This window comes from Balaenoptera ricei, chromosome X, assembly GCF_028023285.1.
Source record: "Balaenoptera ricei isolate mBalRic1 chromosome X, mBalRic1.hap2, whole genome shotgun sequence".
Classification (NCBI taxonomy): Eukaryota; Metazoa; Chordata; class Mammalia; order Artiodactyla; family Balaenopteridae; genus Balaenoptera; species Balaenoptera ricei.
In genome coordinates, this window is record NC_082660.1 from 84902877 (window position 1) to 85191234 (window position 288358).

Here is a 288358-nt window from a genome sequence, read left to right on the forward strand (position 1 = left end):
GTTTTTCACCCAGACAACGTGATGTGTGACTCCACTCCACAACTTGCACTTTTAACCATTATACTGTTTCCTGTCCTGGCTATATATCTGTGTATGTGTATGCATGTGTGTACGTGTGTGTGTGGAAGCATGCATGCATGCACACACACACATATGTGCACCAAGTTTCAAAGATAACATAATAATAAATATGTCATGCCTTTCTTTTCTCATGCTAAAGCAAAATAAAATTCCTAGTTAATATAGTGTAGTGGTTAAAAGCACAAACTGGAGAGTTGAGCTTTGAATCCCAGTTCCTCTGTCTTTTACGTCTACATAGTTGGGTAAGTTACTTAACCTCACTGAGCCTCCATTTCCTCAAATCTAATACAGTAACAATGAGAACAATACTTACCTCATGAAGTTGTGCTGAGGAAAAGTAACAGCAAGTACAGGAAAGGAACAGTATTTATTGAACATTGGTATACCAGGTACTGTACTAGGCACTTTGGTTCTGAGTCCTCTCAGCAACCTTATAAAATAGGTATCAATCTCATTCTTTTTACAAATGAGGAAACTAAAGAAACTAAAGTTCGGAGAGAAGTAAGTTACTCAAGGCTACAAGTGGCAACTGGAATCCAACCCAGACCTGTTGGTCACAAAGTCCATGCATCTTTCCATGACACCACTTTGTTTCTTAGGTGGAGAGAAATGGGTCTTGGTAGGGAAGATGAAGTGGCAAAGGCCAATTTGATGAAATTCACAATTTTGCTGAGGACTGGCCCTGTTTATATTTCTATTTCTGGATGTGTTTGAGGGCAATGTGTGTTGAATAAATATTCACTGTGCACCAAGTTTATTTTCTTGTCTGCCCCAGCTATCAATGAACCACTTATACAACATCAGCTCTTTGCAACAAAAATTTGATCTGAGGGAGGAGTAGGCATTTATTCATTCATTTACACCTTAATTTATCAGTCATTTACTAAGCCACTTCTCTGTGCCAGACACTGTGTTAAGTGCCAAGGATAAAGAACTTAAAAAAAAAATCCTGTTAAAAAAGAAAACAAAGTACTTGCCCTCAAACAGCTACTTGCATCAGGGCATGTGGGGTAGAAGTAGACAAAGGGAAGCCATTTACACACAAGATGCTTCTCTTTTCTTTCTTGCTCCCAGAGCAGAATGGTACCTCTGAGGATTGGCAGCACAAGATGAAAGGAACCAGCTAGAATGGTCACCCCAATTTATCTCAATTCAAGTTTCCAAGGAAGTAATCTCCAAAGACCCAGTGCCTGAAGGATTGGGAATATAAAACCATATGAGATCTTAACATTCTGTCATGTCTTTCCAAAACTGGATAAAATTTCCCCCTTTTAACAGTGCAGTCATATAAGGAAATAGGCTGAGTGTATTTTTAGAAGTTTAAGAGGGTTAAACACTTAATTATTTAAGTTGTTTTAATTTTTTTCTCTCATGCCAATTTTCCCAAATGCAACAGGAAAAAAGGAGCTATTTGAAAAGCCATACCAAGAAAAAAAAAAAAAAAAGGAGAGAGAGAGAGAGAGAGCTCTCTTATAAGCCAAAAGATCACAGGACCAAAATCACAAAGTGGTTTTTAAGCTAAGGCTACTTTTCCATCAGTATTCCTCATGAATGAGTTGTTTTTCAGTGCTGGGTTATATAAGCAGCTAGCTGCCTGCATCCACAGCGTGAAGTATGTTTTGTTCGGATTCTTTTCAGTTAAATGGCGTTATCGCTAAGAATATAGGCAAGAAACAAATTTCAAAGATATGTAGCACATTCCATCTTATTGATTACATATTTCTTCAAATAATGTGAACCAAATCAACAAAGCCAACTGGTTAAAGGATGATTACAAGTAAATAAATTCGTGGAGAAGGAAAGAGGATGTAGAATATAAATGGGGACAAATCTGACTCTCGAAAAACTCGTCTCAAATTACAAAGGAAAGAAAAGATGTCCTATGGAAATGGATGACTACCTAAAACATTTTCCTACCTGCATCTCTTAACTTGTAAGTCATTTTGAATGCCAGAGCTGCCAATGCCAAGGTCATCTTTGACACTGTGTGTGTGTGTGTGTGTGTGTGTGTGTATCTGTGTTCATTTGGTAGTCCCACATTTTCAAAAGCCCAGTATGTTCCAAATTGCTGAAATTCCATACAGAGCTCTAAATGATATAATACTGTGTAGAAATGTAAATCACCCTCGGTACAGGGAACTTCAGTACTGACAAGTACTACTGTTAATTTCTGAAAGAAAATGTATATTTCTTCATATCTTAGAATGTTTCTCCAGAAGAAAATATTTTTGCCTTATCTACCTAGGAGAAGAATAAGATTTAAATACAGAAATCACCTTTTTATTTCTGAATTTTCCTTACTTACGTTATCTTCCCTAACACTTTTTTGTTCTTTTGGGGCTAATTCATCGTCCTTATCTTATAGTGCCACCTATTGGTAAATCATAAATATTGCGGGTTTTAGAACTTGAAGATAGAAATAATGCCTAAAGCTCACTTCACGTCCTAGTGAAGTTTTTTTTTTTTTTTTAGAAAGTAATGCATATTGATTTACTTTGCATCTTGTAATTACCTCTGATATCAGTGATTCTTAATATCATGGAACCTCTCCCACAATAAGCATACACCACAAACATTTTGTACATAATTTCATAAGTTCACAGCCCTCCTGAGAGCCTATTCATGGACTTCATTTTCAAAAGTGGTAACGATTTCCAGAAATTGACTAATTTTCTCAGGTACATCCTAGAAATGCCACCTTCTCACTATCTTCCACTTATTTTGTGAGCAAATCAATGTTACCAGTTAAAAACTACCTAGAATACCAATGAGCACTAACATATCTGGCTTGAAAATATTTCATTAAACATTTTTGGATGTTGCTTCCTATCTTTTAAGTATAAAAAAGGCATTTCAATAGAAACAAATATATAATGAAGTCATCTCCCTTTGTGTGAAGAAATATGAATGAACTGTGCATTAAAATTTAAAAGCAACGTAGTTCACTGCCAAAACTTTAAATGTCTCAAGAGCACAACAAATTCTGAACACACTAAGATCATGTTGCTACTTCAATATTCTTGGGAATGGTGAGTGATTAGTTGGTCTATGGTTTAGGATCAGTTTCCATGCTTGTTTCTTGAGCTTCTTCTACCTCTGAGAGCTTTTCATCATTTTCCAGTGTTTGCTGAAGTTCATGGATGGTACTAAGAAGAACATGAAACTGTTTCCTTCTCAATTCTAGCTTATCTTCAACACTTTCTTTAATATGTGAAAGATGCTCTAGTTCTTTTCCCAGAGCCTCTAGTTCCTTTAATGTCTCATGCCTGTCTGGATGACGCTGGATCACTTTTGCCAATGCATCATATTCTTGGCGATTTTTTCGTATTCGTTTCGCTTGAAGAATTTGCTTTTTGCACTCAGCAATTTTTTCATGTGCTCCAGCAATGCTACATTCTATTTTTTTGTAATTTTTTTCATAATTTTCCATTTCTCTGAGATTCATATTATACACCAGCAAAGTTTTGCCCATTGAAAATTCACATTGGGACAGTGTGCTCAGCATATGTTGGTACTGGCTGTATCCCTCTTCCTGGGATCCAGAGTTGCACCATTTAATGAAACTTTTCACTAGCAGATTAATTCTCCGATCATCTCCAGCGCCATCTCCATCAATTAGGAGACGCTTCCGTATGACTTCGTCGTCAGTCACGGTTCCCATGGCGTGCGCGGCGGCAGCGGCGGCGGCGGAGGTCAAACTCCCACAATGCAGCCGGGTAAACAGCCACGGAGGAGGAGGCGGCGGCGCCCGCAGCCGCCCGGCTCCACCGCCTGAGCCCCGCCACCCCTAGTGAAGTTTGATAGACAGCAGAGAGAGATCCATACTTTTGCCCTTAGAATTCTTCATCCCTAGGAAAAAAGCAATATTTAATCATTTTCACTATTTTCTCATTCAGAGTATTTTATTCAGGTGTTCTTGGCAGCAGTTATTTGTAAGTCAATTTCCCTAGATCTGGGAACCACAATAAAAAACAAAAATGGATTATTCGGGCTTTTATATTAGAGTTTGCTTGTTTAAAGGAAGAATGAGGAAAGACTTCCTTCTTCTCTACACATAGAGAGAAAGCTTCTATAGGGCAACTGTGTCCTTCCTAAGGAAATAGCAAATCAGTCCTCATTTTCAAAGACCTATATTTGATAAGTTTAACATATAGCCTGGAGGGAAGCTGAAGGAGTGGATGGAGGGGCTACCAGATAGTGATTATAGAGATTCTCTTCTAGAACTATCTGTAGCCCTCATCTCTGTAGGGGTAACTCTTTTACTCCCAATCTGAGTGGGGGGCTGGGACCCACTCCTGGTACCTGGGTAATATGAATGTGGATCTCTGAGGTTTGCTCCCACTTAGTAGGGCTGTGAGACACAGATTGAATAGGAACAATTTAGAGAAACTACTTCTTCTCCCCAGATGGGGGAAAGGGGTTCACTAATAGGCTCTTGCTGATTTCAAATCAGTCAATAAAGCCTGAATTTCTCTTCTGAGAGAGAGAGAGTCAGTCTGCATCACTATTCTTCATATCTATGCCAAGCATCATATCTACATTGAGAATAAGTTTGGAAAGAGGATACATTGCATATAGAAGAAATTTGAGTCTCAGAACTCTAGGAATATCCCACTTATTTATAACCTTCCTCCTTTTATCACCTCATCCTTTCCCAATGCCATTAATCACACTTCTTTTATGAGAGATTAATGATGAAATACTATAATAAGAATCTTTAAAGTTCTTTAAAAAGCAAGCAATGCTACACATGTATACAAATATGACTTTTGTTCTCTAGTATTGAATCACATGATTATACTCAGAGAAGAACTTTTGGATGGTAAACAACCAAAAGAATTTATATGATGTCATCTTCAGAAGGCTGAGAGCATAGGACAATTTTAATAACTCACTTCCACTATTAAAGTTATTCATTACATGGAAACTAGAAAGAACTAGCACACTGGGGAGATGTGCTTAACTTTTAGCAAAGGGAGTATATCTTAAAAGGAATTCCCTTCCATTTTCAATCTCTAAAAGTAAGACAAACATCCTTGACTCATTTAGATACAGACTTTTCCTGAGTGTTGATCCACCAGATGGTTTCTAAAGACCCAGTAAACAGAGCCTCTGTAGATTTGCACAGGGGAATTATTCTTTAAAGAACAGACAACCCAGGAAATGCACCAAGGCAATCACTCAGCACAGCATCCTAACATCCCTGCATAAGAAACAGAACGCCTTCACTATTTAAATGGCATCCCTATGATTAGGAGATACAATGATCTAAGCCCTTCAAAATTTAAGAGTTGAAGATAATAGTTATATTTTTGGAAAATTTTATTCAAAGTTCTTCTCATTCTGATTCACTAAACATTTTCCCAAAGGCACTAAGGGAGAACTTCAGTAGTATTAGGAGAAACAGACTTTAACTCTCCATTTGTCACTAAAAACTAGGGTTGCTTTCATTCATTAAAAAAAGGTGGAAAGAGGAGAAACTTGTTTCTCAGACCTGAAAGTGCGATGGTTCACTTAAGACTCTGGGGGACAGTGTGTTAAGTGAGGCAACAACAAAGGAAGCTAGCATTTATAAAGCATTTACTATGTTCTAAGCAATGTGCTAAAAGCCTCTGATCCTAATCACACAAGGAAGATACTATTATTATCACGATGTACCATGTAATTTGCCCAAGGTCACTCCTCAAATAACTGGCAAAGCTGATACTCAAACCCGTATGTGTCTGACCACAAGTCAATGTGGTCCTATGGATGAACAGTTCTGGGGCAGTCTGCAAGACTTCCCAGAGGAGATGGTCATCTTAGCTGAGACCTGAAGGACAAACAGGAGTTAATTAAGCAAAGTGGGAACAGGAAGACTGTTCCAGCCTAAAGGAAAATTATAAGAAGACCTAGAGTAAAGAGAAAAATAGGGTTTAAGAACTGTGAATAATTTTATGTGGCTGAAGCATAGTGCTTGAGAGGAGTAATGAGGGGGAATCATGATAAAAAGATTAGGAGATCGTGGAGGACATTATTTGCCAAATTAGAGAATCTGGAATTTATCACGAAGGCAATTGGAGACCCATGATAAGCAGGCAAGTGACATGATCAGATGTGTGTTTTGTAAAATGTTCACTCTGGATGAAGAAAACAAAATAGATGGGAGGGGGCAAGACTAGAAATCAGAACAGTTAGGAGGCTGCTTCAATTTTTCATAAAATAAATTATGGTGAAAAGAACTAAAATATTTGCTAAGGAAATGGAGAGCGAGAAACTTGAGAAATATTTGGGAAGTAGAAATGACAGGACTTGGAGACTGGATGTGGGAGACGAAGAAGAGGCAGGAGTCAAGTATGACTTTTAGGTTTCTGGCTCAGATCCCTACTGGATACAGAAACTGAGACTGAGAGAAAGATTTTGGAGATTATGCATTTATACATACCTGCTACAATCCTCTCCGATAAGTTGTTATCATCCTTTTTAAAAGATCCCATGGGGAAACTACAAATTCTCCTTTAGAGCTAGAATACTGAAATAGCTTCTTCATTTGATTAATATTCACGGGGTGCCTTGTACTCATGGTATTAGGCACTGGGGAAGGATAACAGAAGATACCGTAAGCTATGATATCTCCCCTCTAACACTTTGTTGGGAAGATATAAGATACAAACCTAAAAATATATGAACTTACAGAAGTGACTGACAGAATAGGTGACTATATAGCAAAATCAACTAACAGTTTCATAGTACTGTAGTATAGTAGTATGCATATTCACCTGGATAGGCTAGTTGACACCGTGATGTAACCCATTAAAAGGCTACTGCAGGTCTAGGTGACTTTCCAGAACAGATATCCTCGACAAGATGACTAGAATTCTAGAATGTCTTAGGGCACTTCTTCTTGCCTGTCAGAGCAAGTCAGGAGGTCAACTTAAAGGTGGCAGTGGTGGTGTGAGCAACAGCAGAGAACTGTGATCCTCATCTATGCCCAGAGGTGGAAGGGAACCAAATATTGCTGAACAGTTGTAATGTCTACAACACTGTGTCAAGCACTGTGTAATGTCTACAACACTGTGTCAAGCACTAGGTAAGTCCTTTGTAAATATTAACTTTACACCTACCCCCCAAAAAATGAATTAGGCACCATTATTAGCCCTGTTTTACAGATGCGGTAACAGTCATTGCAAGGTTAAGGAACTTGTCCAAAGTCAAAAAGCTAATAAATGATATAGAATCGGGATTTGAACCTTGGGTACACTGGTTCTAGAGTTCTATCGCTTAAGTGTTCTGCTACGCTGATACACATGACAACTCTTCTGCTTATTTTATTCAAGAGGTAGAAGAGATCAGTATAGGAAATTGCATGTCTTAACTTGGACCTGTGAATGAGAAGGGTGTGTTTGGGGAACGATGAGAAGAATGACATCACTGAAACAGGGCGCTGGTATTGGGAAGTAATGGAAAATAGGGTTGTTGAACATCAAATTCACCTGAATATAATTCAGAATAGTGCTGGAGTCCATGCAGAGAACCTACGTGCAGAGCTGCCCACACCAAACACACATGTGCGTGCATGCACATATATGCTATACTGTGCTGAAGTGACAAAACCACCTTTAGAAGTTAGTTCCTTTGCTTTCAGGGCAATTCATCAGTTAAACATTATTGAGTCCTTCTATGTGCCAGGCACTGTGCTTAAGTTCTAGTAACTAAGTTAGAAACACCCTGCTGGTGAGTGACACCATGGCGAGCCACAGCAACAACAGCCAACATCGGAAAAGCACAGTCCCTTCCATTTGTAATCTAGCTATTATCCTCTATCAGTTACAATTATTTGATCACAAGTAACATAATATCGCTCTGTGTAATTTAGGCAAAAGAATTTTTTTTTAAAAAGAGAGCAAACCAGCAGAGAGAAGATGGCGGAAGAGTAAGACGCGGAGATCACCTTCCTTCCCACAGATACAGTAGAAATACATCTACACGTGGAACTGCTCCTACAGAACACCCACTGAACGCTGGCAGAAAACGTCAGACCTCCCAAAAGGCAAGAAACTCCCCCCGTACTTGGGTAGGGCAAAAGAAAAAAGAAATAACAGAGACAAAAGAATAGGGATGGCACCTGCACCAGTGGGAGGGAGCTGTGAAGGAGGAAAGATTTCCACGCACTAGGAAGCCCCTTCGTGGGCAGAGACTGCGGGTGGCAGAGGGGGGAAGCTTCGGAGCCACGGAGGAGAGCGCAGCCACAGAGGTGTGGAGGGCAAAGCGGAGAGATTCCCGCACTTCCCGCACGGAGGCTCGGCGCTGACCAGCACTCACCAGCCCGAGAGGCTTGTCTGCTCAGCCGCTGGGGCGGGCGGGGCTGGGAGCGGAGGCTCGGGCTTCGGTCGGGTCGCAGGGAGAGGACTGGGGTTGGCGGCGTGAACACAGCCTGAAGGGGTTAGTGCACCACAGCTAGCCGGGAGGGAGTCCGGGAAAAAGTCTGCAGCTGCCGAAGAGGCAAGAGACTTTTTCTTCCCTGTTTCCTGGTGCGCGAGGAGAGGGGATTCAGAGCGCCGCCTAAACGAACTTCAGAGACGGGCGTGAGCCGCGGCTAACAGCGCGGATCCCACAGCAACAGGGTCGCAGAGGGAAAAACGGAGAGACTCCTGCACAGAGGCTCGGCGCTGAGCAGCGCTCACCAGCCCGAGAGGCTTGTCTGCTCCCCCGCCGGGGCGGGCGGGGCTGGGAGCAGAGGCTTGGGCTTCGGTCGGATCGCAGGGAGAGGACTGGGGTTGGCGGCGTGAACACAGCCTGAAGGGGTTAGCGCACCACAGCTGGCTGGGAGGGAGACCGGGAAAAAGTCTGCAGCTGCCGAAGAGGCAAGAGACTTTTTCTTGCCTCTTTGTTTCGCGGCGCGCAAGGAGAGGGGATTCAGAGCGCCGCCTAAACGAACTCCAGAAACTGGCGCGAGCCGCGGCCATCAGCGCGGACCCCAGAGACGGGCGTGAGACGCTGGGGCTGCTGCTGCCGCCTCCAAGAAGCCTGTGTGCGAGCACAGGTCACTCTCCACACTGCCGCTCCCGGGAGCCCGTGCAGCCCTCCACTGCCAGGGTCCCGTGATCCAGGGACAACATCCCCCGGGAGAACGCACTGCGCGCCTCAGGCTGCTGCAACGTCACGCCGGCCTCTGACGCCGCAGGCTCGCCCCGCCTCATCTGTACCCCTCCCTCCCCGCGGCCTGGGTGAGCCAGAGTCCCCGAAGCAGCTGCTCCTTTAACCCCGTCCTGTCTGGGCGGGGAACAGACGCCCTCAGGCGACCTACACGCAGAGGCGGGTCCAAATCCAAAGCTGATCCCCAGGAGCTGTTCGAACAGAGAAGAGGAGGGGAAATCTGTCCCAGCAGCCTCAGAAGAAGCGGATTAAAACTCCACAAACAACTTGATGTGCCTGCATCTGTTGAATACCTGAATAGACAACGAATCATCCCAAATTCAGGAGGTGGACTTTGGGAGCAGGATATATTAATTTTTCCCCTTTTCCTTTTTTTTTTGTGAGTGTATATGTATATGCTTCTGGGGGAGATTTTGTCTGTATAGCTTTGCTTTACAATAGCTTTATTTTACTTCACTATATTATAGCTTCTTTCTTTCCTTTCTTTCTTTCTTTCTTTCCTTCCTTCCTTCCTTCTTCCTTCCTTCCTTCCTTCCTTCCTTCCTTCCTTCCTTCCTTCCTTCCTTTCTTTCTTTCTTTCTATTTTTTCTCCCTTTTACTCTGAGCCGTGTGGACGAAAGGCTCTTGGTGCTTCAGCCAGGCATCAGGGCCGTACCTCGGAGGTGGGAGAGCCAACTTCAGGACACTGGTCCACAAGAGACCTCCCAGCTCCACGTAATACCAAACGGCAAAAATCTCTCAGAGATCTCCAGCTCAACATCAAGACCCAGCATCACTCAATGACCAGCAAGCTACAGTGCTGAACACCCTATGCCAAACAACTAGCAAGACAGGAACACAGCCTCATCCATTAGCAGAGAGGCTGCCTAAAATCATAATAAGGACACAGACACCCCAAAATACACCACCAGACGTGGACGTGCCCACCAGAAAGACAAGATCCAGCCTCATCCACCAGAGCTCAGGCACTAGTTCCCTCCACCAGGAAGCCTACACAACCCACTGAACCAACCTTAGCCACCGGGGACAGATACCAAAAACAACGGGAACTACAAACCTGCAACCTGTGATAAGGAGACCCCAAACACAGTAAGATAAGCAAAATGAGACGACAGAAAAACACACAGCAGATGAAGGAGCAGGGTCAAAACACACTAGACTTAACAAATGAAGAGGAAATAGGTAGTCTACCTGAAAAAGAATTCAGAATAATGATAGTAAGGATGATCCAAAATCTTGGAAATAGAATAGACAAAATGCAAGAAGCATTTAACAAGGACGTAGAAGAACTAAAGAGGAATCAAGCAATGATGAAAAACACAATAAATGAAATTAAAAATACTCTAGATGGGATCAATAGCAGAATAACGGAGGCAGAAGAAAGGATAAGTGACCTGGAAGATAAAATGGTGGAAATAACTACTGCAGCGCAGGACAAAGAAAAAAGAATGAAAAGAACTGAGGACAGTCTCAGAGACCTCTGGGACAGCATTAAACGCACCAACATTCGAATTATAGGGGTCCCAGAAGAAGAAGAGAAAAAGAAAGGGACTGAGAAAATATTTGAAGAGATTATAGTTGAAAACTTCCCTAATATGGGAAAGGAAATAGTTAATCAAGTCCTGGAAGCACAGAGACTCCCATACAGGATAAACCCAAGGAGAAACACGCCAAGACACATATTAATCAAACTGTCAAAAATTAAATATAAGGAAAACATATTAAAGGCAGCAAGGGAAAAAAAACAAATAACACACAAGGGAATCCCCATAAGGTTAACATCTGATCTTTCAGCAGAAACTCTGCAAGCCAGAAGGGAGTGGCAGGATATACTTAAAGTCATGAAGGAGAAGAACCTACAACCAAGATTACTCTACCCAGCAAGGATCTCATTCAAATGTGATGGAGAAATTAAAACCTTTACAGACAAGCAAAAGCTGAGAGAGTTCAGCACTACCAAACCAGCTTTACAACAAATGCTAAAGGAACTTCTCTAGGCAAGAAACACAAGAGAAGGAAAACACCTACAATAACAAACCCAAAACATTTAAGAAAATGGGAATAGGAACATACATATCGATAATTACCTTGAATGTAAATGGATTAAATGCTCCCACCAAAAGACACAGGCTGGCTGAATGGATACAAAAACAAGACCCATATATATGCTGTCTACAAGAGACCCACTTCAGACCTAGAGACACATACAGACTGAAAGTGAGGGGATGGAAAAAGATATTCCATGCAAATGGAAATCAAAAGAAAGCTGGAGTAGCAATTCTCATATCAGACAAAATAGACTTTAAAATAAAGACTATTACAAGAGACAAAGAAGGACACTATATAATGATCAAGGGATCGATCCAAGAGGAAGGTATAACAATTGTAAATATTTATGCACCCAACATAGGAGCACCTCAATACATAAGGCAAGTACTAACAGCCATAAAAGGGGAAATCGACAGCAACACAATCATAGTAGGGGACTTTAACACCCCACTTTCACCAATGGACAGATCATCCAAAATGAAAATAAATAAGGAAACACAAGCTTTAAATGATACATTAAACAAGATGGACTTAATTGATATTTATAGGACATTCCACCCAAAAACAACAGAATACACATTTTTCTCAAGTGCTCATGGAACATTCTCCAGGATAGATCATATCTTGGGTCACAAATCAAACCTTGGTAAATTTAAGAAAATTGAAATCGTATCAAGTATCTTTTCCGACCACAACGCTATGAGACTAGATATCAATTACAGGAAAAGATCTGTAAAAAATACAAACACATGGAGGCTACACAATACACTACTTAATAACGAAGTGATCACTGAAGAAATCAAAGGGGAAATCAAAAAATACCTAGAAATAAATGACAATGGAGATACGACGACCCAAAACCTATGGGACGCAGCAAAAGCAGTGCTAAGAGGGAAGTTTATAGCAATACAAGCCTACCTCAAGAAACAGGAAACATCTCGAATAAACAACCTAACCTTGCACCTAAAGCAATTAGAGAAAGAAGAACAAAAAAACCCCAAAGCCAGCAGAAGGAAAGAAATTATAAAGATCAGGTCAGAAATAAATGAAAAAGAAATGAAGGAAACAATAGCAAAAATCAATGAAACTAAAAGCTGGTTCTTTGAGAAGATAAACAAAATTGATAAACCATTAGCCAGACTCATCAAGAGAAAAAGGGAGAAGACTCAGATCAATAGAATTAGAAATGAAAAAGGAGAAATAACCACTGACACTGCAGAAATACAAACGATCATGAGAGATTACTACAAGCAACTCTATGCCAATAAAATGGACAACCTGGAAGAAATGGACAGATTCTTAGAAATGCACAAACTGCCGAGACTGAACCAGGAAGAAATAGAAAATATGAACAGACCAATCACAAGCACTGAAATTGAAACTGTGATTAAAAACCTTCCAACAAACAAAAGCCCAGGACCAGATGGCTTCACAGGTGAATTCTATCAAACATTTAGAGAAGAGCTAACACCTATCCTTCTCAAACTCTTCCAAAATATTGCAGAGGGAGGAACACTCCCAAACTCATTCTACGAGGCCACCATCACCCCGATACCAAAACCAGACAAAGATGTCACAAAGAAAGAAAACTACAGGCCAATATCACTGATGAACATAGATGCAAAAATCCTCAACAAAATACTCGCAAACAGAATCCAACAGCACATTAAAAGGATCATACACCATGATCAAGTGGGGTTTATCCCAGGAATGCAAGGATTCTTCAATATACGCAAATCAATCAATGTGATATACCATATTAACAAATCGAAGGAGAAAAACCATATGATCATCTCAATAGATGCAGAGAAAGCTTTCGACAAAATTCAACACCCATTTATGATAAAAGCCCTGCAGAAAGTAGGCATAGAGGGAACTTTCCTCAACATAATAAAGGCCATATATGACAAACCCACAGCCAACATTGTCCTCAATGGTGAAAAACTGAAACCATTTCCACTAAGATCAGGAACAAGACAAGGTTGCCCACTCTCACCACTATTATTCAACATAGTTTTGGAAGTGTTAGCCACAGCAATCAGAGAAGACAAAGAAATAAAAGGATTCCAAATCGGAAAAGAAGAAGTAAAGCTGTCACTATTTGCAGATGACATGATACTATACATAGAGAATCCTAAAGAGGCTACCAGAAAACTCCTAGAGCTAATCAATGAATTTGGTAAAGTAGCAGGATACAAAATTAATGCACAGAAATCGCTTGCATTTCTATACACTAATGACGAAAAATCTGAAAGTGAAATTAAGAAAACACTCCCGTTTACCTTTGCAACAAAAAGAATAAGATATCTAGGAATAAACCTACCTAAGGAGACAAAAGACCTGTATGCAGAAAATTATAAGACACTGATGAAAGAAATTAAAGATGATACAAATAGATGGAGAGATATACCATGTTCCTGGATTGGAAGAACCAACATTGTGAAAATGACTCTACTACCCAAAGCAATCTACAGATTCAATGCAATCCCTATCAAACTACCACTGGCATTTTTCACAGAACTAGAACAAAAAATTTCACAATTTGTATGGAAACACAAAAGACCCCGAATAGCCAAAGCAATCTTGAGATCGAAAAATGGAGCTGGAGGAATCAGGCTCCCTGACTTCAGACTATACTACAAAGCTTCAGTAATCAAGACAGTTTGGTACTGGCACAAAAACAGAAATATAGATCAATGGAACAGGATAGAAAGCCCAGAGATAAACCCACACACATATGGTCACCTTATCTTTGATAAAGGAGGCAAGCATATACAGTGGAGAAAAGACAGCCTCTTCAATAAGTGGTGCTGGGAAAATTGGACAGGTACATGTAAAAGTATGAAATTAGAACACTCCCTGACACCATGCACAAAAATAAACTCCAAATGGATTAAAGACCTAAGTGTAAGGCCAGACACTATCAAACTCTTAGAGGAAAACATAGGCAGAACACTCTATGACATACATCACAGAAAGATTCTTTTTGAACCAGCTCCCAGAGAAACGGAAATAAGAACACAAATAAACAAATGGGACCTAATGAAACTTAAAAGCTTTTGCACAGCAAAGGAAACCATAAACAAGACCAAAAGACAACCCTTAGAATGGGAGAAAATATTTGCAAATGAAGCAACTGACAAAGGATTAATCTCCAAGATTTACAAGCAGCTCATGCAGCTCAATAACAAAAAAACGAACAACCCAATCCAAAAATGGGCAGAAGACCTAAATAGACATTTCTCCAAAGAAGATATACAGATGGCCTACAGACACATGAAAGAATGCTCAACATCATTAATCATTAGAGAAATGCAAATCAAAACTACAATGAGATATCATCTCACACCGGTCAGAATGGCCATCATCAAAAAATCTAGAAACAATAAATGCTGGAGAGGGTGTGGAGGAAAGGGAACACTCTTGCACTGTTGGTGGGAATGTAAATTGATACAGCCACTATGGAGAACAGTATGGAGGTTCCTTAAAAAACTACAAATAGAACTACCATACGACCCAGCAATCCCACTACTGGGCATATACCCTGAGAAAACCATAGGTCAAAAAGTGTCATGTACCACAATGTTCATTGCAGCTCTATTTACAATAGCCAGGACCTGGAAGCAACCTAAATGTCCATCGACAGACGAATGGATAAAGAAGATGTGGCACATATATACAATGGAATATTACTCAGCCATAAAAAGAAATGAAATGGAGGTATTTGTAATGAGGTGGATGGAGTTAGAGTCTGTCATACAGAGTGAAGTAAGTCAGAAAGAGAAAAACAAATACAGTATGCTAACACATATATACGGAATCTAAGGGAAAAAAAAAAAAAAAAGGCCATGAAGAACCTAGTGGCAAGACGGGAATAAAGACACAGACCTACTAGAGAATGGACTTGAGGATATGGGGAGGGGGTGGGGTGAGATGTGACAGGGTAAGAGAGTGTCATGGACATATATACACTACCAAATGTAAAATAGATAGCTAGTGGGAAGCAGCCGCATAGCACAGGGAGATCAGCTCGGTGCTTTGTGACCACCTAGAGGGGTGGGATGGGGAGGGTGGGAGGGAGGGAGATGCAAGAGGGAAGAGAAATGGGAACATATTGTATATGTATAACTGATTCACTTTGTTATAAAGCAGAAGCTAACACACTATTGTAAGGCAATTATACTTCAATAAAGATGTTTAAAAAAAAAAAAAAGAGAGCAGGATAACAGGAGACTGGAGATCTAATCTTGGAAAGAACTGGAAACAAAGGAGCTTGGAAGCAGACTGCAGAAACAATCTAGTCAGTGCCTCACCACTGTTAGGAGTGAATGAATGTCAGCTCATTTTCATTTCTGTTACCCTCCGTTAAAAATTTTAGTTCCAGGAATGGAGTTTCTGACTTGTCCAGCTTGGGTTATAGTTACCCTTTATTTAGGAAAAGAGAGGCCCAATTAAAGTACCACCAAACTGTAGGGAAGAGGTAATTCCTCAAAAGGAAATTGGGTTGCATTTAGGAAGAGTGAGTGGATGCTCTATATCCAAAAATCAACTAATATTTTATCCAAACTTGTTAAATTCAGACCTATGAATGACAAAATTTATTCCATCAACATATCCTTAACAACAAGGAAAGTAAACTCCTGTCCCTAGTAATCTAAGGGGTATAGCCTAAAATAGACATCCATAAGGACACGGACCAACACACACATACACACACACATACACAGAGACACCTCTTATCTTTAAAATTCATATGGATTTTCCATTCTACTTTATAAACTATATATCTTTATATTAATATAAATTTGAAGAAGACAAGTAAACAACTATGGTGCTTGTAATAATATCTAATATTTATTGAACTCTTAATCAGGAACCTAACATATACACACCTTTTCATAATATACATAATTGCTTACAATATTTTAAAATGGAAATTATTGGGGACTTCTCTGGTGGCGCAGTGGTTAAGAATCCGCCTGCCAATGCTGGGGACATGGGTTCGATCCCTGGTCTGGGAAGATCCCACATGCCACAGAGCAACTAAGCCCGTGTGCCACAACTACTGAGCCTGCACTCTAGAGCCCGTGAGCCACAACTACTAAGCTCACGTGCAGCAACTACTGAAGCCCGTGTGCCTAGAGCCCGTGCTCCACAAGAGAAGCCACCACAATGAGAAGCCCACGCAATGCAACAAGAGTAGCCCCCACTTGCCACAACTAGAGAAAGCCCGCGCGCAGCAACGAAGACCCAATGCAGCCAAAAATAAAATTAATTAAAAAAAAGTAAAATGGAAACTATTATCCTTATTTCACAGACAAGGAAACCGAGGATCAAAGAGAGAAAGCAACTTCTGCACAGTTAATAAGTGGTAGAACCAAGATTTTGGTCCAAGCCTGTGAAACCTAAAGCTTGTGCTCTTTACTGCTATCTGATGTATTTACAATTTATAAGAACTTTGGTTTTTGTTACAGGTAAATAGCATTACTTCTTTTGGACATATTAATAATGGTAATTTCATCAATATTTCATTATTCTGAAATTTCAAATAAAAGTCATTTTTTCAAGCTATTGCTGCACTAGAGGCAGCTACTTTTTACAGTAATTGGTTTGGAAATCTTTTATTCATGAATCAAATTAATTTCTTACTCTGATGAAGTGATTTAAAAAGCTATTCCAATAGTTTTATTTTTTCAATTAAAATTTAACAATTCTATTTAGTATACATAATTGTTTATTTTCAGAATTGATAAGGCATCAGTGTCTTTGCTTTTAACTACCTCAACGTAATACCATAGTATCTTTTCAGACTGGCTGTTCAAGAAAATATACACCAAATTCTTGAAGACAGTTACTAAATACCTCTTAGGTCTTACTGCAATATAATTCTGCAAAAATACACTTGAAAATATCCTTCTACATTCACAAAAAACCTGAAAAAAATAATTCTATAGAGTATCTAGTGCTAATCTTTACTTGGCAATAAGAATCACTACGATAGTGAAAGGTGTAGATGGAAGTGACATTGTGACAGTTGAATGTTCTAATATTTTGAATTCTGAAGGATTTATAAGAGGAAGATGTTTCTTTCACAGTCCAAATGAGTGCTTTTTACTGAAGGGGGAAAAAATGAAGCTATTAAAATGGTCTCATTTCTCCAGGAAAATATTTTATGACTGTGTCTACATGATGCCAAAGCATGATTGATTTGGCGATTTCAATAAGGTTAAAGAAATTGTACAAGTTAGTGAAAAAATGAGTCAGAATGGTAATTTGGTTTAGTGGAGCTGCTTGGTTGCCTTTTAACCTTCAACTGGTATAGTTTGTGTATATAGATAAAACTCAAGTCATTTATCTTCTGTGAATTTATCTTTCAATGTGTGCCCACTATCATCCATGTCATCAAAAATACCAATCACAATGTGAAGCTATGAAATTGATGTCAAATAATTACCACCAGGATGCTTTCTTTTCCTATAGGTGGTAGAAATTAAGACTAAAGTTGAACATAAAAGAAAAAACAGTACCCTGTAAATAAAATAAAGCCATGTTTGAAAAGGATATATTTCAAAGCAACTAATATTTTTCTTTTTAGCTTATTTTCCCAATAAAGGTATTTTAAGCTGAAACAAGTTGTTCACTCCAACCCAAACAATAGTGTGCATTAGGGGAGGAGAGAGATTACACTTCTATTTTTATGAAAAGTTGAAAATACTTATATTTCTCTCAGTAAAATATCTTCCAGAAATATAACCCCCAAAGTGACTTGTATATGTGTATTTTCTTAAATAAAAAAAGGCGAGGACTAAAAATTGTAATTAATATTATATAGATGACTCCACATATTTGAGTCTTTTGTTCATAGGAAGGAACATATTTTTAAAGAATATGAATTAAATATCATAAAGCAGTAGCTGAGTCTTGAAGCATCATGAAAGAAAAAAGAACATCCACATGACAGCAAAAAAAAAAAAAAGCATAATAGAAAAGTTTGAGTCAAAAGGTCAGAACCTGTCAGCAACACCTGCTACAATTCAATTCAATATAATCTACTTTTATCTAAATAATGTGAAGAGGGATCACACTATGTAGGAAAGGAGGGCAGTTATCTTATGCTGCAGAAAGCCTATGATATTTAGTATTAGAGAGGTCTTTATCCCATTTTAAAAAATAAATAAGTGCAACACTAAACAAATACACCAAACAGATAATCACAATTTTTTTTCAAAAAAAAAAAACATTTACTGTATTTATACTTCCCCGCACATTCCGAGATTGTGTGGATGTGAAAGCTTTGTTCCTTCATTTTATTAACCAGCCAAACTTATTGATTATAGACTGCCTAATACTCTGGCTTCTGTTGATCCTGCAGGTGAATATATTTTCCTAAACTGATCTTCAGACTATCAACAACAACAACTGAGCCCCTCCATTTCAGATTCCAGGATCTACAGCTAAATGGCCTAAAGAGAGTATGAATATGAGGTCAGTGTACATGAATTTGTCAGGCAAACCCCTTTGAAACTCTGCTACCTCTATTTTTCCCTCCTTTTTCTTTACACAATAATTTATTGGTAGTCCACTCAGTGCAAAACACTGTGCTGGGTACTGTTAGGAACTCTTTACTAAGGGGGAGGGGGGTGCCGGATAAATTAGGAGGTTGGGATTTATACATATACACTACTATATATAAAATAAACAACAAGGACCTACTGTATAGCACAGGGAACTATAGTTGGAATTTATACATACATACTACTATACATAAAATAAACAACAAGGACCTACCGTATAGCACAGGGAACTATACTCAATATCTTGTAATAACCTATTATGGAAAGGAATCTGAAAATGAATATATATATATAACAATCACTGTGCTGTACACCGGAAACTAACACAACATTGTAAATCAACTATACTTCAATAAGATAAAAATTTTTTAAAAAGATAATCTGACTTTTTTTGTAGCATACTGGCCTTCTTTTTCTCTTCATTTAACTAAATTTAGATAGATCAAAACTATAAAACATCTTCCATAAGAAATTATTACCAACATAGAACTCAAATAGGAATGAGTTGGCTCTCAAAGCATTATATCTGATAAAAGGCCTTTGTAATATCATATATCAGTGTTGTGATACAACTAATATCAGACTTTTTCTTGAGTTTCTTCTGACCTGCCCAGATTTCTGTCCTTTTTCTTGCACTGTGGAAAATTATTGAAGTTGACTGGATTCTATATCTGGTCTTCTACTTAGCCAACTAATTGAGTACCAAAAGCTTATTTTTCTTAGTATGATGACAAAGTAGTGGTTTCTTCGGGCTAAACGGAGGATGCAAAAAGCAGAACCTTTTTTTTCTTACCATCTCCTCAACCTGTACCAAGCTAAAATGAAAGATATGGAATGGTTTTTACTATATGATAAACGGTTTGTTTTTGTCCTAATAATCTGTATTTCAAGTCTCAAGCACTTGTAATTTTCCCAACTATAATTTGCTAACTTATGAAACAGTTCTATACCATTAGGGAGTTTGCTCCATTGAGTTCTGGAGCAATCCAGTAAACTGGCAATCAAAAGGTTAAGAGCAAGCCCTGTAGAAGATCAAGGATATTTGGTTCTAACAACCCAATTTCAGTGCATATGTCCTGAGTCGTAGTTTCTTTTATGATTTTCAAAGAACAGTCTCACAGACTTATTACCATTAAGCATATCATCCACTTTGAACAGAGAAAAAAATAAGAAAAAAGATCGTGTCTATGAAACATAATGACAAAAGAACCAGAATTCATTGAGTGTCTAAAGTGGGCCAGGTGCTTTACAATCCTTAATTAATGTGAATATTGAAACTCACAAGGATCCAATGTATATTACTTTGCTAGGGCTGCCCTAACAAAGTACCACAGATGGGGTGGCCTAAACAACCGAAATGTATTTTCTCACACCTCTGGAGGCTAGAACTTCAAGATGAAGGTGTCAGCATGTTTGACGTCTTCTGAGGCCTCTCACTTTGGCTTGCAGATGGCCATCCTCTCCCTGTCTTCACATGGTCTTCCCTCTGTACATACCTGTGTTTACATTTCCTCTTTCTGTGAGGATACCACTCAGACTGGATGAGAGCCCACCCTAATGACTTCATTTTAACTTAATTACCTCTTTAAAGACCCTATCTCCAAATATAGTCACATTCTCAGGTACAGGGGGTTAGCACTTCAACATATGAATTTGGGGAGGAAGATTCATAATTCAGCTCATAACAGTCAAGTAATCCACTGAAGATCACACAGCTAGTATATGGTAAATCTTGAATTTGCACCCAGGACCATCTGACTCTCCAGTCTCTGCTGTCTTTCTGTTTAGAAAGTCAGTGATTTAGGAATAAAAATAGTTTGTATTTCTAAGAACTTACAACTGTCCATTGTTCCCCGTTTTCAAAATAAACTACCATAGTTGCTCTCTAATATATATGAAATGACTTTTCTACTGCCCCATAGGAATCAGATCTCACAGACATCGATTTCTCCAAAATAATGTGAGGCAGCACGCTGAAGCACCCATTTGGTTGTGGGCTAGGACTCAGTGTGTTCTGCCTCAAATCAAGAACTGTGGTTTGCCCTTATGGCAAATCTAAGGTAAGTTTCAGAAAGCGGTGACTGAATCATGTTCACGTATTCTTTCTTTCCTTGTTCACTCCAAATATTCAGAACATAAAGACACACAATACACTATATTTTTGGCAGGACTGTGAATGTAGCAAACCCACACTTGTATATATATAATTGTAATAAAGCAAGGCATTCCTGTTCGTCTTCTTAAGACTACATTCAAAAACATTAAACAGCAACAAAATGTAAGTAAACACTGCCAAGCTACAATGCACAGCAACACATTTTTATATTCCAGGAAATATAAATATGCTGTGTAAAACGTTCCCCAATTAAGTTTTCTCTTTTGTTTTTTTTCTATAACATCTTTTGTCAATTTATTTAAAGCACTCCTGATATCCATGATTTAATGATAGCATCTGTGAAATAACCAAATGTTCAAGATCAGCAATATTGTTTTCTAATTTCATCCCACTGTCTTACTTCCAATCATTATTGTTGGAAGGATCATAATGCACTAGTCCTGCTTGATGCAACAGAAAAGAACTTTACAAGAACCTTAATTGCACACACATTCTTTGAGTTTTGAAGGGTAGAAAGGTTAAACAGCAAAGAGGAAGGTCAAGCCAGCAAAGTAAAAGTCCGTATTTCATGGAATTACTTGATTTACTTATCACTTTCCTTGAGGTCTGACAGACATACTGATGATTAGGTTAACTCCTTCAAACAGATTTACATGTTCTGGGAAATGTTTGTTTGACCTACCCTTGGAGATGTTTTGGTATAAGGCTTTATATATATATACATATATATATATACACACACACACATATATATATGTATATATGTATATATATATATATATTTAGCAATTTGGTAATTCTTAAAGGTCTTAAGGAATGAAGAAGAGCAGAAATAAGTATCAAGCATTACATATTCCAGCGGTGAATTAAGCTTATGGAAGGGGGTTGGGTTTCAGGGAGTGGTGATGATGCTTCTAAAGGTTTGACATGTTGCTTTATAACTGCTGCATCTCATAAGCTTCCAGGTTTACACCAGGTGTGTATCATCTACAGCTGACTCCCCCTCCCCCCACCCTGCCCCAGCCACATAGTTCTGCAGGTTTTCCTTTTTGGCATATTAGATTTGTCTTTTTACTTTTTCTAGTCTAGAGCCAAGCTCAACAGAAAGGCCAGGTGTTTCATAGTAGATAGCCAAATAAAATTTTAATGAAATTAGACTGCAGAATAATAGGCATAAAAGCTTTACGCATAGAGCATAGTGAATAGATATTAAACAGAGTACAATTTCCCCAATTTGCCCCATCAGTCAAAAGGGAAAGGTCTCCTGAAGAATAACTAATAAGGCGCTATACCTCTCCCTACATCTTATTATCTAAGTGCCTTATCCGTTCACTGTCACATTTTTCTCAAGTTTTGTTGGATAATATATTACTCCAGTCTTCTCAAATAGCTTTTAAACAGCTTTAACCTAAAAATAAAAATAGGTCAGCATTCTGGGCTGTGAAATTGGTGAGACCTTCATTTGCCCCTTACCCTCACACCAATTTTCATAATCAAGGCTTTAGTTGATGTTAAAAAGTCTTATTACACCGTCCCCGACACCTTCCCTCTCCTCATGCCCAATCCCTCCATCAAGTGATCAGTTTAGTTTAAAAATTATATTTCTATTTGTGTAGTCCATTTTTTGTGATCCATTGTCACAAATCCAAGATACCCTTTTAGAGGCCACATTCAGAAAGTGACCCCTGAACAGGTCTAGTTTGTTTCACGGGTCTCCTACTATGTCACAGTAAAAATAAAGTGTGTGTGTGTGTGTGTGTGTGTGTGTGTGTGTGTGTGTGTGTGTGTGTTGGTAGGAGTTGCTACCAGGATAAAATACCTACTTTTCTCAAGTATATTCTTTTGAAAAGTCTAAGGGGCACAGTCAAGCTAGTCGTTATAAGAGAGAAATGAGAGAAACTCTCCAATTTCTCAAATATTTGCTGCAACAACACGGTATGAGGGGGAAAGCAGTTGGAAGTGTTTTGCATGTGTGGGAATAGTTCATTTCAACATCATACCGTCCAGGTATAATTTAGGTACAGGGCACTGCATGACCTACACTAATATGAAGAGGCATAAGATAGAGAATGGGCCTACCCAACATCTAAATTTCAGGAAGAGCTTGACTAAAGAGCTGTTTCCTCAAATTTTAAAGTTAGAGAGAATATGTTGTTCATGTTCCTGAAGTTGTGTTGATAGGCCAGCTTTGTTCTTCTGGTACTGCCTAAAATGCTCATTTTCTTTGAGTTCTTCAAACCAGTTATTTTTTCCTGCACTCATATGTTCCCTCTCCCAGAATATGCCCACCACCACCATCCTACCCCACAGGGCACAGACACTCTCAATCTCTCTCTCGCTCTCTCTGCTTAGCTAACTCCTATTCATCCTTCAATTCTCGGTTTAAATAGCACTTCCTCAGAGAGGACTTTGCTCACCACTGCACTATAAAATCAGCGCCTGCTTGTTATTCTTTCTCATAGACTTTGATTTTCTTCCTTCATGTAATTTCATAAAATTTACACTTCTTATATTTAATGTGTTAATGTCTATTTCCCAAAATACACTGTAAAATACTAATTATTTCTCTTTGTTCATCACTATAAATCCAGCCTGGACCTTGGAAGGCACTTAAAACATATAATTTGTTGAATATATCAATACAAGGATGACTCACTCTAGTTACTATCTTATTAAAATTTAGGGTACTTGCCATGAGATGGTGGAGGTAACTTTTTCTGGAATAATAGCCAAGAGAATTTGGTCATTTCAGGGATATCTAATTAACTTTCAAACATAAAAACACAGGCTCCTACTTTGAAAAATGTTTTCCTCTAAATAGATATCTCTTAATAAAACTACCAATTACACAACTTACCAACACTGAAAAAAGAAGATCAAGAAAAATGCCTTGTAGATCGCCTCTTTGCTAATTTGACAATTTTCTGTCTGTTCACTGCTGAATCCCTAGGACTTAGAACAATGTATACCACTATTTGAGTAGGAACTCAATAAATATGTGTTGAATGAATGAGTTGTTCTGTAGCTATTCAGCTTAACTAGTGGCTTCTCTTCTCTGTTACAGTCCTACCCTTCGTCCCTTCCCCCAAGACAGAATCTCCTGATGTTATATTTCCTTTGAACCACTGGCATTCACGGAGTTTCATCCTTTTAAACCATAGCTCCTATTGCTTCTCAAATAATGATATTTACCAATTATTGATCATTTACAATGAACCAAGTACTTTACATGCATTAGTGTTAAACCTGAAGACAACACACCGTTGGCATTATTACCTCCATTTTACAGATGAGACACTACATTCAAGAGTGGTTAAATGACTTGCCCATGATTGTAGAAGTATTATTTATCCAAGCCAGATATCAAACACAGGTCTGCCTCTCACAAAAGCCCATATTTGCTTTGCTATGTCATGCTCTCTCCTTTAACTCTCTAATTGGCCCCTGAAGTCACAGAATACGATTTTATTTTCATAAAAACACTAAAGCAATTTCATTTATTTGTTAAATGTTTAGTACAAACCATTGTTCAGTCAGTTTTTTCTCTATGTAGGTATATGAAAAAAATACTATTTCAGTGACATATGTAGAGAGATTTATCCCAAATAGATAAAATATTTCCTTGAATATGAGTCCCTCAGTTACGTATCTTCTTTTACTAACTCATTGTAATATTTAATAACTCACTATCAGCAAATCTTTCACATCTTATCTTAATTTTCCATACTGATGTTGATTTTAATTTCCTTGAAAACACTTATATCCCCAATAAAATATGAAAACAACTGCTTACTCTTCTTCAAGTTAAAACACCTTTGGAGATTATAGGACAGATATTAAAGCATCCTTCAAGTTGCTCTTCTCTCCAGACATAATCCAAGGACCTTTAAAATTTTCATTTTAATACTGTACTGATACTATAAATCAAATATGTATTTTGACACTGCATTTCTTCACTGATATTACCCTTGTGCTTTAGGGCCTCCCCATTAATAGAGGGCTAGAAGAATGGTACTTAAAAAAATATATAAAAAAGCAAAGAAAGAAATAAAAGTATGCGTCAAGAAAGAAAAGTTTATCACATGACTGCCTGTTTGGGACCAGCAAGCTGTGTGACTTGGTGAATGGCATTTACCTTCTCTTACTTTCCAATTTCTCAACTATAAAACAGGGGGAGGGGACGGCATATTAGAGGACTTCTAAGTTCATTTAAGCTCTAAAATATGTGACTCTCTACTTTCTGAGTCTTAAATAATTTTATGTGGAATTTTACATTCAATTATAATTGAATTACATACTTTTTTCACTCTGGTTTTGAAAATTATGAAATACATAATTGAAAAATATGGTCTTCACAGAATATGTCATGGTGTTTTTATAAATGTCTCTAAAAAGTTGTCCCTCATATCACAGTGGATAGATTATGACAGGATTAGAAAGAAAGTGTTTAAGTGGTACTACAATTTACAGCTTTAATCACAAAATTTAAGAGAAAAACGACACAAATTCAGTCATCAAAATATTAGGTGTGCGGTGTTGCTTAAATTTAAGTCATCTGTTTCCACTTAAAATGTGTCGATGCCCTACCTGTAACAAGGCATAATTTAGGGCACCAAGCCTCTAATCAACCTAATACCCAGCTCTCTGCCCCTCGATTATTTACTCCACTGGAAGACAATTTCATTAACCCCCTCCTGTGCAATAATTTTCTCTGCCACATGTTCAGAAAAAAATTATTTTCTAGCAGTATAATTATTTGACCATGGTGAATGACAAGTGTTTTATGAAATTCACCAAGCAGATGAACTCTGACACCTGGACTATTTGAACTAGCTTTAAATTAATGAGGGCCTTTTTTAGTCTATTTGCATGAGCGATTTAAAGCTTTAGATTCTAACTTTAATTCCATTTAAAATTGGTGATACTAAAGGACTTGGCACATCAGGTCACTCATGACATTTGCATTTCAGAAATGGATCTGATAACACTGTATTAAGAATAACAAGAAATTCATCTGGAGTACAGTGCAAAATCCAAGCACCCAGTGCCTTAGTCTCTGCATTACTGATTTTATCTAAAAGATTTAGCAGTTCTCTCTATAATTGGGTTGTGTCCTTACCAACTGAAGAGTTTAACTGCCTCCACAGGGTTGAAAACAATTTCTGAGGGTTTTTCAATGTGGGCAGACACCGGAGGGAAAATTACCTAGTCATTCTGAGTTTAGTGAAGATAGGCTAAAGGCAGGTGCTCTGTGGGACAGCTGTCACCCACTGAAGAATGCCCTTGTAAGCCCTAACAACGAAGGGCTATCACGGGATTTTCTCAGCTGCCCAATCACTAAATGAGGCATATAGACATATATTTAGAGGTGAGATTCTGGCTGTTTCCATTTCAAAATAAACCAAATCATAAAATGGTCAAAGAGAGCATCATTTTCTAAGCGTGCTTAGATCATGTGAGCCTCTGGTCATTTAGACTGCCAAACAAAGTATACAGACAATTATTCCATTAATTCATTTAACTGAATACCTGTTAGAAGGACATACAATGGAAGGTGCTGGGGACACAACAATGAATAAATAAGACACACTTTTTTCCCCTCTCGGGTTGCTCAGATTCTAGTAGAAGGACAGACATAGATTTAAATACAGTGTGGGCCAAGAGAAGTGGGCACAAGATCTTATGGTAGTACTTAGGCAGGTATCCAACCCAGCTTGAAGATGATTCATAAAGATTTCCAGAGAGGATACTTGAGCTAAGGCTTGAAAGATTAGTAGTTTGCCAATGTACTGAATGAGGGAGTAGTGTATTCCAAGCAGAGAAAATTCTAAATACAGAGCTCAAGGATGGCACGAACAATGGGTTGACGGCAACACACACAAGACCATATAGCAGAAGCTAAGTTTTAAGAAGCAAATCATGGAAATCAGCTTACTTTCTTCTTATCTTCCATTTTCCCTAAAAATGAAGACCAATTCCAGTTAACTGAGGAGTCTGAGTAATTAAGGGTTTAAAGCAACAACAATCAATGTAGCAGGGGAGGTGGTGGGGTGAATCTAACTACAGTACATGAAATATGGTCCAAGATTTGGGTTTTATCTCAAGAACCTGCAGCTGACTTAGGTGGCAGGTTGGACAGCAGTGGGCCTGATTCGGTGTTTTTATTTTTTCAGTCTTATTGCTATCATGTGTGCTTGTCAGCAATTTGAATTCACCACCGAGATAGTTGTATAGATCAGCCAGGCCGCTTTCACACAATCAATTATTCTCTGTCTCTCATATTCTCTCTTTCCCTCTCCCTCCCTCTGTCTGTCCCCCTCTCCCCACAACTCCGCCCTCACCTCCCTACCATGCCTTGTTCCAAAAAACTTATAAGGCAGCATAGCAGTTCAAAGATGTATATAATACAGTAACATGTAATAAATTATAATTAAGTGGGGACATAAGGCAAAGGAAAATTAAAGCTGTAAAGTAGGAGGGAGTTCAGTGTGTCAAGTTAGCCAGGAAAAACATTCATGAAGTCCTATATAATGGAAAAAGTGAGCCACAATTTTGGCTCTGTCAGTCAAGGGACTTAAAGAAGGATACACAATTACATCATTCACAATATCTACCTTGTATGAATGAACCCTTGTTCGGTAGAAGCACCACCTGTCCTATCCTTGATTTCTCCTGTGAGAAGAAATTTCACACTAAGTTTATCAAACAAAGCACATCAGAATCACGTACAAATATACAAATGATCTGAAATTTCCAGTGGATTTGTGACCATTGCAAACTTTTTTCCAAGTGTTCTAAGTAGGTGATCCTTTCCCTTCATGTTGTGGGTCCAGTCACAATTTATTTACTTTCATGAGTTTGGTGAATTTCTGTGAGGCCTTTAAAAAAGGAAAATTGTAAATAGTGCTGCAATGAACATTGTGTAACATGACTCTTTTTGAATTATGGTTTTCTCAGGGTATATGCCCAGTAGTGGGATTGCTGGGTCGTATGGTAGTTCTATTTTTAGTTTTTTAAGGAACCTCCATACTGTTCCCCATAGTGGCTATATCAATTTACATTCCCACCAACAGTGCAAGAGGGTTCCCTTTTCTCCACACCCTCTCCAGCATTTATTGCTTGTAGATTTTTTGATGATGGCCATTCTGACCAGTGTGAGGTGATGTCTCATTGTAGTTTTGATTTGCATTTCTCTAATGATTAGTGATGTTGAGCATCCTTTCATGTGTTTGTTGGCAATCTGTATATCTTCTTTGGAGAAATGTCTATTTAGGTCTTCTGCCCGTTTTGGATTGGGTTGTTTGTTTTTTGGATATTGAGCTGCAATAGCCAGGACATGGAAGCAACCTAAGTGTCCATCGACAGATGAATGGATAAAGAAGATGTGGCACGTATATACAATGGAATATTACTTAGCCATGAAAAGAAATGAAATTGAGTTATTTGCAGTGAAGTGGATGGACCTAGAGACTGTCATACAGAGTGAAGTAAGTCAGAAAGAGAAAAACAAATACCGTATGCTAACACATATATATGGAATCTAAAATTTAAAAAAAATGGTTCTGAAGAACCTAGGGGCAGGACAGGAATAAAGACGTAGATATAGAGAATGGACTTGAGGACACGGGGAGGGGGAAGGGTAAGCTGGGATGACGTGAGAGAGTGGCATGGACATATATACACTACCAAATGTAAAGTAGATAGCTAGTGGGAAGCAGCTGCACAGCACAGGGAGATGAGCTCGGTGCTTTGTGACCACCTAGAGGGGTGGCATAGGGAGGGTGGGAGGGAGATGCAAGAGGGAGGGGATATGGGGATATATGTATATGTATAGCTGATTCACTTTGTTATACAGCAGAAACTAACACAACATTGTAAAGCAATTATACTCCAATAAAGATGTTAAAAAATAAATAAAAAAATAAAAAAAGGAAAATGGATTATCATGATTGTATAATGCTATTCCTCCAGCAATATATGCCAATGCTTTCAATGCCTTGGAACACCTCCTCCAAGATGACCTATATCTGTCCTATCACCTAGCAACTATTGGCCTGTCAGCAATTGTAATTTGAGATTTACTATGTGTGATTATGTTGTAGAACAGAAAAGGATGAAATATACTGATGTGATACTTGTGCATTATGCAGTCATTTTCCTGTAGGATGGAAAGAAATTTAAGTTGAGAAATAAGATAGATGGTGGGTAAAGCAATTCTGTTGTTGGTTTCAACCATAGTAAATGGCATCTAATCAGTATCAGGTACCAAAGTTGTTAATTCCCATAAAAAGTGAAGAGAAGTAGTTGGACTGCAGAGAATGATGCTACATCTATATAGCACAAAAGTACTTTTTCAGTTCAGCAATCACAATATGTTATAAGCACACTGTCTCCACTGAAGACTGCGTGATTCATTAAATCAAATTTATTGCCTTAAAGTTTTTCCCCTTTTTTAAAGGAGTCTATTTGATGAAGAGATTTTCATTCAGAGGTGAAAGAATATCTACCAACCTACTCCCAACACCCTACAGGGCAAGCTGCAGGCAAAAATCTAACTGTCACAAACAGAAATACTATATTAAAATAAGTACATTTCACTTGTCAGATTTGTTCTGTGGTTCCTGTGGAGGGAATGGCCATATGGCCACGGAGTCCTCAATCCTAGTAAGTCTTTACTTGTGAAAATGATAAAACCTAGCTAATTAAGATGGACAAAATTTGAATGGGAAAACAGAGACAGACATTTGTGCCCTGAGCTTTAAAACCTGTTAAGGCTCTATGTGTGGGGGAAAGGTGAGGAAAATTGAGAATAGGCACAATGCTGGCTGGAGTAACCCCCAAATCCCTTGCAGGAATGGTGAATATACTTCATTTGGAGAGGACCCCGAGGAATGTTTTTCAGTTATATAAATTTCCTGACTAGGTAGCACAGTTGCAATGTTCTGAAAATGCCTCTTTATTATGTTTTTAACATTGAACACAACTTCTTAATATCCTTTTGAACAACTTACATCTTTCTGTGTCTAAAAGAACATGAAAGATTAGATTTTTTTAACATCTTTATTGGAGTATAATTGCTTTACAATGTTGTGTTAGTTTCTGCTGTATAACAAAGTGAATCAGCTATATTTTAAAGGTCACTCTTTCCTATACAAAAAAGGAGAAGTTATAATGAGTAAAGACAAGCACTTATCAAGCCCAAACTCCTAATTCTTAAATTCTCCTGATAGTTGTTCAAGGTGACAGAGATATTTCCTGCTGAGAATATATTAGGGAAACAGAAAAGTTCTGGAAGGGACCATTCACTGTACATTGGGGTTATATCTCTCAATGACAGTTTTCCTTCCACGCACTATCCCGTGTTCTATAACCTTCCTTGGTAGCAAGCTACAGGCTTAAGGTAGCAACTCTTCTAGTTAAGATGCCTTTCATTCCTGTGGCATTTTCTGGATTCAGGCAACACAAGGGGTCTAAATGGCCTCTGACTTAAGCACCTGTACACCCTGTGAGAGCTAACAAAATGTACCTGGCTGATTACTACTGCCTGTGTTGATTTTGAATAATAAGAATTTCAAAGACTGCTTTTAAACTTGAATTTCTAGCCCTGATATAAACTGCAGATACATTCTCTACTTTTTTAACAGATGAATAAATTTCCCACTGTGATTCATAACCTTTTGACTTATGTTAACAATGCTGAGGCTGGCTGGCATTAGGTAAACCTGGATGCCTGTCTTGTTTCAGTATCAGTTTGAAAGCAACCAGGTTGTCTAGAGGGAAAAAAGGAAGGGAGCAGATGGGCTATTCGGAAACCTCACGATCTTTCCTCTCACAAGGGTTCCCCTTGAGACAAAGGATAGAAAGTTATCCAGAAGAAAATAAGAGACACAGTGAAATAAAACACCCTATCTCCAGCTAGGATGAGTGTTATCTTTGTGAAATTGATGCATTGCCAATGAGGTCTCTGCAGGTATCAGGCTTGGTGATGAATCATGTAATGTGAATATTGATTTAGAATCTAATAATTAAATCGAATTTGCTTTCCCAGGTTAACACATCTCTTCTTCTCCTGCAGGTAATCCCTGCTGTGACAGAGCAGGACTTAGGCCTCCAGGCAGTAAAGGGCTTCCTTAGCCTAAAAACTTATCTAGTAGTTCCTTACATTCCTTTTAGTTTGCAATTCACCACCTTCTTTCACGACTTCCAAGTGCAGTCTCAGGTCCAGCTACTATTGAATGACTGACCTCTTCCAGTTCATAAACCTCCCTTTCCCATGAGCAGTTGGGCAATTTCCTTCAGAGGCCACTAGGAGGCACCTCATGCATAACAAAGTCCCTGCTGAACAGTAAAATAGCTACCAAATTGCTCAGATATCCCAGGAATTACTCTTTTAGAGAATTGCTCAAGGCCCTCTAGAGCCACACTAGGGCAGCAAGTCTAAGTATTATGCATATGACACTACTCTGAAACCCCTTTTGTGTGACCTAAGTTAGGGCTCTGAGTTCTTTTTCCAGTTTTTCCTAAAGTGACTTTGGAGCAGGTCAGTATAGACACTGCATCACTTACCCTTAGCGATGTCTCAACTCATATAACCAGGAGTCTAACAACCACACAGTACCTTTGTACAACTTCTCCCACTTTAAGAGCTGAATAGCATATGTGGAAAAAAGTTTGCTGGCATCAGAGATTGGGTGTGCAAGTGTGTGCGCCAGACCATGTAAATGGGGGGGGGGGTGCCATGTGTGGAAGTAAATGTCAAAACACTACTTAAAGAAATTAAAGAAGACTCAAATAAATGAAAAGGCAACCCATGTCCATGGATTGAAAGACTTAATATTGTTAAAATGTAAATATTGCCCAAAGCAGTTTACAGATTCAATGTAATCCCTATCAAAATGCCAATGGCGTTTTTTGAAGAAATACAAAACTTCATCCTAAAATGCATATCTAAACTCAAATAGCCAGAATTATCTTGAAAAGGAACAAAGTTGGAGGTCTCACACTTCTGATTTCAAAACTTATTACAAAGTTACAGTCATCAAAACAGTGTGGTATTAGTGTAAAGTCAGGCATATAGACCATGGGATAGAACCGACAGCCCAGAAATAAAGTCTCACATATATGGTGAAATTATTTTCAACAGTGGTGCCAAGATTATATGGGAAAAGGACAATCTTATCAACAAATGGTGCTGGGAAAACTGGACATCCAAATGCAAAAGAATAAAGTTTGACCCTTATACATCATATACAAAAAATATTTCAAAATTGATCAAAGACTGAAAAATATAAAACTCCTCAAAGAAAACACAGGGGAAAAGCTTTATGACATTGGATTTAGATCTGGCAATGCATTCTTAAATATGACACCGAAAGCATAGGCAACAAAATCAAAAATAGATAAATGGAACTATATCAAACAAAAACCTTTGCGCATCAAAGGACATAATCAACATAGGTTAAAGATGCAACCTATGGAATGGGAGAAAATATTTTCCAACTACCTGTATGATTAGGGGTTAATATCTAGAATATATAAAGAGCTCCTAAAACTCAACCACAAAAAAAGCAAATAACCCAAGTAAAAATTGAGCTATGGACTTAAATAGACATTTCTTCAAAGATTACATGCAAATGGCCAATGAGCATATGAAAAGATAATCAACATCATTACTCATTAGGGAAATGCAAATCAAAACCACTGAATGAGATATCACTTCAATCACATTAGGATGGCTACTATCAAAAAAAAAAAAAACAGAAAGTAACAAGTACTGGTGAGGATGTAGAGAAATTGGAACCCTGTGCACTACTGGTGAGAATATAAAATGGTGCAGTCACTGTGGAAAACAATATGACAATTCCTCAAAAAATTAAAAATAGAATTATCAGCAATCCCACTTCTGGCTATATATCCAAAAGAATTAAAAACCAGTATCTCAAAGAGAGACTGGCACACCCATGTTCATAGCAGCAATATTTACAATAGCCAAGAAGTAGAAGCAACCCAAGTGTCCATAGATGGAGATATGGATAAACAAAATGTGGTATATACATACAATGGACTATAATTCAGCCTTAAAATGGAAGGAAACTCTGTCATATGCTACAACATTGATGAACCTTGAGGACATTATGTAAGTGAAATAAACCAGTCACAAAAATCAAATACGGTATGATTCCATTTATATGAGGTATCTAAAGTAGGCAAATTCATAGAAAAAAAGTATTGGGTTCACCAAAAATTCCTTCGGTTTTTAAGTAAAAATAAAAGACACATTTTTCATTTTCACCAAGAACTTTATTGAAGAACGAATTCACTGTTTTGTTCCACTACCTTCTGCCATTTTTCAGGCAGCTTCAGAATTCCATCTTCCCAAAACTTTTTAACTTTTTGAGCAGAGAACTGTTCCAGGTGCCTTTTACAGTCTTCCAGGGAATTGAAATTTTTTCCATTAAGAGAATTTTGTAAAGACCAAAATAAATGGAAATCCAAAGGTGCAATGTCTGGTGAATACGGCAGATGAACCAGAACTTTCCAGTTAAGCTGTAACAGTTTTTCCCTGGTGGTCAAAGAAACACGCGGTCTTGCATTATCTTGATGGAAGATTATGCGTTTTCTGTTGACCAATTCCAGATGCTTTTCATCGAGTGCTGCTTTCAGTTGGTCTAATTGGGAGCAGTACTTGTTGGAATTAATCGTTTGGTTTTCCAGGAGGAACTCATAATAGAGGACTCCCTTCTAATACCACCATATACACATCACCTTCTTTGGATGAAGACTGGCCTTTGGTGTGGTTGGTAGCAGTTCATTTCGCTTGCCCCATGATCTCTTCCATTCCACATTATTGTACAGTAACCACTTTTCATCATCCGTCACAATTTGTTTTAAAAATGGAACGTTTTCATTACGTTTAAGTAGAGAATCACATGTGGAAATATAGTCAAGAAGGGTTTTTTGCTTATCACATATCTAAAACTCTATCCACCCACCAGTCTTTCAAATTTTTAAATCATTTCAAAGTTCGATGCAGATAGTGTGCTTTACTCCTCAGAAAACATATTATTAACTAAAGTTCAATAGTTGGGGACTATAGGTGGCTGGTATATAGATTCTTACTGTACAATTCTTTTAAGCTTTTCTTCTATGGTTGACATTTCTCTTAGTGAAATGTTAGAAAAATTACGATTATTTCAGTCAAGTTCAACTGTACCCTCAAGTCCACCTATGGGCCCCTATTGTGCCTTTATACAGACTTCTGCCACAGTAACTTCTTAAACGTTATAGCTTTTAGTTGTTTTACCTTGCTATATCCTATACTCTACTGGGAGTTCATTGAGGATTGAGACTGTGCCTTACCTCTGTATTTTGACGTTTAGCACACTGGTACATAGTAGATATTATTTAATGTATATTGAATAAATCAATCCTAAAATAAATGATTAGTAAATGACTATGTATTCATTCAACTGACAAACATTTCTTTGGTTCCTATAACTATCGTTCACTGCATGCTTATAACATGCCAAGAACTTTGTTAGATACTCTGCCCACACCTCCTCACTTAAGTTTCAAAACAACCTATGGTTTATATATTAATTAAGTTTTACAAGTAAAGCAACTGAGATTCTAAGAAGTTAATAATTTACCCTAGATCACAGAGCCAGTAACTGGTGGAGTTGGGATTCAGCTCCTGACTCCAAGATCCATGTACTGAACCACCTTAGACTGCAAACTATTTCTGTGCAGTAATGCATGTTTTCTGCCTATTATGTGCTGTATACTTCACCAGACACTGGAGAAGCCAAGAGGGAAAAATAGATCCATGAACATGAAGGAAGACACAAAATGTGTGATAAATAAATGTCTGTGTCTAGACAAGTTCTCATACCCACATAATGCTTCATGAAGCTGTGTAGTAATGACTGAATTATGTCCTCTCCCACTACATACACACACACACGCATGCACACGCACATGCGTGTGTGCGCCCACGCTCATGTACTCCCTAAATAATTGCTTTCATCAGCCTTGAAAATCAAAGAAAAAGCAGCCTTCTTCCCTCTAGCTGTTCTGGAGCATTTGGAGGTGGCACTTCAGTGCATTCTTTTGCAAATGATTGCATTGCCTCAGGAGAGAGATTAATTGGTTTCCATGGTCAGCTACCTTCTTAGAGAAAAATCTGTCAAGAGGAGAATAGGCAAAGCAAAACCCTGTGTGTGCATCTTTTTTTAAGCAGTACTGAGCATTCTGAATGAACAATTCTGAGTGCATATGTGACTTCTTACTCAGCTTACCCTTCACAAAAAGGAATTCAAAATTGGAATCCTGGTTGTTTCTTTCTGAGGTATCTAAATGGATAATTTTCTCTAAATATAATAAAGTTTATGTTACAATCAATTATAATAGCTAGAATTTATTGAGCATTTACTATAGGCCAGGCCCTATACTATGGGTTTTACACAACTTAGTAATGTAATTGTCACAACAATCTTATGAGTAAGGCACTATTATTACTAATCCCACCGTACAAATGAGGATGTGTGGTGTCAGAAAGGTTAAAGACCTTGCCAGTATCACAGCGGAAGGAGGCAGAGCCTGTGCTCCACCCACTTCTCTCTTGATTTCAGAGTTCATGTGCTCAATGAACTACTATGATTTACTCTCATCCTATAGGAGGAAGGAAAGCAAATGGTCATCCTAAAAGAACATTCAGCAATAGCAAGCAAATTGCAGCCAGGAGAAACATCTTAGATTCTCCTAGTCTCTCCCCTCATTCTCCCTCAAGCCCCCACTTCACCTCCTACCCCCACCGTACCCCCGACCTGACTGTGTTAAGGACACAGCAAGAAAACTGCCTGTTGTCTGCAAGCCAGGAAGAGAGCTCTCAACAGAACCCAACCATGCTGGCACCCTGATCTCAGACTTCCCAGCCTCCAGAATGTATGAAACAAATGTCCATTGTTCAGGCACCCACTCTGTGGTATTTTGTTACAGCAGACCGGGCTAAGACAATTATATTCAATTAAAATGTATTGATTCAGCCATTGCCTATTACAGGCAATAGAAAATTGGTTCAATAGAAAATATTTTATTAACCAATGGTATGCACTATAAAAAGCTGGAAAACCAGAAACAAGGCACAATACCTATAAGCATCTTTGTATTTATTTAGAAATGTATAGGTCTCTTATGCTTAGCGTTTCTTTTCAGTTTAAAAGTGAATGTAGGACCTAAAATAGACATTTCTCCAAAGAAGATATACAGATTGCCAACAGACACATGAAAGAATGCTCAACATCATTAATCATTAGATAAATGCAAATCAAAACTACAATGAGATATCATCTCACACCGGTCAGAATGGCCATCATCAAAAAATCTAGAAACAATAAATGCTGGAAAGGGTGTGGAGAAAAGGGAACCCTCTTGCACTGTTGGTGGGAATGTAAATTGATACAGCCACTATGGAGAACAGTATGGAGGTTCCTTAAAAAACTACAAATAGAACTACCATACGACCCAGCAATCCCACTACTGGGCATATACCCTGAGAAAACCATAGTTCAAAAAGAGTCATGTACCAAAATGTTCACTGCAGCTCTATTTACAATAGTCAGGACATGGAAGCAACCGAAGTGTCCATCAACAGATGAATGGATAAAGAAGATGTGGCACATATATACGATGGAATATTATTCAGCCATAAAAGGGAACAAAACTGAGTTATTTGTAGTGAGGTGGATAGACCTAGAGACTGTCATACAGAGTGAAGTAAGTCAGAAAGAGAAAAACAAATACCGTATGCTAACACGTATATATGGAATCTAAAAAAAAAAATGGTCATGAAGAACCTAGGCACAAGATGGGAATAAAGATGCAGACCTACTAGAGAATGGACTTGAGGATACGGGGAAGGGGAAGCTGGGACGAAGTGAGAGAGTGGCATGGACATATATACACTACCAAACGTAAAATAGATAGCTAGTGGGAAGCAGCCACATAGCACAGGGAGATCAGTTCGGTGCTTTGTGACCACCTAGAGGGGTGGGATAGGGAGGGTGGGAGGGGGGGAGATGCAAGAGGGGAGAGATATGGGGACATATGTATATGTATAACTGATTCACTTCGTTATAAAGCAGAAACTAACACACCATTGTAAAGCAATTACATTCCAATAAAGATGTTAAAAAAAAAAAAGTGAATGTAGGGACTTCCCTGGTGGTGCAGTGGTTAAGAATCTGCCTGCCAATGCAGGGAACACAGGTTGGAGCCCTGGTCCAGGAGGATCCCACATGCCGCAGAGCAACTAAGCCCATGCACCACAACTACTGAGCCTCGTGGGCTCTAGAGCCCACAAGCCAGAACTACTGAGCCCGTGTGCCACAACTACTGAAGCCCGCATGCCTAGAGCCCATGCTCTGCAACAGGAGAAGCCACCGCAATGAGAAGCCTGCATACCACAACGAAGAGTGGCCTCCGCTTGCCACAACTAGAGAGAGCCTGCGCACAGCAATGGAGATCCAATGCAGCCAAAAACTAAAATAAATAAATAAATAAATATTTTTTAAAGTAAAAAAAGATTATTTTAAAAAAGTGAATGTACCTATAGCCAAAACAATCCTGACAAAGAACAAACTGGAGTACTCACACTTCACAGTTTCAAAACTTACTACAAAGCTACAGTAACCAAAACACTGTGGTGCTGGCATAGGATAGACAGATCAATGTAACAGAATTAAGTCCATAAATAAATCTATATATCTATGATCACTCGATATTCAGTGAGGGTGCCAAGACCATTCAATGGGAGAATGAACAGTCCTTTTAACAAATGGTGCTCGGACAATTGGATATCTTGTGCAAAGGAATAACATTAGACCCCTATCTCACACCATGCACAAATGTTAACTCAAAGTGGATCAGGGACCTACACGTATGAGGTATAACTATAAAATTCCTAGAAGGAAACAAGGGAATAAATCTTCATGACCTTGGGTTATGCAATGGTTTTATTACACCAAAAAGTTTAAGTGACAAAAGAAAAATTAGATAACGGACTTCATAAAATCTAAAACCTTTTGTGCTTCAAAAGACATCATCAGGAATATGAAAAGACAACCCACAAAATGGGAGAAAATATTTGCAAATCATATTACTAATAAGTATCCAGAACATGTATTTAATAATAAAAAGGCAATAAAGTAATAAAAAGACAAATAACCCAAGTAAAAAACGATCAAAGTATCTGAATAGGCATGTCTCCAAAAAAGGGCATAAAAATGGCCAATAAGCATGTGAAAAGATGCTCAACATCACTAGATAATAACAAGTGTTGGCAAAGATATAGAGAAATGGATCCCTCATATATTGCTGATGAGAGTGTAAAATGGTACATTTTGGGAAAATGTTTGGTACTTCATCAAAATGTTAAATGTACAGTTACCATATGACCCAGCAATCACACTCCTAGGTGTATACCCAAGAGATATGAAAACATATATACACTCACTTGTACAAGAATGTTCCTAGCAGCATTAATAATGGCCAAAAAGTGGAAATAATCCAAATGTCCATCAGTTGATAAATGAGTAAATAAAATGTGACATATCCATACAAAGGAATATTATTAATCTAAGAAGAAATGGAGTACTGATAACATGCTACAACATGGATTAGCCTTGAAAACATGCTAACTGAGAAAGAAGCTGGTGACAAAAGACCACATATATTGGGTTGGCCAAAAAGTTCATTCGGTTTTAAGTAAAAATAAAAGACTTTTTTCATTTTCACCAAGAACTTTGTTGAACAATGTATTCACTAACCGAACGAACTTTTTGACAAACCCAATACAATAACATTTTTACAAAATGTCAAGAATAGGTAATCCACAGAGGATGGGGGTTGGTGGATAACAGCTAAGGAGTATGGAGTTTATTTTGGTGTTAATGAAAACGTTATAAGGTTAAATTGTAGTAATAGTTCCACAATTCTGTTAATATACTAAAAAACACTGAACTTCACACTTTAAATGGGTGAATTTTATTGTATATGAAATACAGCTCAAAGCTGTGTAAAAAAAGAATAAAAATGAAAATACCTTAAAGTTTTCCTTACTTATTTTTGTTGGTCACATAATCTTTTTTTTTTTTTGTCTTTACAAACATAATTTTTTTTATTTGCTATGTGGAATAAAGACTGGGGAAGGGAGACACAAAAGTTAGAGACACCAGTTAAGAGGGTATTGTATTACAAGGGTACAAAATAATAGGAAAGGGCAATTACAGAGGTAATTAGGAGAGAAAGCCAATTCAGGAAATTGTATTCCTTTCTAATTGATAGACTTCCAAGAATTGGTTTTTTTTTCTTAACATCTTTATTGGAGTAGAATTGCTTTACAATGTGTGAGTTTCTTCTGTATAACAGAGTGAATCAGCTATACGTATACATATATCCCCATATCCCCTCCTTCTTGTGTCTCCCTACCCCACCCCTCTAAGTGGTCACAAAACACCAACCTGACCTCCCTGTGCTATGCAGCTGCTTCCCACTAGCTACCTATTTTACACTTGAGAGCGTATATATGTCAATGCTACTCTCTCACTTCATCCCAGCTTACCCTTCCCCCTCCCTGTGTCCTCAAGTCCATTCTCTACATCTGCATCTTTATTCCTATCCTGCCCCAAGGTTCATCAGAACCATTTTTTTTAATTCCATATACATGTGTTAGCATATGGTATTTGTTTTTCTCTTTCTGACTTACTTCACTCTGTATGACAGTCTCTAGGTCCATCCACCTCATTACAAATAGATCAATTTCATTTTTTTATGGCTGAGTAATATTCCATTGTATATATGTGCCACTTCTTCTTTATCCATTCATCTGTTGATGGACACTTAGGTTGCTTCCATGTCCTGGCTATTGCAGCTCAATATCAAAAAAACAAACAACCCAATCCAAAAATGGGCAGAAGACCTAAATAGACATTTCTCCAAAGAAGATATACAGATTGCCAACAAACACATGAAAGGATGTTCAACATCATTAATCATTAGAGAAATGCAAATCAAAACTACAATGAGATATCATCTCACACCAGTCAGAATGGCCATCATCAAAAAATCTACAAACAATAAATGCTGGAAAGGGTGTGGAGAAAAGGGAACCCTCCTGCACTGTTGGTGGGAATGTAAATTGATACAGCCACTATGGGGAACAGTATGGAGGTTCCTTAAAAAACTGAAAATAGAACTACCATATGACCCAGCAATCCCACTACTGGGCAAATACCCTGAGAAAACCATAATTCAAAAAGAGACATGGGTCACATAATCTTTAAATAAATTAGACTTGAGCTCAATTTTTTAAAAAATCTCATATTGTCTGTCACATTTAATTGGCTTATCTTTTATCACAATAAAGCATAGTGTAAGTGAATACTAAGTGGCATGCTAATTTTGAGAGAAAATAAAAACTGGTTACACAGATGATAATACTTCATGTGTTGTACAAATTATGGAATACATCTTCAACTGAAGAAGTATATTTCAATTTATATTTGAATATAGTTGACTGAAAATGAAGAATACTTTGACGTTGTCTTATATGACAAAGGATGCAGGTATACCCTTTGAAAATTACAGCCTTTAAAATTCTTAAAATTTTTCTTTTAGGAAGAGTTAGTTACCTATAGCCATGGTGTACCACAACCTAAATTAAGACAGCCTTAATAGCAGAAGTCCTCCTTCTCTTCTTCTTTCACTTCTTCCTCCTCCTTTCTTCATAATAACTGCCATTTATGGAGTATTTGCTATCTTCTTTAAAAACAACATCTCATTCTACAACTGCCCATGAGGTAGGTACTATTGTTATCACCATTTTACTAAGGAAGTGCCATTCACCTCATTGCCTAAATTCACACAGCTAATAAGTGATGAAATCTAGAATCAATCCCAGGCCAACTGACTTCAAAATCAATGTTTTTAGTCACTGCCTTTCCTGTATGGGGATGCAATGCATTTTGGCAAAGTTACCAGCTCTATTTTCATTACAAAGGTGTATAGTGAATATTTCATCTGTAGGAAGAGAATCTGATAAAAATCCATTCAAGTTCAATGACTTACATAGCTCCATAAAACCCTCTTGCTGTCTCCTATGTTTAGCTTTTTTGCTTGCCTTCTACTAATTTTGATTAATTTTTCACCTGCATGGAGACTCACTCCTTCCCTAGTCCAGCAAACCACATCCTTTCCTTTCCCATTTTGTACCTCAAAGAAACCGTCTCCAAAACGACTTAGTTAAACAGACCATCCCATTCTGCCAGATCTACTCTAAACCCAAGTATTTATCCACACTTTGCACTTATTAAATAGTATATTGGTTAGGAACATGGGCTCTGGCGCTCAATCACCTTGATTTGAATGTTGATTCTCACAGTCAATACCTCTGTAACCTTTGGGTGACTTTCTTAAAACTCTATCCCTTGGTTCTCTCATCTGTAAATTGAGTGTAACAGTAGTACCTACATCATTGGATTGGGTGTTGTGGTGATCAAATGAGTTATTTATGTAAAGCATGCAAAATGGTGCCTGGCATATTGTAAAAGCTCATTAGATTTTAGCTATTAACTTATTCAAAAGAGGTTCTTTTTTCGCCTATATTCTGGAACTTTCCATTCCCTTAGGCTTCTGTCCTTCAACCATTACAGGAACCATGCAGCCCAGTGTAAATGCAGCAGCAACTGAAGGAGAATGAAGGATCAGTCTTTCCCCCTGTGTTGAGAGAAGTACACTGGGAACATTCACTCACGCTTGATAAACAAGACACTGACAAAAAAAAAAAAAAAAGACACTGATGATAACCACAGAGATTTCCATTAAGCAAATGTGTTGTCCTGCAGCTGTTGCTCTGAAGATAAGAAATGCTGGATTCTTCAATAAGTACAGAGGATTAACTGGATAATTTTTAAAATGATAGAAATGACTCCCTAACATTAAGACCATGAGACAACTGCTTCCCAAGTTTTCTTCTGACCCTTAACAATTTTCTGTGGTTGAGGTAATTGAACTTCACTTGATTCTAGCGTAAAATATATTTCAAAGAACCACCTACTCTCCCACGCCCGGAATACATTATCTAGTGTAGACTGATCATTCTTCCCATACTTTTGATAAATCCCCTAGTCAGCAGAAATAATGTTAATGAAACATGAAGAGTCAACATTAGAGTTAATGAAAAATTAAAACCCTTTTCTAATTACTATGTGTGTCTGACATTTTGCCCTCCCTGAAATATACAAGAAAACTAATTAATGAGTTTAATGCTGCACTTTCCTTTTACTACATTCTTGTAATGGGCTTAGCAAAGATTGTCAACAACTCCAAATCAAACATTTTCTTGAGGGCAGTTTTAAGCATGGAATTCCTACCCAGGATGCATCCATTCCCACCTGAGTAATGCCCACTGACAGGTGGGCACATGTGTGGTAGGATAGCTATGGCCTAGAAAGTCACTCAGTTTATATACTAGAGAGAAGTCTCTTCCTAGCTTTTGTACAATTATTGTCATCTTTTCCTCCATTCCACTTACAATCTGTAAGATAGAAACTAAACATATTACATAAAAATGTGTTTTTTTAATTGTTTGTCTAAAGAAATTTGAGGTATTTTGCTGAGTGAGGCAGAAGAGAAGAATGATTTTTCTCTAATTTTTTCTATTTTAAGTATAGAATGTGGATGCCAGCATGATTTCTGTGATGATTAGAGAATTCTACTTTAATTCCACTGAGGATACTATGATTAAGATATTAACCAATAGGTTAATGATTCTATTACCATAGATTTCTATTAGAAAGAGAGCTACAAATATATTCAGCTAATAATCTCAGGAACAATTCTCTAAATATAATCTAAACACATATTTCCTTTGGGCAGCTCTCAGTGACCATCTATCATGCTTATTTAGTGAACAAAAAAGCACACTTTAGCAACCAAGAAACAACTATCTTAACTTCTTTAATCTTAGTTGTTTTTATCATTTTATCTATTCTCTTCTTCCTTGTGCATATCTTACATTCATTTGTATTCTCATCTTCAATTTTTTTCTGACCTTTCGTTGTTGGTGTTGTTCACCTGCATTTATCCCTGACTTCTGCTAATCACGTTTCTATTTTTATATTCTAATCTTCCTGTTCTTCCTTAATGGTTTCTTGTGTCAAATAAAAACAAATCCAGACTTAGGTAAGATGAAACTTCTTCCAAAAAGACCTACTGCAATCGGGAGAACATTCCAACCTCAGGATCTGCAAGTGTCTCAAAGCCAAACAGAAAGAGGCTTTTCTCATGTAGGGAGGGATCATCAGAGCCAACAGAAACTTTTGAGGGGAAACTAGTCAAAGGAGTGAGTAAGCAGATAGCATGTTCACGGGGGTCTGAAAGAAAATGTTTCTCACTGTGGTTTGCCCACTTCAATTCTATGGATGTGTTGTGTATTAGTCAGGGTTCTCCAGGAAAACAAAACCAACAGGATGTGTATACATAAAAAGACAACTGCCTCATGATTGTAGAGGCTTGGTAACCCTAAAACCTTCAAGGTAGGCCAGGCAGGATGGAGACCCAGGGAAGAGTGGCAGTTTCAGTCCAAGTGCAATCTTCTGGCAAAATTCCTTCTTGTCATGGGAAGACCAGTCTTTGTTCTATTAAGGCTTCACTGATTGGATGAGGCTCAATCGCATTATGGAGGGTAATCTGCTTTATTCAGTCTACCAATTTAAATGTTAATCTCATCCAAAAACACCTTCACAGAAACATCCAGAATAACATTTAACCAAATATCTGGGTATCATTGCCCAGCCAAGTTGATGCATAAAATTAAGCATCACATGCTGTTAAGGGGGGATGTTTTACATTTTAGTGCTTGTTCAGACTTGGGGGAGCCAAAGTCCAAGAATCTATGGAGAAGAAAGAAACTCGATTAAAATTAAGTCAAAATAAAGCAGAGGGTAAGAAATACACAATTGTGAGCACTTGGTCACGTCTTTGCTTTCAAACTTCAGTTTCCTGGATATGTTTGTCAGATTCAACACAGAGTAAGTACTTGATAAGACCATATGTTTACTATCATAACTAACACTTCTAGCTTCATCTCCTAGCTTCATTGTAAATGAGATAAGGGCACTGGAAGAGCTCACTGAAGAACTATTTTGAAGGGAAGGTAATTCAGTAGGTTAGGTAAAGAAATTAAAACAACGTAGATGTTTCAAAAATACAACTAACGTGAAAGGCTCGAAGAGTTTCAAAGATCCCATAAACTAGTAGTGATGTTAGATGACATATTTCATTAAGGATCAGGAATGCTTATACATTCAACAGTTATTATGTATTTACTATGGGATGGCACTGTGCAAAGCAATGGCAATTCACATAAGGTTGAACAAAATGGAGACTCTTCCCTGATATTGTAGAGGTTACAGTAATAGTAGGAAGAGAGACACATGAGTGTATCATACAACTCCATGTCACTCGAGTGTCACCAAAAAAACGAATTGCTTACTTTCAGGTATATATGTGTAAGCATGCATGTAAAGATATACTATGTATATAATATATATGCCAATAAGTGTTTTATCTTTCAAGTCAATCAAATTAATAATATGGGGGAGCTTCAAGATGGCAGAAGAGTAAGACGTGGAGATCACATTCCTCCCAACAAATACATCAGAAATAAATCTACATGTGAAACAACTCTTACAGAACACCTACTGAACACTGGCAGAATACCTCAGACCTCCCAAAAGGCAAGAAACTCCCCACATAGCTGGGTAGGGCAAAAAAAAAAAAGAAAAAACAGAGACAAAAAAATAGGGACACGACCTGCACCAGTGGGAGGGAGCTGTGAAGGAGGAAAAGTCTCCACACACTAGGAAGCCCCTTCGTGGGCAGAGACTGTGGGTGGCGGAGGGGGGAAGCTTTGGAGCCACGGAGGAGAGCGCAGCAACAGGGGTGCGGAGGGCAAAGTGGAGAGATTCCCGTACAGAGAATTGGTGCCGACCAGCACTCACCAGCCCGAGAGGCTTGTCTGCTCACCCACTGGGATGGGTGGGGACTGGGAGCTGAGGCTCGGGCTTCGGAGGTCGGATCCCAGGGAGAGGACTGGGGTTGGCTGCGTGAACACAGCCTGAAGGGGGCTAGTGCACCACAGCTAGCTGGGAGGGAGTCCAGGAAAAAGTCTGGAGCTGCCGAAGAGGCAAGAGAATTTTCCTTGCCTCTTTGTTTCCTGGTGAGCAAGGAGAGGGGATTAAGAGCACCGCTTAAAGGAGCTCCACAGATGCGTGTGAGCTGCGGTTATCAGTGTGGACCCCAGAGACGGGCATGAGATGCTAAGGCAGCTGCTGCAGCCACCAAGAAGCCTGTGTGCAAGCACAGGTCACTATCCACACCTCCCCTCCCGGGACCCTGTGCAGCCCGCCACGGCAAGGGTCCCATGATCCAGGGACAACTTCCCCAGGAGAACACACGGCATGCTTCAGGCTGGTGCAACGTCATGCTGACCTCTGCAGCCGCAGGCTTGCCCTGAACTCCGTACCCGCCTTCCCACCGGCCTGAGTGAGCCAGAGCCCCCGAAGCAGCTGCTCCTTTAACCGTGTCCTGTCTGAGTGAAGAACAGATACCCTCAGGCAACCTACGCACAGAGGCAGGGCCAAGTCCAGGGCTGAACCCCAGGAGCTGTGCGAACAAAGATGAGAAAGGGAAATTTCTCCCAGCAGCCTCAGGAGCTGTGGATTAAATCTCCAAAATCAACTTGATGTACCCTGCATCTTGGAATACCTGAATAGACAATGAATCATCCCAAATTGAGGAGGTGGACTTTGGGAGCAACGCTTTATATATTCTGTTCCCTTTTTCTCTCTTTGTGAGTATGTATGTGTATGCTTCTGTGTGTGATTTTATCTGTATAGCTTTGCTTTTACCATTTGTCCTAGGGTTCTGTCTGTCCGTTTTTGTTTTTTTTTAGTATAGTTTTTAGCACTTGTTATCACTGGTGGATTTGTTTTTTGGTTTGGTTGCTCTCTTCTTTCTTTCTTTCCTTTTTTTTTATTACTTAAAAAAATTTTTTTTAATAATTAGTTTTTATTTTCATAACTTTATTTCATTCTATTTTGCTTTCTTTTATTTTACTTTATTTTATCTTCTTCTTTCGCTCTTTCTTTCTTTTCTCCATTTATTCTGAGCAATGTGGATGACAGGCTCTTGGTGCTCCAGCCAGGGGTCAGGGCTATGCTGCTGAGATGGGAGAGCCAAGTTCAGGACTCTGCTACACAAGACACCTCCCAGCTCCACGCAATATCAAATGGTGAAAATCTCCCAGAGATCTCCATCTCAACACCAAGATCTAGCTCCACGCCACGACCAGCAAGCTACAGCGCTGGACACCCTATGCCAAACAACTAGCAAGACAGGAATACAACCCCCTTCATTAGGAGAGTGGCTGCCTAAAATTATAATAAGGCCAGAGACACCCCAAAACACACCACCAGACGTGGACGTGCCCACCAGAAAGACAAGATCCAGCCTCATCCACCAGAACACAGGCACTAGTACCCTCCACCAGGAAGCCTACACAACCCACTGAACCAACCTTAGCCACTGGGGACAAACACCAAAAACAACAGGAACTAGGAACCTGCAACCTCCGAAAAGGAGACCCCAAACACAGTAAGTTAAGCAAAATGAGAAGACAGAAAAACACACAGCAGATGAAGGAACAAGGCAAAAACCCACCAGACCTAACAAATGAAGAAGAAATAGGCAGTGTACCTGAAAAAGTATTCAGAATAATCATAGTAAAGATGATCCAAAATCTTAGAAATAGAATGGAGAAAATACAAGAAACATTTAACCAGGACCTAGAAGAGCTAAAGAGCAAACAAACAGTGATGAACAACACAATAAATGAAATGAAAAATTCTCTAGAAGGAATCAATAGCAGAATAACTGAGGCAGAAGAACGGATAAGTGACCTGGAAGATAAACTAGTACAAATAACTACTGCAGAGCAGAATAAAGAAACAACAATGAAAAGAATTGAGGACAGTCTCAGAGACTTCTGGGACCACATTAAATACACCAGCATTCGAATTATAGGGGTCCCAGAAGAAGAAGAGAAAAAGAAAGGGACTAAGAAAATATTTGAAGAGACTATAGTTGAAAACGTCCCTAATATAGGAAAGGAAATAGTTAATCAAGTCCAGGAAGCACAGAGAGTCCCATACAGGATAAATCCAAGGAGAAACACGCCAAGACACATATTAATCAAACTACCAAAAATTAAATACAAAGAAAAAATATTAAAAGCAACAAGGGAAAAACAAAAAATAACACACAAGGGAATCACCATGAGGTTAACAGCTGATCTTTCAGCAGAAACTCTGCAAGCCAGAAGGGAGTGGCAGGACATATTTAAAGTGATGAATGAGAAAAACCTACAACCAAGATTACTCTACCCAGCAAGGATCTCATTCAGATTTGACAGAGAAATTAAAACCTTTACAGACAAGCAAAAGCTAAGAGAATTCAGCACCACCAAACCATCTCTAAAACAAACGCTAAAGGACTTCTCTACGCAGGAAACAGAGGAGAACGAAAAGACCTACAATAAAAAACCAAAACAATTAAGAAAATGGTAATACGAACATACATATCGATAATTACCTTTAATGAAATGGATTAAATGCTCCAACCAAAACACACAGACTGGCTGAATGGATACAAAACCAAGACCTGTATGTATGCTGTCTACAAGAGACCTACTTCAGACTTAGGGACACATACAGACTGAAAGTGAGGGGATCGAAAAAGATATTCCATGCAAATGGAAATCAAAAGAAAGTTGCAGTAGCAATTCTCATATCAGACAAAATAGACTTTAAAACAAACACTATTACAAGAGACAAAGAAGGACACTACATAATGATCAAGGGATGAATCCAAGAAGAAGTTATAACTATTGTAAATATTTATGCACCCAACATAGGGGCACCTGAATACATAAGGCGAATACTAACAGCCATAAAATGGGAAATCGATAGTAACACAATCATACTAGGGAACTTTAACACCCCACTTTTACCAATGCACAGATCATCCAAAATGAAAATAAATAAGGAAACACAATCTTTAAATGATACAATAAACAAGATGGACTTAATTGATATTTATAGGATATTCCATCCAAAAACAACAGAATACACATTCTTCTCAAGTGCTCATGGTACATTCCCCAGGATAGATCATATCTTGGGTCACAAATCAAGCCTTCGTAAATTTAAGAAAATTGAAATGGTATCAAGGATCTTTTCTGACCACAATACTATGAGAGTACATATCAATTACAGGAAAAAATCTGTAAAAAATACAAACAAATGGAGACTAAACAATACACTACTTAAATGACAATGAAAACACGACGACCCAAAACCTTTGGGATGCAGCAAAAGCAGTTCTAACAGGGAAGTTTAGAGCAATACAATCCTATCTTAAGAAACAAGAAACATCTCAAATAAACAACCTAAACTTACACCTAAAGCAATTAGAGAAAGAAGAACAAAAAAACCCCAAAGTTAGCAGAAGGAAAGAAATCATAAAGATCAGATCAGAAATAAATGAAAAAGAAATGAAGGAAACAATAGCAAAGATCAATAAAACAAAAAGCTGGCTCTTTGAGAAGATAAACAAAATTGATAAACCATTAGCCAGCCTCATCAAGAAAAAAAAGGGAGAAGACTCAAACCAATAGAATTAGAAATGAAAAAGGAGAAGTAACAACTGACACTTCAAAAATACAAAGGATCATGAGAGATTACTACAAGCAACACTATGCCAATAACATGGACAACCTGGAAGAAGTGGACAAATTCTTAGAAATGCACAACCTTCCGAGACTGAACCAGGAAGAAATAGAAAATATGAACAGACCAATCACAAGCACTGAAATGGAAACTGTGATTTAAAATCTTCCAACAAACAAAAGGCTAGGACCAGAGGGCTTCACAGACGAATTCTATCAAATATTTAGAGAAGAGCTAACACCTATCCCTCTCAAACTTTTCCAAAATATAGCAGAGGGAGGAACACTCCCAAACTCATTCTACAAGGCCACTATCACCCTGATACCAAAACCAGAAAAAGATGCCACAAACAAAGAAAACCAGAAGCCAATATCACTGATGAACATAGATGCAAAAATCCTCAAAAGAATGCTAGCAAACAGAATCCAACAGCACATTAAAAGGATCATCCTCCATGATCAAGTGGGGTTTATCCCAGGAATGCAAGGATTCTTCAATATACGCAAATCAATCAATGTGGTACACCATATTAACAAACTGAAGGAGAAAAACCATATAATCATCTCAATAGATGCAGAGAAAGATTTCGACAAAACTCAACACCCATTTATGATAAAAACCCTCCAGAAAGTAGGCATAGAGGGAACTTTCCTCAACATAATAAAGGCCATATATGACAAACCCACAGCCAACATCATCTTCCATGGTGAAAAACTAAAACCATTTCCACTAAGATCAGGAACAAGACAAGGGTGCCCACTCTCACCACTATTATTCAACATAGTTTTGGAAGTTTTAGCCACAGCAATCAGAGAAGAAAAAGAAATAAAAGGAATCCAAATCGGAAAAGAAGTAAAGCTGTCACTGTTTGCAGATGACATGATACTGTACATAGAGAATCCTAAAGATGCTACCAAAAAACTACTAGAGCTAATCAATGAATTTGGTAAAGTAGCAGGATACAAAATTAATGCACAGAAATCTCTGGCATTCCTATACACTAATGATGAAATATCTCAAAGTGAAATTAAGAAAACACTCCCATTTACCATTGCAACAAAAATAATAAAATATCTAGGAATAAACCTACCTAAGGAGACAAAAGCCCTGTATGCAGAAAATTATAAGACACTGATGAAAGAAATTAAAGATGATACAAATAGATGGAGAGATATACCATGTTCTTGGATTGGAAGAATCAACATTGTGAAAATGACTCTACTACCCAAAGCAATCTACAGATTCAAAGCAATCCCTATCAAACTACCAATGGTATTTTTCACAAAACTAGAACAAAAAAAATTCACAATTTGTATGGAAACACAAAAGACCCCAGATAGCCAAAGCAATCTTGAGAAAGAAAAACAGAGCTGGAGGAATCAGGCTCCCTGACCTCACAGTATACTACAAATCTACAGTAATCAAGACAGTATGGTACTGGCACAAAAACAGAAATATAGATCAATGGAACAGGATAGAAAGCCCAGAGGTAAACCCACACACATATGGTCACCTTGTCTTTGATAAAGGAGGCAAAAATATACAGTGGAGAATACACAGCCTCTTCAATAAGTGCTGCTGGGAAAACTGGACAGCTACATGTAAAAGAATGAAACTAGAACATTCCCTAACACCATACACAAAAATAAACTCAAAATGGATTAAAGACCTAAATGTAAGGCCAGACACTATCAAACTCTTAGAGGAAAACATAGGCAGAACACTCTATGACATAAATCACAGCAAGGTCCTTTTTGACCCACCTCCTAGAGAAATGGAAATAAAAACAAAAATAAACAAATGGGACCTAATGAAACTTCAAAGCTTTTGCACAGCAAAGGAAACCATAAACAGGACGTAAAGACAACCCTCAGAATGGGAGAAAATATTTGCAAATGAAGCAACTGACAAAGGATTAATCTCCAAAACATACAAGTAACTCATGCAGCTCAATATCAAAAAAACAAACAACACAATCCAAAAATGGGCAGAAGACCTAAATAGACATTTCTCCAAAGAAGATATACAGATTGCCAACAAACACATGAAAGAATGCTCAATGTCATTAATCATTAGAGAAATGCAAATCAAAACTACAATGAGATATCACCTCACACCGGTCAGAATGGCCATCATCAAAAAATCTACAAACAATAAATGCTGGAGAGGGTGTGGAGAAAAGGGAACCCTCCTGCACTGTTTGTGGGAATGTAAATTGATACAGCCACTATGGAGAACAGTATGGAGGTTCCTTAAAAAACTAAAAATAGAACTACCATACGACCCAGCAATCACACTACTGGGCATATACCCTGAGAAAACCATAATTCAAAAAGAGTCGTGTACCAAAATGTTCACTGCAGCTCTATTTACAATAGTCAGGACATGGAAGCAACCGAAGTGTCCATCGACAGATGAATGGATAAAGAAGATGTGGCACATATATACAATGGAATATTACTCAGCCATAAAAAGAAACGACATTGAGTTATTTGTAGTGAGGCGGATGGGTCTAGAGTCTGTCATACAGAGTGAAGTAAGTCAGAAAGAGAAAAACAAATACCGTATGCTAACACATATATATATGGAATCTAAAAAAAAAAATGGTCATGAAGAACCTAGGGGCAAGAAGGGAGTAAAGACACAGACCTACTAGAGAATGGACTTGAGGATACGGGGAGTGGGAAGGGTAAGCTGGGACAAAGTGAGAGAGTGGCATGGACATATATACACTACCAAACGTAAAATAGATAGCTAGTGGGAAGCAGCCACATAGCACAGGGAGATCAGCTTGGGGCTTTGTGACCACCTAGAGGGGTGGGATGGGGAGGGTGGGAGGGAGGGAGATGCAAGAGGGAAGAGATATGGGGACATATGTATATGTATAACTGATTCACTTCGTTATAAAGCAGAAACTAACACATCATTGTAAAGCAGTTATACTCCAATAAAGATGTTTTTTAAAAAAGTATTAATATGAACTCTAGCTTTGAATTATAAAACTGTTCATAAGGCTGGAAAGAAAAAAAAACTTATTTTTTCTTGTAATTATATGATCTTTCATATCTTTCATATAGAATTGTCCCTTTGCCTAGAATACTTCTTATCCCACTTATGTTCACACGGCCAAATCCTACTCATCTTTCAAGATACAATTCAAATGTCACTTTCTCTGTGACGATTTCCTTTATCTCTGGCTCAAGCTGTTAACTGTTCCTTAATCTGTTCCCATAGCACTTTGCAAACAGGTTTTTATTTCTTTCCGTTTTAGGTTGAAAGTATTTGTTTACTCATATCTCTCCCACCAAACTATTAGCTACTTGAGAATAGCCACCGTGTCTTTCTGAGCTTTGCAAATTAGAGCTTAGCACAGCGTCTGCTGATACACAAGAAGTGTACTGAGTGAAAGAATGAATAAATAAATGAATCTTCATGTCATACAATTGAATGGTATGTTGCTTGGATGGATGATGTGTTTATCAGTCAAAATCACCTGGATTATGTTGTAGGTACAGGTTTAAAACAACAGAGGTTTATTTATACCTCACACTGATCTACAGGGAAGATCTTTTCATCATAATCACTCAGAGTTTACAGAGCAGCCAATGTCATGAATTTTGCTGGTTACCATGCCAGAAAAAAACCCAGCAATACTTAAAGGGTTTCACACAAAAATTAAATGTTGGGATCGGAAAGGAGACTTGCTATATGTCCACTCACAATCCTCTGGCAAATCTGGTCTTCAGGCCACACCCAATCACAAAGAAGCCAAGAAAATAACAATCTTACCATTTGCCTGGAAGAAAAGAGCCAGTAAGCAGCACTAATGACTGCTGCACTTGACAACCAGCAACAAATATGTTTCTTGAATTCAGAAAGTCATCTTATGCATCAGCAGAAAACATATGTTTCAAAGTTATAAGGGCAATTCTAGGGGGGGAATTGATCTTGGGACACTATTCAAATTCAATCTAAAAGCCCCGTCTTTTCTATAGCACTGTGAAATAATATCTTAATATTCTCTAATGTTCATTATTATCCTTTTAAAAATCTCATGCTTTTTATTCCAGTTCATGTCAATATTTTGGCCAATAATTTGCTAGAATTTTCAACTGTAGTCTAAAGATTCTAAAAATATTGTTATGGGAATATCACGAGGCAAGGGTAAAACACTAATGTTATAATTTGACATTGCTCTAAGAAGTAGTTAACCTATTCCCCTTTTCATCAGACACTCATTTTAATTGATATAAATTAATTTTTTAGGGCCTGATTTCACCAAGCTGTGCTGGAATCTGACCTATTTAAACAGGCTTTGTATATAGAACTGTTAACCAGGTTAGAGAATGGTAGTAGACAAGATCATAGAAACCAAATCCAGAGAGCACAATTTCTATATCTTCCCCCAAATAGCGGTACCACATACAGTATGGTACAAATAATTTTACAAAATAATTTTATAAATAGGGTAATAGCAATAGGCAGTGTGACACAGGGGGAAGAGGCCTAGTCTTGGATCTAGAAGATCTGATTTTCCCAGCCCCTCTTATTTTAAGCTGTATAATTTTGAAACCTTCTCAAACTTTTCAAAGCCTCGGTTTTATGTGAAATGAGGACACTAATATTCTATCTGACTCCTAGGGCTCTTTAAAGACTCGTTTGAGACAATATATATGAAGGACCTGTAAAACATAAATGTCATATTCTTATTAGTACTTATATAACAGCATCCCTCAAAAAACACTTAGGACACAAGATATTAGGTTCCATAACTCTCATCAATATTTTAAGAAAGAAGAATGGAGGGAGGAGACAAGATGGTGGAGTAGAAGGACTTGAGCTCACCTCCTCTCACAAAAACGCCAAAATCACAATTAACTGCTGAACAACAATTGACAAAAAATACTGGAACCTACCAAAAAAGATATTCTACATCCAAAGACAAAGAAGAAGCCACAACAACAAGGTAAAAGGGGCACTTCTGTGATATAATCAAATCCCATACCTGCCAGGTGAGCGACCCACAAACTGGAAAATAATTATATCACAGATGTTCTCCCACAGGAGTGAGAGTTCTGAGTCCCACATCATGCTCCGCAGTCTGGGGTCCGGCATCGGAGGAGGAGCGCCTATAGCATTTGGCTCTGAAGGTCAGTGGGGCTTGAGAGCAGGAGTTCCACAGGATGTGGGGAAACAGAGACTCCACTCTTGGAGTACACACACAAGGTTTCACATGCACTGGGACCCAGGGTAAAGCAGTGACTCCATAGGAGCCTGGGCAGACCTACCTGCGTGTCTTGGAGGGTCTCCTGGGGAGGCGGGGGTCAGCTGTGGCTCACTGTGGGGGCAAGGACACTGGTAGCTGAGATCCTTGGGAATATTCATCAGTGTGAGTTCTCACAGAGGTCGTCATTTTGGCACTGAGGCCTGGCCCCACTCAACAGCCTGCAGGCTCCAGTGCTGGAATGCCTCAGGCCAAAGAACCAACAGGGTGGGAACACAACCCTATGCATCAACAGACAGGGTGGCTAAAGTCATACTGAGCTCAACAGCCACCTATAAACACACTCCTGAACACGGCCCTGCCCACCAGAGGGACAAGACCCAGCTCCACATACCAGTGGGCAGGACACAGTTCCTCCCCACCGGGAAGCCTGTGCAAGCCCCTGGACCAACCTCATCCACCAGGGGGCAGACACCAGAAGCAAGAGGAACTACAATCCTGCAGAATGCAGAACGGAAAATACAAACAGAAATTTAGAAAAAATGAGAAGGCAGAAAAATATATTCCAGACAAAGGAAGAAGATAAAACCCCAGAAGAACAACTAAGTGAAGTGGAGATAGGCAACCTGCTTGGAAAATAATACAGAATAATGATAGTAAGAATGACCCAAGATCTCAGGAAAAGAATGAAGGTACAGATTTTGAAGATACAAGAAATGTTTAACAAAGAGCTACAAGATTTAATGCATGAACAAACAGAGATAAACAATATGAAAATTGAAATGAAAAATACACTGGAAAGAATCAACAGCAGAAAAAATGAGGCAGAAGAACGAATATGTGAGCTGGAAGACAGATTGGTGGAAATAACTGCCACAGAACAGATAAAGAAAAAAGCAGGAAAAGAAAAGAGGACAGTCTAAGAGACCTCTGGTACAACATTAAACACACCAACATTTGCATTATAGGGGTCCCAGGGACATGGGAAAGCTCACTGGTAAAGGCAAACATACAGTAAAGGTAGGAAATCATCCACACACAAATATGAAATCAAACCCAGTAATCATGAAAGGAAGAAAGTACAAATGCAGGATATTGGAAATGCATTCGAAATTAAGAGACCAGCAACTTAAAACAATCTTGTACAGTATGTCCCCTATATACGAACCTTCAAGTTGCAAACTTTCAAAGATGCAAATGTGTGTTCATATGTCCAATCACGTAAGGCATGAGTGAAATTGCAGCTTGCCCTCTGTCTCCTATTGCTGACGATCCTTCAGCTTTACCATCTCCTACCTCCTCTCTTGCCACTTTTATTCAACATAGTATTGGAAATGCTAGCCATGGCAATCAGAGAAGACAAAGAAATAAAAGGCATCTAAATTGGAAAAGAAGTAAAACTGTCACTGTTTGCAGATGAGATGATACTATACATAGGAAATCCTAAAGATGTTACCAGAAAACTACTAGAGCTCATCAATGAATTCGGTAAGGTTGCAGGATAAAAAATTAATACACAGAAATCTGTTGCATTTCTATACACCAACAATGAAATATCAGAAAGAGAAATTAAGGAAACAATCCCATTTACCATTGCATCAAAAAGAATAAAATACCTAGGAATAAACCTACCTAAGGAGGCAAAACATGTGTTCTCTGAAAACTATAAGATGCTGATGAAAGAAATTGAAGGTGACACAAAAAGATGAAAAGATATACCATGCTCTAGATTGGAATAATCAATATTGTCAACATGACTATACTACCCAAGGCAATCTACAGATTCAATGCAATCCCTATCAAATTATCAATGGCATTTTTCACAGATCTAGAACAAAAATTTTTTTTAATTTGTATGGAAACACAAAGGACCCTGAATAAGCAAAGCAATCTTGAGAAAGAAAAACAGAGCTGGAGGACTCTGACTTCAGCCTCCCTGACTTTAAGCTATACTACAAAGCTAAAGTAATTAAAACAGTATGATACTGGCACAAAAACAGAAATATAGATCAATGGAATATGACAGAAAGCCCAGAAATAAAACCATGCACCTATGGTCAATTTATCTATGACAAAGGAGGCAAGAATACACAATGGAGAAAAGACAGTCTCTTCAATGAGTGGTGCTGGGGAAACTGGATTGCTACATGTAAAATAATGAAATTACAACATTCTCTAACACCATACACAAAAATAAACTCAAAGTGGATTAAAGACCTAAATGTAAGACTGGATACTATAAAACTCTTAGAGGAAAACATAGGCAGAACACTCTTTGACATAAATCACAGCAGTATCATTTTGGTTCCACCTCCTAGAGTAATGAAAATAAAAACAAAAAATAAACAAATGAGACCTAATTAAACTTAAAAGCTTTTGCACAGAAAAGCTAACAATAAACAAAACCCAAAGACAACCCACAGAATGGGAAAAATATCTGCAAAGAAAGTGACCAACAAGGTATTAACCTCCAAAATATAACAACAGCTCATGCAGTTCTACATTAAAAAAAATAAAACCCAATCAAAAAACGGGCAGAAGATCCAAAAAGACATTTCTCCAAAGAAGACATACAGATGGCCAAAAAGCACATGAAAAGATGCTCAACATTGCTAATTTTTAGAGAAATGCAAATTAAAACTACAATAAGCTATCACCTCACCCCAGTCAGAACACCCATCATCAAAAACTCTACAAACAATAAATGCTGGAGAGGGTGTGGAGAAAAGGGAACCCTACTACACTGTTGGTGGGAATGTAAATTGGTAAAACCACTATGGAGAACAATACGGAAGTTCCTTAAAAAACTTAAAATAGAACTACCATATGATTCAGCAATCCCACTCCTGTGTACCTATGCAGAGAAAACCAGAATTCGAAAAGATACATGCACCCCAATGTTCATTGCAGCACTATTTACAATAGCCAAGACATGGAAGGAACCTAAATTACCATCAACAGAGGAATGGATACAGAAGATGTGGTACATATATACAATGGAATATTACTCAGCCATTAAAAAGAATGAAATAATACCATTTGAAGCAACATGGATGGACCTAGAGGAATCTAAAAAGCTGATACAAATGAACTGGTTTACGAAACAGAAACAAACTCACAGACTGCGAAAACGAGCTTATGGTTACCAAAGGGGAAAGGTGGGGGATAATTTAGGAGTTTGGGATTATCATATACACACTACTATATATAAATAGATAATCAACAAGGACCTACTGTATGGCACAGGTATCTCTACTCAGTATTCTGTAATAACCTATATGGGAAAAGAATCTGAAAAAGAATGGATATATGTATATGTTTAACTGAACCACTTTGCTGTACACCTGAAACTAACAACATTGTAAATCAACTATAACCCAATATAACATAAAAATTAAATTAAAAAATAAATAAAAATTTTAAGTATATTAAAGAATAAATAAATAAATAAATAATTTTAAAGAAATATAAAACCAGAAGAATGACTTTAGTTTATAACTAATTTAAGACCAGAAACCAAAGAATGAAACTATTTTGTATGATATTGTACTGGTAGATACATGACACTACATGTTTGTCAAAACCTGTAGAAATTTACAATACAAAGAGGGAACATTAACGTACATAGATATTTAAAATATCATCTAGGAATTCAGCAGATCCCAGGATGAAATGCAGAATGTGACAAAATAATCTAAGTGTATTATGGAATGTATGAAACCTCACTGAAGGAGATGGGGTAAAGGTGCTTACCTTAGTAACTTTCTAAATGAGTAGAGAATAAGACTAAAGGCAAAAGACACAGCACTGTACTCTTGATTGAGTTGATTAAGTTGTTTCCTTTAGACATACATGTTAACAATACTGAAATCGCTACACATGTATACTGGGATTGCATAAGCAAGTAAACAGTGGATGGTGCAAGTCAGGCTTTTCACTGTTGGAATGGCAGTTTACAGATAAACCAAAGGAGAAAGCTAGAATGGATCATATTATACTCAAATAGAGTTAGAGACAGAATAAGCTCATATTTACATTAATATAGATACTGATCAATAAATTACAAATAATTATCAGTACATGTGTATACAGGGGTTTGTATAAGCAGATATATTTCCAAGTTCTCTCTGTCCACTAAGAAGACCTAGAAGCAACAACACCACAGTAGCAACAAGCATACCTAGTGTCCAGATACTAATTTCTATGTCATTATCTGATGAAAGGAACCAAGGCTCCTTGGAGAAAAGGCTGATTCTAGTACTAGAGAAGGGAATAGGTAAAATGAACTTAGATCACCTTACACTGCCAGAAATAAAGGAAGTGCCCAAAAAATAAAACAATAGGAGTTTGTCATATCAATGCAGAAGCCAACTGAAAGGATGCTCAATGGCCAAAGCTAGAACAATTTGAACCAAAAAAAAAAAAGTACTGGACTATAACCCAAAGTATAAAATTAATATCCGTGAATCCACACTGATATAAATGAATGATTAAATAATTGAGTTAGACAAATCTTTAATGGAGAATTCCAAACCATTTATGTAGACATTCTGTGATAAAGATGGGTGAACATAACGCCCCACTCCTTAAATGTGAGTGGCACAACCTATGGCATAGAAGCAGCACTACTAACAATAGCCAAAAGGTAGAAGCAACACAAATGTCTATCAACAGATATATGGATAAACAAAATGTGGTAAATCCATATAATGGGATATTATTCAGCTTTTAAAAGGAAGGAAATCCTGCAATTCACAACAACATGGAGGAACCCAGAGGACATTACGCTAAGTGAAATAAGCCACATACAAAAGGGTAAATATTCTATGATTTCACTTATATGAGGTATCAAGTGTATAAGGAGGTGTCACTTATATGAGGTGTCAAGTGTAGTCAAACTCATATAAACAGAGAGTAGAATGGTGGAGATAGCCTCATCCACCAGAGGGCAGATAGCAGAAGCAAGAAGAACTACAATCCTGCAGCCTGTGGAAAAAAAAACACATTCACAGAAAGATAGACAAGATGAAAAGGCAGAGGGCTATGTACCAGATAAAGAAATAAGATATAACCCAAGAAAAACAACTAAATGAAGTGGAGATAGGCAACCTTCTAGAAAAAGAATTCAGAATAATGATAGTGAAGATGATCCAGGACCTTGGAAAAAGAATGGAGGCAAAAATGGAGAAGATGCAAGAAATGTTTAACAAAGATCTAGAAGAATTAAAGAACAAACAGAGATGAACAATACAGTAACTGAAATGAAAAATCCACTAGAAGGAATCACAAGCAGAATAACTGAGGCAGAAGAAGGGATAAGTGACCTGCAAGACAGAATGGTGGAATTCACTGCTGCGGAACAGAATAAAGAAAAAAGAATGAAAAGAAATCAAGACAGCCTAAGAGACCTCTGGGACAACAATTAAACGCAAAAACATTTGCATTATAGAGGTCCTAGAAGGAAAAGAGAGACAGAAAGGACCCAAGAAAATATTTGAAGAGATTATAGTCAAAAAATTCCCTAACATGGGAAAGGAAATAGCCACCCAAGTCCAGGAAGCACAGAGAGTCCCATACAGGATAAACCCAAGGAGAAACATGCCGAGACACATAGTAATCAAACTGGCAAAAATTAAAGACAAAGACAAACTATTGAAAGCAGCAAGGGAAAAACGACAAATAACATACAAGGGAACTCCCATAAGGTTAACAGCTGATTTCTCAGCAAAAACTCTACAAGCCAGAAGGGAGTGGCATGATATACTCAAAGTGATGAAACGGAAGAACCTAAAATCAAGATTACTCTACTCAGCAAGGATCTCATTCAGATTCGATGGAGAAATCAAAAGTTTTACAGACAAGCGAAAGCTAAGAGAATTCAGCACCACCAAACCAGCTCTACAACAAATGCTAAAGGAACTTCTCTAAGTGGGAAACACAAGAGAAGAAAAGGACCTACAAAAACAAACCCAAAACAATCAAGAAAATGGTCATAGGAACATACATATCAATAATTACCGCAAACGTGAATGGATTACATACTTCAACCAAAAGACACAGGCTTGCTGAACAGATACAAAAACAAGACTCATATATATGCTGTCTACAAGACACCAACTTCTGACCTAGCGACACAAACAGACTGAAAGTGAGGGGATGGAAAAAGATATTCCATGCAAATGGAAATCAAAAGAAAGCTGGAGTAGCTATACTCATATCAGATAAAATAGACTTTAAAATAAAGACTATTACAAGAGACAAGGAAGGACACTACATAATGATCCAGGGATCAATCCAAGAAGAAGATAAAACAATTATAAATATATATGCACCCAACATAGGAGAACCTCAATACATAAGGCAACTGCTAACAGCTATAAAAGAGGAAATCAACAGTAACACAATAATACTGGGGGACTTTAACACCTCACTTACACCAATGGAGAGATCATCCAAAATGAAAATAAATAAGGAAACACAAGCTTTAAATGACACAATAGACCAGATAGATTTAATTGATATTTATAGGACATTCCATCCAAAAACAGCAGATTACACGTTCTTCTCAAGTGTGCACGGAACATTCTCCAGGATAGATCACATCTTGGGTCACAAATCAAGCCTCAGTAAATTTAAGAAAACTGATATCATATCAAGCATCTTTTATGACCACGACACAATGAGATCAGAAATCAATTACACGGAAAAAAACGTAAAAAACACAAACACATGGAGACTAAACAATATGTTACTAAATAACCAAGACACCACTGAAGAAATCAAAGAGGAAATCAAAAAATACCTAGAGACAAATGACGATGAAAACACAACGACCCAAAACCTATGGGATGTGGCAAAAGCAGTTCTAAGAGGGAAGTTTATAGCTATACAAGCCTACATCAAGAAACAAGAAAAATCTCAAATAAACAATTTAACCTTACACCTAAAGGAGCTAGAGAAAGAAGAACAAAACCCAAAGTTAGCAGAAGGAAAGAAATCATAAAGATCAGAGCAGAAATAAATGAAATAGAAACAAAGAAAACAATAGCAAAGACCAATAAAACTAAAAGCTGGTTCTTTGAGAAGATAAACAAAATTGATAAAGCATTAGCCAGACTCATCAAGAAAAAGAGGGAGAGGACTCAAATGCGTAAAATTAGAAATGAAAAAGGAGAAGTTACAACAGACACTGCAGAAATACAAAGCATCCTGAGAGACTACTACAAGCAACACTATGCCAATAAAATGGACAACCTGGAAGAAATGGACAAATTCTTAGAAAGGTATAACCTTCCAAGACTGAACCAGGAGAAATAGAAAGTATGAACAGACCAATCACAAGTAATGAAATTGAAACTGTGATTAAAAATCTTCCAACAAACAAAAGCTCAGGACCAGATGGCTTCACAGGTGAAGTCTATCAAACATTTAGAGAAGAGCTAACACCCATCCTTCTCAAACTCTTCCCAAAAATTGCAGAGGAAGGAACACTCCCAAACTCATTCTATGAGGCCACCATCACCCTGATACCAAAACCAGACAAAGATACTACAAAAAAAGAAAATTACAGACCAATATCACTGATGAATATAGATGCAAAAATCCTCAACAAAATACTAGCAAACAGAATCCAACAACACATTAAAAGGATCATACACCATGATCAAGTGGGATTTATCCCAGGGATGCAAGAATTCTTCAATATACACAAATCAGTCAATGTGATACACCATATTAACAAATTGAAGAATAAAAACCATATGATCATCTCAATAGATGCAGAAAAAGCTTTTGACAAAATTCAACACCCATTTATGATAATAACTCTCCAGAAGGTGGGCATAGAGGGAACCTACCTCAACATAATAAAGGCCATATACGACAAACCCACAGCAAACATCATTCTCAATGGTGAAAAACAAAGCATTTCCTCTAAGATCAGGAACAAGACAAGTATGTCCACTCTCACCACTATTATTCAACATAGCTTTGGAAGTCCTAGCCATGGCAATTAGAGAAGAAAAAGAAATAAAAGGAATACAAATAGGAAAAGAAGAAGTAAAACTGTCACTGTTTGCAGATGACATGATACCATACATAGAGAATCCTACTGAGGCCACCAGAAAACTACTAGAGCTAATCAATGAATTTAGTAAAGTTGCAGGATACAAAGTTAATGCACAGAACTCTCTTGCATTCCTTTATACTAATGATGAAAAATCTGAAAGAGAAATTAAGGAAACACTCCCATTTACCATTGCAACAAAAAGAATAAAATATCTAGGAATAAACCTACCGAGGGAGACAAAAGACCTGTTTGCAGAAAACTATAAGACACTGATGAAAGAAATTAAAGATGGTACCAACAGATGGAGAGATATACCATGTTCTTGGATTGGAAGAACCAACATTGTGAAAATGACTCTACTACCCAAAGCAATCTACAGATTCAGTGCAATCCCTAACAAATTACCAATGGCATTTTTTACGGAACTAGAACAAAAAATCTTAAAATTTGTATGGAGACACAAAAGACCCCGAATAGCCAAAGCAGTCTTGAGGGAAAAAAACGGAGCTGGAGGAATCAGACTCCCTGACTTCAGACTATACTACAAAGCTACAGTAATCAAGACAATCTGGTACTGGTACAAAAACAGAAATATAGATCAATGGAACAAGATAGAAAGCCCAGAGATAAACCCACGCACCTATGGTCAACTAATGTATGACAAAGGAGGCAAGGATATACAGTGGAGAAAAGACAGTCTCTCCAATAAGTGGTGCTGGGAAAACTGGACAGCTACATGTAAAAGAATGAAATTAGAACACTCCCTAACACCATACACAAAAATAAACTCAAAATGGGTTAGAGACCTAAATATAAGACCGGACACTCTAAAACTCTGAGAGGAAAACATAGGAAGAACACTCTTTGGCGTAAATCATAGCAAGATCTTTTTTGATCCACCTCCTACAGTAATGGAAATAAAAACAAAAATAAATAAATGGAACCTAATGAAACTTAAAAGCTTTTGCAGAGCAAAGGAAACCATAAACAAGATGAAAAGAGAACCCTCAAAATGGGAAAAAATATTTGCAAACAAATCAACGGACAAAGGATTAATCTCCAAAATATATAAACAGCTCATGCAGCTCAATGTTAAAAAACAAACAACCTAATACAAAAATGGTAAGAAGACCTAAATAGACATTTCTCCAAAGAAGACATACAGATGGCCAAGAGGCACATGAAAAGCTGTTCAACATCACTAATTATTAGAGAAATGCAAATCAAAACTACAATGAGGTATCACCTAACACCAGTTAGAATGGGCATCATCAGATAATGTACAAACAACAAATACTGGAGAGGGTGTGGAGAAAAGGGAACCCTCTTGCACTGTTGGTGGGAATATAAATTGATACAGCCACTATGGAGAACACTATGGAGGTTCCTTAAAAAAGTAAAAATAGAATTACCATATAACCCAGCAATCCCACTACCGGGCATATACCCAGAGAAAATCATAATTCAAAAAGAGTCATGTACCAAAATGTTCATTGCAGCTCTACTTACAATAGCCAGGAAATGGAAGCAACCTAAGTGTCCATCAACAGATTAATGGATAAAGAGGATGTGGTACATATATATTATGAAATATTACTCAGCCATAAAAAGGAACGAAATTGGGTCATTTGTAGAGACGTGGATGGATCTAGCGACTGTCATACAGAGTGAAGTAAGTCAGAAAAAGAAAAACAAATATCGTACTTTAACGCATGTATGTGGAACTTAGAAAAATGGTACAGATGAACCAGTTTGCAGGGCAGAAATTGAGACACAGATGTAGAAAACAAACGTATGGACACCAAGGGGGGAAGAAGGCAGTGGGTGCGGGTGGGGGTGGGAAGAATTGGGTGATTGGGATTGACATGTATACACTGATGTGTATAAAATTGATGACTAATAAGAACCTGGTGTGTAAAAAAGTAAATAAAATTAAATTAAAAAAAAAAAGAAAGAATTGTCGATGCCAGAGGCTCAGAGGAGAGGGAAATGAGGAGTTGTTGTTTAATGGTTATACAGTTTCAGTTTTGCAAATGTTCTGGAGATTGGTTGCACAACACTGTGAAAATATTTAACACAGCTGTACACTTAAATGTTTAAGATGGTAAATTCTGTTACGTGTATTTCATCACAATTTTTCAAAATGTAGATGGTACAGAGTGTTTTTCTTCCAAAAAGTACAATATGAAAAGGCAGGAAGAAAAACAATAACTTTACAGTGGTCAAACCTGACAAACGGTGCCTGAACCAGGTGATTGAAGTGATTATCATCAGTGATAAGTCATGTTGATGCATGTACCACTGAGATGATGTGATAAAAATGGTACTTTACCTCTGTGGTCTTCTTCCCCAAAACCTACAACCCCAGTCTAATCATGAGAAAAACATGAGACAATCCCAAATTGATGAATATTCTACAAAATACCTGACCAGTACTCAAACTGTCAAGGTCATCAAAACAAGGAGAGTCTGAGAAACTATCACAGTCTAGAGAAGCCTAAGTGATATGATGACTAAATGTAATATGGTATCCTGGATGGATTCCTGAAACATAAAGAATACTAGTGAAAATCCTAAGAAAATTCAAATAAAGTAGGGATTTTAGGTAATAATATTATATCAAAACAGTTTCATTAGTTTTGACAAATGTATCAATAGTACTATAAGATGTTAACAATAGAGGGAAAAAGATATGAGATCTATGGGGACCCTTTGTACTATTGTTTAAACTTTTCTATAAATCTAAAACTATTTAAAAATTTGCAATATTTATTATTTTTTTAAAAGCAGACAATACACATTCAAGACTTTGTATCCAATGAGATGTACATTTGTCAGTGGTACTTGTAGCCTGAAGAAAAACATGTATTGATGTTATGTCCATTATCTTCAGTATTAGCAACTGAATTCAGTATAGTTTGTGGGAGAACAGGCAACTATGTTCAGGGGTTTAAGGGATACTGAAAATACCATTTTACTGCCTCCTCTCTCTTTTTCCTGTTACTTTCTCTGTGTTCAGCCATAACAAGAATACAAACTTGGTTCTGAATATGCTGTGTTTTAGAAATTATCTGGAATGGAGGCTTTGTGCTATGATAATAGTAGTTTATATATATATATATATATATGGCATGTATGGCTAGGCAACTTACACAAATTGTTCCATTACTTTAATATTCCCCATGGACCTATAAGTGGGTGCTTACTAACTTCACCATTGTTGAGATGAAGACAATGAAACTCAGACAGGTTTAAGTACTGTAGCAGTCTGAAAAATGATCTCCCCAAAGATGTCCTGCTATATGTAAATGTTACCTTATACAGAAACAGGATCTTTGAAGATGTGATTAGGATCTCAATGACCTCGAGAAGGGGGGAATATCCTGGCATATCCAGGTGGGCTCTAAATTCAATCACAAGTGTCCTCATAAGAGGGAGGCAGAGGGAGATTTGGAACAGACAGAAGAGAAGACAATGTGGCCACAGAGGCTGAGATCTGAGTGATGCAGACACAAGCCAAGGAATGGTGGCAGTCACCAGAAGCTAGAAGAGTCAAGGAACCAATTCTCACTTACAGCCTCCAGGAAGGCACCCAGGCCTGCCAACACCTTGATTGCAGCCCAGTGACACTGATTTCAGACCACCAGCCTCCAGAAGTGTGAGAGAATAATTTTATGTTGTTTTAAGCCATGGAGCTCATGGTAATTTGTTATAAACACCCAGAGGAAACTAATATAAGAGCCTCTGCCCAAATTCATTCAGTTTGTAAGTGGTGGAGCTAGTTTCTCAACTGGATTCTCCACCCTCTAGAGCCTATGCAATACTCCTTCTCATGCTATCTACAGGCATAGTATGTAAACTGATAAGCCACTTAGCTACATAGAAAATTTAGGGTCCGTATGATATTTTTCCTAATTTCAGAGACCTTCTAATACTCACATTATCTAATAAATAGGTATTATTTTATGTCCAAAGTGTAAAGAAAAGAAATTAAGAAAAAAGGCATTTTTTGAAATTGCCAGATAACAGATTTCTATTTCTACACACTCCTAGTGCTTCCAGATTTCCATATTGCAGTACTATATGTTCAGTGATTAGGCACAAGAGAGCAGTTAATTTTCTTTTTGTGCTTACAGGTATATAAGCACATTAAGTAGAAATGTCAACTCGTCTCCTTCTCGACACCTATACTTGGAATTTTATTTCTTTAAATAAAACATCATTTATTTTCTCCAAGCAAAATGCAGATAAAAATTAAATGCTTTTTTATTTCAAAAAATAGTTAAATGAATATAAATATTGTTGGCTGATTCTCATGAGCTTATATGAAGGAAAAGAGACATTAACAAATGCCCTGGAATTCTCTTTGAAACTGTTGTGGATAAAATACTTACATCTTATTATTTTCATTATTTTAATTGTTAATCATTAGTGCCTTATATTACATAATACTTTATAAATTATATACAGTTTTTATATACATCATCTTATTTAACCCTCCTAACAACCTTTTTAGGTAAAGCAGTGAAGACTAATATTTATTTTTGCCCATTTTCCAGATATATCTATTTACTTTTTAAACTAACCAAGTTAATTTAGTTAGCATTTACTGAGACTAACCAAGTTTAAGTAATCTGCCCAGGTCACATGGCTAGTAAAATACAAAATTGGGACTATAACACAGGTCTTCCGAACCTGAGTTCAGTTCTAAACCAGTTCTCTTTCCATCATTACAAAAATAACAACAACTGTAACACAACAAAACATTGATTAGCCAAAACTCAACTAATTGCAATCCTTAATAATCACATTTTCATTTTGGTCTCATGGTTATTAGGAGGAAGAGGTATGTTCGTAACCAGCACATAAGAGGTATAAAACACAATAAAGTACTTTCTCTAGTAGATGCTGGGATCTAAAAGGTATATGTTCTCACCAAAACTCTCAAAACATATTTATTTACAGGTACAGTTATATTCACAAATCATTTATGTGAAGAATAATGGCCTAAGGCCTCTGTAAGAGTCTTAATCATCAAAGAATCAATTACCTTCACTAGATTACCATTACTGAGGTAGACTAACACCACTAAAATATATTTCGTTTTAAGTACTTGTGTAGGCAAAACCTGTTAACCAGAATGCACATTTCCCAGCATTTTAGTATATTGCAATTTTACTATAATACTTTTCACATAGTATCCTAAATTCATCAAAATGTTATTGGAAGGGAATGGTGAATACCTGCTAATTTCTTTAAAGATGCTATCCCCAAATACAGTCACATTCTGGGGTACTGTGGGTTATGATTTGAACACATGAATTTATAGAGGGATACAGTACAATCCATAACAGCTCCCAAACTTTTAAACAAAATAAAGTTAAGTAATAAGCTGTAAAATAAATTTGAATATACTTGGTTTATTATGAACTAAGGTCTAAGGTATATGCCTCATAGCTGTAAATTACCAGCAGTGACCAAAATCTAAAAACTTTCTTTTCCAACCAGTACTGCACTTCAATTTATGTTATCTCTATTATACCCTTTTAATTTGAAATAAATTTAGACTTATAAAAACGTTGCAAAATTAGTCTACAGTGTTCCAATATACCGTTCTCTTAGCTTTCTCCATTGTTAACATCTTACATAAGCATAGTATAATTACTGAAACCGGGTAATTAACATTGGTTCAACAGTATTAAATAAACTACAGACTATTCAGATTTCACCAGTTTTTCCACTAAATGTCCTTTTTATGTTCCAGAATCTAATTCAGGATCCCTCATCACATTTTGTTGTCATGTCTCCTTGGTATCTTCTAATCTGGCACAGTTACTCAATCTGTGTTCTCTTTCATGACCTGGACACTTTTTAAGAATACTAACCAGTTATTTTGAAGAATATTCCTCATTTTTTAATTTATCTCATATCTGCTATTTCATTATGATCAAATTCAGATTATGCACTTTGTGCAAGAATACAAAGAAGAGAGTCTGTGCCCCTACCAGTGGCCCTTACCAGTAGGTACAGGATGTCACTATGTCTCATCACTGGTACTATTAACTTTGGTTGCTTGGTTAAGGGTTTACTATTTGCCAGTCATTGGAATAAGCACATTGCCATTACCTGGTTTAGTCCTCACAACAAACCTATACATTGCATATTGTTATCACTCACAGTTTATATATATATTTTTTTAAACTGAGCATTCTAGGGGTTGAATAACTTGCCAAATACACAGTTTGTAAATAGTAGAGGCAGAATTTGAATCTAGGCAGTGTAGCTCTTCAGCCTCCACTCAATCCCTATGCATACTGCCTCCTTACCCTAAAAAAGTGGGTTCACCATTCTTTAAAACTCTTGTCACTAAGTCTCAACTGTTCTTTTCACTCAGTTCATCACCATATATATCACTGGCACTCAATCATGAAGTATAGCATTTGAAAACCTTCCCCTCTCAATTTCGAGGGATATAACAGGTTGAAATAAGGTTTTGAGAATGTTTCACAATAGAGTTTGCAAAAACATTTATTCAAAGCATCCTACATTCCTCAATCCTTGCATCCAACCAGTAATTCAAAGGAAACACACACACACACTTAATTCCAAAGGTAGATTTGAGAAAACATCATATTCAACAGCTTAATGTAATGTTTACGCATGTAAACTTTGACAACGGGATGAATGAGTTTAAACCCTGATTTTATCACTTACTAGGTACATGACCTTGGTTAAGTTAATTAATCTCACTTCTGGGCTTAAAACAAAATTAGGGAGAGGCCTTTAAGATGGTGGAGGAGTAAGACGTAGAGATAACCTTCCTCCCCACAAATACATCAGAAATATATCTACATGTGGAACAACTACAGAACACCTACTGAACGCTGGCAGAAGACCTCATACTTCCCAAAAGGCAAGAAACTCCCCACGTACCTGGGTAGGGCAAAAGAAAAAAGAAAAAACAGAGACAAAAGAATAGGGACCGCACCTGCACCACTGGGAGGGAACTGTAAAGGAGGAAAAGTTTCCACACACTAGGAAGACACTTCACTGGCGGAGATGGGGGTGGCATGGGGGAAGCTTCGAAGCCAGAGAGGAGAGCGCAGCAATAGGGGTGCAGAGGGCAAAACAGAGAGATTCCCGCACAGAGGATTGGTACTGAACAGCACTCACCAGCCTGATAGGCTTCTCTGCTCAACCGCTGGGACGGGTGGGGGCTGGGAGCCTAGTCTTGGGCTTTGGAGGTCAGATCCCAGGGAAAGGACTGGGGTTGGCTGTGTGAACACAGCCTGAAGGAGGCTAGTGCACCACAGCTAGCTGGGAGAGAGTCCAGCAAAAAGTCTGGACCTGCCTAAGAGGCAAGAGACCACTGGTTTGGGGTACACAAGGAGAGGGGATTCAGAGCACCACCTAAATGAGCTCCAGAGACGGGTACAAGCTGCGGCTATCAGCGCAGACACCAGAGACAGGCACAAAACGCTAAGGATGCTGCTGCAGCCACCAAGAAGCCTGTGTGCAAGCACAGATCACTATCCACACCTCCCCTTCTGGGACCCTGTGCAACCCACCACCGCCAGGGTCCTGTGATCCAGGGACACCTTCCCCAGGAGAACACACGGCATGCCTCAGGCTATTGCAATGTCACATCGGCCTCTGCCGCAGGCTCGCCCCACATTCCATACCCCTCCCTCCCCCTAGCCTGAGTGAGCCAGAGCCCCCTAATCAGCTGGTCCTTTAACCCTGTCCTGTCTGAGTGAAGAACAAACGCCCTCAGGCAACCTACACGCAGAGGTGGGTCCAAATCCAAAGCTGAACCACAGGAGCTGTGCGAACAAAGAAGAGAAAGGGAAATTTCTCCCAGCAGCTTCAGGAGGAATGAATTAAATCTCCACAATCAACCTGATATACCCTGCATCTCTGGAATACGTGAATAGACAAGGAGTCATCCCAAAATTGAGGTGGTGGACTTTGGGAGCAACTGTAGACTTGGGGTTTGCTTTCTGCATCTAATTTGTTTTTGGTTTTATGTTTATCTTAGCTTAGTATTTAGACTGAATTATCATTGGTAGATTTGTTTATTGATTTGGTTGCTCTCTTCCTTTTTTTTATATATATGGATATATATTTTTTTTACCTTTTTCTCTTTTCCTAAGTGTGTACGTGTATGCTTCTTTCTGTGATTTTGTCTGTATACCTTTGCTTTTACCATTTGTCCTAGGGTCCTGCCTGTCTGTTTCCTTCTTCTTCTTTCTTTTTTAGTATAGTTTTTAGTGCTAGTTATCATTGGTGGATTTCTTTTCTGGTTTCGTTGCTCTCTTCTTTCTTTCTTTTTTTTCCTTTTTAAATAAATTTTTAATTGTTTTATTTTTAATAATTATTTTTTAATTTTTATTTTAATAACTTTATTATATTATATTTTTTCCTTTCTTTTTTCTCATTTTTCTTCTGAGCCATGTGGCTGACAGGGTCTTGGTGTTCCAGCCAGGTGTCAGGCCGGTACCTTTGAGGTGGGAGAGCCAAGTTCAGGACATTGGTCCACCAGAGACCTAATGGCTCCACACAATACCAAACAAAAGCTCTCCCAGAGATCTCCATCCCAACGCTAAGACCCAGCTCCACTCAACGACCAGAAAGATACAGTGCTGGACACCCTATGCCAAACAACTAGCAAAACAAGAACACATCTCCACCCATTAGCAAAGAGGCTGCCTAAAATCATAATAAGTTCACAGACACCCCAAGACACACCACCTGACAGGATCCTGCCCACCAGAAACCAAAGATCCAGCCTCATCCACCAGAACACAGGCACGAGTCCCCTCCACCAGGAAGCCTACACAATCCACTGAACCAACCTTAGCCACTGGGGGGAGACACCAAAAGCAATGGAAACTACGAACCTGCAGCCTGCGAAAAGGAGACCCCAAACACAGTAAGTTAAGCAAAATGAGAAGACAGAGAAACAAAAAGCAGATGAAGGAGACAGGTAAAAACCCACCAGACCAAACAAATGAAGAGGAAATAGGCAGTCTACCTGAAAAAGAATTCAGAGAATGATACTAAAGATGATCCAAAATCTTGGGGAAAAAATGGAGAAAATACAAGAAACGTTTAACAAGAACCTAGAAGAACTAAAGGGCAAACAAACAATGATGAACGACACAATAAATGAAATTAAAAATTCGCTGGAAGGAATCAATAGCAGAAAAACTGAGGCAGAAGAAGGATAAGTGACCCGGAAGATAAAATAGTGGAAATAACTACCGCAGAGCAGAATAAAGAAAAAAGAATGAAAAGAATTGAGGACAGACTCAGAGACTGCTGGGACAACATTATACACAGCAATATTCGAATTATAGAGGTCCAAGAAGAAGAGAAGAAAAAGAAATGGATTGAGAAAATATTTGAAGAGATTATAGTTGAAAACTTTCCTAACATAGGAAAGGAAATAGTCAAGCAAGTCCAGGAAGTGCAGAGAGTCCCATACAGGAAAAACCCAAGGAGAAACACGCCACAACACACATTAATCAAACTATCAAAAATTAAATACAAAGGAAAAATCTTAAAAGCAGCAAGGGAAAATCAACAAATAACATACAAGGGAATGCCCATAAGGTTAACAGCTGATCTTTCAGCAGAAACTCTTCAAGCCAGAAGGGAGTGGCAGGACATATTTAAAGTCATCAAAGGGAAAAACACACAACCAGGATAACTCTACCCAGCAAGGATCTCATTCAGATTCGCTGGAGAAATTAAAACCTTTACAGACAAGCAAAAGCTAAGAGAATTCAGCACCACCAAACCAGCTTTACAACAAATGCTAAAGGAACTTCTCTAGGCAAGAAACACAAGAGGAGGAAAAGACCTACAATAACAAACCCAAAACAATTAAGGAAACGGTAATAGGAAAATACCTATCGATAATTACCTTAAATGTAGATGGAATAAATGCTCAAACCAAAAGACACAGACTGGCTGAATGGATACCAAAACAAGACCCATATATACGTTGTCTACAGGAGAATAACTTCAGACCTTGGGACACATACACAGTGAAAGTGAAGGGATAGAAAAACATATTCCATGCAAATGGAAATCAAAAAAAGCTGGAGTAGAAATTCTCAGGTCAGACAAAAGAGACTTTAAAATAAAGACTATTACAAGAGACAAAAAAGGACACTACATAATGATCAAGGGATCAATCCAAGAAGAGTACGTAACAAATGTAAATATTTATGCACCCAACATAGGAGCACCTCAATATATAAGGCAAATGCTAACAACCATAAAAGGGGAAATCGACAGTACCACAATCATAGTAGGGGACTTTAACACCCCACTTTCACCAATGGACAGATCATCCAAAATGAAAATAAATAAGGAAACACAAGCTTTATATGATACATTAAACAAGATGGACTTAATTGACATTTATAGGACTTTCCATCCGAAAACAACAGAATAAACTTCCTTCTCAAGTGCTTATGGAACATTCTCCAGGATAGATAATATCTTGAGTCACAAATTAAGCCTTGGTAAATTTAAAAAAATTGAAATCGTATCAAATATCTTTTCTGACCACAACACTATGAGACTAGATATCAAATAGAGGAAAAAAAATCTGTGAAAAATACAAACACATGGAGGCTTAACAATACACGACTAAATAACCAAGAGGTCACTGAAGAAATCAAAGAGGAGATCAAAAAATACCTAGAAAAAAATCACAATGAAAACATGATGACACAAAACCTATGGGAGGCAGCAAAAGCAGTTCTAAGAAGGAAGTTTATAGCAATACAATCCTACATCAAGAAACAAAAAACACCTCAAATAAACAACCAAACCTTACACTAAAACAATTAGAGAAAGAAGAACAAAAAAACTCCCACAGTTAGCAGAAGGAAAGAAATCATGAATATCAGATCAGAAATAAATGAAAAAGAAATGAAGAAAACAGTAGCAAAAATCAATAAAACTAAAAGCTGGTTCTTTGAGAAGATAAACAAAATTGATAAATCATTAGCCAGTCTCATCAAGAAAAAAAGGAAGAAGACTCAAATCAATAGAAATAGAAACGAAAAAGGAGAAGTAACAACTGACACTGCAGAAATACAAAGGATAATGAGAGGTTACTACAAGCAACTCTATGCCAAGAAAATGGACAACCGGGAAGAAATGGACAAATTCTTAGAAAAGCACAACCTTCTGAGACTGAACCAGGAAGAAATAGAAAATATAAACAGACCAATCACAAGCACTGACATTGAGACTATGATTGAAAATCTTCTAACAAACAAAAGCCCAGGACCAGATTGTTTCACAGGCAAATTCTATCAAACATTTAGAGAATAGCTAACACCTATCCTTCTCAAACTCTTCCAAAATATAGCAGAAGGAGGAACACTCCCAAACTCATTCTACGAGGCCACCATCACCCTGAAAGATGTCACAAAGAAAGAAAACTACAGGCTAATATCACTGATGAACACAGATGCAAAAATCCTCAACAAAATACTGACAAACACAATCCACAGCACATTAAAGGATCGTAAAACATAATCAAGTCCAGTTTATCCCAGGAATGCAAGGATTCTTCAATATACGGAAATCAATCAATGTGACAAACCATATTAACAAACTGAAGGAGAAAAATCATATGATCATCTCAACAGATGCAGAAAAAGCTCTCAACAAAATTCAACAGCCATTTGTAATAAATACCCTCCAGAAAGTAAGCATAGAGGGAACTTACCTCAACATAATAAAGGCTATATATGACAAACTAAAAGCCAACATCGTTCTCAATGGTGAAAAACCGAAACCATTTTCTCTAAGATCAGGAACAAGATAAGGTTGCCCACCCTCACCACTATTATTCAACACAGTTTTGGAAGTTTTAGCCTCAGCAATCAGAGAAGAAAAAGAAAGAAAAGAAATCCAAACCAGAAAAGAAGAAGTAAAGCTGTCACTGTTTGCAGATGACATGATACTATACATACAGAATCCTAAAGATGCTACCAGAAAACTTACCAGCACTAAACAATGAATTTGGTAAAGTAGCAGGATACAAAATTAATGCACAGAAAGCTGTTGCATTCCTATACACTAATGATGAAAAATCTGAAAGAGAATTTAAGAAACACTCCCATTTACCATTGCTACAAAAATAATAAAATACCTATGAATAAACCTACCTAAGGAGTCAAAAGACCTGTATGCAGAAAACTATAAGACACGGATGAAAGAAATTAAAGATGGTACAAATAGATGGAGAGATATACCATGTTCTTGGATTGGAAGAATCAACATTGTGAAAATGACTCTACTACCCAAAGCAATCTACAGATTCAAAGCAATCCCTATCAAACTACCAATGGCATTTTTCACAGAACTAGAACAAAAAATTTCACAATTTGCATGGAAACACAAAAGACCCTGAATAGCCAAAGCAATCTTGAGAAAGAAAAATGGATCTGGAGGAATCAGGCTACGGGACATCACACTACACTACAAAGTTAAAGTAATCAAGACAGTAGGTACTGGAACAAAAACAGAAACATAGATCAAAGGAACAGGATAGAAATTCCAGACATAAACCCATGCACATGTGGTCCCCTTATTTTTGACAAAGGAGGCAAGAATATACAATGGAGAAAAGACAGCCTCTTCAAAAAGCGGTGCTGGGAAAACTGGACAGCTACATGTAAAAGAACGAAATTAGAACACTCCCTAACACATACAGGAAAATAAACTGAAAGTGGATTAAAGATGTAAATGTAAGGCCAGACACTATAAAACTCTTAGAGTAAAACAGGCAGAACACTCTATGACATAAATCACAGCAAGATCCTCTTTGACCCACCTCCTAGAGAAATGGAAATAAAACAAAAATAAACAAATGGGACCTAATGAAACTTAAAAGCTTTTGCATAGCAAAGGAAACCATAAACAAGACAAAAAGAGAACACTCAAAATGGGAGAAAATATTTGCAAATGAAGCAATGGACAAAAGATTAATCTCCAAAATTTACAAGCAGCTCATGCAGCTCAATATCTAAAAAACAAACAACCTAATCCAAAAATGGGCAGAAGACCTAAATAGACTTTCTCCAAAGATACACAGATTGGCAACAAACACATGAAAGGATGCTCAACATCACTAATCATTAGAGAAATGCAAATCAAAACTACAATGAGGTATCACCTCACACCAGTCAGAATGGCCATCATCAAAAATATCTACAAACAATAAATGCTAGAGAGGGTGTTGAGAAAAGGGTAACCTCTTCCACTGTTCGTGGGAATGTAAATTGATACAGGCACTATGTAGAACAGTAAGTCAGAAAGAGAAAAACAAATACCGTATGCTAACACATATATACGGAATCTAAAAAAAAAAAAAAAAAAAAAAAAACAAAAGGTCCTGAAAAACCTACGGGCAGGACAGGAATAAAGATGCAGACCTACAGAATGGACTTGATGACATGCGGAGGGGGAAGGGTAAGCTGGGACGAAGTGAGAGAGTGGCATGGACATATATACACTACCAAATATAATATAGATAGCTAGTGGGAAGCAGCCGCATCGCACAGGGAGATCAGCTCGGTGCTTTGTGACCACCTACAGGGGTGGGATAGGGAGGGTGGCAGGGAGACGCAAGAGGAATGAGTATGGGGATATATGTATATGTATAGCTGATTCACTTTGTTATAAAGCGGAAACTAACACACCATTGTAAAGCAATTATACTCCAATGAAGATGTTAAAAAATATTATTTTGTAATAGTTGATAAATGTTAGTGTTACTCTTATTTTTATTGTTAAAAAAACAAATAAGATGAATGAAGAAATAGAAATGACAGAAAAAGCACAGTAGGAAGATGAGATAAAGCCAGCAAAACAGTCTATATTTAAAATACCATACATTCCTCTAGAAATGCGAGAAGTGAACCTAATATTTGGCTCTGAGCTCTCTATTGTCTAGTCTTTGAGTAAAGAGGCAAATAAATATCAGATTCAACAACTTTATAATATAGAGTCAAAGCAGGCTCAGGAGAGACCCAGCATTTTCTGAAAGCTAAAATTCTGTGAACCCAAGAGGTATTTCCCCAATGGATCCACATAAAAGGAAAATTGTTTGACATAGCAGTCTGCATCCTCAATAATATCCCATGACAAATATAATAGTGAGGTTTTTTTATAGCTTTTTTTTAACATGTTTATTGGAGTATAACTGCTTTACAATGTTGTGTTAGTTTCTGCTGTATAACAAAGTGAATCAGCTATACGTACACATATATCCCCATATCTCCTCCCTCTTGGGTCTCCTTCACACCCTCCCTATCCCACCCCTCTAGGTGGTCACAAAGCACCCAGCTGATCTCCCTGTACTATGTGGCTGCTTCTCACTAGCTATCTATTTTACATTTGGTAGTGTGTATATGTCAATGCTAGTCTATCACTTCGTGCCAGCTTACACTTCTCCCTCCCTGTGTCTTCAAATCCATTCTCTACATCTGTGTCTTTATTCCTGTCCTGCCAGTAGGTTCTCCAGAACCACTTTTTTTTTCTTTAGATTCCATATATGTGTGTTAGCATACAGTATTTGTTTTTTTCTTTCTGACTTATTTCACTCTGTATGACAGACTCTAGGTCCATCTACCTCACTACATATAAATCAATTTCGTTTCTTTTTATGGCTGAGTAATATTCCATTGTATATCTGTGCCACATCTTCTTTATCCATTCATCTGTCGATGGACACTTAGGTCGCATCCATGTCCTGGCATTGTAAATAAAGCTGCAATGAACATTGTTGTACTTGCCTCTTTTTGAATTATTGTTTTCTCAGGGTGTATGCCCAGTAGTGGGATTGCTGGGTTTTATGGTAATTCTATTTTTAGTTTTTTACAGAACCTCCATACTGTTCTCCATAGTGGCTGTATAAACTTACATTCCCACCAACAGTGCAAGAGGGTTCCCTTTTCTCCACAGTCTCTCCAGCATTTATCGTTTGTAGATTTTTTCCTGATGGCCATTCTGACCGCTGTGAGGTGATACCTCATTGTAGTTCTGATTTGCATTTCTTTAATGATGAGTGATGTTGAGCATCCTTTCATGTGTTTGTTGGCAATCTGTATATCTTCTTGGGAGAAATGTCTATTTAGGTCTTCTGCCCATTTTTGGATTGGGTTGTTTGTTCTTTTGATACTGAGCTGCATGAGCTGCTTGTAAACTTTGGAGTTTAATCCTTTGTAAGTTGCTTCATTTGCAAATATTTTCTCCCATTTTGAGTGTTGTCTTTTCATCGTTTATGTTTTCCTTTGCTGTGCAAAAGCTTTTAAGTTTCATTAGGTCCCATTTGTTTAATTTTGTTTTTATTTCCATTTCTCTAGGAAGTGGGTCAAAAAGGATGTTGCTGTGACGTATGTCATAGAATGTTCTCCCTACGCTTTCCTCTAAGAGTTTTATACTGTCTGGCCTTCCATTTAGGTCTTTAATCCATTTTGAGTTTGCTTTTGTGTGTGGTGTTAGGGAGTGTTCTAATTTCATACTTTTACATTTAGCTGTCCAGTTTTCCTAGCACCACTTATTGAAGAGGCTGTCTGTTCTACATTGTATATTCTTGCCTCCTTTATCAAATATAAGGTGACCATATGTGTGTGGGTTTATCTCTGGACTTTCTATCCTGTTCCATTGATCTATATTTCTGTGTTTGTGCCAGTACCATACTGTCTTGATTACTGTAGCTTTGTAGTATAGTCTGAAGTCCAGGAGCCTGATTCCGCCAGATCCGGATTTCTTTCTCAAGATTGCTTTGGCTATTCGGGGTCTTTTGTGTTTCCATACAAATTGTGAAATTTTTGTTTCTAGTTCTGTGAAAAATGCCAGTGGTAGTTTCATAGGGATTGCATTGAATCTGTAGATTGCTTTGGGTAGTAGAGTCATTTTCACAATGTTGATTATTCCAATCCAAGAACATGGTATATCTCTCCATCTGTTTGTATCATCTTTAATTTCTTTCGTCACTGTCTTATAGTTTTCTGCATACAGGTCTTTTGTCACCTTTGGTAGGTTTATTCCTAGGTATTTTATTCTTTTTGTTGCAATGGTAAATGGGAGTGTTTATTTAAATTCTCTTTCAGCTTTTTCATCATTAGTGTGTAGGAATGCAAGAGATTTCTGTGCATTCATTTTGTGTCCTCCTACTTTACCAAATTCATTGATTAGCTCTAGTAGTTTTCTGGTAGAATCTTTAGGATTCTCTATGTATAGTACCATGTCATGTGCAAACAATGACAGCTTTACTTCCTCTTTTCTGATTTGGATTCCTTTTATTCCCTGCTCTTCTCTGACTGCTGTGGCTAAAACTTCCAAAACTCTGTTGAATAACAGTGGTGAGAGTGGGCAACCTTGTCTTGTTCCCGATCTTAGAGGAAATGGTTTCAGTTTTTCATCACTGACAATGATGTTCGCTGTGGGTTTGTCATATATGGCTTTTATTATTTTGAGGTAAGTTCCATCTGTACCTACTTTCTGGAGGGTTTTCATCATAAATGGGTGCTGAATTTTGTTGAAAGCTTTTTCTGCATCTATTGAGATGATCATATGGTGTTTCCTTTTCAATTTGTTAATATGGCTTATCACATTGATTGATTTGCATATATTGACGAATCCTTGCATTCCTGGGATAAACCTCAGTTGATCATGGTGGATGATCCTTTTAATGTGCTGTTGGATTCTGTTTGCTAGTATTTTGTTGAGGATTTTTGCATCTATGTTTGTCAGTGATATTGGCCTGTAGTTTTCTTTCTGTGTGACATCTTTGTTTGGTTTTGGTATCAGGGTGATGGTGGCCTTGTAGAATGAGTTTGGGAGTGTTCCTCCCTCTGCATATTTTGGAAGAGTTTGAGAAGGATAGTTGTTAGTTCTTCTCTAAATATTTGATAGAATTCACCTGTGAAGCCATCTGATCCTGGGCTTTTTTTTGGTGGAAGATTTTTAATCACAGTCTCAATTTCAGTGCTTGTGATTGGTCTGTTTATATTTTCTATTTCTTCCTGGTTCAGTCTCGTAACTTGTGCTTATCTAAGATTTGTCCATTTCTTCCATGTTGTCCAGTTTTATTGGCATATAGCTGATTATAGTAATCTCTCATTATCCTTTGTATTTCTGCAGTGTCAGTTGTTACTTCTCCTTTTTCATTTCTAGTTCTATTGATTTGAGTCTTCTCCCTTTTGTTCTTGATGAGTCTGCCTAATGGTTTACCAATTTTGTTTATCTTCTCAAAGAACCAGTTTTTATTTTTATTGATCTTTGCTATTGTTTCCTTTATTTCTTTTTCATTTATTTCTGATCTGATCTTTATGATTTCTTTCCTTCTGCTAACTTTGGGGTTTTTTGTTCTTCTTTCTCTAATTGCTTTAAGTGTAATCTTAGGTTGTTTATTTGAGATCTTTCTTGTTTCTTGAGGTAGGATTCTATTGCTATAAACTTCCCTCTTAGAACTGCTTTTGCTTCATCCCATAGGTTTTGTGTCGTCGTGTTTTCATTGTCATTTGTTTCCAGGTATTTTTTGATTTCCTCTTTGATTTCTTCAGTGATCTCTTGGTTATTTAGTAGTGTAGTGTGTAGCCTCCATGTGTTTGTAATTTTTACAGATCTTTTCCTGTAATTGATATCTAGTCTCATAGTATTGTGGTTGGAAAAGATACTTGGTACGATTTCAAGTTTCTTAAATTTACAAGGCTTGATTTGTGACCCAGGATATGATCTGTCCTGGAGAATGTTCCAGGAGTCCTTGAGAAGAAAGTGTATTCTGTTGTTTTTGGATGGAATGTCCTATAAATATCAATTAAGTCCATCTTGTTTAATGTATCATTTAAAGCTTGTGCTTCCTTATTTATTTTCATTTTGGATGATCTGTCCATTGGTGAAAGTGGGGTGTTAAAGCCCCCTACTGTGATTGTGTTACTTTCGATTTCCCCTTTTATGGCTGTTAGCATTTGCCTTATGTATTGAGGTGCTCCTATGTTGGGTGCATAAATATTTACAATTGTTATATCTTCTTCTTGGATTGATCCCTTGATCATTCTGTAGTGTCCTTCTTTGTTTCTTGTAATAGTCTTTATTGCCTTAATATTTGCCTGTCAGAAAGAAGTGCCACATATATTTTTGTTGACTGAATAAATGTCTTCCCTTGCACACTAATTTCATCAAATCAAGGAATATTCATTACTGACACTTAGATAAAAGAGAAAACTAAGTTGATTCAAGAATACCTTGGAAAAATGTTCAATTTTAAGAGGAAGCTGTTAAACTGTCACTGTTTGCAAATGGCAAGATATTATATATATATATATATATGTATATGTATACACATACATATAGTCCTAAAGATGCTACCAAAAAACATTAAAACTAGTAAACAAATTTAGTAAAGTTGTCCGATGCAAAAGTAATACACAGAAACCTGTTGTTTCTATATAAATAGCTTTCAGAAAGAGAAATTAAGAAAAAACAATCTTATTTAAAATTCCATCAAAAAGAATAAAATACCTAGGAATAAATTCAACCAAGGAGGTAAGACTTATACTCTGAACAGTGTAAGACATTGATGAAAGTAACTGAAGATGACAAAAATAAATGGAAATATATACCAAGCTTATGGATTAGAATAATTAATATTGTTAAAATGACCAAACTACACAAGTCAATGCAATACCTATCAAAATACCAAAGACATTTTTCACATTACTAGAAAAAATATTTCTAAAATTGATGTGGAAACACAAAAGACCTTGAAAAACCAAAGCAATGTTAACAAAGAAGAACAAAGCTGGAAGGCATCATGTGCCCTGACTTGAAACTATACTACAAAGATACAGTAATCAATACTGGTATAAAAACAGATGCATAGTATAATGGATCAAAATAGAGAGCCCCAAAACAAACCCACACATATATGGTCAAACAATCTACAACAAAGGAGGCAATAATATACAATGGGGAAAAGACAGCCTCTTCAATAAAGGGTTTGGGAGAACTGGATAGCTACTTGCAAAAGAATCAAATTGGACTACCTTCTCACAAGCTGGTCTACCTTCTCACAAAACTGAACTCAAAATAGATTAAAGACTTAAATGTAAGACCTGAAACAATAAAACTCCTAGAAGAAAACAGAGACAGTATGCTCTTTGACATTGATCTTAGCAAAATTTTAGGGGGGTCTATCTACTCAGGCAAGGTAAACAAAAGCAAAAATAAACAAATGGGACTACATAAAAATAAAAAGCTTTTGTACAGCAAAGGAAACTTTCAACAAAACGAAAAAACAGCATAGTGAATGGGAAAAGATATTTACTAATGATGCATCTCTTAAGGGGTTAATATCTAAAATATACAAAGAATACAGATGACTCATCAAATAAACAAACAACCCAATAAAAATGGGCAGAGGACATGAATAGACTTTTTTCCAAAGAAGTCATACAGATCATCAACAGACACATGAAAAGATCCTCAACATCACTAATCATCAGGGAAATGTAAATCAAAACCACAGTGAGATACCACCTCACACCTGTCAGAATGGTTATCATCTAAAAGACAACAAATAACAAGTGTTGGCAAGGATGTGGAGAAAAGGGAACCCTCATGCACTGTTGGTGGGAATGTAAATTGGTATAGCCACTATGGAAAACAATATGGAGCTTCCTCAAAAAATTAAAAATAGAAGTGCTCTATGATCTAGCAATTTCACTTCTAGGTATTTACCTGAAGAAAACAAAAACACTAATTCAAAAAGATAGATGCATCCCAATGTTCATTGCAGCATTATTTACAATAGCCAAGATAGGAAAGCAACCTAAGTGTACACTGATAGATGAGTGGATAATGGATATATTTTATATGTATATATAAAATGGAATATTACTCAGCCATAAAAAATAATGAAATCTTGCCATTTGCAACAACATGGATGGTCTAGAGGTATTATGCTAAGTAAAATAAGTTAGACAGAGAAAGACAAATACTGCATGATCTCACTTATATGTGGAATCTAAAAAACAAAACAAACAAAACAAAGCGAAAATAGATTCATAGATACAAAGAACAAACAAACAGGTGGTTTCCAGAGAGGAGCGGGTGGAAGCTGTTGAACGTGATTAAGAGGCACAAACCTCCTGTTATAAAATAAAAGCCATGAGGATGTAATATACAGCATAAGGAATATGGTCAATAATATTGTAATAACTTGGTATGTGGACAGTTACTAGACTTATCATGGTGATCATTTTACAATGTATGTGAATGTCAAGTCACTATGTAGTACACATGAAAATAACATAATATTGTATATCAACTATGTTTCAATTTTAAAAACTATATAAGGTGAATCTAGTAAAACAGAAGATTTAAATAAAACCTGCAATCTCTTATCATAACACCTAAAATGTCCAAGATTCAATAGAAAATCACTCATCATACTAAAAAACAGGAAAATCACAGCCTGAAAAAATAATGAACAAAGGACAACATGCAGTTGATTCAGATGTTAGAATTATCTAGTGAATATTTTAAAGCAAAAATCATAAAAATGCTTCAATGAGCAATTATAAATATTCTTTGAATAAAGGGAAAATAACCCAGAAAACCTTAGCAAAGAAATAGCAGATTTGAGATATAGAGCAAAACAGAATTTATAGAACTGAAAGTACATTAACTGAAATAAAAACTCACTGGAAAAGCTCAACAGTAGATTCAAGATGGAAAAGAAAAGAATAAGTGAACTTGAAACTAGAACAATGGAATTTAACCAACATGAACAACAGAGAGAAGATAGAATGAAAAAAAAAAAATGAACAGAGCCTTAGTGTCCTGTGGGATAATAACAAAAGATCTGATATTCCTATCATTAGAGTCCCAGAACAGAAGGAGAAAGAGAATGAAGCTTAGTATTAAAAAAAATACTGGCTGAAAACTTTCCAGATTTGATAAAATAACATGATGGTCAATTTCATGTGTTAACTTGACTGGACCATGAAATGCCCAGATTTTTGGCTAAACATAATTTCTAGGTATATCTGTGAGGGTGATTCCAGAGGAGGTATGCATTTGAATTGGTAGACTGAGTAAAGCAGATTGCTTTCCCCAGTGTGTGTGGGCTTTATCCAATACGTTGAGGGCCTGAATAGAATAAAAAAAAAAAAGTAGAAGAGAGAATTTGCCTCTCTGACTTCTTGAGCTATGATAGAAGTCTTCTGTCCTCACACTGGGAACTACACCATCCTCTCCCCTAGTTATCAGGCCTTCAGGCAGATTAAATTTACACCACCCGCTTTCCTGGGTCTCCAATTTGCAGATAGCAGATCATGAGACTTCTCAGTCTCCATAATCATGTGAGGCAATTCCTCATATTAAATCTATTTATAATATATATCCTGCTGGTTCTATTTCTCTGGAGAACTCTAACTAATACAGATTTTAGTACTGAGAGTGGTTTTAGAGGAACAGAATATGTTAAGGATGAGTTTTCTAAATTGGTTTCAGGGTTTCTGGAATTGGCTATCTAATCTGATTAGATTTAAAGATGTTAATGATTCTATTTTCAGTAGTAAAGAGGGCACTGATAGTCCATGATGTTACCTGGTGATAGAGATAGGTAAAATATCTGCATTGGATATTTCTAATAAAACATAAGAGACAAGGAATGAATGACTGCATATATGATACTTTAGAACATTTTTAGAAAACTAATGAATATAATGAGGTAGGCTGGTTGTTCCTAATGTCACTGGCAAAGTGGTGCAAGAAAAGGATGAGCTCAGGGACTCAAATTCCCAGCTCAATTGCCATATTAATGATCTGAAAACTCCCAAAGGTGCCCTGAAGGAGACTCTTAGCTCCTGTAGCCACAGAGATAAGGTTGCTGAAAATCAAAAACAGAATCTCATTCTGAGACTGGCTGAATGACAATGCAACCTGAACTCTTATCTTCACAGTGTGTCTACTTTTAAAGTAAGAGCACTGACTGGGAAAGAATGGGATCCTGTAAGTTGAGATGGGGATGCATGAGAAGACCTTGATGAAACGGGGACCACTGAGCTGCTAAATTCTGATGAGTCTTCTTTTGCTAGTGGTAGAGGCCTATCCATACCCAGTGGAAGCAGCCTCACCCCCAATGATGGTGGCTTCCCCACTCCCAGTGGTAGTGGCTCCTCCACCCCCATCTGAGGGGATAAATCCCGAATTGCCTGAGAAAACTCTAATGGCCTCGCCTGGGGCAGCTGCCATGCAAGACAAGGCTGATTCTCCTCAGGAGCCACCCGCATCACCTCCCTTTGCTTCTAGGCTCAAGTCCCAGCAGGCCCCTAAAGGTGAGATAAAAAATGTGACCCATGAAGAATTGTGCTACACTCCAAAAGAACTACTTAAGTTTTCTAATTTACACAGACAGAAAACCAGGGAACATGTGTGGGAATGGCTACTAAGGGTGTGGGATAATGGTGGAAGGAACATAAAGTTGAGTCAGGACAGATTTATTGATATAGACTCACCAAGCAGAGATTCTGCATTTAATGTTGCAGCTCAGGGAGGGAGACAGGGCTCTACCAGTCTGGTGGGTTGGTTGGTTGGTTCATTGACTGAAACATGGATCAAAAGGTGGCCCACAGTGAGCGAACTGGACATACTAGACCTGCATTTCTGGTTTAATGTAGAGAAAGGGATTCAAAGGCTTGGGGAGACTGTAAAATCCATATTACAATGGTTTTTCCATTTAGGACCTACTCACCCACACTGGGAGGGTCCAGAAGACATACTTTTAAGCAGTACTGTGAGAGATAAACTTCTGAGAAAAGCAGCATCACTGAGGAGCTATTTATTCTCTTCTTTGTAGGCCAGACCTCACAGTGAGAACAGTAGTCACTGAATTGAGAAACCTAAATGCAATGGGAGTAATTGGATCTTGAGGTGATAGGGTCCAAATGTCAGCATTCAATTACTAAAGACAAGGTAGACATAATTACCATAATGGACAGCAAATTCAGAGCAGTAATCAGAATAGTCTGACTCATGCATACCTATGATGTTGGTTGCTTGATCATGGTGTTCCTAGAATGAAATAGATGGGAAGCCTACTAAATTCTTACTTGATATGTATAAACAGAAAAGTTCTAGGTCAAGAAAACAAAAGTCTAACCTGAATCATTGAAACAGAGTCACAGTCCCTCATTCAATTCCTGGACTTGATTGTAGTTTACAAACTCAGAATCCCTTGAATGAGGGAGAGGCTGAACAGCCTTGAGGAAGGATCTGGTACATTACCGAAAATTTGTGCTACTATTCCTTTTCCCAACCTTCCCCATAGAGACCTACAGCCTTTTATCACAGTAACTGTGCACTGGGAGAAAAAGAATGAATCAGATCTTTGGGAGACAACTGGACACTGGCTTTGAACAGACACTAATTCCAAAACGTCACTGTGGGCCACCAGTCAGAGTAGAGGATTATGGAGGTCAGGTCATCAATGGAGTTTTAACTCAGGTCCATCTCACAGGGACCCAGTAGGTCCCAAAATCCATCCTGTGGTTACTTCCCCAGTTCTGGAATGCATAAAATGGAATACACACATGCACATTCAGCAGCTGGCAGAATCCCCACATTGATTCCCCGACCTCTAGTTAGGGAAATGATGGGAAAGGCTAAGTGGAAGCCAGTAAAACTGTCTCTACCTAGGACAATAGTAAATCAAAAGCAATACCACATTACCAGAGGGATAGCAGAGATTAGTGCCACCATCAAGGACTTGAAAAATGCAGAGGTGGTGATTCCCAAAACATCCTAATTCAACTCGCCTATCCGGCCTGTGCAGAAGACAGATGGGTCTTAGAGAATGAAAGTGGATTATCGTACACTTAATCAGGAGATGGTTCCAATTTCAGCTGCTAAACCAGATGTGATTTCATTGCTTGAGCAAATTAACACATCTCCTGGTACCTAATATGCAGCTATTGGTCTGGCAAATGATTTTTTTTTTCTATATTTGTTAATAAGGACCACCAGAAATAATTTGCTTTCAGCTGGCAAGACAAGCAGTATACCTTCACCATCCTAGCTCAGGGATATATAACCTCTCCAGCCTTATGTCATAATTTGGTTCACAGGGATCTTGATCACCTTCATTTCCACAAAATTTATGGAAATTTTTTGATGACATTATGAAGACTGGACCTAGTAAGACATAGCTACTACTCTAGACTTATTGGTAGGACCTTTGCCTGCTAGACAGTGAGAAACAAACCCAACAACAATTCTGGGGCATTCTACTTTGGTGAAATTTGAAGAGGTCCAGTGGTGTGGGACATGTCAAGATATCTCTTCTGAAGTTAATGGTAAGTATTTTATCTGGTCCTTCCTATAACCAAAAAGAGGCACATTGCCTAGTGGACCTCTTTGAATTTTGAACGCAACACACTCCTCATTTTGGTATGGTACCCTGGCTCATTTACCAAGTGTCTCAAATAGCTACTAGCTTTGAGTGGGGCTCAGAGTAACAGAAAGCTTTGCAACTTGCCCAGCCTGCTATGCAAGCTGCTTTGCCACTTGGGACCCATGATCCAGCAGATCCAATGGTGCTTGAATTGTCAGTGGCACATAGGGAAGCTGTATGGAGTCTATGTCATGTCCTTATAGGTGAACTGCAGTGTAGGCCCTCAGAATTTTTGAGCCTAGCCCTGTAATCCACTGTAGACCACTACTCCCCTTTTGAGAAAGAACTCTTGGCCTGCTACTGGACCTCAGTAGAGATTGAACATTTAACCATGGGCCACCAAGTTATCTTGCAACTGGAACTGACCATCATGAAATACGTATTATCTGAACCACCAAGCAATAAAGTGGGCAGGCAAAGCAGCACTGCATCATCAAATATAAGTGGCATATATGAGATTGGGCTTGAAGAGCCCTGAAAGTACAAGTAAGTTTCACGGAGATGTTGTCCAAATGCTCATTATCCCCACTCCTGTTACACTATCTTTTCCTTCCCAGCCAGTACCTATGGCCTCATGGGGAGTTCCCTATGATCAGTTGACAGAGGAAGAGAAATCTCAGGCCTAGTTTACAGAAGGATCCACAAGATATGCAGGTACCGCCTAGAAGTGGACAGCTGCAGCACTACTGCCCCTTTGTGAGACATCCCTGAAGGATAGTGGTGAAGGGAAGTCCTCCCAGTGGGCAGAACTTGGAGTTGCACACCTGTTTGTTCACTTTGCTTGAAAGGAAAAAATGGCCTAAGTGCAATTATATACCGATTCATAGATGTGGCCAATGGTTTGGCTTAATGGTCAGGAACTTGGAAGGAACATGTTTAGAAAATTGGTGATAAGAAAAATTGGGGATAGAAGTCTGTGGATATGTCTCTCTGAATGGGCCAAAAAATGTGAATATATTTGTGTCCCATGTGAATGCTCACCAAAGGGTGATCTCTGCAGAGGAGGAATTTAACAATCAAGTGGATAGAATTACCCATTCTGTAGGTACCAGTTACCTCCTTTGCCCAGCCACCTATGTCATTGTCCAATAGGTTCATGAACAAAAGTGGCCATGGTGGCAGGGATGGGGGTTATGCATGGGCTCAGCAACACAGACTTCCACTCATCAACTTGGTTAAGGCTACTGCTGAGTGCCCAACCTGCCATCAGCAGAGATCAACACTGAGTGCCCGATATGGCACCAGTCCCCAGGGTACTCAGCCAGTTACATGGAAGCGGGCTGATTACACTGAACTGCTGTCATCATTGAAGGGACACTGTTTTGTTCTTACTGGAATAAACACTTATCTGGATATGGATTTGCCTTCCTGTATGCAATGCCTCTGCCAGCACTACCATCTGAGGACATACAGAATGCCACATTCACTGTCATGGTAATTCAATAAAGCATTCCTTCTGATCAAGGAACTCACTTCACAGCAAAAGAAGTACAACAATGGACCCATGCTCATGTAATTCACTAGTCTTAACATGCATGTTTCCCGCCATTCTGAAGAAGCTGGTTTGACAAAACAGTGGAATGGCCTTCTGAAGACTCAGTTACAGCACCAGCTCAATGACAATACCTTGCAGGGCTTGGGAAAGGCATCTAATATATGGTCCTTATGTGGCTGAACCACACTGAGTCCATTTTATTAGCTCCATATTAGGCCTGCAGTCCTACCCTTCCCCTTAATGCATGGCTAAAACTTTAGCCTACTCACAAAGAATGTGCCAAAGCGAGATAAGTTCCCTATAAACTTTTACCCTTGCCTTCATCAGATATGAAAAGTAGAAGAATGCCTTTTGCTGATGCAAATGGTTAATGGTCATGAGACCCACAGGGGGAGGAAAAACATCCAGTTCTCAACAGTGTGGACATCCTTCTCCCTTGGTAGTCTGATTCTACTTTTAGCTCTGGCCCCTTTAAATCTCCCTGTACTCCTTTTGGCGGTACAGAGTGCAGCTGCTAATGCCTCTGGGATCATCGTCCGCCTGATCCTGCCTATATGTAAGTTACCCACAATAAACATCATAATTGCACTTTATGGAGTTACCTGCTTCGTTTTTTGGTCTTAAAGTTCCTTCTCAATTCAGAGGATATTATTCAATATCTCTACCTCCCAACACTGCTGTTTCTCCCATAGCCAGGATTCATGGATCCAGGAAACATAGGGTGGAAATGGAAATGGCATCAGTCACTATTACCCCCACTGACCCACTAGAAAAATTTTTGCTTCCTATTCCTATGACCCAACACTCTGGTGGCCTAGGGGTCTTAGTTCCAGAGAAAGAAATAATTCCACCAAGAGACACAACAATGATTCCATTCACCTGGAAGTTAATACTGCTGCCTGGCCACTGTGGGCTCCTCATGCCTCTGAAGCAATAGGCAAAGAAGGGAGTTATAGTGTGGGCTGAGATGATTGATCCTGCTACCAAGGGGAAATTAGACTTTTCTGCTCCACAGTGGAGGTAAGTAAGAGTATGTCTGGAAAACAGATAGGGTGTCTCTCAGTACTACCATGTCCTGTGATTAAGGTCAATGGGAAAGTATAATAACCCAATCCAGGTAGGACTACTAATGGCCCAGACACTTCAGGAATGAAATCTTGAGTTATCCCACCAGCTAAAGAAGAACAACCAACTGAGGTTCTTGCTAAAGGCAAATGGAATACAGAATGGGTAGTAGAAGACAATTACAAATACCAGCTATGACCAGTGACTAGCTTCAGAAATAGAAACATAATTCTCATGAGTATTTCCTCCTTGTTTTGTTATGAATATGTTTGCGTATATGTGTATGTACAAGTGTGTTAACACATATACTTTTCTTCCCTCTCTCGTTCTCTTATGATAAAATATATGTTGACTTTATATATCATAGTGTTTAAGTATTGTTAATTTTACATCACAGGATTTAAGTTATGGGATATCAAGGAGAAGAATAAACATCACTCAAGAACTTTACCTCCTCTTCTGGGGAAGAGTTTAGCATATTTTCATCTATACACAAAAGAGTTGTATTATTGAGGTGGAATTATAACCTTGTCATTGTGTTTATTTGAAAATTAATTATGGTTTAAGGAGATGCATATGGATGCTAATTTGAGAAGGGTTGGACTTGTGATGGTTAATTTTATGTGTCAACTTGACTGGATAGTAAAGTGCCAAGATATATGGCTAAATGTGATTTCTGGGTATGCCTCTGAAGGTGTTTCCAGATGATATTAGCATTTGAATCAATGGATTGAATAAAACAGACTGCTCGAACTTCCCTAGTGGCCCAGTGGTTAAGAATCCGCCTGCCAATGCAAGGGACATGGGTTCGATCCCTGGTCTGGAAAGATCCCACATGCCACAGAGCAGCTAAGCCCGTGCACCACAACTACTGAGCCTGTGCTCTAGAGCCTGCGAGCCACAGCTGCTGAGCCCGTGTGCTGCAACTATTGAAACCTGCGTGCCTAGAGCCCATGCTCCGCAACAAGAGAGGCCACTGCAATGAGAAGCCCACGCACCGCAATGAAGAGTAGGCCCTGCTTGCCACGACTAGAGAAAGCCCACGTGCAGCAACAAAGACCCAATTCAGCCAAAAATAAATAATAAATAAATAAATAAATTTATTTTAAAAAAAAAACAGACTGCCCACCCCAGTGTGAGTGGGCATCATCCAATCCATTGAGGATCACAATAAGAATTTTAAAAAGTGGACGAAGGGAAAATACGCCTCTCTGCTTGACTGCTTGAGCTGAAATATTGGTCTTCTCCTGCCCTAGGACTGGGAATTAAACCAGGAGCTCCCCGAGTTCTCAGGCCTTCAGCCTCAGACTGAACTACACCACTGGTTTTCTTGGGTCTCCAGCTTGCAGATGGCAGATAGTGAGACTTCTCACCCTCCATAGATGCATGAGCCAATTCCTCATAATAAATTTCTTTAGGGGGTGGAATAAAATGACAGAGTAAGATGATGCAGAACTCACCTCCCTCCACAAACACATCAAAAATATACCTACATGTGGTACGATTCTCACTGAAAACTTACTGGAGATTAGCAGAAAGACTCCTGTAAAACCAAGGCTGTAAGAAAGATACACACAGAATCACATAGGAAGGGAAGAGAAGTGACCGGAATGGGGCCTGTGCCCCTGGAAGGGGATTCAGAAGAGGAGGGAGATTATACAGGTGAAAATTCTCCCTGGGGAGTGAGCAGTTCGAGCCACATATTGGGTCCCCCAGCCCTGGGGTCCGACACTGGTAAGATGAGTCCCCTTGGTTGGTTAGAGGGTCAGTGGGACTAAAAGGAGGGCCCTGGGAAGCCTGGATTCTGCTCGTGATGAGTGCGCACATGCTTGCTTACTCCCTGAAAAAGGGTGGAGAGGGCAGGTTGAAACTGCACAGGTCACTGACCAGTTTCCCACAACCGCTCCGATGTGCGCCCCAGCCTGAGCCCAGCAAGTGCTCTGGCCCCACTTGTTTCATGATGCAGCTCCAAACTGGAGTGAGGGTTGCTGCAACCAAGGGGAGGGCTTGGCTGTGAGGCACAAAGGTGGCTCAGACCCAGAATGGCGTCTGAGCAGGGAAGGGCAGCCATTAATGGCACTTATATAGGCAGCGTATCGGAAGCAGTCCAGGTCTCTGACTGGGGCCAGAATACCACGGGCTGCACCCTGACACACACCAATCGCCCACACCAGCCCTGCCTGCTCTGTGGTGCAGCTCCACACTACTGTGAGGGCTGCAGCAGCCGAGGGGAGAGCTTGGCTATGTGGGACAAATGTGGCTCAGACCCAAAGTGGCAGCATATCAGAAGTGGTCTGAGTTGCTGGCTGAAGCTGGGGCCAACACAGACCCACACTGAGCACCCACACCAGCCTCTCTTGCTCCAGTACTACTTCCCTCTGGGGTGAAAGTGCCAGTGCTGGGAGGGGGAGAGCACACACTTAAAAGGAATGGAGCCAGCTCAGACTCAACCCCCAGGGCTTCTGCTCCAGTAACTTGGGACCTGACCCCGCCCTCAATAGGGTGGTGACAGCCACTGTCCAGAGGAGAAGCTTTGGCTCACACCTGGCTCTGGTTCTAGACCCTCCATCTCCCGCCCCACTTCCTACCAAGATGATAGCTGCCAGCACACCCTGGGAAAACTGTGACTTGTATTCATATCAAATCCAGCTCTCACACCAAAGCCCCTGGGCACATGAAGACTATATAGGGACACTCCCAACACAAGAACACCCCTTCAAGACTGTAATAGGTAACTGTTTCACCTAATTTCATAGACACAGAGCAAGTTAAGCAAAATGAGAAGACAGAGGAATTTGTTTCAATTGAAAGAGAAAGAAAAAAACCCAGATAAAACTACTAATGAAGCAGAAATAAACAATTTACCAGATAAAGGATTCAAAGCATTAGTAAAAAAGAATGCTAACTGAATTAGAGAAAAAAATATAGATGAAAATAGTGAGAATTTTAACAAGGAACTAGAAAACATAAAGAAGAACCAGTCAAAGGTGAAAAATACAATAACTGAAATGAAAAATACACTAGAAGGAATTAACAGCAGACTAGGTGACACAAGAATGCATAAGTCATCTGGAAGATACAATAATGGAAATCACCCAAACAGAATGGCAAAAAGAAAAACAAATTTTAAAAATGAGAACACTTTAAGAGACCTCTAAGATAATATCAAGTATACCAAAATTTGCATTATAGGGGTCCTGGAAGGAGAAGAGAGAGAGAAAATGGTTGAAAATGTATTTGATGAAATTATGGCTGAAAACTTCCCAAACCTAAAGAAACGTACAACCTCCCAAGACTGAATCAGGAAGAAATAGACAATATGAACAGACTGATTACTAGTAGTGAAACTGAATTTGTTATTAAAAAATTCCCAGCAAACAAAAGTCCAGGACCAGACAGCTTCACAGGTGAATTATACCAAACATAGAATATTACTCAGCCATAAAAAATGAAATGCTGCCATTTGTAGCAATGTGGATGGACCTAGAGGGTATTATGCTTAGTGAAATAAGTCAGTCAGAAAAAGACAAATACCCTATGTTATCACTTATGGTGGTATCTAAAAAATAAAACAAACAAATGTATAACAAAATAGAAACAGACTCACAGATATAGAGAACAACTAGTGGTTATCAGTGGGGAGAGGGAAGGGGGAGGGACCAGATAGGGATAGGGGATTAAGAGATACAAACTACTATTTATACAATAAATAAGCAACAAGGATATACTGCACAGCACAGAGAAATATAGCCATTATTTTGTAATAACCTTAAATGGAGTATAACCTATAAAAATATTGAATCATTACTCTGTACACCTAAAACTAATATAATATTGTAAGTCAACTATACTTTAATCAAAATCTCTTTATATACACACATGCACACACACACGTGCTTTTAGAAAAACATGGTTGAAGCAAAAATTATAACCCTACCTGTTTATGTGCCACTCAATGTATATATAGGAAATACTTAAGCCAATTATATTTGACAAGCACAGGGAGTAAAGGAACCTATACGGATGTAAGAGTTTCTACACTTCACTTGAAATGGTAGAGGTGATATGGGTAGACTGTGATAGGTTCCCCCCCCCTCTATATATATATATGACCTAACATACATTGTAATGCCCAGAGCAACCACTAGTACAAACATACAAAGCAATATACTTCTGAAAAGTAATACAAATAAATCAAGATGGAATCCAAAAAAGGGTAGGAACAACAGTTTCATCTTGCCTGCATCATCCCATTCCTCAAGCCAGCACTGCTCAGTGCAAAGAGGTAAATCCCTAGTCCAAGCAATCACCTCTCCCAGCTTTTTGGGGCATTGCATGAAGGACTTGCTTCAGTTTATCCCCATCCAGTTCGCTGGGGAGACAGGCATAGCTGAGACTCTGGAGATGCTAGGAAGAAAGAAGAATGGCAAGAGTTATCAGTATCAGCCACATGTTGAGACCAGCCACAGAACCCAGTGGCCTGCTGCACAGAGTTCCCTAGCAGGTTTCACTACTGAGGAAACCAACAGCCAGCACAGCTGTCTTGGATTCACAGCAGAGTTCACCCCTGAGGGTCCCACATGTTTTCACATTCACAGGCTCCAGCTACCTGAGTCTCTCCATCCTGCCCCCCACAGCTGACCCTGAACCCTGCAGGTAAACACATGCACACAGCCAGCCATGACTCCTATTGTCAGCCCCCACCCCTGTATGCATGCTCACAGCAAGCCTCTGGAACCATGTATGAGTACACCATCACCCTGAAGCATCACTGCTGGATGTGTCAGTCCCTCTCTGCTGGACCTGGAGGAACTGCTGAGAATCCCAGCAGCCCTTATAGCCACCGTGCCCCGCCACAGCTCTAGCTGCCAAAGACCATACAGCTGCTGACATTGTAAGTTGCGGCTGCCTGAGCCAATGAGACACTGAACACCCCCCCAAACACACACATACCTGGGGCCATTGCATGCCTAGGGTGTGTAAATCATTTATAACTCTAGTATAAAGGTTAAAAGACAAAAGTATTTTTTTTAAAAAAGACAGCTACAATAATTTGTTAATGGGTACACAATATGAAAAGATGTAAACAGTGACAACAGAAATATAAAATGTGAGGGTGGGGAGTAGTAGTGTAGTGATTTTGTATGCAATTGATATTAAGTAGTTATCAGCCTAAAATAGACTGTTATAAGATGTTATATGAAGACTCATGGTAACCACAAAGCAAAAACCTGTAATAGATACACAAAAGATAAAGACAAAGGAATCAAAGTAAATCACTGCAGAAAATCATCAAATCAAAAAGGAACACAGTAAGAGAGGAAAAAACGGGAAAGGGATATATAAAACACTGAGAAAACAATTAACAAAATGACAATAGTAAGTCCTTCCCTATCAATAATTATTTAAATTTAAACAGACTAAATTATACAATCAAAAGACCTAAATTGCCTGAATGAAAAAAAAAAAAAACAAGACTCACCTATATGCTGCCTATAAGAGACTCACTTCAGCTTTAAGGACACACATAGACTGAAAGTGAAGGGATGAAAAAGATATTCCTTGCAAATGGTAACCAAAAGAGAGCAGAGGCTCTCTTTTTATATCATTTATGTCAGACAAAAATGCCTTAAAGTCAAAAACTGTAATAAGAGATAAGGGTCAGTATATAATGAAAAAGGGGTCAATTCTTCAAGAGGAAATAACAATTGTAAATATATGTGCACCCAACACTACAGTACTTAAGTACAGTCATCCTTCAATTTCCACAGGTATTGGTTCCAGGAGCCCCTGCACATACCAAAATCTACAGATGCTCAAGTCCAACGGTCAGCCCTCTATGTGTGTGGTACCACATCTGCAGATTCAACCAACCATGGATTGTGTAGTACTGTATGTATTTATTGAAAAAAATCCATATATAACTGGACCTGTGCAGATCAAACCTGTGTCAACTGTATATAAAACAAATATTAACATATTTGCAGGGAGGAATAGACAGCAATACAATAATACTGGGGGCCCTTAATATACCACTTTCAACAATGTATATATCATCCAGACAGAGAATCAGTAAGGAAACAGTGGACTTAAACTACACTTTAGACCAAGTGGACCTAACAGATATTCCACTCAGCAACAACAGAATGCATTTTCTTCTCGTTTCAAGCACACATGAAACGTTCTCCAGGACAGATCATACGTTATGCCACAAAACAAGTCTTAACAAATTTAAGAAACATATCAAGTACCTTTGCTGACTACAATAGTATGAAATTAGAAATCAATAATAGAAGAAAAACTAGAAAGCTCACGAATAGAAGGAAATTAAGCAACATGCTCTTAAACAACCAATGTGTCAAAGAAGCAATCGAGAGGGAAATCAAATAATATCTTGAGACAAATGAAAATGAAAACACAACACACCAAAACTTATGGAATGCAGCAAAAGCAGTTCTAAGACAGAAGTTTATAGTGACAAATGCCTACACTAAAAAAAGGAAAATTCTCAAATAAAAACCTAACAACAAAGAACTGCACAAGAACAACCAGCAACAACCACAAATTTTGGAGACACAGGAATATGATATCAGAGTGGATAAAATATAAAATACGTCAACAAAATATTGCTAGATATGCAAAGAAACAAAACTGTGCCAAATAATCAGGAAAAAAAAAGCAGCTGACTGAATATGTTCACGAGACAGGCCTAGATTTGGGGCTTAGTAAACAAAGACTTTAAAGAGGCTATTATAACTATTTTCAAAGACTTAAGGAATCATGTTTAAAGAATTAAAGGAAGTATGAGAAAAATATGTCCTTAGAGAATATAAATATTTAGAAATGATAAAAAGAATCATATAGAAATTCAGGAGTTGAGAAATATTCAATACTATAACTGAAAAAAGGTCACTAGAGAAGATCAATAAAAGATTTGAGCTTACAGTAAAAGAACCAGTGATTCTGATGATAGATCAATAGAGATTATCTAGTCTGATGAACAAAATGAAAAAAAAAAGAATGAAGAAAACTAACAGAGCACCAGAGACCTGTGGGACATCATCATCTTCAAGCATACCAACATATGTGTAATGGGAATCACAGGAGGAGAAAAGAAAGAGAAGGGGAAGATAAAATATTTGAAGAAATAATGGAGGAAAACTTGCCAAAACTGATGGAAAATATTAATCTGAAGATCCAAGAAGCTCAACAAACTCAAATTAGTATAAAGTGAAAGAGATAACACCAAAACATGCCATAGTCAAATTGACAAAGTTCGAAGGAGAAAATCTTGAATGCAGAAAAAAAATGATTTAAGAGGTACAAGTGTTTCTTAATGAGATTAGCAGCTGACTTCTCACAAACATCAGATAACTCTGAATAACAGAAAATAATGGGGTGACAGCTTCAAACTGTTGAAAGAAAATGACTATCAGGCATGAATTCTATAAAATCTCCTAGTAAATCTCCTTTATAAAATCTCCCTTAAAGATAAAAATGAAATTAAGACATTTACAGATAAATAAAAACTGAGAAAATGTACTGATATCAGTTCAGACTTACAGGAAATACTAAAAGGAATCCTTCAGACTGATAGGCAAGGACACAGGACGGTAACTCAAATGTAGAAATGAAGAAAACTAGTAAAGTAGTTATATACGTACTCTAAAAGATAGTATATGTATTTTTGTCCCTAACTGTTTTCTTCTTGTACCTATTTTAGAAGAAAACAAAACAACTACCAAACTGTGTTGTTGGGAAAACATAAATTTGCATGGCAATAATAATACAGAGAATGAGGGAAATATTGGAATTTATTGGAACAAAGTTTTTATATACTATTGAAATTAAGTTAGCATTAATCTGGATGTGATGTTTTTCAGTTAAGATGTTAATTATATTCACCAAAGTAACCAATAAGAAAATTATGATTAAAAGATATATCATGAAAGAAACAACAAAGAAATTTAAAAGGCACACTAAAAATATCTACTTAATTCAAACAAACAAAAAAAAAAGGGCAGGATTTCAGGACTAGAGGGAAAAAAATGTAAGACACATAGAAAACAAGTTGGAAAACTGGCTGATGTAAAACCTATCTTATCAGGAATTACATTAAATATAAGTGGATTAAACACTCTTATCTAAAGTCACATATTAGCAGAATGGAGAAAAGAAAAAGGAAAAATAAACGTGATCCAACCATGTACTATCTACAAGAGACTTGTTTTAGATTCAAAGATAAAAATAGTTCAAAAGTAAAAGGATGAGAACAAATATACCCAAGTAGCAGTAATGAAAAGAGGGCTGTAGTGGATATATTAGTATGATACAAAATGAAATTTAAGATAAAGTTATTAGAAGAGACACTTTTAAAATGTAAAGAGGGTCAATCCATCAGGAAGATATAACTATACATGCACATAACAGCAGGACCTAAAAATATATGAGAAAAACAGACAATATTGATGGCAGAGAAAAAAAAAACTATTCCAAAATTATGTTTTGAGATTTTAAACCCCCACTATCAATAATCAGTAAAACAACTAGGCAAAAGGTAAACAATGAACTAGAAGACTTTGAAAAATACTATAAACTAACTAAGGCTAACAAACATGTATAAAACACTCCATCCACAACAGCAAAATACATATTTTCTTAAGTGCACATGAAACGTTCTAGAGCCTAGACCATAAGCTAGCCTATAAAACAAGCCTCAATAAATTTAAAAGAAGTTAAATGATACAAGTATACAAAGTTTCCTCTCTGACAACAAAGGAATCAAATTAGATATCAACAATGGAAGAAAATTTGAGAAATTTTTAAAATACGTGGAAATTAAACAACACCCTACTAAACAGTCAATGGATCAAAGAAAAAAATAACAAGGAAAATTAGAGAAATTTTTGTCACAACTGAAAATAAAAGCTCAACATACCAAAACGTATTAGATGTAGCTAAAAGTAGTACTTAGAGTGAAATCTACATCAAATGCCCATATTAAGAAAGTAGAAAGATCTCAAATCAATAACCTAACATTCCACTTTAAGATACTGAAGAATGAAGAGGAAACTAAACTTAAAGCAAGTAGATAGAAAATAAATAAAGATTAGAGTGGACATAATTGAAATACGGAATAGAAAAGCAGTAGGAAAAATCAAAAGATCAACAAAATTGACAAACGTTTGGCTGGTTAGAACAAGAAAAAAAGAGAAAAGATTCAAACTACCAAAACAGAAATAAAAGTGGGAAATTGCTACTGACCTTACAGGAATAAAAAGGATTATAAAGGAATGCTATAAACAATTTTACACCAACAAATTAGATAATTTAAATGGAAAACTCATCTAAAACCACAAGCTTATAAAACTAATTCAAGAATAAATAATCTAAATAAACTTATAATAAATAAAGAAACTGAATCTAATAATAATTTTAAAAATCTACCTACAAAGAAGACCCCATGCCCAGATGATTTCACCTCTGAATTCTATCCAATATTCAAAGAAGAATTAATACCAATTATTCACAACACTTCCAAAAAAGAGAAAAGGGAACAAATGCCAACTGATTTTTGAGGCCAGTATTACCCTAATCCCAAAACAAAAAAAAAGACATCACAAGAAATTAAAATCACAGACCAATATCTCCTATGAACACAGACATAAAATTACTCAACAAAATACTAACTAGCCAAAGCCAGAAACATCACACACCATGAACAAGTGTAATTTGTCCTAGGGTTGTATGGTTGGTTTAATGTAATATATCAATGTAAATTTTTTAAATCACATGAACATCAAAATAAACACAGAAAAAGCATTTGACAATATTCAACATTCTTTCACAATAAAAATACTCAGCAAACGATGAATAGAGGGGAACTTTCTCAACCAAATAAAGGGCATCTAAAACCTACAACCATATATATATCTCTCTGAGATACTGATTTCATTTCCTTTGGATACATACCCAGAAATGAGAATGCTGAATCATGCAGTAGTTCTATTTATAACTTTCTGAGGAAGTTCCATACCGTTTTCCATAACAGATGTATCAGTTTACATTCCCACAAACAGTTCCCTTTTCTTCACATCCTCACCAATACTTTTTATGTTTTGACTTTTTTTTAAACATCTTTATTGGACTATAATTGCTTTACAATGGTGCGTTAAGTTCTACTGTATAACAAAATGAATCACCTATACATAAACAAATATCTCCATATCTCCTCCCTCTTGCGTCTCCCTCCCACCCTCCCTATCCCACCCCTCTAGGTGGACACAAAGAATAGAGTTGATCTCCCTGTGCTAAGCAGCTACTTCCCACTAGCTATCTATTTTATATTTGGTAGTGCATACATGTACATGCCACTTTCTCACTTCGTCCCAGCTTCCACTTCCCCTTCCCCATGTCCTAAAGTCCATTCTCTAAGTCTGTGTCTTTATGCCTGTCCTGCCCCTAGGTTCTTCAGAACCTTTTTTTTTTTTTAAGATGCCATATGTATGTGTTAGTATATGGTATTTGATTTTCTCTTTCTGACTTACTCCACTCGGTATGACAGTCTCTAGGTCCATCTACCTCACTACAAGTAACTCAATTTCGTTCCACGTTATGGCTGAGTAATATTCCATTGTATGTATGTGCCACATCTGCTTTATCCATTCATCTGTCAATCGACACTTAGGTCGGTTCCATGTCCTAGCTATTGTAAATAGACCTGCAAAGAATATTGTGGCACATGACTCTTTTTGAATTATGGTTTTCTCCGGGTATATGCCCATTAGTGGGATTGCTAGGTCATATGGTAGTTCTATTTTTAGCTTTTTAAGGAACCTCCATACTGTTCCCCATAGTGGCTGTATGAATTTACATTCCCACCAACAGTGCAAGAGGGTTCCTTTGCTCTACACACTCTCCAGCACTTACTGTTTGTAGATTTTTTGATGATGGCCATTCTGATTGCTGTGAGGTGATAACCTCATTGTAGTTTTGATTTGCATTTCTCTAATGATTAGTGATGTTGAGCATCCTTTCATGTGTTTGTTGGCAATCTGTATATCTTCTTGGGAGAAATGTCTATTTAGGTCTTCTGCCCATTTTTGCATTGGGTTGTTTGTTTTTTGGATATTGACCTGCATGAACTGCTTTTAAATTTTGGAGCTTAATCATTTCTCTATTGCTTCATTTGTAAATATTTTCCTCATTCAGAGGGTTGTCTTTTCGTCTTGTTTATGGTTTCCTTTGCTGTGCAAAAGCTTTTAAGTTTCATTAGGTCCCATTTGTTTATTTTTGGTTTTATTTCCATTTCTGTAGGAGGTGGGTCAAAAAGGATCTTGCTGTGATGTATGTCATAGAGGGTTCAGCCTATGTTTTCCTCAAAGAGTTTTAGAGTGTCTGGCCTTACATTTAGGTCTTTAATCCATTTTGAGTTTATTTTTGTGTATAGTGTTAGGGAGTGTTCTAATTTCATTCTTTGATATGTAGCTGTCCAGTTTTCCCAGCACCACTTATTGAAGAGGCTGTCTGTTCTACATTGTATATTCTTGCCTCCTTTATCAAAGATAAGGTGACCATATGTGTGTAGGTTTATCTCTGGGCTTTCTATCCTGTTCTATTGATCTATATTTCTGTTTTTCTGCCACTACCATATTGTCTTGATTACCGTAGCTTTGTAGTATAGTCTGAAGTCAGGGAGCCTGATTGCTCCAGCTCCATTTTTCTTTCTCAAAATTGCTTTGGCTACTCGTGGTCTTTTGTGTTTCCATATAAATTGTGAAATTTTTTGTTCTAGTTCTGTGAAAAATGCCAGTGGTAGTTTGATAGGGATTGCATTGAATCTGTTGATTACTTTGGGTAGTGTACTCATTTTCACAATATTGATTCTTCCAATCCAAGAACATGGTATATCTCTCCATTGGTCCGTATCATCTTTAATTTATTTCATCAATGTCTTATAATTTTCTACATACAGGTCTTTTGTCTCCTTAGGTAGGTTTATTCCTAGGTATTTTATTCTTTTTGTTGCAATGGTAAATGGGAGCATTTCCTTAATTTCTCTTTCAGATTTTTCATCATTAGTGTATAGGAATGCAAGAGATTTCTGTGCATTCATTTTGTATCTTGCTACTTTACCAAATTCATAGATTAGCTCTAGTAGTTTTCTGGTAACATCTTTAGGATTCTCTATGTATAGTATCATGTCATCTGCAAACAGTGACTCTTTTACTTCTTCTTTTCTGATTTGGATTCCTTTTTTTTCTTTTTCATCACTGATTGCTGTGGCTAAAACTTCCAAAACTATTTTGAATAATAGTGGTGAGAGTGGGCAACCTTCTCTTCTTCCTGATCTTAGTGGAAATGGTTTCAGGTTTTCACCATTGAGAACGATGTTGGCTGTGGGTTTGTCATATATGGCCTTTATTATGTTGAGGTAAGTTCCCTCTATGCCTACTTTCTGGAGAGTTTTTATGATAAATTGGTATTGAATATTGCTGAAAGCTTTTTCTGCATCTATTGAAATGATCATATGGTTTTTCTCTTTCAGTTTGCTAATATGGTTTATCACATTGATTGATTTGCATATTTTGAAGAATCCTTGCATTCCTGGGATAAACCCCACTTGATCATGGTGGATGATCCTTTTAATGTGCTGTTCGATCTGTATGTTAGTATTCTGTTGAGGAATTTTGCATCTATGTTCACCAGTGATATTGGTCTGTAGTTTTCTTTTTTTGTGATAGCTTTGTCTGGTTTTGGTATCAGGGTGATAGTGGCCTCGTAGAATGAGTTTGGGAGTGTTCCTCCCTCTGCTGTATTTTGGAAGAGTTTAAGAAGGATAGGTGTTACCTCTTCTCTAAATATTTGATAGAATTCGCCTGTGAATCCATCTGGTACTGGACTTCTGTTTGTTGGAAGATTTTTAATCACAGTTTCAATTTCAGTGCTTGTAACTGGGCTGTTTATATATTCTACTTCTTCCAGGTTCAGTCTCGGAAGATTGTGCTTTTCTAAATATTTGTCCATTTATTCCAGGTTGTCCATTTTATTGGAATATATTTGCTTGTAGTAATCTCTCATAATCCTTTATATTTCTGCAGTGTCAGTTGTTACTTCTGTTTCATTTATACTTTTATTGATTTGAGTCTTCTCCCTTTTTTCTTCATGAGTCTGGCTAGTGGTTTATCAATTTTGTTTACCTTCTCTAAGAACCAGATTTTAGTTTTACTGATCTTAGGTATTGTTTACTTCATTTCTTTTTCATTTATTTCTTTTCTGATCTTTATGATTTCTTTCCTTCTGCTAACTTTGGGGTTTTTTTGTTCTTCTTTCTCTAAGTGCACATGAAACATTCTCACTTTCAGTCTGTATGTGTCCCTAGGTCTGAAGTGGGTCTCTTGTAGACAGCATATATAAGGGTCTTGTTTTTGTATCCATTCAGCCAGTCTATGTCTTTTGGTTGGAGCACTTAATCCATTTACATTTAAGGCAGTTAACGATATGTATGTTCCTATCACCATTTTCTTAAATGTTTTGGGTTTCTTATTGTAGGTGTTTTCCTTTTTTTGTGTTTCCTGCCTAGCGCAATTCCTTTAGCATCTGTTCTAAAGCTGGTTTGGTGGTGCTGAATTCTCTTAGCTTTTGCTTGTCTGTAAAGGTTTTAAATTCTCTGTCGAATCTCAGTGAGAATCTTACTGGGTAGAGTAATCTTGGTTGTAGGTCTTTCTCTTTCATCACTTTAAATATGTCCTGCCCCTCCCTTCTGGCTTGCAGAGTTTCTGCTGAAAGATCAGCTGTTAACCTTATGGGGATTACCTTGTATGTTATTTGTTGCTTTTCCCTTGCTGCTTTTAATATTTTTCCATTGTGTTTAATTTTTGATAGTTTGATTAATATGTGTCTTGGCATGTTTCTCCTTGGATTTAACCTGTATGGGCCTCTCTGCGCTTTCCGGACTTGATTGACTATTTCCTTTCCCATACTAGGGAAGTTTACAACTATAATCTTTTCAAATATTTTCTCAGTCCATTTCTTTTCCTCTTCTTCTTCTGGGACCCCTATAATTCGAATGTTGGTGCATTTAATGTTGTCCCAGAGGTCTCTCAGACTGTCCTCAATTCTTTTCATTCTTTTTTCTTTATTCTGCTCTTCAGTAATTATTTCCACTATTTTATCTTCCAGGTCACTTATCCTTTCTTCTGCCTCAGTTATTCTGCTACTGATTCCTTCTAGAGAATTTTTAATTTCACTTATGTGTTGTTCATCATTGTTTGTTTGCTCTTTAGTTCTTCTACGTCCTTGTTAAACGTTTCTTGTATTTTCTCCATTCTATTTCCAAGATTTTGGATCATCTTTACTATCATTAATCTGAAATATTTTTCAGGTAGACTGCCTATTTCCTCTTCATTTATTTGGTCTTGTGGGTTTTTTTACCTTGCTCCTTCATCTGCTGTGTGTTTCTGTTTTCTCATTTTGGTTAACTTACTGTGTTTGGGGTCTCCTTTTCGCAGGCTGCAAGGTCACAGTTTCCATTGTTTTTGGTGCCTTCCCCCCTGTGGCTAAGGTTGGTTCAGTGGGCTGTGTAGGCTTCCTGGTGGAGGAGACTGGTGCCTGTGTTCTCGTGGATGAGGCTGGATCTTGTCTTTCTGGTGGGCAGGACCCTTTCTGGTGGTATGTTTTGGGGTGTCTGTGAACTTATTATCATTTTAGGCAGCCTCTCTCCTAATGGGTGGAGTTGTGTTCCTGTCTTACTAGTTGTTTGGCATAGGGTGTCTAGCACTGTAGTTTGCTGGTCATTGAGTGGAGCTGGGTCTTCACCTTGAGATGGAGATCTCTGAGTGAGCTTTCACCATTTGATATTACGTGGGGCCAGGAGGTCTGTGGTGGACCAATGTCCTGAACTCAGCTCTCCCACCTCAGAGGCTCGGACCTGACACCCGGCCAGAGCACCAAGACCCTGTCAGCCACCAGCTCAGAGGAGAAGGGAGAAAAAGAAAAAAAGAAAAATAAAATATAATAAAGTTATTAAAATAAAAATTATATTATTAAAAATAAAAAATATAAAGTAAAAAAAGAAAGAAGAGAGTAATCAAACCAAAAAACAAATCCACCAATGATAACAAGTGCTAAAAACTATACTAAAATAAAAAAAATAAATAAATGATTGACAGAATCCTAGGACAAATGGTAAAAGCAAAGCTATACAGACAAAATCACACAAAGAAGCATACACACAGACACTCACAAAAGGAGAAAAAGGAAATATATATATATTTAAAAAAAGGAAGAGAGCAACCAAATCAATAAACAAATCTACCAGTGATAATAAGTTCTAAATACTAAACTAAGATAAACATAAAACCAGAAACAAATTAGATGCAGAAAGCAAACCCCAAGTCTACATTTGCTCCCAAAGTCCACCGCCTCAATTTTGGGATGATTCCTTGTCATTCAGGTATTCCAGAGATGCAGGGTTCATCAAGTTGATTGTGGAGATTTAATTCGTTGCTCCTGAAGCTGCTGGGAGAAATTTCCCTTTCTCTTCTTTGTTCACACAGCTCCTGGTGTTCAGCTTTGGATTTGGCCCCGCCTCTGCGTGTAGGTCGCCTAAGCGTGTCTGTTCTCTGCCAAGACAGGACGGGGTTAAAGTAGCAGCTGATTAGGGGGCTCTGGCTCACTCAGGCCAGGGGGAGGGAGGGGTACGGAATGTGGGGCGAGCCTGCCACAGCAGAGGCCAGTGTGATGTTGCAACAGCCTGAGGCATGCCATGTGTTCTCCCAGGGAAGTTGCCCCTGGATCACGGGACCCTGGCAGTGGCGGGCTGTACAGGCTCCTTGGAGGGGCGGTGTGGATAGTGACCTGTGCTTGCACACAGGATTCTTGGTGGCTGCAGCAGCAGACTTATCGTTTCACACCCGTCTCTGGGGTCCACGCTGATAGCCGCGGCTCATGCCCATCTCTGGAGCTCGTTTAGGCAGTGCTCTGAATACCCTCTCCTCATGCATCCTGAAACAATGGTCTCTTGTCTCTTAAGCAGTTCCAGACTTTTTCCCAGACTCGCGGCTACCCGTGGCGCACTAGCCCCCTTCAGGCTGTGTTCACGCACCCAACCCCAGTCCTCTCCTTGGGATCTGAACTCTGAAGCCCGAGCCTCAGCTCCCAGTCCCCACCCGCCCCAGTGGGTGAGCAGACAAGCCTCTCAGGCTGGTGAGTCCTGGTCGGCAGCAATCCTCTGTGCGGGAATCTCTTTGCTTTGCCCTCTGCACCCCTGTTGCTGCGCTCTCCTCCGTGGCTCTGAAGCTTCCCCACCCCCCCCCCCCAGTCTCCACCAGTGAAGGGGCTTCCTAGTGTGTGGAAACTTTTCCTCCTTCACAGCTCCCTCCCAGAGGTGCAGGTCCCATCCCTATTCTTTTGTCTCTGTTTTTCTTTTTTCTTTTGCCCTACCCAGGTACGTGGGGAGTTTCTTGCCTTTTGGGAAGTCTGAGGTCTTCTGCCAGTGTTCAGTAGGTGTTCTGTAGGAGCTGTTCCTCATGTAGAAGTATTTTTGATGTATTTGTGGGGAGGAAGGTGATCACGTCTTACTCCTCTGCCATTTTGAAGCTATCTCCTGTTTTGACTTTTTGACAATAGCCATCCTAACAGGTGTGAGGTAATATTGATGGTTTTGATTTGAATTTCCCAGATACTTAATCATATTGAGCACTGAAGTTTCATATACCTGTTGGTCATTTGTATGTCTTCTTTGAAAAAATGTGTACTCAGGTCCTTTGCCTATTTTTGAATTTGGCTGTTAGTGTCACTTTTTGCTACTGAGTTGAGTTCCTTTATATATTAAATATTAAGCCCTTATCTGATATTTGGCTTCCAAATACTTTCTCCCATTACATTGGTTGCCTTTTCACTCTTGATAATTTCCTTTGCTGTGCAGAAGCATTTAAGTTTGGTGCAATCCCACTTGTGTATTTTTGCTTTTGTTTACTGTGCCTTTGGTGTCACACCCAAAAAAAATCACTGCCCCGGCCAATGTAAAGAAGCTTTTTCTCTATGTTCTCTTCTAGTAGTTTTATGGTTACAGGTATAACATTTAAGTATTTACTCCATTTTGAGTTAATTTTTGTGTATGTTGTGAGGTATACATTGCAGCATTATTCATAATAGCCAAGATATGGAAACAACCTAAGTTTCTGTCAATTTATGAATGGATAAAGAAAATGTAACACACACACACACACATACACACATATATACACAGGGATATTATTCAGCCTTAAAAAAAAGAAGGAAATTCTGCCATTTGCAACAACATGGATGAACCTGGAAGATATTATGCTAGGTGAAGTAAGCCAGACACAGAAGGACAAATACTGCATGATCTCATTTATATGTAGAGTCTAAAATAGTTGACCTCATAATAGCTCAGAAAGAGTATAGAATGGGGGATGGGGGAAATGAATAGATATTGGTCAAAGGGTACAAAATTTCAGTATGTAGATGAATAAGTTCTGAAGATCTAATGTATAGTGTGGTGATTACAGTTAATGATGTTGTATTGTATACTTGAAATTTGCTAGGAGAACTGATCTTAAGTGTTCTCACCACAAAAATATTAGATAACTATGTGAGGTGATAGATGTATTAATTATCTTGATTATGATAATCATTTCCCACTGTATACATACATCAAAATATCACATTGTATACCTTAAATATATAAGATGTTTATCTGTGAAATATATGTCAATAAAGGTGGAAAAATAATAAAAAGAAGAGCTTATGAGGCTAGGATAGTTAGGAGTTCATTGCCTCAAGTAGAGAACGGACTTTATCTGATAAATTAAAAAATAGGTTTGGGAATGTTATAAATAAATAAATAAAGAAGTCTCACTTTTCCTCATTGATAAAATGAGGAAATAAATGGTATTGAACCCACAGAGTCACTGTAACTATGAAAAAAGTAAATATATATCAAAGAAAACACTTAGAAAATATCCTGGTACACAGAAATTACCTACTAATAATCATTTAAAACTATTACTATTATCATTATTATCTATACAAAATCAGTCTAGTATACATTAAAATTTTTTCTCTGGCTAGTAGGATTATAAGGGTGATTTTTTAAAATTGAGGCATATTTGATGATTAAAAACTATATATATTTAAGGTGTAGAACTTGATGATTTGATATATATATATACACTGTGAAATAATCACCATATTCAGATTAACAAACTAGAACAACCTTATGATTCAGCAATCCCACTTCTGGGTATATACCCAAAGGGCATGAAATATCTCAAAAAGATATCTGCATTCTCATGTTCATTGCAGCATTATTCATAATAACCAAGACTTGGAAGCCATCTAAGTGTTCCTCCACAGATGAGTGGAAAAAGAAGATGTGGTATGCATGTATGTGTGTGTATACACACACACACACACACACACAAACATGCACAATGGAATATTATTCAGTCTTAAAAAAGAAGGAAATCCTGCCATCTGCAATGACATGGATGAATCTGGAGGACATTTTGCTGAGTGAAATGAGCCAGACACATAAGAATACTGCACAATCTCATTTAGATATGGAATCCAAAAACAGTTGAACTGATAAGGGTGAATTTTATTTCTGAGATATTTTTTTCTACATTTCTTCCCAAAGTGAGCAAGTATTCCTTATATAATTTCAAATCTAAAGAAAGAGAGACAGAAAGGAACAGATCCTGCCAACCCTGATTAACACAGCAGGATTAAAGTGTAGGTTTTATATTAGCAGCAAGTAACTAGGGGTCTATATTGATCTCTTACAGTTCAGCCCATAACCGGGTCCTTTGTCCAGTCATATAAAAGCTGCAGTCTTAAGTGGTCCATAATAGATGACTCAGAAATTGTGAATAGTGGAATAACTCCAACTGGTTATTAAGACCTATTGATTTTGTCTCCTGGACGTCTCTTTAATGTATCCACTCCCGTCCTTCACCAATGCCATCACCATAATCCAGGTCACTGTCTTCCCTCACCTGAATTATTGGAAAAGCTTCATAATTGGTCTTTTTTTTTGAAACAGGCTGAATAGTAAAAGCTACCATTTATGGAGCGATTACTATGTGCCAGGAACTATCAGTTCCTATAACCCCCATCACAACCCTGTGAGGTAGGTGCTTGCTATAATAATCTCCATTTGACTGATGGGGAATCTGAGGATTTGCAAGAGATTGTTATTTTCTCTATGTAACTGTGAAACAGAAATTGTTTGAGGCCAAAGCACATGCTCTTAAACCCATAGTACAATCTCATGGTACCCATGGTACCATTGCACCACAGTATAATCCCATTCCCCTTCGCTTCCTCCCCCACCCCCACTCTGAAATCCACATTGAAGTTAAAGTGATGTTTCTAAACCACAAATCTGGCCTTCTTAAACCTTTGTGTAAATCCTTCCAGTAGTATAGCATTAACCTCAGGATAAAATTCAAGCTCCTCACATGGCAGGGAAGGCCTAATATGACCTGACTCCTGCTTACTTTTAAAGCCTCCTGCAATGCCTCTCCTTCTCTCACACACCCAGGGCTCCTCATGCTGAACATCTTGGGCTCCCTGAAAGTGCCTATGCCTTCTTGACTCACATCTTTGCTCATATTGTTCTCACTGTTGCTTGTAATTCACTCCCCCATTATGCCCACCTGAAACACTCTTACTTGAAGACTCAGGTCAAGATTCAACTCCTTTCCTGGCTATCCAGGCAAAGGTATACACTTCATTATCTGTGCTATTTTAGTCAATCCCCTATTCTCACACATGCTTTATACTTCAGTAAGTTTTGTTTACCTGTTAGTTACTTCTACTAGACTAGGTGACCTGCAGGGCAGAGACTATCTTATTCACATTTGAATCTACAGTATATTGTATGATGCCTGACATACAGCAGGAGCATAAATATGACTATTTAATTAGAAATTAACAAAAAAATTATTTGTGTGGGCATACTTAATTACTTCTTTTTTCACTTCTTTCTTGAATATAGTCCCATTCTACTGAATCCTTAAAAGTATGCACTGTTATACCTTCATAAAAGCAGGCACTCTCAAAAAGTATACTGACAGTAACTGACATAGGTCACATGGACATCTACAGATATAGCCAAGTTTAGACTCTATATATAAGTTTAAGCATAACAAACTTTCTAACAAAGTGATGTCACCCTTCCCATCCCTTTTTTTAGATGTGTGTAAATGTGGCAGGAGCCTCTATGATGGACCCCAATGTTCTCCACCTCCTGGTATTCTGGCCCTTATGTCACCGTCTTCCCTTGAGTGTGAGCTGGACCTAGTGATTTGCTTCCGAGGAACAGAAGTGATGGGGTATCACTTATGACAAGATTAGGTTGTATACAAATCACTGATTTCCATCTTGGGTTCAATCCCAATGTGTGTGTGTGTGAGAGAGAATTAAGAAGCTATGCTGTGAGCAGCCCTATGGAACTGATATCTTCAGCCAACAGCCAATGAGGCCCTGAGGCCTGCCAATAGCCACATGACTTGAGCTTGGAAGTAGATCATCTCCCAGTGAAGCCTTGAGGTAACTGCAGCCTTCTGAGAGACCTCGTGCCAGAACCACTCAGCTAAACTGCACCCAAATTCCTGATCTATAAAAGCTGTTAAATAAAAATGTTTGTTGCTGTTTTCAGCCTAAGTTTGGGGGTAATTTGTTATTCAATGGTATAACTAATACGGCAGGTGTGAAGCCTGAGAACCAACTTTCACAATCTGTTGGGGTGGGGGTTTAAAGAGAGGAGAAGACAGAAAAGTAAAAACAGAGTTGCCATATGATCCAGCAAGGCCACTCTTGGGCATATATCTGGACAAAACTATAATTCAAACAGATACATGCACCCCTATGTTCACAGTAGCACTATTCACAATAGCCAAGACATGGAAACAACCTAAATGTCCATTAACAGATGGGTAAAGAAGATGTGGTATGTATATACAGTGGAATATTACTCAGCCACAAAAAAGAATGAAATAATGCCATTTGCAGCAACATGGATGGAGCTAGAGATTAGCATACTAAGTGACGTAAGTCAGAAAGAGAAAGACAAATACCACGTGATATCACTTATATGTGGAATCTAAAATATGACACAAATGAACATATCTACGAAACAGAAACAGACTCACAGACAGATAACAGACTTGTGGTTGCCAAGGGGGTGGGGTAGGGGAGGGATTGATTGGGAGTTTGGGGTTAGCAGATACAAACTATTATATATAGAATGGATAAACAAGGTCCTACTGTATAGCACAGGGAACTATATTCAATATCCTGTGATAAACCATAATGGAAAAGAATATGAACAAGAATATATATATGTATAACTGAATTGCTTTGCTGTACAGCAGAAATTAACACAACATTGTAAATCAACTATACTTCAATAAAATAAATTTAAAAAAAAAAGAGAGAGAGAGGAGAAGAAATAGAGTGGAGCAGGCATGAAGGAAATTAGGTAGGGTACTTTGCAAGCACCAGGTAAGCCCCTTTGCTTTTGAATTCTTCTAGAAGAGTAATTTATTTTGTGACAGTTTCTAAATTCTACCAATTAGAAATTCATTCACTTCTCTTTTAAAGTACGAAGTTGCTCTGAGAGAGCTATCAGCCACTTAACCTCTTGTGATAGAGTAATCTGATTAAATACTGAGATCAGCTCCAATATGTGGCTGGACAATGAGTAGGGACGGAGAGGAAAGAGTGGATTCTGAAGCATGAAAAGATTTTGAGCAACAAAAAGGGGATCAGGTAAATGGAGGCTAAAAGGAGATTAGCCAAGGGATGGCAGAAACTTTTTTCACTATACCCAAGCAGCCAGAACATTGTTTTGACATGTCTCATTTTCTGATTTTTCCAGAATAAGTTTTCTGTTCACTTCTGTTATGAGCAACATAAGGAAGGAAGCTATTTTATGCATGCATGGCATTGGTATCCATAAGAGGCAGTTTTTAAAATTAAAGGAAAATAAAGGATTCTTGTTCCACAACCAAAAGAATTCCTAGAAGTGTCTAGGATTTCCTCCATTAAAGTTATCTTCCCTTGTGTTGGTGGAAATCCTAAATATCACAGAACTTAAAATCTAACCCCTAGGATAAAAAAATCAGATGGGATCAACTTTTGTCTCATTTTCAAATCATATATCCAAGGTTATTCTTGGCACCATTCAAAAATATATATACAGTTTTTTTAAGGTATAGAATAAAAACATTTTCATAAGAAAATGAGCATCTTTATGATTTTTTTCAAAAGGGGATATAATCTTGCGCCACATCTCTATGAGTGAAAATGCTAAATAAAATTTAATTTGGATTTCCAACAAGTAACAAAAACTGTGACATTATCTGTGCTAAAATTCCTTCAAAGAAATGTTGAAATAACTTCCATTAGGAAGAATACGCTCACACCTTGTGAAGGGTTAAATATTTTGAAGCTGATCATCCAATGTATTGACATGGGACAAACATAGTTCTGTGATGGACATATTCTTATTGACCTTGTGATGTGACTGTCACTAAGCTCCCAAATGTAAATCTGCTCTTCCTTACTCTTTTTTTCTATACAGATAGAAACTCATTTGTCAGCATGCCAGCTTTAACTAGCCGAGATGAAGCTAAGCTAATTTAATAGGAACTGTTCAATAGCTTCGACCGACCTGACACTGTCAGTTAAAGTGGCTCTATGCCCCACTGTCTTTCATTATTCCCAATTCTTTCTTCAGAATGGCTGAACATCAAGTCAAATAATATGCTTAGTAGTCAACAGGCCTGACTTTTTTCTCAAGGACATTCTTTTGGTGCCAGAAACTGTCAAGTGGAAAAACATGTACTGTGAAGGTGAGAGGACACTAATTAAATATACATAGCTCTAGCCAAAGAAGCATGAGGCACAGCTTGCTGAATGAAAAGTCTACTGCCTGCTTGACTGAGGTCACAGCTGTTGACTTGCCTAAGTTCCTAAGTTGCAGTTTCTCTTTGATATGATTTAACATCCCTGTATTTACAGTAGGCACGGGTCATCCTCAAGGAACGCTGCACAGTTTCAAGTGCAAATATTTTGGTTCAATTAGGCATGCTTCATCCTTAGGTCACTGAACGTCTTTACCTCTTTAGCTACATGTACTGTTTTTAAAGTATTAAGTTACTCTGACGTGTGCTGGACATGTAATGTGAGCAAGAAATAAACCTGAGTTGAGTAAACCAGAAAAAATAGTTCTTCTTTGGTGTACAATGTAATGATGCTCTGGAGCCAAACTTGTTTTGAAACCCTTAATAATATTTTAACCATGAGGCATCTCTGTGCTTCAATTTCCTCATCTTTAACACACTAGTGGTAATAATTTTCCTTACCTCTCAGGCTTATTATGAGGACTAACAGAGAAAATATATGTAAAGTTTTTGCACAATACTTGGAACTTAGTATATGCTCCAAAAGCTATAGCTAGTAGCATAGGTTTGAATTTAAGAAACAATACTTTGAAACAGGACATTCTAGATGGTTCTTCTTTCTTAATTAAATCTACCTTTCACCTCTAATGTAAACACTCCACCTTTGGTATAACTGACTTAAGAACTGTCACCTTGATAGTCTTTAAAGCATCACCAAGTCAAATTCAAATTAACAATCTTTTGGTCTGTTGTTTTTCAAAAACTACTAATAATTGCCAACTTCTTGGATTGTCAAAGTGGTATAACTTAGGTATCTTGTTTGGCACAGAGAAAGCTGAAGAAATAGGAAAAAAAAGGACCTACCTGTTTTGTGTTAATAATACCATAAGTGAAAAAGATTCCCATGTACACTGTGCATTGAAATTCAAGTGCCATTGTTATATTTGCCTCCAAAAGATTGCAGTATACATATATTATTAATCATCACTTTCAATTTCATTAACAATTCTCCTTATTTTACTGTAGCTGAAGTACAATGACCTATTTATTGCTTTTCACACTTGATAGCTTAAGGATGGAGAGACAAGGGGATGAAGGATTTCTATCGGATTTCAAGAAAATGCCTAAAAATCATGAGCTTAATCCTTGTATTCAATCTTTTAACCCCACTATAAATAGACCCTCTTTTTGCTAGATGAAGTTTGAAAGCCTCTACCCATTACCAGAACTTAGTAGGTGTCAGATGTAGCATGTCACTGTGATCTATGAACATCAAAAACAGGATTCAGATATAGAAATGCTAATGAAAAAAACTCCTGGCAATATCTACCTTCAAAAAGACAGGAGGTATAAAATACTATAAATAAGAAATGAAACATGATCACAATTAAAGAAGATATTAGAAAGTATTAAAAGGTTGTCAAATATCTTATGTCAGTAAACTTGAAGAGTTAGATGAAATGGACAATTTCATGGAAATACATAAATTGCCAAACTGATTCAAGAAGAAATAAAAAGTATAAAGATTCCAATAGCATAGAAATTAAAGAAGTAGTTCTAAAAATTTTCAAAATTAAACACCATACCCAGAGAGTTTTACAAGAAAAATCTAACAAACTTTCAAGGAAAAGATTTTTCCAATACTATGAGAATTCTTCCAAAGAATTAGAATAGGAGGAAATATTACACAGCTTAGCAGCCATAATAAATCCAAACAAAGATAGTAAGAGAAAAGACAACTATGGGTGATTTCAAATGTTACTAGAGATGCTATAATCCTAAACAAAAAGCTAACTAAATCCTACAGAGTGTGAAAAAGGAAATATACCATGACCAAGCTAGGATTATCCCAAGAATTTGAGGATGGTTTATATTAGAAAATATATACATGTCATTTACCACTTTAAAGGAGAAAAAAGTATGATCATTTCATGGTAGGAAAAGCATTTGGTAGAAATCAACACCCATTAATGAATGAAAAACAAGAGAAAGGTCTCTTAATAAACTAGAAATAAGAAGACACCTTCCTTAAATGTATTAAGAATATCTACAAGAATCTACCACATCTTCATCCTAAATGGGAAAAATTAAAAGTACTTCCTTTATAATTAAGCAAAAGACATGGATATCTAATATTACCAGATCAATTCAATATTGCACTGTAGGTCCTAAACAGTCTAATGAAAAAAAGAACACAAATAATTAAAGACATGAGGATTTGGAAAGAAGAAAATAAAGTCCACTACTTGTAGATGATATAATTTTCCACATGAATAAGCCAAAAGAATCTACCAACTACTAGAAATAAGAGGTTAGAAAATTGACTGGATACATAAGATCAATTTACAACTAAAGACCAATATCACTCATGAACATACATACAAAAATTCTCAGCAAAATATTAGTAAACTGAATGAAGCAATGTATAAAAATGATAAAACATCATGATGAGTGGGATTTATCCACGGAATTCAAAGCCAGTTTTACATCCAAAAATGAAACAATGTAATTCTTTATTTAAATCAACAGACTAAAGAAAAAACATATGATCATCTCAATAGGTTCAGGAAAAGCATTTGTCCAAATTCTATGCCCATCCATGATAAAAAAATAAAAATAAAAATGTTAAACTCAGCAAACTGGGAATACAAGGGAATCCCAACAACCTGATAAAGGGCATCTACAAAAAACCTAGCGCTAACTTCATACTTAACAGTGAAAGATTGAATGCTTTCTCCAGATCAGGAACAAAGAAAGGATGTCAGCTCTCCACACTCCTATTTAATATTGTGCCAAAAGTCCTATCCAGTGCAACAAGAAAAGAAAATGCATATAGACTAGAAAGGAAGAAACAAAACTGTCTCTATTCAAACACACTTGTCTATGTAAAAAGTCCCAAAAATGTACAAAAAAGCGATGAGAACAAACAGGTGAATTTAGCAAGATCTCAGGATAAAAGATCAATATGCAAAAATCAATTATATTTCTATACACTAGTAGTGAACAAATGGAAATTGAAATAATACATAGTATGGCTTACAATAGCACCAAAAACATTAAATACTTAGGTATAAATCTAAGAAAATATATGTATGAGCTGTGTGCTGAAAACAGTGAAGCACTGATGAAAGAAATCAAGAAGACCTAAAATAAAGGAAAGATATAGGCATATCTCATTTTATTGCACTTTATTACACTTCACAGAAAATGTGGGTTTTTTTACAAACTGAATTTCTGTGTCAACCAAGTCTATGGGCACCATTTTTCCAACAGCATTTGCTCACTACATGCTTCTGCGTCACATTTTGGTCATTCTTGGAATATTTAAGTTTTTTCATTATTATTACATTTGCTATGGTGATCTGTGATTAGTGATCTCTGACGTTACTATTGCAAAAAGATTATGACTCACTAAAAGTGGTTAGCATTTTTTGTATCAATAAGGCATTTTAAATTAACGTATGTACATTGTTTTTAAGACATAATGTTATTGCACACAATAGACTACAGTAGAGTGTAAACATAACTTTTATATGCACTAGGAAATCAAAAAAATCACATGACTTGCTGTATTGCGAGATTCACTTTATTGTGGTGGTCTGGAATCAAACCCACAATATCTCTGAGGTATACTTGTATACTGTGTTCATGGATTGTAACACTCAATATTGATAAGATGTAAAAGTGATCTATGATTTGAATGGAATTTCAATAAAAATTCCAGGAGAAATTTTTATAAAAACTGATTCTAAAATTGATATTGAAAAGCAAAGCAACTACAAGAGGAAAAACAATTTTGAAACGGACAAAGTTGGAAAACTTAAATTATCCATTTACAAGACTTTCTACAAAGCTACAGTAATCAAGACAGTGTTGTGGGGAATTCCCTGGCGGACCAGTGGTTAAGACTCGGCACTCTGCCACGTGGCATGGCCAGAAAAAAAAAAACAGTGTTGTGGACAAAGAATGTTGCCTGCCATATCAGTAAACAAAGGATGTTGCAGCCATCACGCCATCAGCCACTGTAGCTATCCCGGATTGTGAACTCTGAGGGAATGAATTCAGGATGGAGAAAAACAATACTGGCCCTAGATAGCGGAGGTGCATATCAAAGGAATGATTTCAATGAGCCCAGACTCTTGCATCTTCCCATACACAGAAAAGTGCTAAATTCATTAACTTCAGAAGTCTGGGTTTTTTTAATTAACAGTAATCTTTTGATGTTCCTACTACTTGTTTGGGGGGGGGGGGGGTTGTTGCAAAAACTCCTATATATCCTGGCTCCTCCCTTACCTCTTCAGAACAATCCCTCAGAGCTATCTGAGAGCCTGTCTCTTTGGCTTAAGTCCTCAGTATGTCTGCAGAATAACACATAATTCTCAACTTTTAGGTTGTGCAATTTTTTTTTTCAGTCAACAGTGTGGTATTGGTAAAAGGATAAATACATAAACCAATGGAATAGAACAGAGATTCCAAAATTAGATCCACACATATGTGTCCAATTGATTTTCGACCAATGTGTAACAACTGGACAGTCATATTCGAAAACATGAACTGACCCATACATAACATCACATACAAAATTTAAGTCTAAATGGATAAAAGACCTAAACGCTAAACCTGAAACTATAAAACTCTTCAAGGAAAACATAGGAGAAAACCTTTGTGACCTTGGACTAGGCAAAGATTCCTTAGATATGACACAAAAAGCAAACTCCATTAAAAAAGAGACACATTATATTTCATCAAAACTCAAAACTTCTCTTTTAATGAGAATGAAAAGATAACACACAGATTAGGAGAACATATTTGAAGAGCACATATTTGATCAATGACTGGTATTGAGAATATATAAAAGAAAAAACTTAATAATTAGAAAAGACACAACCCATGGGCAGAAGACCTAAATAGAAATGTCTTCAAAGAAGACATACAGATGACCAACAGGCTCATGAAAAGATGCTCAACATCACTAATTATTAGAGAAATGCAAATCAAAACTACATTGAGGTATCATCTCACACCAGTCAGAATGGCCATCAACAAAAAGTCTACAAATAATAAATGCTGGAGAGGGGGTGGAGAAAAGGAAGCCCTCCTACACTGTTGGTGGGAATGTAAACTGGTGCAGCCACTATGGAAAACAGTATGGAGGTTCCTTAAAAAACTAAAAATAGAGTTACCATATGATCTAGTAATCCCATTCCTGGGCATATATCCAAACAAGACAAAAACTCTAATTCAAAAAGATACATGCACCCCAACCTTCCGAGCAACACTATGTACGGTAGCCAAGATACGGAAGCAAGCTAAGTGTCCATCAACAGATGAATGGATAAAGAAGATGTGGTATGTATGTATGTATGTGTGTATATATATATATATATATATATATATATATATATATATATACATACATACATACATACCATGGAATATTACTCAGCCACAAAAAAGAATGAAATTTTGCCATTTGCAGAAACATGGATGGGTCTGGAGGGTATTATGCTTAGCTAAATAAGTTAGGAAAGACAAATACTGTGTGTTTTCACTTATATGTGAAATCTAAAAAATAAAACAATGAATGAATATAACAAAACAGGAACAGACACACAGATACAGAGAACAAACTAGTGGTTACCAGTGGAGAGAGGGACTGGGGGAGGAACAACATAGGGGAAGGGGATTAAGAGGTACAAACTACTAGAAATAAATAAGATACAAGGACGTAATGTACAGCACAAGGAGTATAGCCAATATTTTAAAATAACTTTATATGGAGTATAACCTATAAAATCTATAAAAATATTGAATCACTCTGTTGTACCCCTAATAATGTAAGTCAACTATACTTCAATAAAAAATTCACACCTGCAATTTATTATTTGTAAACAGCTTACTGGATAAAATACCAGCCTAAATTCTGAGTTTGAACTTGTGGGAATTTGGACACACACAACATATCTGTACCTCAGCTTTCTCACTTCAAAGATGGGAACAATAATAGTATATACTTCATGAGGTTGTTGTGAGGATTAAATGAGTTATTACATGCAAAATGCTTGGAACGGTGCATGGGAATAATAAGCTACATATTAGTGTTACCTACTGTTATTATTATCTCATTATTTTGATATATGAAAGGAAAATTATAAAAAATAAACCAGTTAAATTTGTAAGAGCAATATATAAGAATTTCATACATAATTTAAAAAATCAGTTACATATCATGCTTTTTCTTACGTAATTAATTTAAGTAAATTAGAGAATATGCTTGGCTTATTAAATAGTGAGAAACAGAAGTACTGCATACTTAATATGATTAAAAATTATTTTTAAATGTATTTTATATAATAAATCTTTCCTAATGGACTCATCTAAAATAAAACACTTTAATTGAAAATCACTTTCCTACCATATAGCATAGAAAAAATGACAAAATGATTTTTTTATTCCCTAGGCAGGTTCAAGAAATTATAGATTAATAATTCACCATTTAGCAAATATTGGGTGCCTATTATGCCAGACATTCTAGGTGCTGGAGATTTGACATTGAAAAAAATATGGAAAGTCCATTTTATGGAGCTTATATTCAAGTGAGGATGAAGAATACATGATGAGAAGTGTTGAGATGAAACATAAAGCAGGCTAAGGGCATAAATTAGAGAATGACACATAGGATGGTCAGGGAAATCTTCCATATTGAGATGACACTTGTGCAGAGATCTAAATAAAGTGACGGGACAAGCATGTGGCTACGTGGAGGTGTGATTTTCCAGGCAGAGGAAACGATCAGCACAAAGGCTCAAAGGCAAGAGCACAGTTCATGTATTCAAAGAACAGGAAGGTGGTTACAATGGTTTTAGACCAAATAGGTTAGGAAAAAGTCTATTAGAGTTATCTAACAAATATAAATGCTTATAATTGAAAAGAACAGGAGAATGGAGACTTTGGTATCCAAAGAACAGGCACTGTTTCTTAGATGATCCTTCATGGAATGCCTCTGTCACCTACAAGCTATAATTTTCTCAAAGACAGGAAGCATGTCTTACTAATTCTCCTCAGTACTTGTCAGATACCAAACACTTCATCTATATTTGATGGATTGAATCACATGAATAGCATATCTGATTGTTTCCTCTGGCCTTTTAACTTCTACAGCATAGCTGATACTAAATTCAAAAATCATGAACTTGAATTTTGAACATGGATATCAATATTAGTAGCTTAGGGTCACTGACATAGATAAATAGGATGCTTTGGGCCCCACAAAAAGATAATGGACTCCAAAATCTAGGGTCAAGATAAGTGGGCCTTTCTCTGTGACACACAATATAAATGTGATAAGTGTACTATGGTGACTGTCCCAAATGAAAATTATCTTTTGTCTGATTGAATATGTTACTAGATATTAAGGTTAACCTGTAGATGTGTTATGAGTTTAAGGAAACTGAAATCTAATTAAGCCACCAGAGAGAAAGTTATCTTTGAACTCCATTGATGGGGAGGAATGTTTGAGTTAAGTTTAACTTTTGGAGCCAGTGAAACTTACCTGAGATTCAGAGCATGTTCTCAGATCACTGAGAAGGTATATTCCATATTAGAAATATTTAAATGGACATTTTGGATGTGTCAGATTCATGTGAGTTTGGTTAGCAATAATTCACTAGAACCTAATCACCTCTGAATAAAAAATGATACACTCAGGTCTCTATAATTACAAAGTTCTGGATAACTGTTGGAAGCACTCATCAATGAGGTTTTTAAACTGTTCTGTATAGTATCAATACATTAGCAGAATTGGAGGTGGGATGGGGAGAGCAGAGGAGTGAGAAAAAGTGAAGGAGCTAGAAAAAGAGAGGACCAGACAATAATGATGAAAGGTCAAGACCTGAACTGAGACAAATGGCCAATGGGCTTTTCAAAAACTATGGAAATATAATATTCTATTTCAAATTATATATTTAGTATAGTATAACTCCTCTCAATAATAGCCCTGAATCTTTAATAAAAGTCCACAACACAGAATCATTTCATGTGAGCGTCATTTGGGGAGCCAATACCATATAAAATTAAAGTAAGACATAAAATGGAGAGTGAGAATTCAGCAGAAGTTGGAAATCAGAGGCAGAGTTGGCTGGGAGAAATATAAGCCACCAGAAATCTTCGCAAGAGCATTAGACTTTCCACAGGAGGAGCAAAGGAGATTTGAGATGATCTTACCTAGGTTTAATGGGCAGAGTGATCCCAGCTGGTATCTGGGTTACAAAAATCCAAAAGAGCAGATTTAAGTGCAACTAATATTTATTGCATGCAAGTCCCTGTGCCGGAGCCTTCAAGTCACAAAGATGACCCTGTGCTGAGGGAACATAAAATGTTGTGGTAGTACATACTATTTTTTTTTTATTATTGCACTATGGTGTGATGGGACTTGGCACAGGTAGCATTGAGAGGCTGCTAGAGGCCATAAGAAGAAAACATGTCTTGTTTGAAATCTGAGAGCCAGAATCAAGGGCAAGGTAGCATTGAGAGGCTGCTAGAGGCCATAAGAAGAAAACATGTCTTGTTTGAAATCTGAGAGCCAGAATCAAGGGCAGCCAGTATTAGTCTAAAAACCAACCTTTCTTTCAATATAAATTATCCAAGTATAAACATCTCAGTCATTTACCACCTTAATCCTACTAGTTATCACTCACTTTCAAACACAAGTTACAATAAGCCTTCCCTTCTATTTGCCTAATACTTGAGCTTCTCTACATAGAACAAAGTATAATTGTATATTATTTTTTAAAGGAACTATAGTAAACTCAGTTATCTGGGATACTTAAGAAATCCAGTCTTGTGGTTTATCAAATAATCCAAAGAAAATGAAGCTAGATTTAGGGACATTTAGCAGATGGGGTTGGATATTCGCATGTAAGATTCAAAATGCAAGTTCATCTCTTTTATTGCTCCAAGTCTTTTAAAGCACCAGAAAAAGATTTTTTAAAAAGAATAAAACCCTGAGACCACTGGAAAACAACAGAGGGGACTACAAGGTGCTAGAAACAGAACTTTCTAAAAGTTAAGAGCTTATGGCATGGCATTTTTACTGAGAAACAGGAGAAGAACAATATCGACAGCTTAAAACATGATGAGGAAAGAGCATTTTGAAGGCAAGAGAAACTCCAAATGTAGTGAGAACACACAAAGTGAAGAAGGCAGTACCCTAGGAGAATTAGAGACAATTAATAATGGCAGATATGGAGAAGTTTAAGGAGTAAAAATGTATATATAATTCTATACCAATTAATTTAAAATTTTAGATTAAATCAATTGTTTTCCAGGGAAATTTAAATTAGGTCATTCACGAAGAAGTAGGCAATCTGAATATTGTAATAACTATAGCAGAAGTGATCAAAGTATGAACTATCTACCTGTCAAAGCAACAGCAGACTCATAGGAAACACAGGAAAAGATGAGAAGCTACCTAACTCATTTTATGAGGCTTGCACACCCTAATGGCAAATTGGACAGCAGAACACAAAAAGAACAGAAGGGAGGAGGGTGGAAATAAAGAAAATAATAGTTGAACCTCATTTAGAAACACAGATGACAAAACTGAAAATATATAATGAGTAATACATTATGATTAAATCAGTTTATCATAGAACGTCAAGTGTGGTACAACATTAAGAAAATGAATTTGAAGGTTAAAGCAAAACACTCGCGTGAACATCTCAATTGGTGCCACAATATTTAATAAAATACAATACTAATTCCTGATTTTAAAGAACCACATGAAAGAGAACAAGCAAACAACCAACAAAATGTGAGTGAAAAATAAATGAACTTCCTAAATATGATTAATGGAATCAAAAACAATACTACAGCAATGATCATATATTAAAAGCATTCCCAGTTATATCACAAACAATACAATGATGTTTCTCTTGCTCAATATAGTCAACATTGTAAAGGAGGTCATGGCTAATGCAATCAAAAAGAAAAAGGAAGTGATACTGTATAAACATTGGAAAGTAAGACACAAAACTGTGATTATTTGCAGACATTATGATAATCTTCCAGGAAAATCCATGAAAATCAGTTGAAAAGCTGAGCAGGAATTAAAACTATATAAAATTTTAAAAATATAATAAGTCAGTAGCTTTCCTATATGCCAACAATAACCAAGTTGATAATATCAGGAAAACAGATTCTATTCTCAATACCAACAAATCTAAATATAACTAGTAAAATAATCTTAAGAATAAGTATTCAATTAAAAAAATAAATGTGTAAGATGTATAAGAAGAAAATAATAGAACTTTTCTAACAAGTAAAAATAACTCCAGAGAAATGGAGGGATATGGCACATTCCTGAATGGGAAGATTTAGTACTATAAAGAAGTCAAGAGATATGGGGACATATGTATATGTATAACTGATTCACTTTGTTATAAAGCAGAAACTAACACACCATTGTAGAGCAATTATACTCCATTAAAGATGTTAAAAAAAAGATACTAATTGGGGGTCAGAGTGGGGAAAAAATTCTAAGAGGAGCAATATGAGAGAGGGGAGAAAGAAATGAATTAGGAGAATCACTGTATTCATCACTAAATTCCTGAATTCTGAAAAAAAAAAAAAGAAGTCAAATTTCCAAAATTATTCTATAAATTAAATCCTATTACAACCAAATGTCAATGTGAATCTTTTAACTTCACAGATTTATTCTAAAATTTATCTAGGAGAAAAAATTAACAAAAAATACACAAGGAATTTTTAAAAAAACAACAGAGGGCACTTTGTCCTTTGTAGTGGGTTGAATGGTAGCCTCCCAAAAGATATGCCCACAGCCTAATCCCCAGAACCAGTCAAAGTTACCTTATTTGAAAAAAAAAGAGGGGGGGGGGCTTTGCAGATATAATTAAATTAAGGACTGTGAGATGAGAAGATTATTCTGGATTAATTGGGTAGGCCCAAAGACAAGTGTACTTGTAAGAGTGAAGCAGAGAGGGATTACGGAGATAGAAGAGGAGAAGGTCATTTGAAGATGGAAGTAGAGATTGGAGTGATGCCGATGGAAGATTCAAGGAACAAAATGTTCCATGTGGCTCTGCCAACACCTTGATTTTGGACTTCTGGTCTCCAGAACTGAGAGAATACATTTCTGTTTTGAAGCCACCCAGTTTGTGGGAATATGTTATAGTAACCACATGAAACTAATAAACCCTTCCAAAGATCAAAACATAATAAAGGTATTAGTAATTAAGGTACTATGATTCTGGCACAAAATAGACAAAAATAGTTCAATAGAAAATAGATCCATTTTTATATAGGAATTGAGTGGTTGATAAAAGTGGTTTATTCATATAAGCAGGGAAATTAGGGTATATTTGATAAACTGTTTCGGGACAGTTGGACAACTATTTTTTAAAAATCAACCCTGAACTTAAACCAAACACAAAATAATTTCCTGATGGGGTTAAAGGCTTAAACATAAAAAACAAAAAGTATTAGAAGAAAATGAAGATATGTTTATAAACTTGATATAGGAAAGGACTTCTTATGAAGAAGTTGTAAAGGAAGAGAATGAGAGATTTTGTGGCACTTGACATGCTAAATCCAGAAAATATGTGGAAAAGCAAAGAATTAGGAAGAGTCAAGACAGTTCAGAAGAAGAATAAGTTGGAATGATGTACCCTACCAGATATCAACACTTATTTGAAAAAGCACAATTAGGCATTACATAGTAAGTTGGATCTATGCATACCTTATAACTCAGCATTTTCTCTTGGAGGTATACCTTAAAAAATCTTTTACATATACATCAAGAGGCATGTAAAAAATGTCTATAGCTTTGCTCAAATAGTAAATACATAAGACAACCTAAATGTTCATCAACAGTGAAATTTATAAATTGTGACATATTCAAAAAATTGAATTCAATAGGAAAATAAACTACCTCTACATGTGTTAATGTGGATGCATTGCAAATATATAATATTAGACAAAAAAGCAAGCCACATAGGAATAAACAGATGTGACAGTTAATTTTATGTGTCAATTTGGCTGGGCCAAAGGGTGCCAAAATATGTGGCAGTAGTAAAAAAATGTGAGGTACATCTGTTTATTTGTATTAACATGGAAAAAATTGTTAAACTGAAAAACTAAGTTGCAGAACACTTATGCATACAACGTTCCCATTTGTGGAAGAGACACACATACATACAGATATTTGTATGTGTTCATATGTGTGCGTGTGAGAGAGAAAGGGATAGAGGGTAGGTAGGTGGGTGAGTGGGTGGGTAGACAGACAGATGTTTGATTTGCACATATATGTTTATGTATGTATATAGGGAACGATTTGGAAGGATACACACCAAACTTAACAATGGCTACCTCTTAGAAGAAAGAGGTATTTGGGAAAGGGGGTCAGGTAGAGAAAGCAGTAAGGAAAGACCTTCCTACATTACTCTATAGACTTCTGAATATTTCACACTGAGGATAAGTTACATGAATAACTTGGTAATTTAGAAAAATTGCTCCAAAAATTATGTTTATGAAGATGTATTAAACTATGATATAATAGTAAAAGAAAGAAGCAAGACAGTAGTGTAACAAGTTGGAGGCTTTTTTTTTCACAATATACAATTTATTATATTATTTGTGTTCACATTGTCATGAATATTCTTCACGTTTGACATATTTTACATGTTATATTATCATTTTTTAAACATTTCTTTACTACAAACTTTTGCTATACTAATATGTGTTGTGAATGATCATAAGATACATTTAACACATAGCGTTTCCCATACTTAGTACTTTTCTAACAAATTCTTAAATGAAAATAATAAAGAGGACATGGCTTTTTTAGAATTTGACATGGAATCAAAGTGCAACAAATGCCATGGGGCTTTAATAGTGTGAAATGGCTGTCAATGAAAGCACTTTAGATGTGATTTAAAATTAAATCCCCATGATCAATCATGCCTTCTCCTATAAGCAATGAAAGCAACAAGATTACATTTTTAAAAGTGAGTTCTACTTTCCTGTCGTGATTCTCTAATTTGACAGTCATCTCCTTTTCAGCCAACACCATCATTAATGACCAGACCAATACTCTTATCAATGAAACCAATTCATCTTATCTCACACAGCATGACTGCCCTTAAAATATTCATCCTGCATTTGGAACAAAGATTCACTGCTTTCTTTGTCTCTTCAACATGAAATCAGCCTCTTATTAATTTCTTGTCTCAGCATCCAATTCAGTTTAATAACAGACAGATGAAGTCACATAAGATTAATTTTATTACCCCCAATTTTTATGTGAACCATAAATTCATAGCAAACCTTACTTAAGCAAATCTCAAAAGTAAATAAGTTTCTCTTCCTTTTTGATTTTCTGTTCCTACTCTCTGCCAGGACCTGAGTGAGTTGCTGCTAGAGGTACAAAGATGAGTAAGATATGGTCCTTAAATATTCTGCTGGGTGAGGGATATAAGGCTTTTTAAAATATATTTTCCCTATTAAAAAAGTAAAACATGATGATTGTCTAAATTTTGGAAATGGGTAAAAAATTATAAAGAAAAATAAAATTACTTAATATCAAAATTACTCAAAATTATTGAACTATCCAGACATAATCTCCTGTAACATTCTGATGTATTTTGGCTGGTCTTCTTTATACAGTTAGGATATTATTGATACAATTCTGTATACAGCTTTTGTTGTAGTTATTTAGCATTATAGTATAAGCAATTCTCATGTTATTATAATACTTAACAATCATAACTTTTAATAATTGCATAGTGTTCCACTATAAATATGGCAAGCAACCAGCAATAGGGGAAGGCTTTCTGGGGATGCTAGTATTTCTCCTGAATCCTAATGGAATATGTTCATGGGGTGGGACGGGTGACAGGATTCAAGAAAAGCGAAAGGCATCTGAAAAGTATTCCAGAACTATTGGAGGCAAGAGAAACATAGCAGTTTCTCAGAAATCCAAAGTAGTTCAGAATTACTGGAATACAGAGTTCAGGTGGGAGTGACAGAAAATAATACCAGAGTAATGGACAGGGGCCAGGTCATGAAGGGGAAAGGTAACCTGTACTATGCAACTATGTGCTAAGCACTACGCATAATTTTGTATTATGTTGAGAAGGGCTTTATACTCTATGCTGAAAGTTTGAAATTTACCATTGAGGCTATGAGAGGTGGGGATGGAGTGGAAATGAGAGATTTTAAGCTGAGAAGTTACATGAACAACTTTGTAATTTAGAAAAATTGCTCCAAAAATTATGTTTATAAAGATGTATTAAACTATGATATAATAGTAAAAGAAAGAAGGATGACAGTATTGTAACAAGTTGGAGGGTTTTTTTTCACAATATACAATTTATTATATTATTTGTGTTTACATTATCATAAATATTCTTCATGTTTGACATATTTTACATGTTACATTATTACCATTTTTTCAAACATTTCTTTACTACAAACGTTTACTATGCTAATATGTGTTGAGAATGATCATCAGATACATTTAACATACAGCGTTTCCCATACTTAGTTTTCCCCAGGGCTCTTCCTTTGGGAAGCATCTCCTGGAAGTATGGTTGCTCACAACACACTTTTGGAAAAGCAAAATTAATCTCGCTGTCAGGGCAGGTGTTTCAATTGACTGTTTTTACCCAATAAAGGCTGTAGATTTTCCCCTGAGGAGGCTATTTGGTTAGCCTTTACCAGCCTGCCATAATGATTTTTTTTTATAAGTATATATGCCAATCCCAATCTCCCCATTCATCCCACCACAACCACCTGCCCCCACTTTCCCCCTTGGTGTCCATATGTTTGTTCTCTACATCTGTGTCTCTATTTCTGCCCTGCAAACTGGCTCATCTGTACCATTTTTCTAGATTCCACATATATGCGTTAACGTATTTGTTTTTCTCCTTCTGACTTACTTCACTCTGTATGACATTTTCTAGGTCCATCAACATCTCTACAAATGACCCAATCTCGTTCCTTGTTATGGCTGAGTAACATTCCATTGTATATATGTACCACATCTTCTTTATCCATTCATCTGTCGATGGGCATTTAGGTTGCTTCCATAACCTGGGTATTGTAAATGGTGCTGCAATAAACATTGGGGTGCATGTGTCTTTTTGAATTATGGTTCTCTCTGGGTATATGCCCAGGAGTGGGACTGCTGCATATAGGGTAATTCTATTTTTAGTTCTTTAATGAACCTCTATACTGTTCTCCATAGTGGCTGTATCAATTTACATTCCCACCAACAGTACAAGAGGGTTCCCTTTTCTCCACACCCTCTCCAGCATTTATTGTTTGTAGATTTTTTGATGATGGCCATTCTGACCGGCGTGAGATGATATCTCATTGTAGTTTTGATTTGCATTTCTCTAATGATTAATGATGTTGAGCACTCTGTCATGTGTTTGTTGGCAATCTGTATATCTTCTTTGGGGAAATGTCTATTTAGGTCTTCTGCCCATTTTTGGATTGGGTTGTTTGTTTTTTTGATATTGAGCTGCATGAGCTGCTTGTATGTTTTTGAGATGAATCCTTTGTCAGTTGCTTCATTTGCAAACATTTTCTCCCATTCTGAGGGTTGTATTTTCGTCTTGTTCATGTTTTCCTTTGCTGTGCAAAAGCTTTTACGTTTCATTAGGTCCCATTAGTTTATTTTTGTTTTTATTTCCATTTCTCTAGGAGGTGGGTCAAAAAGGATCTTGCTGTGATTTATGTCATAGAGTGTTCTGCCTATGTTTTCCTCTAAGAGTATTATAGTGCCTGGCCTCACATTTAGGTCTTTAATCCATTTTGAGTTTATTTTTGTGTATGGTATTAGGGAGTGTTCTAATTTCATTCTTTTACATGTAGCTGTCCAGTTTTCCCAGCACCACTTATTGAAGAGGGTGTCTTTTCTCCATTGTATATCCTTGCCTCCTTTGTCATAGATTAGTTAACCATAGGTGCGTGGGTTTATCTCTGGGCTTTCTATCCTATTCCATGGATCTATATTTCTGTTTTTGTGCCAGTACCATATTGTCTTGATTACTGTAGCTTTGTAGTATAGTCTGAAGTCAGGGAGTCTGATTCCTCCAGCTCTGTTTTTTTTTTTTTCCCTCAAGATTGCTTTGGTTATTCGGAGTCTTTTGTGTCTCCATACAAATTTTAAGAGTTTTTGTTCTAGTTCTGTAAAAAATGCCATTGGTTATTTGATATGGATTGCATTGAATCTGTAGATTGCTTTGGATAGTATAGTCATTTTCACAATATTGATTCTTCCAATCCAAGAACATGGTATATCTCTCCATCTGTTTGTGTCATCTTTGATTTCTTTCATCAGTGTCTTATACTTTTCTGAGTACAGGTCTTTTACCTCCTTAGGTAGGTTTATTCCTAGATATTTTATTCTTTTTTTTGCAATGGTGAATGGGATTGTTTCCTTAATTTCTCTTTCTCATCTTTCTTTGTTAGTGTATAGGAGTGCAATAGGTTTCTATGCATTAATTTTGTATCCTGCAACTTTACCAAATTCATTCATTAGCTCTAGTAGTTTTCTGGTGGCATCTTTAGGATTTTCTATATATAGTATCATGTCATCTGCAAACAGTGACAGTTTTACTTCTTCTTTTCCAATTTGTATTCCTTTTATTTCTTTTTCTTCTCTGATTGCCGTGGCTAGGACTTCCAAAACTATGTTGAATAATAGTGGCGAGAGTGGACATCCTTCTCTTGTTCCTGATCTTAGAGGAAATACTTTCAGTTTTTCACCATTGAGAATGATGTTTGCTGTGGATTTGTCGTATATGACCTTTATTATGTTGAGGTAGGTTCCCCCTATGCCCACGTTATGGGAACTTTTTATCATAAATGGTGTTGAATTTTGTCCAAAGCTTTTGCTGCATCTATTGAGATGATCACATGGTTTTTATTCTTCAATTTGTTAATATGGTGTATCACATTGATTGATTTGCGTATATTGAAGAATCCCTGCATCCCTGGGATAAATCCCATTTGATCATGGTGTATGACCCTTTTAACGTGTTGTTAGATTCTGTTTGCTAGTATTTTATTGAGGATTTTTGCATCTATATTCATCAGTGATATTGGTCTTTAATTTTCTTTTTTTGTAGTATCTTTGTCTGGTTTTGGTATCAGGGTGATGGTGGCCTCGTAGAATGTGTTTGGAGTGTTCCTTCCTCTGCAATTCTTTGGAAGAGTTTGAGAAGGATGGGTGTTAGCTCTTCTCTAAATGTTTGATAGAATTCACCTGTGAAGCCATCTGGTCCTGGACTTTTCTTTGTTGGAAGATTTTTAATCACAGTTTCAATTTCATTACTTGTGATTGGTCTGTTCATATTTTCTATTTCTTCCTGGTTCAGTCTTGGAAGGTTATACCTTTCTAAGAATTTGTCCATTTCTTCCTGGTTGCCCATTTTATTGGCATAGAGTTGGTTGTAGCAGTCTCTTAGGATGCTTTGTATTTCTGTGGTGTCCATTGTAACTTCTCCTTTTTCATTTCTAATTTTACGCATTTGAGTCCTCTCCCTCTTTTTCTTGATGAGTCTGGCTAATGGTTATCAATTTTGTTTATCTTCTCAAAGTACCAACTTTTAGTTTTATTGATCTTTGCTATTGTTTTCTTTGTTTCTATTTCATTTATTTTTGCTCTGATCTTTATGAGTTCTTTCCTTCTCCTAACTTTGGGGTTTTTTTTTCTTCTTTCTCTAGTTCCCTTAGGTGTAAGGTTAGATTGTTTTTCGAGATTTTTTTTTGTTTCTTGAGGTAGGATTGTGTTGCTATATACTTCCCTCTTAGAACTGCTTTTGCTGCATCCCATAGGTTTTGGATTGCCATGTTTTCTCTGTCATTTGTCTCTAGGTATTTTTAGATTTCCTCTTTGATTTCTTCAGTGATCTCTTGGTTATTTAGTAACGTATTGTTTAGCCTCCATGTGTTTGGGTTTTTTTACATTTTTTTCCCTATAATTTATTTCTAATCTCATAGCATTGTTCTCAGAAAAAAATGCTTGATATGTTTTTCAATCTTCTTAAATTTACCAAGGCTCGACTTGTGACCCAAGATGTGATCTATCCTAGCGAATATTCTGTGTGCACTTGAGAAGAAAGTGCATTTTGCTGCTGTCAGATGGAATGTCCTATAAATATCAATTAAGTACATCTGGTCTAATGTGTCATTTAAAGCTTGTGTTTCCTTATTTATTTTCATTTTGGATGATCTCTCCATCGGTGAAAGTGGGGTGTTAAAGTACCCTACTATGATTGTGTTACTGTCGATTTCCCCTTTTATGGCTGTTAGTATTTGCCTTATGTGTTGAGGTGCTCCTATGTTGGGTGCATAAATATTTACAATTGTTATATCTTCTTCTTGGATTGATCCCTTGATCACTATGTAGTGTCCTTTTTTGTCTCTTGTATGAGTCTTTATTTTAAAGTCTATTTTGTCTGATATGAGAATTGCTACTCCAGCTTTCTTTTGATTTCCATCTGCATGGAATACCTTTTTCCATTCCTTCACTTTCAGTCTGTATGTGCCCCTAGGTCTGAAGTGAGTCTCTTGTAGACAGCTTATGTATGGGTCTTGTTTTTGTATCCATTCAGTGAGCCTGTGTCTTTTGGTTGGAGCATTTAATCCATTCACATTCAAGGTGATTATCCATATTTATGATCCTATTACCATTTTCTTAATTGTTTTGGATTTGATTTTGTAGGTCCTTTTCTTTTCTTGTGTTTCCTGCCTAGAGAAGTTCCTTTAGCATTTGCTGTAAAGGTGGTTTGGTGGTGCTGAATTCTCTTAGCTTTTGCTTGGCTGTAAAGCTTTTGATTTCTCCATCACATCTGAATGAGATCCTTGCTGGGTAGAGTAATCTTAGTTGTAGGTTCTTCCCTTTCATCATTTTAAATATATCGTGCCACTCCCTTCTGGCTTGTAGAGTTTCTGCTGAGAAATCAGCTGTTAATTTTATGAGAGTTTCCTTGTATGTTATTTGTCGTTTTTCCCTTGTTGCTTTTCATAATTTTTCTTTGTCTTTAATTTTTGCCACTTTGATTACTATGTGTCTCTGCTATGTTTCTCCTTGGGTTTATCCTGGCTGGGACTCTCTGTGCTTCCTGGACTTGGGTGGTTATTTCCTTTCCCATGTTAGGGAAGTTTTCGACTGTATCTCTTCAAATATTTTCTAGGGTCCTTTGTCTCTTTCTTCTCCTTCTGGGACCCCTATAATGTGAATGTTGTTGCGTTTAATGTTGTCCCAGAAGTCTCTTAAGCTGTCTTCATTTCTTTTCATTCTTTTTTTCTTTATTCTGTTCTGTGGCAGTGAATTCTACCACTCTGTCTTCCAGGTCACTTATCCATTCTTCTACCTCAGTTATTCTGCTATTGATTCCTTCTAGTGTATTTTTGATTTCAGTTATCATATTGTTCATCTCTGTTTGTTTGTTCTTTAATTCTTCTAAATGCTTGTTCTTTAATTCTTCTAGGTCTTTGTTAAACATTTCTTGCATCTTCTCAATCTTTGCCTCCATTAATTTCCCAAGGTCCTGGATCCTCTTCACTATCATTATTATGAATTGCTTTTCTGGAAGGTTGCCTATCTCCACTTCGTTTAATTGTTTTTCTGGGGTTTTATCTTGTTCTTTCATCTGGTACATAGTCCTCTGCCTTTTCATTTTGTCTGTCTTTCTGTGAATGTGGTTTTTGTTCCACAGGCTGCAGAATTGTAGTTCTTCTTGCTTTTGCCGTCCTCCCTCTAGTGCATGAGGCTATCTAAAGGCTTGTGGAAGCTTCTTGATGGGAGGGACTGGTGGTGGGTAGAGCTAGGTGTTGCTCTGGTGAGCAGAGCTCAGTAAAACTTTAATCCCCTTGTCTGCTGATGAGTGGGGCTGGGTTCCCTCCCTGTTGGTTGTTTGGCTTGAGACAACTCAGCACTGGAGCCTACCTGGCTCTTTGGTGGGGCTAATGATGGACTCCGGGAGGGCTCAAGCCAAGGAGTACTTCCCAGAACTTCTACTGCCACTGTCCTTGTCCCCACGGTGAGCCACAGCCAGCCCCCACCTCTGCAGGATACCCTCTAACACTAGCAGCTAGGTCTGGTTCAGTCTCCTATGGGGTCACTGCTCCTTCCCCTGGTACCGATGCACACAGTACTTTGTGTGTGCTCTCCACAAATGGAGTCTCTGTTTCCCCCAGTCCTGTTGAAGTCCTGCAATCAAATCCCGCTAGCCTTCAAATTCTGATTCTCTGGGAATTCCTCCTCCCATTGCCAGACACCCAGGTTGGGAAGCCTGATGGGCGGCTCAGAACCTTCATTCCAGTGGGTGGCCTTCTGTGGTATAATTGTTCTCCAGTTTGTGAGTCACCCACCCAGTGGTTAGGTTATGGGATTTGATTCTATTGTGATTGCGCCCCTCCTACCATCTCATTGTGGCTTCTCCTTTGTCTTTGGATGTGGAGTATCTTTTTTGGTGAGCTCTAGTGTCTCCCTGTCAATGATTGCTCAGCAGGCAGTTGTGATTCCGGTGCTCTCACAAGAGGGAGTGAGCATACGTCCTTCTACTCCGCTATCTTGAACCAATCTCAAGTTGGAGGCTTTTATTTCCAAAACTTGGGTGGCATGGTGAGAGAATTACTTATTTCTCAAAAAACAGAAAAGCAGTTCAGGAGGGAATACTGTTTTGAGAGCCTTTGGACAAAGGACCATTTGTGAGCTGCTTGGTTCCAAAGAGGAAGAAGGGAAGGGAGAGCAGTGGAGGGCACTGAGAAGAGCTCTAAAGAGGAATTTCAGAAGTTGTGCTGTGGATTGGACTGTAACACTCTTGTGACACTCCTTGAAGAAAACCTACAAATAACTAATTTTAGAGTTGGATTATGTTCATGAATGTAACCCTGTACCAGAACTTCAAGGCAAACGCAAGCTAGCCAGCTTTATACTGATTAAAACAATATGTAAACAGTATGATTTAAAACTATGTAAAAACATAATGACAAATAATTTTAAAAATAAAACACCAAAAAGTAACAGTGGTTATCTCTGATTGATGGGAGTTTTCTAATTTTTCTCCTTTCTCTATTTCTGTATTTTCCAGATTTTTACAATGAACAAATATTTTTATAACCCTCATGAATATATAAATCTTTGAAGAAGGGTCTAGACTTGGAGTCCTTAGCATTTAAGTTGCAGATTAAGGTAGATATATAGATGAGCTAGCCCAGAGAGTATATTAGATGCAAAGTGGCCTAATAACAATCTTGGGAAATAGTAATATTTAGGAGCAAAGGTGGAGAGAAAGCAAACCACAAAAAAATTCTGATAAAACGCAGCCAGAGAGGTAGAATAAGTAGGAGTAATTCCTTTCATCTAAACAAGGGAAGACATTTCAAGAAAGGAAGGATTAAGGGTTTCAATTTCCACAGACCAGCAGTCAACTAAAATAAACACAGGAAATTGCCTAGGGGATTTGGTGCTTCTAGGGTTCTTGGGGACATTTCCAAGAGTAGCTTTAGTAGACTAATGTTGGAAAAGGCTAGGCTGTCATGGATTGAAGAATTAATAGGAAGTAAGGTTAAAATAGTAGAAGGTCCCTTTTTCAGGAAATGCGGCTGTGTTTCCACTAGAGAGAAGTTGTCACTTAACAGCTACCTCCATGGAAAACTATCAGTATAAATTTCCTTCCTTCTACTTGAAATATACAATTAATTTTTAGAATGAAATAAATTTTTGTTCAGCATGGAGATTATTAAAAGGATTACAGGGCTTCCCTGGTGGCGCAGTGGTTGAGAATCTGCCTGCCAATGCAGGGGACACGGGCTCGAGCCCTGGTCTGGGAAGATCCCACATGCCGCGGAGCGACTGGGCCCGTGAGCCACAAATACTGAGCCTGCGCGTCTGGAGCCTGTGCTCCGCAACAAGAGAGGCCGCGATAGTGAGAGGCCCGCGCATCGCGATGAAGAGTGGCCCCCGCTTGCCGCAACTAGAGAAAGCCCTCTCACAGAAACGAAGACCCAACACAGCCATAAATAAATAAAATAAATAATAAATAATAAAAATGAAGAATTTCTTAAAAAAAAAAAAAGGATTACAACAATGAATCAAATAAAATATGAAAGGGCCTCACACAGGGCCTGGTACATAGGAGAGACCTAACCAGTATTAGTTTTCAGAAAGAACTAAATAAAAAAAATAACAGTGGTCATGGTAGAGAAATGATAGGAAGGTGTGATTCTTTTCTGTAGCGTCTAATTTTTCTAAAATATAATTTGTTAATTTTATATTTTCATGTTTCCATTCCTAAGAAGCATTGCCATGAAAAATCACCACAGTGTCAAATCTCAGTTTCCAGTGTGAAATCAGTGTCTGTGAAATCCAAACACAATATAACTCAGTAAGCATTGGAAACGGATAACCTATATTCAAGGTACAAACACTAATACAACAGATTTCTGCATTGGAATAAATACAAAAATAAATCTAGTATATAATACCATGCCAGATACATAAAAAGTGATTAATACCTAAATGAACAAGTGAAGGGACTTCCCTGGTGGTGCAGTGGTTAAGAATCTGCCTGCCAATGCAGGGGACACAGGTTCGAGTCCTGGTCCAGGAAGATCCCACATGCCACGGAGCAGCTAAGCCCACGCACCACAACTACTGAAGCCCATGCAACTAGAGCCCATGCTCCACAACAACAGAAGCCACCCCAATGAGAAGCCTGCAAACCGCAACGAAGAGCAGCCCCCACTCACCACAACTAGAGAAAGCCCATGTGCAGCAACGAAGACCCAATGCAGTCAAAATAAATAAACAAATAAATAAATAAATTTATTTTTTTTTTAAAAAGTGAAAATCTGTGGTGAATGAGTGAGTGAGACAGTGGGACATTGAAGGAATGACATAATTCATGAATTTGCATAAAAATATTACCCAGGATTCTGTTCCAACCCTGCCACTCAAAACATCATTCAATCTCTTTCACCTTCCAATAACTCATTTGTGAAATGGAAAAAATAATAAATATCTTACATACCTCTCAGGGTGGTTTTAAGAATAAACTATTTAAGAGGCACCGACTCCATGCCTGGGGTAGACCCTGTGACTTGAACCCTGCCACTGATCTGGAGTGGAGGAGTCCACAATTAAGTCAAGACCCATCAGAAAGAGCTGGAAAGTAACCCTTATTCCCAACGCCTCGTGGGTCCATAGGTGGCAGGAGGGAAACATATAGAAAGCAAACTCTTCACTCCCTTACTAACTCAGCCCAGAAGATGTGCAGCAACTCCCCTGATTGGTGAGTTAAAGATAAGGAACTGAGCATGCTTGGTGGTTTCCTGTGAAGGTGAGTATTGGTACACATTGTGAATACCCTCAACTGTCCCTCTGTGCTAGTGCATGGGTCAGTAAGTTTATCTTCCTCAAGAGTAAAATATTAAGAATTCCATTATGACTGCATATTTAAGCATGGCTTGTCTTTCAGTGTTTGTCCTTAATAGACACTTAGCTCTCCATCTCTCTCACTTGTTCCTGAACTCAGGTGCGGAAGACAGGAAGACATTTCTTCCCTCTAAAATCCCCAAAAGATTCATTCCCAGTCATCCCACACAAAGACAGTCATTTGGGGAAATGTAGCAGTGTAATAGGAACTTCTTTCACTTTTTTACCTATCAGAGAATGCACTCAAACCACCTCGCAAGACTCAGAGGAATAAAAGGGAGCCAGGCTCAACTACATAAGAGAGCTAGTCTTTTATTTTTTTTAAATTTCTCCACTTGTAGCTCATCTCCTGTGCTCATTAAGTTCTGGTCACCAAATGTCCTACCTCAGTTTAATATTAACTTCATTTTTCCTTATTACCATCTCATGGATAACTAGTAGGGTCTCCAAGATATGGTGGGTCAAGTGTTGGTAATAAATCTTCTTAAAACATTCAGTTGAACCCTCTTTTATTGGATATTACTATCTATGTCTACTATTGATAGATCTATTTATTCTAGGTTTACCCCCAGTTCCCTGTATCCTCCCTTCACTACTTATACATTTTGCAGGTAGACATAAATACTTATTTTTACTTTATAGTTAGATATACATTTAATAGAATAATAGAATACCAGGCCAGTACTAAGTGATTTATTTAATTAGATCCTTGATCTCATTATCATTGTTTTATAAATAAGGAAGTGGAGGTTCAAGGAAATCAACTCACTTCCTCAGTCATTCAGCTTGAAAGTGACAGACCAAGAATTGAATTCAGGTCTGGCTGACTCTTGAGCTCATGTATTTAACCACTGCTTATGGTTTTCAGTTGTGAAATGGCTTTGGAGAATTTTATTTTGTTTTTAAGTTCTATGTTAGAAGCATTTTTCTTCGATGTTTTAACAGAAATTATCAAACATAAAGAAAAGTTTAATTTTCTAGTGAATACCAACACAGCCATCACCTAGGTTCTACAATTAACATTTTACCATACTTACTTTAACTTATATCTGTCCACCAACCTATCCTTCTATCCATCCATCATTCCATCTTATTGTTACGTTTTTTTTTTTATAAATTTATTTATTTATTTATTTATTTTTGGCTGTGTTGGGTCTTCGTTTCTGTGCAAGGGCTTTCTCTGGTTGTGGCGAGCAGGGGCCACCCTTCATCGCGGTGCGCGGGCCTCTCACTGTCGCGGCCTCTCTTGTTGTGGAGCACAGGCTCCAGACGCGCAGACCCAGTAGTTGTGGCTCACGGGCCCAGTTGCTCCGCGGCATGTGGGATCTTCCCAGACCAGGGCTCGAACCCATGTCCCCTGCATTGGCAGGCAGATTCTCAACCACTGTGCCACGAGGGAAGCCCATTGTTATGTACTTTAAAGTTGCAGATATCAGTACACTTTCCCCAAATACTCCAACATGTAGATCATTAACTAGAATTCAATATTTGTTTATAGTTTTTTTCTTTTGAGTTAAAATTTACATACAGTGAAATGCACAAATCCTACGTGTACTATTCCATAATTCCCTCTGCTAAAAAATACACAAGAGAGAGAAAAAATCCTTGAGGGGTAAGAAAGCTGGGACAGTGGTCTTCAAACCCAGGTTAAGCTGTCATATGAAGAAAAGCGAATCAGGTTGATGTGCTGATTCAGTGCTCAGTCTCTGCTGTCCTACAATCTAATTATAAGAACTTACCGTCTCTAAATCTCAATTTTCTCATCTGTCAAATTGAGGTAATATTACTTTCCTTCCAGGATTGTTGTGAGCATCAAATGAGATAATGCATGTAATGTGCTTCACCATTATTGTTATCATTTTCATTAAATTAGTCATTTTTACTTTAAAGGATACAGGAGAGGGACTTCCATAATGCTATGTTAGTGAACTAGCTTGATCTGGGATTGGTTATAAACTCCAAATTCCAGAGAACTTATATACAGTTATTAAGGAACTGCTTCGTGATTAACCTCTGAGCTTTCTTAGTTTATCTAAAGTTCACTTTCATTTGTGACCACCACCTATATTCCAGGCTCTATTGTAGGATCTGGGAATGTTACAATGAGTAAGAAAAGACACCACCTCAGCCCTTATGAACTTATAGGAATGATAGGGAACAAATACTTATAAATGGGCGGAGGTAATAAAAGTTGTACAGAGGGTACTTTAGAAAGCATGTATCTGGGTGACCTAATGCTCAAGTCTCTCATAAGCATATTTTTGTTTAGAATAGCACCCCAAGGAGAACAAAAGGCTTTAATTATCTATAAAATATATTTATCATTTCTTCCCATCTTCATTCCATCCCTCTTCTCTTAGCCATCCTTTCCCCATAATAATCTATTAGAGAAGTGTTAATATTTTGAATGGTTAGTAAAAGCATCTGAAAGCATGTGAATGACAAAGGATAGGACTCCTCATCATCTAACAATGCATTTATTAACAGCAGTTTACTCTTCTTTCTCTCCCTTCTCTCACTTTCAACAGCCAAAACTCAAGATATATGTTAGAATGGGAAATAATAATAAATATGATTATATCTCAATTCACCTCGATGTTTAACAGTTCTTTGTCAAAGTAAATTGACTTTAACAACTAACAGCAACTTTTTTTTTTACCATTTAAGCCATCAATCAGCACATTAACATACTTAACATTAGTGTTTCTAATGACAAGATTACTATCTTTGAAATAAACTGCCAACAAGGTACTTAGTAGTAACTGACCTCACCACTCTGGTATTCTCTTCATATGGGAATATTGCTTTAGTGAGATTTGGTTTAGATTTAGAAGGTGCAGGTGAGCTAACATGTCTTACTGACATGCCTCTAAGCATATGGCTTCTTTGAATATGCATTAAGAAACATGTACATTCAAAGAAGGGATGAAACATAATCTTACATATAACTCTCAGAAAAGAAAATAATCCCTGGCCTGTTTTTTTGTTTTCAGTACTCAGAGAGGCAAGCGCCACCCCTGCCTCCACCCCATCTCTAACCCCTTAGCCTTTTTACACAATGGCACAAGTACATCTTTCTTTAATGATTTAATATTTATAGCCTCTTTCTAGCCTTTGTAAAAACATACCAGAAAGATGTACATTATATCCATTCCCCTCTTATTGATTTTATTACAGATATTCATAATCTAGTCATATTACCCTGTTAACAAGCACATATTTTGTTTCAAGCATGTTAATGGAGGATAATTTCTAGCAACCTGGTCAATCTATTAGAATTCTTCTTAAAGACCAGAGGAGTTTTGGGGACTTCCCTGGTGGTCCAGTGGTTAAGACTTCGCCTTCCAATGCAGGGGGTGTGGGTTCGATCCCTGGTCGGGGAGCTAAGATCCCACATGCCTCACAGGCAAAAAACCAAAACATAAAACAGAAGCAATATTATAACAAATTCAATAAAGACTTTAAAAATGGTCCATATCAAAAACAAAAAGGCCAGAGGAGTTTCAAACTTGAAAATTTTATCATCAACCACGTGGGCCTGGATCAATCAGAAGGCAAATCAAACACTGAGGTAAGAAGATCAAGTAATTTGTACCATCTTAAAAGCACTAATTTAAAGTAGTGTAAAAAAGGATCAGGGCCTTTAACTTATTTTCAATAGTACTTCCAGCTTGTTAGAGTCCTTCAAAGTCTTTGGTAAAATCAGACATGGTCTATTTTGTGGTCTCCAATCTTTTGAGGTGAGGTTACTTTATATTTCTTGGAATAGCTACCATTCCCTGAATACCACCTTTAACAGGCCTTTCATGTGTGTGCATTATCTCGTATCCTTACAACATCCCTATGAGAGAGGCATTTTTTAAAAATACAATTTAAAGATGAGGATTCAGAGAGGTAAGATAACTTGCCCCAAGTCATACAGCCAGTAAATGGTGGAGATGGGAATTTGAACTTGAACCTTATCTGATTCTGGGGCCTGAGCATCTGGCTACTATATTGTACTGAACAAATGAGATTCCTGGGTTCCTCTGAAGTTTGGCCATACACACACAAACCTAGGGGGAAAAAACCTCAATGTCTGGAGGAGGAGAGAGAAAGATGCCTGAGGTACCCTGAGTTCTGCTTCCTATCAGCACTGTCAAAGAGGTAACACATCCTAGAGAGGAATGGTAACAAGTCCTGGAGAGGAATGGCTGTGGGGTGTGTGAGACCCTTGGCACAGAAAAATCAAACTTCAGCAAAGATTCTTGTGTCCAAACAAAATCAGCTGTTTGCCTCCATACCTGACAGTCACTCTGGCTAGGATAATGGGCATCTCAGTGGTATCTGTATGACCTAATATCTGAAGACCAGAGTCTCTCAGCTAAAATACTGGTACAGTTTAAGACTCTAAAAGCATGACATAAACTCTACAGGATACAGAACCTTAAACATAAGAGTTTATATTTCCACTATCTCTATGGAATGGGGACTAAGAAGCAGAGATCATGTTATCATAGAAAATGAAGTCATACTTCTGGCACCGAGTCCATCCATGCCTTGTATACTTATTTCCGCCTGTAGTGTCACAATATATCCCATTTAACTAACACAGCATGTGAAGTACTAAGCGGTGAAGTGCTAAGCACTTAGCACAGAACTTGGCACATAGGAAGTGCTCCATTATTGTTGGATGAGCACATATTAGATAATAATAAATACCTTTTGAGTAGAACCAAATGTATGGGTCATACTAGGTATTCATTACATCTCTCATATAATTCAGTTGAGTTATTTCAGTATAATATTAAAATCTTATATACATTTTTTAAGACAAAACTTTAAAGCAATGAATCTTTAAATCTGATTTCAAAGTAGGTTTTTCTTTCTAAATTCACAAACTGATGTCACATCTAGTCTAAATATATTACTTCCTATTATAAATAAGTTTATTAATATCTTACTCTCTTAGCAGTGGAATTTGGGCATGTGCGTGTGTAGTTTAAACATGCTAAATTCAACTTGGTCAACCTAAAATGCATATATATCTCAGGAAAATGTAAAGAAATCAAACAGTTTAATGTCATATAGTATTTATCAGACGTGTTCTAGCAATATAAAAAGAATTATGGGCAACGATGTTTGTGTGTGCTGTTAAGATGAGTCCAAATTATTTCAGCCCCGTTCATGGTATTGGAGAAGTGCTTTGCAAATGTTTTCCATATAAATAGCGAATGAAGCTCACTCCCTCCTTGGAAATGTACTTATACTCTGTGCTAAAAATGGAATTTAACTATAAACTATATTTTATATGCCATATTTTAGTACTAAATTTGATGATTTTTACATGAATTTCATTAAATATCAATAATAACAAACAGTACAGAAACAGTAATAACAATGTACGACAAAGCGTATCAACAGTAAACTCCTCCTTTCCTCACCTAAGTAATTACCACTAACAGTTTCTTGTGTATCCTTCAGACATTTTTGTATTGCTATTTAACTTTTCATGCATATAGGATTTGTTTCCTGCCTCCCTACTGAGAGGCTGAGCTCATTAAGTACAGGGACTGCAGCATACATTTCTTCCATATTTTCCACATAATGTCTAACTGTACTGGACACCTTGTAAGTATGCAATAAAAATAACTGCAGCTGTGATGGTTCTGTTGACTCTGTTAAAAAAGGGAAAAAATGCAAGCCACGTAGAATATTATACCAAATCAGGGTAACATTTAAGGCCAAGTAGTAAAAACTCCTTGTTCAGTAATCCCCGGGTCACGGTACTAAATTAAGATGGTTCATTTTTTAAAATTTGGATAGAGAGGCACTCATTCATTGAATAAATTTGTGCAGAGTCAACACCTATACAGAAGCACGAGCATCTCATGAAGCAAACATCATTATTAACTCCATTTTATAGACAAAGAAACTGAGATATAGAAAGGTTAATTATTTACCCAAGGTTATGCAATTAGTAAATGCCCAAGCTGGAATTCAAATTCAGGCAGTCAGCTTCTAAAGTCTATGTGCCTTGAAGGAAAGGAATAGACTTGAGAGTTGGTATAAAGGAAATATTAGAACATGTTTAGCAATTCATTCATTGGTTTGGGGGGGTGGTTGTGAAAGAGAAGCAGGCAAAATGATTGTGAGGTTTCAAGCCTGGATTTCTCAGGAAATAATTTGAGACAACTTCCAGATGAGTATTCAGAAACACACATCAGTATTATATGTCCTCCCATGCAAATATGAAATCAAGTGTTGTTAGTGATGACTTAAAGTTATAAAATATAATTATCACTCACTAAATAATATCACTTTATTTTCCCTTTATCATTCTACTACTCATACAAATATACTGGGATTTTCACATCAATAATAATGTAGATAACTAGGATATTCTAGACTAAATTGCACCTTCTTAGCAGACTCATGTGAAGCAGATTAATAAAGGATGATTCTCTGTGCTCAGAGGTTAAAATCTTGCCAAGCTAACATAATCATGGCAGGATCAAGTGTCTGCCAGTCAAGTATTCTTTCCTGTAGATTCTAGGCATTCAATTCCATGTTAACTGCTAGAGTAGATAAAAACAGCAGAAAACCTCAGCAGGAGTATGGAGAACAATTTTCTTGTACCAATATACATTCTGGATCAGAATAGGTACTCTCTATTTCCTCTTGATACTTAGGGAACCTTTATGTCTTATTAAACATTATCCAGTGGTTCTTAAAAAAATTGCATATGCATATACAAGGGTCAACAAGATTGAAAGAAATGTTACAACAGAGAAATTATAAGAATACTATGACTTCCAGAGACATTGACAGATATGGAACACCATGCCGGAATGCATGTGTATGTTCTCATAAATATACTTGGTGACCCCTGCCATGTGAAAGAAGCCAGAACTCACTCAATTGGATAATAATTACTGCCTTGAAAACCCTTTCCCTCCACACTAGGTATCTCCATGAATGTTTCTCTCTAAATATCAAACTTTTCCCTTTACAAAATGCTTGTCACTTGCAGAGAGCTGGTTAAAGGGGGGAAAAAAGGCAGTGATATTTGATGGGACTTGTTTTTCTGACATGCTTCTAATCTGGAAATCTGCAACTTGAACACAAATTTCTGTGCAGATTTGTACTTCAGAGACTTTGAAAAAGATCCTAAGTCCCAGCTTCTAGGAAAAGATTCGTTTCCTGCCAGTATATTCCATAAAATGGAATGCTTCCGTGAAATATACTCATCATGGAAGTATTAAAGGATTTAGAGAAGACATGTTGTTGTTAATATTATTAAGCTACATCTGCACAGTGATGCACACTGGATAGTAAGACAGTAATAATATATTCAGCTATCTTGATTTGCAATGGTAGAGCCCAAACCTGAGGATGGCAAGAATCCACAGATAAAAACCACAGTGCCACCACCCTACCCGGTCATCTTAGTGAGTCAAAGAAAATAAGACCTGCTGGCCACATTCTTTAGTCAGAGTTGATAGTAGATGGTAGAAAATATATTTTGACACAGAACATATCACTCATGAAATATTCATGAAAATGTTTTGTTCAACAGGTATGTTACTTGCCTGCAGAAGATCTCCTATAACAACATTTCCGTATTTTCACGTAGGTGGCCAAAATCATTGTTTGGGGCAGTTGTGGTCAAGCTGATTTTTTTTCAAATAACCATTGGAAATACATTTGAACCCAAAAGTCTAGAAATATTTGAGCTACTAATTCCTCATGAATACTCTTGTCTTTTTGCCAAAATGTAAATTCTCTGCCTCCAAACAAGTGCCCCACAATAGTTTCAATTTAATGATCTAAATTATTTTCCTCTATGTATACATGTACAGTTTCACTGCAAAAGTGAATAAATAGTATAAAGAATATGGACAGAGACATGATCCATAATTCTATATATCCCCTAATTTTAAAAGTGATTCCCTTGCCCAAGGTAAAATAACTAATAACTGGAGAAGGAGTACATAATTGAATCCCAGGTCTGGGTCACTCTGGAGTGAAGAATGTCAAAAACGTATTAACATTTTGCAAAGAGTATACATCTGTGTATGCAAAGAAAAAAATTTAAAGTTTATCCATGCATGAATTTTGACTTTTGTAAAAATACAAGCAATGATCTACTTGAGCAACTGGAATGTAAATATCATTAATAAGTTTCTCTTTGCTTAGAAACTCCTCAAGGACAGGGGGCTGTTTTATGACAGGTAATGATAAAGCTGTCTACTTTGGAAAAGTGCATTCACAATTCCCTCATTATTTGATCAGAATGTTCATGTAGAAAGTCTTTTAGGCATTTACGTTGGAATAATCAATATCATTGCTTCTTCTAACACCATAAATAATTCCTTTTTTTTTTTAACCTAGATTCACCACAGGTTCTAAAAGATTAACTTCATTTACTGAAACCATCCCAAACCTTGCCAATCTGTGTGTGTATTCTCTGTAGAGGGAAACAAAATGAGCTAGATTTTCCGAAGAATCACTTCATATACAGGACTAAGAAAATATATCTTAGAGACTAGGCAGCAGCTGGAAAGAATAGGGGTAGAGTTTCATTGATCTCCTTATCCTACTGGAGAGTAATACCATTAGTACTAATTATAGTTACAATTATAGTTACAATCCCCACACACATTGCCTCACACATCTTGGCCTTGAATTTAGGTCTATCGAACTCCAAAACCAGTCTTCTCACATATATGTGTAGCAGAGGCACTACCAGAGAAGAAAACATGGCAATGATGAAACTTGTGGTTTATTTATCCTTTTTCAGCAAGAAAAACTGCCAGCTAAATTAGAGTTGACTTTCATCTATGGTGCCAGGAGATACAAGAGGGGGCCAGATATTGTTAAAGAGATTGGAATTGTCTGGAAAATACAAAATAAACAGTAAGTGGAGGGCTACTCCCTATGTGGTGGTACAAAGACTGGAGCCTTCACATATATATATATATTTAGTAAAGCCTTCCTTAGAAGGGTGTGGAATGTGGGACCTCCAAGACTCACTGAGATTAGCCTCTATCAGAAGGGTGGTTAAAAGTTGCATAAGAGTTATAAGAGAGGGGAAAAAAAGTCTTCCCAAGGTGGAGGTAAGGAGAGTTACTGTGACGAAAAGTGAGGATACTACTTGTACTGGTCAGGGTTCTCCAGAGAAACAGAACCAATAGGAAGTTGTGTGTGTGTATGTGTGTGTGTGTTTACAGTTGACCCTTGAACAATGTGGGGGTTCAGGGTGCCAACCCCCCATGCCGTCAAAAATCTGCATATAACTTGTAGTTGGCCCTCTGTATCGGCGATTTTGCATCTGCAGATTCAGCCAACATCGGATCATGTAGTACTGTAGTATTTACTACTGAAAACAATCCACATATAAGTAGACTCACACACAGTTCAAACCTGTATTGTTCAAGGTCAACTATATATATATACACACACACACAAACAGAGAGAGAGAGAGAGAGAGAGAGATTGAGTATAAGAAATTGACTTAATTTAGAGGCTGACAAGTCTCAAGATCTGTAGTCAGCAAGCTAGAGACCCAGAAAAGCCAGTGGTGTAGTTTCCGTCCAAGTCCAAAGGCCTGAGAACTGGAGAGCTGATGGTGCATTTCCAGCCCAAAGGCTAGCAGGCTTGAGATCCAGGTAGAGCCAATGTTTTAGTTCTAGTTCAAAGGCAGGTAAAAACTGATGTCCCAGCTCTAAGGCAGTGAGGCAGGAGTTCCCGCTTACTTGCAGGATGGTCAGCCTTTTTGTTCTATTCAGGCCTTCAACTGATTGGATGAGGCCCACACACATTAGAGAGGATAGTCTACTCTACTCAGTCTACAGATTCAAATGTGAATCTCATCCCCAAACATCTTTACTGACACAGCCAGAATAATCTTTGACCAAATATCTGGGCATCTCTTGACCCAGTCAAGTTGACATACAAAATTAATTAAGTTACCCCAGTCAACCCAGTCAAGTTGACATACAAAATTAATTTTGTATGTCAACTTGACTGGGTTGACTGGGGTAACTTAATGGTTATAAGTCATTAGAGTAGTGATTGCTAGAACTAATCCTCCTAACACAACACTTCTAGGGCAGTCAGGAAATGGTTGTCTAGAAAACTTGAGGGACTTCCCTGGCGGTCCAATGGTTAAGACTCCACGCTTCCACTGCAGGGGGCACAGGTTCGATCCCTGGTTGGGGAGCTAAGATCCCATGTGCCATGCAGTGCAGCCAAAAAATAAAAATTTTTTTTAAAAATAGAAAAATTGAAACAGTGGACTGATAGAACAGTAACATAATGGCTCAGGTCTGCCAGGACATTAAGGCCCTGACATTAAATATTTACCCACAAAGAATTGCTGCAACAGAGCTCCTTATAATAATCACCTGAGCAGCAGACCCAGTAGCATTGCATGGGTAAATACTCCTTAAATATTGCTTCCAAGAATGAGTCTTCCCAATCCCACTCCTGGGCACATACCCAGAGAAAAACATGGTCCGAAAAAATACATGCACCGCAATGTTCATTGCAGTGCTGTTTACAATAGCCAAGACATGGAAGTAATCTATATGTCCAATGACAGAAGAATGGATAAAGAAGATGCGGTACATATATACAATGGAATATTACTCAGCCATTAAAAAGAATGAAATAATGCCATTTGCAGCAACAGGGATGGCCCTAGACATTGTCACACTGACTGAAGTAACTCAGACAGAGAAAGAGAAATATCGTATGCGGAATCTATAAAAAAAATGATACAAATGAACTTACTTACAAAACAGAAACAGACTCATAGACTTAGAGAACGAACTTATGGTTACCAGGATGGGTGGGGTAGAGGGACAGTTAGGGAGTTTGGGACTGACATGTACACACTGCTATATTTAAAATGGATAACCAACAAGGACCTACTGTATAGCACAGGGAACTCTGCTCAATATTCTGTAACAACCTAATTGGGGAAAGAATTTGAAAAAGAATGGAAATGATTCTCCCCTAGAGCCTCTAGAAAGGAACCCAGCACTACTGACACGCTGATTTTAGCCTAATGCAACCCATACTGGACTTCTGACCTACAGAACTATAAGATAATAATTTTGTGTTATTTTAAGCTGCTATATTTGTAGTAATTTGTTATGGCAGCAAGAAAAATCTGATGCACACAATTGGAGTATAGAAAGTAGAGGAAAAAAGGACGGACATGTCATTCAGCTCCCTTCTGTCTAAGGAGATTTCCAAGCAGTAGATCCTTCAACTTAAGGAAAAATGCAAATGGTGTTCAGGAAAAGAAAATGAATGTTATTTGATTTGTCCTGAGTGAAGACTCTTATTTATGCCCAACTTTTAATTAGCTACATAAATAGTACTGAGGCAGGGTTTTTAAAAATGCAGTGCAGATATATACAAGCCATCTATATTTGGCTTTGGAATCGATGTTTATTATTATTAAAAGGAAGCAGATCTTTTACTCTTTCCTTTTACTCTTTCCTCACTCTTAAAAGTCAATTAATAATCAAGAATTATATGCCTTCTTTTAGCTCTGGCTCAACATCGTTAGTCATCAAGGATATTCAACTCAAAACCATATTAGAGTCACAGATGTAGAAAACAAATTTATGGTTACCGGGGGGGGAAAGGGAGGGGGAATAAATTAGAAGATTGGGATTGACATATACACACTACTATATATAAAATTGATAACTAATAAGGACCTACTGTATAGCACAGGGAACTCTACTCAATACTCTGTAATGGCCTATATGGGAAAAGAAACTAAAAAAGAGTGGATATATGTATAACTGATTCACTTGGCTGTACACTTGAAACTAACACAACATTGTAAATAAACTATACTCCAATAAAAATTTTTTAAAAAACTTATTGAGAAACCACTTTACACTCTCTAGAATGGCTGGAATCAAGAAGAGAGATAATAACAATTGTTGGTAAAGATATAGAGAAATGGATCCCTCATATATTGCTGGTAGGAATGTAAAATGATGCATTCATTTTTGAAAACAGTCTGGCAACTCCTCAAAAGGTTAAACAGAGTTATCACATGACTCAGCAGTTCCACTTCTAGATATATACCCAAGAGAAATGAAAACATATGTCCACATAAATGTTAATAATAGCATTATTCATAATAGCCAAAAGTGGAAACACCCAAATGTCATCTCATTATACAACAAAATGTGATATACCTATACAATGGAATATTATTTGGCCATTAAAAGGAGTGAAGTATTGACACATGATACAATATGGATGAACCTTGAAAACATTATGGTAAGTGAAAGAAGCCAGTCACAAAAGGCCACATTTTACATGAATCCATTTATATGAAATATTCAGAACAGGTAAATTCATAAAAACAGAAACAAGAACAGAATAGGAAAACCTATAGAGACAGGTAGTAGATTAGTGGTTGCCTAGGGCTGGAGGAAGGGAGAACTGGGGGAAATAAGTGACCACTGGTAGGTACAGGATTTCTTTATGTGGTGATGAAAAATGTTGATTATGGTGACAGTTGCACAACTCTGTAAATATACCAAAAACCACTGAATTGTATATCGTAAAAGTAAATTGTAATGTTTGTGAATTATCTCTCAATAAAGTTATTATTTTCAAAAGAATAGAAGAGAAAACAGTAACTTCTGAGGGTTAGAGGAGGGAAAGACTTTCTTGATTTTTCCTCTGTGATCTTGTAGAGTGGAATAAGGGAGAGTGGAGAGGAAAAAAAGCTGGGTTCCTTTTACTTTAGTATAATTTAAAATAAAAGTCATAGACTTGTTTCACTTATTTAGCAACTATAGACAACATACCCTATCAATTACTAACAAGAGAACTTGAAGTCTTAAAGTAAAGAATGTAAAAGAAGGTATGAACTATGTTCAAAATCAAAATATACTCTATTTTGATTTCTATACTGGGGATGTTTGAATATTTTCGGGCACTGTCTGCCACTGAGGGTTCTGCTGTTAGTTTATTTTGTATCTTTATGAGGACAGTGATATCTGTTGGATAGTCATCTCCTCATCCGAGATTTTTAGAACCAGGTTAATTAGTAAATTTATCATACCCAATTTAGAAGTAAAAAGAATCCCCCATCTGAGACTTCCAGTTCATCTTTACAGATTATAGTATTCCATACATTAACCATCAAAAAATGGGATAGAAAAGGAGCAGCCAAGCCAAAATGGACTTAATCATCTGTCTAGGAAGCCAAAAGCAAGAGAACATGTGAAAAGAGAAGAGAAGGAGGAGTGAAGATAGACAAAGTTATGGAGAAAGTAGAACACTAGAAAAAGTGAGAGACAAACTGAAATAAAGAGACAGAGAGAAAAAGAAGCAGCTGAAAAGATGGTTTAGGCCCGGCAATTAAAACTCCTTTGTTGGGTCACAGAAGGAAATTCACATACTCCACATACATATAAAGAATCCAGACTGAGAAATGTGCTATTAAAATTATTTTATCTGGAACATGGTGGCTAGACCAGTTGTGGCAAGGATGGAGTTTCTGCGGAAGGAAATGAGTTTTTCAACTTTCCCATTGGGAAAACAATGGTCCTTTGACTGGGAGAGAGGAAGATACTCCTTTTTTCTCAAATCTCCAAGAACAATGGGAACACTAGTCACCTGTAAAGAAGGAGGGGGTCAAGAGGCCCCAGTGTGGGAAAAAAGTTGGCGCTTGCAACATGTATGGTGTCAGGGAGGACTGCAATTCAGGGACCTTTGTGCAAAGGCACGGACAATGGATCTCTGATGGCTGGTTTTAAAATTTCCTTTTTCTGTCTGATAATTTTCTTCTGCTAGTCCCAAGCCGTCACTAAAGTTTTGTTAAGCATAAGAGTCAGATATGAACTGTGTTTTAGGGATTTACTTTTTACTGTGATGTCTTAATTCTTAGTGTAATGTGGATTGGGGTAAGAGGCAGCAGCATGGAGAAGCGGTTGTAAGACAGCACAATCTGACCAGCGGAAAAGTCTGAAGCACTTGCCCTAAGACAGAACTGATAAGTGACCAGCAGACATACTTTTGGAACATACAACCAAGCATTCTCTAGAGTTTCTTGGAAATACTTGGGAAAGGAAACTGGGCAGAGACTAGGTTACTTGGTTAGGTTAGTTAGGTGACATGAAGAGAAGGAAGGCTGAGGCTAGGTTATTTGGGTATTTAAAGGGAAAAGCAGCCATTGAAGGTCACAGGGTTTAGAAAAACTTGGTTTTATAATAATAGTTAATTATCCAAAAAATGGAAAGGGAAAGCATCATGGTTTTGTGAACCTCCCATTACCTAGCTGTTGTGTGACCTTAGATAGTATTTAGATGCAATGAGCCCAAGATTTCTCACCTATGAAATGAGGAAGTATATCATCTTTAACATTCTGTTAGTGTCAGCATAATTGGAATAAGTGTTTGCTCTTAAGGTGACCACTGTGAAGGAAACAACCCTTGCGCATATGCTTTTAATACATTGTTTTAAAAGTTAGTTTCCAGTATTGCATAGCACAAATATGTGCCTATATAGCACCTTCACAATTCCTTATTTGTTTTCTGACTCTACAGCTCCACATAATTGTCTATAATTCTAAAATGTTCCTGTTTTTCCTGCTCTATCTTTTCTGATCACAACAGTAAGTTCTGATCATTACATAAAATTTAGAATACTAAAAATCATGAATATAAATTACCTAAAACTCCATTACATATAGATAGCCAGTATCAATATTTTTGTGTACTACATATAATTTACATATATATGCATACATTTCCATAGTTTTGAGACATTTTTCATTAAACAATTTATCTTAGCTATGTTTCAATGTCAGCATAGATCTACATTATTACTTTAAATGCCTTTATATTATTCAGCTGTATGAATAAACAATAGTTTATAAATTGAATCCCCTCTTTTTGGACATTTAAATTGTTTCAGACATTTCAGTAGTATTGTAAGCAACACCAAAATGAACACTCTTATAACTGTTTTTGTTCACTATTATTTCCTTAAGATAAATTCCTTGAAGATTTGCTAGGTCAAAGAGTATGCACATTTTAAAGGCTTTTATTAAGTACTGCCAAATCACACTCCTGAAAAATGTGTACCATTATACCTTTCCACTTGCAGCACATGGTTGGGCCTTTTCTTCACATTATGAGAACAATGATGGGAATTTTTAAATTTTACTTTTGCCAACAAAACAGGTAAATAGCAATATCTTGTTATTTTAATTTTCATCTTTTTTATTAGTAGCGTAGGTGAGCATTTTTCATATATATTAGCCAAAAGACTAATATACATATAAAAGTATTTTTCTGAATTGCTTATTCATTTCCTTTACAAATAGTTTTCTCCTAAGTTTGTCACTCCTCTTATACGTTGTCTTATAAATGGTGTTAGTATGGTTTTAAATAGGAACTATCAAGGCAGATCCTAAAATTGGATGACAAATGTCACCTAGTATTCTCTCTCTTACCTTTCCTTAGGTACAAGGTACCCTTAGGAAAATTATCACAAATCAAGTTGCTGGATAGAGAAGAGAGGCCAAAAACAGGATCTTAAACATCAACAAATTCTGGTATTTCTTTAAATCACTTAATACTTTTTTGGTGGGTGAAAATTTGCTAATCTGCCCTGAGTAACAAAACTTTGACTCAACTGCACTTTACTATACACAAACGCTGTGCTTACTAAAGAAGATGATAATATTAGGATAATACAGAGATTTAAGCCATATTTAATACGAAATCAGTGTTTCTACATGAAATAAAACAATATTCTTTTCACATATAAATATTATGGTAGTTGAGGTATGCCAATACCATTTGTGAGCTCTTGCTTCCTCATGAAATCACTAATAATTATACTAGTGGGAATATTTAATAACACAAGCTAAACAAACCTAAATACAACATCTGAAAAGACCTAACTTATTTCCAAAACAGTTGTTCAGAAAATCAACCAGGGATATCCCTAAGCTAGAGAAATGTCCTGATACCTTCCCATGTGCTGCTTAGAGATTGTTCATTTAGTATAGATTCAATTGGAAAAAGTCAGGATTCATTTCCGTAAAGCCTCATCATCTATACAAATTTTTTAAAGTAACTACATTCTTTCTCTAGCCCTTCAGCATAATTAAATGCAGATGTAGTCTTCGTGCAAAAGAATTTCCAACAATTAATTGGCAACCTGCTGACACAGTAATTATGTTGTGAAAATCCAACTTTTCCAATATTTAAAAGTATATTACACTTGTTAAAATGTTTTCCTAGCACCCTGAACCTACCTAAATATAATGAAAATAATGAAAAAATTTTAAGTTATATATTTGTTCTGGTGCATTATATTTTACTTGTCTTTCAATCCAGAGACTGACAAACTCTGTTAAAACTTGAATTACACCTAAATAATTGTAAGTAATGCATCTTATTCCCATAATCCTTATTTTTATTGTATTTAAAGGGACATTTTCCCTTAAAGCAAGACAAGCTGGTGCGAGTTAATACCAATTTCAGCAGCTCTAACATTGGGATATTTTACCTGAAGTTGTAAATAGTGGTGACAGTTTAAGGTAAATATTACAAGAAAGATTTTCACTTTCCTCAAATTTCATTTCCTATGGGGTGCAGTGCAAATGTTTTAAGTAGATGCCATCTGCTATGCCATTCATTGCCTTTCACCTCTTGTGTTCTCTTAAACTTCTGCAAGCAATTCTTATAGATGAATTTCCTGACCAAAAGAACATTTTTAAAAACCATGGCAAAAACCCCCCCACTGATCTGACTTGTATGTCCCCAGTTAATACCCTGGCCAAAACTAGAGGAGGTTGTGAGGAAAGCATTCCACACTGGAAATAGTTTGTAAATCACTATCTTACAAACTATGTATGTCTGGGGTCTGGAAATGGTCCAGTTGTATTCAACATTACTAAAGAAAAGAGTTTATGTCATAGACTTTTGGTCAGGCAACAAACTGGTAGAGTACTGACTCCTTGAAGGAATGGATAAAAATTCAAATTGACCTTCAAAGACTGAAGATATAGGGAGGATGCAGGCAGGTAGGTGTTTACCAGGAATCAGTTCAGAGCTATTGATTTAGGGAGGGAAAATCCAAGAAAGAACAGGAGCAGTTACATGAAATCCATGAAGGAAAGAGGATTTTCTTCCTTGAAGACAGACAAACCTGGATGAGTTAATACCAACTTCAACATCTTTAGTATCATGATACTTTACCTGGAATTACCAAGTAAAACTCAGTTATCCTAATTATAGCAATAAATTATTATTTGAATTATCATTGCATGCCAAACACTCTGCTAAGTGCTTGATAAATAATATCTCATTTAAGCCTTACAATAATTCTATCAAGTAGCCAGGTAACAGCCCCATTTTAGAGATAGGAAAAATGAGGATTAGAGGGGCAAAGCAACATGCGTAAGGTCACACAGCCAATAAGTGACAGAAGTGGGAGTCAATACCAAGACTATTAGACTTCAAATCCATGCTTTCATCCTCTATATTGCCCAATTCCTGTAAATGTTCCTCTGGGTTCTGCTCAAGGATGCTTAGGAGTAAACCACTTTTTCATCTTCTTTTCCCTTGTTACACCTATTGATTTAAAGGCTCTTTATTGCTGCTAACTACAGGAAAACAGGGAATGATAAAAATATAAGAAGTTGGAAAGGTAAAAGAAATCTTTAATAGTAATGGATCGCCCTATATTTAATTGAAATAGAAATTTACTAAGCCAGTTCTCATGATACTTCTGTGTATGATGGATATGACCTAGGGGCTCAACCTTACCCAGTGGTCTCAGTAAGCTATAAAGTTTGATAAGGTTTCTCAGACATGAGCTACAAAGTGGATTCGGGGGCACCACTGCTAGGTAAGTGGAGATTCTTAGTTTTCCTCTATAGATAGGCATCCGCTTTTCTTCCAGGTTGTACTTATTTCTTCTCTGCTGCTTCTCTTGGGCCCTATCTAGTCTTGAGTATGGACAAAGACAGTGCTTCTCTAGGTGGTATAGCATGGTAGAGAGGTGGAATAATAGAGCAGTTAAGCACATGGACTAGAGCCAGATTGCCAACTTTAAAGCCTGGCTTTGTCACTTACTGGTTGTGTGAGCTTGGACAAGTTACTTAACCTCTCTGTACCTCAGTCTCACCATTTGTTAAATAGAGATAATAATTGTACCTAATTAATAATACGGTAATAAGGATTACATGAATAATAATTTGTATAGTCCTAGTGCATAGTAAGCATTGCAAAAGCATTTTCTATTGATACTATTTCACTTTCAGATTTTAGGAAGAAGGACCTTGTAATTCCTTCTTCTGTCCCTATGGGAGATTCTGGCCACTGGCAGTCCTGTTTCCTTTCCACCTGTTTTTACTCTTCTATAGAAGAGTCATAGATCAGTGACTAATACACTGGAATACTACTCGGCAATAAAAAGAACAACCTACTGATACAGGTACAACTTGGATGGATCGTTAAGGTTATTTTGCTGAGTGAAAACAGGTCATTCTCAAAAGGTTACACGCTATATAAATCCATTTATATAGCAATCTGTATAATTTTTTCATTTCAAGTTTGAGAACAAATTAACAGTTGCCAGAATTTAGGGACAGAAGAAACAGTTTTGAATCTTGATTTTAGTGGTAGTTCCATGAATCTATATATGTGATAAAACGACATAGAACTACACACACACACACACACACACAGAGGAATGCATGTAAAATCTAGCAAAATCTGAATGACGTCTGTAGATTATACCAATGTTAATTTCCTGGCTTGGATATTGTACTATAGTCATGTAAGGTGTTACCATTAGTGGCAGTTGGATGGAGGGTACACAGGACCTTTCTGTACTATTTTTGCAATTTTCTGTACTATTTTTGCAACTTTATCTCAAAATAAAATTTTTTTACGTGTTGATTAAGGATGTTTTTACCAATAGACAAAGCCAGGCTAATTTCCCTATTTGACCAAGGCCAAATTCACCAAACTGGTATTTCAGGAACACTATAAATTAGGAGAATTGTTAATAGCTGTGCTGCAGAAAGAGTTTTTCTGAGGTCAATACATTCAGAGCACACAACATACCCCCTCCCCTCTTGGAGATTCCTCTCTACATTGCTCTGTGGTTTTCAATCCTGCCCATGTACCAGAATTATCAGAATAAAAATTAAAGGCAGAAATAATCTTCAAGTCAAAGAAATAGCCACAATCCCAAGCCACACATTGGAAAGAATTTCTTCCACTTACAATGAAATTTGAACAACAACAAAAAAAAAGCAGGACTCTGAGCTAATGCTTGCTGTTCCCTTAAGTGTTCAAGCTCTGAACATCTGACTTAGGACTGTGGCAGACATCGAAAGCAGCAAGAAATGACCCCTTAGGGAAACAGCTCCATAACACAGAACAAAAGGCGAGCTGGAGTTAAGGAGAAATTATACCAGCACATCATCTTCATTTTCTGAGAACCTTTAGAAACTGCTTCAATATGAGGAGAGAGACAAGCAACAAGTAACTCTACAGATGCTGGCCAGTCCATTGAGCAGAAATTAACTACAAGATTGCCACAGAACACCTCTAACTCAAGGCATTTCACTGAGTCATGCTGACTTGCTCATTCGAAAGCTGGTGCTGGTGAGGGCTGAGAAAGGAGAGAATAGCATAAACTGAAGACCAAAATGGCCTCCAGCAGAAAATATAGCAATTCGGAAACAATGATATGAGACAAACCTGAACTGAAGCTTCTGAGATGCTCAAGCTCATTTCCTCCTACCTCTTCACAAATCACACTTCAGCAAACAGTTGCTCCCATTCAAAGCTGGAAAAAAAGGGACAACGCCTAAGCACAGATAATTTAAAAATAAGCAGCAGAACAGCATAAGCAAAAGGTAGACAAAGGAAGAAGAAACTGAAGAACAGGTTCTGAACATTTTTAAAAAGCCTATTTTATATTTTAATAGGTAAACTTTACAATTCTACTGAAAAATATTAAAAATACTTGATTAAGTGGAAAGACACAGCTTGTCCTTGGATAAGAAGACTGAATAATATGAAATTCCTGATTCTCTGTAAATGAATCTATAAAATCAAACAAACCCTAATCAAAATATCCATAGGCTTTAGGGAGGGAGACTGAAAAAAAGCGATACTGCAGTTCATCTGGGAAGATGAACAGGTGAAAATATCCCCCCAAAAAATCTTAAAAACAAGTTTTATAAGGAACTTTTCTTATCAGATAATAAAATATATATGAGAAATTTCTGTTTTAGAAGATTTATACTGGCACAAGAATAACACTTCTGAACAGAACAGTCCAGAAATAGGCCCAAACACATAGGGAATGGATTATATAATAAAGGCAGCAATTAATTACATTGGATATTCAATATTCAATAAATGGTGTCAAAACAATTGATTAGCTGTATTGAGAGAAAAAAAAGTGGTATAGCTACCTCAATCCTTACATAAAACTTATTCCAGAAAGATTAAAACTTTAAATGAAACTATAAGAGTACTCTAAGAAAATATGAGCAATTACAAAAAATAAAAAAAAGATCTTGGTGTGGAAAGGTCTTTCTAAACTAAATACCCAATATCTGTAATGGGGGAAAAAAAGATAAATGTGACTTTATTAACATTAAAACACTTCTGCAGGAAAAAAAGAAAAAAACAACTGAACAAAATCCAAAGGTAAAATATTTCACTATACGCAACATTTTTCCTTAATTTATAGACAGTGCTTACAATTACCAATCAGTTAGAGAAAGATGCTCCTAACCTAAATGCCCATAAGAAACTGATGAAATACATTATGGTACATTATGTTAAACAGAATGAAGTTTACATGCACTGATACAGAAAGGGTTCCAAAATATATTAAGTGAAAAGTGAAAGGAACAGAATAGTAGTTATGTTAATAAAGGTAGATATAGATATTTTCTTTTCATTTGAAATGTGGTTATCTTTGAAGGTAGAATTGTTTAAAATAATTTTTATACTTTTCAGTATATTTTCCAAATTTTCTATAATGAACATTTTATAATCAAAAGATGTAATAAAATAATAATAAAGTGATAACTTTCAGTGACGCATACTGCAAAGAAAATATACTTAATCCCCTTAGTCTACATAGCTTATGAGTAAAAGATGAGAAAACCACTTGCAAACACTAATGTCTATTAGCAACACAGAAGGAAATAACAGCTCCATTATGTTTTTATAAATCCTTCTGTCACGCAAAATTCAAAAACATTAGTAATCTAGGAGACTTGATATGAATGTGTTATTAAAAATTCTTAACTCTATGCTACTTTATGCAAATGATAAAAATTTTGTAATGTACCATAACATAATAAATAATTTATAGCACAGCAATAAGGTACACCTGGTCCAGGTTGGTTTAAACCCTTCCTACCTCTGAGGTGAGGCAAAACGCACACGTGAATTGGTTCTTTAAAGTAATTTTTTCCCAAGTAAATATTAGCTTCAGTGAAGAGTTCTGATAATTTTACCAGTTACTCTCTAAAAGCTATATGATAAAAGGACATCATAAGGACTAAACTACACAGAGGCTTTAGAGAATGTGTTGTGTTCCAGATCTCTTCAAAAGAAGTATTTTTCTAAATGCCATGTGTTTTAATACTTAAATATTTCATTTTTAAATTTAAAAGATATACTCCACAAAAAACACAAAACATAAAATTTGAAGTAATGCATAAGTGTGTTGAAGTTATTATACTGCAGGTTGTCCTAATCCTTACGCTGGTGGGCACGAACATCTAATCAAGTGAGGATTTATCCTTTTTACAAGAGCGTGCAATTCCTTTTCAAATTCAGCTTCTATCTTATCACTTGACCCCTGAAGCCTTTTGAGGGCAAGGACACCTGTATCGTTAGACCCCGTCAGAATGGGGGCATTGGCATCATTTGACTATCCGTGTGGTCCCTTTCTTCACTTAGCTCGTTTCTTTCCTGACCTCTTCAGCAGTCTCTGCTGCTGCTTAGGAAACCCCCTTATCTGAGTTTGCCACCTTACAGGAAAAGAACAAACTTTTAGAGTGAAGACCCTGGACGCTCAGTGCCCAATTCAGGATGGCAAAAACTCACAAAGGAGAAGGCGGGGATGACTGCAGCGCGGAGGAGGTGACGACCTCTTCGGTCGGGCTCAGGTCAGAGAAGGGAACGGCTGACCTCAGCCTTGAATCACAGCCGAAGGAAATAGCACGCAGATAAGAAGGCACCGAGGAAGACGCCGTAAAACTCTTCTCACGCCCACGCACCCAACCCAGGAGCTTCGTTCCCACCCAGCTCTTCTTTCTGGCATCATTCATTGGCTGAGCGAGTGTGATGGACAAACCTGCAGCCCAACGAACGTGCAAGCCCATCGGGTTTCCCGGCTCTTTTCACCTTTGACATAGCCTAGGTGGCTGAATCACCCACCACCCAACGTTTGCATTTCCGGAATCCTAGCTTTTACTGATTCAAAAATCCATGACACCTGCCCGTTCCCCACCCCCACCCCCACCAGACTTAACCTGAAAAGGCAAAGATACCAATACAGGGAGGGGGAAGGGTAAACTGGGACGAAGTGAGAGAGTGGCATTGACATATACACACTACCAAATGTAAAATAGATAGCTAGTGGGAAGCAGCTGCATAGCACAGGGAGATCAGCTCGGTGCTTTGTGACCACCTAGAGGGGTGGGATACGGAGGGTGGGAGGGAGACACAAGAGGGAGGAGATACGGGGATATATGTATATGTATAGCTGATTCACCTTGTTATACAGCAGAAACTAACTCACAATTGTAAAGCAATTATACTCCAATAAAGATGTTAAAAAAATAAGTTGTCTTTCGAATTAGCTTCTTACACCCACCCAACTTGATTTGAGACAAGAACTTGTGATAAAACCTAATCAAAGTGATGGACTGGGAGAAAATACACCAATCTATTATACATACAGGACATATCTTCCTGTAGTATGCTTCTGAATAATTGTTATTATCTGCACTTCTCCTTCTATTTTGCAAATATTCTATAATGACATGCGTTCCTTTAACACTGGAAAATACAGAGCAGGAAGGGGCTAACTACCTCGGTAAATGTTCTAAGATGCAATAAGGATGTTGCATTCCATGTAGAAGTTTTAAGGGCTCTACTGTCTGTGATGTCTGGCAAGCACAGTATATATCCCATTTGAGAACCTCTGCAGCAGTGAGCCAGGTACATGCTATTTATTATAGTCTTCGATTCGGCACAGGCTTGTAAGTAAATCTGCTGCCACACCCCTCCTTGATGGTTGCAAAAATCTCAGAACTACAAAAGTCACTCTCAGAGTATCACTGCTATTGCTAAAAGCAATAATTTACTTCCTGATTTTGTATAAATTGTAACCTAAATATCCAAACATGCATGTTTGGTTAAATATCTATCTCATAGGTTGGAATATTTTTACATTTATAGAAATGGGGGGGACTATTGTTAAGCAGGGTTAAATGCAAGATACTAAACTATATATATGGTGGGATCTGGGAAGACTAGTAGGTAATTTTATACCTAGAGACCCAGAAATTCCCAAATCCTGTCTTCCTCTTGCCACAGCTCTTTCCTGTAAGGTCTTGGAGGAAAGTATATGCAGTTGGGGAAATGGCAGATGTGAAATAAGATATTATTTGTTGTGCTTGTGACTTTGTGCCCAGTACAAAGCTCTTTGGTAAACTGAGTTTAAGGGGCTTCCTCCTCACAATAAATTCAAACCAAAATCTCAGGATCAAATTATTCTGTAACCAACCACATGGTGCAGAATTGGTGAAAGCATAATGTCACCTATAAGGAAAAATAAACCACACATGGGAATGAGACCTCTTCCCAAGTCACGGTAGAAGGTGGGCCTGGGTCATTTACCCATCCTACTCCTGGAAGTGAAGACAACAACTTATATGGATGTCCTTTCTGGGTGAGGCACTCCTGCCTATCTCCCCTCTTCTCCATCCCTACCTCCTCCCATCCTTTCCACTCCCCTCCCTCCTCCCTTCCCTCCTCCCCTCTCCCTTCCTTCTCTCCCCTCCTTTCCTTTCCTCCTCCCTCCCACCCTCTTCTCCTTCCACCCCCCTCCTCACTCTGGTACCCTCCCTCTCCCTTCTCCCTCCCCACTTTCTCTACTTCAACCCTCCTCCCCATTCCTTCCTCCCCTTCTCTTCCTCTCTCCCCTATCTTAGTCCTTCTCCCCAGTCCCATTTCTCTCCAATCACTGGAATGTGTATCCACCAAAAAAAGAGCTAAGATCTGTGAAATGCATCAGAATGTTAATTATATTGATAATTATATATTTTTAAATGTCCCTTTTCCTAAGGATTCTCTACTTTTTCTATAATAAGCACCACACTTTTTATAATGAGGCAAAAATGGTAGATTTTTATAGCACGATACACTTTGACATTTATTTATTTTAGGTTGTAATAGAAGAACATGAAAAAAATACCAATGATGTAAAGTGATCATTTCCAGTGAAAGGCAAAGTAGAACATATTACAAAGAAAATGTGGTTAGTACCTTTAGTTTACAGTTACACAGGATAAGATGAGCAAACTTTTTTTAAATACTATGTTATATTAACACCTCAGTGGTAAACAATAACTTCATTATGCTTAAATTTATAAACCACTATGGCACATTAACAAGTTCACAGTCATATCATATATGGTCTTGATGGACATTATTAAATGTATGCTAATTTTTTTCAAGCGGTCAAATTTCACAATGCACTGTTCTAGTTAGTATAATATTGTATTTCTATAGCAAAGTAATGAAGGCACAGCTAGTACAAGCAGATTTAAACCCTTAGTCTTCTGGGCTGGAAAAAGAAAAAAATATATTTGCATTGATGCTTCAGGAACTTTTTTTTTTCAAGCAAATATTTGTCTCAGTTAACAATTCTGACAGTTTTCACAGCTACATTCTAATAGGAACATGACAAAAGGACTTCACAAAAATCAAAACTTTGTAGCACCAAACTAACATGCTTTAGATAATTGACAACAGTTTACATATTTTGAAGAATATTACACTACAACAGGCTAGATAGAATAAACTGATACTTAGACACTTTAAGACAATATTTTAGGCTACCAAGAAAGTACGAAAACTCAAGACTGTGAGGAATACTAGTGCTGAGGTTACAGGGCAGGTTGTTTTTTTTTTTTTCCAAGACTATATAAACCTACTTCACTTCTGCTTGAAATTTGAGATTCTTGAAAATTCTTTCATGCAGCCTCTTTTTTATTTTCGATATTTCCTGTTTCCATAATCTTTACCAACATGATAGGTACCATTGACTTCTCCTGTATAGTAATAGATTGATTTCAGGATGACATTATCATGTAAAATTTGACCAATTTCAAAGTCCTCATCAAGGATAGCATCTTCTCGTGGTTCAAGCTTTCCAATTGTAGGAATCTCAGGAGGGCTAAAGAAATTGAAGAATGATGCATTAGGAACCACTCTTGGCTGGGTTTCAACTTCTCCAGTAGCAGTTGTGCGACTCCGGGTGGTTGTCACTGTAACATCCTTTGCTCTTCTCCAATCTATCTTACAGCCTTTGCAATCTTGGATTTCCCAGCCCCAAGAGAAGAAGGGATCATTGTGATCTGGCTTTGACTTTATTATATATGTCTTGGTCAGCACCTCATTTTTGAAGTATGGATTGGGTAGAAAGCAAAATTCAAATGTGTAACTTATAGGCCGGCCAGGTTTTGAGAACTTCAGGCTGACATCGGACAGGAACTTCAGAATGGGCTCATCATACTTCTGAATCATGGGCCCCAGCTTGTCAACATTCTTTAAGACAGTCAGCCAATAGTCGGGAATGCCTTTAGGATCTTCTCTTTTAGGCTTTCCCTTGCGAGCTCTTTTAAGAGCTCTTTCTTTAGGCCTGACCTCAGGAACTCTTTTAGGAGCCTCTTTTCCTGGAGCCCTTGCCTTAGCCTCTGTTACTTTAGGCTGCTCTTTACCTTCTGCCTTTGCCTGGGGGGATTCTTTCGGATCTTCTTTTGCTTCAGTCTTGGCCTCCAGAGCATCTTTAGACTCTGCTTTTTCTTCAGCCTTTACCTCGGGATTTTCTTTCGGAGCTGCATTTTCTTCAGTCTTGACCTCAGGTTTTGCTTTCGGGGCATCCTCTTCTTCCTCACCCTCTAAGGCAGGCATCTCACTAGGGCCTTCTTCCTGCACCTCCTCATCACTGCTGAACACCTCATCCTCCGAATTCCATTCACATTCTTCTTCCGTAGGCTCATATTCTGCATTGATGATTCGAAATCGCCGATCGTACAGAGGCCTATTGAGTTCGGCATATTTTCGTTCGAGATCGTGAATTGCCTTTAAGAACAGGGCGTCTACCTTGTCACATTCATCTTGAATATTTCTGAGCGCCTGCACACGATTTCTAACTGCCCGAGGCAGCTGATCCACGAAACTTCTACCCGACGGAGCCCGCCGCGCACTTCTGGAAGGCCCAGGTACCCTCTTCTTTCTATAGAAGCGGCTGCAGCTACTGCTGCTGCTGCTGCTGCCACTACTACTGCTGCTGCTGCTGCAACTAGTGCTGCTGCTAGAGCTGCTGCTGTCAGATTCTTCCCCAGAATCGCTAGACGAGCTAGCCACCATCTCTTCATCCACCCCCTGGGCGGCAGGTTCCAAGACCCTGCTAGGATCCGCTTCTGCCATTTTGCAAGCCTGCACACCTCTTAGGGTGGTGACTACCGCGCGCCCACAGATGGGCAGAAAATGACTCACGGATGCTTGGGTGGCGGCAGCGGAGGCTCGGGCTGAGGAGTTGGCAGCGGTGAAGGCAGCAGGAGCGCGGGGCGGGGCGCGGCTGGGCCGAGGAGATCGCAACGGAGGTGGCAGCGGCAGCGGAGACCTGGGCGAGAGCGGCGAAGGCAAGGCCTCTCCCAGCTGCAGCTGCGGCGGACTGAGGCGTGCCGCAGCCGAATGGCGCAGTGCAAGACCCCGAAATCTCTTCACTGCTTACATCTCGAGCCCCCTCCCCTCGCAGTCAGACCTCCAGTTCATTTAGTTCCCAGTGTGCCCTCAGCTCGCACCTCATTTGCTGGGCAAGCTTGATTGACAATCCCTCAGCCCAATGAGTGACCAAACGCACCGCCCCCTCCAGGCTCCGCCCTCCTTCCCAGACGCTCCTTGGTTGCTGAGGCAGACACCCGTGGAAGACGTTTTTTCCCCCTCAAAATTCTATCTTTATAGTTTTATAATTACAAAAAAAAAAAAAGCTTAGATATGAGGTAAAAATACTAGTCATGATTCCTAAAAAGGGAAGAGGAATATCCTTCTCCCATCCGCTCATCCTTAATTCCCGCTTGGTTTGTCAGGGGCCTCGTAACAAAACTCTGTTTTAAAAAAATTGGGTGAAAATGCTCCAAATGGCATCATTGGGTAGTGTGATTATGGATGATTTTTAAAATTCTTTTTCTTTTATCTAATTGTTCTATGAGCATGTATTTTTACACTGGGGGAAAAAGGGGGAGTCGTTTATTGGAGAAGGGGGGAGGGGCTAGAAAGCAGGCATATTGCATTCCACGTAGCAGTTTTAATAAGTGCTGTCTGTGATGTTTGGCAAGCCTGGTTTATATCCATCTACAAGGTTTGCGAACCCATGTTGCCGTGAGTCAGTTACACCATTTTTACTATATTTCTCTTTTTAAGCTGGCATATAATAGACCTCATCCTTGCTGCTGATTTGCCACGTAGTCCTTCTCAATGATTGTAACAACCTTATAGATAAAATAAAAGGGCATTCAAATGTTAAGTAGTGTTATTTAAAAGCAGACGGTTTGTTCTATACTTTCGTGCAGCAGTTTTCAATTCCACGAATAGCAGGACGGGAGGGGGAATCTGTGCTGATGAAACTGCATCCTCCGTCAGGGTGTTCTTTACATTGTCATCTTCCACCAGTTTCCTTCTAACACTGTAAAATTCTAGCCATACTAAAGTATGATTTACAAGTCCAGTAATATATGAATAAACTTTTGCAAAATGAAGTTTAAAAACAGGTATCTGTTATTTTTATTTACAGGATTCTTTTCTGCAACAGAACAACTCCCTTGGTACAACCAAAAAGACCAGTGTTTACTTTTCATTAAAAGGTAAGGAACATATTTAGCCCATTTTTATGAATGACAAGAATTACCTATCTGTATTTGAATAAAAATTCACAAGATATAGTCTTTTAAAGACTTAATTGGAAGATATCTTAGTAGTTCTATGGAAGCGGAAAAATCCACAGAGGTGATTTGGAATGCTAATGTAGAAAATAACCTAATTAATCACATTCACTTTCTAAACCTGCTCATAGAATACAAGTAGCAAATTAAAATATAAAATATGATGAATTATTCATTTCAAGTGAGGAAAATATTAAAGTTAGATTAACCCTTATGTTACCTTTTTATTATAGGATTTGTGCTTAGTCATTTAGTCATATTTTTTAAAAGTTAGGAAACTCTTTCATTTTCTATTTTGTAAATGAATTTACTTTTATTGTTTATTCCTGGTTGTCAAAGTATGTAAGCATTGTAAGGAAAAATACAGTATAGAAAATTCCAATGATAATAAAAACACAATCTTAATCATTTGATAACCATTGTTAGCATTTTGATGCATTTCCTTCCAGAATTTTCTTTGTACATATTCACACCTGCCTGTTTATATATACTGTTTTATCTATGTGACATCATATTATGTCCTGTAATCTGCTCATTTATCAATTAATTGTGACTATACTTTCATAGTAAATGATCAACATCTTATTTTAAAATAGATGCATATTCCATGGAAATATTTGCCTTAATTTATTTAACCAGATTCCTATTGTAGGGCAGCTACTTCCCAAACCATCTCTCCACTAACATTCATATTTTCTCCTGTTATAAAAAAGTTACCCCTGTATACCTACTGTATGCACTTGTAAAAATTAGTCATATGATGAATTCCTAGAAATGGGAGTGCTGGAATAAGTTGCATGCTCATTTTACTCTTTGATACATATTGCCAAACTTCTCTCCAGAAAAATTATCACAATTTACAGTCCCACCAACAATGCGTGAGTTCATTTATTTAGTCATTCAACTAATATATTTTTGTGCCTGCCATGTGCCAGGCACATGTGGTAGAGGATGATGATATAATGCTGAATATAACTTACTGGGTGCATATCCTTTCATTTTATAATTTTAATTAAAACATATACTATGGAAACAATGATTTAAATCAATGAAATTATGCTGTAAATATTGTTCTACAGATTATTATTTTCCTTTAAAATGATGGACGTATTTTGGTAATGAATGCACTTATATTTTATAGTACCTTAATGGTTTCATATACATGTTAAACTTTGTACCAACAAGAATTAGTATTTTGGAGTTAGCAATGAGTTAGGGATTCAGACTTTTTTAATGTATTTTTATTAGCTAGTTAATTTTCTTAGTACCACTTATTTGATAATCTTTCTGTCTCACACTTATTTGAAATACCACCTTTACTGTATTAACTAAATTGTTTGGTTCTGTTTCTGAGTTCTGATTTCTGATGCATTGTCCATAATTTATCTGCAAATAACTGAAGCAGTTTTTTAATAACTTTATCTTTTCTGAAAATAATATAGGTTGAAAAAAGTCAGTACATTGAAATCCAAATAAGAAATTTAAAATAACTCAAAATACGCTGAGATAATCACTATTCACATTTTAATAAACATCTCCAAATTAATTTCTTATTATTATGCATTTCTATTTCTTAGATTAGTATTAAGATTGAATGTCTTTTCATATGTTTATTGTCCACTTGGAAATTGCTTATTCATATCCCTTGCTTGTTTTTCTACTGAATTGAGAAAGAAACTAATCAGTGGTGAAATCCTAAGGGTAAAATAATTTTGACCTTGATTTAAGACAACTGTGACTCCTTTAGAAAATACCTCTCTTCTGATTTATGATATTGGACAAATGTGACTCAACTACAACTTTCATTCTAAAATTATCTACTTAGAGGCTTGTTTAGATGCTTTTCAAGAATTAATACTTAATCATTCACACCGATACAGAAAAGTTTGGAATGGAACAGGGAGAATAAAAAGAGAAAAAAAGCTTGTAAAAAAACCTCATACAAAGATAATATATTAATGAGCTATTCTGATTTTTGATTGGAAGTCTGTTGTCCCAAGCCATAGATTTTAGGTGCCTTTTTCTAACAATGGTCTACTTTTGATGTGTATGTGATACTTTAGGTATCTCATAACACACTTTTATTTTTGTAACTTTTTTGGTCTGTTAGTTAACTTAATTTTATAATGGCAGGTCCCTAAAAGAAAATAAATTTTATATTCATATAATTTATGTATAATACCATATTTTTTCTATTTTTATAAGTATTCATGCTAGCGTATAATATGCTATTTTTCTTCATAAGGCTATCTATAAATTACTTGCATAGTAATATGATCTCTGTTCCATTATTTTATAATATTCTTTTTAGAAGGTTAAATGTTCATAGTTCTACGTGAGATGATGCTTAACACAGAATCTATTGGTATAGTCCAAGCTGAACATGGCTCTTGGACATCTGTTTACACCTTCCCTGTTATGAACATATACACAGTCCCACCCACCACCCCTGCCACACAAACACACATACATAATACACAATGAAAACTGCTGTAGCATTATCTTTTGTTGTAGATGTTTAAGAAGCCAAGCATTGCAAATTCATTTATTTTTGAATTTACTGTTTGTTGTTCTTTTTTTTTTTGGTTCATCTAGACAGATTTTATCTGAATAAACAAGTTAATTCTTTTTTAAAACAATTTTATTGAAGTACAGTTGACCCTTGAACAACACAGGTTTGAAGTGCATGGACCCACTTATACACGAAATTTTTTCAGTAAATACTACAGTACTACACAAGCTGCAGTTACTTAAATCTCTGAATGCAAAACCGTGTATACTGTGGCAGGCTATAAAGTTATACACAAGATTTTCGACTGTGCAGAGGATGGGTTCCCCTAACCCCCGAGTTGTTCAAGGGTCAACTGTGCAGTAGATATAATCGTACATAAAGTGTACAATTTGCTAAGTTTTGATAAATCTATACACCTGTGAAGTCATCACTACAGTCAATATAATGAACATTTTCATCACCCCAAAAGTTTCATCATGCCCTACCTCATCCCTAGGCAACCACTGATCATCTCTGTTTCTATAGATTGGCTTGCATTTTCTAGAATGTTATATAAACGGAATCATGCAATATATCCCTCTTTTTGCTTATCTTCTTTCACTTAGCATAATTATTTTTAGATTTTTCCGTACTGTTATGTGCATAAGGAGTCATTTTCCTATTTTGTTACTGAGTAGTTACCCATTGCTTGGATATATCACAATTTGTTGATGGGCATTTGTGTTTTGAGTTTTGGGCTATTATGAATAAAGCTGCTATGTTCATTTGTGTATAAGTCTTTGTATGGACATATAGTTTCATTTCCTTTAGAAAAATACCTAGATGTGGAATGACTGGATCACATGGTATGCATATGTTTAACTTTTAAGAAATTAGCTATTTTCCAAAGTGATTGTACAATTTTGCATTCCCACTAGGAGTGCCAACACTTGGTATGGCCAGTCTTTTTAAATTTAACCATTCTAATAGGTATGTAAGAGTATCTCATTGTGGTTTTACTTTGCATTTCCCTAATGACTAATGATGTTGAACATCTTTTTGTGTACTGATTTACCATCTACTTATCTTCTTTGTTGAAGTATCTATTCATATTTAACCCATTTTTCTATTAGGTTGTTGTCTTACTATTGAGTTTTGAGAATTCATTTTCTACTCTGGATACAAGTCCTTTATCAGGTATAAGCTCTGCAAATATTTTCTCCCAATCCATGAATTTTTTTTCATCCTCTTAAAAAAAAAAGGAAAAACTGAAAAAGTGCCTTTCACAGTTTTTCAAAGAGCAAAAATTTGTAATTTTGATGAAGTCCAATATATCATCTTTTTTTTTCATTTTATGAGCCATGCTTTTTTTTTTAACATCTTTATCGGAGTATAATTGCTTTATAATGTTGTGTTACTTTCTGCTGTATAACAAAGTGAATCAGCTAAATGTATTTATGTATCCCCATATCCCCTCCCTCTTGCATCTCCCTCCCACCCTCCCTAACCCACCCCTCTAGGTGGTCACACAACACTGAGCTGATCTCCCTGTGCTATGCAGCTGCTTTCGACTAGCTATCTATTTTACATTTGGTAGTGTATATATGTCAATGCTACTCTCTCACTTCATCCCAGTTTACCCTTCCCCCTCCCCGTGTCCTCAAGTCCATTCTCTACGTCTGCGTCTTTATTCCTGTCCTGCCCCTAGGCTCCCATGCTTTTGGTATCATCTTTGCCTGGCCCAAGGTCACAAGGATATTCTTCTATCTTTTTTTAAAGTTTTATACTTTTAGGTTTTATATGTCAATCTGATCTATTTTTGTATGTGGTAGAAGATGTGGATTGAAATTCTTTTTTTTTCTTTTTTGCAAATGCATAACCAACTGTTCCAGCATCATTTGTTACAAAAACTCCTTCTTATCTGAACTACTTTTGCACCTTCATCAAAAATTTGTTGTCCATATATGTGTGGGTGTATGTTGTACTCTCTATTCTGTTCCCTTGTGTACTGATTTTAATCACCTATTTGGTAAATATTTGTTAGGTCTATTTGAGAGGAAAATAGAACCAAATTGTAGGATAACAGAATTTCATTGCAGTGGAGACAGTTACAGAAGGTGGATCTTCATCCTTGGTCTTTCATTTCTGCTCTCAAATATCTGAGAGAAAGAGGCAAATAACAACAGTAATAACCTAGAAAACCAGTCAACACAAGAAACATCAAATGCTCTTCTAGTTTCTGGAGTTGCCAGTGTGTAGCTGTCTATAGTCCAGCCACAGGAATGGTAGCTAGAATTATTCAGGAGCACAAATAATGCCTCTGTTTTTCTCACCTTGGTTAAGAGAGACCTCTTTGGTAAAATTAAATAGACAGCTTTTTCAAGCTGTTAATAAATTGTGGTTTAAAAAGGAATAGTAATAAAAATTGGTTAGTATTTCACACTACTGTTTTTCAAATCAAAATTATATCATTCCATACTCATTCCTAAAATAAGGGTACACACAAATGAATAGAATATGGTATGTAGCTATAACATTTTATTTTTTTTATTTTTAAGAAACTTGACTTAATAAACATATGAAACTTTGTACCAATGCACATGCGTAATCTTTTTTGACAAAAATGGAATATTCCCCCATAACATTTAAAAGGAAATATTTGTGAATTGCATTTCTGGCATTATAACCTTAACTGTATGGAATTTAAGAGAACAGTTACAATTAATGCAATAGCAGAAAAGGTAAATTAGTTACTAATTTGGATATTTGTTCTAATGCTAGTTTTCAACTTAAAAATAGCATCACAGAGAAACACTTTTACAAGGTTTACTTTTACAAGGACACTCAAGAATCTTTTGCCCACAGTACTCATTTGAAGAATTCTCACATAAAAACTCAAATAAAGCAAACCTTTTTAATTGCAAGTTTGGAAGCATTTTATTTCATTCGACTAAAAAGGGAGGAAAAATTCAAAGGATTTGAATGGTGAGCAATGTCCATTGCTATACAATCCACCCATACATATGACTATGTATGACTAGCAATGTCCATGCATGTATGTATGACTACAATTTCTAAATTTTGTATTATATTTGGACAATGTAGTACAAGCCCAAATGATATTTTCTGCCATTTTTCATCCAGAATACCCAAATATATTTAATTAATTTGATAAGTGTGTCCTCTGAGAAAAAGTAAGTCTTAACGGAATTGCAAATATTCCTGCTGGTGGGAACAAATACCTATTCCACAGCTCTTCAGAGGTGATGGTCATTTTTGTATCAAACAACATACACATAATTTTAAAAACCCTTTCTTAGAGTTTAAAAGAGTAGAATCTCAATAATAATCAAGTTTCAGCATTTGATTTCCTTAGTGAGACTTTATGACCTAAGTGATTTTAGTACAGGTTCTGGAGTCAGAATTGCTGGGCTTGAATCCTGATTTTTCCTCTTACTAGTTGTATTAGATATTGGGCAAGCTAACTCACTTTTATTACCTCTATTCTTCCTCTCTAAAATGGGGCTATGGACTTTCCTGGTAGCACAGTGGTTAAGAATCCACCTGCCAATTCAGGGGACACGGGTTTGATCCCTGGTCCGAGGAGATCCCACATGCCATGGAGCATCTAAGCCCGTGCGCCACAACTACTGAGCCTGCGCCCTAGAGCCCATGAGCCACAACTACTGAGCCCATGCACCACAACTACTGAGGCCCGCACGCCCTAGAGCCCGTGCTCTGCAACAACTGAATCCATGGGCCGCAACTACTGAAGCCATGCACTCTATGGCCCACGTGCTGCAACTACTGAGCAACTGCTGAAGCCCAAACACCTAGAGCCCGTGCTCCACAACAAGGAGAAGCCACCACAATGAAGAGCCTGTGCACCACAACGAAGAGTAGGCCCCACTCGCCACAACTAGGGGAAGCCCGCACACAGCAGTGAAGACCCAATGCAGCCAAAAATAAATTAATTAAAATTTAATTAATTAAAAATTAATTTAAAATAAATAAAATGGGGCTAAAAATGGCACATAGACCTCAAATTCAACATTGTTTACTATTTTTCATAATATTATTGATCAAGATTATGTGTAAAGGAACCTTTCTTATTATATGGTCTCAAGCCACTCATAGCATTTCTTTGTGACTATACTGTGAATTCTATTTTGGAAGCAGCATGGGACTCTACAAATAGAGATTTTCCAACTCAAATATGCATGAGGGTGGAAATTTCATGGATGTTGGCAACTCCTTGATATTAATAATAATATTAGGTCCTGATAGTTCTAAAGTCAAATAGCCACTCATCCTGCTTGGCATTGTCTGCCTACAGAATGTCTCCTGTTATTTCAAAGAAAAAAAAATCAACACAATTTTAAATAAAATTCAAACCAAGTATCGTTCTAGTGTTTTACAGCACACACAGCCTCCTTTCTTTCTTGAGAGCTTTCAAACTTCCTGATAGTCCTAAATTATACATCTTCATTATCTAAACCTCAAACTCATATCTCATGTTTATTTTTGATACCTTTTATTTTTTATTCCATTATAAAGGTTAAGAGTATAAAATTTGCATACAATTAATTACATACATCTTAAAATATAATAAAATAACTCCCAATGTGTTAAATAATGATTTCTGTTCTTGATATTAATAACATTTTTTTTAACTTTTTATGTGTTGGTTAACTGTAGAGTACTGTGCACTGTGACTTAATTTTAAATACCCACCTAATACCTTAGATTTTCCTGTCTCGTTTCTATTGCTTAGAGTATTGGTGTCAAGCCTAACTAACAACTGGTGAAAATATTGTCCTTGTTGGAGGTGGAAGGGATTTTAGAAATGATCTAGTCCAATCTCCTTATACAGACTGGGAAAACTGAGGCCTTCCTTATTAGATGGACATTCTAGGACTTTCCATGTATTCGTCACTACAAACAATTCTGCAGTTAACACACTTTTACATATATTATTATGTATGCAAAAAGTCATTTTCACAAATGTTAATGTTTTTGGTTTAGGGGCAAATTAAGGAGTAAATAAAGATTGTTCAGGTCCTCTAATAATGGATGATTACCCTAAGCATAAGCATTGTGTAGTAAGTATACATAGTTGTCACTGAATAATAATAACTAACTTTATTTATCACTTTCATGTATCAGACACTGGACTAAGTGCTTTATTTTTAGTATTTTAATGAACCCATTGAGGGGTTCATTATCATCCTTATACTATCCTTTTATGACATCTTCATCTCATCCTTAGTATTATATCCTCAATGAGGATACTGAGACTAAGTGAATAACTTGTCCAAGGTCACACAGTTTATAGTCAAAAGAGCCCAGATGTGAAACCAGATGGTTTGATTCCAGAAGTTGAGTTCTTAACCACTCTACTATACCATCTTTAATGAACAGAAGTGAGTGAACTCTTGGACAGAGGTACTAGAACTGGAGTTAAGTGACAGCCCTGGCCAGTTTTCCATTCCTCTGGTAATAGTTATGTCCTCATGGTATTAGCACCTATAGGGGCATCAGTACTCAAGTTCCTCTGACTTACAAGAGACTTAGCTTGAACTGACAAGGTATACTAGAACAAGCTAGTTTAATGAAAAAGATGGTTTTCATTAAATTCAACATGCCTAATGACTTCATTTGGTTAACAGCCAAACACTGGGAGGTCAGAGCTTAAAGTAAATGCCAATGTATTCAATCCACAGTTAAATGAAAAATATCCTAGGAATTTTTCCATTTAGTATCCCCAGCAGCAAAGGAACCTGTACTTCGAGGAGCCTGAAGATATGACCTGAAGCTACCCATTGAAAGCAGGAAACTCCCTTGAAATTTATATTTTATCTATGTTTCCTTTCAATATTTGACTTGTGTTCCATAATTTATTGACATAGTTTTTATATAAGATTCCTGGTCCCTGAGTAAAACTGACACCCAGGATGATCCGCTCCATTTTCCTGTGTTTCAGGCAACAGCACAGGCTCTGGGGTCAGACTGCCTGGATTTAAATCCTTCCGTTTACTGTCTGTATAACCCTAGACAAGTCACACATCTCCAACTCTCAGTTTTCTTTTAAAAAGAGGATGATGATAGGAATAGCCCTATTGGGTTGTTACATAAGCATTAAGGGGCTAATCTGTGTAAATTATTTATTCATACGCATAAAGGTTCTATAAGTGCTGTCTGTTATTATACCATTCACAGGGCCGCATAGGGATTCCTATACCAGTTAAGTAAGTATGATCCAGGGCCAAGGCTAATAAGTTTAATCAGCTTGAGTTGCTGTGTTTTATATGCGCACCATACCTTTCAACTTAGAAGATAAGTTAAATTTGCCTTGTGACCCAAAGTCACATTTTGTTGTTAAAGTGAGAACTAATATCCTTGGTTTATTGTCCACTGTGGCAGGCTTTTCAGTTAAATTACATGCTTATCATGTAGTAAAGACTAATGCTTCAGCAAATCTAGTTAGTATTAATACTTTCAAGGTGAAGATAGCTAACTCTTCACTCTTCTGTAACTCATCAATGAAAGAGAAGAGGTGAGGAAATGACATCATGACTGACTACAAGAGAGTAAATGAACAGAATGGCTAATGAACTCATTGTTTTAGTTATCAAAAAATCTATTTAATACAGAGAAAGAAACAAGAAATGCAACCATAAACTCTTCAGATTCATAACTGTGTTTTAGTGACTCTTTTAAAACAGTTGTAACCAAAATTTCAAAATTATGATATTGACCAGTTTTGTCTGTCTTGTTTTATAACCAATGTTTGTCTGTCTAAAAGACTAACTAAGCATTGTTTGTTTAGAGGTAACGAAATGCTCTAATTAACACAATTTCATTATCTGGCATCATGAGAATGTGTCTAGCCTTCTTTGGAAGAAAGGTTAAAAATGGCACAAAGACAGAATTACATGAATTATTAGACTACATGACCAATCTGCTTACAGTGCTCTCCATGCTGCTCCTTAGCTTCTAATATATGCTATACATAGTGTTTTGAAAAATCTTCCTGAAAATACTTATCCTATCCCTGTTCTAATCCCAAAGTTTTGGTGATACTCCACTGTCTGGAATCAGATCTGTGCATATAAGCATAAGCTGTATCTGGTGACCTTGGGCAAATTTTTCAACTCCCTTTGCCCCAGTATCCTCGTCTGTGAAATGAGGGTACTAATAGTACCTTCCTCATAGAACCATGGTGAGCTTTAAATAACATAATACATGTAAAATGCTTTGAACATGGTGAGTGCTCTATCAGTGAATTCTAACTTCCTTACTAAACTTATCTTTTCCAGGAATGCTTGCCCAGTGGGATGTAGTTCTTCAACTCTTCATTTATTTCAGGGCTTATTTACTGAAGCTACATTAAAGTTTTGTATACTTTTTGATAAACATTATAACAGAACCACCTAGCCACATTTCTTTTACAAACACACGTTCTTTCCCCAAGTATATTTTAAATTTCCCTAGGACGGGGACTGAGATATTTTCTTGTATGTAACTCTCCATCCTCACACAGAGTATTGCTCTGCACAAGAACAAACTTAGTACTAAAAAACCAACTTCTTAAACTAATGAACTGGATTCCTGAGAGCAGGAGTGTTTTTACTTGCTGTTGAAGTAAAAAACATTTTTAGCTTTTAATTACATCCTACTTTTATTTAACAATTGTCCCATCTCCTAAATATGCCAAATTTACTGGTGTATACCTACCATGCAGCAAATCACATTAGTTTAGTACATTTTCAGTATTTAAAGAATTAGTTTTTAGCAACCAACTTCTAAATAAGATCACCTCACATACTTTATTAATAGCTAGGAGACTATGCAGAGTCTTTAGAAGAAAAATTCTGGAATTTAATGAGGATCTATAATATTAAATTAATATGTCTCTTTACTTAACCCTCTGTTTCATTAGTATTTTCTTTCATAAGACAAGATTTCTAGAAAATAATTATCTGAAAATTTCTTTACAAATATTCGGCATTTAAAGGAAAATATATATCAAAATATCAAGGCATCTCCTTTTAATAAATTGTACTCTGGATATCATAAAAATAGCCACAAATTAAGTTTCAGCTAAGTAAGATGAATAAGCTCTAGAGATCTGTTGTACAATACCGTACATATAGTCAACAATAATGTATTGTACACTTAAAATTTGTTAAGAGGATAGATCTCATGTTAAGAGTTCTTATCACAATAAAATAATTTTTTGAAAAGGCTACTCTGAGAACCAGATTTTGTTTGTTGCCAGAGCCTTGCTGTTTGAATTAAGCATCTACATGTCACATTGAATTTTCCTTTCTTGTAGCATATTAAGAAACAAATTCCCCAATTTCTTTATTATTTAAAGTGTACTTTTCCTTGGGAAGTCAAGTTTTTCTTAACACAAAAAGCAGTTATTGAAGCATTTAAATGATTGGGAAAATGCCAGAAACTAGGGCTTGAGAACACATCTGCCTTGGTAACAGAACAAAAGAACTGGTTCTCAATATGTGCAAAAGATGCCCACAGTAGAGTGTCAATGAAAAAGCCAAGTTGCAAAGCAATATCTGCAGTATGATCTCATCTATGTAAAAAATACATATAAAAAGGTACATATACGGAGTGTGCATGTGTGTGTTTTCATACTCATAGAAAAATGTCTGAAAATATACACACCAAACTGATGTAATTAGGTAGAAGAAAAAGCTTTAAACTTTTATTTTCTATTCTGAAGTACTTTTTGAATTTTAAAATTATGAGCATATATTATTTTTGTAACTAAAAAGGAAAAAGTTAAGGCAACAATGAATAACGCTGTTTGCGCAAAGTTTGGGTTGTTGTTTAGTCAAGCAAGGTTTATATGGAGAACTTGAGTACTGTCCCAATTATTGCTTTTGCAAAGTAGGAAGTATCTTTTGCTTGAGCAGCACTTATATAGCCTGATCTGTATACATTTCTTTCATTCAAATTGTTTCCTTTCCTCTTATTTCAAAACTCATATCATTTTTCCTATTGACTTGTACAGCCATTTTTTAATGGAGAAAATGACTCTTGCTTCTAGAGGCTCAGGTTACCTGGAAAATGAAGGTCATGAGTAGATTAACCATTCTTCTGAGAAGTTTATTTTTAGCTTTGTGGGGAAAACTTAGGCCAATTCTTACAAATAACTATTTGGATTTTGTGATATCCTTTCTTTCCTGTGGTTTTGTGATGATTTGAAGAAATTTAAAGCCATAAAATATTGCTTGATCATAAAATCACTAGGCAAATTGCATTTTTCTGCAAATGATGTACATATAATTTAGCTGCAAATGATGTACATTTATAATACGCTTACTAAGAGATTCTGTTTAACTCAGTAAAAGACATATGCTTACTGGACTGAAATTTGAAATCACTGAACCGAAGTTATTATAAAATAGTAAAAATTAATGGGATGCACATTTCAGAGAGATAGCTATGACAACTGATAAAGTATTCTAGTTACTGTTCCCCGTCTATACTCTCTTGCATTCTAACTGTCATTTCACTATTTCAGACCACTGTCATTTTCCACCTGGATTATTTACCTCATCCTCGTCATCTATCTCCCTACCTCAAGCTCTCTTGCTTCCCTTCCAGCCTATATTCTATTGTGAAATTAACCTTTCTAAAATGCCGTTTTCATCATATCATACCCTTCTTGAAAATCTACAGTGAATTCTCATTGAAAGGCAGAGTGGTGTAGGGAAAAAAAATACCAGTTTCGAAGTCAGACAAACTAGAGTTTGAGTCTTGGTCATGCCATGCAGCCTCTGGTAAATAATTTTATAGAAATTAGATTCCAGAATCAAACATACCCACATTTGCCACTTGCTAGCTGTCTGGCATTGAGAAGTTACTTAATCTCACTAACCCACAGTCTCTTTATCAGTGGAATGTGGAAAATAATATATAACTATATCAATTAGGACTTTTCAGTTGCAAGCACCATAAATCAACTCCGGCTATTTTATTCAAAGTTTAATTCATTGGAAAATAAGAAGGTATCACAGAATCTGTGGAAAGCTGGTGAGTCAGGTCTGGAAACACGCAGGAACTGAAGTAGCTCTGAATACCTAGGAAGCAGAAAACACAAGGGCCTCATAACCAGAATAGTCTAATCATGATGTTGAGGATGAGATAAACTGAAACTTCAGTCACTTTCAATTTAATTGCTTGACCCTTAACTACAATAGGGTAAGGCCTCTAGTTACAGTCCCACTGGATTCTTCTCAAAAGAAAATCAGTGCTATGAGACTGAGGGAATGGATACCCAATATCCAACATACAACAAATGCCCACTATGCATATAAACCACAAATCACATAGTAAATGCTCAGTAAATGACTATTTTAACAGAATAAAGTCTGGACAACTTAATCAGGCCTTCATGGCCATTCAATTTCTGACCTCAATCCACTTCTCTAACTTAATTTTCTCCCCAATCCTCTACATAAACCCTGAATTCTCATCTCTGCCCTTCTCAGTCCATTTTCCCTGCCTGAAATCTTCTCAACCTCTCTCACTTTTTAATATCCAACTTATCTCTTCTAAGGCTCAGTTTAGCTCTTTTTCTGATCCTGGAATCACTGGTTTTGTTTCCCCCTTTTTTCTTAATCATGGATTGCTTCTTGACATCCTTTTTGAATGGTAGTCTTGTATTTGCTAACTCTTTATGTGCCCAGCTTGATTATAAACTCCTTCAGAAGAGAGATCATGTATCATATATTTCTTTGCTTCCTTGATGGCACTGAATCCAGTGTTTTACACATAGTAGGCACTCATAAACTTATGATAAACAAATGCAAGAATTGCAAATTATTAATTTAAATCAACATTCATTTAATGATCACCTTCTGTATCAAAGTTGCCTTTGATGTAGCTCACAGTCTAATTTGGGAGAGAAAAAAATAAAAGCATGCAGTATCGCAGGAGCAGTTATATTAATAAGTAAAACATATCATGTGAAAATGTTTTATATCGGTACTAAGGGTATGAGAAGATGTAAAAAGCAGGAATAACTAATAGTTATGGGAAAATTGAGAAGGAAAGTTTATTGAGGTGGAGAAGTTAGTTAGCAGGGAGTAGTCTGAAACGTAACTGGATATATGAAGTTAGAACTGGGAAAAAGCTTCGCGGTCAGGGCTGGAAATATAGGCTTGTGACTCATTGTTATGTAAGAAGTGTTAGTGTAAATGAAGAAATTATGAAAATATGGTAAGCCTGAGGAAAGCCATGTAGGTGCTGTAAAGGAAGTCCACCAAATTATTCCATTTAAAATATCTCTGTGTTTTTTAAAACAGATCTATTGAAATGTAGTATACATACTATAAAATTCACTCTTATTAGTGTATAATTCAATGATTTTGGTAAATTAATAGAATCGTGCAACAATCACCGCAATTCAATTTAAAAATTTTTCCATCATCTAAAAATTCTGTGATACTCATTAGCAGTTAATCTCTTCTCCCATGCCCAGGCTTAAGCAAATACTCTTCTGTTTTCTTTCTCTGTAAATTTGCCTTTTCTATACATTTCATATAAATGGAATCATATAATATGTGGTCCATTGTGTGTAGCTTCTTTCACTGAGCATGTTTTTAAGGTGTATTCATGTTGTAGCATGTATCAATAGCTTGTTCCTTTTAAGTGATTAATAGTATTCCATTGTGTAAATATATCACATTTTGTTCATCCATTTACTAGGTGATGGACATTTGGATTTTTTCCAGTTTTTTCTTATTATGGATAATGCTACTATGAATAGTTACAACATGCCTCTGTGTGGACATATTTTTTTGGACATATATTTTTATCTCTTATGGTTAGATTCCTAAAAGTAAAATGGCTATTATATGATAAATTTATGTTTAACTTATTAAGAAACTGCAAAATATTTTCCAAAGTGTCTGTACCATATTATGTTCCCACCAACAATGCACAGGTGGTCTGCTTTCTCTGCATCCCCAACACTTAGTACCATTTGTATTTTTTATTATAGCCATTCTAGTGGATATGTAGTAGTTTCTAATTGGGATTTTGATTTACATTTCCCTAATGACTAATGATGTTGCATATCTTTTCATATGCTTTTCAGCTATTCATAACTTTGATGAAATGTCTAATCAAATCATTTGCCTATTTTTAATTAGGTTTTTGTCTTCCTAATAATTATTGAGTTGTAAGAGTTATTCAAATATTCTGTATACAAGCTTCTTATTTTATTATTATTATTATTTTTTACTTTGCCTTTCTCTTTTAATCCCATCCCTGCTCCAATTCTAAAAAAAGTCCCCAGAAATTAAACACAAGGAAGCTCAAAGAGCCAAGGCAAGCCAGCCCAAAAGTAGCAGACTCCTTCCCACAGGGGCCAAAGTATGGGCACTGGGGTGTCCACTCAGAGCCTGGTAGTTAAAGCTGGTGCAGAAAAAAGTAGTTCCAGAAGCTAGCAGTAACCCTGCCCAGAGGGACTTTCTGCACAGGAGCACCCCTAGCAGGGCCAGGCTGTGTAAAAAGTGGTGTTTGTTGGTCTTGTGAAAGAGCTCCTTCCTGTAGGCATCCAGGAACTGGGCTAAGTGTGCCCCATAGGAGACCAAGCCTAAGGCCCCCACTCCGGACAAGGCACCCAGGCAGCAGAAAGCAGCCCCTGGACTGGCCATGGCTGTGGATCTGCAAGCTTTTTATTAGATCTGTCATTTGCAAATGCTTTCTTTTAGTCTGTGGCTTGTACTTTTATTTTCTTATTGGTGACTTTTGAGTAGCGAAAGTTGATACATTCAAATTGATCAATTTTTTCTTCTATGTATCATGCTTTCAATATTGTATCTAAGAACTCTCTGCCCTACTCAAGGTCACAAATATTTTCTCCTATATTTTCTACTAGAAGTTATATATTTTAGCTCTTAAATTTGGGTCTGTGATCCATTTTGAGTTAATTTTTTGTATATGGTACGAATTAAGGGTCTAATTTCTTTCTCTAAATTTTTTTTTTTTTTTTGGCCACACCATGCAGCTTGCGGGATCTTAGTTCTCCAACCAGGGATTGAACCTGTGCCCTCAGCAGTGAAAGCACTGAGTCCTAACCACTGGATCGCCAAGGAATTCCCTCTCTTTTTTTTTATATGTGGGTATCCAGTTGTCCCAACTCCTTTGTTGAAAAAACTATCCTTTCCCCCATTGAATTGTCTTGGTACCTTTGTTGGAAATCTACTGACCATAAATGTTAGAATTTATTTCTGAACTTTGAGTTCTGTTCCACTTATCTATATGCCTATCTTTGGGCCAATACTACACTGTCTGATTAACTGTGGCTTTATCTTAAGTTTTGAAATTGGGAAGTGTGAGTCCTCCAATTTTGTTCCACATTTTCAAGTTTGTTTTGGCTATTCTGGTCCCTTGTATTTCCATCTGAAATTTAAGATCAGCTCATCAATATCAGTTTCTGCAAAGAAGCCAGCTGGGACTTTGATAGGGATTGCATTTAGTCTATCCATCAATTTAGGATGAATTACTGTCTTGATAACATTGAGTCTTCCTATCTAAGAGCATGAAATATCTATTTATTTAGATATTCTTTAATTTCTCTCAGCAATGTTTTGTGGGTTTTAGTGTATAAGTCCTGACAGAACCTCTGTGCTGAATGAACTGGAGTGTGGAGGGTATGGGAGCAGCTTCAGGTCCTAATGCCACAGATTCCCACTCTTTGTACTCCAAGGTCAGCGATGTTTCAGGAATAAACACTCCTCAGATGGATATATAGTTTTGGTCAATTTCCAGAGTGCTGAAATGGTTGCTTTTTTAATTTTGTCCAGGTTTATAGTGCTTTGGGGAAAGATTTCCTAACCTCCTCACCTAGCCATAGCCAGAAGTTCTAACATGTGTGTATTTTTATGAGAATTTGTGTTCCAAGCACTTCTAATTCCAAAAGCCCAGTGATAGAATATCTATTGAGTTATGCCAATTCATTCAAAAAACATGTTAAACTACCACTTGTCATGTAAAGACAAAACATATGGGTTACTGAATAATTTTTTTATAGCATTGATTATGTGTTTAGAGTTGTGATGAAACAGTGACTGAAATTGACTACATAATTTAATTCAAATAAACAGATATATCGAGCATTTCTTATGTGTTTGATACCACAAGAAACAATAGATGAATTAATCATTATTGCTGCCCTAAAGAAATTCTCCATGTAGTGTCAGAGTCTGCAAGTATGCTTCAAGTCTACAAGTCTTAAGAGTCTGAAGTATCAATATCAGGTAGACAGCCAAGTGTGCATCCTTGGAGCCCCAGACTCATAATCAACTGCCTATTCAAAATCTCTATTTGGATGTCTAGCAGACATCTCAAAATTAACATGTACAGAAATGAATTTGCTCACCCACCTTTTACTACTAATCTTCTTTAGTGACCCCATCTCAATAAATGGCACCTCTGTCTAACGAGTGCCAGATACTTGGTAGTTATCCTTGATTTCTTTTTCTCCCTTACCCCATATCCAATCAGTCACCAAGTCCTCTTGCTTCTAGCTCCAAAATAGTATCTCATATCTGCTCATTTGTCTCCTACTCTAGTGCCAACATCCTAGTCTAGACCATCTTCATTGACTGCCACCACCCCATCCAAATTATCATACCTGGACTACTGTTCTGCATTCCTTCTTAAACCAAAATATCATTTCTTCATACGTGGGGCAAAGTGAGCTTTTAAAAATGAATATATGATAACGTCACTTCCCTGCTTAAACTTTTCAGTGGTTCCACATTTGATGTACAATATGTTGCCCAGTTAAGTATGTTATTCAAGAGCCATAGCATTCTAGCCCCAACCTAGTCCAACTAACCGTCATATCTCACCTAGACTAACGTTCCTTCTGTATCCAATCTTATCTCCTATCTCTTTTCCACATAGTAGAGAGAATGATTTTTCTAAAATACAAATATGAGCATGTCTCTATTTCTCCTCTATTCAGAACTTTTCCCGTGAGTTTTTGGACAAAGTTCAAAATCTTTAATATTGTCAATAAGGTCCTTCATGATCATGCTCCTGCCCATTTCCTCAGCATTATCCCATGCCACCATCACCATTAATCATTACCCTCCAGTCATATTAGCCTATTGTTTCTTGGTGGAGCCAAGCTCATTCCTGTCTCAGTACCTTCATATATGTTTTTCCTTCTGCTTTGAATTGGCCCTCATCCTCTTTACCTGGCTCATGACTATTCATCTTTCAGGTCTTATTTTAAATCCCTCTTTCAAAGAGAGGTCTTCCCTGATCCCATTTACTAAGTACTAGCTATGTGCTGTTATCAAACCCTATGCATTTTCTTTATAGCACTATCACAGTTTTAATTATATAGTTATTTGTAGGTTATTTATTTAATATGAGTGGTCCTAAAATCTATGAGTTTAGGGACTGTGATTGTATTGTAATGTCACCAGCATTTTCTAGCACAGTGCTGGGCACATAGTAAGCACTCAATAAATATTGGCTGAATGAATTAGTGAACATGCCATGGCAACATAAAGGAGAAAGAAATTGTTTCCTGCTAGGAGGATCTGGAAAGTTGGGAATTAAAAGAAAGGTATTTTAGGCAAAGGAAACAACATGTTTGTACAAAGTCAAAGAGTTAGGAAAGATACTGGAATATTTGAGGAATAGTGAGGTATTTTCTGTGACTAAAGCATAGGGATTTCAGTGATACATGGAGGAAGAAGAGAGAATAAGAGGAAGAAAGTTAAGGAGAGATGAGTTTGGAGAAGCTCAAGATCAGGGTCATTCTGCCAAACTAAGGAATTCAAATTTAATTAAATAAATATTAGGGAGTGACCAACTTTAAAGAAAGGTGACTAGAGTTAGCAGTGTGGAAGATGGACTGGACACAAAAAAGAGTAAAGAATAATATGTATGCAAGTGGGGTATACGTGATGCATAACATTTGCATAGCAATCTGTATTTTTTATAGCACCCTCCTAAAACCTTACCATTGTATGTGTGTGTGTGTGTGTGTGTGTAATGTCACTCAGATATACTTTAATTTCAAAGTTTGTCATAGGTCCTCCCTTTATGCCCTCATGATATCATGATAATTCTTAATACTAACAATTATAAGAATATGAAATTACATCAGCCTGTAACATTTACCTTTTTGAAGTATGTTAACATATATTACCTTATTTGATTTTCACCCAAACCCATAAAATAGACAGAGACAACTTTTCTTATTTTGTCAATGTGAAGACTGGGCTCACAGAGGCTAAAAGAACAGCCTAAGGTTATATAACTAGTATAGCTAAGATGCAGCATTAGAACCCTTTTCTAAATCCAAGGTCCTTCTCAATTTACCACATATCCATGCATTTTAGTACTAATTTTACTGTTTTTGCTTTTTATAACTAATGCTTTTGAAAAAAATTTCATAATGAGCTTCCATAACTTTGAAGTAACAATAAGGTTAGCTTTCCTCAAGTTGCTTTTTTGAAATACTTCCACAATCTATAAGGCCTAAACAAAGACTGAAAAAAGAATTTCTTAGATAAATGAATTATAAATACAGTCTTCATTAAAAAATAAATTTTGATTATCAGCCAGTGAAAAACACATATTTTAGACCTTTTAAAAAATCTTCGGATAAGAATGAGTGCCCACATAGAAGAATTGCATTGGGTTGGCAGGAAAGGAATCATCTCATTTGTTTAGAAGGTTAAGATAAGACCAAAAAAGCAAAAACAAAACCAGACAAAGTGCAGTAGAAATGTAAAAAGCTGGAAATGCCAATATGGCTGAACATCTTTTCGGAAAGATGGTATGGCATGCTTATCATTTATAGTAATTTCATTTGGAATGTCTTTTTTTAAGACTTTATTTTTTAGAGCAGTTTTAGGTTTACAGCAAAATTGAGAGAAAGGTACAGAGATTTCCCATATACTCTCTGCCCTCCACACACGCATAGCTTCCCCCGTTATCAACATCACTCACCAGAATGGTATTTTTTTTAACCAAAGATGAACCTACACTGACACATCATAATCACCCAAAGTCTACCTTAGGGTTCACTCTTGGTGTTGTATATTCTCTGGATTTGGATAAATGTATAATGACATGCATACACCGTTATAGTTTCATACAGAGTATTTTCAGTGCCCTAAAAATCCTCGGTGCTCTGCCTATTCATCTCCCTCCCCCACAGCCCCATCCCTGGCAACCACTGATTTTTTTTTTTATTGTCTCCATAGTTTTGCCTTTTTTCTGTGCAATGGGGTCAAAAATTCAAGGTGAAGTTGAGAAAAATTAAAAGCCATAAAAGATAAGCCACCTGCAAAATTAACCCAAGAGCCTGCTTGTGAGTAGATAATTCAATTTGGAAACACTCAAAGTTTTGGTTGAGCTTCAGGGAGGCATGAATAGAATGTGATCATAAATTGAAAAGGTAAAATCTAATCAGTTAATGGCTGATCAGTTAAGACTGAATTATCAGAAAGAAAATTACTACATTAGGGAAAATCATAGAACTAGCTGTGAGTTTACAGAAATGGCTAGGAAAGAGAGTGCCCTGATTATCAGATTGGAATACTCTAGTCCCCAGCCCAATGGTGGAGATTGGTAGGTAGATCAAATTAAATCTTGAGGCAGTAATCATTAAGAATATCTACTGACCCATTTTTTAATGATTCCAGGCTCACCATGGTAATTTATGATTATAATTTTGTTTTGTACATGTATTATCTAATAGATTCAGGATATGCTGGTTATCAAACTGAACATTCCTGTACTTACAATATTTCCAATTATAAACTAATGGATGGACATCTGATTTATACATTGATATAGTGTGACTTTAGTTAGTGTGAATTAGCCTCCCTCATCCTGGTACTACTGGCACACTGATAGAATAGTATAAAGTCTTACATAGATTGAAGCAAATATTATGTCTATATGGAAAAGCATGTGGGTGACATCATTTATCCATTTGCTATCAATTAAAGAACTAGGTGGTGATACAGAATATGCTTATGTTTCCTCTTATTTTTATTGTTTCTTGTTGAAATTTCCTCATGGCAATGGTTTTTGGACTTTCTACCATAAGAACCTGAGGAAATTATTAAAATTACAAATTCGGAGGTCTTACTCCCAGAGACTGTGATAATACTTGGTCTGGGATGAAGCATAGGACTCTGCATTTTTTAAAAAATGACCTATATGATTCTGAACTTGTTCATTAGTGGACTATACCTTGAATAGCACTGTTCTGCAGAAAATTTTGCTATATTTAAATAAGCCTGTGGTTCTTAAAACGATTGTTCACTGCTGGGCAAAATTTCACGGATTTCTGTTAGGTTTCTGTTAACTGGATAAACCAGTGACATCTGAAACCAGTTTCAGACCTCTGATTGGTCAGAACTGTGTATGCAAATCACAGCGAGCATTGAGGAAGTGGATGACAGCTTTGTAAGGATAACCGACTTCAGACAGGGCTAAGGAAAGACCAAATGGCTGCCATCATCACTGTGCTATGTGCTCCAAGGTGAAGAATAGAAAATAAAATCCTCTGAGGTCTTCCCTGTTCAACAGCAGAAGCAAATAGTTAAGTGGTAATGCCAAGGTGTAGCCTAGGTGATAGTACCCCCTCCAAAATCTTATCGTCTCCACATAGCTGCCCCAAATGAAACAATCTAAGTAAAAGCAATGTGCTTCCTATGGAAGTGCAACTTTTGAGTCCCTAACTTTCACTAAGAACCAGATTGCTGCCCCTAAACACCTCTTACATAGAAATTTTCCAGCTTACTCTGGAAATCAGGAACTATTTAACAGAGGATATGCAGTTGGAAGAGGATTCAGGAGATAGGGTGAGGGGAAAGTAAGAGCAGGAAATCAGTTGGTAGAGAGTGGTATAGGCTAGGGTGACAAACAGGAAGTGGCAGAATTAGAGTTTGAATCCATCAGACTCCAAAGTCTATATACTTCTTTATTAGATTTTTCTAACATTAGTGTGCATAAGAATCACCTGAAGGCCGTGGTAAAAATGTAAGTTCATGACCCCAGAAGTTATGATTTAGTAGGTCTTATATGGAGTCAAGAAATCTATATTTTTATCAAGTATCCCAGATAGCTCTGATGCAGATGGTCAGTGGACATACATCAAGAAACATTTTCTCAGAGGAGTAGTTGTCAAACCATTTGGTTTAAGGATTCCTTTACACTATTAGAAATTACTGAAGACCCCAAGGAGTGTTTGTTTATGTGGTCAAGAATATCTGATAAATAATAGTTATTTATATTTATGGTATTAAAAACTAAAACTGAGAAATTTTAAAAATATTTATTAATCCATTTTAAAATACCAATAATAAGACCATTAAATTTTAACTAGATAACATTTTGTGAAAAGTAATTATATTTTCAAAATTAAAAATATTTAATGGACAGACATGTATTAGTTTACATTTTTAAATCTCTTTAATGCTGACTTAATTATTCTCATATCTGTTTCTTCAATTTGTTGTGATATGATGCTTTGGTTGAAGTATATGAAAAAAAATTAGGCCTCACACAAATAACATAGTTGGAAAAAAGAGAACCCTGCAGACAACTTGAAAGGTTGTTGGAGACTCCCATGGGTCCTGGGACCACACTTTGAGTTAGTGTCTTAGAGTAATATTATTGCTCTCAGAAAGGGTTATGTTGGTCAGTCTGTGTTGGTCATCAAAGTTTAGGGACACCAAAGAAAGTAGAAAATTAATTCATTCCTTAGACTGTTTTGAGTTGTTAAATTATTTCATAAAATTTACCCCAATATTGCTCTTTTATTAACTTACTTTGTAAATTTGAAAGCACTATAGAAATATAAAATAGGAGCCCAGGTGTTGGGGAAGAATTTTGTTTAAAGAAATTGGGTTTCAGAACAAAGATTCCTTTGAGGTTAGAGGAGTGTCAATTGGCAATGAGGAAGGAATACATTAGGTGACCAATTAAAGGCAGGAAAAGGAAAAGTATAAAAGCAGGGAATAATCTGTAGTTACTTATAGTAGATATTTACAATTGAATAAATAACTGTAATGGTGAGAAAGTGCTAATCATAACCTTTTAAGGAGGGTTATTACTTTGCCTGAATAAAAGAACCTTTTCTTCTGGTCAGCATACCTCTTCAAATTTGGTTACATTTTTTTTTGTACTTTAAGTTTTAGTTCTATAACCTAAAACATACTGCAAATTTATTCAAGGACTTTAATAAATATTATCTCATTTCTTATCTTTGGTCAAAGTGGAAGAACCTAGAAAGCAGATTGGAAAGAAGCAGCTGGAAAAGTGAGAGGAAAACTGAATGTTTGTAATCTTGGAAGCCATTTGAGGTAAGTGTTTCCAGGAGGAGGGAGTGAGTGATCCAGTCTGTCAATTGATGCTGATTGATGAAGTTAAGATAAAAATGAGAATTGATCATTAGACTTAGTGGCATGGAGGTGATTAATGACCTGGACAACAAAAGTTCTGATGGAGTGGTTGAGGTGAAAATCCCATGGGTGTGGGTTCAAGAGAGAATGGGAAGAGAAGAGTTGAAAACTGTATACAATAAGTCCCCTACATATGAAACTTCAATTTGCAAACTTTCAAAGATGCGAAAATGCATTCACATGTACAATCACATAAGTTCACGTGTCTGGCGTACAATTGTCACATGCGTGCACCCTCTCCAAGTGGTTGTGCTTTTGTGTACTTTACTGTATAGTACTGTATAGAGTATAGTAGTACAGTATTTTTATTTCAAGCCACTATACTTTTCAAGGTACTATGCTATAAGATTAAAAATGTTTTCTTTATTTTTTGTGTTTGTCTTTTATGTACTATTTATGTGAAAAGTATTATAAACCTATTACAGTACGGTACTATATAGCCGATTGTGTTAGTTGGGTACCTAGGACTGACTTTGTTGGACTTACGAACGCGCTCTCAGAATGGAACTCGTTCATAGGTAGGGGACTTACTGTAAACATCTCTTTCCAGGAGTTGTAATAAAAAAGAACAACAGAGAAATGGAGCAGTAGATAAAAGGGGAAATAGGGTTAAGACAGGTGGTTTTTATTGGTTCAAATGAAACAGTAGCAGGTTTCTATGCTAATGTTTTTTTTAAGAGCTTCAGTAGTGAACACAATACACATAGATCTTTTCCTTATAGAACCCATAATCTAGTGAGCAGAAATGGTATTAAACAAATGATTACACAAATAATTAGATAATATTCATTGCAATGAATATTAAAAGAAAAAGCACAAAGTTCTATAAGAGCATAATCGTCAGACTGAACTTTTTCAAGGACATCAGAAAAGACTTCGCTAAATAAATGTTATTCAAGTTGCACTTAGGGAGGGAGAGTAGTACTTGCAGAGGCCCTGGGTAGAGTGAATATGGCACATCAGAGATACTGAAAGAAGGCCATTGAGTTTGAAGCACAGAGAGGGAGGAGGATGAGTGGGGCAGAAGATAAGGTTGAGGAAATAAGCAGTGACCAGGATTATTTAGATTGGAGCCCATAGACTCATTTAGGATCTTTGGTTTTTATGCCAAGAGTATAGGGATCCTTGACTTTATGTGTTGGCCACAACAAAAGTAAACCAGCCAAAATTGAAATGTAAAAGGTGGAACAGATAGGAAGTAGAATGGAAAGGTGAGTTGCATAACCATTGTTTATACTGCTACAGACAGGACATTAGGCCAAGTCTATTTGTGATTTCATAATCAGTTATTTTCCAATGCAGTCAATTTATTCAGCCTTCAGCAATTGAGAGATTTCTGTCTAACTAATCAAATCATACAGTAAGCAGGTCCAATTTGTTTGTTAAGATGGCCAGAAACAACAGATCATTATCATTCCTTACTTCATATCTTCCAATGGCTCTCTTTTTCTCTCTCTTAAAAATTAATGTATTTTCCAACTTTTATTATGAAATTTTCAGGCACATAGAAAACTTGAAAGACTTTTGCAGTGAACACCTATACACTCATAACCTAGAGCCAAAAACTTTTATCATTTTGCTGTATTTGCTTTCTTTGTTTTGCTGTACAATTTGAAAGTAAGTTACAGAACTCATGATGCTTCATATGTAATTTCTTCAGCTTGCATCTCCTAAAGATAAGGGAATTCTCTTCCATACTCTTAATATTATAATATTTAAGGTAATTAAAAATAATTCCCTGATGTCATCTAATACCTATCAATATTAGATATCTCTAGGTGTCCCCTCAAAATCATTTTTAACAGCTTTATTTATGTATAGTTTTCACACTGTGAAAATTATTCATTTTAAATGTAATATTGAATGACTTACTGCAAATTTACAAAAGTTGTGCAGCCATCACCACCATGTAATTTTGGAACATTTCCATCACTCCAAAAAGAAACCTCATATACCTGTTTTTTACTGAACTGGGATAAAATCAAGGTTCATGCATGGCATTTAATTATGTCTCTTTAAATCTTCTTTTTTTCTAGAGCAGTCTTCATTTTTTCTCATGTAATTTTTAGAAAAGACCAGATGTTTGTTTTATAGAATGTCCCATATTCTGAATTTATCTGTGTTTACTTATTACATCATTTAACTTGTTCCTCTGTTTCCCCCATTCCCCAACCACCACCCAGTATTTTCTGTTAAAGTCTTGATTAGTTTCATTCTGAAATGTTTGGAATAAAGCCCAAATTTGTTAATTGTCTCTCTCCTCTAATATGTAAACCCCATGAAGTCATGGACTTTATCTGTCTTGTTTAACACTAGTGCCTGGCTCATAGTAGGTTCTCAGTAAACATATTTTGAGTGAATAAGTGAAACACCTACATTCAGATTATATGTTTTCACCATACAGATTCAATCTTATTTTAAGATATTTTTCCATTTTAAATTGTATTATGGTCAAAATTAAGTTATGATTTATTTTCTAAGCCAGTAGTAATTCAGGCTGATGAAAAGCAAGTTTTCTTCCATTTCAGCATGCCATAAACATTTTAGGTGTTTCTCTAATTTTTAGGATATCAAATTTATTTTCAAGATGAGGAATTTCATGCGCAAACATTTTGGAATAGATAAGCCAAATAGATTACGAAGTTTTGATATGGCTGCTTATCAGAAGATTTAATGGATTGCATAAGTAATCTGTATGCTCACATTCAGGGCTGTTGAGGGATTTGGGGTTAGAATTGCCTTCTTCCATAGAGAAAAACAGTTATCTAGAGTTATACTGAGTTGGGAGTAAATCAAGAAAATATACTGGGATCTTCAGGTTCCTTATTCAGGCAATAATATAGGCAGATTATTTCAGTGTCATTCAAAGGGTGAAAAAGATTCAGGGGAATCTGGGTAAAAATAGCTGACTTCCTAGTGTGGAATTTTCCTGTATTCCTGACTACTGCATGACAACTGCTGCTGGCAATGATATAACAAATAGGTAAAAATAACTGCTGTGACATGTTAAGTGTCAGGTTAGCAAATTCTGTGACTCGGAATATCTGCCAAAGCGGTGGATAGAGAGCATGGTAGTCTGGGCAATGCTATAGTCTTTACCCTTTAGGGATTTGCAATCCAGTGAGGGAAAAGGAAATTACAAGTGACACTCTACATATATAAATGGCAGGAACATATACAGCCATGTGAAGGAACAGAGATAGGTAGTAAGTAATCTGGAATATAAAGGGAAGAAACTCTTAGTAGTTTATAGATTATCCAGGCTGATTTGAATGGTTTCCATTTGCTTTTCGCTGATTCTAGTTAACACTGTTCCTTAAGCATCCCCATATTTGCAGATGTGAAGAGAGAAGGGAAAACTTGAATCAGTCCATTTTATCAGCTCTGGTAATCAGGTTGGGTAATGAAAGAAACTGAAAATAATAAGTTAAATGGTGTTTTTGGGTTTTCTGTACGTTTCCATTTTCCCAAGTTATCTTCATTATCATAAAAGTTAGTTGTATCCAGCCACATGGTTATGCAGAAAAATATATTGACTAGTTTAAGCTAGACTCCCTTCTCCACTCCCACACTCAAGAGAGATTTATGCTTCATGTGTCTGAAAATTCTAGATTGATGTGATAAATTAATAGAACACCTGCTTCAGGTTGTCCCAATTTGTAGAAACTGATATTATCAATCAATTTAAATTTTGTTAACTTTAGACACTTTTCTGCCCTTTCAGGGGAGCATTTATCCTGTGACCTTCTGAACTTAAGGGATAGATGTAGAGCTACAAATAACCATCATATTTTCATTAGAGTCCTCTGCTAGAATTTGCAGCCACTTGTCATGCTATAACGTTCTTTAATAATGCAGGCTTTAAATCAGGCTGCTAGGGGTCCAATCTTGGCTCTACTACTATGAGACCTTGGGAAAATTACTTAAGCGTCCTGAGACTGTTTGCTCATCTGTCAAATGGGGAAAATAATAATACCTACTTCATGAAGTAGTGAGAATTAAATGAGATTATCCATGTAAACCACTTGGAACAGTACCTATTCATGGTGAATACTGAATAATTGTAATCATTATTACATGATTGGTGAAAATAATCATAGGAATATCAAGTCTTTACATTTATATAGACTTAAACAGTTTTCAGACTATGGCCAAAGAATATTTCATTTGAACCTGAGGGCAGGGGATGGGATTGAAAACTGAGACAAAGAGAGGTTATATGATTTGTCTGAGAGCACTCAGCAAATAAAAAGGGGAAGTGGTCCTTCACGTCTATAATGATAATGAATTCTAATGATGATTGCTGCATTGGTGGGTGAAGTTAAACAGTCTGCCTAGTGAATTTACCTAAGATACTTTATCTGCCTTCATCAAGCCAACTCTTCCTCAGTGCCCTTCCTGGAATTTAAAACTAATTTTTCTCCCCCTGAGGATGAATACTGAGTTATCTCTTCCATATGGTTTTTCAAAACAGGCAAGTCATGGAAAGGTAGTCCCCTTTGATTCCAGCATACTAAAGTAATATTAATACAAATTTTCACACTTTCTGATGCTTCTCAGTATACCTTATTATTGTTTCCAATAAGCATCTATATGTTAGTTATTATAACAAATAAGTCTATGTGATCTGGCCTTTGAATTTTTAGGAAATTTTCATACGTAGTCATTGTGAGAAGAGAGGTGACTCATGTAAGTGTACCTAGCTTCAATAAATAGCTGTGATGCTTTCAGTTATTTCATAGCCAGTATATTCGTATATACACATTACATCAAATTCTCTGTTCTGTTTTTAGAAATACACTTTAAAAAATTCATGTCAGGGTGGCAGGGTACAGAAGGTAGTCATTGAAGTGTTGATACATGAGAAACCAAGTAAGGCTGTTTAAAGCCATGCATAAATAGATGTGCTTTGAACTGTGTTCCCTGGCAAAATAATAAAGAGTTCCCCTGGTTTGCTTCCTATGCTTAGGGCCTTATCTTTTATAAGTTGCTGGAAGAGGTGACAAGTATATCCTGGCACAACTAGATCCAGGGAAAAGTTGACAGATTTTAGTCTACAAATCAGTTTGGATTCACAGTGCATTGCCTCAAGAAGCATCTCGTGATTCTCTTATATAAAATATATCACTTTTTACCACAAAATGTAGATAAAATTATAAAGAATAAATGGAAGGTACAGTTCTGTCTCTCTTTGAAAGTCTAATGTATGACTGATATTACATTTGCACCTGGTCAAATGTGAATGAAATTGATTTTAGATGTTCAGTGCTAAAAAACACAAACAAGCTTTGTGACTTGAGGGATCTTGTCAGGGATTTATACAAAATTCATTTGTGAAATAGAAGTTGGGACAATGGGGAGAAGAGACATGGCAAACCTTATTTGGGGGGTGTATTTTCATAGAAGTCATGTCACACAGATGGAAAGAAACTAGTATTCAGTTAGCATTGGTTCATGTAAGGTGACCCCTTGAATAGAGGAACTGGAATTTTCAGTGCTCCTAGAACATTTTAATTACATCCTATATAGCCATGACTTACCACATCTAAACACACATAGTAGGGCAAAATCTGTTGTCAAGGAAGACTCAAGAAAGTTGCTAGTGAGTATCTAAAACTTATCAAATGAACTGACAAAATAAGTACCTCCTTGGCAACTGCTTAGTTGAATTTGGTACTCATGTATATAATGGTTTTCTACAGAGTGTTTCTTAAAACATTGACACTGACACTATACACAATACTGTTTTCTTCATGGCTTCTTGACTAGGGCAAAGTGCTAAAGGGGAAAAGCTAGTTCTTCTGAGTACCTTTGCTCTTTTCTTTAGACTATACTCTTAGACTTTTCAAACAGTTTCAGAAATGTATGCAGGAGGGGAGATTGATTCAAGATGGCGGAGTAGAAGGACATGCTCTCACTCCCTCTCCCTCTTTCGAGAACACCGGAATCACAACAAACTGCTGAACAATCACTGACAGGAAGATACTGGAACTCACCAGAAAAGATACCCCACATGCAAAGACAAAGGAGAAGCCACAATGAGATGGTAGGAGAGGTGCTATCACAATAAAATCAAATCCCATAACTGCTGGGTGGGTGACTCACAAACTGGAGAACACTTATACCACAGAAGTCCACCCACTGGAGTGAAGGTTCTGAGCCACACGTCAGGCTTCCCAACCTGGGGGTCTGGCAATGGGAGGAGGAATTTCTAGAAAATCAGACTTTGAAGGCTAGCAGGATTTGATTGCAGGACTTTGGCAGGACTGCGGGAAACAGAGACTCCACTCTTGGAGGGCAAACACAAAGTAGTGTGTGCATCAGGACCCAGGGGAAGGAGCAGTGACCCCATAGGAGACTGAACCAGACCTACCTGCTAGTGTTGGAGGGTCTCCTGCAGAGGCGAGGGACAGCTGTGGCTCACCAAGGGACAAGGACACTGGCAGCAGAAGTTCTGGGAAGTACTCCTTGGCTTGAGCCCTCTGCCATTAGCCCCACCAAAGAGCCCGAGTAGGCTCCAGTGTTGGGTCGCCTCAGGCCAAACAACCAACAGGGAGGGAACCCAGCCCCACCCAACAGCAGACAAGCAGATTAAAATTTTACTGAGCTCTGCCCACCAGAGAAATAGCCAGCTCTACCCACCACCAGTCCCTCCCATCAGGAAACTTACACAAGCCTCTTAGCTAGCCTCATCCACCAGAGGGGAAAGACAGCAGAAGCAAGAAGAACCACAATCCTGCAGACTATGGAACAAAAACCACATTCACAGAAAGATAGACAAGATGAAAAGGCAGAGGGCTATGTACCAGATGAAGGAACAGATAAAACCCCAGAAAAACAACTAAATGAAATGGAGATAGGTGATCTTCCAGAAAAAGAATTCAGAATAATGATAGTGAAGATGATCCAGGACCTCGGAAAAAGAATGGAGGCAAAGATTGAGAAGATGCAAGAAATGTTTAACAAAGACCTAGAAAAATTAAAGAACAAACAAACAGAGATGAACAATACAATAACTGAAATGAAAAATACACTAGAAGGATTCAATAGCAGAATAACTGGGGCATAAGAACGGATAAGTGACCTGGAAGACAAAATGGTGGAATTCACTGCTGTGGAACAGACTAAAGAAAAAAGAATGAAAAGAAATGAAGACAGCCTAACAGACCCCTGGGATAACATTAAAAGTAACAACATTGCATTATAGGGGTCCCAGAAGGAGAAGAGAGAGAGAAAGGACCCGAGAAAATATTTGAAGAGATTATAGTCGAAAACTTCCCTAACATGGGAAAGGAAATAGCCACCCAAGTCCAAGAAGCACAGAGAGTCCCATACAGGATAAACCCAAGGAGAAGCACGCTGAGAAACATAGTAATCAAACTGGTAAAAATTAAAGACAAAGAAAAATTATTGAAAGCAGCAAGGGAAAAACGACAAATAACATACAAGGGAACTCCCATAAGGTTAACAGCTGATTTCTCTGCAGAAACTCTACAAGCCAGAAGAGAGTGGCATGAAATACTTAAAGTGATGAAAGGGAAGAGCCTACAACCAAGACTACTCTACCCAGCAAGGATCTCATTAAGATTTGATGGAGAAATCAAAAGCTTTACAGACAAGCAAAAGCTAAGAGAATTCAGCACCACCAAACCAGCTCTACAACAAATACTAACGGAACTTCTCTAAGTGGGAAACACAAGAGAAGAAAAGGACCTACAAAAACAAACCCAAAACAATTAAGAAAATGGTCATAGGAACATACATATCGATAATTACCTTAAACGTGAATGGATTAAATGCTCCAACCAAAAGACACAGGCTTGCTGAATGGATACAAACACAAGACCCATCTATATGCTGTCTACAAGAGACCCACTTCAGACCTAGGGACACATACAGACTGAAAGTGAGGGGATGGAAAAAGATATTCCATGCAAATGGAAATCAAAAGAAAGCTGGAGTAGCTATACTCATATCAGATAAAATAGACTTTAAAATAAAGAATGTTACAGGAGACAAGGAAGGACACTACATAATGATCAAGGGATCAATCCAAGAAGAAGATATAACAATTGTAAATATATATGCACCCAACATAGGAGCACCTCGATACATAAGGCAACTGCTAACAGCTCTAAAAGAGGAAATCAACAGTAACACAGTAAGAGTGGGGGACTTTAACAACTCACTTACACCAAAGGACAAATCATCCAAACAGAAAATTAGAAAGGAAACAGAAGCTTTAAATGACACAATAGACCAGATAGATTTAATTGATACTTATAGGACATTCCATCCAAAAACAGCAGATTACACTTTCTTCTCTAGTGCATATGGAACAGTCTCCAGGATAGATCACATTTTAGATCACAAATCAAGCCTCAGTAAATTTAAGAAAATTGAAATCATATCAAGCGTCTTTTCTGACAACAATGCTATGAGATTAGAAATCAGTTACATGGAAAAAAACTTAAAAAACACAGACACAAGGAGGCTAAACAATATGTTACTAAGTAACCAAGAGATCACTGAAGAATTCAAAGAGGAAATCAAAAAATACCTAGAGACAAATGATAATGAAAACACGATGATCCAAAACCTATGGGATGCAGCAAAAGCAGTTCTAAGAGGGAAGTTTATAGCTATAGAAGCCTACCTCAAGAAACAAGAAAAATCTCAAATAAACAATCTAACATTACACCTAAAGGAACTAAAGAAAGAAGAACAAACAAAACCCAAAGTTAGCAGAAGGAAAGAAATCATAAAGGTTAGAGCGGAAATAAATGAAATAGAAACAAAGAAAACAATAGCAAAGATCAATAAAACTAAAAGCTGGTTCTTTGAGAAGATAAACAAAATTGATAAACCATTAGCCAGACTCATCAAGGAAAAGAGGGAGAGGACTCAAATCAATAAACTTAGAAATGAAAAAGGAAAAGTTAAAACAGACACCGCAGAAATACAAAGCATCCCAAGAGACTACTACAAGCAACTTTATGCCAATAAAATGGACAACCTGGAAGAAATGGACAAATTCTTAGAAAGGTAAAACCTTCAAAGACTGAACCAGGAAGAAATAGAAAATATGAACAGACCAATCACAAGTAATGAAATTGAAACTGTGATTAAAAATCTTCCAACAAAGAAAAGTCCAGGACCAGATGGCTTCACAGGTGAATTCTATCTAACATTTAGAGAAGAGCTAACACCTATCCTTCTCAAACTCTTCGCAGAAATTGCAGAGGAAGGAACACTTCCAAACTCATTCTATGAGGCCACCATCACCCTGGTACCAAAACCAGACAAAGATGCTACAAAAAAAGAAAATTACAGACCAATATCATTGATGAATATAGATGCAAAACTCCTCAACAAAATACTAGCAAAGAGAATCCAACAACGCATTAAAAGGGTCATACACCATGATCAGGTGGGATTTATCCGAGAGATGCAAGGATTCTTCAATATATGCAAATCAATCAATGTGATACACCATATTAACAAATTGAAGAATAAAAACCATATGATCATCTCAATAGATGCAGAAAAAGCTTTTGAAAAATTCAACACCCATTTATGATAAAAACTCTACAGAAAGTGGGCATAGAGGGAACCTACTTTAACATAATAAAGGCCATATACAACAAACCCACAGCAAACATCATTCTCAATGGTGAAAAGCTGAAAGCATTTCCTGTAAGATCAGGAACAAGACAAGGATGTCCACTCTCACCACTATTATTCAACATAGTTTTGGAAGTCCTAGCCACGGCAATCAGAGAAGAAAAATAAATAAAGGAATACAAATTGGAAAAGAAGAAGTAAAACTGTCACTGTTTGCAGATGACATGATACTATACATAGAGAATCCTAAGGATGCCACCAGAAAACTACTAGAGCTAATGAATGAATTTGGTAAAGTTGCAGGATACAAAATTAATGCACAGAAATCTCTTGCATTCCTATACACTAATGATGAAAAATCTGAAAGAGAAATTAAGGAAATACTCCCATTTACCATTGCAACACAAAGAATAAAATACCTAGGAATAAACCTACCTAAGGAGACAAATGACCTGTATGCAGAAAACTATAAGACACTGATGAAAGAAATTAAAGATGATACCAACATATGGAGAGATATACCATGTTTTTGGATTGGAAGAATCAATATCGTGAAAGCGACTATACTACCCAAAGCAATATACAGATTCAATGCAATCCCTATTAAATTACCAATGGAATTTTTCATGGAACTAGAACAAAAAAATCTTAAAATTTGTATGGAGACATAAAAGACCCCAAATAGCCAAAGCAGTCTTGAGGACAAAAAACAGAGCTGGAGGAATCAGACTACCTGACTTCAGACTATACTACAAAGCTACAGTAATCAAGACAATATGGTACTGGCACAAAAACAGAAATATAGATCAATGGAACAGGATAGAAAGCCCAGAGATAAACCCACGCACCTATGGTCAACTAATCTATGACAAAGGAGGCAAGGATATACAATGGAGAAAAGACAGTCTCTTCAAAAAGTGGTGCTGGGAAAACTGGACAACTACACGTAAAAGAATGAAATTAGAACACTCCCTAACACCATACACCAAAATAAACTCAAAATGGATTAGAGACCTAAATGTAAGACCAGACACTTTAAAACTCTTAGAGGAGAACATAGGAAGAACACTCTTTGACATAAATCACAGCAAGATATGTTTTGATCCACCTCCTAGAGAAATGGAAATAAAAACAAAAATAAACAAATGGGACTTAATGAAACTTCAAAGCTTTTGCACAGCAAAGCAAACCATAAACAAGACTAAAAGACAACCCCCAGAATGGGAGAAAATATTTGCAAATGAATCATCAGACAAAGCAATAATCTCCAAAATATATAAACAGCTCATGCAGCTCAATATTAAGAAAACAAACAACCCAATCCAAAAATGGGCAGAAGACCTAAATAGACATTTCTCCAAAGAAGACATACAGATGGCCAAGAAGCACATGGAAAGCTGCTCAACATCACTAATTATTAGAGAAATGCAAATCAAAACTACAATGAGGTATCTCTCACACCTGTTAGAATGGGCATCATCAGAAAATATACAAACAACACATTCTGAAGAGGATGTAGAGGAAAGGGAACCCTCTTGCACTTTTGGTGGGAATGTAAATTGATACAGCCACTGTGGAGAACAGTATGGAGGTTCCTTAAAGAACTAAAAATAGAATTACTGCATGACCCAGCAATCCCACTACTGGGCATATACCCAGAAAAAAACCTAGTTCCAAAAGACACATGCACCCCAATGTTCATTGCAGCACTATTTACAATAGCCTGGTCATGGAAGCAACCTAAATGCCCATCTAGAGACAAATGGATAAAGAAGATGTGGTACATATATACAATGGAATATTACTCAGCCATAAAAACGAACGAAATTGGGTCATTTGTAGAGATGTGGATGCATCCAGAGACTGTCATACAGAGTGAAGTAAGTCAGAAAGAGAAAAACAAATATTGTATATTAACGCATATATGTGGAACCTAGAAAATGGTACAGATGAACCGGTTTGCAGAGCAGAAATTGAAACACAGAAGTGGAGAAAAAAACGTATGGACACCAAGGGGGGAAAGCGGCGGGGGTGGGGGTGGTGGAGTGATGAATTGGGAGATTGGGATTGACATGTATACACTGATGTGTATAAAATGGATGACTAATAAGAAAATAAATAAATAAATAAACATTAAAAAAAAAAAAAGAAATGTATGCAGGAGAGATCCATTCCCACTAATTGAGAAATAACCATAACATGAACTCTATTGATGATGAGTCAGTCATGTCACCTGGATGCCACATTATAGTCAACACAGTGTTCTGCATTCCATCTCTAAATAATTTATATTTGTCATCCAAGTGCCAGGTACTTAGTTCAAAATTAATATGTGATTGAATGAATTAAAATCATTTCATATACAGTAAGTCTCCTACATTCAAAAGAGTTCCATTCTGAGAGTGTGTTCATTAAGTCCAGTGTGTTCGTACGTCCAACAAAGTTAGCCTAGGTACCCAATTAACACAATCGGCTATATAGTACTGTACTGTAATAAGTTTATAATACTTTTCACACAAATAATACATAAAAAAGCAAACACAAAAAATAAAGAAAACATTTTTAATCTTACAGTACAGTACCTTGAAAAGTATAGTAGTACCAGCTACATCACTGCTGCTTATACACTTGCTTCCAGACATCCTGGGCTTGAAATTAAGAATCTGTACTACTGTACTCTATACAGTAATGTACAGTAAAGTATGCAAAAGCACAACCACTTGGAGAGGGTGCACGCATGTGGCAATGTATGCCAGACACGTGAACACATTTTCACATCTTTGAAAGTTCACAACTTGAAGGTTCGTATGTAGGGGACTTACTGTATTTCCTAGCTGTCTGCTGAGAGGGTCTAGAAGCAGCAATACCCCAATATGATTCTAGGGCTAATGCAGAGGATATACAAGATGATGCTAGAGTGTCTTATAGAACCAGAAAGTAAGGAAGTACTTAAGAAACAAAATGATAAGGTTATGTCAAAAGGATACAGGAGCCAACTAAAAGAGCTCCTGAAGGCCAACTCTGGAACAATTTCAACAACAAAATAAGTAGTATTGAAATATTGCCCAAAATATAAAATTAATACTCATGATCCATACTGATGCAAAGGACAAATCTCCCATACACAGGAATTTCAAATATTTTATGTAGATATTCCACCATCAAGAAGATAGAGCATAAATCTCCAAGTGTGGATTGCACATAGTGACATCCTTCCAAAGAATACAGAATGGAAACGGAGGGTACTCTTGCGGTGGATACAGCTGGCAAATACTAACTACCTCAGTCATATGATCAGGGTTAACATCAATGATAAGTCACCTTAGTATGTACCTTGGATGTAATGTAATGAAAATGGTACTTTACTTGTGTTCTTCCTTCCAAGAACTTGTAGTCTAACTCTAACCATGAGAAAAACATGAGACAAACCCAAATTGAAGAGCATTCTAAGAAATCAATATCTGATCAGTACTCCTCAAAACCAAGGAGATTCTGAGAAACTGCCAGTCTAGAGGATCCTGGGAGACATGATGACTAAATGTAATGTGGTATCCTGGATGGATTCCTGGAATAGAAAAAGGACATTAGGTTAAAAACTAAGGAAATCTGAATAAAGAATGGACTTTAGTTAATATGAATGTGTCAGTATTGGCTCATTAGTTGTGGCAAATGTATGTGTTAATTTAAGACATTATCAATAAGAAAACTGAATGCAGAAAATACTCTACTATACTTGCAACTTTTCTGTAAATCTAAAGATATCCTAAAACAGAAAGTTTGTTTTTAAAAAAATTTCACTTCGTCATCATAAAAGCTAAACAATAACAATGATTTGTTTTTCTGAATATAAAATCCAAAATGTATTACTATATTAAGAGAAATAAGAGGGTGAAGTACTCATTTCTTTAAAATAAACACTTAGCTAAAATTTATACTTAGAGCTTCTACCCTCTCATAACTATTCTTTTCTGTTTTATCTCTTGCATCTGCAATATTTTATTGCTGCTATAAACTTTCTGGTATCATCCTTAAGATGCTAGAGACTGATCCCTTGTCATCTGACAATTCTGTAGATGGAAGAAGAGGCAGTATTTCAAATTCTACACCTTTTCCCTAGAATGAGAAATGCTCCATGACACAACTATGCCAGAGGGAATTCACCAGAGGTGAATGCTTTTAACATGGCACAGCTTTCTATCATGTTGATCCCAGCTTTCTATCATGTTGATCAAAATAAGAGGGATAATTTCTCCCTCAAAACAGTCATGTTAACAACTAGAATAGAATGTGTTATTGCTTGAGTTTTATTTAGAAGAAATGATATCATTTTATATACACTTGCTAGAGCTAGATATTTTCAGGAAATTGTCAAGTATCATTAAATGTCTTCATAAACCATCTTTGTCTCTTATTCAGCCTGTGAATTAGCTGATTCTGTGGCTGCCCTCTATATTATCAATCAATGTGAAATGGCAGAACATAGTGTGATAATTAAAGGTATTAATAGTATATATGTACAGATTATTATTATATTATAATTTAGCAGACTCATTACTATCTTAAAGCCTTTAAGTAGCTTTATAAGAGGCATTTATTTCAGTAGCATGGTACTTAAACTTACATTAGCTAGTGGGAACAAAGAACATTAAGGTTTTTTTTTTAATAGGGGTCTCATCCAAATGTCCAGGCCTTTGCAGAAGAGTTGGGTGTTTCAGATTAAGTCGCAGAGCTATTGCCAGTTATTTGGAAAGAATTTTCAGCTGAAGTGCATATGTCTATGAGACAGTATGATGCCTACAGTTAGACATATCACTAAAAATTGAATGAAATGATTTGTAAAATAGAGTAGGTCCTTAAAAATAACTAGCCTTGGTGATAGTTACAATTGAAATTAGACTGTGAAACGTTAAAATATGCTTTTAATTAATTTAAATTCATATTGACTTTTACCTGAGCATGTTCAATGAAAAATGGTATAGATACAATCACTTTTAAGAATGAGAAGCTGATATGATGACCGGTTTACAACAGTGTAATAATGTGAATATTTGCATTGTATTTGGCTTTTCCTTTTCACCTCAGGGCCTTACCATCTGGTATTCCTTGTACTTGGAACATGCAATCAACTTTGGCTCTTTGATTACTCCTTTCCTGTTTAATCACTTCATTTGGCTAGCTCTGATTTATCCATCAGGTCTCAGATTACATGTTAATTATATGTTAGTATCTCAGAGCTGACCTTCCATTCTAAATTAGATTACTCATTATACTTGTCATAGCATCCTGTGCTTTTCCTTCATCATTTTAATCACTATTATAATTATATACTCATTTGTTTGATATTTGTATAATGACTTTTACCTTTACTAGACAATAATCTCCATGGCATATAACATAGTGTCTGGTGCATAATAGATGATCAAAAGGGAGCTGTAAGAATGAATGAAAAAATAACTGTTATAACACTCAGATTACCAGCAGGGTTGTTACAATTTGTATCTAATCTTTATACAAAATTAGCATACTTCATAAAAATAAATAGAGATAAAAAGAATAAAGTTTCTCTTCTAAAATAGAAACAGAAGGTAAGCCACAGCACTTTTAAAACAAAGAGTATTTGAGCAAGAGACTTTGTTGGTGTTACTTTTTCTTTTTTCTCAGTGTGCTTTATCTTCTGCAAAAAGAGCACACAGATTCTGCAGTTCTGAAGGCCTCCCACACGCTTGTCTGGTGTCAGCATTCTCTCGCATTCCCCTCTGCAGTTATTCCAAATTTTAATCATTTGTCTAAAACTCCTGTGCTACCTCAACCTGCCTTAATCTTAGCAGATGACCTTGGCTCCGACCACTGAGTGAAAATGAAGGCTATTATGTGAGAACTATTTCAACTTTCTCCCTTTCACCACCACCCCCCCCCCCACAACACACACACAAAACCCTACACCCATACCCTTTATTCTTTGCCTCTGCTCTTTCAAGAGAGATCTTCTACTTATAACTCTGATTCCTCTCTGTTTCTTCTATGGTTTTGCCACAAAGAATTATTCCCTCTCTTTCCTGTCTTCTTTTTCTTTTTTTTTTTTTTAACATCTTTATTGGAGTATAATTGCTTTACAATGGTGTGTTAGTTTCTGCTTTATAACACAGTGAATCAGTTATGCATATACATATGTCCCCATATCTCTTCCCTCTTGCGTCTCCCTCCCTCCCACCCTCCCTATCCCACCCCTCTAGGTGGTCACAAAGCACCGAGCTGATCTCCCTGTGCTATGCAGCTGCTTCCCACTAGCTATCTATTTTACGTTTGGTAGTGTATATATGTCCATGCCACTCTCTCACTTCGTCCCAGCTTACCCTTCCCCCTCCCCGTATCCTCAAGTCCATTCTGCAGTAGGTATGCATCTTTATTCCCGTCTTGCCCCTAGGTCCTTCTGACCATTTTTTTTTTTTTTTACATTCCATATATATATATGTGTTAGCATACTGTATTTGTTTTTCTCTTTCTGACTTACTTCACTCTATATGACAGTCTCTAGGTCCATCCACCTCACTACAAATAACTCAGTTTCGTTCCTTTTTATGGCTAACTAATATTCCATTCTATATATGTGGCACATCTTCTTTATCCATTCATCTGTTGATGGACACTTCGTTGCTTCCATGTCCTGGCTATTGTACATAGAGCTGCAGTAACATTTTAGTACATGAGTCTTTTTGAATTATGGTTTTCTCAGGGTATATGCCCAGTAGTGGGATTGCTGGGTCATATGGTAGTTCTATTTTTAGTTTTTTAAGGAACCTCCATACTGTTCTCCATAGTGGCTGTATCAATTTACATTCCCACCAACAGTGCAAGAGGGTTCCCTTTTCTGCACACCCTCTCCAGCATTTATTGTTTCTAGATTTTTTGATGATGGCCATTCTGACTGGTGTGATGATATCTCATTGTAGTTTTCACTTGCATTTCTCTAATGGTTAATGATGTTGAGCATTCTTTCATGTGTTTGTTGGAAATCTGTATATCTTCTTTGGAGAAATGTCTATTTAGGTCTTCTGCCCATTTTTGCATTGGGTTGCTTGTTGTTTTGATATTGAGCTGCATGAGTTGCTTGTATGTTTTGGAGATTAATCCTTTGTCAGTTGCTTTATTTGCAAATATTTTCTCCCATTCTGAGGGTTGTCTTTTGGTCTTATTTATGGTTTCCTTTTCTGTGCAAAAGCTTTTAGGTTTCACTAGGTCCCATTTGTTTATTTTTGTTTTTATTTCCATTTCTCTAGGAGCTGGGTCAAAAAGGATCTTGCTGTGATTTGTGCCATAGAGTGTTCTGCCTATGTTTTCCTCTAAGAGTTTGATAGTGTCTGGCCTTACATTTAGGTCTTTAATCCATTTTGAGTTTATTTTTGTGTATGGTGTCAGGGAGTGTTCTAATTTCATTCTTTTACATGTACCTGTCCAGTTTTCCCAGCTCCACTTATTGAAGAGGCTGTCCTTTCTCCACTGTATATTCTTGCCTCCTTCATCAAAGATAAGGTGACCGGCACATATATACAATGGAATATTACTCAGCCATAAAAAGAAATGAAATGGAGGTATTTGTAATGAGGTGGATGGAGTTAGAGTCTGTCCTACAGAGTGAAGTAAGTCAGAAAGAGAAAAACAAATACAGTATGCTAACACATATATATGGAATCTAAGGGGAAAAAAAAGGTCATGAAGAACCTAGTGGCAAGACGGGAATAAAGACACAGACCTACTAGAGAATGGACTTGAGGGTATGGGGAGGGGGAGGGGTGAGATGTGACAGGGTGAGAGAGTGTCATGGAAATATATACACTACCAAATGTAAAATAGATAGCTAGTGGGAAGCAGCCGCATAGCACAGGGAGATCAGCTCGGTGCTTTGTGACCACCTACAGGGGTGGGATAGGGAGGGTGGGAGGGAGGGAGATGCAAGAGGGAAGAGATATGGGAACATATGTATATGTATAACTGATTCACTTTGTTATAAAGCAGAAACTAACACACCATTGTAAAGCAATTATACTTCAATAAAGATGTTTAAAAAAAAATAAAAAAAGATAAGGTGACCATAGGTGTGTGGGTTTATCTCTGGGCTTTCTATCCTGTTCCATTGATCTATATTTCTGTTTTTGTGTCAGTACCATACTGTGTTGATTACTGTAGCTTTGTAGTGTAGTCTGAAGTCAGGGAGCCTGATTCCTCCAGCTCTGTTTTTCTTTCTCAAGATTGCTTTGGCTATTTGGGGTCTTTTGTGTTTCCATACAAATTGTGAAATTTTTTGTTCTAGTTCTGTGAAAAATGCCAGTGGTAGTTTCATAGGGATTGCATTGAATCTGTAGATTGCTTTGGGTAGTAGAGTCATTTTCAAAATGCTGATTCTCCCAATCCAAGAACATGGTATATCTCTCCATCTATTTGTATCATCTTTAATTTCTTTCATCAGTGTCTTATAATTTTCTGCATACAGGGCGTTTGGCTCCTAAGGAAGGTTTATTCCTAGATAGTTTATTCTTTTTGTTGCAATGGTAAATGGGAGTGTTTTCTTAATTTCACTTTCAGATTTTTCATCATTAGTGTATAGGAATGCAAGAGATTTCTGTGCATTAATTTTGTAGCCTGCTACTTTACCAAATTCATTGATTAGCTCTAGTAGTTTTCTGGTAGCATCTTTAGGATTGTCTATGTGTAGAATCATGTCATCTGCAAACAGTAACAGCTTTACTTCTTCTTTTCCAATTTGGATTCCTTTTATTTCTTCTTCTTCTCTGATTGCTGTGCCTAAAACTGCCAAAACTATTTTGAAAAATAGTGGTGAGAGTGGGCAACCTTGTCTTGTTCCTGATCTTAGTGGAAATGGTTTCAGTTTTTCACCATTGAGGACGATGTTGGCTGTGGGCTTGTCATATATGACCTTTTATGTTGAGGAAAGTTCCCTCTATGCCTACTTTCTGGAGGGTTTTTATCATAAATGGGTGTTGAGTTTTGTCGAAAACTTTCTCTGAATCTATTGAGATGATCATATGGTTTTTCTCCTTCAATTTGTTAATGTGGTGTATCACATTGATTGATTTGCGTATATTGAAGAATCCTTGCATTCCTGGGATAAACCCCACTTACTCATAGTGTATGAACCTTTTAATGTGCTGTTGGATACTGATTGCTAGTATTTTGTTGAGGATTTTTGCATCTATGTTCATCAGTGATATTGGCCTGCAGTTTTCTTTCTTTGTGACATCTTTGTCTGGTTTTGGTATCAGAGTGACGGTGGCCTTGTAGAATGAGTTTGGGAGTGTTCCTCCCTCTGCTATATTTTGGAAGTGTTTGAGAAGGATAGGTGTTAGCTCTTCTCTATGTTTGATAGAATTCGCCTGTAAAGCCCTCTGGTCCTGAGCTTTTGTTTGTTGGAAGATTTTTAATCACAGTTTCAATTTCAGTGCTTGTGATTGGTCTGTTCATATTTTCTATTTCTTCCTGGTTCAGTCTCGGAAGGTCGTGCATTTCTAAGAATTTGTCCATTTCTTCCAGGTTGTCCATTTTATTGGCATAGAGTTGCTTATAGTAATTTCTCATGATCCTTTGTATTTCTGCAGTGTCAGTTGTTACTTTTCCTTTTTCATTTTTAGTTCTATTGATTTGAGTCTTCTCCCTTTTGTTCTTGATGAGTCTGGCTAATTTTTTATCAATTTTGTTTATCTTCTCAAAGAACCAGCTTTTAGTTTTATTGATTTTTGCTATTGTTTCCCTCATTTCTTTTTCATTTATTTCTGATCTGATCTTTATGATTTCTTTCCTTCTGCTTACTTTGGGGTTTTTTGTTCTTCTTTCTCTAATTGCTTTAGGTGTAAGGTTAGGTTGTTTATTTGAGATGTTTCTTGGTTCTTAAGGTAGGATTTTATTGCTATAAACTTCCCTCTTAGAACTGCTTTTGCTGCATCCCATAGGTTTTGGGTCATTGTGTTTTCATTGTCATTTGTTTCTAGGTATTTTTTGATTTCCTCTTTGATTTCTTCAGTGATCTCTTGGTTATTAAGTAGTGTGTTGTTTAGCCTCCATGTGTTTGTATTTCTTACAGATTTTTTCATGTAATTGATATCTAGTCTCATAGCATTGTGGTCAGAAAAGATACTTGATACGATTTCAATTTTCTTAAATTTACCAAGGCTTGATTTGTGACCCAAGATATGATCTATCCTGGAGAATGGTCCATGAGCACTTGAGAAGAATGTGTATTCTGTTGTTTTTGGATGGAATGTCCTATAAATATCAATTAAGTCCACCTTGTTTAATGTATCATTTAAAGATTGTGTTCCTTATTTATTTTCATTTTGGATGAGTTGTCCATTGGTGAAAGTGGGGTGTTAAAGTCCCCTACTATGATTGTGTTACTGTCAATTTCCCATTTTATGGCTGTTAGCATTTGCCTTATGTATTGAAGTGCTCCTATGTTGGGTGCATAAATATTTACAATTGTTATATCTTCTTCTTGGATTGATCTCTTGATCTTTATGTAGTGTCCTTCTTTGTCTCTTGTAATAGTCTTTGTTTTAAAGTCTATTTTGTCTGATATGAGAATTGCTACTCCAGCTTTCTTTTGATTTCCATTTGCATGGAATATGTTTTTTTCCATCCCCTCACTTTCAGTCTGTATGTGTCCCTAGGTCTGAAGTGGGTCTGTTGTAGACAGCATATATATGGGTCTTGTTTTTTTATCCATTCAGCCAATCTATGTCTTTTGGTTGGAGCATTTAATCCATTTACATTTAAGGTAATTATCGATATGTATGTTCCTATTACCATTTTCTTAATTGTTTTGGGTTTATTATTGTAGGTCTTTTCCTTCTCTTGTGTTTCCTGCCTAGAAAAGTTCCTTTAGCATTTGTTGTAAAGCTGGTTTGGTGGTGCTGAATTCTCTTAGCTTTTGCTTGTCTGTAAAGGTTTTAATTTCTCCGTCAAATCTGAATGAGATCCTTGCTGGGTAGAGTAATCTTGGTTGTACGTTTTTCTCCTTCATCACTTTAAGTATGTCCGGTCACTCCCTTCTGGCTTGCAGAGTTTCTGCTGAAAGATCAGCTGTTAACCTTATGGGGATTCCCTTATGTTTTATTTGTTGTTTTTCCCTTGCTTCTTTTAATATTTGTTCTTTGTATTTAATTTTTGATAGTTTGATTAATATGTGTCTTGGCGTGTCTCTCCTTGGATTTGTCCTGTATGGGACTCTCTACACTTCCTGGACTTGATTAACTATTTCCTTTCCCATATTAGGGAAGTTTTCAACTATAATCTCTTCAAATATTTTCTCAGTCCCTTTCTTTTTCTCTTCTTCTTCTGGGACCCCTATAATTCGAATGTTGGTGCATTTAATGTTGTCCCAGAGGTCTCTGAGACTGTCCTCAATTCTTTTCATTTCTTTTTCTTTATTCTGCTCTGCAGTAGTTATTTCCACCATTTTATCTTCCAGGTCACTTATCCCTTCTTCTGCCTCAGTTATTCTGCTATTGATCCCTTCTAGAGAATTTTTAATTTAATTTATTGTGTTCTTTATCACTGTTTGTTTGCTCTTTTGTTCTTCTAGGTCCTTGTTAAACGTTTCTTGTATTCTCTCCATTCTACTTCCAAGATTTTGGATCATCTTTACTATCATTATTCTGAATTCTTTTTCAGGCACACTGCCTATTTCCTCTTCATTTGTTAGGTCTGGTGGGTTTTTGCCTTTCTAATTCATCTGCTGTGTGTTTCTCTGTCTTCTCATTTTGCTTAACTTACTGTGTTTGGGGTCTCCTTTTTGCAGGCTGCATGTTCGTAGTTCCCGTTGTTTTTGTTATCTGTCCCCAGTGGCTAAGGTTGGTTCAGTGGGTTGTGTAGGCTTCCTGGTGGAGCGGACTAGTGCCTGTGTCTGGTGGATGAGGCTGGGTCTTGTCTTTCTGGTGGGCAGGTCCATGTCTGGTGGTGTGTTTTGGGGTGTCTGTGGCCTTATTATGATTTCAGGCAGCCTCTCTGCTAATGTATGGGGTTGTGTTCCTATCTTGGTAGTTGTTTGGCATAGGGTGTCCAGCACTGTATCTTGCTGGTCGTTGAGTGGAGCTGGGTCTTGCCATTGAGATGGAGATCTCTGGGAGATTTTTGCCGTTTGATATTACGTGGAGCTGGGAGGTCTCCTGTGGACCAGTGTCCTGAACTTGGCTCTCCCACCTCAGTGGCACAGCCCTGATGCCTGGCTGGAGCCCCAAGAGCCTGTCCTCCACATGGGTCAGAATAAAAGGGAGAAAAAAAAGAAAGAAAGAAAGAAGAAGATAAAATAAAATTAAAAAGTTATTAAAATAAAAGATAAAACATAATTATTAAGAAAAAATTTTTTTAAGTAATAAAAAAAAAAAATGGACAGACAGAACCCTAGGACAAATGGTAAAAGCAAAGCTATACAGACAATATCACACACAGCAGCATACACATACACACTCACAAATAGAGAAAGAGGGGAAAAAAATATTTATATCATTGCTCCCAAAATCCACCTCCTCATTTTGGGATGATATGTTGTCTATTCAGGTATTTCACAGATGCAGGGTACATCAAGTTGATTGTGGACATTTAATCCGCTGCTCCTGATTCTGGTGGGAGAGATTTCCTTTTCTTTTCTTTGTTCGCCCAGCTCCCAGGGTTCACCTTTGGATTTGGCCCCGCCTATGCATGTAGGTCGCCTGAGGGAGTCTGTTCTTCACTCAGACAGGACGGGGTTAAAGGAGCAGCTGATTCGGGGGCTCTGGCTCACTCAGGCCGGGGGTGGGAGGGGTACGAATGCGGGGCGAGCCTGCGGTGGCAGAGGCCAGCATGACGTTGCAACAGCCTGAGGCGCAACGTGCATTCTCCCGGGGAAGTTGTCCCTGGATCACGGGACCATGGTAGTGGCGGGCTGCACAGGCTCCCGGGAGGGGAGGTGTAGAGAGTGACCTGTGCTCGCACACAGGCTTCTTGGTGGCTCAGCAGCAGCCTTAGCGTCTCATGCCCGTCTCTGGTGTCCGCGCTGATAGCCGCGCCTCGCGCCCATCTCTGGAGCTCCTTTAAGCGGTGCTCTTAATCCCCCCTCCTCGCGCACCAGGAAACCAAGAGGCAAGAAAAAGTCTCTTGCCTCTTCGGCAGCTCCAGACTTTTTCCTGGACTCCCTCCCAGCTAGCTGTGGAGCACTAGCCCCCTTCAGGCTGTGTTCACGCCGCCAACCCCAGTCTTCTCCCTGCGATCTGACCTCTGAAGCCCAAGCCTCAGCTCCCAGCCCCCACCCGCCCCGGCGGGTGAGCAGACAAGCCTCTCAGGCTGGTGAGTGCTGGTCGGCACTGATCCTCTGTGCGGGAATCTCTCTGCTTTGCCCTCTGCACCTCTGTTGCTGTCGTCTCTTCCATGGCTCCAAAGCTTCTCCCCCCACCCACCCCCGTCTCCACAAGTGAAGGGGCTTCCTAGTGTGTGGAAACCTTTCCTCCTACACAGCTTCCTCCCACTTGTGCAGGTCCCGTCCCTATTCTTTTGTCTCCGTTTTTTCTTTTGCCCTACTCAGGTACATGGGGAGTTTCTTGCCTTTTGGGAGGTCTGAGGTCTTCTGCCAGCGTTCAGTAGGTGTTCTGTAGGAGTTGTTCCACATGTAGATATATTTCTGATGTATTTGTGGGGAGGAAGGTGATCTCCGTGTCTTACTCTTCTGCCATCTTGAAGCTCCTCCCTCTTTCCTGTCTTCTTAAAAGTCTTTCTGTTTAACCTTGTCACCCTCTGAACATGTTCAGGTTTCTTCCTTGATAAAAACAAACAACAGTAAAAAATCATTTTCTTTAATTCTTCCTCCCTCATTATAGTTACCCTCTTATCACTTTACTTTCCTCCTCAAATGAGTCTATGTACCCTATGTCCCTACTTTCTCACCTCCCATTTAGTCTTTAACCCACTGTCATCTGGCTTCTGCCCTAATTAATTGAAATTGCATTAGCAAAGGTTACTAATGATTTCTTCATAGCCAAATATAATAGACATTTTCAGATTTTATCTTACTTGACCTATCTGCTGCATTTAATATTGTTGTCCATAACACCTTTTTTTCTGGATTTTTTTAAAGTTAAAGATAATACCTGCTCATTGTAAAAAATATAAATAGTATAGGAAAACTTACAAAAGGAAATAATGCCTCTCCACATGCAGAGATAACCAGTGTTTACATCTGGTGAACTTTTCACTCAACAGTATGTTGTGGATGTAGTATTCCATTGTATATGTATACTATAGTTGATATAACCTGTTTGTTATTGATGGACATTTAGGTTTTTTCCTCAAATTTTAATGTTTAAAAATTGCTCAGATGAAATTCATGAACATAGACCTTTGAGGATTATTGCCCTCACCTTGAAACTTTACTCTCTCCACTGTGTTTCTGTGACTCTTACTTAATTTTCTGATACTGGTCTAGCTCTTACCACTCTGGCTAATTTTCTGAAGCTTTACTTTCTCTGCCAGCCCCTTGTGTGTTGTTGTTAAATTGGATCCAGTGCTCAAACCTTTTTTCATTTGAAATCTTCCCCAAGGTAATTTAATTTTTTCTCATGACTTTAGCCATCACTCAGTGACTGCCAATCCTATATCTCTAACTCAGGTCACATTCCAGAGTGCTAACAAACACTGATACATCCAATTTCCTACATGTGGATTCACTCACATGTTTCAAACTTTATGTATCCAATACTGAACCCAGACCTTTTCTCAAAGTCTATGCCGTTTCCTATATTACCCAGTCATTGGCATTGCCTTGTATCTAGTCTCACAAACCAGAACTTTACCCTAGATTCCTTTCTCTTCCTCACCCTTTGTATCTCACTGATCGTTAATTTCAGTAGCATCTCCTAAACATGTCTCATGTATTTCCCCCTCTTTTCATTCATTATACCACTATTTTTAGTTCAGACTCATTTTATATCTATGAATACTTGAATGAATCTCATTGTCTTCAGCTGGTAAGAAATTGTCTCCTAAGCACTCAAATGTGACTATATCACTCTCTGGCTTAAAATAGTCCACACCTCCCCATTAGATTCACTGTAAGTCCCATAGAATAAATCCCAACCTCAGCATTGCATCCAAATCCTTTGTGAATTGGTCTTTGCCTGTTTTTCTAGATGATGTCAGGACTAGGTCTCAAGGAACTGTAATTAGAATGGATTATGCTATTCTAAGTGTACAGTAGCAGAAAAAACCAGCAAGTTGAATATGAAATAAAGTCATTAAGGGCTTTTGGTGATCAAGTCTGGGAAACAATGATATTTGACAGACCTTTAGGGTAGCAGTAAGAATGAAAATGACACAAATACCTAAGAGGAACTGGGCAGAACTGAAGAGGAAGGAGAATAAGATAACACAACAAATCAAACCCAAGAAACTATTACCAAGAGTCACTGTAAAATCTGTGGCATTGAGCTTATGATGGGTAGGTATGTTAGGGTGACTTAAAGGGTCAAAGTCAAGATGGAGACTGACAGAAAAATCTGTGATATGTCTGATCATCTTTCTCTTCCGACTTTGCTAGCTTCCTAACAAGTATAGGACAAAATCCAAGATGTTAAAATGACCTAAGAAAGCCTCTATGATCAGGCTATTTAATTCCTATGCAGCCTTACCTCCTGCTGCTACCCTCTTTCACTTTAGGCTCCATCAACACTAAATACATGGTGCTCTTTCAGATTTCTCTGTTTTTTCACATATTGTTTCTTCTGCCTGGAATGTCTGTCATTTCCTCATTTCCCGGGTGAACTCCTATTTATCCTTCAAAATCCTGTACTGACATCACCAACTCCAGGAGGCTTCTGTGAATGCCCCTTTTTCACAGAGTTACCCCTGCATCAATCCATTCATTCGTTTGTTTATTATTGAGCAAATACTTACTGAGTACTTAGTGTGGGCCAGAGGCCATGTTAGGTACTGGGAACACCATGGTGATAAGACAGATCAAACATGACCTTTAACCCTTCTTAGCCTTATATTTATCAATGAATACACACATGCATACACACACACACACACACACATGCATGCACACACACAAACACACACATCCAAATAGTCAAATAAAAAAAAATAATCCTCAATTTTCTAAGTGCTACGAATAAAAGAAACAAGGAACTGTGATACAGAATAATGACTATAAGGGATAGATACAGAGGCAACATAATATAAGGTTGAGCCATGTGAATTTGCTAGTATTTGACTTTTTTTCTGTATAATTGGTGATTTTATATAGTTCCACCTAATAATTTCCTTTCTGAGGAATTGACCTCTAAACTGAGGCATGAAGATGAGGTAGAACTGGCCATGGTGGCTAAGCTTGGAGCTTAACATGTTCCAGAAACCAAGAGAAGATTGGAAAAGATAGAATTGAGAAAAGGAATGAATAACACTCAATGAAATGTAAGAGCAATAAGCAGGACAGATCATACAGGATCTTTATAGGAGTGTGGATCTAATTCTCATTAAAATGTAAAGCCATTGGAGTATTTTAAGATCCTTCTGATTTCAGTGTGGGATTGGAATGGAAGAGAGTAAGAGTAAATATAGGGCTGTCAATTAAGAGTTTGAGGGACTTCTCTGGTGGCTCAGTGGTTAAGAATCCGCCTGCCAATGCAGGGGACACAGGTTTGATCCCTGGTCCGGGAAGATCCCACATGCCGCAGAGCAACTAAGCCCATGCACCACAACTACTGAGCCTGCACTCTAGAGCCCGCGAGCCACAACTACTGAAGCCCACACACGTAGAGCCTGTGCTGTGCAAGAAGAGAAGCCACCGTAATGAGAAGCCCGCACACTGCAACGAAGAGTAGCCCTCGCTCGCCGCAACTAGAGAAAGCCTGCACACAGCAACAAAGACCCAACACAGCCATAAATAAATAAATAAATAAATAAATAAGAGGTTGATATAAGGAGGCAATATAATGTTGTGTTAGGTGTGCAGGGTTTGGCGTCAGGCTGCCTTGATTTAAATATTGGTTTTGCAATTTGCCATTTTTTATGTTACTTTATGCAAGTACTCTTTACTCAAATTCTCTAAGCCTCAGTTTCTTCATCTGTATAACAGGGATAATAATAGGATCAACTTCGTAGGGTTAGTCTGGAGACTGAATGAGATAACCCACTGCACAACACTAAGCAGTCCCTGGCAGATAATAAACAATAGATACTAGAGATTAATAGTCCAAATGAAAAATGGCAGTACCTGGACTATGTCGATGACAGTATATTTGGAGAGAAGTGAATGGACATGAGACCTATTGTTGTGGGGGTTTAAACAGCAGGATTTAGTATGAACTGGATGTGAGAATTGAGGGAGAAGGATTTTTCAGGTATGACTCCTAGGTTTCTGTCAAAGAGTGGAGTGGATTGTGCTGCACTCTACTAAAATGGAGAAGGTCTGCCTGGTATAGAATTTAGCTATAGAAATTCCTCTCTCTCTTTATACCATATAAGGCAGAAAGAAAGAAAGAAAAAAGGTAATTATCATACAATATAAAAGGAAATAGTTATTTAAAAAATTTAGATAACAGAACCTTACATGAGATATAAAAAACACTTTATATTATATTCATACCACAATGTCTAAAACATGCAAAAATCTTGTGTGTATATTTTTTTTCTCAAGGTCTAAGATTTTGGAAATCTTTCTACTGTACTATGTGATAGACAGTGACCAATTAAACTTATGTGCTTACTTTGTCTTATATTAAAGGTGTTTTGTAATCATTCCATCTGCTTCTCTCACAGAATGGAGCCCACTTGGTATACTAGCAGATGAAGAATTTAAGGAGGATGTCTATCTTTATTCTCTTTAGCAACTGAGAGTCGGCTCTGGGAACCATCAGGCACCATGGGGAAGCGGGACAATCGGGTGGCCTATATGAATCCTATAGCAATGGCCAGATGGAGGGGCCCATCTCAATCTGCAGGCCCAACAATACAAGATTATCTGAATCGACCAAGGCCCACCTGGGAAGAAGTGAAGAAACAATTAGAAAATAAAAAGAAAGGCTCCAAGGCATTAGCTGAATTTGAAGAAAAAATGAATGAGAATTGGAAGAAGGAACTAGAAAAAAGCAGAGAGAAATTATTAAGTGGAAATGAGAGCTCATCCAAAAAAAGAGAAAGAAAGAAAAAGAAAAAGAAGAAATCTTGTCAGTCTTCATCTTCTTCTACATCAAGCTCTGATTCTTCAAGCAGTTCTTCAGATTCTGAGGATGAGGAAAAGAAACAAGGAAAAAAGAGAAAGAAAAAGAAGAACCGTTCATACAAATCATCAGAAAGCTCTACATGTGAATCTGAATCAGAGAGCAAAGAATCTGTAAAAAAGAAAAAGCAGTCAAAGGATGAAACAGAGAAAGAAAAGTATATTAGAAGTCTCAGCAAAAAAAGAAAGAAGACTTGTCCTGAGGATAAACCTTTATCATTGGAGTCCTCATCAGAATCAGATTATGAAGAGGAGGTGCAAGCAAAAAAGAAGAGAAGACGTGAAGAGCGAGAAAAAGCAACGGAAAAAGCAAAGAAGAAGAAGAAGAAACAGCACAAAAAACATAGTAAGAAGAAGAAAAAGAAGTCAGGTTCAAACCACAAGTCCGGATAATATCAAGAAAAAAAGCAAGATTCCCCTATTGAAAAAAGAAAGGTGTAAAGGAAACTTCAACTGTGAATGTTAGGGCATATTTACCAAAATGCATGAGTTTCCCTGTGTTAGTTAAATTATTCCTGGACTTTGAGTTGCCAGTCAAATGCTACTGTGCCAGAAAGGGCCATAATTGTTGCCTGCAGCTTAAATGTAGGATTTTGGGGTTTTTTGTGTGTTTTTCCCTCCACTGGCTAATTCTTCTGAGAGCTAAAACCGTGTTGTCATACTAGTGGTTAAAATGTTTGGAATTAAAGTAAAATGTTTCAGATGATAAATAATTTTGACCAAACAGTGGGTCTAATGTTAAAAGTATCTAATTTGGTTACATCTTTAAAATATAATCAGAAATATCCAGGCAACAATAGCTGACATTTTTGAAGCATGGACTTAACATTGTCTCAAAATACTTACTTTTGAAGATTAAAAGTTTATTTTATTTTTCTTTTCTCCTTAATGAACTTTTGTTTACATGGGGAAAGGGTTTATGGGGGAAAAAGAATTTGCTCTCACTTTGGCGAGCTGAATAGTGTGCCTTTGATCCTTATACATCCTATTTTTGCCAGTGCAGCAGCCATTCTTTTCTTACTTAGTAATGTATGCTGTTTCACGTGAACAAGAAAGACAGCAATTTACAGTATATGTAAGGCCCCAGTTTTATGAAATTTACCTCCATTTCGACAGTACTGAATAATATTTAGTGTTAGAGTGTTACATGATTTGAATTAACTTTGATACCCTTTGGAGGGGAATAATTTTAAATAGACCCTGGTATTTTTTGATTAATAAAGATTCTGACATATTTTGCATGCTATATACTATTAAGTTTTGATTATCCAGAGATATTCTATATAACCAGTAATCCTTTTTTATATGATTTATGCTTAGGATACAAGTTTCAAGTTTGTAATTTCTTAATCTTACTATATTAATGTCATGACTGTGTTTAATTACACACTTGCCAAAATATTTAGCATGTAAAAAGAAGGTTTTTAAAAAATATTTAATGCCTTCATATTGAAGCTGGTTTACTGTAAGCAAGTTGAGTGCCAGACCTCTAGTACGCTGTATGTCTTGTTACATAAAACTACTGCCAAAACCTTAGCAAGTATGCTGTTTAAAAATTTCTTGTCTTAAGCATTAATATTGAATTAAAATAGGAGTTAAATTTAGGAGATTATAATCCTTCTGTTTCACATTTTACTAACATTTGGAGTTTGTTGCCTCATGTTTGTTGCTGAATCACGTTTACCACTATGCTGAAATAAGTTGAAATTTATTTTTACTCTACATTTTTTATATCAGAGTAATATGAATTATAAATTGATGTCTAACAAAAACACCTGTTACAGAGGATGTGCTAATTGTAATGTCATATGTACAAAGTATTTTAGCATGAGGAGAGAATAAATAGCTATTTTTTTAAATAGCTGATTTCATGTCAGCTCCCTTGAATCACAAGTAAAATTATTATAAAGATAGAAAACATCTGGTAGATAAATAACATATTGGGTCCCCAAATTTTTGCAGTGCATACCCCGGAATCTCTCAGTAACATTCTTGGACCATTATAAATGTAATGCCTTGTTAGGTCACATTGAAGCTTCATAACTTTAGCTGTTTCCTAAAATATATGTCTATATGCTGATAAAAACTATTGTATTTAAGAGATATTTTCTATCCATATAGAGTTTTTCAAAAATTGTTTTTCATTAAAATATGAAAAAAAGCTTATATTATTTGTAGAATGTGGCAAAGACATTAACAGCTATCAAATATCTGTGTGCCCCCATTCACTTCCCAGCCCCTTGTAGTTAGGCAATGCCATTTATTACTTCTAGCAGAGGGATTACAGAGAGATTATAAACAGAAGTGATGTGTCGTTTCAATACCGGAGCAGTAAAAAGTCCTGCGTGACCCTCCAGCTCTCTTTACCTGCCATGAGGACCTGAAAGCAGTGTCCTCCAAGTAGTGTACCTACAAGATGGATGCAACCTGTATCTCTAAGTTGCTATTTGTAAGGGGCCTGCCCTGGAGAGCTGATGGACTTACAGTGAATGTTCTGAGTGTGAGAAATAAATTGCTATGTGTTAAGCTACTGAGATTTGGGGTCTTTTTTATTACCACAGCAATCACCTATCCTACTCTAAGTAGTAACATAGAACTCTAGAATGTCTGTTTCATTATTTACATAAAATAATTCACGTATTTTCTATCACATCTTTGTGTAATCAGCAGAATGATTCAGAGGTGATCATTTATGCCATAGCAGAAGTAAATGTTATTTAATAAAATAACATTGGTTTTTATGTAATGACTGAAGAAGAGGGTGGTCTAGCATATTTCATACTTATCAGCAATGCTGACTGTCTAGGAAGTCAAATTACTTCATTATTCCTCTGATTATGGCCAAAACAATCTTCCAGTAAAGGTTTTAGGAAGGCAATTTTAAAAGCACTCATGGGAACTCAATAAAGAGCAGGGATGCTATTTTTTAGATGTAAGTATAGACGATGGTAGAGAAAAGTGATATGGAAATATGTAAAGGACAATAGACTAAGTAGATATAGGTGAACATTTAATATGTAGCCTCCAGACTGAAAGCAAAATAACTTATCCTTTATGTGAAAAGCACTAAAGTTCTTATTAGTGATGTGCTTTATGTGATTCATAAGAATAGCTTTAGCCATAATATTCAACTAACTGTGGGAAGGGAAGCAGTGGGAAAGTCAATAAGAAAGTAGACAGGAGAGGGGGAAGATCAGTACAATCTAGATTAGGAATGTAATTGCAAGCACAAAAAGAAGAGTTTGAAAGATCTCAGGCTGAAAATAAAGGATTAGATTGGAGATAAGGAGAATGAATAGAATTGGGGGTTCTGGTTTTATATCGTGATAGTTTCTTTGTCTATTACAAATTTATTTTGAGAAAGTTTCACCTTTGACATTGTGATTCTGTAGTCATTTTCTGTTTGACCATATTTATTTTACCAAAAAAAGAAGTATTTAATTTGTGATATAGATTTGAAGCTACTTCATGACTCATGAAAATTGTAGTCAAATATTCAAACATACCCATGTACTTTAGAGCTGCAAATAAGATGTGTTATTTCTAGTCCTTCCTGAGCCACAAATAAGATGTGTTCTTTCTTCAGGTGACTCTATCACTTTTATTTGACTCTTTCATTACACACCTCAATCTACCTTGTATTATGTATTTTGTGTATCTATGGACTCAAGTTGTTAAGAGCGCTGGCTCTTGGCTAAGCACTACGTTAAAATTCTCACCCTGCCATTTCTTGATGTGTGACCCTATGTAAGTTAATTCACCTTTTATGTGTCTGTTTCCTCAGATAAAAATCAGAAAAATAACAGTATCTATCTCTATGGTTGCTATGAGAATAAAACAAAATAACATTTAAAGCATTTAACACAGTTCTTGGAACATAGCAAATACTCAGTGAATGCTATCTCTTCTTTTCCCTCCTCTTCCTATCATCATCATCATCATCATCACCATTATTATTATATCATCATTTCCCTTTCTGCACTGTAACCTCCTGAAAGGTAAAGGCGGTTTCATCTTTTATCTCTTGCAATGATGGTACACAGCATTTTGCACATGATAGGTGCCTTGTGATTTTCATTAAATTGAATTAGTTGGTCAGGCCCTGGGAAAAAGGAGAATCTGAATAAATCCAATGTACCAATGCTATGTATAAGCTCCCTGACTCACTTTTTAAACAGTTTATTGAGATATAATTCACATGCCATAAAATTCACATTTTAAAAATATGTGGTTCGGTTTTTTTAGTATTCTCACAGATATATGCAAGTGTAACCACAATCAATGTTAGGACATTTTAATCACCTCAAAAAAGAAACTCCATATCTTATCCTCCCCACCACCCCCCAGCCTCCACATACTTTCCGTCTCTATAGATTTTATATAAACGGAATTATACAATATGTGGTCTTTTGTGGCCGACTTCTTTAACTTAGCATAATACTTTCAAGGTTCATGTGTTTTGTAATATGTATCAAGGACATTTATACCAAGATAAAATGAAAGAAAATCTAGTGCATCTTACCAAATTTCTGCTAGAACCAGAAGAAATGCCACTTTCCATACATAGATATGCTGGGCATCATTAATCTGACTTGCACTTCTTTATTTTTTGCTATTTTTATTCTTTTCCATTATGGCTTATCATAGGATATTGAATATAGTTCTCTGTGCTATCAAGTAGGACCTTGTTGTTTATCCATTCTTTATATAAAAGCTTACATCTGCTAACCCCAACCTCCCACTCCATCTCTCCCCCAGCCCCCTCCCCCTTGGCAACCACAAGTCTGTTCTCTATGTCTGTGATTCTGTTTCTGTTTCATAGATGGGTTCGTTTGTATCATATTTTAGATTCCACATATAAGTGATATCATATGATATGTGCCTTTCTCTTTCTGACTTACTTCACTTGGTGTGATAATCTCCAGGTCCATCCGTGTTGCTGCAAATGGCATTATTTCATTCTTTTTTTATGGCTGAGTAATATTCCATGTATATATGTACCACATCTTTATCCATTCTTCTGTCGATGGACATTTAGGTTGTTTCCATGTCTTGGCTATTGTGAATAGTGCTGATTTGCACTTCTTTAAAATCCTGATTATACAGCAAGCTACTTGAGGGATTGTATTTTCCAGATGTAAAAATGTTCAAATAAGTATTCATAAGAAGAAACTGGATCAATTTTTATGATGGAGGCTGATAATATTAACACAACACAAGTATGATTCTGTGCTCAGAAACTTGCCAAGAGCAGAACTGTTTTAAGGATAGCTTGGATATGCTAATATTCCCTCCAATAAGCTACTATGACTGGTATAATTCAGAACTCTATATATGGTATTTTCAGATGTCTTTTCTCAGAAGCTGTTTGCAAAAATTAATAATATTGCCATGATAAATCATCTTATTGCTAGTTATTTTTAACATCTTGTTTCCCACGTGGAGAAAGTAAACCTTTTATTTTTTCCTTGAATTTAAGCTGAAATAAAGTTTATAGAATTATTTTATATGCTGAAAAATGATCACCCATTTTGCTATCTTACTGAGAACTCAAAATGCTATAGCTCTATGGAAACTAATGAAATATAAATAGAAACTAACTTATTAACCATTAAAATAACCATTTGTATCACTTTAAATGGTTATATTATCATCAAATATTTGTATGAACTTTATTTTTCAAAAAAATCTTGATCAAATGTTTTTAGCAATAATACTATCTAAGAATGAATGGTTAAAATATGATCTTGTAAAATCCAGGTTATTCTCCACACAAGAAGAAAAACCTGGGTGGTTTGAGAGTCTCTGCATTTGGTTTGTACATCCTGCTCTGTGACAGGCCTGCCGACTATGAGGTTAGTATTCCCACCATTCAGGCTATTCCCTGATGTTTTTAGACTCTGTGGAATTACATCAAAGAGCTTCAGATAATAATGCTGACAACTCAGGAAAGCATTCATTCATTCATTCATTCATTATTTTACTTATGGAGTCTGACTATACGTAGTACTTTCATGAAAAGCCTGTTTCACAGAAATAATTAAAGGATATCTTCAAAAACTTTTAGTTGATAATAAAAATTAAAGATTTTGAATAAATAAATAAAAAAATATAAGTTTTGAACCCTGTTCCCCATCTTGTTTCCTTTGATAGCATTGTATCAACCTCTTACAGGATTCAAGTACATAGTGCGGCCAAAGGACCCACCCACCCCACATTCTTTGAAGGACTACTGTAGGCAGTAAAGTCTCCCACCAAGGGAACTTTGCATTAACTCCTCCCCAACCTCATGGCAGGATTGTTGTTGCATATGTTTAAAATAAGTACTTATGTACTTCTTTGTTTCTGGACTTGAAAACCCCTTTTCATATTAGTATTTCTAAGTCTTTTCTATACACAGACAATTGCAGCTGTCTGTTGATAGCCATGAGACTACCTTCCTCCCATCCCAGTTCAGAACCTAGGCCAGACCTCAACTGCCAATCATTTTACCTATGCATAGTTATTATATAGTTGACATTAAATGCTATGAAACAGGGGCTTGGTATAAGTTATTTGGTTTGGATTAGTCCATGTTGCAGCTTTTACCATAAACTTTATTTGCAAATTTAGGTGCAAAAACTTAATGCCAAATTTAGAGGCAGTACAGTGTGGAGATTAAGTGTGCAGGCCTTGGAGACAGACTGCCTCACAGAAGCCCTACAATTAAATAAGTTAATCCATGGAAATATTTAGGCTTTAAAACTCTCCAGCTTTTCAATCACTCCTATCATTTCCATTTCAAAAGCAACAGATATCCCTTTGCATCCCAATATAGCACCCCACTGCACCCCAAGTCTTAATACTACCTTGCCTCACATGTGTGTGTATATATCTACATCAATACATCACCAAAGTGCAAATAGTAAAATAAATTCCCTGTATTTTTTAAGAACTCATTTTCTCCTGTCTTCTCTTCATGAAACATATTGTCTTCTTTCACAGAGGTAATTGTCTTTCTGTCTTTAGTGCCCCAAAACAAAATAACTTATTTTGTTATCAGTATATCTCACTTTCAACCCATCCACCCCACATTCTAATATTTATTCAATTAGTTTACCTAAAACTCTTTTTAAAGATGTATCCTATTTATTTCTTACACCAAACTTCACAAGATTAATTTATCTAGATCTTCTTCAGATATAATCCACAGGAAGATGTTTCGCTTTGTTATAGCCTCTTTACTCAGATAAAGATTTTACCAGTATGACAAACAATAGAAAGTAAAGAACCATATTTTTTTTTTTTTAGTGTTAGTTATTTTGTTTGTTTGTTTGTTTATACTGTAGGTTCTTATTCGTCATCAATTTTATACAAATCATTGTATACATGTCAATCCCAATCGCCCAAAAACCATATGTTTTAATCCCATTACATCCATCACAAACGAACAGGAGGGAAACCAGTGAATAAAATCCATGACCTAGTATAACTCAAAACAATCTCAATTGTATGTCAGTACATAAAACAAGATAAAATAGAAAAATAAATATCAACCCACCAAATTTGAAACTTTAAAAAGACATATTTTTGCCATTAAGCAGTCACTTAATGACTGCTCAAGCCTGGTGGCCATATATTTCTAGGTATAACGAAGAATCCCATATGAATAATTTCTATAAGCCCAATAGTCCTTTGTAATATTGCATAAATCTTTAACAATCAAATTCTAAAAGACAATTGCAGTTAAGCAACAAGACAAAAAATGATTACCTCCAAAATATATATCCATGTATATACACAAAAATTTTAGAAACTGCCTATAGATATCTGGCACATACCCACCCAGCCATAGATTGTAGGTTGTACCAAGAGCACTGCCTAGGGGATTGTATCAATCAGAGATCCAATCATTTAACAGAATGCACACACAAATTAGGATAATTTAAAAGGGTTTATTTATAAAAGGGTTTTTTACAAAGGTGTTGGCAGAATGTAGGAGAACCATATGAGATAGTGCAGTAACCTGGGGCTAATAATAATGAGCTGTTACAACTTATACACCTGAAGAGGTAAAAGTTGTGTATAGAAGACTGCCTTGAGTTGAGCATGGTCACAGTCAGCTTGAGCTGACATTTCAGAGAACAAATACCGTGATCTCACTTCTCTCTTTCTTTCTGATCTCCTGTCTTTGTTCCCCATTAGCTGTACTCAACTGGAAATCAGAAGTCATGGGATCTCGTCAATATAGTCCAACATAAATCAGCCTCCTGGGGCACCAAGCCAGTTGAAAAAGGGTGGAGAGAACAGCTGCGGGGGCAAATGAAAGATAACCAGCACTGTACACTCCTTTTGCACCTCAGCATCCGTTCTTGACCTTCATCTGAGTAAAAATTTCATGTCTCCACTAATGGGTTGCATGAAGTCACACAAGCTACCATATCATTGCAGGGTGATGTCATTTTGATCATACTCCATGTAAAATATTAGCCACTACTGAGATTATTCATTAAAACAGTGGTGGAGTGTAGGGGAGAAGATAAAAGAACAAAAAACATAGTGCTGTATTTTTCTCCTCTGTGACTATTCATGAGGCTATATTGGTAACCACAGCTGCCTTTCCTCTCCCATTCTCTGCTCCCCTTACCCTCTGTCAGCACCTGGATGGATGAGGTTCTTCACCTAGTTGGGTGTAACAAACCTTCATTCCTGAATGATCTGAGTCCTGTGGTCCTGACTTTGTTGGGTTGTTGCAGTTTTCAGTTGATGAGGACAGTTGGGCAAGGGAGTAACAAGAGGCACAAGAGAGGGTGCCTCTTGTTACTCCCTTGCCCAGCTGTCAAGCCTCTAGATTCCAAGCATAATCCTCTTTGTCCCATTGTGTAGCAACAACTCAATTTCCCTCTAAAATTATAATCAATTACCTAATTCAATACAGTGAGTCCCTTCTTTGCATATTGGTTTAGGATCATGAAGAGCTAAAAAAGAACCCATGAAGTAGTGCCAGCTTCCCACCCATCAGACCCATGACCTTGTTTCTTGGTGGAAATATTCCTCCCTTATACACTAGGATTTCCAAAACCACCAAGCCCAAGATTGTGGGAATGGAAGCAAAAATTCTTCAAGTATATTATGAGCTGTAATTGTAGGAAGGACCACACCAACCCACCATTTAGTTCCTGGTTATGAGAGAAATTGCACTATTTACTGGCCACTGGTTTGAGGCATACACTGCATCCTTTAGGACAGCATCTTAAACTTGCATGTTGTTTTCTCCTATTTGTCATAAAAAAATTAATCTTCAGCAGATCACATAAGGCACATAATAAAACCAGTGAATTCTGTCAGTGTGAGTCCATAGCTCTAAAATGTATCCCTCAGCTAGAGATAATATTGTATGGGATACCATGGTAATTGATAAAGGCATTCTATAAGTCCATGAACAGTGATGCTGGCACAGTCTTTCCAGGCAGAGAAGGGAAATCCATATCCAGAATATGTGTCTATCCCATTGAGGACAAAGTGTTGCCTCCTTCATAAGAAGAGGTGTCTACTGTAATCATTCAGACACCAGATAGCCTGCTGGTCCATTGGAAATGATACCATATTTGGGGCTCAACGTTAGCCTCCGCTGTGAGCAGGTTGGTCATTCAAAAGTGGTGGTAGCCAAGTCAGCTCTGGCAATGGAAAGAACATATTGTTGAATCCATGCATAGCTTCTATCCCTGCCACCATGTATACTTTTACATGGGCCTATTGAATTAGCATCAAGGTGACTGCAGAAAGAGGTTGACTAACCAAAAGAGCCAGTCATCTTGTCCATTTGATTATTGAGAGCTTCCTCTGATATGGATGCCCTTTGGTCGGTATTTGCATAGGCTACAAATATCTTCACACTCTTAGCTCATTTGAAGAAGTCTATTCAAATACCTCTCTACCTACTGTGACTTCCTTGTCACTGACTTCCCAGTTCTGATCTTTCCAAATCCCTAACCAACCTATTAGCCTTTGCTTATGAATTGATATAGATCCATATTTCAGGCCATCTCTCCTCCCACTGATGTGCAAAGTTATATATACTGCTGAATATTCTGACCACTGGAAGGATTTCCCTTCACCAGTGACTTTCACAGCCATTCCTTCTAGGTAGTATTTGCATACCATGCAGTTCCATCTGTAAATCAGGCCCAGTGCTTTTTCCTCCTCATTAACTACTCATAAGGAACTCCTCAGAAAGTAATAGATGTGTTTGAGGGAGAGGTGGTAAAGCGGTATAACCGGATGTCGTGAGAATCTGAGATATCTGCTCATAAATTTTAATAAACTTTATCTGTAGAGCACTTTTAGGTTCATAGCAAAATTGACTAGAAAGAACAAAGAGTTCACATACACCCCCTTTCTCCACACACACATAGCCTCCCCCACTATCAACATTCAGCACCAGAGAGATACATTTGTTACAACTGATGAACCTACATTGATACATTATTATTACCCATACCCATTAGAGTATGCTCTTGGTGTTGTACAGTCTTTGGGTTTGGAAAAATGTATAATAACATGTATCCAACATTATAACATTATACAGAATAATTTTACTGCCTTAAAAATTATCTGTGCTCTGCCTATTTATTCCTTCTTCCCCCCAATTCCTGACAACCACTGATCCTTTTACTGTCTCCATAGTTTTACCTTTTCCAGAATGTCATATTGTTGGAATCAGACAGTATGTAGACTTTTCAGAGTGGCTTCTTTCACTTAGTAATATGCATTTTAACTTTCCTCCCTGCCTTTTTATGGTTTGACAGCTCATTTCTTTATAGTGCTGAATAATATTCCATTATCTGGATATACCACAGTTTATCCATTCACCTACTGAAGGACATCTTGATTGCTTTCAAGTTGTGGCAATTATGAATAAAGCTGCTATAAACATTCATATGTAATTTTTTGTGTGGACATAAGTTTTCAATTCATTTGGTTAAATACCAAGGAGCACAATTACTGGATCATCTGCTCGTAGTCTTTACATTTCCTTCCAGATCTGTTTAGGCCAGGTATATACTACTTCCATTTTATAATGAAATGAGGCTGTGACATCCAAATTCATTGTTGTGTGAATCAGATAACACCAGTTCATGATGAACAATAGTCTATTTTAGGGCCCATTCTTAACCCAGGATCTGTTTTGTTTGGTTTGGTTTTTAAATGGAAAGTTGAGTAGAGTAAGACATTTCTCCTAAACCAAAGTGTACTGTGCTATTATCTTTCCATTGGGGTTTTCCAGAGGCTCCATATAACATCTTTCTGCCACAGAAACTCCCCTTATCTTTGGGACCCCTGGTTCATAAAGCCTTAGTAGTAAAACATGTTACTCTACAGCCTGGAACTGATGGACAGCCCATTCTTTTCTAGAACCCAGTTAAAATTAGATTTACAGACTACCAATGGATCTGTCAGAGAAGCACAAATGTGTTTTATGTTACCTCCCAAATCCAAAGAGGACCACCAAGCGTTATGCCTATTTTTGTGTGTGAGTGTTAAAAGGTGAGGTAACTTGTCTCTCATTATGGAAGGAAATATCCCAATATACTCAAGACCACTGGACTCAGAAGCTTCACTAATATGGAAGGCCTTGAATTTTTGCATGGTTTATCTCCTACTCTCTGGCATTCATATGTCTTACTAATATATCTATGGCAGTGCTACTGAAATTGTTCCATGGACTCATGTCAGTTCCTCAACTGTTTGTCATTTGTCTGCAACAAGATGAATATAGAAATTGATAGAAATATTTAAAAACTTATATAGCAAGTTGACATACTTGCAATATCCAATCACATAAAGTTTTCTAATAATTTGTATTTATTATATTTTGCAAAAGTATCAGTCTTTGATGAAATGAAAAAATTAAATTAATACAAACTTTTTTAAAAATTGGAAATTAAAAAAGCAATGATCCTTTACCAATGAAGTTTGATTAAAACTGATCTAGGGTGCTTGCTACTCCCTACTTGGTAGGTCCAATTAGCATAATGTCATCAATCTAATCGGCCAAAGTGATATTCTTCAGGTTGTCAAGATGATCAGAGCTCCTCTGGACTATATTATGATTGAGAGCAGGAGAGTTCACAGCCCTGAAGCAATATAGTAAATAATATATCACTGTCCATGCCATGCAGATGTAAACTGTTTCTGATATTCCTTACTGATTAGAAGGTAAAGGAAAGCATTTTACAGGTCAGTAGCTGCATATTAGATTCCAGGGTCTGTGTTGATTTGCTCCAGTAAATATACCACATTTGAAACCACAGCTGCAATTGGCATCACTCCCTGATTATTTGCAATAATCTACTGTCATTTTCCATGATCCATCTGGCTTTTTCATCAGCCAAAGTAGTGTGATAAATGGGAGTGTTATAGGAATCATTTCCCCTGCATCTCTAAAGTCTTTGATGGTGGCACTAATCTCTGCAAATTCTCCAAGGGCTTTTGGTTTGTTATCTTGGAAGAGGCCCCCACTTCACTTTTTCTAACATAATAGTCCTCCATGAAACTATTTTTCTACCATAATAGCCCTCCCACTTGACATATCACTTTACAACTCGATCAATTCTATAAAGTATTTCAACTTAACTCCAAGAGACAAGGAGATATTGTGAAATTCTGCTAGTTACTTAATATATCTATTCCCACTATATACTCTGCAACAAGAGAAATAACAGAAAAGGTCTACATTCCAAATGGATGTATTGTGAAATGGATGTGAGCCAAGATTCCATCTCACCTGATTTCACTTTGACCAGTGGACTATGGTGGCATTTTTGTCTCTAGTAGTCATCAACCTAAATTCCAGGTAAGTCGCTATTAATCCCCAGAAGGTCGGGATATTTTCCTTCCTCCAGTGCACAGTTACTTGGGTTCAGGTCTCACTAGAGAAGGATTGAGGGAGGGTTCATGGTGTAAGCTTGTGGCTACACTGCAGGGTCCCTCCTCAAAGGTTCAGAATTTGCACCTCAGTTGAAAGACTTTGACTCAATTATATTTGAGGATTTGGAGAAGAGGCCATGGAGTCCCATGATGGTGACTCAAGTTAGGCTTCTAACTTGATTTGGAATTTTTCTAACCTTTATCATCAACTAGCAACTTAGTAGCCTGCCAATAAATTTAATTGTAGGGACTCTGTGATCAATTGGTCATTGCCACAGTTTGCTTTAGGTGAAAATACTCTATCATTACATTCCTTGGTTTATTGAGAAATTGCACACGCCTTGTCTCTGATAGTTAAATATTGTCATATAACCTCTAACACACCAGGATCCCATTGTTCCCATTGATATCAGGGAACCTAAATCCACCACAACACCCCCTATTGTTATCTCTGACTTACAGAGTTCAGCTGTGACAAAGAACAAACCTGACTCCATATTGTATCTATTCCTTTATCTGTATGTAACCTTTGTGCTCTGTAGCCTGTGCCTGGTCATGCTGACTCTGCACCTTTGTGAAGGAATGTTGCCTGTAGCCTGAAATATACATAATATCCCTTTCTCAAGGCTCTGCCTCCCAGGCTTGACCTTTAAGAGTGTAACACTTTTAATTCATATAGAGATAAAAAGTTGCAGAACAGAGAATAACATTTGTCTTGTTGGAGGTTTACAGGAACTTTGTGACCAGACCTACATGGACAGCTGCAAGAAGAAAGGATTATCACATCTCCTCCAGGGTCTGACCGGCACCAAAAAGTTTACAACAACCAGCCACACCCCCTCTCCTTTTAGTATAAATGAAGCCTGAATTCTAACTCTGGTAAGATGGTTCTTTTGGACACTACTTCACCACCTTCTCCATCTGCTGGCTTTTTGAATAAAGTCACTATTCCTTGCCCCAACACCTCATTTCTTGATTTATTGGCCTGTTGTGTGGTGAGCAGTACAAGATTGGACTTGGTAACACAGCCACCACAGAGTTGAGAAGATTCATATAATGATCCATTCCAACATTCCTATTTCCCTGGGCCTTTGGCCTCTTTCCTCTAGTGCAGTGGTTCTCAAACATCAGTGTGCATCAGAGTCACCTGGAGGGTTTGTTAAATCACACATTACTGGGTCCCATGCCAAGAGTTCCTGATTAAGTAATTCTGGGGTGGTCCCCAAGAATTTGCAATAAAGCAAGTTCCCAGTTTAGGCTGATGATGCTGGTCTAGGGACTACTTTTTGAGAACCACTGCTCCAGTGTATGCCAAGAAAATACTAGCATTTCAACCTCATTAACTGTAGGCCATTGTTTAGTCCAGAATTCAATTAGCCAATCTAGCAGACTGGTAGTGCTATTCCCAGGTTCTCGAGCGAGCATACTGAATGCTGAATCCTAAGTGAATATACCCATGTCAATGCATTCAGTCTTTTATGTCATAAATCTCATCTTCCTTGGTTTAACATCCTTATGATCCACTCCCATACATGCCCTCTACACTCTTTTATGACCTTAAAGAAAGACACTGATAGGCGGTGATTCATAAGGAAGAATAATTTCAGTTTGTGAGGCAACCATTCCTGGTGCTACTCCTGGAAGGGTTTATTCAGAGATATTACGTCCGCTGGAAAGAGAGATTAAGGGATACAGGAACCTGAACTGACCTCACAGGGTGAGAGCCAGGGGAATAAACACTAGGGACTCAGCTCCCTCTCTGCTATCTCCTTCCAGGGCTCTCTTTAGGCCAAACCCACTGGGAGCCAGAGAGCATGGGAGCTTATTGATGTAATCTGTAATGGTTAGACTCCCAGGACATAAGCAAAGGGTAGAGAAGCATGGAGAGCGGAGCTGGTGGGCAAATAGATATTGAGCACAGGAATCCATCTGTTTATGATTAGTCTGCTCCCATGGAAATTTGAACACTAATTGGCCTTCTCTCCTGTCTGCTCTCAAATCTTTTCTTGTCTTGTTGCCTAGGTCCTGAATCCTACTTGATATATCATCACTTCACAACTTGACTGATTCTATAAAGTATTTCAACCTACTAGTCATCTAATGGACTTTTCTTGGTGTGGTAGTCATTAGTGCTATTCAACAGATATTTATGGTTCTCCTCCCAAGCACATGATAATATTTCACTTGTTTACCTCCTTGAAGTGCAGAGTCACTATGTCTACATACCAACACAGATGCTCCTTTATGCTAAACGTATTCAAAAATTTTCCATAAACAAAAATTAAAAATAATCTCAACTTTTACATAAAGAAAAATCATTTACATGTCTACTTTGAACACTCAATGGTCAAAAAGGCTTCATCTAAATTAGGATTAGAAAGAGCTAATAAAAATTGATGGTGACAATAGAGAGTTGGAAGAATTTACAGTTCTACACAATCAACAAACTTGAGCCTCTCAAGTTTGTCAAAAGGAAACTAGACAAGTTAGGTGCATTAAAAAGACATTGGAGCTGGGAGGTTGAAACTGGAGAACTAAAAACTTTAAACTGAAATAAGAAACTGCAATATTAACAGGAAAAAGGTAAAATAAATTTTAGTATAGGCATACAATAAAATAGTATAAACAATTCCATGTTTTGTTTATGGGTAAATAGTGCTTATCCAAGTAATAAGCAAAGTAAAGCTTTTTCCAAGAGCTTTACTTGGAAAAAGCTCTTTAAAAAATTAAAATCCGGTCATGTTGGACTTTTGTTATGAATTATGGCTACAACTATCTTTTCATCTTGTGTATGACACACTGTACTATCAACCACTCAACTCATATGTATAGGTTTTTATAAAATATTCTTGTAAAACTAACTTTACATGACTGGATGATGGTTCATTTTGACAAAATCCATGTTAGAAATAAAAATTGCTAAAATAGTCACACCAAATATGTCTTTCAGGACATTCTTTATACATCATTAACCTATCCTTCTCTCAAGCATTTCATTTAAGGAAATTTTTTTCAAAATGTTATGCTCAGATTACATGTGTCAGAATCACATGGGGTACTTGTTAAAAATAGATTCCTGAGCCTCACGCTAGACCATCTGAATCAAACTTTCTAGGTGTTGACCTGAGATTCTTCATTTTTTTCTTAACATCTTTATTGGAGTATAATTGCTGTACAATGGTGTGTTAGTTTCTGCTTTATAACAATGTGAGTCAGCTATGCATATACATATATCCCCATATCTCCTCCCTCTTGCATCTCCCTCCCACCCTCCCTAACCCACCCCTCCAGGTGGTCACAAAGCACCGAGCTGATCTCCCTGTGCGACTCGGCTGCTTCCCACTAGCTATCTATTTTACATTTGGTAGTGTATATATGTCCATGCCACTCTCTCACTTCGTCCCAGCTTACCCTTCCCCGTCCCCGTGTCCTCAAGTCCATTCTCTACGTCTGCGTCTTTATTCCTGTCCTGCCCCTAGGTTCTTCAGAACCATTTTTTTTTTTTAGATTCCATATATATGTGTTAGCATACGGTATTTGTTTTTCTCTTTCTGACTTACTTCACTCTGTATGACAGACTCTAGGTCCATCCACCTAAGTGTCCATCAACAGATGAATGGATAAAGAAGATGTGGCACAGATTCTTCATTTTTAACAAAGGTCTAAGCCAAAACTTCAACACTAACTTCTGAGAAGTAGTTTATGAAATAAAAAGGAAATTAGTGGTAATGTTTGCTATATATGGAGTTTTTACATGAGAATTAGTGAAGTGAAAACTTAATAAATTTGAACTTGACTAGGTAGAATATTAATTCAACACATATTTAAAGAGTACTGACTTTGTGTCAGACACTGCTAGGAACTAGGGATAGAACATTTGTTATGACATGGTCTTAGTGGAGGAGATAGACATACAGGTAGATCATTGTAATTAATTGTAATTAGTGAATTTATAGTGATAGGCACAGAAGAAGGATACCTAACCCAGACTGAGGAAGTCAACAGGGTCTTTTTGGAGGTGGTGACACCTGAGCTGACTCTTAAAGAATAGGTAGAAGATGACTCAGTGAAGGGAGAGATGTTTGAGGTACATTAACCCTTTGGTTATTCCAAACCAAAGGGATGGATGGAACATATTGGGAGGTATTTGACTTGTAGAAGAGTGAACCTGAAAGCCTTATAAGTTAGATAATTTTCCTACCACTTTTGCTCTCTAATCTCTCCTTCTTTGAAGCTGCCACTTTTTGCCCACCCTTTTCCTAGACTCAGTTTTTAAAAGCTAATATCTTAGGCATTCCCCATCTCTGGGGAGGGATTTGGCACTTCACTCACAGTTTCCCATTCATTTATTCTCTTGTCATCCTGAGTAAATATGTTCTCAGCAAATTCAAAATCATAATAATGACCCATCTAACAACCTAGCTTCACAATGCTGATATCTATCTTTTAGTCCATTAAAGATTCTCACCAACATGCCTGTAATTCCCTCTCATGGCCACACCCAAGGACTTGTAAACATCTGCAAAAGTACAAGCTCTGAATTCTTGAATTCTGAAACTCTTCTCTCATCACATTCTCATATCATCTTTCCACTTCTTCCACTTTCTCATTTCCCACTTTTCAAACTTCTATACAAGCCTTTGATACCTCCCAATTCTCCCAGTCTGTCAGGCTCCTCCAGGTTTCACTACCTGCCCATTCTAACCTAGATATCTTGTCAACTACACCTTTAGGCATACAGCTCTTCAATTTCCATTTTTATTCACCTTCGAACTTATCTATTTTCAAAGAGTCTTGATTTTGTCCCTTCTCATTCTTTACTCTCTATCTGAGGAATCATATCTATTTATGAATATGACACAGTCTTGACGCTGAAGGAGCTCAGAGTCTAGTTTTAATAGACATATATAGAAAGAGATTGATTTAACATAGCAAGGTAAGTTACTTCAACTGTTAACTAGAGGCTGATGTTCCCCAGCTTTACAACTTCAGCCATAACCTCTTGCTCCTAAGCCTCAGACTATATATCCAAACCTCTGCTAGATAACTTTATTTTTATATTCACAGGCACTTCTAACTTGAGATGCCCCAGCTGAACTTGTTATATCCCTATACAATTTTTTGGAGGTCTCAACTTGATGATTTTATCTGGACAGTCAATAGTTGCCTTATCCTCACTATGAAAGAAGCCTCTAACGTTAATTAATTTACTTCTGAGTATTTTTTGCCTGTATAATTCCCTATAAAATGAGAATTGTTATAATAATAATAATTATACACACATATATCGCATAGAGTCATGGAGAAGAACAAAAAGGTTAGTATAGATGTAAAGATCTCGGAACAATGTCTTATATATAGTAAGGGCTACATACATATTTTCTAAATATTATTAAGATAATCAGATATTTTTAATATAGTATGTGACCAAATCATTATTTAGGAGTACACCGTATTTGTTTCTAAGCATTTGGTCTCTTTTGATATTACTAATTTTAAGTTTTGTTATCAAAGGTTAGCCTGTGATGTTTCTGCACAATTGACTTTAAATTTTCTTGGTAGCTTAATATATTATAAATTTTTATATACAAAGAGAAACATTTTGAAAAGAATGTATAATCTCAGTGAGTTATAGACTTCCTCCATGCTATTTAATTTCTGTTTTGTGTTGCCTGTTGTAGATTGATGAATTGAACATATCACACTACAATTTTGTTTCCCTCAATTTCTCTTTGTTTCTAGTACTTTCTAACTTTTGCTTCATATATTTTAGCTTTTCTTTATCTTTGTGTTCAAAGCAGGTCTCTTGTAAGCAACATATTATTGAGTTTTATTTTTAATTCAGTCCGAGGTGTTATATGATTGGATGGGTGAATCTAGGCCACTTACATTCCTTGTGATAATTAATATACTTTGCTGCCAGGTTAGATCACAGTTTGTTTGCTTATTTATTTGCATACAGACATCCAGTTGCTGTTGTAGTACTGAGGTCCTCGTTTCCTTGCTGAGTGACAGCTGAGGCAGGTCTTTGCTCCTAAAGGATACATGTGTTACTTCTCATGCTTTCCATGTGTTCCCCTTCTGCAACAGTGAGTTGAGTCCCTCTCATGCTTTAAATCTTTCTGACATTCCCTTATGCCACATTTCTGACTTCAGACGAAAAAAATTTGGTGCATTTAAGAGCCCATGTAATTACACTGGGTCTACTTAGGTAATCAAGGATAATCTCTGTATCTTAATGTTGGTGACATTAATTACATCTGCAAATTCCTTTTTGCCATATAATGTAACATATTAATAAATTCCTGGCATTAGGATTGTGGACAATTTGGGGGATATTCTATCTACCACAATACCTCTGGCCCACTAAGATTCATGTCCATCCCAAATGAAAAATATATTCACTTCATCTAAAGGTCCTCAAAGTTCTCATCCCATTGCAACATCAACTGCAAATCCAAAACCCTCACGTAAATCTCAGCAGTTCAATAATCCCAAGTCTCATCATCTAAACCAGTTGTGGATGAGGCTCTGGTTATAATCCATTAAGTTCAACTCTTAGAGCACAGTTTCATTCCATCTGGGGACCTGTGAAACTAAAGAAACAAGTTATCTGCTTCCAACATACACTTCTGGCACAGGCGTATAATAGCAGATTATAGATATTCCATTTCCAAAAGGGGATATTGTATAGTAAAAAAGAATCACCAATCCAAATGAGTTTTGAAGTCCAGCCATTCAAGTTCCCTTATCGTTTGATACCTGGAAATAATTTTCTGTAGCTCTCAGCTTGGCCCTCTATGCTCTAAGCTCTTCTCTCTAGTCTCTTGGCTCTGCCCTCTGAGTCATCTTTCATTTTTCATGAGAGGCAGCACATGTTTGCAGCTGAGTAGTTTTATCAGCCTGCTTACCGCCAGTAGCATTTTAGAGGTTCAGCAGCCTTCATTCATTCTGTACTCTCTCTGTCCTTTTCAATCCAAGCTGGCAGTGTTTGTGCTGATATAAAATTTTAAGAACGTTGTTGGTCTCCTGTGGATGTCACAAAGATTCAGCTCATTAGACAGAAGTTAGGTCTACAAATCTTTCTGAGACGATCCCTCCTCTATTTTTGGCTTCTGCTGAGATGTCTGAGAAAATACCCTTAAAATTTCTAGAGGTTCCCTGATTTGTTTGAGGGGATCTGAATCACACTCATTCTTTTCAAAGAGCATTTTGTCTGACTGAATACTCTGACCTTTTAGCACCTGAATACTGTAAGAATTTCTCAAATCATTAAGTCCTGATTCCTTTTTGTTTCACAGTACGTCCCTTAATTTAAGTCTCTCTTCTTGCATTCTACTATAAACATCAAGAAAAAACCATCTTCAACAGTTTGCTTGGAAATCTCATCTAAATGACCAGACTTATTTACAAATTCTGCTGTCTGTATAACTGCAGGACACAATTCCACTGAACTGTCGCCAATCATGACAAGGGTCCGTTGTCTTTCAGTTTCTAAAAACGTGTTCCTTATTTCTTTCTGAGCCTTCACCAATAGTATCCTCCAAGTCCAGATTTCATGGTGATGTAGGCTTTCTCTAAAGTGTTTAGGATTTCTTTTAAATTTCCTCTCTTCCTCTGAGCCCTTACAAGCAGCATCCATATTTCTACAACAGGGTATTCAAGGCAATATAGACTTTTTCTATCATGTTCTTCAAAATTCTTCAAACCACCACTTACTATACAATTCCAAACCCACTTGCATATTTTTTTGGTATTTGTTGTATAACTGCTCCACTTCTGATACCAAGATATGCATTCTTTTTCCACTGCTGCCTTAACAAATTACCACAAATGTAACATCTTAAAACAACACTCATTTATTATCTCACAGTTCTGTAGGTCAGAAACCCAGGCACAACATGGCTCAGCTGGGTCCTCTGTGCAAGGCCTCACAAAACCCAAGTCAAGGTGTCAGCAGAACTGCATTGCTTACTGAAGGATCTGGGAAAGAATCTGCTTCCAAGCTTATGCAGGTGTTGGCCAAATACATTTCCTTGCTGGACCACTAAAAAGTCCCCATTTCCTTGCTGACTGTGAGCTGGAGCCAATCTTTGCTTCTAGAAGCGGCCCTCATTCCTTCTCATGCTTTCCATGTGTCTTCCTCCAGCAATGACACGTTGAGTCCTTGCATACTTTAAATCTCTCTGACTTCTCTTTCCTCTGATTCCGACTTCAGCCATGACTTTAATTGCATACGCACTGTCCCTTTTGCTATGTAACATATCATATTCACAGGTTCCAAGGATTAGTGCATGGACATCTTTGGTGGCCATTCTACCTACCTCAATATTTTAAAGAAGTTAACAGGAGGAAAAATAGGCTATTATATTTGCCTTCTGGTAGTTGCTTTTTACAGTTTTCCCAGAGGTTTTAGTTGTAATCAGTGGAAGAGAGAGGCTATAGTTGACTTACTCAATCTTGGCTGGCACCAGAAGTCCTAATCTTTGATTTTTAATTGATTAATTAAAAAACAAGTGTTTATTGAGTAACTTCTATGCACTTAGCACTGTGAGATACCAGGCATAAAAGATAGGATGTTGTTCCTGACCTTAAAGAACTGGTAGTCTTTGTAGTGAAGAATAAAAGCTCATTACATTCTGAGATTCAGGAAATCTAAGCTCTATTCCGTTTTTAAAGAACAATTTTTTGGCAAGTTATTTGACTCTGTCCTCATATAGTTGTAATTCATTAACAGACTTTCATCAGAATAAGAACAAGGCGGCTCTTGAAATATCAGCATATTCATGAATAGCTAATTTAATTTTCTGATTGACCTTAAAAGGCTGTACCAGTTGCAAAAAGAAAAAACAAATCAGTTATTTGAAAACTGCTGCTATAGAAACAGCCTTATTTCAGCACTTCCAAAAGGTTATTTGTGTGAGTTTGAGGGTGAAGTTTAGGGAGAGAATGAGAGCTAAAAAGAAAGCATGCACACATACAAAAGGATTTTACAAATATATATTACAGAAAAGAAATATGAAAGAAAGAATGAGATGGAAAGAAAAGAATGAGAAATTGAATGAACATGTGAGGAATTCTTCCAAGGCTGAGGTAGTGGCTTTAGTTGCAGAATCAGTGCCATAAAGGAGACAGTGCTAGTTATTTGGTTAACAGTTCACAGAAGGAATTAGCCATTCTATTCTCAACATTGTAAGAAGAAACTGCTACTGTTCATAATGAGTGCTTCAGGAAGATTTCTCTGGTACTGGGTTCTTAGGAAATGATCTCCTTGACATAACAAAGTAGCACCAGTGAATTGATTAAGAGCCCAGTTTCTGAAGATAGATGGTCTAGATTTGAATCCTGGTTCCAAACCATCTGTGAATACTTGGGCAAGTTACTTAACCTCCCTGTGCCTCTGTGTCCTGATCTGTGGGATGGGAACATTAATAATAGCACCTGTCTTATTACATTATTGTGAGGATTAGGTGAGTTTTACATGTAAAAACTTAGAATAGTACTTGGCAGAAAGTGAATACTGTGCTAGTTATTATTATTACTGCAGCCAGCAACAATAGCAAGCAGGAAGTTAGGTCTGATTTCCTCTCTTTAGGCTGTTGAAAAGCAGACTTATCTGGTACTTAGGAGACAATGTACAGCCAGCAGGACGTATTCTCCACCTCAGTCATGACCTTTTGGAGCTTTGCAGGTAACTTAAAGGAAGACAAAGACACTTGGCAAACAGAACATTAAAATATTTTCTTGATTTCATAGTGTCTTCAATGCCATAGGCTATGAGACAAAGTCCTAGTTCAAGTCTGACTGATAGTGAAAGAGGAGACAAAAAGAAAGACACATGTTTTCACCAAGCTCCACTAGAAAGTAAACTTTATGAAGGTAGGGATTTTCTTTTGTTTTGTTTTGGTCATTGATGTATCACAAGCTCCTAGAACAGTGCCTGGTACACAGTAGTTACCCAGTAAATATCTGTTGAATGAGTGAATGTTATAAGCAGTTCCAAGTACCCTCCGAGTTTCACGCCCTCCTACAACATAATGCTAATCATCCATATGATGTTGGGATGGAGAGCCAGTAGGGGGAACTTACTTCCAAGAGTGAAGATAATCAATGAGTAAATTTCTCCCATCATCCTAAAAGTTGTAAAATCCTATTTTAACCAAAAGCTTCCTCTTGTCCTTTGATACTCCAGATAGACCATGACCAGACATCTAGGGGTCCCAAGCTAGCTGTTGAAAATCCTACATTTATCCACTTTTCCTAATATGTAGCCTTTTTTTTTTTAATAGGTGGAGGTCAATAGTGTTCTAACTTAATTAATTGTGAATTAAGGGAAAAAATAACAGTCATTATGCAGATGTCTGCCCATTCAAAGCAATCAAGCCTTAAATTCATTAGCTCCTTCATTTTTCTAATGCAGTGCTTTTCAAATTTTAGCATGGGTCAGAATCTTCTGGAAGGAATGTTAAAACACAGATTGCTGGCCTTCAATCACAGCATTTCTGATCAGTTGTTCTGGGATGGGGGCCCAATAATTTACATTAAAATATTTTTAATTGAAAAATAGTTGATTTACAATGTTTCAGGTGTACAGCAAAGTGATTCAGTTATATATATATATATATATATATTCTTTTTCAGATTCTTTCCCACTCTAGGTTATTATAAGATATTGAATATAGTTCTCTGTGCTATACAGTAGGTCCTTGTTGTTTATTTTATACATAGTAGTGTGTATATGTTAACCCCAAACTCCTAATTTATCCCTCCCCACCACCTTTCCCCTTTGGTAACCATAAGTTTGTTTTTGCAGTCTGTGAGTCTGTTTCTGTTTTGTAAATAAGTTCATTTGTATCGTTTTTTTTAGATTCCTGACATAAGTGATATCATATGATATTTGCCTTTCTCTGTCTGACTTACTTCACTTAGTATGATAATCTCTAGGTCCATCCATGTTGCTGCAAATGGCATTATTTCATTCTTTTTTATGGCTGAGTAATATTCCATTGTATATATGTACCACATCTTCTTTATCCATTACTCTGTTGATGGCCATTTAGGTTGCTTCCATGTCTTGGCTACTGTAAGCAGTGCTGCAATGAACAGTGGGTTACATGTATCCTTTCGAATTAGAGTTTTCTTTGGATATATGCCCTGGAGTGGGATTGCTGGATCATATGGTGGCTCTATTTTTAGTTTTTTAAGGAACCTGCACACTCTTCTCCATAGTGGCTGCACCAATTTACATTCCCACCAACAGTGTAGTAGGGTTCTCTTTTCTCCACACCCTCTCCAGCATTTATTGTTTGTAGACTATTTGATGATGAGTGCCAGCTATATTTCAGGCAATATCCTGGATGTTGGGGATATGGTATGTATCCTCATGAAGCTTAAAATATAATGTGGGAAATAGACAAAAAATATAATATCAGGTATGAAAAGTGTCATGAAGAAAATAAAAGCCAGCATGCTAATGGGATAGAAAGTGATGGGATGCTTTTATAGACAGAGTAGTCAGGAAAGATCTCTGTGCCGAGTGGTATTTCAGCAGACATCTTAATGAATCTGAGCCAATGCGGGAGGAATGAAATTCCTTAAACCACTCTAGAATTAACATCAGTTCTTCTTTTGATTTTTAATATTGTATTTCATAAATTCTATTTTCAAGATAGAGTTTTGGTGACAATCCTTTAGAATCTTCTGAGATATTTAGCAGTTGGATAAAATACTTAATATTTTATCTGTTCAGAACAAAGAAAAACACATTTCCCCCCGTCTTTAAGATCTAGGTTGTTCCCTGCCTCTCTAGGAGGCAGTGATAACGGTCCTCATTGTGTACAAAGGAATGGACTCTAAAAGGGTCAGACATGACCTTCATTATAAAAGAAAACCAGGCTATTTAGGCAAATCTTTAATATTTTGAAGGACTCAGAAATGGCAGCCTTCTTCACGGGGTTCCTCAGCATCCTTAACAAAGACAGATTCCCAGATTTCTCCTCAGGCAAAAATGGACTCTGGTCTGGTATGTTATGTTGAAATGTAGTTTTCCTCTTGTCTCAGTGTGGATCTCTATCCCTCAGTTTTTCCTTTTTGTGCTTCGGTTTGTAACAAGGAAGAGCTAAATTTGATTCCATGTCGGATCTGTTTCTTTGACTTTAACCTTTGCTTTTCGTTGCTTTTGTTATTATAATCATACATAAAGGCCTGCCTCAGGGAGCCTGCCCCTCTGCTGTTCAGCTCACAGGGAGACAATCTGACCCTACCCTCCTGTGAATGGCTGCAAGAAAAAAGAAACTAACACATCCCCTCACCGAGGCTGGTCATTCCAGGAGATGTTTTGCAAGACTGATGACCCTTTTACTTTACTTCCTCACTGCCTCTCCCTCTCTGATTCTATAAAAGAAAGTGGCATCCAGACCCCAGTAAGATGGTTTTTCAGAGACACTAGTCTGCCATCTTCTCGGTCTGCTGGCTTTCTGAATAAAGTCATACTCCTTGCCTCAACACCTCGTCTCTGATTCATTTTGCCTGTTGTGTGGTGAGCAGAGCGAGCTTGGACTCGGTAACAGGTTTTATCCCTTCTTTGAGTCAACCCTCAGTTATGGTTTCTCTGTTGCATACTGTACAATCCACTGCCTCAATTCTTCTTTCTTAAAATAAACATAGGAAAAAACATGGAATTTATTAAGTATGCCATTGAAAAAACATTTCTGCACTTTCCAAGAGGCTATGATGTAAACTGGGCCAAGTATATCAACTTTGAGTCAGACCTGGTGGCATCCCTGTTGTTCTTTACAAATTATATTTTCCATCTGAGCTTATTTCTTGATTTCTGAAATGAGGATGAAGAACTATAAGACATTCTCTAAAAGTATACCTTTTCTTTTGGGTAAGAAATTCCATGTGTTTACTCATCCTCCTATTATATTGTGCTTTGCTTCTGGAGCTAACCTTCTGTATGCAGGAATAACTCACATCTACACCCAGAGCAGGTAAGAGGGGGGCATTCTGAATGATTTTTTTCTCTCACATCCCTTACTCAGATATTACCTTCATCTTGATGAACAATAGGGGACTTAGTGGATTATCCAATCCAGGCTCTGTTTCCCATGTCTCCCCTCCTGGCATGCTTCTCCTTGGAGCATTTCCTCTTAGCCTCAACCTATAGGCTTTTCTTTAGCTTTTCTTCTTTTCTTGATCTTGACACTGTTCACACACACACACACATACACACACACACACACAATAAGCCTTTTGCTCTGTTGGATTCCAGGTTTTTCTAGATTCATTTTACATACCCAGTTGCTAAGACATTTATTCTTTTGCTCATTATGCCATACAAATATTTAAAAAATCACCATTTTAGTTATTTATCAGTTTTCTGCTTAGCTTACCTACTATTTTCATATTTTTCTGATTGATACTTTAGGATGCAACCATCTGGAGTGTTGAGACCCATAACAAGCAGAGTTTCTTAACTCTGTATCAACAGCAAATCCTGCTTCAAAATGTAATCATTTGAAAGAGGAAATCAGTTCTGCTGCTTATGCAGCTATGTGAGCATAAAGAAAAATGTGTTTTAAAAGCAACAAGTTATGAAAGGTACTTGTTAGAATCAATTACTAGCTGCAATTGAATGAGGTTTACAATCATAATTTTTCTTACTGGCCATTTATTATATCAGTTCCCTGAAAGAATGGAAGTGACACTATTTAACAATTTTCAAAGGAAAAAAAATGATGTTCTAAAATTTCTCCTTAATTATCTGAATTTCAGCGTTTTATTTGCTTGCCTGTCTTATTTGTTTTGCCTTTGTAGTAACACATTTATCTAAATTTACTCAGTGCCAAGATTCTGTGCAGTTCGACAATCATTTGGGCAAGGAGGACATTATGCAGGAAGATTCTGCTGAAATGAGAGGAGCAGTTGTCAAGGAAGTTCACATAATTAGACAGTGGCAAGGTGTGTGCCAAATATGCAGGCATAAGCAGATATAGGAGGAGCCAAAAACATTTGCATTCATGCTTCTTTCATGTTCCTCCATGTCAAGCTGCTAACTCTAAGTTGGGAAGACATTATACACACAGATTAAATCAATTTACAGACACAAAGTGGTTGACAAATGCATCTTAAAATAGCACCTGGGGAACAAATGAATATAGAAGAAAGAAAGACCTTAGTCAAGGAATGTATTCTGCAACCTCTAATGGTGACTGATGCCAAGTTTACAGAACCCTTGGATCAAGCTCCTCTTTTTCTGAGACTGAATTAAGGACATTATTGAAGTATGCCATGGATACTTAAAACACTGAGGCAGACATTAGAGGGAGTGGGGTAGGATGTGGATGCAGAACTACTCTTTGATAAGAAGGTAGCTGATATCTTACCCAAAGATGGCTCAACACGACTTGATTAAAATTTCAGTATTAGCCACATCTTTGCAAGACATTAAAGACTCTTGTTAAAATACTTGAGCTAGATAGGAGTAGAAATCATTAATTCATATTAATTAATATTTATTGAGAGCCCACTATGCACTAGATGCCGTGCCTGGTGTGGTTGGTACAACAATGAACAGAACTGGGTCTCTGACTTCAAGGAATTTCTAGTCTGACAGGGGAAGTGGACAAGTAAACGTGCCATTAAATACAAGTTGAATGGTGTGGGTAGGGGTGATGGGCTAAGTATATGTGGCTAAAAGATCACAGAGGAGGGCCACCTTACTCAAATGGAGGTTGGGTCAGGAATGGCTTCCGAGAGGAAGTAATGTCTGAGCTGAGGCAAATAGCACAGATAAGGTTGAAATAGTGAGTAGGAGGTCACTTACATAAAGGGATTAGAGATAGAGGGGAATTTTCCTTTTCTTAACGGTATTCTTTTTAATTAAAAAACAATTTTAATTGAAGTATAGTTGATTTACAATGTTGCGTTAGTTTCAGGTGTACAGCAAAGTGATTCAGTTATACATACATATATATATACACATATATGTATGTACACATACATATATTCTTTTTCAGATTGTTTTCCATTATAGGTTATCACAAAATATTGAGTATAGTTCCCTGTGCTATACAGTAGGTCCTTGTTGGTTATCTATTTTATATATAGTGTGTATATGTTAATCCCAAACTCTTAATTTATCCCTCCCCCCGCCAACCTTTCCCCTTTGGTAACCATAAGTTTGTTTTCCATGTCTGTGGGTCTATTTCTGTTTTGTAACTAAGTTCATTTGTATCTTTTTTTTTTAGATTCTGCATACAACAATAGCATATGATATTTGTCTTTCTCTGGCTGGCTTACTTCACTTAGTATGATCTCCAGGTCCATCCATGTTGCTGCAAATGACATTATTTCATTCTTCTGTATGGCTGAGTAATTTTCTATTTTCTATATATATATATATATATATATATATATATATATATATATACACACACACACACATATATATATGTATATATACACACCATATCTTCTTTATTTTCAGTAGAAGATTTTACTAAATTAATATCTATTAGGTGGGTAAAGGAAGTAACAGACAAATAAATGGAGAGCAACGCATGAGGTGGTATGCATACACACACATGCAAACAAAAGTCATTCGATATTTTGGTTCCTTGGCATGCCATTTAAGATCAACACCATTTTGACCCTCAGCTTCCATTGCAATTTCATTTTTTATAATCCTGCCAATCCTAAACCTTCTCAATTTAGACAATATTTTCATCATAAAACAGAATTATTGGGTTCTAATTTTGCTTTTCTGTTTTGTTATTGTGGTTTTGTTTTAATTTCTTGAGATTAAGTTTGTGATCTATTCCCTCTTACATGCTTAAACTTGTCAGATATTTAAAAAACAACAAACCTCACATTCTGAAATAGCAGATTGGAGGCTTTAATTGTACTCCTGCAAGATATTTAAGATATAACATTGCAATGTTCAAAAAAGAGATGGACTGCGGGGCTTCCCTGGTGGCGCAGTGGTTGAGAATCTGCCTGCCAATGCAGGGGACACGGGTTCGAGCCCTGGTCTGGGAAGATCCCACATGCCGCGGAGCAACTGGGCCCGTGAGCCACAACTACTGAGCCTGCGCGTCTGGAGCCTGTGCTCCGCAACAAGAGAGGCCGCGATAGTGAGAGGCCCGCGCACCGCGATGAAGAGTGGCCCCCGCTTGACGCAACTAGAGAAAGCCCTCGCCCAGAAACGAAGACCCAACACAGCCAAAAATAAATAAATAAATAAATAAATTAAAAAAAAAAAAAGAGATGTACTGAAAATCAATGTATCTTTAGGGCTTCAGAGCCTTATATCATAAGGAGAGAGCAATTTGGAAGGATATTTTAGCAGTATGTTCTGTTGTCTGGCTATCTCCTGAACTGGAATGATTTACATATGACAATTGTAGTGTATATGCTTAATTAATTTTCTTTCTCAGATATTATTATGAAAGGAAGACAAAAATCCCAATGAGGTAGAACTATGCACAACTAGAATGGCTAAAATTAAAAAGACTGGAAATGCCAAGTTTTGGCAGGGATGTGTAGCAATTAGAACCCTCATTCTTTGCTAGTGGGAATGAAAAATGGTACATCCCCTGTGATAAACACTTTGACAGGTTCCTAAATTGTTAAACATCCACCTATCGTATGATCCAGCCATTGCACTCCTAGGTAATTACACAAGAGAAAAAGAAACATATGTCTATACTGGGACCTTATATGAATGTTCATAGCAGCATTATTCATAAAAGCCACAAAATGGAAACAGTTCAGCTGTCCATCAATAGGTAATGGATAATGGATTAAAAGAATTGAGTTATCTACATACAATGTACTACCTGTCAGCAATAACATGCAATGATATAAATGAATCTTGAAAGAATTATGCTAAGTAACAAAAGCCAGACATGAAAGACTGCATACTGTATGATTCCATATATATGAGTTTCTAGAAAAAGCAAAACTATAGGGACAAAAAAATAGATGAGTAGTTTCCAGAGCCTGGGGGTTTGTAGAGCAAATTTACTACAAAGGAACACAAGGAAACTTTCTGGGATGATGGAAATAGTCTATATCTTGAGTATGATGTTGATTACATGACTGTATACATTTGTCAAAACCCATTGAAATGTGCATTTTTAAGGGGAAAATTTTATTTTATATAAATTATACCTCAAGAATTAAAAAGATAGACAACAGCTTTGAATTGTGTATTTTCTTGCTATCTAAGATAATCTGTAAAAAATTAACCATAGTCCCTAATAATGCTATAGAATGTGGGCTGGAGTAAACCTTATAATGAACAACCTGCCTTTTGTTCTTCTCATTCCCTAGTAATAAGTCAAGTAGTTAAGGAGGCACCTCCAATTTCCAGTTAGGATATTTGGTAGGCAGTGAGCAGTTCTAGATTTCATGACTCAGTAAGAAAGAGAGCAAGGATATTTGTATGAGTTGAAATTACCTTATATCAGTTGCTAGTTGCTTATGAATCAGTTTAGTAGGTCATGACAATTTGTTTTTATTTTTTAAATAGAATAAAGGACAATTGAAGATATAAGATTACATCTCAAGTAATAAGTATTGCTTTGTTGAACTTTTGTTTTTTATGTGTGTGTATGTTTGTGTGTATATGTTTGTGTGTGTTTATACATGTGTGTATATATACACACACATATATAATACATGTATATATGTAACTGAGCAGGACCCTAAGAGGCCTTCCCAGAATAGACCCCCACCCACATCCTCCGCCTGCCTTCGTCTGTAGAAAAACTTTAGTCAAAGAATAAATTTAATCAGAGAAATGAGAAAGTGCAGAAAGAAATGAAAACAGTCAAGCAAGAAAAAATAATAATACTTTAGCCATTAAACGAAGTCAAGGACCTTTAGTTCTTCCTCAAGGGCAATAGATAATATTCTGAGCCATGTCCTTTGAGCTATTTTGTAGATACTGAAACCCCCACCTAGTGGAAGAAGTTAACTGTCTGCTGCCCACAAGCATGTAGACCCCAGACCGGTTGGAACCAGAACGTTGGTGATGCTGAGTCCCAATTACCTCACCACCAACCAATCAGGAGAATGTCCACGAGCTGATCATACCCTACACCTTGAACACTATAAGACTCCTCACTACCCCCTCCAGGGTGGGACACACAGTCTTGAGGGCATTAGCCCACTATGGCCCCCTTTGCCTGGCAAAGCAATAAAGCTATTTCTTTCTACTTTACCCAAAACTCTGTCTTGGAGATTTAATCTGGCACCAGTGTATAGAGGCCAAAATTCAGCAACATATATATATATTATATATTATATTATATATATTCCATGTATATACATACAATATACATTCCATATATAGTGGAAATGCATACTTATGTGTGTGCATGTGTGTGTGTAATGATTCAAGATATAAAATATATTTTTTATAATAGATTTCAATAAAAAAAACTTGAAAGCTTGAATGCCAGTGCCTTATATAGCAATAGATATTTGAGTGTTGATATGGCTTCTCCTAAACCTAACGGGATAATAGGCAGAGAGTCTGTGTCTCAGACTCCTCTGACATGGCCAGGTCTGCATTCTGCATGACCATGAAATATATGGTGTGCCTCCATGTGGAACTAATAAGGCAAGGAGGACTTACATCCACCAACTCATTTGTATCCTAGTTGGGCCTAGCTAACTAGGGACCAGTATGCCTTTTGCAGCACTTCCTAAGTAGCCATTGGTCAAAACCCAGAGCTAATGTGCTTACAAGGACTAACCTGAGGACAAATGGCCGACTGTATTATGTGGTATGAAAGGTACAGGTTAAACATTGTTCCCCCTCAAAAGTCTTCTTCTGAAATGGAATTATTTCTGAGGAGGCTACCAAAGAGTATTTGATATAGAGAACTTTATTGGTAATTATTAGTATATTTGATGCTTTCTTTTTCTGGAATGGAAGAGCAGTAAGTGTAGCAGGAAGGCACTTGATATCTAAGAGATAAGAGAAATAAAAAAATCTGGCAAATATTTTAAAAGATGGTAAGATGGGCTGTATCAAAGGTCACTATCACATAATTTATTTTTTTATACAGAGCCAGTTCTAGAGGCTGTTCAATTTATTTTCCTGATGACCTAGTGATCTTTGTTGTGACTCATAGTCATACCAACCAGCTATCTTTAAACAAAAATATCTGTTTTTGATTACAAGGGGAATTGGGCAAGAGTAGAGTATCCATGTACCTCTATGCAACCTCCATCCCATTCATCCAACTGGAAATACTCTGAACCATCTATAACATCTATCTCTATCTCTATCTATCTATCTATCTATCTATCTATCTATCTATCTATCTATCATCTATCTATCTACCTACCTACCTGTGAAAAGGAACACATTTCCATTACAGGGGGAAAACAAGCTTCCTAATGATTAAACAGTGAGTTGGGTCAAAATTTTCTGATGACACCCCAATATGTATTATAACATCATTCTCTTTCACTCTTTTATTTGAGATAAATGAAAATAACCATTACTGGCATGGAATAAGAATTCTTTGAAATTCTAGTCAAACAAAAACTTTGGCTGTTTCTGGCTTATCTTACTGTAACAATATTGATTCAATTTGTGAAAATTGTATGATATTATTGGATCGAGTTGGTGCTTATCTCCTGAATTAAAAGTAAAGCATTGTGATGTGTCCTTCTGGGTGTCCCTCTCTCTAAATGACTTCAAGATTACCAGTTTCACTGATGCCATGGTATTAAGCTACCTAAGTAATGGCAACCCATTTTCCTGAAGTATAAGCTACTTCAGGGCAGGGAGTAGATCTGATCGCTCTCTGAATGCTCAGTGCTCAGTGCAGTGTCTGGCACAGTGGAAGGGAGCAAGAAATGTTTTTGAGTTAACTGCTTCAATTGCTTTATATGAGCTTACAGATGGAGAAAGGGATGAAAGGGAATGATCATATCTAATAAATAAGTTATGGCCAGGCAAGTAGTTTTTACTGAAAAACTGTCAGGGAAAAGAGGACTATTTTAACTCTTAAGTGTTCCCTGCCCCCACAAAAGAAAAACAAAAACAAAAAACCAAAACAGAGAAGGAGAAGTATGCATGGTTAATTTATTTCATCAGTACAAGCTGAAGTGCACTGTTTTCCAAGAGACTCTGGGACAAGATGTTGAAACGGAACATGCACTTATGGTAAAAAGCAAATGTCAGGGTCATTCAGCTGTGCTGCCTTCTCAGCAGGTGGCAGACCAAGAGAGCACTTGGGTCCAGGGTTGCTGGCAGTGACGGAAGGGACACAGGCTCTACTGTTATTTATTGTGTAGACAGTCACAATGATGCTGGATGATTCACTCATGATGTATGGACAGAGAGTGGGCTAGGAGGAGATTGTGTGTGTGTGTTTGCCATAAAACCAATACCACCCACACACACTGAGTTAACATGGATGTGTTTTACTTTTCCCCAAACATTCATAAAGGCAGTTTGGTTCCTCCTTTACCTTTCTCCCCAAAACAAATAGACAAACAAAAACTGCAACAATCTCCCTCCCCCATACCTACAAAATGAGTAACTATATCTGGACTTGTGCCTTTCAAGTTGTCTTGCAAAGCGATTGCTCAAAAAGATGAGTTCTCACTGTGAGGCTGCAGGAGGATATGGTCTTGAATTCCTAATGAGAAAATACTGCAGTCCTTTTTCAGGCAAAACCTGCCTTGTATGCAGAATGAAGATCAGTACCACTTCTTGTTCAAGTTCCCTACAGAAAAGCAATTGAAGGTGAGGGAAGAAGAGCAATCAATGTTAAGGGGTTTAGAAAGCAATTAACCCTTTCAGGTCCCAGAAAGCCTTAAAGCCTAATGTCTGATAATAATAGCTTTTGAAACTGAGCAGGACTCTGTGGGACTCCTGGGCACAAAAGCCATTCTGTGTCCCCCATCTCTTGTTTGCAGGGAATAGGTTTCATTCAGCCTCCATGACCTCCCCTGAGTTCCAAAGGGCAGGTTCAAACAGTTGCTAATTAGGGAAGGGAGGGGATTCAGAGACAAAAGAGGAACAGTCAAGAAACCATAGTGCAGCCTTGGGATAGGGTCCTTGTTCCCCCTCAAGGGATATACATAACAATATCTTTGAGCTGTTTTGCAGATACTGAAACCCCCACCAGGTGGAAGAAGTTAACTGTATGCTGCCCACAAACACATACACCCCAGAGAGGTTGGAACCAGAAGGTTGATGATGCTGACTCCCACTTGCCTCACCACCAACCAATCAGAAGAAATGTCCATGAGCTGATCACGCCCTGCTCCTTGAACACTATAAGACTCCTCACTCCCTCTTCCCGGGTGGGACACAGTCCTGAGGGCATTAGCCCACTGTGGCCCCCTTTGCCTGGCAAAGCAATAAAGCTATTCTTTTCTACTTCACCCAAAACTCTTGTCTCCAAGATTTGATTCAGTACCAGTGTACAGAGGCTGAATTCAGCTACACTTTTGGTGTACTTACCAAGTGTCAGGCACTTTTGTAAGTGTTCAGCATAGATAGTTTCTCTTAATCATCATAACTCTTAGTGAGTTTCTTAATGGAGAACCAAATTTAGGGAATCTGATTCCAGAGCTCCAGGGCTAAAGCCATGTGTGGACTGCCAGATACATAAACTTTGGGTTCAGACAGCTCTGGATTAAAATGCAGCTTCTGTCAGTCACCAGCCTTGTTACTTTAGGCAGATAACCTTATCGAGCTGCATTTCCTCATCTGGAAAACAGGGAAAACAATACCTGGATCACAGCATTGTCTAAGGCTTAAGTGAAATAAATCTCACACTTAAAATAGTTTGCACAGTGTCTAACACCAAGTAATTCCTCTATACATGGTAACAATTATTATAAGCAACTTAATGCAGTCCTTTATATATTTATTACATACATCTTTACTAACATCAGCATAGAGAATGGTGATAAGTTTATATAGATAGACAATGGCCAAATCAGAAAAGATCGTGTCCACTTTGTTCCCAAAAAGGAATCTTATGAATATATTTGCCTTTTTTAAAAAAATAAATTTATTTATTTATTTATTTTTAGCTGTGTTGAGTCTTCGTTTCTGTGCGAGGGCTTTCTCTAGTTGCGGCGAGCAGGGGCCACTCTTCATCGCGGTGCGCGGGTCTCTCACTGTCGCGGCCTCTCTTGTTGTGGAGCACAGGCTCCAGACGCGCAGGCTCAGTGGTTGTGGCTCACGGGCCTAGTTGCTCCGCAGCATGTGGGATCTTCCCAGACCAGGGCTCGAACCCGTGTCCCCTGCATTGTCAGGCAGATTCTCAACCACTGCACCACCAGGGAGGCCCCTATATTTGCCTTTTAAAAAGATAATTCGACTTCCCTGGCGGTCCAGTGGTTAAGACTCTGTGCTTCCACTGCAGGGGGCACAGGTTTGATCCCTGGTCAGGGAACTAAGATCTTGTATGCCATGTGGCACAGCCAAAAAAAAAAATTTTTTTTTAAAGATAATTCTGCAGCACAATAAATGGAGGCTGACCTTTGAGGCCAAGAAAATCAGTTAGGATACTACAACAGTAGTCCAGGGGAGAAATAAAGACTTAAGGTAAGAGAGTAGCTGTAGACAGAGATAAGAAAATAGATATGAATTATTTTAACACAGTCATGTTGAAATGTCCTAAGGATTGCTTGGATATGTGGGATAAGGGAGGTGGGACTAACATAGATATGACCCAGATTTCTGGCTTGGACAGATAGTAGGATAATTGTTTTCATTAACTGAAATAGGAAACACAGGAAGAGGAGTAGGTTTGTAAAGGAATAGCTTTACTTGGATAAAGATGAGTTATATTTTGGATGTGTTGAAATGGAGTTATCTGTGGGACAATTGAAAATATATGGGTTGTTGCCTTGGAAAAAAATATGGCCGGAAGAAATAGATTTGGGGTTTGTCAGCGCACAGGTTGAAATATTAAATGTGATTGGGATCAAACTAAGGACCACATTTTGAGACAGTTTGGCCGAGGGCAAAATCCTGGGACACACCCATATGTATGAGGTAGGTAGGGAGAGGAAGAGAATGTGACAAAAAATTCAAGAAAGAGCAATCAGGAAAGTCAGAGAAATATTAAAGGGCAAAAATGCATAAATCATTGGAGTGGGTATGATGGTCAGAGGGACCCAGAGTGTCAAATATTGCAAAGATCAAACAAGTTAAGAATTGCAAGATGGTCATTGGCTCTGGGAAGATGGACATGCTGCCTATCTCCTGGAGGCCTCTCCAGATCCACTTTTCACCCTTCTCCACTATGCTCTGTGCCTAGGCAGTTGATGTGTATGAACTTCATCAATAGACTTTGATTCAGGCTCAAATGTTGGGGAGCCCTTGTAGATCTGTGTGAAGGAGAAAAGTGAGGTTTGGATATTTATTCACCTTACTCCTGTTACCAAACCAAACTTGGTCAGCTCTTCTATGCATGCGGTAAAGCCAATCTACAGACAGCAGGTTGTGGAGAAAGAAAGTGCAGCGTTTATTGCAGAGTGCCAAGCAAGGAGTCTATCTTTTTCCTGCTGGTGTCCCTACTGATACTTGGAGATGGTTGGAAGAGTTTCAGTGTAGTAGTGGGGACAAAGTGTAACCTAGCAGGACCCTATGGGGCCTTCCAGGGCAGGCCCTTTCCCCACATCCTCTGCTTTAGCTCCACCCTAAAGTACCTAGATAACAGAATCTGATGCACATTTCCTGAGTTGTTTTACAGATGTGAAATCTCCCACCAAATGGAAGACGTTAACTACTTGATGACAATGACTGCATAGCCCCCAGGCCTACTGGAGCCTGAGGATTGATAATGTTAGCCCCTGTGACACCACCCTGTTACCTCATCATCACCCAATCAGAGAATTGTGCACGAGCTGATCACATACCCTGCAAACCGCCCCCCCCCCTCCGCCGCCCTCACCAGGCCTTTAAAAATGCTTTGCTGAAACCCTTCAGGGAGTTCAGGTTTTTTGAGTAGGAGCCACCTGTTCTCCTGGCATGGCCCTGCAATAAACACTTCTCTGCTCCAAACTCCAACTTTTCCGTTTGTTTGGCCTCACTGTGCATCGGGCACACAGACTTGTGGTCGCTAACAAAAGCTAGACTAGATGGAAATGTGGAGCAAATGGAAGATGAGGGAATGGAAATAGTCTAAGTACAGAAAACTCTTCTAAGGTTAATAGTTAAAGTGAAGAGAGGGACTAGTAGCTAGAAGGGGACATAGAGGGGTCAAGGGCTTACTATTTTTAATGTGTGGGGGATTTTAAAATATTTATAGACCAAAGTAAACCAGCCAGAAAATAGAGAAGGATAGATTGAAGATATAGTAAAGGGAACAACTAGTGTTAGAGCAAGATTTCAGAGGAGACAGTAAAGGGTGTAACCCAGAGCACAGGCAGAAACATTCATCTTGGAAAGAAAGAGACTGAACCAATAGAAATAAGGTTATATATAGATAGAGATAAGTTTGCAGGTTGGGAACAGGAAATTGCAGTAGTTTTTGCCTGAAAACATCTATTCTCTGAGATGAGTAGAGAATTATGAAGAATAGATGATGTCGAAATGGAAGAAGGATCTTCCCAGGGACACTTGAACAAATTACCTTGCTTTTCTGAGAGCTCAGCTGTGGTTGGAATCCATACATTTGTGGTTTTACCAATATTCATAATTATGGGGAGATGGCCAATCTCAGTGACCTAAGTTGGGAGTGAGGGAGTTAGTAGGTTGGCTTGATCCAGGTTTTGGAATTTGCAGGTCAATAACAGTGCAAGGGAGTGAAGGATACTAACACGAGATTGGTCATAGGGTAAGAGTTGAATAAAGAGGAAAATGAGATTAGAAGGGGGCTGATGACTTGAGGAAAAAGGAAAAAGAATAAAGGAACTAAAGAGTGTGAATGAAAAATGTTGCCTGCCATATCAGCTAACAAAGGATGCCGCATCCATCAAGCCATCAGCCACTTCTGCCCCAACCGATGAGCCCTGAGGGAATTCAGGATGGTGACAAATGGACTGCCTACTGCCAAGCCCTCAGCCACTGCAGCCACCCCCAAGGGTACAACCTGAGGGGACTCAGAATGGAAAAGAACAGGATACTGGCCTCAGAGAGCTGAGGTGCATATCAAAGGAATGATTTCAGTGAGCCCAGATTTTTGCATTTTCCCATACATAGAAAACCACTAAATTCATTAACTTGAGATTATCTGGTTTTCTTTAATTAACAGCAATCTTTTGATGTTCTGACTACCTGGTTTTTGTTGCAAAACTACATATCCTGGCTCCTCCCTTACCTCTTTAGAGCAGTCCCCCAGAGCTATCTGAAAGGCTGTCTTCCAGGATTAAGTCCTCAGAAATTCCACTAAATAAAATACAATTCTCAACTTTTAGATTGTGCATTTTTTTTCAGTCGACAAGAGCTAGATAAGCTCAAAGAACACGTATAGTGGAAATAAGGAAATAGGAACATGGAAAGTGACACTGGCAGGTTGGTTTCCAGTGAGGCAGCCCTGAACAATGATATGGTCTAAGGTATGGCAACCAATTGTTAAATAAACCTGACTTACAAAACATACAAGTTACTGTTATGTACTTTATACTTTCTTGGTTTCTTCATATTATTTAGAGACTCATATTTACCAACTCATGTATTTTTACTATTTTCTACCTGGATAAATATTTATATGATGCTATTAATATGATTTTTTTTTCTCAAATTCATAGCTATTTATAAAAGCTTAAAAACTTGTTGTAGTAATGTTAATTAAAGATATTAAATGTCACTTTTAATAGTCCCCAAGTGTAAAAGACTTGACTAATAGATCTTCCTTTCTAAATTTTAAAATTGAGCAGATTATTTTATTATATATAACAGTAGACAAATTTCTTTTCTTGCTAGCATTTTGTACCCTGCCAGGATCAGTTATATCTCTTGATTGTTTATGATTAATGGCTAATTGGTAGCAGAAAGGAGTGTGGCAGGTCCTTTTGGACATTCTCAAATATTTAATAAGATAGATGTATAATAAATGTTATTTATGTAATTTTTAGCTAGAGATTAAAAGCAGAATCTTATTTTGGGGGGAGAACATTTATTCTCTACCCCCTTTGCTTTCTTCCATGTGGAGAGAGCTCCATTAGTGACTTTTATGAATGATGAGTTTGGGAAAAAGAACTGAGCTTCTGTGGCTCAGTGATTAACCCATGCATCCTCTTTGGATTCTGTCTGCACCTGCTTTGCAGTAAAGGCCAAGTCCCTGTGTGCAAGGTCTAGCGTTCTGTGGCTGCCTGTTACCTAGGCAGATAAGCCTACCTAATTCAGGGATTGTGTTAAGAACCATACTTTTCCTCTCATGGAAGCCATACTCTCCAATCAATTTTATAAGTTATAGACGGGATCTTTTTATGTCCATCTGCTGCACCTCTCTGCTTCTATTATTTCTTAATTAGTTCTGATGCTGACAGCAACCCTGCAAGGGCAACATGGCACAGTGGTTAAGAGTGGGCCATGGAATTAAACTGCTAGACTTTGAATGCCATGTATACCACATACTAGCATTGTGATTTTGAGCATTTTCTTCACTTCTCTGTCCTTAAATTTCTTAATTTATAAAATGGAGATTATAGTAGAACCTACCACATACAGTTGTTTAGATGAAATGAGGTAATACATTTAAAACAGTTAGATATGTACCTGGAACCTAGAAGTACTCAGTTAGTTGCTATTATTATCTCCACTTTAGAGATAAAAACCAGAGGTTCAGAAAACATATGTGGCTTGCCCAAAGCCACCTGTCTAGTAACCAGAACCGGAATTATAAACCAGGTCCTCTGGGTTCCAAAACTCCCACACATTTTCCTATACCTGAATGTCCTCTTGGGAGGCCTTGGTTCATCCACCTTGTTTTAGATTGAATTTGAATCTAAATTCAAATTCAATAGAATTTGAATTAAATTAAATTCAATTGAGATTGAATTTCATTAATCTCCTGGAAGAAAGGCATGAAACCAAAACATCCAATCCTCTTGGAAGCAAGCCCACCTCTGTGTTATCTATGATGCAAAATATAGTGAGTATATGGATCATTGGCTCACTTTTTGTCCAGATGTGTGATGGCCTATATTTGCCTTCACAACACTTGATGGTACCCATTAGTCCATTATCAAAGTGTAGTCGGGATGAGCATCATCTGCATCACTTCGGAATTTGTTAGAAATGCAGAATCCCAAGCCCCACTCCGGACTGAAACAGAGTCTGCAATTTAACAAGCTCCAGTTCATTCATATGTACATTCCTGTATGAGAAGTACTGCTATAGTTAGTAATTAATAGTGGAAATTAATTAAATGGGTATTTGACATATTACATTTTCTGTATGTTTACAGTCAAATTTTAGTAAGTCTATCTATGCTATTTATATATTTAGAATTTAGGCAAGATTTCATATTACCCAAGCATTTGAACATCTAACTACTAAACTAGATATTTATTTTTAAGAGAACAGTAGAGTCAAAGGATTAGAATTTCTGCATGGCAATTCAACCCCAAATCACTACAGTTCTTAATTTTTCCTGAACATCTGTGAAGTATAATTATAATTAACCATGCTTTGCATATTAATTTTGTCTGTGTCATTAAAGTGTTAGGACAAAGTGAATCAATAATATGCAAACTATTATTTAAGAGCTCTGCCAAATGTTTCAATCATTTATTTTAGATTTTTCAACTAAGGAAATCATTATTAATAATTGAGTGTCTCTTACTTTCTCCAGCAAACAAGCAAATAATTCCATGATAGATGCTGAAATATAAAAGTAGTGATTTTGAGTTGTGGGGAAGTGCTATGTGCCTGTTATTTTCTACAGTAAAATAATTCCATAGCTCCTCCATATATTTCTTAAAATCTCTCTGAAATCCAAATTATATTAATAGATCTTCATGGAATTACTTATCATGAGAATTTTATTCACTATATTAGAAAGATACGGCAACATTTGCATAATTATTTCGCTAAAAACGAAAGACTGAAAACCAGTATTTCAGATCCCAGGTTTTTTTTTTTTTTTAATTCAAAGACAGTGACAGTAATGCTCATTAATTTACAAATAAAGCTTAGCAATTTATAAAGTGACATTAAAAATGACTGAAATACACCCACAATTTAAATGAGGGGAATTGCCATAATAGATAAATATGGACTCATTAAACAAAGTGAAGTTGATTTTTGAACTCAACTTTTTGGAATTTTGCTTTTATCTGTTCTAATGACCTTTATTAAATTTTAAAATATTGGACAGAGAAATGAGAACTTATGTTCACAGAAAAAATTGTACAGAAATGTTTATAGCAGCTTTATTCTAATAGCCCAAACTGGAAACCACCCAGATGTACTTCAGTGGGGGAATGGTTAAACCAACTGTGGCACATCTATACCATTGAATAATACTCAGCAATAAAAAGGAAAAAAACACACAACTTGGATGTATCTCACAGACTTTATGCTGAGTGAAAAAAGTCACTCAAAATGTAACATAATGTATGATTCCAATTCTATAAACTTCTGGAAATGTTAAAATTACAGAGATGGAGAACACATTAATGGCTTCCAAGGGTTAGGGATAGTGGAGGGAATGGAGGTAAGTGTGACTATAAAGGGGTAGTACAGGGAAATCTTTGTGGTGACGGAATAGTTCTGTATCTTGATTGTTGTGGTGATTACTGTGAAAACCTCCACATGTGATAAAGTGACATAGAACTATACACACATGTGATACCAATGTCAGTTTCTTGGTTTTGATATTGTATTATACTTACATAGATGTGCCCACTGGGGGAAGCAGCTAAAGCATGCATAGGACCTCTCTGTACTATCTTTGCAATTTTCAGTGTATCTATAATTAATTAAAAATTTAAAAAAATTCTTAAGTATGTTAAAGTAGTAGAATTAATGAAATAATTTGCTAAAAGCAGCTGACCCAGCTGTATTTCAAAAATCATGCCATAAATATTAGCTGGTTGGATACTACTAGTGTCACCACTGAACACTGTATACTGGACGCTGCCCTTGGCCCTGCTACCAATGCTGCGCCTAGAAACTGGATTTTCTTGCGGTTCCTGCTCCCACCATCACAGATATGGCATTGAATTCCATCATTGAATCTTTGAGTCACTCCTTTCAGATCAAGTGTTAGGTTGGAATTATGACTGTGCAGTAGAAGACTTGACTCGGCAGGTCAGGGGTGTTCAAACCCTGTGCATTCCGAAAAATGTCTGCACATTCCAAAGAAAGGTCCATCTCTTGACAAGCTCCCGGGAGATAACCTCTAAGCCCTTGACATATCATGCTTGATTAGAGTCTCTTTGTTCACCAGGGGCTTTGGGTCAACAGATGGTTTATGTTAAGAGTATGGTTTATAGTGGGGCCTTGAGCCTTGCGGCATTAGTTTGACCTCTGCACAGGCTGGAGACTGAGTAACTAAGGTTAGCCACCCAGGTGTTCCTTGCCTACATGACTGACCTCCAGTAAAATCCCAGGCGCCAAGGCTCAGGCGAGCTTGCCTGATTATCACACATCTTGCTGGGAGAATTAAGCACTGGCCATACAACTCCACTGAGAGAGGACAACTGGAAGCTCATCCTTGTTCTCTCCTGGACTTTGACTTATGCACCTTTTAGCTTTGTGGATTTAAATTGGTATCCTTTCATTGTAATAAACCATAGCCATGAATGTAAAAAAAAAGAAAAGAAAAGAAACATTAGTAAGAGAAATATAGCATAAATTCACTGTTGAACAGAGATATATTCAAATTGTTATCCGCTTCCATCTATATGGCATGATAATGATTTCACATACATTATCTTGTGATCTCTCTTCTGAGAGCGGCTAGCTAGACACATTATATCATCTCCATTTTGCAGAGAGGTTAACAGATTTGTCCAGTCATATGGCCAGTAAATGGCAGGCTAAAGTCAAATTAAGATTATTTAAATCCCAGTGTAGTACTTATTTTCACTATACTATACCACATTTCTAAAGGCTATTTGATTGTGGAGATGAAAAGGATAATATCATCAAGGCTTTATTTTATTTGTTGTAGACCTGAAACCAGTATTTTTATGGCTCCAAAGGAGGGAGTAAGCATGTATTTTATCCTCCTCCTCTAAATTTGTATAAAAATAAAAAGGTTTATTTCTATGGATAATGACAGTTTGATGGGTTAGAAATGGGCCACAAACCTTGCTGGGTTATTGCAAATTTTAATTAAAAATCAACATATTTATAATGTTGCACTGAAAACTAATATTATTTTACATAGGAAGGAAAGGTGGAGAAGGATGGGAGATAATTTTTTTAAAAAAATTTTATTGAAGTATAGTTGATTTACAATGTTGTGGTAATTTCTGTTGTACAGTAAAGTGATTCAGTTATACATATATATTCTTTTTCTTTCTTTTTTTTCATTTCTTTAGCTTTTTAATGACAAATAATATAGAACAGAGAAGTTAGCATAGGTGTACAACTCACTGCAAATTCATAAAATGAACAGTGTATATTCTTTTTCATATTCTTTTCCATTATGGTTTATCACAGGATATTGAATATATTTCCCTGTGCTATAAGGTAGGACCTTGTTGTTTATCCATCCTATATATGAGGAAGGAAGAGATTTTTAAGTGCCTATTGTGTGTCAGATACAATGCTGCCACATACGGATGCTAATGACTTGCCTAAGGTCATGTAGTGAGTGGAATCAGAACTGAAATCACAATCTGGGAACTCCCAATCCTGTATTCTTTCCAATATCTTTAAGATGAGACTTTTACCAGATCTTCTCATACAAAACGGGCAATGGCAAGTCACAAAGGAAAATCTAAGATGCCCAAGAAAAAAGAGCTACTAACCAGACATCACTGGATCGTTGTTTCAAGAGGGTAGATAGAATTGAATTCAGCAAAGAACCAGAACCTGTGCCATCAACGTCAGGCATGAGTGAAATTGCAGCTTGCCCTCCATCTCCTGTTGCTGGCCACTCTACCATCTCCCCCCTCCCCTCCCTCCTCCAGTCAGTAACTCTTCTTGCCTGTTCACTTGGTGCCAACCCCTGTATGCCAGCTGTTGTACTGTACTACTGTACTTTTCAAGGTACTGTACTGTAAGATTAAAAATGTTTTCTTTATTTTTTGTGTTTGTTTTTTATGTATTGTTTGTGTGAAAAGTATTATAAACTTATTACGATACAGTACTATATAGCTGATTGTGTTAGTTGGGTACCTAGGGTAACTTTGTTGGACTTACGAGCAAATTGGACTTACGAATGTGCCCTCGGAACGGAACTCGTTTGTATGTAGGGGGTTTACTGTACATTAGTGAACACAAGAAAGACTCTGCTTTCAAGGAGGCTAGTCTGGAACATGGAGGGTGTTTGCAAACAGTAATCAAGCAAACAAAAAATAAACTAGATAATTAGCTTTTCACTTGTAGAGGGTGATAAAACTATTTAAAACTAGATAACTAAGAGATTTCTGAACAGTCAAGTCAATTTCATATAGGGCAATTTTCAGAAGATGAAATTTTTAAAAACAGTTTACAATTTATAGAATTGTAAAGGAATAAAATTGTACCATAAACAATATATTTTGATGCTCCTCTAATAGATGTTTCTTAAAATTGATCAAAAGGGAGCACTGAAATCAGATTTTGGGATAGTGAATATTCAAGACTTGCCTAGGTACCACTTTTTTATTACTCACAGGTGACTGGATTTCTAATTCTGTATGTTGAACTCACTCTTTTTGCATCTTTTTATAGATTTATTTGTTGTTTATGAACTGTTGGCATCAAACCAATCGTGTGACTTCTTCCCTTACCACTTTATTCATAAATGTTTTTAATTAAAATTCAAGTACATGCCAGGAGATTTCTCATGCATATAAGATATATTCTCCTAAGCCACTTCATGCAGCAAGCAGAGAAAACACAATGAAGCTAATTACAGATTATTTCTTTTATGGGAAAACATTTAAAAACAATCTCAGTTTTCCATATGAAAATTTTATGTAGTTAGATGAACACTTCCTTAGAAGACAGATTCTGAAATGTTTCAGATAAATGAATAAAATGATTGCTACCAAGTGGAATTGAAAACATAGGAATTTTGAGTTTCTGTGCTATTTAGACACATGATCATGTGAATAGGGTGAAATTTCATGTAGGTTCAATAAGTTACTGGTATACAGTAATCATCAGGTTATATAAATTATATCTAGCCCCACTTCTTTTCATTTCTATATTTTGTCAACGGCATATATTAAAGTGCCTAGAACAATGTTGGTACAAAGAAAATGCTCAATTCATACTTATTAAACAAAATAGTTACAAACCACCCCACTTCTGTAGCACTGACAAATATCTGAAAAAAACAAATGGACTTCATTCTCCCAACATGTTTTCGGTAGCAATAAATATAATAATAATAGCAATCATGTATTGAACATTAATTAAGTCCCAGGCACTTATTACATGGATCAGATCACACCAACCTCAAAAAAACCCTTTGGGGTAAGGTATAGTATACCTTAAGGTATAGTACTCTTATCTTCCTTCCAAAGGTGAGGAAGCTGAGACGCTTAAGTGACATATCCAACCCTACGAAGCTAGCATGTGAAAAGACCAAGCCTCTGTAGAAAAAGCATGGGTTTATTCTAAGAGCTAGGTTTGAATCTTGCCTCTACTACTTATTAGTGATGAGACCTTGGGTAACACTTAATTTCTCTTAGCTTTAAATTTCTCATTTATAAAATGGAGCTGTTATCAATTTTATAGGATTGGTGTCAAGATTAATGTAGGTAAAGTACATAAATTTCCTGAGTGTGCCTAGTATATACATAGTAGAAGTCCAACAAATATTAATCTCATTTTCTCTCTCCTCCTTCTACAATACACCTCCTTCCCAAAGGTTAAAGAAAAGGAAGAAATCGGAAGAATAAAATAAAAATTTTAAAAAGCATTACTGTGTTTATTAGGACCAGATACCAAATTGTATAAGAGTTAAATTGGTGGTGAGACTCCCCAAAGCACAGTAGAGATATTTAGCCAATCATATTTTGGAAACAATTGATATTTTATAATTTCAAAATTTCCATTCAGTAACATGGCATTTTTCCCCATTAATGATGTTCAATTAATTATGTTGTGTCTTCATATAAGACCTATATATTTGTTGTTTAAATTCTAGTATTTTATGAATGGAATCCTGCCTCACCATTATAATTTTTAAATGCCTATTCATGGCAAATAAGAAAGCTACTTTTTTGTCTGCTTATTTTGCATTTCATATGCAGCCACCTTGTTAAACTCTCTTATTAGGTCTGATTGTTTTTCATTTGATGTTTGTGGATTTTCTAAGCATACATGACAATATCTGCAAACAATTTTGTCTCTTCATTTTCAACAGCGCTACTTCTCCATTTCAATAGTTATGCAGAATTTAATTGCATTTGTTAGAACTTGGCAAAACAGACTCCACTGTATGTATATAAATGTATGTCTCTGGGTGCTATGATTGCCTGCGATTTTAATATTTATAGGCATACTTTACAATATTTTCTACCGTGAGTAATCGTTTCCTTTAAAACCAGAAAAACCAGTACAATTACTTTTAAAAATTCTGCCTAGTTTTAAATCTGGTGATGTCAGGTGCCATTCACAGTGCTTAGCCGAATTGCTAGGTTCTACCGATATTTACTCAACATTTTTTCCTGCTGTGCCTGGTTCTCTTTTAAGAGGTCGGCTTTTTTTTTTCCCCCTCCTGCAGATTTGAAAGGGTATGTAGTTCTTTCCCAGCCAGAATGAGTGCACGGAAAACTACAACTCCCAGAGAGCAAAGCTCCCAGATCGGTTCTCCCTTTCCTGCTATTGAATTTATGACTTCACAGTCCAGAATGCAATGTGAGAAATGTAAACTTCCACCAGGAGCCAGGTTGCGTTGCTGGGAAGTGTAGTCCTGGAATGAAGGTGGACAGTGAGCTACCGACTGCTGGAGAGGCCCAGGTTACAGGTGGAGGTGGGGGCAGCTTTGGAGGTAGGAGTAAAACTACATAGAGCTGCACCTGCACAGCGGAGGAGGTGGCTACAGCTCTTCTGGTCAGGAAGGCCAGTTCAATGGTCCTCACACTTTTTGCTCATATGCTTCCTAAAAGAACTGTGAAAAACTCTACACCCCTTTGCACGTTTTCAAGATGACCTATTGATTGTTTTTTTCATCATGAGTTTAAATAATTGGGAAGGATAAGATTTCTAGGTTTGTGTAAATACACTATTGTCTTTTAATTCATTTGTTGAGGTGTAAGTAAATACAATAAAGTCCAGAGACCTTGAATGGACAGCTGGGTGAACATGCATACTGCTGTTCAGTCCTGCAGATCCACTTATTCAGGATATTTCCATACTCTCTGAAGGCTCTCTCATGTGCCTCTCAGTCAGAGCACTCCAGAGGTAACCACTATTTTGACTTTTATCACAAAGGATTAGTTTTGGCTATTCTTGAACTATGTGTACAACAGTGTATAAACAAACAATGTATCAGCATTATATTGTAGATATACCAAATGGAAGCTAAATACTGGAATGAAACCCATTATTATGCATTTAAAATTCATGAAAAAGTTCTTTTTTTTTTAAAATTTATTTAATTTATTTACTTTTGGCTGCGTTGGGTGTTCGTTGCTCCGTGCGGGCTTTCTCTAGTTGTGGCGAGCTGGGGCTACTCTTTGTTGTGGTGCGCGAGCTTCTCGTTGCGGTAGCTTCTCTTGTTGCGGGAGCACGGGCTCTAGGCGTGCGGGCTTCAGTAGTTGTGGCACGCAGGCTCAGTAGTTGTGGCTAACAGGCTCTAGAGCGCAGGCTCAGTAGTTGTGGTGCACGGGCTTAGTTGCTCCGCGGCATGTGGGATCTTCCCGGACCAGGGATCGAACCCGTGTGCCCTGCATTGGCAGGCGGATTCTTAACCACTGCGCCACCAGGGAAGCCCCAAAAGTTCTTTTTTAATTGTTGAAAATTCTACATAATTTCTTTTTCTCCTTGAACCTCTACTTCCATACTCTTACCCCTACAGAATTTTATTCACATGTTATTACATTGTACGTTGAATACCCTATCATACGTCTGTGCAACAAAAATATGTTAATTTGTTACCATTTAATTTTTTATATATCCTCTCATAAGGCTCTGGGTTAAAACAGTTTTTCTACATTGGGTTATTATCATCATTATTGGTCACAGAACATTGATCAAAGCAACCTAAAATATATAATTAAAAATTTTTTCCTGTTTTTATTTTTACTTTTCTTTTCTACTTTTTTTTACTATTTATTTTATATATTTATTTTCTTTATTTTTTTAGCTGCATTGGGTCTTAATTGCGGCATGCGGGATCTTCGAGGCATGTGGCATCTTTAGTTGCGCTGTGTGGGCTTCTCTCTAGTTGTGGCGTGCAAGTTTTCTCTCTCTAGTTGTGGCGTGTGGGCTCCAGAGCACATGGGCTCTGTAGTTTTGTGACACGCAGGCTCTCTCACTGAGGTGCGCGAGCTCAGTAGCTGTGGCACGCGGTCTTAGTTGCCCTGCAGCATGTGGGATCTTAGTTCCCAGACCAGGGATCGAAACCACGTCCCCTCCATTGGAAGGCAGATTCTTTACCACTTTACCACCAAGGAAGTCCCTAAAATATATAATTTTTGCTTAATAATTGTTAACCATTAAACTGAATATGCAATTTGAAATGCATTTTTAAATGTAATGGATTTTTTCATTAATTTATATATATGCATTAATATTACTTATTGGTATAGTGAGACACTTTGTCATCAAACCTATATCTCTTTTGTTGTCTTTGTAAATGTAAGTAATGAAGAAATTTACTCAGTAGATGTGAATACAAGATATATTACAGCAATATCACTCTCTTCTTTGACTTCCTTCATCATTTTATGCCAAAAATAACAGTGATCTATCATCAAGAATAATTTTTTAATGACCTACCAGCTGATAATTGGATTGAATACACTTACTCTCTCAATTTTGTTGAAAACAAAGAATTGGAAACCACCTGGATTGCAAATGGATTTGTTCCCAAACATCACAGTCCAACTAGACACCAATATTTCTTAATTGTCCCTTTGTTTGTTTCCTTGGAGGTTTTTTACCCCAACAGCTTTACTGAGGCATAATTTACATATCAAAAATTCAGCCATTGTCAGTATACAATACAATGATTTTAGTAAGTTTATAGAGTTGTGCAACCAACATCACAATATAGTTTTAGAACATTTCCATCATGCCTCAAATTTTCACTCATATCTGTGTGCCATCAATCATTGCTCCTAACCCCAGGCCCAAGCAACCACTGTTTTGCTTTCTGGCTATATAGATTTACCTTTTCTGGAACTTTTATATAAACATAATCATACAATAAGTAGTACTTTGTGTCAGACTTCTTTAACTGAGCAAAATGCTTTTGGAGTTTCCTCCATATTGTAGCATACCATCTGAGACAATCATCAATAAATCAGGTTTTGGATGGGTATGAGGTATGCTTTTCTTCTCTCAAATAAGAGAAGGGTAATGGTGAAAGGGAATTAAGGAAATGATCAATATTAAGACAGAAAAAATACATACGGAAGCTGAGATTTTGAAAAAGATTTTAAAAAAATAACCTATGCCTCTGCACTCCTTGGAAAGTTTTCATGTATTATCACGAGTGTACATACTCCATTTTGAAAGAAACTGGGCTGAATTTTGTGGAGTACCTAACACAGTGGATTAGAAAAGAAGTTTCAAAAGGTGTTTTGTTCACTTGGTCTTTGTGCTTTAATTTCCTGATCTGCCAAATGAGCACAATAATATCTACCTTACGCTTTTGTTGTGGGGATTGGATAGCCCAAGGATTGTGAGGAGAGGATTGAAAATACTTCCAGTATCTGCCCTTTTAGAAACCAGTCAGCAACTGATAATACAGAACTTCTGGACAAGAGATTTCATTTAGCTTCGATATGACTTTTCCACATTGTAAAAGATCTGCCTGGGATCTTGCCTGGGATCAGAGTTAGGATCCACAGATCTCTTTCTGCAATAATTGATCTCAGTCTTTAGCTAAATTCTGATAATAAAGATCTACTTGGAATTTGAAGAACCTATAGGCTGAGCCCAAAGAATAGGACCTATCATGTTAAGAGATAAAGGGATTTCACATTCAAAAGACTTCAAAACAAATTTTATTAATTTGATTTCAAAAATGAATGCACGTATGCAGAAAACTATAAGACACTGGTGAAATAAATCAAAGATGACACAAATAGATGGAGAGAAATACCATGTTCTTGGATTGGAAGAATCAATATTGTGAAAATGACTATACTACCCAAAGCAATCTATAGATTCAATGCAATGCCTATCAAATTACCAATGGCATTTTTCACAGAACTAAAACAAAAAATTTCACAATTTGTGTGGAAACACAAAAGACCCCGAATAGCCAAAGCAATCTTGAGAAAGAAAAATGGAGATGGAGGAATCAGGCTCCCTGACTTCAGACTGTACTACAAAGCTACAGTAATCAAGACAGTATGGTACTGGCACAAAAACAGAAACATAGATCAATGGAACAGGATAGAAAGCCCAGATATAAACCCACACACATATGGTCACCTTATCTTTGATAAAGGAGGAAAGAATATACAATGAAGAAAAGACAGCCTCTTTATTTTTTTTTTCACACACACACACTGTATTTTATTTTTACAAGAGATAAATAGACTGACACCAAGCATTGTACATGGATGACCACAACAAAAGCAACAATGATTGCAATTACCAAACATGAAACACACTCATACTATGTCATAATATTGACATTCAGTCCAGTAATCCTCCACTGTAACAGCTCCTTTACTTTGCAGTGAAAATTGATTTGTATATTCTTTGCCTCTGAGTCCTTGTGGGATTTTTTTTTTTAAATTCAGACAGAAAGTCACAAAAATTATACTCATCCTCATCAGTTCACTCAGTCCCATGTAATTCATTTTTTTTTTCATCTTGATCTTTTGTTAGCACTTTTATGAGTTCATCAGTTTTTCATTAGAGTTCTGAAAATGCTTATTCATTCAGTTCAGCAGTACAGTCAGTTACCAGAAACCTGTACTTGTCAGAGTCTTTTCCATGAATTTCTTGAAGATGAAACCCTTTTATAGGAACATATTTGCAAAATCATCAGAGTACACCCAGAACTGTCTGTAAATGACAAAAGACTTAAAAATGACCACGGTTAAAGATTTGATGAAAGTTCATAATAATGCAGTTGACAAGAAAATTAGTTATTTCTGAGATATACATTTTAAAGTAATAACTAGGATTATTACTTATAACATTATACCAGAACATATAAGATTTTTAGAAATTTCATGTAATGTCTGAAACATTTATATTAACATATTTCCATACAAATACAAATATAAGATTTTTAGAAATTTCATGTAATGTCTGAAACATTTATATTAACATATTTCCATACAAATAACCCAATGAAAGTTTAGTATTAGTTGTTTTGTTTGTTTTTTTATACTGCAGGTTCTTATTAGGCATCAATTTTATACACATCAGTGTATACATGTCAATCCCAATCGCCCAATTCAGCACACCACCATCCCCACCTCACCGCAGTTTTCCCCCCTTGGTGTCCATATGTCCATTCTCTACATCTGTGTCTCAACTTCTGCCCTGCAAACTGGCTCATCTGTACCATTTTTTTAGGTTCCACATACATGCATTAATATACGATATTTGTTTCTCTCTTTCTGACTTACTTCACTCTGTATGACAGTCTCTAGAGCCATCCATGTCTCAACAAATGACTCAATTTCGTTCCTTTTTATGGCTGAGTAAAGACAGCCTCTTTAATAAGCGGTGCTGGGAAAACTGGACAGCTACATGTAAAAGAATGAAATTAGAACACTTCCTAACACCATACACAAAAATAAACTCAAAATGGATTAAAGACCTAAATGTAAGGCCAGACACTATAGAACTCTTAGAGGAAAACATATGCAGAACACTCTTTGACATAAATTGCAGCAAGATCGTTTTTGACCCACCTCCTAGAGTAATGAGAATAAAAACAAAAATAAACAAATGGGACCTAATGAAACTTAGAAGCTTTTGCACACCAAAAGAAACCAAAACAAGATGAAAAGACAACCCTCAGAATGGGAGAAGATATTTGCAAATGAAGCAACTGACAAAGGATTAATCTCCAAAATATACAAACAGCTTATGCAGCTCAATATAAAAACAAACAAACAAACAAACAAACAAACAAGCCAATCAAAAAATGGGCAGAGACCTAAATAGACATTTCTCCCAAGAAGACATACAGATGGCCAATAGGCATATGAAAAGATGCTCAATGTCACTAATTATTAGAGAAATGCAAATCAAAACTACAATGAGGTATCACCTCACACCAGTCAGAATGTACATCATCAAAAAATCTACAAAAAATAGGGCTTCCCTGGTGGTGCAGTGGTTAAGAATCCACCTGCCAATGCAGGAGACATGGGTTTGAGCCCTGGTCCGGGAAGATCCCACATACTGTGGAGCAACTAAGCCTGTGCACCACAACTACTGAGCCTGCACTCTAGAGCCCAAGAGCCACAACTACTGAAGCCCGCACGCCTAGAGCCTGTGCTCTGCAACAAGAGAAGCCACCACAACGAGAAGCCCGTGCATCACAACAGAGTAGTCCCCACTCGCTGCCACTAGAGAAAGCCCACGCGCAGTGACAAAGACCCAACTCAGTCAAAAATAAATAAATAAATAAATTAATTTTAAAAAATCTACAAACAATAAATGCTAGAGAGGGTGTGGAGAAAAGGGAACCCTCTTGCACTGTTGGTGAGAATGTAAATTGGTACAGCCACTATGGAGAACAGTATGGAGGTTCCTTAAAAACCTAAAAATAGAGCTACCATATGACCCAGCAATCCCACTACTGGGCATATACCCAGAGAAAACTATAATTCAAAAAGACACATGAACCCCAGTGTTCATTGCAGCACTATTTACAATAGCCAAGACATGGAACAACTTAAATGTCCATCAACAGAGGAGTGGAAAAAGAAGATGTGGTACATATATACAATGGAATACTACTCAGCCATTAAAAGAAATGAAATTGGGTCATTTGTAGAGATGTGGATGGACATAGAGACTGTCATACAGAGTGAAGGAAGTCAGAAAGAGAAAAACAAATATCATATACTAACGCATAAATGTGGAATATAAAAAATTGTAGAGGTGATCTTATTTGCAAAGCAGAAATAGAGACTCAGACATAGAAAACAAATGTATGGATACCAATGGGGAATGGGAGGTGGGATGAATTGGGAGATTGGGATTGACATATATACACTATTGATACCATGTATAAAATAGATAACTAATGAGAACCTACTGTATAGCACAGGAAACTCTACTCAGTGCTCTACAGTGACCTAAATGGGAAGGAAATCTAAAAAAGAGGGGATATATGTATACATATAGCTGATTAACTTTGCTGTGCAGTAGAAACTAACACATTGTAAAGCAACTATAGTCCAATAAAAATTTTTTTTTAAAACAAAAATGAATGCAATTTAATTGAAAGATGTACATGGTATACTTACATTGGTATAGAAACCCCCAAGTTCCTCACTCCCTAACGCCCCCACAACTCCTAAGCTCCTAAAGCAGTTGGATGGAGGTAAATCTGTCACAGTGATGTTGTTCAATCCAATTTATCAGTCAGCTCTTTTAGACTTCCAATTTGGATGTGACCTGATTATTTATCAAGAATAGGGAGTCCTGAGCAGACAGAAGAACTGAGCATCCTTCTTAAAGAATGGTAATATTTACAACCTTCTCCATAAGTCTGAGGGATTCAAGAAAATGAGGTGGGGAAAGGGATAAAATCTTCTGGTTTTCTGTAGGCAAACTGTTTTAATTGAATTAATTTTCCAATTATAACTGGAAAGATGAATTGAAGCTTCAGTAATGATGACAGTATTGTTGCCTAGCAAAAAGGAGGCTTAACACGTTGCTGCAGCTGGATAGAAATTCAGCACACCCGGCGACCAATCACTGCAGGACTTGCTGTGGCTGCTTCTTTCCCAAAGCAGCAACAGAGGCACATGAGTAAAAGAGATGAATAGTAATCACTGTTGAAAATCCCCAAAGAGCAGAATGGAGCTAAATAAGATACTTGACGCACATTTTCAGACTCCTACATGTGAGGAGGTAGACGTACAATATTTATCACTAAAACAAATACTTTCGCTGTGATAATGCTAAGCCGATGCCAGCAAAATGGATCCCTTTTGCTATTACTTAGCTTGATTCCACGCTCACTGTCCTTAAAGAGACACCAGAAAATCCCTTCCTTGTCCTTCCACCATAACATCCATTCCTTAAAGTTTGTCCAGCTAGAGTTCTCACTCCCTAATCAAGCATTCTTGTTGTATACAGTGTCTGGATACTGTCTGCTCAGATTATGTGTTTTGGGCATTGAAAAGGCTCTGTACCCAGGCCTGGAAAGGCCACATAATTCTCCAGAATCCTATATGAGCACATTCTCCAAGGTCATTTGTATCTTCCCCTGTTCCCAAACTCTCCATCCCAGATAATAGGCTACAGTAGGAGTAGAGAGAAATATGAGATCACTACAGTATATTTTTTTCCTGAATCAATTGTGTCTAAATTATAGTTCAGTTATTGGGTAGTTTCTATTAGGAAATGATGCTAGTGGATAGACACAAGATCTATGAGGGAGAAAATTACTCACCCTACACCTAAACATTCTATTATGGAATATTTCAAACATATCCAAAAGTAGAGGGAATACTATAATATAATATAATGAACCTCCATGTATATATCACTCAGCCTCAGTAATTATCACTTTTAAAAAAAGTATTTATTTAAGTATAGTTGATTTATAATGTTGTATTAGTTTCTGGTGTACAGCAAAGTGAATCATATATATATATATATATATATATATATATATATATATATATATATTTATATGTATACATATATATATTCTTTTCCATTATAGGCTATTACAAGGTATTGAATATAGTTCCCTGTACTATACAGTAGGGTCTTAGGGTCTTGTTTACCTAGTTTATGTATAGTAGTGTGTATCCATTAATCCCAACCTCCTAATTTATCCCTCTCCCCTTCCCCTTTGGTAATGACAAATCTGTTTTCTATGTCTGTGAGTCTGTTTCTGTTTTGTAAATAAGTTCATTTGTATCATTTTTTAAGATTCCACATATAAGTGATAACATATGATATGTGCCTTTCTCTTTCTGATTTGCTTCACTCAGTATGACAATCTCTAGTTCCATCCATGTCTCTATAAATGACCAGTTTCATTCCTTTGAACGGCTGAGTAGTATTCCATTGTATACATATTACCACATCTTCTTTATCCATTCATCTGTCGATGGACATTTAGGTTGCTTCTATGTCCTGGCTATTGTAAATAGAGCTGCAATGAATATTGGGGTGTATGTATCTTTTCGAATTATGGTTTTCTCTGGATATATGCCCAGGAGTGGGATTGCAGGATTATATGGTAGCTCTATTTTTAGTTTTTTAAGGAACCTCCATACTGTTCTCCATAATGGCTGTACCAATTTACAGTCCTACAAGCAGTATGAGAGGGTTCCCTTTTCTCCACACCCTCTCCAGCATTTATTGTTTGCAGATTTTTTGATGATGGCCATTCTGACTGGTGTGAGGTGATACCTCATTGTAGTTTTGATTTGCATTTCTCTAATAATTAGTGATGTTGAGCATCTTTTCATGTGCCTATTGGCCATCTGTATGTGTTCTTTGGAGAAATGTCTATTTAAGTCTCTGCCCATTTTTTGCTTGGGTTGTTTGTTTCTTCTGATATTGAGCTGTATGAACTGTTTATATATTTTGGAAATCAAGCTCTTGTCAGTGGCATCATTTGCAAATATTTTCTCTAATTCTGTAGGTTGTCTTTTCATTTTGTCTAGCTGTGCAAAAGCTTATAAGTTTGATTAGGTCCCATTTATTTATTTCTGCTTTTCTTTTGCCTTGGGAGAGCAATCTAAGAGAATATTGCAATGATTTATGTCAGAGAAATTTTTGCCTATGTTCTAGGAATTTTATGGTGTGCTGTCTTATATTTAAGTCTTTAAGCCATTTATTTATTTATTTATTTATTTATTTATTTATTTATTTATTTATTTTTAGCTGTGTTGGGTCTTCGTTTCTGTGCGAGGGCTTTCTCTAGTTGCGGCGAGCGGGGGCCACTCTTCATTGCGGTGCGCGGGCCTCTCACTATCGCAGCCTCTCCTGCTGTGGAGCACAGGCTCCAGACACGCAGGCTCAGTAGTTGTGGCTCATGGGCCCAGTTGCTCCACAGCATGTGGGATCCTCCCAGACCAGGGCTCGAACCCGTGTCCCCTGCATTGGCAGGCAGATTCTCAACCACTGCGCCACCAGGGAAGCCCAAGTCTTTAAGCCATTTGAGTTGTGTATGGTGAGAAGGTGTCTTCTAACTTCATTGCTTTACATGTGACTGTCCAGCTTTCCCAACACCACTGGCTGAAGAGACTGTCTTTCCTCCACTGTATATTCTTGCATCCTTTGTCAAAGATTAATTGACCGTAGGTGTGTGGGTTTATTTCTGGGCTCTTTATTCTGTTCTGTTGATCCATATGTCTGTTTTTGTGCCAATACCACACTGTTTTGATTACTATAGCTTTGTAGTATTGTCTGAAATCTGGGAGGGTTATGCCTCCAGCTTTGTTATTTTTCCTCAGGATTGCTTTGTCAATCCTTGGTCTTTTGTGATTCCATATGAATTTTAGGATTATTTGTTCTAGTTCTGTGAAAAATGTCATGGGTAATTTGATAAGAGATCACAATAAAGCTGTAGCTTGCTTTGGGTAGTATGGCCTTTTTAACTATATTAATTCTTCCAATCCAAGAGCATGGGATATCTTTCCATTTCCTTGAATCATCTTCAATTTCCTTTATCAACGTTTTATATTTCTCAGCATATAAGTCTTTCACCTCCTCAGTCAGGCTTATTCCTAGGTATTTTATTTTTTATGTGATTTTAAAAGGGATTTTTTAAACTTTCTCTTTCTGATATTTCATTGTTAGTGTAAAGAAATGCAACAGATTTCTGTATGTTGATCTTATATCCTGCTACCTTGCTATATTCGTTTATCAGTTCTAATTGTCTTTGTGTGGAGTCTTTAGGGTTTTCTATATATAGTATCATGTCTTCTGCATACAATGACAGTTTTACCTCTTTCCTTCTAAATACTTATCATTTTATGGCCAAATTTTTCCTTTGTAAACCCCCATCTACTTCCCATCCCCACTTCCAGAATGATTTGAAGTAAATCCCAGACATCATATAATTTCATTCATAAATATTTAGTATGTATCTCTAAAAGGACTCCTTTAACCCAAAGTCATTATCCACACCTAAAAAACTTAAGTGATTCATAATATTATCAAATAATCAGTTCATATTTCTTGATTATCTCACAGAGAAGTGCTTCTCAAACATTAATGTGTACAGGAATCATTGGGGATCTTCTTAAAAGGCAGATTCTGATTCAGTAGATCTAGGGTGGAACCTGAGATGCTATGCTTCTGACAAGCTCCCACATGATGCCAGTGTTGCTGATTATCAGGTCACACTTTGATTAGCAAGGTCATATTTTTGTTTGTTTATCTCTAAATTTTTAATACGTTGGAAATTTCAACTTAAAGATGAATGTGCCTAAAGATGTCAGAGAAATCTATTTTTATCATTCATTTACTCCCAAACAAACTTTGGTGTATACCTGGCACAGTGCTGGGCATTGGGAATCAGGGAGGTGGGTGGTGTATAGAACCTCTTCATTTCTGTGGTCAGCTAACAGCTTAATTAAAGGGTAGAAATATGCACACATATTCCATATATATATATATATATATACACTTATATATATATGGAATATATATATTTCACACATATATATTCTATATATATATATATATATATATATATATATATATATATATATATACTTCCCTTTTATGAAAGGATTGGTGTATTAGTTTCCTGTGGCTGCTGTAACAAATTACCACAAACCTGGTGGCTTAAAACAACAGAAATTTATGTTCTCACAGTTTTGGAGTCCATAAGTCCAAATAAGTTTCACTAAACTGAAATCAAGGTGTTGGCAGGGCTGCACTACTGCAGATTTTAGGGGAGAATCCATTTCTTGCCAATTCCAGCTTCTTGTGGGTGCTGACATTCCTTGGTGTTCTTTGCCTTGTGGCCACATCATTCTAATCTCTGCCTACGTGGCCTTCTCTTGTTTGTTTCTCTCACCCTCTCACCTTTGCCTCACTCTTATATAAAGACTCATGATTAGATTTAGGGTCCATCTAGATAATCCAGAATAATATTACTATGTCAAGATCCTTAGGTTCCTTGGGTATCTTTGGGTAATTATTATTTAGTGTACTACATTGGTCTCTTAATTTAGGTGAAAATTTATGAACTACAAAAGCTTTTTCAAGAGCCTCATCCTCCCAAACCTAAGTAAAGTAGATCTGCCATAATTCTCTCATTTACCCCATGGAGAATGAGGAGACTCCATCCCTACCTGAGATTGGGTAAACTGGGGTGGGGAGGTACATAAGGATGGGAGCAAGATGAGGAGTGAGGAATACAATAATTGGATACAGTACTCGTATTCCAAAGAACATGAGCTGATTGTCACAAAGAGGATAATATCACTAATATTAATACTTTCATGAGTGAATACAATTAATAGATGTATAGAATATAAAATTATATTCGTAATGAAAATGGTCAACCTATCATTTACAACACCTGACATGTCAGCTGCCACCTTGCTGTATTAGTTTCATTATTGCAAATTATACACATGGTCAGTGGTCTCTCAATGTTTTACTACTTTTTAATTATGATTCTGGATTTGAAAACATCATCATCTTAGATTCATAAGGGAGAGGGAAGTGCAAATTCATACAATTCTCGGAATTGCTCATCTCTTCTCTTAGTTGTGAAAGGTCTGCAAGAAGAATATCAATTCAGTTTCCATATAACAGACATTGCCAATCCACTTTAAAATAAGAAGACTCAAGTATGATTCCTAGATTCCTTTACCGGCACTCTTATGAGGTGACAGAATATTACCAACAACCTAGTAGCCACCAATGCGTTCCCTTCAAGTCATTACTCTCTCCTTCAGAGTAACCTCCACTACAGAATATTTTTTTCAGCTTTATATTTTATATAAGTGGAATCATATAATTTGTGTGTGTCTGCATTTTTCCACTTAGTATTATGTTTGTGAGAATCCATATTTTGGGGCTTAGTTGTAGATCACTCATTGTCATTTCTCTACAGCCTCCCACTGTGTGAATATACTATGATTTATTTATCTATTCTACCCTTGATGGGCACTCAGATTTTCAGATTTTTAACTATTAAACATAGTGTTGCCAGGAACATTCTAGTAGATATCTTTTAGTGAACGTATGTCCACATTTCTATTTCATATATACCTAGGAGTGCAGTAGCAGGATCATAAAATAGGCATATGCTTAGATTTAAGAGATATTGGCAAAGTGTTTGTACAAATTTACATTCCCACAAACAATGTATTGATATAAAAGTCCAAGATTCTCCACAACCCTGTCGACCCTTGATTTTTTTTTCATTTTAGCCATTCTCATGGATGTATAGTGGTATTGCATTCTGGCTTTAATTTATATTCTCAGTGACTAATGAAGTTGAGTACTTTTTGTATGTTAATTGGCTATTTGGATAGCTTCTTAATGAGATAACTGTTGGTCAAGTCTTTTGCTCATTTTTCTATTGGGTTGTATATTCTTTTCTTTATATATTCTACATGAGTCCTAGGACAGATATATGTGCTACAAATATCTTTTCCCACTTAGTCATTGCTTTTTAATTCCCTTTATAATATCAAAAATGGTAAGTTTTGATACAAACCTCATGGGACATTTTTTTTATGTGGACCATTTTTAAAGTCTTTATTGAATTTGTTACAATATTGCTTCTGTTTATGTTTTAGTTTTTTGGCCGTGAGGCATGTGGGATTGACCAGGGATCGAACCCGCACCCCCTGCATTGGAAGGCAAAGTCTTAACCACTGGACCGCCAGGGAAGTCCCTTGTCCCATACATTTTTTTAATGTAATTTTAAAAAATTTATTTATTTTATTTATTTTTGGCAGCATTGGGTCTTTGTTGCTGTGTGCGGGCTTTCTCTAGTTGCGGCAAGCGGGGGCTACTCTTCATTGCAGTGCACGGGCTTCTCATTGTGGTGACTTCTCTTGTTGGGTGCATGGGCTCTAGGCGCGTGGGCTTCAGTAGTTGTGGCACACGGGCTCAGTAGTTGTGGCACATGGGCTTATTTGCTCCACAGCATGTGGGATCTTCTAAGCACATGGGACATTTTTAAAATTAATTTTATTGAAGTATAGTGCCAGAATTACAGAAAAATTCCAAAGTGTCTTGACTGACGTTTCAGTGTTCTTTCTCTTGCTCCATGTTCTGGATATCTATTTTCAAAACAGAGGCCATTTACTTCATTGTAAAATCTTGCTAACCTCCACTGCTTTCAAAAGATAATCATGACTCTGCAGAAAATGGGCATAGAGGGAACCTACCTCAACATAATAAAGGCCATATATGACAAACCCACAGCAAGCATCATACTCAATGGTGAAAAACTGAAAGCATTTCCACTAAAATCAGGAACAAGACAAGGATGTCCACTCTTGTCACTCTTATTCAACACAGTTTTGGAAGTTCTAGCCATGGCAATCAGAGAAGAAAAAGAAATAAAAAGAATACAAATTGGAAAAGAAGAAGTAAAACTGTCACTGTTTGCAGATGACATGGTACTATACGTAGAAAATCCGAAAAATGCCACCAGAAAACTACTAGAACTAATCAATGAATTTGATAAGGTTGCAGGATACAAAATTAATGCACAGAAATCTCTGGCATTCCTATACACCAGCAACAAAAACTCAGAAAGAGAAATTAGGAAACAATCCCAGTTACCATCGCAACAAAAAGAACAAAAAACCTAGGAATAAACCTGCCTAAGGAGGCAAAAGACTTGTACTCAGAAAATTATAAAACACTGATGAAAGAAATCAAAGATGACATAAACAGATGGAGAAATATACGATGTTCTTCAACTGGAAGAATCAATATTGTGAAAATGACTATACTACCCAAAGCAATCTACAGATTCAATGCAATCCCTATCAAACTACCAATGGCATCCTTCACAGAATTAGAACAAAAAATTTTACAATTCATATGGAAACATAAAAGACCCCGAATAGCCAAAGCAATCTTGAGAAAGAAAAACAGAGTTGGAGGACTCAGGCTCCCCAACTACAAACTACACCACAAAGCTACAGTAATCAAGGCAGTATGGTACTGGCACAGAAACAGAAATATAGATCAATGGTACAGGATAGAATGCCCAGAGATAAACCCATGCACATATGGTCACCTAATTTATGACAAGGGAGGCAAGAACATACAATGGAGAAAGGACAGCCTCTTCAATAAGTGGTGCTGGGAAATCTGGACAGCTCATGTAAAAGAATGAAATTAGAACACCACCTAACACCATACACAAAAATAAACTCAAAATGGATTAAAGACTTAAATGTCAGACACTCTAAAACTCTTGGAGGAAAACATCTGAAAAACACACTTTGACATAAACCACAGCAAGATCTTTTTTGACCCCCCTCCTAGAGTAACGGAAATAAGAACAAAAATAAACAAATGGGACTTAATTAAACTTAAAAGCTTTTGCATAGCAAAGGAAACCATAAACAAGACAAAAAGATAGCCCCCAGAATGGGAGAAAATATTTGCAAATGAAACCACATACAAAGGATTAACCTCCAAAATATACAAACATCTCATGGAGCTCAATATCAAAAAAACAAACAATCCAATTAAAAAATGGGCAGAAGACCTAAATAGACATTTCACCAAGGAAGACACACAGATGGCCAAGAGGCACATGAAAAGATGCTCAACATCACTAACTATTGAGAAATGCAAATCAAAACTACAATGAGGTATCACCTCACACCGGTCAGAATGGCTATTATCAAAAAATCTAGAAACAATAAATGCTGGAAAGGGTGTGGTGAAAAGGGAACCCTCCTGCACTGTTGGTGGGAATGTAAATTGATACAACCATTATGGAAAACAGTATGGAGGTTCCTTAAAAAACTAAAAATAGAACTACCATAGGATCCAGCAGTCCCACTATTGGGTATGTACCCTGAGAAAACCATAATTCAAAAAGAGACATGTACCACAATGTTCATTGCAGCAGTATTTACAGTAGTCAGGACATGAAACCAACCTAAATGTCCATTGACAGATGAGTGGATAAAGAAGATGTGGCACATATATACAATGGAATATTACTCAGCCATAAAAATAAACGAAATTGAGTTATTTGTAGTGAGGTGGATGGACCTAGAGTCTGTCATACAGAGTGAAGTAAGTCAGAAAGAGAAAAACAAATACCGTATTCTAACACATATATATGGAATCTAAAAAAAAAATGGTACTGATGAACCTAGTTGCAGGGCAGGAATAAAGATGTAGACATAGAGAGTGGACTTGAGGACACGTGGTGGGAGGGGGAAGCTGGGGCAAAGTGAGAGTAGCATGGACATATATACACTACCAAATGTAAAATAGTTAGCTAGTGGGAAGCAGCAGAATAGCCCCGGAGATCAGCTTGGTGCTTTGCGATGACCTAGAGGGGTGGGATAAGGAGGATGGGAGGGAGGCTCAAGAGGGAGGGGATATGGGGACATACGTATGCATATGGCTGATTCACTTTGGTGTACAACAGAAAGTAACACAGTATTGTGAAGCAATTTTAATCCAACAAAGATCTATTTAAAAAAAAGATAATCATGGGCACAAGGCATTTCTGGTGATAAAAACTCTCACTTAGGCTTCCCTGGTGGCGCAGTGGTTGAGAATCTGCCTGCTAATGCAGGGGACATGGGTTCGAGCCCTGGTCTGGGAAGATCCCACATGCCGCGGAGCAACTAGGTCCATGAGCCACCATTACTGAGCCTGCGCGTCTGGAGCCTGTGCTCCGCAACAAGAGAGGCCGCGATAGTGAGAGGCCCGCGCACCGCGATGAAGAGTGGCCCCCACTTGCCACAACTAGAGAAAGCCCTTGCACAGAAATGAAGACCCAACACAGCCATAAAAATAAATAAAACAAAAACAAAAACAAAAACAAAAAAACCCAAAAAAGCTCTCACTTATGTACATGGCATGACAGCTAAACAAACTGCATGAAATCATAGACTCATGGACTTATCTATAGAATCATATTGTTAGAGCTGAGTAAACCTATTGTCTTCCTGCAAAGTGAAAATTGCAAAGACTTTGAAATACTTGAATGTTTTTCACTGTGAGACCAAACTGAGATTTTCATGTGTTTGTTTGGCACTGTGGCTAGATTGAAGGCAGCCTTTATGTATACTGCCTTCATCTGCTTTAGTGCTCTTCTTTCCTCCCCTCCCTGAGACAAAATCTAACCACTGCTCTTGTCTAGACTGGTATATCCAGACTGCTAACTAAGCCTAATTTAAGATAGCTTAGACACTGACAGCTATTTCCTGGTTTTCTGTTTTGTAGTTTCACCAAATACAAACTTGCATCAGGAAAATCGAATGGAAAGAGCTTTGGAAAAGATTGACTTTGGTAAGTGAGTTAAAATTTAACTAATATTTCCCCCATTGATTTTAGTTTTCTAACACATTGCTTCTTGTGCTATCTTTTGAGGTCATGGCCTGCATAATTCTGCACTACATTCCAGATCTGTAATGAAATATCAGAGAAAAAAGAAGTAATTAAGACAAAAAAGGAATAAAGCAGTATAGCAAAAGGCATACATTTAGCTCAAAACAATCCAATTTTCATTGATTTCCAATTTATTATACTGTGGCAAAAGATCAGAAGCTTACCTTCTGTTTTTATCATAGACTTTAGTAGATCAAATAACATTATCTGACTATTGAAATTCCTAAACCTTAGAAGTATTGTTCCTGGACTTCCAGAACTGAATTGGCTAAGGTAGTGATTTCTACATAAGTAAACTTGTGTTTATTTTCAAAGCCTTGCTGTGTTAAAGTTTAATTCCTTATAGAATATGCATCACATAATTGTTCAAAATAAGCTAATCTAGCTCCTGAAGCCATTGTGCTTGAATTTCTTATAATCCTCTCTATTGTTTATAAGTGAAGTAAACTTTCTTTTAGAACACTAGTCATTCTGCTGCTCATTTTCTTATACTCACTGCCTTCTGAAGCCTATAATCTGGTGCTGAAACTAAACACAGTATTTTTTAATTATGGAAAATTTTAACCTCTTGCAAAAGTAGAGAGTGTAGTATAATGAACCATGTGTACACCTTACCCAGCTTCAACCATTCATTATTAACTAATAGCCAATCATGTGTCACCTGAATTCCTCTCTTCCCCTCCTTGGATTATTTTGAGGCAAATCTCAACCATCATATTAATTTATCCACAAAATTTTCAGTATGTATCTTTTAACAAAGGAACTCTTTTGTAAAAAAAAAATTCATACCATTATTACAGCTAAAACAAAAAGCAGTAAATATTTATCAAATATGCAATTGATGTTCTAATTTACCCAAATGTTTTAGACATTTTTATGGCTACTTGTTTGAACCCAGGTCCAAACATTGCATTTGTTTTACATGTCTTTTACAGACTAAATCTTTTAGTCTGTAAAATTCCCATTCCATTTTTCCCCTTGTTGTATATTTTTTGAAGAAATCAGATTTTTTTATCTTGTAGAGTTCCTGACATTCTGGATTTTACTAATTGCATCCCTGTGGTATTTGAAAAACAAAACAAAACAAAACAAAATGTGTCCCTCCATCCCCTATATTGCCTGTAAATTGAGAGTTTAATCTAGAAGCTGCATCAGATTCAGGATTATTTGGCTTTGTTTGTTTGTTAACAAAACTTAATGAGTGGTATTTTAACCTTCTTATTGTATCACATTAGAAAGTGTATAATGTCTGATTATCTCTCCTTTAGTCATGTTAGGATTGATCATTGAAATCAGGTTGTTGTTTGTTGATCCCTGCATTATAAAAATTTCCATCAGCTTTTCATTATTTTATTAGGAGAGTCAAATTGGTGATATTCTGAGTCTATGATTACTTCATTTATTAACTGGCATTCTTTTAAAAAATTTTTTTTCAGAATTTCTTTTGAGGAGAAATTTTCCTATCAACTATTTGGTTACTTGATATACAATTTATCAAAGAAAGTCAGGATAAATGCTTGATTCCTCTTTTTTTCACCAGTCTTTAGAATAATGAATTAATTTTCTTGCATCACTGAAAGATGATCACTAAGTTTTTAAAAGGTAATTATTTAAAAACCTCATATTTTTACCCACGTAGTTACCATTTCCATTTTTTTTCATTCCTCTTTGTAGATGCAGTTTCCCTCTGGTATTATTTGCCTTCTACCTGAAGGACTTCCTTTATCATTTCTTGTAGTACATGTCTGCTGGTGATGCATTCTTTCAGCTTTTGTGTGTCTGAAAATGTCTTTAGTTTGCCTTAACGTTTGAAAAAAATTTTCACTGGGTACAGAATTCTAGCTTGACTTTTTTTTTACCTTTAGTACTTTAAAGATATTGCTCCAGTGTCTTCTCACTTGTATTGTGTGCAGTGAAAAATCTGCTATTGCCCTCATCTTTGGTCCTCTGTACATATGTGTCTCTTTTTCCTCTGGCTGTTTTAAAAGGATTTTTCTTTTTATTGCTAATATGAACAATGTGGTTATGATGTGGCATTCTTCCTGTTTCTTGTGTTTGAATTTCATTGAGATTCTGGATCTACTGATTTATAATTTTCATCTAATTTGGAAAATTTTCAGCCATTATTTCTTTAAATAGTTTTTTCTGTCCCCCACCCCTTTCCTTTGGAGACTCCGATTACCTGAAGTTGTTCCACAGCTCACTGATTATTTATTCTTTCTTTCTGTTTTATTTCAGATAGTTTATATTGCTGTCTTCAAGTTCTTTAATATTCTCTTTCACAATATCTAATCTACTATTAATCCCATCTAGTGTAATTTTTATCTGACATTGTAGTCTTTCACTTTAGATGTTTGATTTAGGTCTTTTTACATCTGCTATGTCTTTACTAACTTCAGTATATAGAATACAGTTATAACAACCTGTTTTCATGCCCTTGCCGCTAATTCTAATATGTGGGTTGGTTTTTGGTCAGCTTCAATTGATTGATTTTTATCCTCATTATGAGTCGTATTTTCTTGCTTTTTTCATGCTTGATAATCTTTGATCAAATGCCAGACATTTTGAAGTTTACCCTGTTATGTGCTGGACTTTTTTTTTTTTTTTGTATTCCTACAAATATTCTTCAGCTTTGTTCTACAACACAGTTAATTCACTTGGAAATAGTTTGATCCTTTCATATTTTGCTTTTAAAATTCATTAGGTCAGACCAAAGTAGTGCTTAGTCTAGGCCAGCGGTCCCCAACATTTTTGGCACCAGGGACTGGTTTTGTGGAAGACAATTTTTCTATGGACTGGAGTGGGGGGTGGTGGGATGGTTTCAGGATGATTCAAGCACATTACATTTATTGTGCACTTTATTTCTCTTATTATTACATTGTAATATATAATGAAATAATTATACAACTCACTATAATGCAGAATCAGTGAGAGCCCTGAGCTTGTTTTCCTGCAACTAGATGGTCCCATCTGGGGGTGATGGGAGACAGTGACACCTGAAGTGTGTTGTTTATGTCCAGTCTACTCCATAATCTCATTTTGGTTGCTGTTACTGCAAAAAACCCTGCTTCACAAAGATAGAATGTTGGAAATGGAAGCAGGCGTTTCAGGGCTTTTCTGGCAATCTCAGGATATTCCGCTTTGACTTTAATCCAGAATGTATGGAGATTTGAAGTTGTCTCAAACATACTTTTAAGGCCACCATCATTTGCAATCTCAAGCAGTTGATCCTCTTCTAGCATGGACAAAGTCGATTTCACCTGGCTTATTCACAAATGGGTCATGGATCCATTTCTTCCCAGTTCAGGGGTCTTTTGTATTTGGGAAGTAATGCTCAACTCTTTTGAAAGCTGAGATAGGTGATCATGCACCAGCTGGGGGAAAGAAGGCCCTGGCTCAGTCTTTTTCAAAATCCCTGCTAATGTTTGAAACATGTCAAAAATCTCAGTGTTCACTCGTCGCCCTCATAATTCCAGTTTGGTTTTGAGTGCAGCCACTTTATCTGCCGACTTGAACACAGTTGTCTTTCTCCCCTGAAGTGACAGATTGAGTTCGTTGAGCAGGTTGAATATGTCACACAAGTATGCAATTGTTGCAACCCCTTCTGTGTCACTGAAATGTGCTGCCAGTGGTGACTGTTTTTCGAAAAGAAATCTCTGGAGTGACTCTTGTAACTCAAAATCTCTGGCCAGTGATCTACCTTTAGAAAACCATCTCACTTCTGTGTATAAGAGAAGACGTGTGTGCTCTGCGTCCATCTCCTCACAGAGCTGCACAAACAGATGTGAGTTAAGGGCATGTAATTTAATGTGGTTGATAATTTTAATCACATCCTACAAGACATTGTTAAGTTCAGGTGACATTTTTTGGCTAGCCAGCATTTCTCTATGGATGACACAGTGCGTAGACTCACATTCAGAAGCGACCTCTTTGACCCAAGTAGTGAAACCAGAAAGCCATCTGGTCATGGCAGCCCCTCCGTCTGTGCATATACTGACACAAAATGACCAATTCAGTTTTCCTGATATATAATCATTCAAAGACTTGAATAGTTCTGCAGCTGTGGTGCTGGTTGGCAACAAAAGTGCACATAACATATCCTCATGAAAAATATATCACACAAAAACAAGCATTGTTGCCTTGTTGTCAACATCTGTAGACGCATCAACCTGGATTGCGTACCACGGTGACTCATTAATCCTGTCTAACAATTGTGCCTCAATATCCTCTGATATTTCATCATTCATCTAGTTATGGTGCTAGCCAAAAGAGGAACACGTTCCACCTTTTGAACTGCAGGCTCTCCTAAAAGTTCACAACAAATGTCCTTAGCAGCAGGCAGGATCAACTCTTCACCAATAGTAAAGGGCTTCTCAGCTTTAGCAATGTGGTTAGCCACTAAGACTGATGCTCTCAGTTCAGACACATTTAATGAAGTGGTGGCCTTCAATAATTGCTTCTGTCCTTCGTGTTCACATTTTATTCTTTTGAAAAACTTCAAAGGCTTGTCTTTTAATGCAGGGTGCTTGGTCTCCATGTAAGGAAGCAGTTTTGAAGGTTTCATGACTTTGTTGGAAAGCTGGTCACCACATATTATACAAAGCAGGCTTGGAGAATGAGAATCACCTGTTGCAATGAACCCGTAATTTAAGTAGGACTCTTGGTATTTTCTTTTAAATGCAGCTTTCTTTTTGTTGGCAGTCTTAGAGTCATCTGCTGTCTCATCATTGGGTCTTACCCCCTTTTCAAAGAAACTCTCCGACGACGTTTATTTTTTACTCATTTTGGCTAGGGTTAGCTTGTGGGCTTACCAAAACTGTGACTGAGACAAGTGTGGAGTGCAGGAAAGAGGCACAGATGGAAGTGGTAAATAAAATAATGGTCAGGCCATGCACGGACTAAAATAAGTGTCAGATTCTGACTTAAAGCCTGCCACCAGATGCAGCTGTACGATTGAAGCACATCAACTCACTTGCCACTATAAAGCCCGCCACCTGATGCACCTTAATTGTCACTTGCCACTCACTGATAGGGGTTTGATATGAGTCTGCAAGCAATTGATTTACTCTGGTCTCTGTGCAGTCAAATCTCTCTGCTAATGATAATCTGTATTTGCAGCCGCTCCCCAGCACTAGCATCACTGCCTCAGCTCCACCTCAGATCATCAGGCATTAGATTCTCATAAGGAGCGTGCAACCTAGATCCCTCACATGCGCAGTTCACAGTAGGGTTCACGCTCCTATGAGAATCTAATGCTGCAGCTGATCTGACAGGAGGTGGAGCTCAGGTGGTAATGCGAGTGATGGGGAGTGGCTATAAATACAGATGAAGCTTTGTTTGCTCACCTGCCACTCACCTCCTGCTGTGCAGCCCTGTTCCTAACAGACCATGGACCAGTACTGGTCTGTGGCCCAGGGGTTGGAGACCCCTTGTCTAGGCTAATTGTTCCCCACTACTATGGTAAGACCCATCTAATACTCTACCCTGTGCCCTTAAATCTTGAGGTTTTTGCAATCTAGCTAGTGGGAACAGGAACTGTTTCTTGCCATGTTTGAACGTTAGACACTGTTCCCTCTAATCAGGTGGTTCTTTCCCTGGACTTGGGTAATTTCTTGGGCATGCATGATCAGTATGCATCTAGATACTCAAGGGAGGGGGGCCCCTACTTATGTCTGGAGTTCTTTCTCTATGCAGCTCTCTCTTCTCCTGTACTTTATTCTCTGGAATTTACACATTTTGGTGGAAATTAGCCATCTTGGTGTCCTGGTCACTAAACTCCATTGACTCAACTCAGGAAGGCCATCAGAATCCACCTCAGGTCTACTTCACTGCACATGGCCTGGAAACTTATTGATGCCATGAAGCTTGGACATTTATAAGGATCACCTTGTTTGTTTCCTGTCTTGCAGTAATCACTACCATTGCCTGATATCCAGTGTCTTTTGTTTGTGTTTTTGTTACTTCAGGCAGGAGGATAAATCCAGTCCCTATTCTTTGATCTTGGTTAGAATTTAAAGTCAGTTTAAAAAAACTATATAATTATGAAATCATGGACTTTTAACATATTTGATGTGTTTCAGTTCACCATAGATAATAGTGTTAATGCTCAACTTGTCCCATTTTGGTTAGTGAGAGCCCCTTCAAGTTGGCTTTTGAAAGACCCCAGGAGTCCTTTATGCTTTCCTTGTTTTCTTGTCAAAATGATGTTTCAGACTCATTTTGTATATTTTTGGCCTTAAATCACTTTTTTCTCCAAGGATCCAAGAGGGCTATTTTTGAGAAAGGAAGGAATGACCCAGGCCTGGGATACTGAGAATGCCCCAAGGAGAACATTTGAAAGGCAAAATATTTCTAGAGACTACCTGAAACATATCCACAGAATAACCAAAAGTTCAATAAGGAAACCTCAGGCCTATGACCCCTTTCAGTACTCCTCTCACTGTCTTCTCCTCCTGCCCCTACCACACACTCACTTATTCATGCCAAAAGGCAATCTTTCATACTGGTTGCTCTGGAATACTGGAAGCAATTGAAATTGATATCAAATATGGACAAGTCTGAGCATTAAATGGCCATTTAATTTTCATTTCAGAGAATAGACTCCTATTACTTCTTTCATGATCAGTCTTCTAATATAAGTGGTTTGGGAAAATTCCATAAAAGATACAAAGCCCAAAGCAGATTAAAATTCTGAGGCTCTAAATTAATTTCTCAACTCAAAATATTTTGGAAAAAAAGAACATGCAGTAGTGAAATCCATGAATGATCAGTTCAAACTCTTGTTTTTAAACACTATTTTCAACTTTCATTTTCAGCAAAAATTACCATAGTCAGTAAAAGGAAACTGACCTATCTCATTTTATTGATACTTTTTTTCTTCTCCCAGGCTCATCATTTTAGAATAGTTTGGAGGCCAAAAAAGCAAGTGATGCAAGAAAATAGCAGTGATTATTGTACAAATGAGGTGATCATTTAATCCTTGATAATCAGCAAGTCATGCAGCGCACTCGATAATGTGGGTTCATGAGAATGTTTGAACTGGTTTCCTCATGTGGGTTTCTGGTCTCTGTACCTCATCTTACATTTGGAAGATTATTTGTGTCATAACAGAAAAGATCTTTTGGGAAGCAAAAAAGCAGTTGTGACTGTTGAATACTGAGACATTACTAATGTCTGACAATAATACATGAGGTTATAAATCATAAACCATTAGTTAACCTTAATGTCTTTTCCATGTTCAAATGTTGGATTAGTCTACTATCCATCCCATCTGTAATATGTCATATTTAAAACAATTGATCTTTATTAGTGCAACGTTGTAATTCTTAATTACATTGTAATTTCTTAACTTTTCAATAAAAAATTAAGAAAAACAAAAACAAAATAAAACAATTGATCTTTAGAAGATAAATCCGAAGTCCTCCTACCATCCTTCCCACTATCTACTAGGGGTAAAGGTATGACCAATGAGAGAGAGTATCTCCCTCTCTAAACATCTCTGTTCATTGTTTATGTTCACCCATATTCAGGTAATTCTGATAAAAGCAATATTAATTAATTTAGAATTACAATTAGGATTTTAAATCAAAATGAGAGTTCTTTGAGCATAATCCAGTTGTCATAGTATGGATAAAATTACAAGCATATTTTACCAAATTATTTTACACAAGTAATAAATATATTTATATAAAAATATAGGAAATAAAAACAAGTAATAATAAAATATTATAAAATTGTATAAAAAGCCTCTACCACAAGATGACTACTGGCTGCATATTGAGAATATCTTTCCAGACATTTCTTATGGAACTATAATTAGGTTTTTTGTTTTTCAAAAATGGCATTATCCTTTTCATATTGTTCTGAAACAGTTTTTGGTTTTTTAATTAAAAAATAGAAGTCATATGTACCCATAATTAAAAATTCAAATAGTATGATAAGATATAAAATGAAAATTAGAAGTCTACCTAGGCTTACTCTGCAGATATAGCCATTAATAATTTTAAACATATCAAAAAATTTTTATATATATGTATCAGCATATACACCCAAATACATGCATGCATTATTCACAAGAATGGGATAATGGCAAACCTACTATTATGTACCTTACTTTTTAAAATTAGTAATATTATCCATCATCATTGTGGAGATACTTTCCTATCAGCACATATATATTTTCCTTAGTCTCTCCTCACCCTTACAAAGTACCCATATGCATTCATTTGGATTATATATAAGCAACGAAAGACTTAACAAGTCATGGAAAAGTAATTTAAACTCCTTAAGTGACCAAAAAATATTCTCTGTTAAGTAAGCCAAACTGCCATTAATGTAACATGGAGAGTGGTGTTCCAATAAACTCTATTAATGAAAAACACACAGGAAAATTTATAAGAATAATTATAGAGTATTACTTAAACTGTTTGAGAAACATAAAGGCAGAAAGCCAAATGATTTTGAATCTTCACACATTTCCTTGATGAATGGGCTTTATCTTACTCTCCCTTATTTCATTTATTCTCCATACTGCTGTGCTTTTAGTCTTTGTGCATGTATATTCCTAATACTGTTTCTGTTTTCCCCTTATCTATCTAAGTATCTATGTATCTACATATCTATGTATCTATCTATCTATTATCTATCTATCTATCTTATCTGTCTACACCCACATCTAAAACTACATACACCCACACAGTTCCAGAACAATAGAAGGTGCCACTCTGGTCACACAGGATGAAAGGAGACCAATGAACTTTAAGTGTGAGCCCAAAATAAGGGTTGTTCATGATTGTAGTTTTATTCTTTTGTTGGTACCTGATTTGATGATTATTCCTGTATCGGGTAGAATTCAGTGGATAGAGGAAATGTGTGTGTGTGTCTTGAGGGTGGGGAAGAATAGGAGAGAGATTTCAGGGCGCACACAGCCCAATATCTTGTTTGTCACAAGGCCTAATGATTAGATTTACCCACTTACTTTATAAGTGATGAATGATTTTATTTCCAGCAGTATATCAAATATCTCCTTGTGCATGTAAAAGAAGTTATAACCACTCCAATCTCAACTACTCTTCACTGAGCCCTCTTGAATGTTAGATACTTCTAGATCATTGTAATTGAACCATGTCTGCTTCTAAATGTTATATGCATCACTTGTGTAATGACCCGAAGAGGACGAATCAATGGCTGACAGCACTGAGAAGCCAATAGGAATAAGGAAAACATGGAGTTTCAGATTGTATTTCTGTTCCTCAGCTTCAGTCTTAGGGCACTATATCTAACGATAAATATCCAGAGCTCTCATCAGAACCCAAAGCACTCAGAAATGAGTTGTTGAACATACTTGTAGGCATATTCTGTAGCAATTTTGATGTCATCATCTTCTTTCTTGCTCCTGAGGGCTTTGAGTTAAGTACTTCCTGAAGTACTTACCCTATTTTCCCTTGTTTTAATTAAGACTTCCTCCTGCACCAGTCAACCTCTCCCTGATGCCCTTTTTTACTTTATCCTTATCAAAATCTTTATCTCATTCAGACTGTCAGGATCTGGCTCAGTGACTGCTTAGGGCTCCTCAGTTCCATAGGTTCTGGCATTACTTGAAAATAAGCCTCTGCAGATCCTGTATCTGGGCTGCTAGCAGGTTCATCATCATCGTCACAGCCCAAACAGTGAGACCGGTCCCTCTGTTATCTCTTAAACAGCTGTTGCATGTTCATCCTTGCTCATTTCCTTCAGTACTGAGTTT

At 37.1% G+C, this 288358-nt stretch overlaps 4 protein-coding genes and 1 long non-coding RNA gene across 6 annotated transcripts; 1 reads left to right on the forward strand and 4 right to left on the reverse strand.

The window, feature by feature from the left end:
* Positions 1–2566: 2566 nt before the first annotated feature.
* On the reverse strand, positions 2567–3884 carry LOC132357358 (THO complex subunit 7 homolog). The gene has a single exon (XM_059910750.1). The coding sequence runs from the start codon at positions 3740–3742 to the stop codon at positions 3128–3130; it is 615 nt and encodes a 204-aa protein (XP_059766733.1). The 5' UTR covers positions 3743–3884; the 3' UTR covers positions 2567–3127.
* A 7-nt stretch (positions 3885–3891) lies between these two features.
* On the reverse strand, positions 3892–157866 carry LOC132357359 (uncharacterized). Its single transcript, XR_009500220.1, has 3 exons — positions 157689–157866; positions 155313–155400; positions 3892–3930 (listed from the first exon to the last, which is right to left on the reverse strand). It is a non-coding gene; the product is annotated as an uncharacterized LOC132357359 (long non-coding RNA).
* A 2218-nt stretch (positions 157867–160084) lies between these two features.
* On the reverse strand, positions 160085–162665 carry NAP1L3 (nucleosome assembly protein 1 like 3). Its single transcript, XM_059910315.1, has one exon. It carries the CDS (start codon positions 162303–162305, stop codon positions 160863–160865), a length of 1443 nt encoding a protein of 480 aa, XP_059766298.1. The 5' UTR covers positions 162306–162665; the 3' UTR covers positions 160085–160862.
* Positions 162666–163686: 1021 nt separating this feature from the next.
* On the forward strand, positions 163687–223144 carry FAM133A (family with sequence similarity 133 member A). 2 transcript variants are annotated; one of them, XM_059910954.1, is made up of 3 exons: positions 163687–163741; positions 186611–186697; positions 214220–215461. In XM_059910954.1, exon 3 carries the CDS (start codon positions 214323–214325, stop codon positions 215070–215072), a length of 750 nt encoding a protein of 249 aa, XP_059766937.1. In that variant the 5' UTR covers positions 163687–163741; positions 186611–186697; positions 214220–214322; the 3' UTR covers positions 215073–215461. The 2 variants fall into 2 exon arrangements, 1 of the variants encoding a protein (XP_059766937.1); XR_009500228.1 differs by lacking the exons at positions 163687–163741; positions 214220–215461 and adding exons at positions 220440–220534; positions 222864–223144 and having other exon boundaries at positions 186622–186697.
* Positions 178661–179002, reverse strand: LOC132357844 (transmembrane protein 256-like). Its single transcript, XM_059911688.1, has one exon. The coding sequence runs from the start codon at positions 179000–179002 to the stop codon at positions 178661–178663; it is 342 nt and encodes a 113-aa protein (XP_059767671.1).
* Positions 223145–288358: the final 65214 nt, after the last annotated feature.

Coding starts and splice junctions, on each gene's coding strand:
- LOC132357844 (XM_059911688.1), bottom strand. CDS start 179,002: ATGGCCAGTCCAGGGGCTGCTTTCTGCTGCCTGGGTGCCTTGTCCGGA.
- LOC132357358 (XM_059910750.1), bottom strand. CDS start 3,742: ATGGGAACCGTGACTGACGACGAAGTCATACGGAAGCGTCTCCTAATT.
- FAM133A (XM_059910954.1), top strand. CDS start 214,323: ATGGGGAAGCGGGACAATCGGGTGGCCTATATGAATCCTATAGCAATG.
- NAP1L3 (XM_059910315.1), bottom strand. CDS start 162,305: ATGGCAGAAGCGGATCCTAGCAGGGTCTTGGAACCTGCCGCCCAGGGG.